The sequence below is a fragment of the Calonectris borealis genome, chromosome 24 (assembly GCF_964195595.1).
Source record: "Calonectris borealis chromosome 24, bCalBor7.hap1.2, whole genome shotgun sequence".
In the NCBI taxonomy this organism is placed as follows: Eukaryota; Metazoa; Chordata; class Aves; order Procellariiformes; family Procellariidae; genus Calonectris; species Calonectris borealis.
The window spans coordinates 6,996,931-7,284,637 of record NC_134335.1 but is presented as its reverse complement, the minus strand read 5'-3'; the positions used below and the strand labels follow the sequence as shown (position 1 = coordinate 7,284,637).

General features: G+C 45.8%; 4 protein-coding genes across 13 annotated transcripts; 2 read left to right on the top strand and 2 right to left on the bottom strand.

Annotated features, from left to right (window-relative positions):
• Window positions 1–6,428: 6,428 nt before the first annotated feature.
• On the bottom strand, window positions 6,429–51,159 carry ETS1 (ETS proto-oncogene 1, transcription factor). Of its 3 annotated transcripts, none has more exons than XM_075173081.1 (8): window positions 51,003–51,159; window positions 27,371–27,490; window positions 26,502–26,702; window positions 23,009–23,086; window positions 21,837–22,085; window positions 18,115–18,375; window positions 8,251–8,369; window positions 6,429–7,666 (listed from the first exon to the last, which is right to left on the bottom strand). In XM_075173081.1, exons 1-8 carry the CDS (start codon window positions 51,070–51,072, stop codon window positions 7,451–7,453), a joined length of 1,314 nt encoding a protein of 437 aa, XP_075029182.1. In that variant the 5' UTR covers window positions 51,073–51,159; the 3' UTR covers window positions 6,429–7,450. The 3 variants fall into 3 exon arrangements, with proteins under 3 accessions (XP_075029182.1, XP_075029183.1, XP_075029184.1); XM_075173082.1 differs by lacking the exon at window positions 51,003–51,159 and adding an exon at window positions 47,828–48,194; XM_075173083.1 differs by lacking the exon at window positions 51,003–51,159 and adding an exon at window positions 37,822–37,840.
• Window positions 51,160–120,420: 69,261 nt separating this feature from the next.
• Window positions 120,421–209,567, top strand: FLI1 (Fli-1 proto-oncogene, ETS transcription factor). 7 transcript variants are annotated; one of them, XM_075173072.1, is made up of 10 exons: window positions 120,421–120,939; window positions 122,956–123,037; window positions 170,808–171,019; window positions 179,632–179,786; window positions 183,116–183,319; window positions 189,899–189,967; window positions 203,263–203,328; window positions 204,633–204,695; window positions 205,963–206,010; window positions 206,993–209,567. In XM_075173072.1, the coding sequence occupies exons 2-10, from the start codon at window positions 122,999–123,001 to the stop codon at window positions 207,520–207,522; spliced, it is 1,386 nt and encodes a 461-aa protein (XP_075029173.1). In that variant the 5' UTR covers window positions 120,421–120,939; window positions 122,956–122,998; the 3' UTR covers window positions 207,523–209,567. The 7 variants fall into 7 exon arrangements, with proteins under 7 accessions (XP_075029173.1, XP_075029172.1, XP_075029176.1 ...); XM_075173071.1 differs by having other exon boundaries at window positions 122,956–123,064; XM_075173075.1 differs by lacking the exon at window positions 203,263–203,328 and having other exon boundaries at window positions 120,424–120,939.
• A 2,006-nt stretch (window positions 209,568–211,573) lies between these two features.
• Window positions 211,574–275,673, top strand: KCNJ5 (potassium inwardly rectifying channel subfamily J member 5). Of its 2 annotated transcripts, none has more exons than XM_075173079.1 (5): window positions 211,574–213,540; window positions 228,472–228,656; window positions 255,008–255,182; window positions 263,893–264,839; window positions 274,880–275,673. In XM_075173079.1, exons 4-5 carry the CDS (start codon window positions 263,900–263,902, stop codon window positions 275,224–275,226), a joined length of 1,287 nt encoding a protein of 428 aa, XP_075029180.1. In that variant the 5' UTR covers window positions 211,574–213,540; window positions 228,472–228,656; window positions 255,008–255,182; window positions 263,893–263,899; the 3' UTR covers window positions 275,227–275,673. The 2 variants fall into 2 exon arrangements, with proteins under 2 accessions (XP_075029180.1, XP_075029179.1); XM_075173078.1 differs by lacking the exon at window positions 211,574–213,540 and adding an exon at window positions 215,903–216,070.
• Window positions 220,145–221,479, bottom strand: KCNJ1 (potassium inwardly rectifying channel subfamily J member 1). Its single transcript, XM_075173080.1, has one exon. It carries the CDS (start codon window positions 221,258–221,260, stop codon window positions 220,145–220,147), a length of 1,116 nt encoding a protein of 371 aa, XP_075029181.1. The 5' UTR covers window positions 221,261–221,479.
• Window positions 275,674–287,707: the final 12,034 nt, after the last annotated feature.

Genomic DNA, 287,707 nt, shown 5'->3' with positions numbered 1-287,707 from the left:
ATCTCTCTTTATTTCCCTCAAGCGCCAGTTTAGATGTCTCATTTCAAGACGCCGACCTGAAGAAGACCCGTTTGCTCTCCAGCCTCTATTTACAGCAGCAGATCTCGGCGCATGCGGCTGCTTTCGAGCGTGCAAAACCCCCTCCATCCCGCAGGCGCCAGCCCCCAGCCCCGGGGATGCGGTGCCTCCTGCTCTGCTGCGTTGCTGGATGCATACATCCCTGGACACATATATGCTACAGTCTGGAAAAACCCTGCTTGCTGTTTAAATCACGCGCCTGAGCAGCCACACAACAGCACCTGGGGCCAATAAGCCGTGCAAAATCCTCCTAAAAGTGCAATTCCCCGCACAAGCAGGTTTTTCCTGCTGGGGAGCTCATCCCTCCCAGCAAACCCCTTCCCATTAAAGCTCAATTTCGATGCTCTTTTATTAACAGCTTGCTTGCAGGATGCATTGCTGCAACAGCCAGGGACTGCTGTTTTGGGGTGCAGAACCGCAGCCGTGATGCTTTTTCAGCGGGAAGAGCTCCGGCTCCCTCCCCAAACTCCGCTTCCCCCTCCCAAATTTCCTAAGCGGGTTCTTGCACCTGGTGCTGGCACGGAGAGCCTTGGCGTGAGAAAAAGAGACGGGGGGACAGGGCAAGGGCGTCAAGGGGGGAGCATTTGCTTTGTCCGCCGCCCCCGGTGCTTCCTTTGGGGGAGCGGGGAGGTGGGGTGCTCGGCTGCCGGGGCCGTTAACTGCCGGCCATCATTTCCCTAGCTCATAGCCCAGGTGCACGGGGGCTTCCCCCGGCAGGCCACGGGCCGGTATTTTTAGCGCAAGCATTAAAGCAGTCGTCTGCACTTGCTGGGGTGGGGACGAGGGATGCTGGGTGCCTGTGGCTCAGCTTCCCCTTTAGTTTTTAATCCCTCTCCTTCTCTCTCGCTTGCAAGGACCAGCAGCATCCGCAGGTTTTGCAAGGGCTTGCAGAGTGCTGCGTGCTCCCCTGCTTGCACAGCCCTTCTGCAAGGGGAGCAAAACCCCCTCGAAGAGCTGGGGCACGGTCACCCCGTTGTTTTTTTAGCTGCTCCCACCCCACCAAAAAGCCACCGGCGCGGAGCGGCTGCACAGAGACTTGAAAGCAGCGGATGGGAAAGGAGCTGCGCTCGCTGTTTATTTACCCAGGACGGCCGGGCTCTGCTGAGCACGAGGCCACGCTGCCTGGCCCGGCAGCTCCAGCTGCGATAAAAAGAGCTACGGCAAGATCAAGGTCCCGCGGCGGCTCGGCTGGTGGCAAAGGCAAAGGCCAGCTCCGCTCCCGCTTGGAGCTCCGTGTCTCCACGCCAAGGATGGAACAGGCTGGGTGCTCGTCTGCCCGGTGTCCCCAGGGCTGTCCCCGTTTTGGGGTCTCACCCAGCCTCTCTGCCAGACCCTGGTGTTATTAAGCACGGGGGTTAGCTGAGCTTTCGAAACACAGGGGTGTCCCACAGGCGTCCCGGGACCACGATATGGCTGCAGTGAGGACCATCACGGTTCTCCACCTCTCGTCCTTCAGTCCTTCCCCAGGACTTCTTGCTTCCTGCCCGGCTGCAAGCTGAGTTACTATAAATGGAGTTATGATAAATATTCCTTATCCTGGATTGATCTGTTGCACCCTCTCTGCGCCGATGATTCCTCCGCCCTTCTTGGTATTCAACAAATCTGAACGGCGTGTTTCTGAAGGCTTTGTCTAATCCACTTCATGCTGAGTCAAGCAAACAAGCGTCAACGATATCGTCCTCTGGGAATTTCCCATCACGCAAACTCACCAGCCCTATGAATAAGCATCGGGTCCTGGACCGTGAACGTCTCCGAGATGCTGGCCTCATTAATCAGCACTTCCAGACCTACAGGCTAACGGGCTCCAGTCAAACCCCTGTCCAATTCGGCACGACACGGGTTTCTTCCCGGCTTGATGAGGACGAGGGGATACCCGAGCCTATGCGGGCTCACTGGGAAAAACACAATGCATAAAAAGAGATGTGTTTGTCAAACATGTGATTTGATAGATTAGGAGCCCGGTGGCAGATTTCTCCTCTTGATGGACCACAGCCCGAGGTCTCCAGTAGGAAAGTAGATGCCCAGCAGCTTCTTCACACTGCAGCGAGGGCGAGCTGATGGCCACGGGGCTTTGCAAGTTGGCTACACCTATCTCACAAGAGCCTGCTGAAGAAAATACTGCTATAAAAGTCATTTGGGGTGGGAAACCATAGATATCCCGAGCTCCCAGTGATGATTCAGGATGAAAGACCATTTTGAAAGCCTGGAATTGCCCCTGGGACAGCGATGCGGAGTGGTGACGGTCTCCGAGGAGCCGGAGAGGACAACCCGTGCCCCCAAAGCGAGAGGGAGCCGGCGGGGTGCAGCATCTCCCTGCTCCAGCCCCCGAGACTGCGGTGCCAGCCAGACCCTTATTTCCTATTTTGTTTAATAATGAAAAAAAAATACAGAAGTGGCGGGGATTTCTAAGTTTTCGTATTGTTTTTCCACTTTGCCCCCCAAATCTAAAGAGTCAAGGCAACGAATAAGCACACCGACACTGAAGGTTATGAATTATTCTTCTTTTAATTTCACATGGTTTAAAATACGATATGAAATAAGGCTACAGTATATAAAAAACTCTCCAGCAAAATGATGTGCCAGCATCAGCAATTAAAACAAAACCGATCCCCTCCTTCTTTAAGAATTCAATGTAGGAGGGACTTTTTTTTTGTATCCTTTAAAAAAAAAAAACCAAAACAAAACAAAACACAACACACGGACACACACACACACATCGCTACATCTCTAAGCTACCTCAGCTCAGTTTTTTTAAAAAGCACCTGCTTTTTCTTTTTTTTAATCTCGCTTTTAAAATTTTTTTCCACTTTTAAAAAATATAAATTATATGAAAATACAAGTTGGAAAATAGTCGAACAGCACAATATAACAATCTCTTTTTTTTTTTTTCCTTCTTCTATGTTTATCAGCTTAAAAAAAAAATTCCCATGTGTAAAAACAAAACAAAACAAAACAAAAGACCTTTTTTTTTTTTTTTTTTTTTTTTTTTACTGAGGCAGTTAATTCCTGGAGATATTCCATTATAACATATATGTATACATAGATTTATCATTTATTTAAACCTCTTTGGAATGTAGACAACAGCTCACGGATGTTATATAGACCCTACCAGAGAGCAGAGCACGCCAAGGCATCCAAATTTTGCGACGTTAACGAGGAACAAGCAACCGAGCCCTCAAGCCTCGCAGAAAACCCCTCCAGAAGAGCAAGAGTCAGAAGATGGAGACGTTTCCCGCAACATCTGAATTTATCGGTGCTTACAGGGACCTTTTTTTTTGGAGGAGGTGTTGGTTTGGAAAGACGTGAGAAGGTTAAATCTTACAATAGCTTCTATTTCTTGCCCTGCTTGGCTATTTCTCCACCTGAATGATTGTGTCTGGAGCGGGACGGTGGTGGCATGGAAATAAAATGGATCTACGCTTGCGCACACACACAAATGTCCATGGGTTACGGTCATTCTACACGCAGAGATGGAGAGAGACAGGCAGCAGAAAAAGTGCTTGCATTTTTCATCAGTTGTTTGTGTTTTTTTTTTTTTTTCCTTTTACTAAGGTCCCAAATATCGACTGCCAAGGCCCTGGAAAGCTCTTTGCAAGAGCTAAGCTCCCAAGGTAGGGCTCAGGCTTTGCTGGGGTGGGGGCGAAGGGGACATGCCCCTGCATGGAGAACAGCAGATCACGAGCAGAACACAGAAAATATCCCAAAATTACCGAACGCACCTGAGACATTCCAAAACAAGACAAAATTACCTCCATTTCCAAAAGCCACGTGTATCTGCCGAGGGTGAAGCTCGCCCCCATGCAGAGAAACCAGCACAGGAGCAAGACCCATCCCTTGCAGATCTCCATCATCCCTCTCAAACCCATCCTTCTGGTCCAGCACGTGCGTGTGGGTTAGCCAAATTTTCGTGGCCTCGAAGAATAGGAGGTCAGAGGGTTTGGGTTCCAGCGCATCCCTCGCCAAAAGTCAACATGCAATTAAAAAGCAGAAAGAAAAGAAAAAAAAAAAAAAAAGAAACAAAAACAAATCTGCAAATTTCCAGTGTATAAACAGCACACAGCCCTCTCCGGGATGGTCTCTAGATTGGGAATAAGAAGTAAAGGAAAATAGAAAATGATGAACCCGACGTCCCTAGGACTTGTACTGCCCTTTTGCTGCTGCATTTGCGAGCTGGGATGGCAAACAGCTGGGAGAAACGATGGAGAAGTTCCAGCCAGGGGCTACTTCCAAAAAACAGAGCTGCTTTCCACGACTCGCCCTTTCTAACCTTTAAACCATCTTCCCAAAATCACTGGGCGTGCACAGGTTTGGCTTGGAAACCTGGAAAAAATAAGCACGGCGGAGCGGAAGAGGGATTTAGCCTGGCAGAAGGATGGGGTTGGTACCCAAACCTGCAGTTCCTTCCGTCGGAGGGAAATTTTATCCCTGTTTTCTGCTTGAAAAAGGCACTTCAGCTGCAGTGGAGCATCCGAGCAAAGCAGGAGGCATGTCCTGGGGCACTGCGTGGTGCCGAGGGCAGGAGATGGGGCGCCTGGCCTCCTTTCTACGGGTGTAAGGGGGATTTTTCAAAGCAATCTTAGAAGCGGCCCATGAGGGGTAAGCTAAGGGCACTTTGCAGCTGCATGCAAGACAGCAACCCTGAACACCTAAAAAAACCACCCGACTGCTGAAAATCCAACCCGGACGGTGTGTCCTGTTGGGATGCTCGTTAGCTATTGCTCCCCTGCACATTTCTGGGCTGTCACACCTTGCTCGACTCCCTTTTCAGCCTGCTCAGCGGCTGCGGCGAGCCTTGGCTCTGCGGTAGAGCTCCGCCCCGGTGCCTTGCCGGTGGGGGGACCTCGTCCACGATATCACGTTTTCCTTTCCTCTCTTCAGCTCGGCTGAGCTGCTTTCTCCCTTCCACCCCTTCTGCCCGAGGAGATGAGCTGAAGTTTAACCTCCCAGCAGGCAGCGTCCCTTTCCTCCTTTGCTGCATGCTCCTTTCACCTTCCTTCCATCTCATTTTCCTTCCTTTCCATCCATCTCACCCTTTTCTTTCCCTACGCTCAGTGGGATGATGCGCAGTCCCAGCCCTGTGAGCTAACAGCATAACCTCCCTTACCTAAACCACCATCTGCTTCCATCCCCCTTGGCTGGAGCTCCCTCTAGGCCCACTCATTTCCCCTCCACCATCACCTTTTTTTAAGCACGCAGCAGTTTTGGGGTTGATTCACCCCAAAATGACCAATCGGGGATACAAAGGTGCCGGTTGCCCCCAGCTCCGGAGGAAGCGGAGGAGAGCCCAACACCTCTGAGCATCACCTTGCCCTGGGGTCGAGCTCCCCATCCAACGCTGCCCCTACGCGGGGGGGTTACGTGCCCGAATATTTCGGCTATTTGCAGGCAGAGTCCTGTCCTGCTGACCCGATATATCAGCCTGTATCAGGCAGGCATCGCCCAGCGAGCATCTCTGGAAAGCTTCTCCCCACCTCGCCCCTTGCTACCATCTCACCGTGCCTCCGTAATGAACGCAACTACCTAAAACACCCAGACGGACAGACAAACAACACAAAAAGAAGGTACTTTTGGTTCAAACGCATAATACTGTCTTTAAAAAGAAAACGCCCAGTAGCTCTCAGGGGCGAAAGACCCCATTTTGGCAGTCGGATCCGCACGGATCCCACTTTGGGATCATATCTGGATATGGAAACACTCACCGCCTGATCCTCTAACTCACTCCGAGCCCACCCCGAAGGCGGTCGTCAGCTTCGATCCGCTCAGAGCTTCCCGGGAAGTGCTCGGCGCAGCAGGATTTACCCCTCTGAACGCAAACCACGCTGCAAAAGGTTCGGAGGACAGACGGAGCAGCTTCCCCCGGGACTGATCCTGCAACCGTCTCGGGCAAGCGCATGAGACCTCTCGTTTACCCCGGCAACACCGGTCATATGCTTCATGTTAATCACACCCTGACAGGGTTTGCAGGATCAGGCTTACAAAGAGCAGTAAAGAACCCATTTGCAAGGACAATTTCCTTTCTGCGTGTGCCCAGGCTGCTTAAGACATACAGCAATAAAGATAGAGCTGGTCGAAACAGGAAGGAAAAAACATTTCCCTTTGGTTTTTCAACTTTTTCCTGACTTTTCCCCCCCCCCCCCAATCAACTTATATATTTTCTATTTACCACATTCAAAACATGGGAATTTCTCCCCTTTCCCCTCCAAAAAAAAAAAAACCACCACCGCAAATTTTCTGAAAGCACCGAAGTGTCAAAAAAGTCATTTGGAAAACGCAAAAAGACATTTTCCCCACAAACCTTGAGAGGTTTCGCGCACAAAACGCGGCCGTACAAAAAGGCCCCTTTTTTGAACAACGACAAAAAAAAAAGGGGAAATTTCAACCAGCTTTATCAGCAAACGGCGGAGCAAAGCGTGTGGGACTGGAAGCAAGAGCGGCACACCCAGCCAGCATCACTAGGAGCCAGTTTGGAGTTAATTTTCCTTCACATACGAGTCGGAGATGCCGAGTCGTAGCGCTACACTTCTCCAGTGGGGTCTACATAAACGAATTCGGGTTTTTTTTCTTTTTTAATTTTTCCTCACTGTGATAAAACTCTCCGCTGGCATAACAGAAACAAACACACACAATATTGCAATACTGAGACCATCTTAGAGCTTAAGACTATTTAAAAAAAAAAAAAAAATACTGGCACAAAATTTAATAAAATAAAACTTTAACAAATTTAAAAAAAAAAAAAAAAAAAAGAGTCTTGATCCCTCCTAGCAAATATTCTGTCTTTTGTAGAAAAGAAGACAACCGACAGAAAGGCGATGTAACAAGAACGACAAACAGTTCTTGGTTTTTTCCTATATTGCCTCTCCCCGAAGCAGGAGTATTCACCCACTCTGGTTTTCCCTCCCCACCCCCCCAAAGAAGTTTAAAATCCTCAAATCCTCGGGAACACTGGCATTTCCTGAACTGTCAGTTTGTGTGCGAATAACACAAAAACCGAAGGGATCCACTTGATAATATTTTTCCTAAACACCAAGGGAGGGGTTTGGTTTTTTTAAGTGAGCTACATTTTTCTGGCTTTCTTAAAACTCAGAAGTTCACCCCAAAAAAGCCTGTCTTGGAGCTTTCAGGAAAAAAAAAAAAAGCCCATCCTTCTCCGAACCAAACTTTTTAGGTTTCGGCCAAAAGTTTGCCTCTTCCGCCACCCTCTCTCCCAACATCCTCAAAGCATCAAATCTGCGTTGCTCTTTTAAAAAAAAAAAAAGAAAAAAAAAAACACGACCAACAAAAATAACAGCAAAAATAAAAAAGAACCAACAGAAAAAGTCCCATCGACTCTCCAAAATGACATGGGGTGATCCTCCGCCCCGGCCGACCGTCTTCACTCATCGGCGTCCGGCTTGACGTCCAGCATGGCGTGGAGCTCCTCGGGCGTGTAGCCCAGCAGGCTCTGCAGGTCGCAAACGAAACGGTAGACGTAGCGTTTCCCGGCCGTCTTGTGGATGATGTTCTTGTCGTAGTAGTAGCGCAAGCCGCGGCTCAGCTTCTCGTAGTTCATCTTGGGTTTGTTTTTCCTCTTGCCCCATCGCCTGGCCACCTGGGAGAGGGGTGGGAAAAGTCAAAAGGGGGGAATGCGTGTCGCGGGGAAGGGAAGGAAAAGTCTTTCTGGCTCGGTTGGGCAGCCGTCGGCAAGAAGCAGTGCCGGACACGAAGGAAAGGAGAGGACTTTCCTCACCTTTAAAATGGACATGGATGGGTCACAAGCGTTAAAGTTTGGGAAAACCAAGCTCCATGCAACGGCAAAACATTGCAGGGGACTCTATGAGGATATATTAGTCAGGGAAGGGAACGAATGTCCCATCTGTTCCCCAAAATCAATAGCAAGCCCCCCCGCTCACCTGTACACATCCTATTTGAAGAACTTTGGCAATACGCCTCTCTACGGTGTTTCAGCTACTTCACACCAACTTTGGGCACAAATTACTGCTTCCTAGGTATTACTGCAGCCCAATTTTTAACAAGATTGCAGCTGGGCTCTAATTCATTGTTTTTCCCTACACGTACCCAAGACCAGAACAAGGTGACTGCCCGAATCTCAGCCCTGAAGGGAGGAGGGGAGTGTTATCCACACGAATATTTCAGCGGCATTTAGGCTGTGCACTTAATTGCAGGGCACTCTACCTCGTCTGGGTCGGAAAGTTTGAATTCCCAGCCATCGCCCGTCCAGCTGATGAAGGACTGACAGGACTTGTCAGTGAGCAGTTCCAGCAGGAATTGCCAAAGTTGGATGGGTCCACTGCCTAGAAAGACAAAGGAAACATGAGACATTAATGCCAGGAAAAGCACGGCCCATTCTATCCCCGGAGCAGGGGATGGAAATCACATGCAAACGGTGCTCACCGAAAAAAATAAAACTACCAAAAAAACTCCATCAGTGGCCACAGGGCAAGATCTGGGCTGAGATGACAGCTTGAGAGTTAAAACCTGCAGGTAAAAGAGCTTCCTATTTGCAGTAAGAGCTGAATATTCATGCACTGGAATGCTTCACTTCGCGTTACATAAATAGGATTATTTTTCTGGCACCCAAACTGCGAGGAGTCATTGTCTTGGCACAAGAGCACCACCGTTTCCTCCGTGCCAAAAAGCTGCTGGCCATCGCATGAACTCCGGCAGACTCCCGCTTCCCGACCTTGACTCTTTGCTCCGTCGCTGTTTACCGAGATAAGGGGGGACCCAGGTATGAAAATTATTTGGCCTCTTCCCAGGGCGTGTTGCTGCAGGAATGGGCTACGCCGGCTCGCAGAGCTCAGTGCGGGGAAGGCTGGTTCGGCAGACAGATCTCACCGGCTCAGGACCGGTGGATGGGGACATCACGGTCTTGGCACGGTCTTAGCAAAGCCATAAGCAAACCTGCCTGCGACTGCTGGTTCCCCTAATCCAGCCGGAGAGGCACGAGGTGGCATGGCACGTACGTTCAGCTTCTCCTTACAACGCCACGGTCTCCGTCTTTCCCCTGGGTGCTAATTTTGGCCAACAGCAATTTGCCTCGGGGTCCTGAGCCCGACACATCTAACCTGCAGTACCCCGTGCACCCCACTGAGAGCCTGAGGCTTCGCAGCCTGGTTTTGGCTGGATTAATGGTGTACGTGGAGCGATTTCGAAATACTTATCTCTTCTTTGTGCTTGTGTCCCAATCAAAGGTAGAGGAGAAGCCCTCAAGCCAAAATCTCTTTGATGAGCAACTTCCAAATGCGGCCGCACCCAAAATATTGCACTTAGCTCTGGGCAATATGTTTCGGGAGAGATTTTGCCATGTTTTAAACGCAGCTTAGAATATATCACTAATAATAAGAATGACAATAATAACAATGAACAGAGCCAGAGGTTAGAGGAAATGATTTATCACAAAAAGAATTGCACAGGCTGGATTAGGACGGCAGGCTGGGGTAAACCCGCCTGCTGACAGCAATGAGCACAAGCTTCAAGCAGGGAAAAAAAAGAGTTATGGACTCAGAAAAAGGGATGGAGGACAGGCTATTTCCACGAATGACAATGAAGGCTGTCAGAGCTGTGGCTGCGGGATAAGCCGCGGAGGGAAGAGAGGGCTGTTCCCCCTTTTCCACAAGGTTTAAAATGACTCAAAAGCAGACAAGCTGCTGGGGAGGAGGAAATGAGAGAGCTGGCTCCGGGACAGGGGAATCGCTGTGCCCCATCCAGCCCTCTCCGAATTGTTTCCCTCCTGTTATCCCTAAGGATAACCGCTCCAGGGTTTTGCAGGCACCGGGTCCTCCGCCAAGCCCTGGGGGTTATTGCACAGCCACGGGCAGGACAAAGCAGGGAGCTCACAGCATCTCTCTGCTTGTAAATGGGAAGATGACACTCAGCGGGGAAAGGCTCCAGCCCGTCGTCGTCGTTCTCAGCAGGAGCTTGCCAAGACGTTGACTCCGCAACCGCGCTCTCCGGTAGGGATGGAGTTGGGTTATCCGCGCCAAAACGAGGGAGGAAATTCAGATGACGCCTTCGCCTCTCGTCCGAAAGGGAAGAGCCAAAACCCTGGCCTGAAATGCCACCGCATCTCAAAGCTTAGACCTATTTATAGCAGCGAGCTTTAAATACGGGGAAAACATTGGGCAAAAAGGTTATTTCAGCCACCTGAGGTCCTCCACAGGGAATCGCAGGTGAATTCACCCGGGGCCGGTTTCTCTTGGCCCATCTGACTTTACACCAATTCCCTACACACATACAGAGAGCATCCAACACCCAAATCAGGGTAGCAGAGAAAGAGTCCTAGGAGACAAGGCTGAAGCAAGACCAGGTTCATCACCTCACATTGATTTCTCTCCTGCCCAACCAAAGAAAAAGGATTTTTTTCTACTCCTTCCCCAAAATAAGATGGATGGAAACCCATCACCTAGACGCCAGGTTCTTGGGTAAGCAACTGCCCTCAAAATACCCCTGGGCCACCCTGGCTCTGTGGGAGCCTTTCAAGGTTCAGGTGTCATTAACCCCGAGCCACGCGGCCGGCGCAGTTTATGCTTGGTGCTCGCGGCTCGGCTGCCAGCTGGCATGGAGAGGTGTTGGGAAACCCAGCAATTTCTCGTCCTCTCTCCAGCAAGCGAGGTAGGCCTCCTGCCGCTGCGCCGGGTACCGCTCTGCCGGGTATTTTGGGATTTTGAAGGAAGCGGTGTCATCCTTGGAACAGGGATTCCCAAGGTCTATTCCGAGCTGGCTGCGGGACATGCGTAAAACCCCAAATTCCTGTGTGTTGGACAAGCAATTATGTCAAGAATGTGTTTACTGCAGGGCTCGCAGGCATGTCTCAGCTCCTATAAACACACGCCCTGCCAGAGGGGAAGGCAGCGGAGGCCCTGCAGATGTGCCGCTGACGCTGGGGCACGACTCCGAAATGTCAGCGAGGCGGGCGATGCACAGGGTGGCAGGAACCAAACCCCGGCACATGCCCGAGCCTGCGTGCCCGAAAACAGCTCTGGGGAGATTGCAGGGTAGGAAGGTGAAATGATCAGAGCAGGGGTGCTGGAGGTTCATGCATCATCTGGTGGGCCAGAACAGCTGTAATTAGCGCTGGGAGGGCTATCTTCAGAAATGAGCTTCTTTTGCCAGCTCTGCAGACCAGCAAGGAGCAGGGAGTTATTTTTCCCGATGCCTAAAGGATTTCAAGGGCACCCTTGGCTCGCACAGAGGTGACCCCCCATAACATCGCATCCCCGAAGCTCTCAGGGCAAGCATGAAGCTGCTGGGCTTGTCTCCGCACCCCAAACCTCCACCCCCGCAGGAGCTGGGAGCAGCGCCCATTTTCCATCCCTTCTGCTTCAACCCTTCTGCTCGTCCCCAGCCGGGGCTGGAAATCTCCACCGCGACGCCTGGTCCAGATCACTTCATGGTACAAGCACGCGCAGCCACACCGACTGTCCCAAGGCCGGCGTAGCTTGGTGGCTGTACCCCACCACGCAACCTGTTGCCTTGGTTATCTCCAAAAACAACCACCACTGGAGTCTTCTTGCAGCCTTTTTTTGGATGCAGCCCCAAGCGTGGGGTGAAGGGACACAAGCCACCCTTTATGGCGCTGGTCCCGCCACACACATCCAGGGGCTTCCCAGAGTAATCCCAGCCCTGGCTGGGGAAGAGGGGCAGCCCCCGCTCCCCAAAAGACAAGGCGAGGACTCAGAGCGTGGTGGGATGTCCTCCCACCCCACCGCGACCTCCGGCACCCACAGAGGCTGCTAAGAATAGCACCCGCCGGAGGGGCTCACCCACCCGACGGGGCCACAATGGGGGCCCTGTCTGGCCTCGGTGGCACTGAACGGGGTCCTTCAGCGGGGAGTGTCACACCGCAGGAATTCTCCTGCGTCAGGGGGAAAATATGCCTCTTAAGCCCGATGACGGCCAGCTGCTAAAGCGGGAACCGCTGGCTGAGCACCCGTGGGTGTCCCCAGAGCACCGGGTTTGGTGCCATCCCCATGCCATCCTCCCTTGGTTGGGACTGGAGGTCCCCTACCACCTTCCTATCCAGTGGCTCTGGAGAGGTTTGAAACCAAAATATGCACGACAGCCACTTTCACTGGTGCGGTGATGGTGGTACCACCCGGCTGGGGCAGACAGGCACCCGCGCCGCACCTGGGAAGGCACAGCCCGAAACACGTCATCCTCACTCTCTCTCGAGATGGTTTCACACCCCCACCCCTCTCAACGGCCTCTGTTTTGTTTTCCTTCTTTCAAACAACAAGAAGGGGAAAAAAAAAACCCTACTGAAAAAAAAAAAGCGGCGCACCTATGCTTTTTGCTCTGTGGTTTGTGGTTCCAACCCAACAAAACAATTGGGCATAGCAACGTCTCCAAAACAGCCTTTGCCTCACTCACGTCCCTGCCCTCCCCGAGCACCCTTCGATGGCACTGCAGTACCAAAGGTCCCCAATTTCCCCCCACCGCGTTGGGGGACGGCAGAGCTCATCCCCATCGCTCCCGTGTCAGACCATGCTCAACCACCTCCTTCCCAGCTCCTGCTGCAGGTAGTCATGACACCGTGAAGTGCCGGCTTTGCATGGGTGGGGGGACAGCAGTGGAGCTTGGATGGAAGCATCTCCAAAGAGCAGGTATGAAGAAAGCAGGGAAGGACCCAGAAAGCACCTTCCTTGGGGAGGTATGTGCTTTTGGCCATGCTTACAGGCAGGAGAATGGCCAGGCGGGCCACTCTAGGCCAGTTCAGCTTTCCTGATGCATCTCCTCTGCTTCAAGAAAGAACGTGCTGGGAGGACTGGTTTCACTCCCAAGGCATCTGGCAAAGCACAAGGGTTGTCGTGAGCTTCACATCTCCCCCTGAAGGTGGTCCTGCAGGCCAAGAGCTGCCGTGCAACGCTCCAGCTCGTTGCTCGAAGGAGGGACTAAGCCACAGTTGCTGCTTTGCCATCGCCTCCGGGCTGCTGAAAAGCCACTGCCAGTGGTTGCAGCAGCTCTGGTGAGAGCTGAGCTGCCGTCACGGTTGGGCAACGTTGCGTGGGGCTGATTTCACTGTCATTTGCACATGTCTGGCAGGTGGAGCAGGAGCCACTGAACCAGCCCCGAGCCCCACCCTCGAGCTCCCCACCTTGCAGAGGCGAAAAGGGCTGCTGAGCCCATGCAGGCTCTGCACCGGAGGCAGAAAGCGGGCAGGAGCCACTGGTTGGTCATACCTGAAGTCACCCTGCAAGGACAGGTAAAGGGTATGACCCAAAACGAGTGAGCTAACGACATCCCCTGCATCGCACGGGGGCCGGAGGTACTGTTGTGTTTCTTCTGACTGCTGGGGCAGCTGACTGCATTTCCAAATTCCCCTAACCCAAGATACAAGTGGTTATGGGCGCCCATACAGGCACACTTCTCCAGAAGTGCAGGCAAGCAGGTAGGAAGGATGCTGATGTTTCTAGGAAAGCTATTGCACAGACTCTGGATGTCAAGGACAGCCGGATCACTGGAGCTCCTGAGAGGAGAGGGGCCGAGAAGGCAGCTGCTGGCAGATTTTTGGATGCCGATGACCACAGCATGGCCGGGGAGCTCGCTGGTGGAAGCCTCAGGCCAGCAGCACAGGCAACAAGAAGAAGAGGGGAAGCACCACGCAAGCTCTCTTGAAAGAGACCCACTTTCTTTGGCACCAACTTGACTTTCTTGCAAAACAGCAGCTGCATGCTTTCACTTCTGTGTCACAGATAAGCATCGCTCAGAAACGGAGGCTTGTCGAAGGCTTCAGGCTCTGCACCACAGACAATTCGGAGAGGGCAGATGAGTTTAGCAGGCAAATTTGGGCCCTATCGACACGGTACTGTGAATGCTGATAGCGAGGATCAGGGCTGGATCTGGCCTGGGTAGACTGAAGCGGTCCTGGGTGCTTGGGTGAGATAGCATCTGCAAGAGGTCAGCTATTCCCTGCACTACTTTCTGTCTTCTTTAAGGGCAGCATGATAATGAAGATAGCATCAATCTGTCGCTAAGAAAGACACTCAGGTCATGTGTGATATTAGCTGGGAAGGGGGCGTTAACTCTTTAGGTGCTGAGATTGTCTATAAAGGCATCAGCAACTTCCTAACCAGATCTATAAGAAAGGACAGCATCACAAATGCAAAACCAGCCTTGCAGATGAGGGACCATGGTTTGGTGTGCACTCACTTCACCCTTCTTGTCCCTCTTTCCTCCTTTCGCCTCCCCAACACGAGGGGAATCGCCCTGCTCTGTCTGTTCAGCTATGTGGAGCAGCAGCTCGGCACGTCACAGCTCTGGTGTTGTGGCAATGCGAGATGGAAAGCCCCGGCCTGCACAGACGATGCTGAGGTCCTACGTACCGCAAAGCGAACAAACACCATGTCTTGGCTATAAACCAACGCAGGTGCTTTGGGGTGCTCAAGAAAAACTGAAAACAATTCAGCCCTGAGTGGCTATCACCAACCACAGGAGCAGAGGGAGGGTCTGAACCTCCGCTAGACCTGCATCACCAGGAGGGCAGCAGCACAAGTAGGTCAGAGTAGTGGAAAAATAAATATAGGGCAGAAAGGCCAAAGACCGGTGCGGTCAGACCCACACCACCTGCCCTCTGCATGGATTGCACGCTCCTCTGCTACAGACCGTCCGTGTTTATCCACGCGATGTCGGGTCTCAGGGATGCAGGCGGCTGTGGTACCCATCGGAGCCAGCTTGCAGGATCCAGCTATGGCACAGAGGCAAAGCCGAGCTCGATTTAGCCCAGCCGGGCTCAGGTATCTGTGCCCGTGTGCCAGCGTGCACCTAGAGCGAGCCGTCCGCCCACACCAAACACTGCGCTGCTGCATGAACGAGGGAGCTTAAACTGAGCTCAGCTAAGCCAACGTGAGGTTTAGCACATCTGCCTGCAGAGAAGACGCATCCTGACACACCACTTGCATAATTTTAATAGATGCAGTCTGTCTCCGTTTCCTAGGTCATGTCAAAAAAAAAAAAAAACAACTGGCTTAATGTAAGACTCAAGCTGGCCAAGCTTTGAGAGAGCTGGCCCCAAAACCAGAGGTGTCCAGAGACGGCCCTCCCTGCAGCTATGGAAACTGAAGTTCACCAACTCCTGAGCAGTTACATTTCTCCTTCAAAAAAGATAAGAAAATTGCATCAACCTCTATCTGAGCAACCATGGCAACTTGTTAAATTAGGTCAAGATGTGGGGGCAGATAACGCAGCTTTGAAAAGCTGCTTGCAAGCTGGGTGAAGAACACATCAAACGCAAATGGAGCTTCCGCCAAAATGCACCTTCTCACCAAAGCATGCGCCTCCTAAGGCAGATACCATCAGAGATCTGCCACGGCTGCGATAAAGCACTGTGCCACCTCCCCGGGCCACCGGCAAAACACGCCCTTGGTAACAAAACCTGAACAATATTGTCAAGTTCTTAAAAGTCAACCCAGAGAGCCCTGGAGATGAAGGACGTGATCTCTCAGGCTTCACCCTTCCAGCCCTAAAAGGTGGACACCATTGGGTGCTCCACTGCTGGTGACTGGTGTTGGACATGTGCTCGAGGCACATCATCTGAGTGAGAAAGGAAAAGCAGGGGTCCTGGCTGCTTTGGGACCCTGGGCTGGTAATCCCCTGCTCTGCTTGTTTGGAGGCTCCACCTCCTCACCAGAGCTGCAAACAGAGCCCAGACTTTAAGTTCCTCTGCTCTAGCTGCTATACAGCTCTTCCTCCCCCGAGTAAAGTAAAAGTAATGTAAAGCAAAGCAAAAAAAAGAAGGACCTAGGAGTTCTGCCTGAGAGTCCCCACACTCCTTGCTCAGCTGGCCCAAGAGAGAGGTCCAGCACTTCTCAGTGGCCAGCCTGGATTTTTTTTTTTTTTTGCAGAAATACACTAACACAAAGCAATTTTTAGAAGGCCCAGTTCTCCTGTGGTTTGTAATGCAACATGTTCTCACTTGCTCTCACCGTGACCTGCTTTCACACCAACCTGGCTTCGCTTTGCACGCATGCTGGGCTCCCTTTGCACAGAAAACGTAAGGTGCTGACAGGTCAGGAGGCTTTAAAAAGGGACAGAGGACATCTCTGGAGTCACATGCCTGCAAAGTTCATCTGTCCAAAGATCATTCCCAACGGTAAATGCAGGACTGAATTATTGCTTAGCAGCCTTCGGAGCAAGCAAGCAGTCAAGCAGTGCTCCAGCCTAAGGATTTCCAAGTGACTGCTGATTCTGGAAACCTCTGATTTTTCTCTCCCCATTTAAAGTTTCTCAAGAGAAGCAATGCAAAAAAAATCAAGTGCTCCCACTTATTGATCACACCGAAATGCCTGGGCCAAGGGATTATCTTCCCAGCTCAAAACGGGGTTTGAAATGAGGCAAGGGAAAATGTTATGCAGCGCAAAGCGTTTGGAAGTGCGCTCTGGCATTGCATTAACCGAAGTCTCCCCTTCCTGGCGGCACGAGTCCAAGGACACTCTTTGGGGTGCTAATACTCCTTGGCAAAACGCAGGGTCCAACAGCCGACTTTGGCTCCTCGCTCGTGGAGGGAGCTGGGAATGCTGCCTCTCTATGGGGGCGGCTCTTTTCCATGAGCTACAGCAAACGTGGAGGGAAACATCCAGCTTGGAAAATAAAGCTCCTCGTTTTGCCAGTGCCTCCGTGCCTCAGTTTCCCCAGCTGTTAAAATGCAACCAACGCTCCTGTCCAAGCACTGGGTACCCAAAACACTTCCATGGGCCGTAGTGAAAGGTGTTACCAAGAGAAAATAGGAATAAAAATTGCAAGTTGTGCTCACTGGTCTCTTTTCTTAGGAACGTCAACTTCCATGGCACGACGGAAGACGGTGTCCTGGGGCACGGTCCCTGCTACCACTCATGCCTCTCCCCACCACATCCCCCAGACGAAAACGATTCAGGAATAGCAGAGCACGCTTTTATTTTGCATAGACTTGGTCGAAACAGGCTCATTCAGCAGGCAGGGCTGAGCTTTCTTTCTAACTAAAGCTATAGCAACAAACCACTTCCTTTTTTACACATAGCTCCTAAAATTATCTCTCCACCTCCCCTCCCCTCTGCATCTCTCCCCCCCTTACAAAAAACTAGATATCAGCCCTAAGATGAGCCGTGCGTGGGAGGAGATTTCAGGGACAGTCGCACCTCAGGATCTGCTCTGAACCTTTTGATGATCTTTATCTTCACAAACTATTTCCACCGCTTGGCTCCTCCGGGCCACAGCTGCTACCAGCTGGGGCAGGAGAGATCAGTATGTACGAGGGAAAGGGGAACTGGCAGGAGGCTACCCTGCGAATTTTACTTATAGTACAGGGAAAAGACATGGCACAGAAGGACTGGAAAGGATTATCTCAATTTTAGCTGGAAGCCCCATCCCACCAGATTTCTCTCCATGGAGATGCCAGATTGCTGGAGGGCTGTCATATAAAAAGCCGGAGCTTCCGTGGCCTGTCACCTTCTCATCTCTCCCAGCGCAGGGAATGGAAAATGTTTGGGTCTGCTTTGGCACCATCCCATCCCTGCCTCACACCAAGGTAAAGAGCAAAACCAAGTGCTTCCTCCATGCCAAAAGGGGAGAAGATCATTTCACATCACACACAGCAACGCCGGTAATGCAGCCGCTCCTGCCGGAGGTGGGAAACCACAAGCAAGCGGCCAGCATGTTGCATAAAAGCGTTGGAGGGGGAAACGAGGGCTCTCTACTACCTTGTGTTCTCAGCAGTACAAACCAGACACCAGTTCCTACCAGACCCAAGCAGGAGGCATCCAGGCGTAAATGAACGCACAAGGCATCAACCGCCCTGCACTCAGCCAGGTCCTACATCCTCCGCAAGGTTTGGAGTGCCCACGCTTGAAGGACAGGCAGCCTCGGGGGGCTGCGTGCTCTCAGGTGTGCCCGCGTGCATGTGGCTGACCCCAGGGGGACCCCAAAACCCCTCACTCACAGACCGCTGAGCCAGCGACGCAGACATTGGGCAACCCAGAGACCCTGGAGGCTCTGCCCTCCACCGATGGAGAGGCTCTACCCAAGACGCTCAGCAGAGAGGTGGTTTCCTGAGGAACGTGACCCTACCTGTGTAGCCAGCAAGGGCAGCAGCAGGAATGACAGGCTTGTCCTTGTTCATATCGGCCCGATCTCGAACATAGTCCTTGAAGGTGCCCTTGGGCTTGTGGTTGGGCAGGGCGGCGGGGTAGTCCTCCGAGTCAAAGCTGTCGTAGGAAGGGACGCGCTGCAGGCTCTGGAAGGAGGACTGGCTGCTCCAGGACTGCGTCAGCCGGTCGCAGCTGTCGTAGCTCTCTATGCTCTCGAAGGAGTCCTGGCCGCCCAGTTTACCTGGCGAGAAGGAAGGGGCATGTGAGATGTGCCTGGCCAGCATGGCGATGCTGTAGCTTGCCGTGGCCAGGAGAAGGATGCTTCGGCAGGCAGAAGGCAACCAGGCAAATGATGGTGTCCCACTACACCTCATCTCCAAACAAACTCAAACGTACGGCCTGAAACTGGGATACTTTTGTTGTATTTGTAATTCAGAGCAGGGCTATCTGAGCCCAGGAGATGTTCAGGCAGCAGAGCAAGGCAGAGAGAGTCAAGGGAAAAAGCCAACGTCCTGACTCTCTACCCAAGACTGATGCCTGGGGCTAACTGGAAATTGTCCTCCGTTTCAAAAAGGCAATGGCAGAGAAATAATCCACTTTAGACAGATATTTAAGGCTCAGTTCAGGTGCCTAAACATGGGCACTCCAGGACCTCTTGCTCTTGCTGCTGAAAGATATGGGTCTCCAATAAGTCCCATATTATATCTGCCAGCCCTATATAAACGCTGCTCAGGCATATTCAAGGGCACTGGACACCCAGCTTCTTTACTTTTGATGTTTCCTGCAAAACTATACAGCAGTCTCTTATTGCCATATGTTACAACCAGCTTCCACCCCCAAATCCCCAAACAGCAGCAGATTTGATGGAGGAGGAGAGCAAAAGGCTGAGAGCTCAAACAGCTATTTTTCCAGTTCTGGTAAGGTGAGCACAGCTGGGTTGTATCAAGGCTACTCTCTGGGGTATTTTTAGTAAAGACCAGAACATGAGAGGCCGGATCCTCAGCAGTGCTATGCTGCTTTACACCCACTAGAGACAGCATAAGTATACCCTCTGTACTTAAAACAGAGAGCTAAAAAAGGATCCAAAGAACAAACTGAAATTGCGCGCTCTGATCTCCCGTACGTTGCCGATTGCTCAACATCTTTACTGACAAACCAAGAGCGTAACAGGATCATTCAAGTTCACTAATTTCCCAAACTGGGCTAAAAACAGCTGCTGGGATTGTGCAAGAACTCCTGGAGAAATTTCCATTGGCAGAGCTACCCACAGCTTGGGCCCAGATAGTAAATCACAGGGGAACAGGAACGTGGAAGGATGCTGGCACGCTCCCCCAAATATTTGTTGTGTTGTAGTTTGAAGAGCACTTGCTGCGAAAAGGCTCAACTACCGTGGGCTCTGCCCTGATTGCTGGCCCAGAATCATCTGAAGTTTGGATCCATTGGTTTGATTCTGCTGGTAATATCCATGCTTCAAACTCATTTTATTTTTTTCTTTTAGTTTTTTGAGAATTTCACAGAATACGCTTCAATCACTTCCTGAATCCTGCAAGGGGAAAATTAACACCGCTTTGTGCATGTTCATTAATTGGCATAACCACTTCCCTGAGAAGTCCTGCAGCACAAGCTCGTTTAGAAAAGGAATTAAAAATCTGCCAGATGAACAGCCGCAGTGTCGGAGACGTGACTTGGGTCATTTCATTGAAAAATCAGCTAAATTTGACCTAACTGTGAGCCTTTGGAAAAATCACACCTTGCACCTACTCAGGAGAAACTTGTTAAGAGTTTGGCAGCTACACTTTCCAACCAGACGTCCTCACTGATAAGGCAGAGTGAAACAACTCTCATGAGACCACAAAATTAACTCTTAAAGCCCATAAAGAAAGACAAAAGGCGACTGTCTGGAAAACCTTCATCCTGAATTCCCACTGCTGAAGCGTTTGACTTTGCGACAGATTAACCTTTTAATACAGTGGAAGGTAAAGACGTACGTGAATAGAAATAAGCTGGATTCTGCTTTATATTAAGGCTTCTTTACACCACTCTGGGAGGAATAATGCTGCCCAAAGGCCCTTCTACATGGCTGAAATGTAGCGTTAGTGTAAGCACGGCCGTAGCCTGTTGCATTTCTTCAATCGGTATGTTAGAGTGTTTGCGAACACCAGGGGCCCTTGGTCCCCAATGCTGAGTTAAGGGCTCCTTCTTCCCTCCCCTGGAGCCTTTTTAGGTTTGCCAGTGAGAACAGGCTCAAGGTACAATTGCAAAAGCAGGCCTGAATCGTTGCATTTCAATGAGAATTATTATGAAAACACCTATGTTAAAGAAAAGGTCAAGAAAAGGGAAAGACACTGATGAAAGATAGCCAGAAAAACAACCCCAGAAATAGGAGTTTACCTAAAATTATAACACTGCTGCCCTTCTGGCTCACCATATCGTCCAAGTCACCTCTCACCTATTAACACTCAGCCAGCAGCAGAAGCAGAGGTAATAATACAAATAATAACTTTCCTGTCATTAGCTCGCCCGGCTTGGAAAAAGAATGAGAAACTTAAAATGAGCTCCACTAAGCAACGCATATGCAATGCAGACCTGCAAAGGGGCTCCGGCTTTCACAGGGAGCCAGCACATCTTCAGCTCTTGCAGCTGGATGAATGGGTTTAAATGTCCAACATCAAACCTGGTTCACAGCGACACATTACTATAATGAATTTTAGGCATGGGGACACCTGGATTCTATTCAGGGCACGATCGCAGGCAGGTCAGATCTTTTCACCGTGCCTCAGGTTCCCTACCTGGAATCAGGAGATAATGATACCCCTTTGTATGTGACTTTGAGCTCTATGGATTAAACTTTTGCTTTGAATATATACTGTGAGCCAGATCCTCAGCCTTGCATTAAGCGATGTAATTACAAAGTAGTTGGGCATCTGGGGCCCATGTGTTCAGAATTTAATAATATTAATTGAAAAGGCATTTGGGCTCAGATCCTCAAAAGTGTTTAGGTGTTTAAATCCCATCATCTCAAACGGGAATCATGTACCTATAACTCTTTGGAGATGTAGGGTTGTAGCACAAGGATTCGCGGGGTCCTTCAGCTCTGTCGCTGACTCAACCCATGACATCTGCATCTCCTAACAAAGCACAGGGCTTGGGTTCATCAGAACGGATTATCAGTTCAAGCAAACAGCCATCAAAATCAATGAAGATAATGGATAAAGACGTTGGATCGTCAAGTGTGAAACCCTTCAAAGCCTTGGACAGTAATTCTTGATGAGAACTTGTGAAGGATTTGTGGGGTTTTGCCTGGTCTCCTAGGAAAATGAGATTTATACAACCACACAGCAGTCTGTCCTCCCTAATAACCTTAAAGCCTATTTCAACTTCATTCAAGTTTGACGTCAAAGTACAGAGCCAGAAATGCTACGTTTTTGCAGATGTTGTAAAAACAGGTAGCAGAGTAGAGAAAAGAAAGACCTTCTTCATGTTTTCCCCAGACAGAAAGGCAGGGAGGGCTCAAAGCCATCAGGGAATCCATCTGGGAGTTCAACCTCTAAGATATACAGCTTCGTTACTGGCATTGCACGGTGCCCTGATGGCCTCGATCCCCCCAAAGTACATCTCGAACGGAGGGGAAGGCAGCGCTTACGTTGATATAGGTAGAGGTGGCAAGAACCCAAGCAACCCCTGGGAGATGCTCAACTTTACCTCGACTGGCACGTCCCATGCACATGTTATCTGGCGTTACCACTTCTTGCTTGATCGTGAAGTAGTCTGTCTGCAGGGAGTCCGTCTGGACCGGGTCACGCAGGATGACCGAGGGATAGTCGTTCTCGTACTTGAGGGACAGGAGCTCTTCCGAGCTGATGGGATGGAGGGTCTGGTAGGACTCTGTGATGAAGCTGGGCTCAGAGAACTCAGAGGGAGGCACGCACTGTGCATGCTCAATGCCATAACCTGCCGGCAGAACGGGAGCGTCAGAAAGGAACCCAAACACAAGCAGCTCAAAGAAACTAGAGCATTGCTCACTCCCCCTCCAGACTCCCACAGCACTGTGAGGTCTGTAGTGCAAGAGGAGACGGTCTTTGGATATAAAATACCTGGAATAATTGGGCATTAATTTTGAGTACGGTTTCTAAAAGCTACAGAGAGATTGTGTCTTATAATTGCAGCGATTTAAAAAAATAAGACATCCTCAACCACCATCAGTGTCCATTACACCAAACTCCTCTCAAGCAAGCTGCTAGTGGGAAAAAGCTGGAAAAACATAAAGAGGATAGTCTCAGCAAAGGAGATATAGGACAAAGAAGTTTCATTGATTGTAATAGATGAGTCACTTGCACGGTCACCTCTCCTCACTGGCCAGAGCCTGGAATCCCAATTCAGGTGAGCTGGGGTTTTTTGCTGGGTCATGAAATATATCACAGATTTCAAATGCCCTTAAAGAACATCTCCAAACCAACGACAATGGGAAGTGTGGGAGTCTAGATTGATGACTCAACTCTTCCCTTGCTAGGCTCCTACCTAGGAATTCAGAATTAAGCCTCCTTCCCCCTCGCCCCCCTTTTTTTAATACATTTTTTAAAATTCCTAGTTTTCTGGGGCATTGAGGTCACTTTTCAGGTCTACCGAGCTACAGCTTCAAACAAATAGTGCTTGCAAAGTCAGATTATGGCATCTCAAGGCAGACCCCAAAAAATAAAGATGGCTTCTAAATAAACCCAAAACACTAGGAAAGACAAAATTACACACTTTGCATGCTCTGCAATGACGGAGCAACAATTGCATGGTGCAGTCCCTCGTGTGATACAGACAAACCTCTAATAGGTGGCACTTTCATGCCTGGAAGCACCAGAATGATACTGATAATTGAGACTTACTAATTAAGTAGTCTGAAGTATAGCGGGATTCTGGATATGTTGTATTCACTCCATTTGCTGGGTATGGTTTTACCTCTTCTGCAAAGAGAAAAGGAAGGAAATGTCACATGTCCATAGGCATATCATGCTTCGCAAGACTTGCTGTAATACAGAGAGGTCTGAATTTCCTAAAATGCTCCTCTCTGGGTTAAACTGGGACTTTCAAAGGAACAGAAATGAGTTACGAGCTGAAATCCCACCAAAACGAGTGCTTGATGCACTTGGGTTCCTTTGGGAATTCTTGCTGCAGGCATGCCCAAATTTAAACAAAACAAACCAAAACAAAACAGCAACAACTTTCTCAATCAGAGGCTCCAGGTGGTTCTGAAATACTAATTGCATAATTTCCTTGCTTGCCTTAATTTTTGTCGTCTTTCATTCTCTTGAGGATTGCTTATCACACTTAGATGTATGAGCTCATGAAAAAAACCCCACCATTCAAGGACAGTTGTTTTCCTGAAAAAGCCCCTATTTTTAGACCAGCAGTAGGTATGTGCAAGTGAGTGGGTAATGCATACCAAAACCAGCTCCTACAACCCCAAATTAATGCTAATTCCCAGCCTACGCAGCACCTTTTACCTTACACGTGATGCAGGCAGAGGATCCCATGCTCAGAAAAGCTTTGTCGCGCTGTCCATCACCCAACTCCTGATACAGACTCCATGGTGTATATACGGGCAGCACGCAAAATTTTAGCCTTTCTATAGGCATAATTCACTGAGAAAGAGCACGTATCACACCAAAGCATAGATTCTCTGCTTTCTATTGCTTTTTCCGAGCACTTTGGTACTCCTGGGTTTGATGCTGAATTTGCTTTCCCATGTAAAAGCCACATTGCTCCTACCCTAACCAGTTTTTCCATTAACACCTTACTCATTCCAGCATGGCATGTGGGCAGAGATACCGGCATGGGAGATTTTATTTTCTTTGCAGAGGGTAACCAGAATAAAAAACACAGAGACAACTCCGGGTTATGTTTATTTCTGCGGAGCCTAAAGAGAAGCGAACCGAAGATAACGCACGTTCGCTTGCAAGGAGCCTAATTTTGGCCCTCTCTCCTGAGGATTGCAGGGTGGAAAATATTCTCTAACAAAAGGAGGTTTTGTGCAAACAGAGAGACCTAATGAGAAATGCTCTTTTCCTCTCCCCACGGTGTCTGCCAAGGGGCAGGGTGGGTGACCACAGAGAAAGAGAGCAACCTTCAGCTATGCTTACAGTCAAGTGGAGGGCACTGCTGACTGCTGGTAACTGAAGAGGTTATTTTAGGAAGAAATTTGGAAAAATATGCCTGAAAATACCCAAATCCATGCAGGGAAAAGTCGCCCATCTGCTGCCGTTTTTAAACCCTGAGCAGCCTGTGGTACATGAGTCACTCTCAGAAAGCGCTCACAAGGGAGGCATGTTAGCAGGAGGGACAGCAAGGTCACAGCCTGTCCCAGCATGACCCGATGCCGGCGGTCGCACCGCTATAGGTAAAGCCAAACATTTTGGGGTCAACCACCACTCCCAGCATCAACACCCCCAAGGGATGATGGTGGGTGGCTGTGGAAGATGGAAGAGACGGCGACTGGTAAGTTGGACCCTGACTCCACGGGTGAGCTTGGATAAACCTTAATCTCTTCACGCGTCATGTCCTCAGCTGCAAAGTGGAGACAACCATCTCCTCTTGCCAGGGGAGAGATGTGACAGAGAATTTTGCATGTTATGTTTGTACAGCACCAGCACAACAGAACCCAGATCTTGTCAGGGGGTTTGGAGATGCACTACCAGTAAGACGAGTCCCATGACTTACAGGGAACAGAAATGAGTGCTTGGGGTGAGGCTGGTTATTTCTTGGAAGCTCTTCTCAGTTACTCTCCAAATACTTCACAGATATTGCCCTTCTGGGAAATGTGTTAAGAACCCCCCATAGACGCTAAGGCTCAGATAGATTATGCAAGAAGTGACAAAGTAAAACTGAACACAGAACGGAGATTTCTTGGTTCCCAGGGCTACACCAACAGTGTTGAGACAGAAATTCAGCTTTATTCTTTTTCATCCTTTCGGAAGAAAAGCTGCAATAGGCGCAAAGATTTCCAGCTTCTTTGTAAAAGCTCCTCTCTGTCTCAGACCTTTTGCATCCTCATGACTGCAGCATCTGAACACCCGTGTTCAGATGTCAATGCTATAAGGAAACATGATCCCTACTTTACTGTGAAACGACAGCACCAAGTTCATCTCCGTGCCTTGGGGAATCTGCAGGAAGGAGCTGCAAACCCAGCTCTGATGCTTGAGTCAGTACCTGCAGCACATCGCACCCCTCTCCAGCGGGTTACAGCCCAAACAAATGAAGAAGGGTTGCGGGAAGGCAGAGCTGCGTTACAAGTGATGGCTTATAGCAAGGAGAAATTGGACAGACCACAACGTTTTGCTTTGTTTGGTTAAACTGCTTGCTGTTGATATAAGCACTCAATAAAAATTATGCAAAACGAGAAGAACAGATATAGAGTCAAAGAGCAGAAAAACAGCCTGTCGTACACAGGCCCTGGGAAGAGCTGTGTTTACCTTTTGCAAACCACAGGTAGCAGTAAAATTAGTAATCAGCAATTAACATCCATTTGTCAATGGTTTCCTGGAAGGCATAACTTTGCCCCCCCTCCCCTTCCTGCCACCAGTACAGGCCCGCTGACAAGCACGCAGGGTCGGTATGATAGCGCAAGGGATATTCCAGGAAAGCAAATAGCTCTGCACAAAAACGAGCTAGAAACAGAGCCCAGATTTGCTGCTGCTTCTGCTCGTGGCTCTATAAAAGGTGTTAAGCTCTGCACCCGCTCTTTAGAAACCATCCCGGGTTAAGTGTTGCTTGGGCATCCAGACACTATGAAAATCAACACCCAAAATCAACGTGTGTGTCCCCAGTCAATGAAAATTAATGCCCTTAAATGCTGTCATGGAGGGACTGGCAGAGATGGCTTCTCCTGTGGGGGACACAGCCACTCTTAACAAAATGCCATTACACCTTTCGGGACATGAAACAAAGAAAAGCAGCCTCCAATCGCAACTGGGAAATTAGGGTGGGATTTTGGTGGTATTGTTGTACCCAATTCTACCGGAGGAAGCAGTAAAATTCACAACGGGAGCTGAACGAGCTGTGGAAGAATGCTTTGGAAAATCCCACCGTCGTTTCCAGGCAGGCAGAGCGTCCCTGCCCGCTGTGGATTCCTGCCAAGCGGCTGGCGCAAACACCCTTCCTCTTTCAAGCAGTGCCAGGATTTACATTGCCCGCTGCCGGTTGGGATGCCCATTTGAAATCCTACTGGAAAGTTGGGCTTTGAAAGCTGCTTTTATTGGGATTAAAGCCCAAGGTGAACACCTCATTGCACAGTTAGGCTGTGAGCCAAGGTCTTTGGAAAGGCCCAAAATCAGGCTAGCCAGGACGGCGTGAGCCATTCACCCTGGAAACTCCAGGTCTCACCTTTCTGCAAGATCTCCAGATGTTCCCAAAGGATATCTCCCACAAAGTCAGGCGCTAGCTCCAGGAAGCACTCCTTGCCCAGGGCGCAGAGGGCAGCTCCGTTCATACAAAACTTCTGGAAATCCACTCCCTTCAGGCTAAACTCGTTCACCGCCCACATCACCCAGTCCCGCACGTGCGTCTCCGTCCACTGCTGGGGATCTGCAACAAGGGGGTGTAGAAGAGATCCATTAATGTGCAACCGCAAGCCATTTCCCCAGGAAAACAGGACACACAACAGTGCTACAGCTGTCCCAGTAGATAAACACCTGCAGAGCTTCATCCCTCAGACAGTCCATTGGCATAAGGATAAAACGTGGTGGGGGAACACTGTACCTACAGTTTGGATCAGCAGGAAGGAACAAGCTTTTCACAGAAGGAACAAGCTTTGGATTTGTTTGGGACTTTTAACAATCCCACCAGTTCTCTGACCCCTTCTCCCACCCATTTCTCCATTACGCTTGGCTTCTCCCTGTCACCAGCCTCTTGTAAAGGGTCCCCGCTGTTTTTCCGTATAGTGGAGATGACTTGCAAATCAAAGTCCTGGAGCTGCCTCCAAAAGGAGCCCCAAAGTCCCCCCCAAGAGCAGTCATCCAGCAGAATTTAACAGGATAGACAGGCACAATCTCTCAGAAAGGTGTAGTTTGCAAGTGGTACTGAAAGGTTTTGCCTGTATGTCCAGATTTTCCCAGCTGAAGCTGCCAAGAAACAAGGCAACACTACCCAAAGAGAATCAACAAGAGAGATGGCAGATGTGGAGAAGGGCAGCCTGGCAGGAGGACACGATCTCTGTGTCTGCCACGGCTGCTCACTGAGAAGCCATGTCTTACCTTTGGGGATTCCCAGCCGCTGTTGCTCTTTTGCGAAGCCGCTGAAGGTGGCTTTCAATGCCTGAGACATCATTTCTTTGCTGCTGGGAGTTAATAAAGGCACATCCGCACATTCCATATCTGAAAGAAGGAGGAGAGAAAAATGGCCATAAGGACATGAGACTGGGGAAGACGACAGAAGTCCTCGTAACACAGCGGACATTGAATTGTCAGAAAAACAGAGCAATTAATTTCACTTTTTTCTTCTGAAATTTTCACACGCAGACCTATAAATCTATACTCTGCAAGTCCATGAGCAGACTTCTTAAATACAGGAAAAATAAGTGTGCTTATAGTAAGCCTGTGCTTAAAGGGCATAGACAAGCCATGTCTGGTAAGATAGGTTACACGGTGCACATGGTCTCCCTAAGAGTCAACCATGAATACGCTACTGGAAATTTGACGGTGATATCAAAGACCATTACAGACATCAGCCTGCTGGGCTTCATCACCCTACGTGCTGTCTGGAGCCTGAGAGATAGCTGAGCAACTCCAGACACCAAAGAAGGTAAAGAGTCCTACATCAAGGTGAAGAAGAACGCAGGGAGAAAAGCATCTCTGAATTACTGCTCCACCTCTGGGCATCCCGGTCCAAAGAAAAGCAAGAGGAAAAAAATTAAAGAATCATGGGCAATCCTGGAAAAAGTAAGCTGACAGCAGGCTGAGGCAGGATGAAGAACCAGCAGAAAACCCATTCGAGGAGGGAGGGAAAACAAAGAGCTGGAAAATCCCACGTTAGCACAGAGTTACATCATGCGCAGCCCATAGCACGGAGCGACGCGATTCGGGGTGAGTCACTGAACAATGCTCAGCCGCCCCCATGGGAGAGCGCGGGGCCAAGCCAAGAGCCAGGCCTTGGAGTGAGTCCTGATGAGAAGCAAAGCTTTTCCTTTCTTTTTTTTTTTTTCCCTTTTTCTAATTTATTTGGAAGGGCGCGGATATTTGTAGCCAAAGAGTTTCATAAACAAAAGCAACCGTTTAAAAAAAAAAAAACACAACACAACTCCTCGATCTGAATAAAGGTTTGGCTCTTTTTCATATATTTTAAGCATTCCTGAAAAACATCTTTCGCAGAGAAGGAAAGCCTCATACAACCACCGTCTCAAACGACTGAACTGTATCGGTCTCATATGTAAATCTTCCACCTGAGGCTGGTTTAGCACTGTAGCCTATTGGAAATTTTTCAATGAAAACTGTTCTCAGTGGAAAAATGACAACATGCGCAAGCTCTTTTGGTGTTTTCATGAATGTCTGGATGTAGACATCAAAAGTCAAAGAATTCTCTGTTTTGTGGAAATCCCAGCCACCTCGGCTTACCATCACACTAAACTAATTTAAGCTTTGATTTAATAAGCCATTATACCTGCAAAATGCTGGCGAGTGCTTGTTTCAAGCAGCGTTGAGTGCAGCCCTAACGCAACGGCGAGCCAGGGCTGGAGACAGTGCTGCAGCCCAGTGCAACAACGCTGCTTTCCAGTCTGACCCAGTCTGGGGTTCCTGCTCCACTCAAGTCCTCCACAGCCAAACTCGCAAGCATCATTTAAAGTCGAAACAACACAATTTTGGGGTTTTTTTTGCAAGTGGGAATCTGGGAGTTAGGTCGATAAGCATCCACGTGCAGCTCTGCAGCACAGGGTGAGGTTGACCACGCTGCAAAGCATCCCCAAATCATCAGCTGGATGCACCAAATGCAATTCCACCTCTAAACCAAAGAGAACCACTTTTCTGTCTCCATCTTTGCACCTTCGACCTCTTGTCCCCGAGCAAAAGACAAGAAAAATCACCCCCTCGTTTTGCAGCTCCCTCTAACGTTAGTCACCGAGGCACTCACGTAATGATTTGCACGACTCTTTGCTCAGGTAAGACTAGTAAAATCCCTGACACCGAGCCTCTCGGGACCCGATTCCTCCCCCTAACCCCACCACATAAATCAAGGATTCCCTGCCACAGTGGAAGTATCGGGACCTTCGAAAGCAAATAATACATTCAAAGGCTATTTGGCAAATTACACTTCATTATTTACTGGATTTGGCTGGAGAGGGCACGGAAAAATGAGCAGCCACCCTCGCTATCTCTGTTCTCCATCTGCTGCTTTGAGATAACACTGGGAGAAAGTGGTTCAGTGCCCCTTTCCCTTCATCCTCATGTTACATTTTAATGCTTTGCTTTCTGTGCTCTGTGGTTACAGGGACCACCCAGGAATCCGCTCCCCTCCGCCGGCTGGTTAAACGGCAGTTCACTGCTCCCGGGTGCTATGGGAAGATGAGTCAGACTTAGGCTAAGAAAACATTTCTAACCCCAATTTTTACACTGAATCACTCGCGAAAACCTGTGCGGAGATGACCTCCTTAGGCAAGCCGCGAAGAGCAGCAGAGGAAGGTGAGGTGCGTGCAAAATTGTATTTTTATCTCTGCAATACAAGCGAGTACCTATCGCCGATCCCCCCTGTTTTCTCCTGCAGGATTCATGGGGTTGGGTTTGCACATACCCAGAGAATCAATTTTTCAGTAGCGGGGGATAAGGTTTCGGTTTAGTAAGGTGAACGCTGAGCTCTGCACAAACAACATGTCAAAACAGGGAAGACTTAAAAGTGATTCCCAGGGAGAGGTCATCGGAGAAGCAAACAGTCTATTTTCGAACTTAAAAAAAAATTTTCAAAAGCAAAGCGCCAGAGGAGGGTTTCTATTTAAACACCAAAATAAACCAAAATGTGCATTTCAAAGCTTCTCCTTCAAAATACGTTGTACTCGGCAGATTTAGGATTGAAACATCATCTACTTTTTTTCCTGTTAGACCGTAGCTACTAGTTAAAATTTCTTCAGAAGACAAAACAGCCAAAAAGCCCCAAGCCTGCAAACGCTTGCAGAAGCCTTATTTTAGTCAGCAGTGTCCCACATCTATAGAAAAGCTCACACGTGTAAAACTAAACGTGTTTGTAAAGCTCTGCGTACGTGTTTGTGGACAAGCCTTAGCCGTGTGATCTGAAAGAGATGGGGGGGACAGTTTTTAATCTAAATTCTGCCTCTGCTGGTTTTGAGATACCGAATTTACTTAAATATCATTTTCTTTGTTAATCCCTGAGTGCCCAGAGAGCACGATGGGTTTTACCCGGCTCTCCCCGATGCACCTTTGCTGGGTGCAGGGGATTTACTTCCCAGAGAGGAGAATCGAACCCTGGTGATGTCCTCCAGCACCCGCAGACAAGTCCTTCGCCTTCAGTTTGGGATGCCTAAAGGTCAGAGCCAAGCAGAATTTCGGTAACAAAAGCAACCCGGGCTTAAGCTCCCCCGGTTTCAGCTTTCACTGCCATCTGAAACCTGTTTCCAAGATTTTAATCAAATCTTGCACAAATAAAATGTCTCCTTTTGCGTACCTCCTGCTGTCCACAAAGTACACACACGCATGCATGTGCGCGCACACACGGGCTCGGAAGAAATGTAGGGGAAGAAGCATTAGCCAGCACCAAACCCAGCTGTTACACCTAAGCTCAGTTTAGAAATTTCAGGGTTTTAATCCGAAAAGCAAGCACAGCAGCAGGGGCCAGACGACCACGGCGTTGCATCCCAGACTCGGTTTGCTGTATCGTTTTTATGACGCCCATTAAAGCCTCATCGACACGGCTGCCACGTGCAGTTTGCTGCCTAGATGCCATGTCCTCCTCTTGCTGCCGCTGCACCGACAGGGAACTGCATTTGATTTTCCTCCTGGGAGATCAGGCTGGGTGTTATGGTTTGATTTTTAAATACTAACAGGAGTTGCAGTCGCTCTGGAAAATTATGTCACCGGCATCTCCAGCATCTGTAGAGCAGAGATAAGTAATTTGCCTTGCGCGGTGGGAAGGCAGAGAGGGACATCTATTCATCTGGCTGCAGCTTTCCAAAGCAAGGAGGGATCTGGGGGCTCTGTTTGAGACCCCGGAGGCTTCTCAAAACCAGACCTCTATTTTTCCTCCAGCTCCCTGACATCCCTGGGGACAGGACTTCAGAAAGACAAGAGGATAACAACAACTCTGACATTGCCAAGAGCCAGTGCTGCATTCCTATATGGGTTTTACGCTAAGGGGGATCTGCCCAAAATCCACTACCCCCCTTGTGCTAGGTGTTGCACCAACAGACGTGAAGCCTGGGAGAAAACCAGCCAGCAAACAGACAAAGAGGCCAAGATCACCGAGTTCATCTCCCAGCCAAATTCCCACTCTGCTCTCACCAGGCTCCGCATGTATAAACTATTTCTACGCATCTGATCTTTTTAAAGGACTACGATTTACAAACTTTAGGGATTTTGACCTTAAAATGCAAGCGACTCCACTGCACGCCAAAGCATTAGCATCTGATTGCATAAGCAAAATAAATGGCAGCAAAGGGAAAAAAGATGCTCTGAGCAGGAGGATGGGAGCAAAGTCATTTTTCAGCCGAGTTTCCACTCAGGGTCAATGCACCTTTAAAGCTCCTCTCGGCCACTCACTTTTTTTCCCATCAAAAGCCCCAGTGTGTCCTTGTCTGGTCCCTGCTATTTTACCCGGTAGCCTGCGTGTAAATGGATGTACGGCGGGTCAGAGTGGAGCCAGCTGACCCGGCGGCCTCCTCCTGCCCTTGCTCTGATGGATGGACACCAAGGTCAGGAACCCAACACGCTGTTGTCTCAGGTAAAAGCCCGCTCCCTGTCCAGCCTCCTCATCCTCCCCTTCCCAGGCCTGAGAGTAACCCCGCAGTATGCTGATACCGTGAGGATTTCGGGCCCTTTGGTGGCTTGAAAGAGGCACGGGGACAAGTTTGGGAGAAGATGTGTGTTGACTTCGAACTAGACCATCTGCAGAGAGTCAAGAAAAATCATCTCTCTGGGACTGTGCATCCAAGGGCTGCGTGAATTTGTGCCTGGCTCCCTCAAAAGACCTCAGACCTTGAGCCCTGAGGTAGCTGAGATGCTCCTCTGAGCCCCCGCGCATGACAGCCACCAGCGCTGCCCCACCTCGAGGTGTCCACGGTCCAGGACATTCCCCCATCGCTGGATGTCTGCGATGGAGCAGGAGGAGTTTCTCAGAGGCTCTGCAAGGAGGGACATGGGTTTGCTCTCCTACCCTCTTCCCATGTGCCCATGGTGAGCCCATGACCACCAAGCCCGTGACCACCAAGCCCGAGCTCGGCCCCCCACCGCGCCGAGCCCCCTCTATCCCAGCCTTCACGAGGACTAAAACTAGGGCAGAGTTAGGGACGGGGGAAGCTGAAACACGGCAGATTTCCCAACGTCCCCCAGCTGGCAGGGTTCAGCAGCCAAAAAACCTTTCACAGGATAAGAGGAGGCTGGGGAGAGGGGGGTCGGGTGCTGAGACCCTTCCCACGCTCCCCGACGAAGCAGCCCGGGCACCGCAGAGGCACCATCTCCCCATCTCAGGTTTCCACCACCATCACCAGGCACCTCCACTCCCCCCGGGGCAGCTTTGCCTTTCCCAGGTGCCCCCCGCTCTGGGCAAATAACCCCAGCTGAGCCCCCTATTATTTAGGCAGGATTAGGCAAAAATTTGTCTGCACTTTTGAACTGTTTTCACAAGCGTTGCCTCTCACTCCCACGCAGGAAGCAGGAGAGGAGCCGGCCTGTTCCAATTAGGGCTCCTTGGACAGAAAGGGCAGAGAAATTCAGGGGGGGAAAGGGAAAGCAGGACAGAAAGCTGGAAAAAAAGGAACAGAGGGAAAACTGGGAAGTAAGGACGGATGGAGAGAAGGGGTGAGCACAGGGAGAGGCTTTTGCTGGGGATGCAGGGATGGGACAGGAGGAGAGAAGCAGAGGACCAGGCAATACGGAGGGGAGATTTGATTCCCCTTCCTGCAGCAACTTGCCAGAGACCGGCCCTGCTTCCCTCTGCAAGGAATGGCACAAAAGGCACAGACTTTGCTATTTTAATTTAAAATAAATATATTTCTTTTAAAAAAAAAAAAGAAAAAGAAAAATAAGTCTTTTTTTTTTTGTCCTTCAAGCAGTGAAAAATAAATACTCGGAGATGAAAGCTGGGCTTCAAGAGAAAAACAAGAGAGGAAACCGAAAGCCCACACTGCTTAGCGCTGCAGAAAGCACAACAAAGCCGGCTTTCTTCCGGCATTCAGCAGCTTTCTTATGGAGATGTGGTGTGTCATGGGGGCGAGCTCTTCCCCTAAATAAAGGGCCTGAAAACTGTCTTCCCTAAATGCAGATAAAAGCATTTCTTCCAAGTTTGGACTCGCGGCACTTAGAGCATCACAAGGAGCGAGGAAGGGGAAAGGTGAAGGTGAGGGTGAGATGTCAGGATGCTCTGCTCGGTCTCGGGCTTTAGGGTAAATTGCTTCATCCCTCTGTAAAATGGAGACACCCTTGCATGGGTGCAAGCTTGCCAGAAGAGGATGCTCAGGGGAGCCCATGCAGAAAACTGGACACAGAGCAACCAAAAGGTGAGGGTTTATTTTGGCTCTGAGTATCTTGCAGCTGGCGAGGAACCAGGCAGCAGCACCAGCAGGTGAAAGGATGCTTCGCCCACTATCCCTGCTAAGACGCAGGCTTCACCCTCCGAGCCTGCCTGCTGCCCTCATTCAGGCTCCTTTCCGCTCCCTCTCTCTCTCCCGGCTTTATAATGTGGGTGTTGGATGGAGATCCTGGGAAAGCGGCATCCCCGGCAGTCCCAGGAGCTCGCAGAGGAACAGCAGCCTGGTGGTCAGCCCGCTCGGTCCTCCCTGGCTTTTGTGGGGGAGAGGAGGGAAAGAAGTGCAAGAGAAACCCCTGGACTGAAGCTAAGCAAAACCACAGGGCTTGAGTCAACGCTCGCTGCAATTACGGGAAAGTTTCCCCAGCCTCAGTGGGCAGGACAGGACCTACGGTTCGTCTTCCCGCAGCAACTCGAAGCGGGGCTTCCCTCGGTGGAAGGCTTCGCTCCGTCCTCCCCATCTCAGCTGCTGGAAGGAGAACAGATGGATAAAAGCAAGCACCGGGGAGATGCGGCCACCTCTGAGGTTGGGGAACGCGGCCACGGTTTAACAACGCTCGTCAAAACTATGCAAAGCAGTCAGCGAAAAGATTTTTCCATCAAGACGAAGCAAGAGCAGAGGTTAGGCTGTGCTACGAGGCCGGTGTGGTTTAGCTCCAGCACTGCCCTTAACACAAGCCCCCCTCGGCAAAGGCAAACACTCTTGAATCCGCTTTGAAACGGCTTCTGTCACTTTAGATTTAACAGCATCGCAACTAAAAACTTGCGCAAGCCTCTTCCGAATCCGCCAGCCTGATAGCAGAGTCCGGGGTTAATTAAACCTGTGCAAAACCCGTGCGGAGGCTGAGCTCACAGGTCAGCGCTCTGGAGATAGCCAGACCAGGAGGCTGCAGCCAACGCAGAGGTAGTGAGGAACAACCTCCACGTGCCCAAACCGCTCCTGCTCGGGAGTCAAAGCCTCTTCTTGCAGCGGTCAGGCCCTTATTGCCCTTCACCCTCCCGCTTTCCCAATCGACCATCACATGAGCCGGGGCGACCCCTCTGAAGATAGGATTTGCTTCTCACTTTCAGGCTTGTTTGCCTTCGATCCTTCCTTAGCAGGGCTGGAATGACACTCCCTGCTTCGCGCAAACCTATGAGACATGCTTCCCCTGTGATAATTCGCTCTAATCCCCACTAACCGCGCTGCTAAAGAGCTCTAATCCCCATGCACAGGCACACACGCACTAATGGGAGCGCGGGGTGGGCTCAGCAAAGCCTGTAATGGACACCCAGCCCCGACTGAAAGGAGGTCAAGTGTAAATAGCAAGTCCAGGTCATGCCCGTGTCAGCTGCCCCGCATCAGTGCTCCAGCTCCGGGAGATGCTCCTCTGCAAACAAGCGGCTAAAACCCGGCTCCTCACACTCCGAGTCTCAGCAGCGAAGCTCAAATTGCTTAACAGCAATGAGAAAAAAAGAAGAAAAAAAACCTTCCAAAACCCAGCGATCCCCACCAAACAAACAAGTAGATATTCATTTGCTTCTTGGAAGGGTGCCCGAGGTATTCAAATGGCTCACGCCTGGGACCAGAAGCCTCTTGAAATTCCTCGCTCTCTTCGGGCTGGGCTGGGAGCCCTGCAAGGCCAGGCCGTGCTGGCTTCACCGCCCTGGAGGTTTCCACAGCCGCAAGAGCACGGCCTGAGCCCTCCCAGAGCAAACCCACGGCTGGGCTCCAGCACTCCGCGGAGGAGACAGTGGTCCAGGTCATCCACACCCAGCGCTTCCCACCATCCACGAGAGCACACGTTTCTTTCCAGCCGGGTTAAAACCAGGACTTCTGCTGTTCTCACCTCAAATCTCTGGCTGATGATGCCATTTCTGACATCTTCAATGAAGAAGTGATGAGACTGGAGGATTTGTCCCAAGAGAAGGATGCATCCCGGTACCCTGACACAGATTTATCCTGGGCTGCAAAAGCACACATGGGATGCTACCAAGGTACTACTGTAATCACACCCGAGCAGTTCAGATTGAGCATTTCTCTATCCAAAAAAGCCCTCGCTCTCTTCTCCAGATATTAATCTCCCTCTCCTCCATCATCCAGGGATACGGACAGACATGCAATGGGGATTCAGCTCCAACACCTCCAGCTCCTCGCTCCGGGGAAGGATGGGGCTGCCAAACCACGCGTGATAGTCTCCCAGAAAAGGGAGAGCAGAGATTTTGCAAGGCCGAGTTGAGGTTAATCAGCAATTCATTGTGCGAGGAAGACACTGTCAGGAATCGGAAGTGTGAAAAGGGAAGGCTGAGATCTCTTGGCAGGGCTGTCCCCTCGCAGTAGGGATAAGGGCCAAGGAACCTTCACTCATGTTGAGCTCTTTCATCATCCCACAAAGAGATCCCAACCCCTCTAAGTCGGCTCAAACACACCTGAAGTTCTTCAGGTAAGCAGTTACACATGACCTCACAGCTTGGGATGGTTTCATTGCGTATCCATGGCCACCCAAAATGACTCCATGCCCGGAATGATAAACCAATTATTTGTGCTGCCCATCACCACGATACGACACGCTTCTGATGTAGACGGACTCCACAGATGTCCCTGCTGCTGGGAGCCCACTGGTCCTAAAAAGAAGCCTCAACTATCCTTGCCTCAGGAAGGGATTAGACATGCAGACACTTAGCCAAACGCCTCCAATCTGTCTGTCCCAAGGAATTCCCCAACCTTCTCTTGATTTTCAGCCCAAGTCCTGCATCCCTCTGTGTCCTGACCTTAGCCCTTGCCCCCAGGCTGAGTCAATGCCACGTCATGCCAGACACGAGGGTACCACATGGCAGGACACAGTCTGAAGTGCCCTCAAGCTAGGATGATGTTCAACCCCCAAAATATTTCCCTCCACATCAAAGTCACTCTCCTCTACTCACCAGCTCTCTCATTCATAAACCAAGAATGTTTGTTAAAGCTGGAAGGGCTGGACCTGCTGTGGAGACACATTGGTGGTGTCCATACGATAAAAGTGCCTATCGGTCACAAGTGGAAAGTGCCCACGGATATTCCTACGGCATTCCTCAAGCCCAGGACATCTCCAGATCTTGCAGAGAGCACGAAGCTAGTGATGCAGAAGGGATCGAGCCGATGACGAGGAAGGGAGGCTCGGCAGCTCCAGGTCACCTCCCGAGCACACACGCTGCCCCGGGGCGGCAGGGTACGGGGGCGAACCTTGCCACATCGCTCTGCAGCTGCAGATTCCTGCCGCCCGTCCCACCCCCACCTCTGCAGCCTTCCTGGCCAACCCTTCCCTTCAGGGCAACGCCAGCCAGATGTACAGCCAAGCCGGCAAAAAACCGCGGCCGATTGCTCAATGGGAGGGTGCAAGTTGCAGCGTATCACATCCCCCATGGATTGCAGAGGGATCGCTGCTGCTGCCTTACCCAGAGAAAGCCCTTCTTCTAATATAAGGCTTTTGATAGCATCTTTTTTTTTTTCCATACAGCAGGGAGTGTTTCGGCTCTGCCCAGGAAGCGCAGGCAGCACTCGATGAGCAAGGCGAGTACGTGCGGAGGAGGAGAAGAAGGCCAAGAGCTTTACCCTGTCCTCACCTGGTGACCATCAGGTCCCCATCTCACCACCTCGTCCCTTTCTGCCCAGGGACCTGCCACCGCACACGAGGACTCCAGGTCTGTCCTCCCTTATCAGGCCGAGCTGTCCAGTTGTCTTTGCAGTTACCAAAGTAGAAGAGGAGAGATTAGCGTATTTAGCTTTGAAATCAAACAAATAATTGCACAGGCTTTTTGCAAACAGATCAGGGTTGGGAGGTCAGAGCGCGGCTGGTAAATCTCAGCACTGTTTGCTCTGACTAAATAATATTAGACCAAGGATAATCAATCATTTTAATCAACAAAATTATTTATAACTCTTTAGAGTAAATAGTCAACTCTGCTAGCAGCTGCCAAGAAATGCCAGGGAGCGTAACGATCCACATACCTCTAATTCCCCTGTGCTAGATCTTTGCATCACTGGATTTACTACTGCTGAAGACTTGCATTTCCAAGTACCTTGACGCCTCCTCTCTGAAGGTACCCTTCCTCCCTCCCTGTGGCTCAAAAATACACACAACAGCCCCCTGCAGCTGAAATCAAAATCGAAGTAGCTCGCACGCTCCAAGCATCTTCCCTACACTAGCTGCATCTCTCAGCGCAGCATCATTTTAACAGGAGGGGAGAAAGAACCAACTAAACAGAAGAGGCAAAAGATGCTCAAAGCAAAGGACTTGCTCTCTTTGCTTTGCTGCCTGAGCCAGCCCCATCTCCTCGGTTCCCCAGGCAGCCCTCAGGGTTGGGACTTTACTAATGCCACCAAATGACACCTCCATGAGCACCATCCATGTCCCAGCCCACGAAAAAAAGCCACACACGCTCTACACCCATTGCACATTGAACGTTTCCACCCACCAGCCCTGCGACAGGCACGCTTTGCGCAGCAGCAGATGACCCCAGCAGCCACAAACGGGGGAGGATTTTGCTGGCTGGGCTGTAAACCGTGCAAGCGAAGGTATCGCTGGGGCAAGGCGAACGAGGGTCAGCTTCACATCAGCCTTGGGGCCAGGAGGGGACAAGGGACAAGGCCATCCCTGGACGCTGCCTGCCAGCCCACCACTGTTTCACCTCCCTGTCCCCTGTCCCCAGAGAGTGAACCAAGCTGCTCAGCTCCTCCAGTGATGGAGGCCAGAAGGGGCCCTGGCAGAAACCTCGGGAACCAAAACTTTCCAGCCCATGCCTCAGAAACACCGGTGCCAAACCGATTTCATTTCACAACATCCCAAGAACAATTTTCCTGGTATTATTATTTTTAAGCAGACAAGGAAACGAAGGTGAAGAACAAGAGGATTTTCCCAAGCAGAGCAGGCAGCTGAAGAGCCCTGAGATTAAGCCTCTTCCATCCCTGGGTGAGCGCAGAGCTCCTGGGCTTTGCTCCTTCCAGGCTATACCATGCAACCTCCAGGTTATCAAGCATCCCCGTGCAGGAGAGCAAGGGTTTTCCCAAACGACCCCGGGAAGGTCATCTTTACCAGCTCCGACTTCTAGGAAACTTCCCACCGGGGAAGGGACCGGCGCAGAGATTAGGCCAAACATAGCCCTGGGAAGATGAAGAAGGTGGGAGTGAGCTGGGGAAGGCGGCCAAAGATGAACTGGGCTGCCCCATCAGCTTCAGTCATCCCCATCCCAGAGCCAAGGGTTGTCCAGGACAGGGATTATGTCACCTATTGGCCTCAGCCCGGAGAGACGGGAGAGCGAAGGGCAGGCAGGGATAAATCAGAACGGCTGGAGGTGCTCGGATCTGCCCAGAGGAAGCCCAAGCTTGGAAACCTCAGCGAAGGCTGGGGGGAGAGAGGCTGAGACACTCGCAGCCCTCACATCCACCCCGCGCGCAGCATCCGGAAGCTATTAAGGAATTACAGCCTCTCTGGCCCCGAGCCTTCCCCGGCAGAAGTGCCTGGGAGCAGATGGTGAAAGGGCTGATTGAATTCGGCTGCTCAGGCCAAGAGGCTATTAGGAGGAGATGTAAATGGAGGAGGGGGTGGAGGGGGTGTCATTTGGCGACTCGGGAGCTGGAAGCCCTTGCCAAGAACTCCGGGAATCCTCCACCGACCGTAACAAGCCCGGGGGAGCTTTGGCAGGGCCCTGGGTGGGTGGCTCGGGGGTGTGAGCCTCCACGCTGCCTTTGGCGGCTCGGCCCCAAGCTCCTGCTGCTTAGGGGCTGGGGTGAAACCGTAAGTAAATGGGGAACAGGAGCCACAGGCTGGTTCCTCTCCCCAGGCATCTTCATCTCAAAAGGCAAGCACGGCTGCCACAGTGGACGGGCACCCTTCCAGGGAGGCAGGACACCCGCAGACACCCGTGTCCCTGCGGTCACAGCCCCAGGAGCTGTGTGCTCCCGAGCCTTGATCCCCGGTTGGGAAGGAGGTACGAGAGCTGTCAGCTCAGCAGCCCTGCCCGCCCACAGGGCCAGCCTTCCTCCCAGAAAAATGAAGATTTGCAAAGATCCTCGATTCCCAACCTGGTTTAATCCCACCCAGCACTGGGCATGGGACCAGACCTCCCAAAGTGCCTTCAGAAGAGGATGGGACTCAAGTGACTCTAGATGGGGAGGAGGTGGGGAAAAAAGGCCAGGGTGAGAGAGACATGTAGGATGAAAAAAAGCCAAGAGGCAAAAAAAGCATAAATACGATTCATAAGTCATCCACAGTGCCACCCCGCTGAAGGTAACGCTGGTGTCTGAGCAAAAACACTGATGGAAGAAGCGAAATTGCCTGGGGGCAAAGGAAGGGTTTAAGCTCCTCCCTGGGAAGTGGGGGAAGAAAAAAGAGGAATGACCCAAAAATCAACACAACCCCAAGCTCTGGGCTCCCTGCCCTGGCAAGCCAGCTCCAGCTCCCCATAACCCTGTGTCCCACAGGGGGACAGGCACCGGCTCCAGGGCCCCCGCGCCACCCCCATCTCCAAATCCATCCCTCTTTTTCCAAGGGAGAAAAGTCCAATGAGTCCCCCCGGGCTGCCTTGGCTGACTGCCCCGGCTCCCCGAGGTTGGGAAATCGGGAGCCTCATCAGGGCTCTGCCGGAGGGGCGGGCACGGAGCGCTCCGTGACCGTAAGGGGATCTTTTCGGAGCAATCTTTTCCGAGACAAGTCATGAGATTATTTCTTGCCTGGAATTTGCTCCCGCGGCTCCCATCAGCCCCGGACTGCTGAGTCAAGAGACCGCCGGGGCTGTGCCCTCCAGATGAGTAAATAAATTGCCATGGGGAGCGGTGGGGCAGCTGGGGAGGGGGGGGACGGCGCCCCGGCAGGGCGCGGGATGAAAGGAGGGAGGGGACCCGATGACTCCTCGAGCCTTCGGCGGGGGACGCAGCCCGGTTTGGCAGCCGGCTTCGCTGCTGCTTTGCAACGCACCGAATTAGTCACCAGATTAGCGAGCGCAGTTACACACGCTGGCGCACAGCTGTTTAAAGGCACACTATCCCTCCCCTTTGCTTTTCTTCTTTTTCTCTGGGTTTTTTTCCCCCCCTTCTTCCTTTTTTTTTTTAATTTATTTTAAACTTTTTTTAGGCCTAACTCCGGCTTTTAATGAGTGCTTAGGACCGGCAGCCATCAAACTCCCAGTGAAGCCAAGGAAAAGGCAGCAGCCCTCGATCACAGCCTGAAGATGCCAAACAGTTTGGGCTAGTGGCGAGGGGGCTGGTCCAGCCCGGGACCAGCTCAGAGCAGGGGCAGCCCCCCGCTCCCGGCCGAGCCCCCTTCCCTCCTCACCCCATTGATGTTATGCTGGTCCAACGGGCTGCCAGGTCACTCTATAGGATCCATATGGCCCTGGCTGCTCGGGACTCAGCCGTTTGAAAGCAGGAACGTGCGAGAGTCATCCAGCTCGAAGGCAAAACAGGCGCACGGCCGGGGCCTTTCAAGTTGCAAGCTTTAGAGCCAGCTTCAAATCTGGAGCCGCTTAAAGGGATGGAAACAAGCTCCAGTGACTAACCACCCCGCCGGGCCACGGCTACCGTGACAGCTCCGAAACCCCACTGCCGATGCTGGAAAGTGAAACTTTCCCAGCGCTGCGGCGGCACCGGGCTTCCCAGAACCGGGGACAGCCCTCTGACATCAAGCCCAAATTTCTTCGCATCCCTTCAAAAGGACGGGTCCGGGAAACGCCACAGGGTCAGGGTACGGGATGGAGAGCCACGATGCTGCTACCAACCTGCCGGACTCATCTGCCGCCTGCGGCTGATGCTGGGGATTGAGTAAACAAGTTTTTCCCCACCTCCGGCTGCAAACGAGGAGGAATTGCATTTACTGACCTCACGAAGCGGTCTGGAGAGATGGAGCGGTTGGGTAACACGCCTTGAGCATTTTAAAAGAGAAAGCACTTGGCATTGCGTATTAAAACCGCTTCTAACAATAATGTGTAAAAAAAGAAAAAGAAAAAAAAAGACCCAAATTTCACGTGTTCCACTACATCTTTTTTTAATTTTCCAGTGGAAAAAGCCAGGAGTACTCAGCTTTTGCAAGTTGTTTCTTCTGACGGTTCAGGTTTTGGTAAAAATTTCTCAAAACTAAAAGGTAAAAAAAAACCACCTTGCAGCTTCCAGAACACTGACCAAAATTAAGAGGTTTTGCACAAACACATGCAGACACCTATGTAAAAAAAAAACTTTCATGTGGGTCAAAAAGCCACATTTTGATTATTGTGATAGACGGTGCTGACAGGGGGGGAAAAAAGTTACAGAAAACAAACCCCAAAGCGCTTCCCAGTGTCCAGCTCCAGTTTCTGGGGTCTACTGGCTGCAACATCAGCAGCAGCTTTCCCTTAGTCAGCAGTTTTCATCCAGAGATCTCCAAGCACATCCCAGGAGAGGCAGCATCCCAGTGGAAATCCCAGCCCAGGACTCCAGCTACCACAAGGATATGCAACCCTCATCCTGCTGTGCAAGACACTTGGTTCCTGGAGGGACGCAGGGCTGAGACATTTGCCTCCCCCCCCAGTCTAGCTCCCAGCCCAAATCAGAGTCAACCAGTAGACCCAAACTGGAAATCCTGAGAGGCAGATTGGTCCTGGCCTTCCTGGTGCTGCGAAGCAGACAGAGAGGTGCAGTTCAGCTTAACGCAGACCATAAAAAGACCTAAATCCTGCAAGTAGAGGGAGACGATGCTCCCACATCTCTGCTGCAGTGTAATGGGGGCACCGTGCCTCAGTTTCCCCTAAAACCAGGTCTCATCAAGCCTTTCTTCAACATCTTTTGGGGTCAGGAGCCCCAAAAGCATGCTGCATTTTAAAAAAAGCAAAGTCCCACTGGCTGGCTTCTCCTGAGCTCCCCACCAGCCATCTGAAGAATGCCTTGGAATCACGTCAAATATTTGAAATGAGATGGGGGGGGGAGAGGGAGCACGGGGAGGGGAGCACGGGGGGAGCCGCTCCGCTTTTGACTCAGTGTCTGGCTTCTTTCATCAAACCCACATTCCTACTCATGCCATCACCCTCCGGGAAAGTGCGACAACGTACATAATCCATGTGGAGCCAATTTAAAATCCCCTCCGTGTAAGAAAATGCGTTTCGTTCATTAACAAGCTCTGAACGCTTAGCTGGGGTTAGGAACCAGCCTGCAGCTCCACAGCCACCCCAGCAACAAGGTCTTCAGCAGGGAAGGTTTCCTACGCCTGCCTGGGGCACAGCCACGTCCTACAAGAGAGCAATCCTTCCTGCAAACCCACCCAGGGTGCTGGGGGATGCTGAGCCGGCACGGCTTAGCCCACCCGACACTCGTTGCAATCTGAATAACGCTGGGTTTTCTGCACCAGCCACCTGAGATGAAGGTCTCTGCCTTTTCTGGCTTTATAAGAAAGGTTTAACAGGAGCAAAAAAGCTGGAAAGCAGAGGATTGCTGGAGCAGGGGATTGCTGCCGTGTCCAGCACCAGCTGCGAGATGATGGGGATGGGAATTACAGCCCCAGAGCCCGACCAGCTCAGACCCAGACAGAGCCCTGTGACTTTGCACATCCCAATCCACAACGGGGGCTGCCGCCAGCACACGGCAAATAGCTGAGGGCTCACGGTGACCTCTGATCTTCAGCTCTCATTCCCAAACCAGAGGGAACCACAGAAACAAGGGGATTTTCCTCTCTGGGAAAGAAAGCTGCTATTTCTTCCTTGCATTTGTAATATTTTTCTGGCAAGTTATATTTATCCACAGGCTGCGTGGCTACAGGAACCAGAGGCAGGACTGAACGACCGTGCTGCACCAGCACAGCATCCTGGCTTCTTGCAAACAACAGGTCCACCTCTGAGGAGGTGGATGGAAGGAGCCAGGCATCGACAGCAATTTGACACGTGCCAAAAAAATCGTGCATGGTCAGCAAGACCAGGGGAGGTGATGGGGAAAAATGTATCGCCTGCCTAGTCCTGCACATACAGATATTGCCCCAATGACACGATGCCGTTCATGGGACAGAAGAGCAAAGCAGGTCTCAGATTTTTGCCAGTTGAGTGGAAAAAAAAAAAAACCTCACCACAAAAATGTGCAGTTTCATCTCACAGTTCAGAAAGAGGCGAGCAACGGTGGAGAGATCTAGGTTTGCCCCCCATCCGGGGCTAAAGAAGCCAAAAGTTACTCTGAGCCACCCATCTCATTGGAGAAAGGAACAGAACAACTTAGAGCACTTTTGAATGCAAGCGCCAGGAGCTTTGCCTTCATCTAAACACACGCAGCCTTGCAGAAGCTCAGGCTTTGCATGCAAACATTTGCAGCCTGTTAATGTTACACGCTTTCAGATCCAGCGGGTGTCTACAATCTAGACAATCTAGATACAAAGGCTGAGCCTTTTAACCAAATTACAAACTGAAACCACCCTGATTTTTTTTTTTTTTTTGCCACCTCTCTGGACCCGACATTGAAGTGTGTATCCCCCCCCCCCCAAGATGCAAGTCCCTCCCGTGTTCACGGAGATATTCAGGCAGGTAAAGGAACTTGCAGATTTGCACATTTTCACATAATTACCACCAAAACCTGCAGCAGTCACAGGCACAATCCTCAAACCTGGGGAAGCTGGGACGGACAGAAGAGAGCAGATCTATAGGCTACGTGAGGGGCCATACAGCAGGACTGAACCCAGCTTTGCAAGAGTCACCTTCGTATCCGAGACCGCTAGAGAGACATTATCTCCGGAGCCATCTCACAATTTTGTGATCTGCAGGACTCAAGTGGCCCCCCCTCAAATTCCACTGCACCTGGGAAAAATGTAGGAGCTTGTAGGAGGATCAATAAATATTTATTGTTTAACCAGCAGTATTTTGACTGGAGATGTAAGCATGGCCCAACGCCAGGGAAACCAGAGCCGCCTTGGCCAGCACTGCAAACAAATTTTTTTCTCTATCTAGTTGGAAGATTATAAACTATACAATGAAGAAAAAAAAAATAGACACAGGCAGCGAGCAGCTTAGTCACGGAAGAGGAACAAAAGAGTTGAGATGCATAACTATGTCGCGGGTTAAATAAAAAGGGGGATGCAGGCCCAATTTTTGGCTGTGAGACAGCTGTACAGTTTATATCAGCTACAGATTTGTCCCACTGGCTTCTGCAGCGATGAGGCTTTACGCTGGATCAGAGCATATATCCCCAGCTTCAGAGGAGCTACGCTGATTTGGACAAGCTGCAAATCGGCCCTGTAACTCACAGCCGAGAAGCAAATCTGGGGAGTCAGGTCTTGATCTACGAAGGCATAATTCTGCACCCATAAGGAAGACCCCAGTTTCCGTGGGGATCCCCAAACTCAGTGCAATGAAGAGTCAGTCCCTAGCTCCAGGGGCATTTTAGTGCTCAAGTAAGGCAGATCATCCCCTCCTTCTTCACTTCAATTAGTCCCATGGCACCATCCTACCAAGCACAAGTCTTCCCCCTAGCAGAATTTGTAAGCCTGGAAGATGCCAGCAGCTCCATCCTTTGGATCCATTCCAGGGACAGCAATGACACTTGGTCTCCTAAGTCATGTAATTTGCTCGCCTTGTGCCCATGCAAGGAGCAGCTGACAGTGCAAAAAGAAAAAGATCCTTTCTTCCCCAAAATCCCGTCTGATATCGGTACCACAACTGAAAACAGCCATTCCAGATGACACATCTGCAAGTTTACATCCCTAAAGTGGATTCAGACAAAGGTCTGGTCTCTCGCACCTACCTCTTCCCCGAGTGCCTGAGATGTATCTGCTCTCACCGAAACAGCAACTGGTGAAGAACACCAAGCCACCTTCCATTTTGCCTCCAGCACCGAACTGTAATCCCAACGTCTAACCACAGGATGACCTTCGTGCCGCTGTTTCCCTAAACCTGGTTCCCACTGCCCCCCCAGCTCAGCCACACAGCAGGGATCCATCCAGGAGGATGCAGTCGCTGCTTTTTCACTCAAAAGCTGGTTCCCCTGGTAAAACTCAGCACGCCACAGACCCGCCGGAGAGCGCGCACGCTCCCAGCTACTTGCTGCCTGCCTGCCAGCAATCTGCTATGGATTTGGGAGAGCGGGATGGCATACGACGTGCTCGTCAGCTCGCTTTGGAGAGCTCAAGCGCGGCATTCCAGAATGAGACTGTGTTATCCCTTCATTTTATAAGGCCTATCAAAGCATGGCACACTGTAATTACATGGCAAATTAGCAGCCTCTTCGTGTAACTACACTGTAATTACACAGTTGTTCCATGCTTTGGGGAGTTTATGATGAAAAAGTGGAAGGAATGGGGCTTTGCTCCTTTTTCCTGGAAATCTCACTCCCTGTACCCAGGTTAAAAATGCCGTAATCAGGGATGCGCTTTAGTCGGTGTATCCCTGAAGGAAAGGTCTATGGAGTTGCCCTCTTTCCACCTCTTTCCACAACTTTGTCCCTTAAGTAGACAGAAGTTGACACTAAAAAAGTTGGAGCTAGTGGCAGCCAGGTGCAGACAGTCCCCTCCCTCCTGGGAAACTATCATTCCCCCATCCTAGCTGGATACCACAGTAATGGGCATTTTGTAAATGCATAGAAAGATAATTGCTCTTTTTCAGTTCAAATTCTCACCTCCTCCACAGGCAATCAGCATCGAAAATGCCAGAGGAGCCCAAAGCCCTCAATTTATTAGAGTCTCACCCTTGTTGGCTGATGATTCATGCCCACACAGAGAAATCCACAGCCAAAGCCGAGCTCTCACCTTTGCTGTTAATGCAGAAGCAAATGCATTCAGAAAGATGCCGGGTGCAATTCTCTGCATCCCTGAAATCACTTCACCTTTCAGTACTTGTTTCTTTTCCCCAGGCTTTGCTGGGCTTCCAGGCAAACACTCTGGCATTTTGCGTGCGCGCGTCCCGGTGAGGACGAGTAAATGCTCTTCCAGTACACTGATGCAGAGGAAGAGACAGAGGACATCTCAAAGCAGAGAGGGAAATGCTGGTGTTCTGCTGCTGTGTTTCATCCTGCATGCGAAAACATGACCATGCAAGCCACCAACAAGACCGATCTCAACAGCAGCAGGGAAACTGAGTCACCCAGCGGCTGACACAGCTATAGGAACCAGCCTGGAGTCTGACTGCTGTGCAAGACTAGCGCAGGATCAAACCTTCCTTTTCGGAAGAGAAGGTGTTCCAAGTCCCTGTGCACTACTCTCATCCCCAACCAGCTCAGCAAATTCAGCCCTTGAAGGGGCTGATCAGGCTGTGACCCTCTTCTGTGCACTTATATAAAGACCTGGGAGCAAAGGTATGGTTGGAAACTTGCCCTCCCTGGACAAGAAAGAGGGAAGGATGAAGGATCCCATCCTAAGACGGTAATGAAGACGCATTCAGACTCGTAAAGCACTTTGCCATTTCCCTGCAGCAAGGCACTATGGAGGAGAGTATGCATTTGCCAGAAGACTCCCTTTAAATGCCAACTCCCTTATTTGCCTGCATTGAAAGTGAAAGCCAAGGACAAAAAGAAAAGATTGACCTGGCTATGGGAAGGGGAAGCAGCGGAATTCAGGCAGGTCCTACATCCAAATATACGCTGCATAGAAGCTGTTCACTTCCCTGTACCCTGCAGCAGCCACAGCAGGAGAAATCTTGCTTCAGCCCCGACCCGACGTTGTCCCAAACCCTAAACAGAGGGAAAGGCCCTTGCCAGATAAAAATACACCCCTGGGATGCCACCCACACACAGGCCAATGGAAACAATGCGCCTGTCTCCCAGCTGTCCGTAGGGTACGCGTGGGAAGCGCCGAAACGCGCGGGGTCCTTCCGTCTCCTGGCAGTCAGGATTTCTACACTGCATGTGCACAGACCAATTCCTCTTTTCATGCCAGGCAGGAACGAATCCACCACCATGCCCGTAACACACCTCCGGAGAAAGGAAGGAAGAGGGGGATGGATGCAGGAGGACGGGGAGCCCAGCATCTTTGCCTCACCTATGATACCAAGCATCACCACCTGCCATTATAGCCCTTCTACGGTACCTTGTGGGATGCCTCGGGGGCAGCAAGTCAGCAGCTTCATTAGCAAGAAATGTCGTTATCTCTCAATACTTGGGAATCCTAATTACACACTGCCAGCTTTCAGCAAGGGTTGCGGAGTTGCTTTTGACTCTGACCACAGAGAGCAAACAGAGCTTTGCAGAACTGGAGGAAACAAATTGATTTGTGGAGGGCAGCATTTACCACTCGCAAGGTTAAGTTCCTGTTAGGGTTGATTTTTGCATGGTTTGGGTTTTTACTGTCTGGAAAAAAGCCAGTAAACTAAGTCCCACCAACCCATTGGTGGATCAGTCACATATCTGCAATCAAAAGTGATGTTACCATCTACTCTATCAGATCCTTATAATGAAAACCCACGCACATAAAACTTGTATATGAAAGGAGAAGCCCACCACAGCGGTTTTTTGGCTCCTGACCTACTCATCTCACTCACACATTCTTGCTGGCAACAGCGGGGGGGAATTTGGCTTTGGAAGCTTTGGACAACTTCACATCCCTTTCAGGTTATTTTTAAACCCTTTGGACACACTACAAATCCCATCTAACTTTTACACGCAGAGGCTGCCTGCACGTGTGGGTTGGAGTAGGGTTTTATTTCAGGGGAATGAGAGGGGGACGGTACTGTGCGGCCAATGCATCTCTGCAGTTTTACGGGGCATCAAGCACCTGGTACATTAAACATCTTGCACAATTGAAAACCTATGCCTGTAATGACTCTCCCTGCGTAAGGTTAACCCTATGGATACCGTGAAGCAAATCTGCTTTGCTGCTTGCTGGCATGTAAAGGAATGAGGGACTGGACTCCTTCTCAGAGAGGCCAATGCTCATTTGGTGGGAGATTCAGCAAGGAGACCAAGGACTGAACGAGCCTTCAGGGAGCAGTTAAGTCCTCAGATGCAGTCCAAAACAGACAGGAGTAGGGAAAAGTTATGTCCCCAACACAGGGCACCACTGGATCCCAGAAACATAAGCTAGCAGCATCCATACTCCTCCTCTCAACATCAATCCGATCAAGCAAGAAAGCTTCAGCATTCTCTAAAAAGTTAGAGGGGAAATGAGGTTAAGCCAGCTAATTGACAACATTGACCTTTTTGGCTCACAGTGTTAGCTCAGCCACCAAAACAGAAGCGACTGCAGTTGAAGTCGATAGGGACTCAGCTCTTTTTTACCTTCTTTTTGTTTTTCGGTGCTCCTCATGCCAAAGTTTAAACTTTGGGTCAACTCTAAAAATTGCTGGCTGACATAAGCTGCAAAAGAGCTTTCACGGAGAGAAGAAAATGAACTTAAGGCAGCGCAAAACACCGTGTCCTCACTTTAGGCACAAGGCAATTACATTGATCCAATGCTCAAACACCTAAACAACACAGACGCCTCTGTAACATGCTCTCACCCATGCCAGGAGATGTGTAAATTTAGCAGATACTTTGTCTGAACTGAAAAATAAACCCCACATCCTCCCAGCGCTGCCCCAATGGACCCGGGATTTCTTCCTATCCCATTTTCTTCCCCTGCAAGCAAGCAGACTGCCGTCACCACCTGAAGCACAGGAATGAGTCTCCGGTAAATGTTCTTTTAACCAAAGCTTTAGGAAATAGGCACAAACAGGTCTTCAACTCCACCAGGGCCTCTCATTTAACCTGCATAGGTGCTTTGGAAAATCATCCTCAGTGTCCCCATTGCATTTTGAAGCCCAGCCCTTCAGAGCCCACACCTGAAAGCCAGGCTCAGCCTTTCTGTCAGAGGCACTGAACACCGAAATAGCTATAACCAGAGACCAGGTCCTCTCTACGTGCAGGTAGAGCGGGAAGATGGATCATGCGAAAGACACCCTCTCCGCATCGGACACCACGTAGCCCATCGGTGGCAGATCCCCCAGGCTTGTGCTGACTTACTGGAGCTCTCTGCAGACAAGCTGATCTACACAAGCATCTATTTTAAGTCTGAGCACCAACCCCTGCACAGCTCCGGCCCTCCCTGCGCTCCAGCAGTCAGCTGTCATTTTATTTCCCACATGCAGCCTGAAATCATATTGCCTGGCAGGAGTTGAGCCCCCTTTCTGGGTTTCCTAGAAACTTGCTAAGTGGCAAAGAAACGCACAACTCTGATTTTCTTCAGTGCACCGGTGCTGTGCAAAATCCAGCAAACCTCCACTTCAGCACAGTGGGAATTACAGACGTGAAGCAACAAGACTCATTTCACCCTCCCTTGTACCCAGAAAAAGAAGTTTTTTTCCCTGCAGGCCCTCCAAGCCCCATCCTCTACCTCGACTGAGCAAGGCAGAAATCAGTTGAGCGTCTGGGGTCAGTAGGCAGTCAGACGACATCAGTATGTGAACAACAGTCCTTATTATGGTAAAGGCTCAACTACTAGCGTTAACCACAGCCAGCAGCAGCTGAACTTACCGCTCCAGCAAAAAAAAAAACCCCACACGCCTCGATTCAGTAACATGTTGCTATCTTCCCTGATAGCTCCTGCACCCTTTCTCCACCCATTTCTCCAGTTCCAGAGAGGGGGAAGAAAAAAAATCAAAGTAGCGGGCTTTCCTGGTTTAAACGTGATAAATCTAGAGGAGGTACCGCTGGAGTTTTGTTTCCCAAATAGCAGGAGTGCTTGGACCACACAGGACATTTCCAGCGAGGGATGGGGGGAACGTACATCCCAGATAAGGAGTTTGTGCAGGGCTCACCCAGTCGGGAAAGGTGCCCTGGGGAGCTCGTAAAAAAAAAAAAACATCCGAGTGGATCTCTCCTGGCTCCCAGCCGGAGGTGCTTGCCTACATCCCCGCAAGGATGCCAAAAGCATGAGAAAAGGAGGCTGGAGGGGCGGCGGGTTGTTTTTTAAGAGAAGGGGGGGGGGTGTGGAAAGTCTTAAAACTGCTCGGAAAGCAAGTTCGCCGTCCCCCAGCGGTGCTGCGGGGCAGAGCCGGGGGAGCTCAGGGCCGGGCGGCAGAGCCCGGGCGGCGCCGCTCCGCTGCAACCTGGGGGGTGCGTTCCGTTTTCTCTTCCCAAAGACACCCCCTCCCCCCAAAAAAAAACACCCCCAACCCTCAGCGGGCAGATATTTCCCCACCACCGCCCTGCGAAAAAGGGGGAGAAGGGATCCAGAGGGCGCCCCGCCGAGGGGGGGGGGAACGGGGAGGGGAGGGCAGGGCGCTTACCGGGGGACGGGAAGAGCTCGATGTCCACCTTCTCCGTCTTGATGATGGTCAGGTCCACCGCCGCCTTCATGGCTGGGGCAGCGCCGCGGGGGCGTCGCGCCGGGACCGGGGGGCGGCGGCGGCTGAGCCCCGCCGTGCGCGGAGCGGGGCGCCCGGGGCAGCGGCGGCCGGGCGCCTGCCTCCCTCCCTCCTTCCTCCTCCTCCTCCTCCTTCTCCTTTTCCTCCTCCTCTCTCCTTCCTTCCGCGCTCCCTCGCTCCTCTCTCCTGCTCCGCTCCGCTCCTCCGCCGCCCCTTCCGCGCTCCCTCGCTGCCGCTCCGCCTCACCCGTCCCCCGCCGCCGCCGCCGCCCCGGCCCGGGCTGAGCCGCCGAGGGGAGGGCGCTGGGCCGGCCCCGAGCGGTGACAGCGGCGGGGAGGGACCCGCCTGCCCCCGCCCCGGAGGCGGCCCCGGCACCCGGCGCCGCGGGGAGCGGAGCCGGCGCTGCCCCGGGGTCCGGGGGAGCGGCGCGGCCCGGGGAAGCGAGAAGTCCGGGGGGATGGAGGATCGGGGGTATATGGTGATGGGGGGTACATGGTGATGGGGGGTACATGGTGATGGGGGGTGCGGGGTGATGGGGGGTACGGGGTGATGGAGGAGGGTCTCAGCGCATCCAGCACAAAGTTGGGTGCTGCTGCGCCTCCGCCACAACCTCCGTTTGCATCCCAGCCCCAAAACACGAAGGGAAAAAGGGAGTTGAAGTTTTAGCACGGGAAAAACGCCGCTGGCTGCACGCAGCCCTGAGCTGGTGCCGCGGCGGCCTGCCGAAAACCGATGTTTCTTGAAACCAGGCCAGTTGCCTTCACTCTGCCTGTCTCGACACGAACCACCGCTTTTCACGCTCGCGTCACCCCTTCACGTTCACGTCACCCCTTCACGCTCGCATCACCGGTGCTGCTGCCCGCTCAGAGCGTCCTGATCCTCTCCCACCCCCAAGCGCATCCGAATGTGCGGGTACGGTCAGGGCAGAGCATGTGTGCGCAGGCACGCTCAGTCGTGTGGCGATGGGTGACGGCCAGGGGTGGTTGTTCACGGGCGTGGTTTGTACAGGTGGGAGGCCAAAAAGGTTTGGGAACTGACTGGATACAAAGCATCTTAAAGATGCAAGAGGAGTACCATGCCAGCATGGCATGAATTTAACAGAAGAATACCGATTTTCACATGAAATATGTTTTATTATATTTAGGTAGCACAAACTTCAGACCACAAACGGCAGAGCAGAAGGGAGATTATGACTCACAGATGTCAATTTACCGGTACAAGTGTTAAAAAAAAAAAAAAAAAGTCATTAGCAACCAGCTCTTGTGGTTCTCTCACTCCGAAAGTCTTAACAGTCTCCGACACGCTGGCAGAGACCTGGGCTGCTCTGATCAAAGATGGGCTCAAATGAACATCCCGGCTGTAACGGGGGGGGAAAGAGCAGCCATGTGAGTCAGCCTCCGGGGTTCAAGGTTGCCTGCTAACCCGTAGGATGAACCGAGGTCCTGCTTGCAAACACCACTGAAACCTTCAAATGCACTGAAAGATGAGCTGCAGATGCAAACCTTACAGCTCAGGATTATTTCTAGCTTCTTCAGCGGTGCCTTTCTCAGTCGCCTAAAGCGTATTTATAGAAGAAAAGTTCATGTAACTAAAAGAAGCTGCGAGGTGCCGGGGCCAGAAATCAAGAGCCTGATTCTGGCTCGCACAAGCAGCCAGTTTTACCCAGGTGGGTATCTTAAGACGCAGCCAGCAGGAAGTTTGAGAGCTAGCAAAGCGGGGCAGGCGGTTAGCTCCAGCCAAAAGTTCATCTTTCAGGTGCCTCACCCATTGACAAGCGCTCGCATTTCCAGTTTTACAGGCAATCGTCTTTCCAATTTACTTGCAAACTCAATTATGGGCAACCTAGTCCTGCAGTAGCGGAGTAGGACCAGCGATTCGCTGTGTGATCAATATATAACCTCCCTGCACTGATTCCCGTGTGCTTTGGAGAACCTGAGCTGTGCTCAGGCAGAGCACAAGGTTTGAAACCTCAGGTGGTGGGTCCTTGATTTGAAACCTACCCAGGGAATGAACCTGGAAATCTGAAAGTGAAAAGAGGATGGCTGTAAGGGTAAAACTTGGTCCCTATTGCCTCTCCCTGTACAGGATAATGGGCTTGCACCTGCCCTCCATTTTGGGTTTTTTCCCCCTTTCCCATACAGGATGGACAGCAATAATTGAAGGAAGAAACTATAGAGAGGAGATTTAGCAGAACGTTTCCAGTTGAAAATCAAAAGGGGATTCAGGAGAAACAGCTGCCTTTCTGTATGATCCCTTCCAGAGCAATCTTGGGAAGAGAAACCTGATGCAGTTATCGCACCCTGACAATCTTTCCTTTCCTACACTTCGCTCGGCGCGCTGCAAACTCCCGGGCGAGCGTGCGTGCAGGCAGGCTGCGATCCTGCGGCGGGGCGAGTGTGGGAGAGTGCGTGCGTGTGTGCACACTGGCGCGGGGGGGACCGGTTTACGCAGCTGGCTGCGAGCTCTCGGCTGCGGCGATGAAGCCATCAGAAAGCACCTGCGGTCCCAACCGTATTGAAATGACCTGAGCATTCCCCCCGATTCAGCGGCTCTCAATAATCCACCCTGCTCAGAGCAGGCGCAGCCTCCTGCAGCAAACCACAATCCCCAGACTGAAACAGAAGAGGAGGCGCAAGGTTGCTGGGGCTCGCCTGAGCGGGTGCTGAGGGGGACAGGCTGTTGACGCCATGTAGGAAAAGGCTCCCGTGAATAGAGGTGGTCCCAGATGGAGCTGCCGGTGGGATTAAAAAGCGGCACCAGAGGACGCAGCGGCTGCCCCTGTGGTGTCTGTGCTTTAGCCTTGCTGCCGTGGGCCGATGCATTTGGCTCGGCCTCTCCTGCAAGTGTTATGGTCTTAAGGACTGGCTGAACTCCAGTGCACCTGTAATGGGGCTCCTTCTCTTCTGGACCAGTACAAAGGCTCTAATAAAGATCTTTCTCACAGCTTGTGTGTTTTTTATTAGGAAAGATACACACGCTCTTGGCATCCTGGCTCAGCCCTGATACCGCAAAGCCGATGACACTAAGCTACAGCTTGGTGCAGCATGGCTGCGGCGAAGCTTTGAGTTTCTCCACTCCCCTGCCTCACCCCCCCTCCATGCTCCCCCAAACTTCTGTTTCATTTTGCTTGTGCAATGTATGGCAGCCCCTACGTGCGGGGAAACTGGAAATGCTTCCAAAAGTAGCACCGGGGCAAAAACCCCCAAAGTGGAGGAAAAGAATGGAGAGGCTGCGGACAGAGATTTCCTCCCAGGGCAGCTGAATCACTCCTTCGAACTCGACTCTGTCCTAGCGGCTGCCTTAATTTGTGTTCACTTCAGAGCCTGCAACATGAAAGCCCTGGCTCTGAACTCCAGCTGAGCCGCTCAATGGCTCAGTGTTCGCAGAAGGCATGGAAGGAATCCATTGATTAGTTTCTTCAGCTGGGATGTGACCATTTGGAGTCCAAGACCTGCCAAACATGACTTCGCCTCAGCAACTGGTTCCTATTTGCTGCTTACAGGCTTTAGAAAAATCTTTCCTCTTCCACATCCAAGTCTCACCCTCCTTTTCCATTCTGTCGTTATTCAACGTTAATATCTATTCAGGCTCTCTCCTGTCGAGGGAGGATGCTGAGTTGTGGAGAACAGCCCTCCTGCCATTAATATAGCCAAAAGATTTTGCCGTTGATCAGAGATAACCATCTGCCCTCCCTCCACAATGCAGCCTGACTGTTTTTCGACAGTTTGGAACAAAGAAAGGACAGGCAGTAATGCCACATTGTTCCCAGGGACGCTGACTAACCTTGGTTTAAAAGAATAATAATAATTATTCATTTAGCGTCGAGGAAAGGTATTACGAGACCGGAGCTTTTGCTGGATTTCCGAACGTGCAGTGTGGGCAGGACTGCTCTTCCATGACCTCTCTCCTAGCTGGGGCCGGCTCTTTCCCTTCAGCAGGACCAGATTCGCTCCTGTCATGGCCCTTTTGCAAACAGGCAGCTGCTGGCTCTCCTCCAGATGTTATGGAGCTGGGATGGCTTCTTCTCTCCTTCAGATTTACCCACTCTCATTTCAGCAGGCTCAGGATTAAGTGTTACTGGTAGCCTGGAGAAGGAGCTTTTCCTAGCACCGCTGCTACCAAAACACGGCCACCGCTGGGGTGAAATACAACGGCTACGTAATAACACGGAGCAACACCACCCAGCTGTTATGGACAGGAAATGAAGAACACCATATCCAATTAAAACTGCAGGGGGATATTTATGGCAGAACGTAATTAGCCAAATTGGAGCCTTCCCCAAAACTGCCATGGGATTTTTAATGACCGCAAGCGGTCAGGGCTTCGGTTTGATGTTTTGTCAAGTAAACAATATCCAGAGGGCATGAGACAAAAATCAGGAGCAAAGGGGAAGGGAAAAAAAAAAAAGTGTCGTGCAATTCCAGGGAGAAACAGAGACATGAAAGGATTTATCGTAAGGGGGACATTGTTGGAAAGAGCAGCAGCCACCACTCCAAGAAAGGAAAGAGCAGGGAGGTGGCTCTGGGTGTGGAGGTGGCCCTCTGCAATGAGAGGAAAGAGCAAGCAGCTGCCATGACCGTTCCCCAGGGAGATACCTTTCCTGGAATTTAAAATGATATGAGAAATTCTTTCAAGCGCCGTAATAGCTGGAAAGTATTTGAGTGAGTTGTTTTACGCTGGTAAAAGGAGGCTGGATTAGTAGTCCTGGTGACTACAGCCTCCCCTTTTTGGCTAAGCAGCGGGCATGAAAATAGAGCTTGTTAGTCAGCACGTACTGCGTGTGCCCCCCGGGCTGTCTGTAGGGAAGGCAGGCTGCTCTCAGATCTAGCATTTGTGGCCAGGAGGCGATGACCATCACGAAAGCATTGGCTCCTCTGTCACCCAGATGGCTGTGGCCTCTGGGGTCCCCTCGCTGCTCCGCGCTATAGGGCTGGAGTCACGGAAAGTCCCCGTCCTCCGCGCTGTCTGCATTAAAAGCAAGTTTCTGTTCACGCTGCGGAGATCCAGACTTCAGGCCCCGGCTCAGCCCCGAGACAGCGCTGCCACAATACCGTCCTCTGATTGCCCTCCAGGCGCGAGCAGAGGAAGCCGCCTCCGAGCCTCCCCGACTCCTGCTCTCATTAACTTCCCAGCGGAGATGGCTCACAAAAGCATCTTTGTGGCCAGCTAGGAGTCAGGACTCCAGCGCACACACATCCCCGCATGGCTGCGAGGGAGCGACAGCTCGGGTCGACACGCCGTAGGTACCTCAATCAACAGTCTCGCAAGCTGCTTGAGCATCTTCAAGTGCCTCCTGCTATTGGTTTCCCAGAGGTCTCATGCTGATTCATAACCTGATTAGCTAATCTGGGCTCGAGCAATGTAATTCTGCCTTGAATTTTGTTGGCGGGGGGTGCTGTCACTCACTTGTTACCCTGCTGGAAGAACTGGCTGGATGGAAAATCCTCGTAAGCTGTTCTGCAGTGCTGTTTGCTCTCAGCACATTTTCCCTCTCCTCCTCAAGTAACAGCGCTGAGTTCTTGGTAAACATAACCTGAGAATTTTTGCTGTTTAACTCTTGATGTTCGCAATTACTCTGAGCATGCACAGACGATACACATCAAACCTCACCTGTAGGACCTCTCATCTTTGGTCAGATCTCTTGGGCAGCCTCCTTCACAGCAGAAACAAATGCAGCCAGCTCAGACTTAAGCAACACATCTCTGCTTGCAACTTCACCCTTAGCATTCACCGATCTCTGGCGACAGAGGTGACTGAACCGATTTCTGATGGTCCTTGAGATCCCCTTCCCTGGGACACAGGTGAGGGATTACGAAGCAGAGGCAATGGGATCATTGCTAATAAAGCAGATCTCGCGGACAGCTAGACTGTATTCACTAACACTTATTTGCTCTGTCAATCTTTCAAAAAACCCACCACCAACAACAAAAGACCCACTGCTTCAAGAAATACAAAGTAACAGCCACATTTCACTTTCCTGAAGGTGCCAGGAGCCACACAAGCACCTCCCAAGGAAGGTCAGTCCAGCACCAACCTCTAGTATACAAATTCATAGCCTAAGAAATGACAGCCACCAGAAAAACACGCTTGCACACTACTTGGAAGTGGTCAGCACGGGGAAATAAAACACTTGACTGTAATGACCCCCACGTTAACACTGTGGCCAGAACAGATGGAAATTTAATTCCTGGTCAATATTTCTACATGACCTCTTACAAACCTTTGTGCCTCCATCCCCCTTTTTTAATGAAATGACACTTTCTCACTTCACAAGGGGCTGGGAGCATCGGTTCGGCAATCCCAAAGGAAAAGCTCAGGGGCTGGAGACCGTGATGGGGTCTCACTGGAGAGAGATTTGAGGGGAAAGCTCAGGAAAGAGGACTGGGATTCCCGTCCCTTGTCACGCAGGACCCTGGGAGGCACAGATATGCATCCAAATGGCCAAGATCCCTCCAGCCCAAACCACTGTCCCACCATGATCATGAAATGACAGGTGCGTACAACCAGTCTACGGAGATAATTCGGTGAGGGGCACAATTACCCCACGTACACCATGCCCACAGCAAGGGAATTACAGGATGAGACCCACACTAGCAATTAAAGCCCTAAAGCTGCCCTCCCCAGATAGACTCTGCTGGCAGAGACACCCCTTCAGCCCGCCGCACCGCTCCTGGGATGAAGGATTCGCCCGCCTATGTGTTTCAAAGAGGAAAAACCCTCGCCCGGCGCTGGAAACCTCCTCACTTGCAATTGTCTCCGCTTGGCAACCCGGCTCGATAGTGAATAAACGACAGAGAAATATTCCGCTCTACACGTGTTTGGGTTTTTCGGGGTGGTTTTCTTGGACGGCGATCCTGGCTCTGCAACAATACCCGTCTTGTTCGGCCCTGCACTACAGAGCAGGCTTGAATAGATCTGTCTAAAATTATAAGCGGGCAGCCCCTGGGCTCTGAGAGATCACAGGCCACATGCTGGGGCTGAACAAAGACTCTGCTATTTCCTAACAATTAGCCCAGCTAAAAGGACATCTATCTCCTTCCATTAGAGCCACCACGTGCCTCCCAGTCAGTCCATTGTAAAGCTAATTAAATAACACGCCTCTCTCCCCATGAGGGTCTCCTGATTAGTTCGCCTCGGTCCTAAATCCTTGCTGGTGTAAATGGGGAAGAGACAGCTGGTCAGCAGGAGCCTGCGACTCCAGTGGAAGTATGGTCACCCATCTATAGCTATTATCATCATCACCAGCTCTTTCAGTTTTTTTAATTATCTTTGGAAAGCTGTTGAACGGAGATCTTGCGATACAAGGGAGTTCAGCACACAAACTGGTTTGCTTCCTTATCCGCTTCCCCACCGCCTGCAGCAAAGTTGTGAAAACAGCTGATTTATTTATTATTTCGGGGGGCTTTGCTGGTACTTGGAGGAAAAAAGCAGACGTAAATATTTTTTCTAAATATGTTTTGGGTTGATGCAAACCAGTTTGGGTTTTTTTTCACACACTTCTCACTGGGCTAAAACAGCGAAAAGAAAATAAACAAGGAAAATTGTATGTCATTCAACCTGAGCTAAAGCTTTCTATTTTTGCACTTTTAAAGTGGGAAGAAATTTCAAAATGGAAAAAAAAAAGTCAATTAGAAGTCATTTGTTAACAAACCCTCTTTTCGCCCAGGTAGTTCACCTCTTCCAGGAAGTTTCTGTGGGAGGGGTAGGTCTCGGGTGCGGATGAGCTGAAATGAATCTTCCTTTTTAGCTGGGAAGCCCGATTCGTGTTTCAGCATCATGAGTGGGATGAAACAAGATATCTCTCTGACACTTGGAGTTTCCTTCCAATCTGAAAATTAGTTCTGGCAAGTCAAGAAAATTCATTCAGACGATACACCAAACATCACAGGGGCTGTCTGCAATGTCCTGAGCAATGCTTCAGGGAGGCCAGGGGCCACCACAGCCCATCATCTGTCCTTGGAAGAGGTCAACACGGCTCTTCTGCAACACCCAACCCGCACCTGCTCAAGCCAAACGCCACGAGCGGCTTTTCTCTCCGTCAACCCATCCCGATTCTTCAGGGTAAGCTACGTTTGCACCACCACGAGTGCACAGCCTCACACAACAGCACGAAACTGCTAAATCGCTCCAGATGTCCAACACCTCTTCTCACACGCTCCAAAGACCCGGAAGAAATACAGTTTCCTTCTGCCAAGTCTACAGTCAGCAATAGTTGCGAATATCCCCTTTACCCCCTTTAAATCATTATTTTCCACCCTTGGCTATTTAAATCATTATTTTCACACCGAGAGAGCATGGCTGGAAAACTGGGAAGGTGGGTCAACAGACTAATGAGCTGATTTCCTGTGGACCTTCAGCTCCAGGCTTGAAACAGCTGGACCTGCCGCTACAGATGGAGCTCCATCCACCCAAGGAAAACAGAAAGATCTCATTCCTCAGCTCTCGTGGTGGGGAGACAGCGGGAGGAAGGACACAGAGGAGGAGGCAGAGCTTGGTTTCATTCTAATGGGAAGGAAAGCTTGCTCCTGTTTTCCAAACCCAGAGCTGCCTGTGCTGCTCACAGCCATCCTGGGTAGCAGCTGCTGTTGGAGCCTGGGTGGGAAAATGCTGGGAAGCTTTAGAAATGCATCAGGGCTTGCCAGGAAATATATTAATTTGTGTGTGTGTATGCGTGTCCATAGGCTTTTATTGTAAAAGCACAAGGATCAACTCATTGCCCACTGCTAACGAAATCATACGAACCCTATGCTCAGGCCAGGCGAACATTTTACATCAAATAATCAAATCAAATCAATCAAATCAAAGGGACATATCAACAGGGCCAGGTAAATCATCATTAAAAGATGCTACATGACTCACTTGAAGGCCTGCAAGGGGTTGGTACAAGAGTCAAGCCCAAAACACAGTTTGAACGTAACCTAGGATCATGCTACTCAGTCCTCTGGCTGCTTTCAAACCCCGACAGCCAGGTCTAACTGCTTCATTCATGGCTAACCTACAAAAAAAAGGGCAAGAGCCAAGAAAAAGATGTCTTGTATTAACCGCCTGCCTCCCCTCACCCAGCTAGTGCCCTTGATCCCAAGCTATGGGAATGGCTCCACAAGCCACTTGATTAATAAGAGCCCGGGGGGGGGAAATCGTTTATATAACCTCGTCTTCTCTAAACTTCCTAAGTGCTTTAGAAAGTGGCTGCCCTGGAAACCCAAACTGGAAACGAAAAATATTATCTCTTCCATTTATAAACATCTCCAGCGCTAATGAAGTGAGGAGCGGCAGCAACGGGGAGGGGAGCGTCGAGATGCACTTGGCAGGCGTGGGAGAGACCTGATAAAACCATTTCGTTTCAGGTGGGTGTGGAGCAAAAAGTCCTCCTACCACGGTCGGTGCCACTGTAGCTGCTGACTACAGCGTTGCGAGGCCCCCGGGGAGGGATTTCAGAAGATGGATGGTTATGGAAGTATCTGCTACGCTAAACACAGAGGCAGACCGACAGCCTTACTAGGTGCAAATGTGGGGGGAAGGAAGACAGGGCGACATGAATGAGGCAAAAGCAGATGGATGAAACCTTAAAAATCAGTTCCCTTAGCTTGAAGCTCTAGTTTGGATGAAGCATCACGTTCTGATATTGGAAAGCAGGGAGCGAGTATCCGTACTTACTGTGCACACATACTTTGTGGCACAAGCTGCACAGACCAGTCTTATTGTGCATGCCAACAGAGCACATCTGTTTACACCAATCTGGTCTAAAAAAACATACGAGTGATCCAGACTAAGTTCTTAGGTTCAACCACCCTCTGCCTTGCAGCCCCTCAGACACACATCTGAATTAGAGAGCCAGGAGAAGTATTCTGCAGAATAGTCCAACCTATTTCTCCATTTTCTTTCCATGTTGGCATTTCCCACGGAGATTTGTTTTTGCATCAACACAGCCAGCACCAGAAAATGCTGAGTTTTGGCTGGAAATGTTTGGATTTCATTTTAACAAAATATTGATGATTTCCGCAGAACGATCCGTCATTTCTGGCAGCAACAAGAAGAAAAGTCAAAAAGCCGTATTTCATCTAGATAGGGGACTGAGCTGACACCCAGCCTGGAACTCAAGTGGAAGACAAAGCAGGCTACCGGGTTGCCTCGTTATCCTGTCATTTTGATTACTGTAAAGCAAGGGGAACTGCTACTACTTTCATGTAGTAGGTAGAAACACAACCAAAGCTGCCAGACAAAGGAAGCATCTGGTCTCCTGGGGTTAGGCAGTAACTAGACGCAAAGCAGGGGAAGAGGAGGTCTGATCATCTCTGGAGACGTTTCACAGGAGATTCAGATACCCCAAGGTATCAGCATGGTGAAGAGCTGGTCCAGGACAGGACCGAGATGCCAGCTTTATTTCCATCACTACCTTCCATAATTATTCATGCCTCTTGAGCCTGCAGAACTGGGTTGAAATCTCCCAAGTGCAGGCTCTTCTGTGAGATGCCTGGAACGGACCAAATTAGAAATTTTCCATGAACAGGCTCCCTTGGGGCATCTTCTCCTTTTTTCCTATTCTACCTCAATGCTGACATCAGTCTGGACAAAACGAGTGCCCTCTGCCCCGCCTTGAACTTAGGATGTGGAGAGTGAATCACACAAACCCGGGGAGAAAGGCATTTCTGACTCCTGAAAAATAGTTGCTGATGAGTTAGGGAGAAGTAGTTTGGGCCAGCTCCTCTTAGAAATCAAATCTCCACTTTGGTGGAGCAGTTTCTTTTGCTCCATTCCATTTGTGCTACGGGAAGCACAAATATCTGCAAGTGTTTTTGCCGCCCCGTGTGCCCCTGCTCACGCAGCGTATGCCATGTCAGCGGCCTTGTTTCCCTTTCCAGGAAGGGAAGTCCTGTCAGGAACTTTATTATATTGCTTTTTGGTGTGTGCGCCCACCCCCTCCATCGCTAAAATCAATGGCAGCGTTCCCACTTGAAGCCAACTCTGTTTTCCCACAGGCTCGCGGAGGGCTGCAGCCGGCTTCAGGGGTTTAAAGGCTAGATCCTAGCTTTGAATCCTTGTAGCGTTGCGGGGGAAGAAAAAACACCAAAAGAGGAACCCTGGCTCTAAGAGGGGATCAGAGGTCTCCGAAGGCAGCTCCCAAAAGATGGACCTGCACTGCTCACGCTGGCTGAGAATCTCCTTTCATGAGCCTAACACCGAAAAGAAGCCCACATGCAAATTCCACCCTCCATCCCATGCTTTTCCCACACCTCACTCGAGTCATTTGGAGGCCGGCAAGCCGCCCGCTGCCATTCTCCCATGGCTCTTCTGCAGAGAAACCATCTTCCCAACATACACACACAACCTCATAAGCCCTGGCTGCTGCCAGAGAGGCAGCCTCCCTTCCCGGGAACCAGCTGCAGAGAGAGAAACTGTATTTCATCTATTGTGAAACAGCCAACAATTGACCCACTGCAACTTTTTCAAAGCCTATTGATACAAAACCCCACAGGGGAAGGTCCATCCGGTGGGCTGTGTAAACTTCAGCACGTGTTCAGCAGCTTCAAGGGCTGAGCCACACTAGCAGCTCAGTGTCGCTTAAGACGTCTATTTTTTTTTACAATATCAAGCACTTGTACCACACTGATCTCCAGCCACTCGCCTGACCTCAATGAATTAAGCATCGCAATAAAATGTGCAATGAATTAATCATCTGCATCTCCAACGTGAGAAACTGCTATGCAGTGGCTCACAGGCATCCTTATGAATGATTTAGGCATCTCACTCCATGGAAGTCAGTGGGGTTTAGATACCTGAAGACTGTCTGTTAAGTGATGTAGCCAAGGTCTTCCAAATCCCAGCTGTAAGACTCCATAATCTCAGCCAGATTTCCTAAATCTGCTGTTCTTATCCCTGAGAACCCTTCCTCCATAAAAAGACCACGGATGCTGGGGAAGAGCCACCAGGACCTGGAGCTCAGGTGAATGAAACCACCCCACGGTCTGGGAAGAGGATGTTGCGTTATACAGACCAGGCATTGCAGGGTGCTTTCAGTCAACCAGTTGATTGCTGCAAAGCAGGAATGAAGAGGAGAGATGCTAAGAGAGTAGCAAGAGAGCACAGACCCCATATGTCCCCCCAGGAGCTTCAGACAAGGTGAGAAACTTCATGTGCACAAAACAGGGTCTAGTAAACAAGGCGCAGAAAGCACACTGCATTAGAGAAAGCTCAGACACCTGGGTCTGCTCTGAAAAGGGGGAATCATTTCCATCCACAGATAACAACAGGGGCAGCTGGAGCTTATTTCTATTCAATTTTAGAAAGAGAGCAGAGAGATGCAATCCCTTACAGGGCTTTCAGGGAATATTGGTCCTAATCCTCTCCTTATTCTTATGTGGCTCTAAGCATGGTATTTCTCCTTCCTGCTCTTCATCTATCCAGCCTGCCTATAAACACCTTGAGCTGCATGGGGCACAGGGCAGTCAAATCCTCCTGGAGGTATCTGTGTGTTAGAAATAACAACAAAAAAAAAAGACAGACCATCCTAATACAACTTGCCCCCCTTCCCCAAATGTCTGTCAGCCTGGTTTCTCAGACTGAAGCGATGCAAATAGCTCAGATAAGGTTCAGATAAAGTATCTGAGCTCTCAAGGGCTTATCTGAGTTGAACACCAACTCCAAAAATTCTGAAATTTGCCCTGTGGGACTATCTCCATAGAGCTCGATTTCCATCTGAAGCCTCGACCTCCAGAGGCTGCAGTAACAGCTACTGTTCAAATGCATTCTTGAGATAGCGGGGTGGGACGAGGCAGGTCTGCAGCTCCCCTATCGTGCACTATCTGCCTTCTGGTGGGAATGTTGCAAGAGCTGGGCTGATGGCTCAAGGAACCGGTGACGGCACCTTTCACCGCTAGTGCTTGCACTGTAACAGATGAGGTAAAACCTTCTTAGGAGGCGTCAATAGAAAGATCACTTTCCCTTGGCTGAGAAGTGCTCCATGCTGGCTTTTCCTTTCAGCCGTGTTCACTCTCAGTAATTGCTAGCAGAGGGAAGGCTTGTGAGAGAGCACCGGCTTAGGGTGCCGCACCATGAACTGTCACAGACTGTGTCAGCATGGGCATCGTGCTAAGATTTGGGGTTTCCAAAGCAGCCTGGATGCGACGTGGAGCTGGACACAAGACCCATCCGGGCTTCTCTGAAAATCTCAGCCTGGCAGGAGGTAAAGGGAGTCAGCGATCGTGACGAGGAGTTCTGATGGAACAGACCCAGGCTCACAGTAATGGACGATCTCTAATATTCATTTACAGTGATAAACATTCGTGCTTAGAGATCTAGCCTTTCTGAAACACAGATAGCTGCAGCGGTCTCAAAATGTGTGAGACCTGGTAGTGAGCATCCATTTATAGTATGCAACTCAGACTGTGAAAGGAGCCAGGGGAAGTCCGAGGCCAGGCTTAGAGAGGGCAAATTGAGATCTCTTTGTAAAGTTGGTACAAAGGGCCCATTAGCTCACTTACACCTGGACTAGAGTTATTCTTTGTCCTGCAGGAGCATCAAGGGTCCCCCATCTTACAGCCACATCCCATATACTGGGTACTCTACAAACACAGGAGTAAAAGACAGCAGGAAGGATTCCTCCCCGAAAGGTTTGCAACCAAATAATCAGTAATCTAATCATTTATACACCTAATGCAAATCTAGGAAAGATGAAAAAAAGAGCTTTCTGAAAACCATTCAAAGCTCTGCAGAAATTACCCCCAAATCTCGCTGATTCAAGCAGAGAAAGATTTCCTCTCTGTAGAGCTTTGCAACTGTCAGGCAGAGTTCTCAGGCAAGAATAACTATGAAATTCTATAGGATGGCTCATAAACCATAGAAAAAAAGGTTTCATTTCCTACTAAAAAATTCCCAACGGCTTGTTCCCAAAGGGCCGGCATGCCAAAGGGCTGCTGCAGAGTGCTGGCTCCCCTTCTGCATCGGCGCTTCGCCCTGGCTAAAAACCAGGGATTGGGGGAAAACGCGTGGGCAGGCTACGGGCTCTCTGCAGCATCCCAGTGCTCAGCTGTGTTGGCAGCACCAGGGTTAACCGCAGCGGCGCCCTGTAATGCAATGATTTCTGGTTTATTTCAGCAGGGGAAGTGTGTCCCGGCCTGATTAGCCCAATGGTTTCCTCTTTTCCCATAACCTCCAGACCCCCATGGCCTAAGTGTTTACTTTCTGAAATAAAAAATCTGCTAGTGTTTTTCTTTTTTCGGGGTATGTGTATTTTGGGAGTATTCGGGGGGAGGAAAGTGGAGAGGGGGAGTTGAATGGGATGGGAGGCTTGCATACACCTCCCTTCTCTCTCCCACCCCTCACCCCCAGCTCCTTTCCAGCTGCAACCTCTGAGCTGAGACTTCTGGCTTCAATGTGAGAGAGAGAGAGAGAAAGGGAGAGAGAAACGTATTAATGAGAGAGTTCAGTCTCTTGCTTCAGCAGCTATAAACACAGTGAACATCTGGAGGGAGAGAGAGGTGCTTCATGCTGCCAGGAGCTGAAAGAAACAGGCTGTTTTCAGGGTCCCAACCTCCCGCGCTCCCCACATCCCCCTCTGCCTGCCCTGCACATACGCATGCTGCTCTCCTGGCATCACCCAGCCAGTCCTGCCCATCCAGAGAGAAAACAGTAGCTGGCCTCACTTACATTGCCCTCCCTGCTCCATGCCAGCGCAGCAAAGCCCACCTAGGTGCTGCTAACAAGAAGGACTGGCCCCGTGCAACCCAAACCCTCTAGAGAGGGTGCTCTGCTGCCCACTATCCCCAGAGGCAAGCTCTCGTGGGTCCCAGCCTGGTTCTGTAGGCAAAGGAGGTTGGGAAAGTGCAAAAAAAAAGCAGCTGTGCTTTGTGTGGCTGGTCTGAAGCAAGTGTTTGGTGGCTCAGGATAGTCGACTCCTCCGGAAAAAGAAACAGGTACATCCACCACACTCCATCCCTGTAGAGGGATCAATCTTACTCCAACACCAACCCAAAATGAGATATCTTCTGCAGTCATCTTCAAGGCACCACAGAAGCCCTGGATAGCCTGTTGCTTAGTTTCTTTCCTCCTCGACTTTACATCGAGTTATTCCTTCCCCATGGCATACCAAAGCTGCCAGTGCTGCTGCTCATTTTTACAATGGTCCTGGTGCAGCGCGCTAACTTGAGTTTTGCTTCTTGCAGAGCTCCCATCCCCCTGATATACTGGAGGCCCTCAGCAAATCTGCAGGTATCACCCAAAAACCAAGCAACAACCTTCCAGCTTTCACCCAGCCTCATCCAGGGGACCGACGCCCTGTTCGGAGCACGATTCCTCCCTGCGCGGCAGCTGATTCCCAGCTGACACCAGTCTGCAGCTCAAGTGGGAAAAGAGCTCAGCGCTCATTCTCTGGTGATGACCCAATGCGTAGGGAGCTCCCTTGGGTTTTGTCTTTGAGAGGCGAGAGGAGTCAGGCAGGAAACAAATGGAAAAGCAAAAGCCTGGATTTTTGTCATTCTATTGCTTCAGCACAAATAAACCTCTCCAAGTGCTGACTTGCAGCAAGTTACAGCAGGGGATGCAGAGGGAGCATCACTAGGTATCACAGGGTCACCTGCATGCCTTTTCCTCACCTGCAAAACGACAAGGATCCACACAAATCAGACACTGAGTCCAGCTCCCACTGAAGAGCAAACCGCTAATTGCTCAGCATCCTTCAAAGGGCCTTTGCAAAAGGACCAGGAGAGTCTAAGACACCTCAGGCAGCCCACGGCTCTGCAATTCATTCACAAGGGATCTTTTCTCTCCACCGACAGGTTGAAGTAAGTGCTCTTAATGGAGAAAATTATGCGTGTCCTTCAACAAACCCAGAGTGCCCGAGTATACTAGGTGTGACATGCCTTTAACTGGAGCCAATGAAACACCCAAAAACTGACAGGAAGAGAAAGGGCCGAAGAAAAACCCATTCCACCAGGGCTATAAACAGCGCCAGACCCCATGGCTTGCTGGCCAGAGGATGACAACAGAGCCCAGCAGAAAGGGCTCATTCATCCCCTGGGCCGGAGCAAACGGACAGGGAGGGCTGCAGATCTGGGGGAACGACCGGCTGCAGGTTAGGCAGAGGCAGTATTTTGTGCACGGCTTTTGTAGAGCCTTGAAATGAATTAGCATCCATCGCCTCGGCTCTCGCTCATCCCTCCCCGTGGTGGCTCACCCCTTTTTTTCTCCCCCTGATCTGTTTCCCTTCACCTTCCTCCACGTCCTCCCTTGCCTGCTCCTTGTTTATTAAGGAGGGAGAGGACAGACTGGCCAGTCCAGGAGAACTGCCTGAGAAGTCCTGCTAGGTCTCGCAGCCGCAAGCAGATGTGCGTGCCCTGTGAAAAGACGCCCATTCATCTCTGCGGAGAGCATGCGGGGGAGGCGGCAGCAGCGCAGGGGAGGGGGGAAGTGTTGGAGGAGGCTGAGAAAAGGAAGGAGGCCGCAGTTAAAAATAGGATAAAAGGACATGAAAAAAAATGCAGATTTTTTTTTCTTTTTTTTTTAAAAAGCTTCGCTCGGAAAATGTGCTGCAGCTGGAGAAGCCATCGGGCTGAGCCTGGTCAGCTTTCACCTTCCCCCCCCTCTCCCCTCCTCCCCAAGCCCCCTTCCTCTGAGCGTGGGCCTGGAAGACGGCCCAGAAACCGCTCACAGAACGAGCTTTCCTCCGGGGATCTCCACCAGGGAAAGAGCAGGTCTCGCGGCGAAGGAGGGGGCAAGGCGGGGAAAAGCAGGGAGAGTTCGCCACGGATGCAGGCAGTCTCCACGGGACTCCTGCCTGCAGTCCAGGCTGAGCTGAGAGCTGGGCTTGAAGGAAGATCACAGCCAGAGTTAGCAGGGTGGGGGCAAAAGGAGGATGTCCCTATTTTGTCTGCGTGGGTGTGGGGCAATGCGGCGTGTTGCAATGCATTGCTCCAGCTACAAGGGCTTTGCTTTCCTGCCAAACCCAGGACAACACTGCTATGGACCCGATGTCCATGAAGCGCCAGGGGGTTGGATGCAGGTTTGCTGCATTAGGGACATGCCACTCCCAAGCTAATAAACCCAAAATACTCCGGGCTGAGAGGTGGCACCAAGCAATGTGGCCAGAGGGCATCAGCCACAGACTGGGTAAGGCTGGTCTCTGCACCATGTCCTCCCACAGCACTGGCCTGAACCATGCTGGTTGCTGGGGATGAGCCTATGGTGATGTCTTTTATTTGTGACAGTGCCTCGGTGCAAGAAGCCTGGCTAAAATCAGCAGGATTGCTCTCATTAGCCTGGGAAGCAGAGTCAGACCTGCAGCTCTAATTTCTCCTCTAGAAAAGGCTTTCATTTCATTTCTTGCCTTGCAAAACCCCAAGGCCAATTCCATTTGCCTCAGTGAAAGCAAGATCACTCCCCCAGATGCTCCTGTAGTGTCCAAAAGGCTGGGAGCACCTTCAGTCCAAGCATGCTAATTCAGCACAACAACAGTCGTAGAAACTTCTTCAGCCAGAGTCGTTTCATCCCTTGCTTGCCATTAACAACAGTTTTATCTCCCCTATCACTAAGGAAAACCCGTTCAGAGTGGAAGGGGTTGCCAAAGTGGCCTTGGCTCAAACAGGCAGTGCAGCCAGGACTGCGTCCGTACTTAAATGATAATACTGCTATCAAATCTTTTCCTCCACTCCAGTTTTGTGCCTAACCTTGTCTCAGCCAAAAAACATTACCAGAAGGTAACATTAGGATACTATTACCTTAGGAATTAAACATACGGCGCTAAGTGTGGCTTTCAGCATCCTTTCAGCAACCCTGCTGCTTCGGGCAGACACACATGGCACCCTTAATTTTGGGCTGCCAGATGGTTCAGCTAAGGTGCAATGGCCTCTACGCTCCTATTCCCACCTGTCCAAGGAGCAGAGCTACTTTTCATAAACAAGGAGCAGCTCCCTTCTTGCTAGTTTTTCTCTACCACCTCTGGGATGTGCCCTTTGCTTGCTGTGGACCCCGTTTAGGTTGATTCTCTGGGCAGTAATAGTCCCAACATATGCACCGCAGATTGTGGTAGCAAGCTAACAGATAAAACTGACTCTATATCATTTCCAAGTTTTTGCTTTTTAAACAAAAAAAAAAAAACCACACACACACACACACCCTTCTTGTCCTTATCAACAAGCTAAATCCACATCAGGCTTTCCTTTAGCCGTATCACTGAATAATCTAATCAGACTTCAAGCACAATGTAAATAAACTCACCCAAGCTTCAAAGGCAAAATATCTTCTCTAAACGCAAGCAGCTCTAAAACTTTTAGAAATGTTGTGGGTTTCTATTGCAAGAGGATATATTCACACTTGCATTTTCCTTGTTGACTTGTTTCTTTCACCAACATCAAGACCATGAAAACCAAAATAGCCTCTAGTACACCAGAAGAATAGATGATGAGTGGTTTTAATGCGCACCCGAAACACAAAGGAGAAATGAAAGACCGTTCCTAGCGGTATATACAAATGAGAGTTTCCTCTCATTTAAAATTAGCAACTGCTCTAGACTGAAGAAACAGCAGTATTAAAAAAAAAAAAAATCAGAGAAAGAGTACCTTGCAGTGCAACAGGAAAAACTGAAAAGTAATTCTTAGGTATTGCAAGAGAATCAGAGGCCTGTCCTACCCATCCCAATGTACTGAAAGTTTGATCAAAACCTGTTGAATACGACGACAGCTTTTTTTTTTTTACTGGCTTCACTGAGGTTTGAACCAGGCTCCAGTCTCTGCAGCAAGAAATTTCACAGACCCAGCATGGGGTAATGAAGATCTGGGTTGCAGATATGTTGGTCCCTGGAGAGAGCACTTTCACAGAAAAGGGGAGAGGGTAGGGAAAAAAACACAAAGAAAACTTTCCAGGCACAGATTTGCAAAATGTTTGAGTAAATCCAAATGCTGCAAGGGCAGATTTCATCAGAGCAGAGTTGACATCATGCTGAGAGAGGTCACCCACAGGAGTTGAGCAAATAGCTGAAATAAGAACGGCTGGGAATAGGCAGCAGAGTTTTGCTCCAGCCACAGGCGCAGTGCTCTGTGTCCATCTCCTGCTCACACACAAGTGCTCACCAAAGGAGAAAAAAAAAAATCGAAAAGCCTGAATATTTGCCAAGGAGAGATTTCAAACTGCACATTTGACCGCAACAGTCACTGGTTCTGCTGAACTCTTTAGTTGCAAAAAGTCTCTAAACATCAGGGCTTTTCCCCTCCCAAGGGGCCAATGTGCATAACTAACGAGCCGGGAACAAGTCACAGAAGACCAGCACATGCCATGCAAAAGCTTACATGGGATTTAAGTGCTTCGTGATAGGCTTATGTGGGACTTAAGTGAAACATAAACTTCATATTGGCCCTTCTCAAAGGTCACATTCGTGCAACTTGAGCTCTTTCACTTAGTTCCTGCGGTTGGCCTCTGCCACGGCGTACCTGAGCCCTCTCCTCTGCCACAGCACCACAGGGCTCTTTGCTGATGCTCATCGCCCGTCCCACAGGCAGGAGGACCGTCTGCCTGCCTGGCATCTGTGCTGGCAGTCGGTTATACAAGAAGCAGCCCAAACTGCAAGCTCAGCTTGAAGATTCACGGGTTGAACAACGTGCGGGGCAAGAATTAGTCACCGGCGATTTTGTAACGACTTTCAAATTATGAATGCATTAGAGAAGATGATCGTCTAATCCAAGTCAGTGAATTGCTTTAGCTGTGCAGCATGTTGCCACCATGCAGCCCTGACAGCACAGCGTGACCACACATCCCCAGTTGTGGTTACCTGAAGACCATGCCACCGCCCTCCCAAGGAGCAAGGTGATGAGCTACAAGAGCAAGAGACACAAAATTACTACTACAGTGGAATTCAAACTTGGGGGTCCGTGTCTCCTTGCAACCCTCCGTGAAGGCCACTTTCCAAAGCCACTGGTGAGGACATCAGTCCGGCAAACGCCATGAGAAATGCTGAAGATGCAACCAGCAGGTTGGCAGGTCCACCTTGCCTACCCTCCCGGAGACCCCCATGTCTGTCAAGACCCCAGGGAGCAGTAACCAGGGCTGCAGTCCCTAAATGCAAGGGAGGTGCACACAGGACATCAAAATCACCACCCGAAAGAGGAGAGGGATTCTGCCAGCTGGGTACCCACGCCATGGCAGGGAAAAAGGAAGCTTCCATCGCTCCGACAGGAGGAGAATAGTTAAAGAAAGCAGGTTTAAGGGTTTTCTGTGCTTTCTGACCCCATCTCCACTGAGAGAGACCCTTGAGGACCAGCAAGGCAGGTACCAACCTGGTGATGCTGTGGTAGGTGCCCTATGGCTGCATTAAGGGCAAAACACCCCAATAAATTAAGTCAGGACTGGGGCAGAAAGCAAATATAGAAGGAAGGAGACAAGAGGGACACGATGGACAACAAACGAGAGCATAGCAGGGCTTTAAGGCTCGTCTTTTCACCTGAGCACGCTGCCAAGCCCCACAGCACAGGCGGGAAAGACTCACAAACCCACCCCCAAAATGGAGTCCTACCCGTGCTGTAGTGCTCCAGGCCGGTGGGCACTTCTTGCGTGGCAGGCTCGTCCCAGAGCGGGCAGCACGTCCTCGGCTGGCAGCAGACGGACTGAAAGCCGCAGGTCACCCAGGGATCCTCACAGGGACCGGCGGCACCTTGCTTCTGGGAGCAGGAGAGGGAAAAGCGTCAGGGGAGCGGGACCCTGAAATGGCTGCCCTGTGCAAGGTGGCGGTGCACCTTTCCCCCCCAAAATCAGGCACGACGCCCCAGGCCGGCAGGGTTTGCTCAGAAGAAAAAATGTCATCCAAACTCACCTGGCTGAGGGGCATCATAATGAGGCCAAAAAGGCCCTTTTTTAAACAAACGGGAGGGAAAAAAATGAAGGCCCGCAGTGAGGCTGTGCTCAGCAAGATGGCGACGGGGAGGGGGCTCTCCTCAGGGACAGCCTCCATGAGAGGGGGCTCTCTTCACCCCCCCCAGCTGGAACCGTTATTTTTCAGCAGCATGAGGCAGGAGGCCCCAGAGCCCCCCCAAAAATGTGGGGGGCCTGTGAGGCCTGTGGGGGGCCTGTGAGGGTCGCAGCCCTGGCACTATGGGGGAGCCTGGCCCCACGTTGGTGGGAGCTGGGGCAAGCCATCGTATTTATGTTCATATTCCTATTTATATTGATATTATTTGTAATTATTTTGTTTATATTTATAGTTGCGGGTTTTTTGTATTTATATTTATGTTAGTTATATTTATGTGTTCATGGACATGTGTGTCTGTGTATACATACATGTGTATATACATATGTGGTATGCACACATAAAGTATATACACACGTGCATGTTTATATAAACTTAGGTATTATTACATATATATTACATAATACACTGTATTATTATATGCTTACACATAATACATTAGTATGTATATACGTGTATTGATTATATGTGTGATATAGATATGTATATACCCACACATATGTAATCCTAGGTTATAACTGTCATTATATATCACACATTGTTTATTTTTATTGTATATAAAGATGTATTTATACTTTATAAAGAAAATATATGTATTATATATACAAGCATATATAGGTATATGGAAATAATCCCAGGCTATAATTTTCATTTTATTTTATACATACCTATTTTATACACATATATTTCTAAATATGTATATATATACTGTATACATACGTGTATACCTTATATACATATTTACCATATATACATACTTGTATATACCTATATACCATATAATATATATGTGGTACATATACGTGTATATCTCTGTGTAAGAGGATAACAACATATACATACATATAAATAAATTCAGGATGTTTTCTTTTTTTATTGTTATTATTATTTCCCTGCAGGGAAATAGCTTTGCTTCATTTCCAATCAATATTTAAAAGCCAAATGCATGCTTGGAACCTTTTAAAGGAAAAATATCGAGCTGTGTTAGAAATATGTCATGTGTCAGAGTGGTCTTTTCTTCCTAATTTGGTGAAAATTTCGCTTTCTAGCAAGTCTGCTGTGCAGCCTGGTGTCTCAGCTCAGAGTTATAGCTTTCATCTGACCTTGTCTAGGATCTTTAACACTGACCAGCACTTCTTTGGGCAAATGTCTACTGATGTGATTTCTCTAAATAAGGGTCAAAGCGCGGTCAGACCTGTCCCACAGCTGCTGGCACTCGGCAGGGCATGCCCAGGACCACACTCTAATATATATTATACATAACCACCCATCAGCTGCACAGACAGAAAGGAGCTGGCTCGGGAGAGGGAGCACCAAAGTTGTCCAAAAACTCCAACCAAAGCAACTGAACTTTTTCCAAAGCCTGATCTGCTTCGTGCTGATCCCACTGCATTCATCTGCGGCAGGTGAAGGTCAGCACGGGGAGCGGAGGCACCGGGACAATGGTTACCCTAACAATCCTGCTCCGAACACAAGCGCAGGAAATCCGATGCAGTGATCCTATTTCCAGTTGAGGTTTGCAAGCTCGAGAGGTTCAGATAAGCTTTGGGTAAACACTCAGCATTTTCGGATGCTGCTCTGAACTACGCGAAACCTTGGAACGATTTAGCGGTCGACACCAAGCCGTGTCAGTGAATTGTGTTGGCAAAGTCACAGCAACCAAAGAGAAAACCCACAGCTAAGGATAGAAAAATAACCCAAACTCTTTTCTTACCATCACTCCAGGGCGAGCCAAAGGATAAGGGGCTGTGTTGCCGATGGTTGTGTCCATATAGTAACTCATCATCTCAGAGGTGCCTGCAGAAATGGAGATGGACATTAGATGCCCTGCTGGTAGCATCTGCTAAACCTGTGCTTTCTCACAGCCATATAAAGCTAGGACCAGACTATCATCTTAATGAGTTTAAGCTGGAAAAGTTAAGAGGAAAAATATCTGTATTAATAGCAGATATTGTGATTGGATGTGTTGTATCAACAATGCAAGCACACGGATCCATTAGTGTAAACTGATGAGAGCCTGACAATGGTGAATGAATTATCACCTGGAAGCTGATGGAGCTACTCTGAGGGGAGATGAGATCATATTTCCTTTGCTGTAGAATCAGTGGGAAATTGTTGCCAATTTTTTTCTTTTGACAAAAAAAAAGAAAAGCCAGTTTGTTGAGATCAACACCTTTCCTGTAAAAGTTTCATCAAAAACAATGTTTCATAAAGAACTTGGCTGTTTTCAAGAGACATCTTCTGTTTTCCTGCATTAGCTTACGTCCCCCTTGCTAAAGCTCTCCCTTGCATCATTGAGACTTATATTCCTGCGTAATTTGCAGCACCCTAAATATCCATCAGCCCACAGGAGCATGTCACAGTTTCACGTGTCATTCCTAGCATGGGATGTACTCCTCTGAGCAAGTCCTTCTACCAGTGCTGTTCCTGAGATGTGATTTTTAATCATCGATTAGCCCATTTGGGTAGCTGAGGTGAAGGAGCTGCCAGCTGGCTCTGTTTTCAAATATGTAGATGTTTCTCCCCCTCTCCTTTAAATGCACAGTGGAAAATTCAGGGCCAATGCACTTTCTGTTTTTTTGGGGGAATATGACTTAAAGGCGCTGGGAGGAAAGAGTAAAGGGGGAGCAGCCTGGGCTCGGAAAGGCTCACTCGGGCAGGATATGACTTGGAGCCAAGGGGAATGGCTATTTTCATCATGCTGATACACGGAAGAGCTGAGAGACGGAAGAGCTGCCACTGCTTTCACCTCTCTGAGGACACAGCAGCTCTGGCTCCTCTGAAATACCTCCCTTTTGATTTCTGCAGACCTCCTGTGCTACCGACAGATGCAACCACTTATCCAAGTTGTCTTCTAGACAGAGCCAGCGCAACCAACGTTACCTTCAGCCTCGCTTCTGCACTGCACCCACAAACAGCTCCCGGAGGCACTGGGACCCGCTTCCAGCCTCCCCTCCGCTTCTTCCCTGCGCCCGGGGCCGGGGGTTTCGCTGCTGCCGGGGGCCGGCCAGCGGTTAGCAAACATCCAGAGCCTGCTTCAGCTGTGCCTCACTCACCACTTCAGCAAACAGGGACTCCAGATAGCGTCTCCCACTGCGCTCTGTGACTAATGGCCAAATGTGAAACACCTGCATGTGTATGCGTATTAAATTATTATCATCATTTCCTGCTTGTTATTACTAACTTTTGCTCTAACACCAGTATTTTTTTTTTTTTAAAACTTCTCTTTTTAATTCACAAAACTGAAAACTACCTACGCGGTGAAAGAACAACGAGCCTATATCTCTTTGCGCTTAGAGCAACCCAAAAACACACATACTGCAAGTTACTGTGGCTGAGAAGCCTTAACTAATCTCAGCATCTGTGCACACCCTACCAGCCTGCTTTAACTAGGCGTTAAAACACGTTTGCTTAAATCTCATTGCAGCTGGGTCAGCCTGCAGCTGGGTAAAACAAAGAAGGTGCGTGGAGCCCATTTCTGCAACTCAGCTAATGAAGGGCAAGGTGCTCAGTCCCAGTCCATCACACACCTGGCCCCTGATCCTATCCTTAAACAAGTGTGAACAGTCTCACATAAATGTGAACTGATCTCCCTCTTGCTCCGGAGTAAAGACTAAGGCTGCCAAACTGTACCAAAGCAAGACAGACACTGCAAAATGAAGACAGAAAAATCTCGGGGCTGATTCACCTATTTCAATGACACAGAGGTGTCCGAGAGTAAGGAGTTACAGCCTTAAAACATCAGTTAAAACAGCAGTCCCCATGAGCAGCTCTTTTTCCTGCTTTGCAGTTTGTGCAATAGGCAGTTGGGGTTTGGGGTTTTTTTTTTTTTGCCTTTGATCAAGACACCTAAGTCGCACCGGGTTCTCGAGAACTGCTTTCATGCCTCGCTGAATGTCGTTTGCATCTTTCTCAGGATGCCGTTGCCAGCTGAACCTTCCAGCAAAGTACCACACGTTGATGCCTAAAGCAGCATGAGCTTCGGTCACGGGAAAAGCGCAAACCCATCCTGACACCCAGGACAAGGCTTCATGCAATAAAGAATATCAGTAAGATTGCCGGAGCTGTAAAGCAGCACCAGCAACCCCCTCCCAAGCCCTGGACTGGAAAAGGAGAATATCATCTCTAGACAGCAGCTCCAATAGATTTATGGAAAGGACCGTTTGCTTTTGGGTTTTTCTTCCCTTGCAAGCTGTACTGTCAAAAAGCACAAGTGGGGGTCAGAAATACAATGCAAACCTCAGCAACCGTTTGCACCCCCATCCCTGTCTGTTCAAGACAAGTTCAACTCAAATGCAAGTTAAATCAGTCCCCCAGCCTGATGCAGATTTTGTGGGTGATAACAGTTAAACGACAGAGAGACGCAGGCTTTAGGCTGCAAAAAGGACCTGGAAGACAAGGCCTGCTAGAAAAAGGCAGGTAAGCAGATTCTGTGCGCAAAATAATTGTGCTCTGGAAAAACAGATATGCAAGGCCAGCAACGGGAGGCAAGATGACAGCAGAAAGGGAGCTCTGGAGTGCTTTGTCCAGGCTAATTTTAACAGAACTTCCACCACTTCCCATAGGAAACTACTTCACAGCCCAATCCATCTCTCACTGTCAGCAAGTTTCCCTGATGTTTGAGCGATATTTTTCTTCTCGTTAGCTTCCTCTAATAAGAGCCTAAATAGTTCCTCTCCTCTCCTTGGACGCCATTAGATAGCTTTAATGACTGCTCAGGAGCTTGCAGCTGAACTAAATTCAATGATAGTGCTCTTCGTGGCAGGTAACTTGGCCGATATTAAGGAAATCACTGCAGATTTACACCAAGATAATCAAGATCCACAGCTTGCTGAGAGCTGTTAATAAATAGAGGAGAATCAGAGCTATTTGGTAAAATCCTTAATGACTTAACAGCTTGACTTCAGTCTTATTGTTTGCTCTTATTATTCCTGTCTTATTGTGAAAACATGTGTGGGAGAAACAGCATTTATTTTGGGACTTGATCAAGTACCAGCCAAAGCTATTAGACTCTTGGGTCATTTCTAAACTAAATTAAAATTTTAATTTCATTTCAATATCCATCCTTCCTCTTTCCCATGACACTTTTTTTTAAACAAATTGCCAATCTTAGTTTAAAAAGGGCAAAGCTGTTTGTCCTTCTGATTAACACACACACTCATGCAGAAGTTAGGAAGGAGTTAAAAATGTATATTAAAACAAAGTGAACTTTGTCTATTGGATGTATGAAGACCCTTTACAATATTCCCACATAATGTCTAGGTATTATATTGTTTTAAGGATGGGAAAGGGAAGCAGAGTGAGACCACAGTGACTTTCCCGTGGCAGAGTCAAGACCAGCAGCTCCCCATCTCTCTTTCCCAGTTTAGTGCACTGTGCATGGGTCTCCCCTGTCTCTTGTAAAATCCTCTGGCTCAGATTGCTCCCCAAATTCCGAGTTGTAGGAAACTTCAGCTTCTGCCCATCCCATATCCCTCAGCCCCAGACTGGCAACCCAGTATAGGTGTCACCGAAGGGTGGCAAAATTGGGACAGCTGCAAAACAGTATTCGGGTGCTTTTCTTCATCCCGATAAACCAACAAGATTCCCTTTCCATGGGGTTAGAGGGGAAGCCAGGAGGATGGGGCAGCATCAGCAACCCCATCAAAATATTTCTAACTTCAAGAACGTGAATGAAGACTTTAAAAATGAGAAGCAACACCTTCAACACGACCATCCTCCATGGGCTGCTGCGCTGGCAGCTCGCTGACCCAAAGCTGCTTAGTGATAGCCATTTTATTTTTGCATCAAGTAATAATTTATCATCTTTGAGGGGGTGGAGAAAATAGCTCATGGAAATGACATTCTTCCGCAGGCTTTAACCCTTGAAATCCTGGCACTTTCCAGGCCGCCTGCCAATTCAGTTCTCAGGGGAAGGAGCGTTTGTTGATCTGTTGGCATGTTAAAAACCTCATTCAATTCATCAAACCCTGGCACCAGCTTAAAATAAAAGGAGCATCCCTAATGCAGGGATGCGAGCAATAGAAATGAGCATGTTTCTCTTGCTGCCTATTTACAAACCATGCTTTTTAACAAATCGGCCACCGCCTGTCTCCGTTTCATATCAGGGGACCCCACATTTGTTTTGATTTTAAAACTTTACAGTGTTCTCAAAGATAATACCTGACTTACTGAAGGGAAGCCAGGCAGAGCGGTAAATAATGGTGCTATGGTAAATAGAGCAAGATAGCAATTGCCCTTCTGCACCCTCCGTAGATACTCCAAGAGATTAAACGACTTGGCTAAGGTCATACAGAGAAAGTGAGGGCGAGAAGCCGAGTATCTGAGCCCCTGAGCCACTATCTTAACTACACGGGGGTGATTGCTGTCGGATTAGCATTGCCGTAAGAAGGTTGTCCATGCTGTTTCTGGGAACGACGCGGCGAGCAGGGGCAGGGGGGGCTGCCTGTCAGCACATCGCTTTCTGCTTTAACGCTGTGCTCTTTCTTTTCTCAGTAGCTGTCAGATCTGAAGGAGATACAATAGTGCCTTAAGAGCCTTCCCATTTGGCTGGACAAATTCTAGCTGGGATGGATGACAGCGGTCACGCGATAGTGCTGGGACAGTTAAGGTTTGGACCGGTCTCATATACACACGCGCCCACGCGCCCTTGTTCTCTGTGCTTTGTAGTAAACTGCTTTCTGCTTTAGACTTCTTTACCCTGCTCATTTGTCTATTACTCAGCTGCTATTTTATAATTCAGCTAAAATAATGCCACCATCAACAACACCACCGAATCTATAGCAAGCCGACAGCGCAGGTCATGGCAAGGAGAGAGGTTTAGGTGGGATACTAAACCAGAGAGGCTGTTGCCATTAAATCGTGCTGCTCTCTCTTGGATCCTAGCAGCTACTTGCAATTGCAGGAAGATGTGAATGGGTGGGGGGGGTTAATTAGGTCATTTGTTATTTCACTCACGAATTTCCCTCCGTGAAATAATAGACCCACAGCACAATGTCACGGGCCAGATCCTCAGCTGGGGCAAAGCAAAGAGGGAAAGAACGGATGAGTTTCCCACTGTTCAGCGAGGGATCCCCTGCACCGGGAAAGGATCTGGCCCTGCAAGGAGCATGCGTTTCCCATCTGAGAATGCCCAATCTGCCCCGTGGCAAAGGGGTCTTGGTTAGGGATTGAAGGCCCAGCTGTAAGTCTGTGTTTTGCTCCAGACTCCCTGTATGACCTGCAGCAGGACGCTTGGGACCAGCCTGCTCAGATCTGCTGGTGCTTTGAAAATCCCACTAAGCACCTCTCTTCATCCAAACTTTAGAAAGTTAGGTTACCTTTCATTTCTCTGTACCTCATCTTGCCAGATGTATAAAGAGGAAAATAGCACTGGGGTGTTTTCTGACTTGGAGGGGCACGTGGTACCCGAAAGCTCAGCGGTGAAGCTGAGGACAAGAGACACACGCACACGTCCCAGTGCTGGGTGCACAAAATGCACGGGGAACTTCCACAAAAATCCCAGCCACTGAGTGAGTGGTGCCATTCCCTGCTGCCCAAGGCGAAAATGTCTGGGTAGCCCAAAAAAATCTGGCTTGCCAGAAAATTGTTTACACGACGGGCAGGGGTGAGCTTAAAAATTAGAGGCAGCATGAAGAGCCTATAAGCATGAAACCGCTCTGGACCCAGCCCACAGCCCCCAAAGGTGTCAGTTGACAGCACAGGATGGGAAGTTGATGGTAACTGTAAGACCAAATGAGTGACCACATGCAAAGCAACGATTTAGAGACTGATGGGAAGGGGGAAGGCCTTGGCTGTGCTCCTCAGGGACTTGTAACTCCCACTGGCTCTTTTTGGCTGGGTGAGCGGTGCAGGATTGTGCCCTTCCCAAGGAATGGCAGCGGCACGGCAGCACATCACACTCGGGGCTCCAATTCCTCCCAAAAGCAACTGCTGGCACCTGTGGCACTTTCTGCCCTTTGGGGGATGGCATTGCTGTTGAAAACACGCGAAGGTGCGGCAGCAAACCCTTTACAAGCATCCCTCCAAAGACTGGAATCACCCCCACTCTGAGGGGGTCCGCTCCTTGTCTGTCTGTCTGTCTGTGCACAGGGCTGGAGGGAGTCGAGTGAGCATCCGACCCCGGGCACTTCACTTCTCCCCCTGCCTCGCAACAAAAACAAACAAATCCTCCCATCCAAACCAAAATGCAACTCAAAACATAAAAGGAACTGCAAATTTAATCCACTGGAATAATGCCAAGGCGCAGCCTTCTACCTAGACAAGGAAAATAATAATGTTCTCCTAAACATACATATAAAATTTATATACTCTATATAAAAAAAAAAAAGGGATTTTTAAAGGGAAGCATCAGCTCAGACATTTATATAAGATCCTGCAGTACTGTCAGCAAACACATGAATCCGTTACTGGGTGAAACTGGAAATGGACAGAGTAAAAGTAAATCACCAGCAAAACAAATCTTAGATGTCCTGAAAATGAACACAGGTACCTACAACCCACAAAAAAAGTTTAAAGCGACTCTCTCCCCACCACCACTTACTACTTAGCTGAAAGACCAGGGGAAAAGCTTATGTCCTCCACGGCTTCCCACACTTGTGTCCGATCTCTTTCCAACTACCTGGTGCTATCCTCTGCGCTGGAGCTGGAGAGGATGGAAATACCATAGTGTTTGCAGCAGGGCCGCCTATTCAAAGGGAGGGGGAGTGGTCAGCCCCGCATCCAGGGCGGTGGGAAAGGCGAGTTCCACGCCGCTCACGCTCCGGCGGTCACCGCCAGCCAGGAAAAAGCCACCTCTGGTATATGGGATACAAAAATAATGTTGTTTGAAGGTGGTCGTGGGGAGCAGCCTCCTGCCAGACCCCCTCCCGGGGCGGGGTGCCAGGCTGCGGTGGTGGCCTTTGGGTCCGCGCTGCTGCTGCGTCCTGTAAAGCGATCCGAGGGCTCCAGCGTGCTTTGCAAGTGTTATTCGGGCCCCCAAAAGTCCCTGGAGAAGTGGAGCTTATTCTTGCACGGCGATTAAAAAAAAGGCATGTAGAGCACGACCAGGACAAGGTTTGTCCAGCCCCGATTCCCGAACCTCAGCCTAGCTGCTGCCTCTGCCTGGAGGTGCCTCATGGCAGAAACTGCTGTTTCCACCTAAAAGGTCCCCTGGGCACCTCCAGCTTTCCTGCTCCCTTCTATATCCCAGGGCATCGCTGGCTCCAGAGATCTGCACTTTCTGGTGCCTGCCTTACCCCCAAGGCTGGGCATCAGGCTCCGCTGCTGCTGCGGACACTGCCTGGTAGCATGCCCCAAAACCCCTTACCACGTGCCTCTGGTACCAGGCATGCCAAAAAAAACCCAGCCATGGTAGCTGCTGCTTGCTTTTAAAAGCACAAAGGCTGAAGCAATCTCCCCTTACATACAGCACCAGAGAGGGGAGACGCTTGGGCAGCACTGGGAGCCACTGGTTCAGCCCCCTCCTTTGATGCAGGTCCCAACCTGCATCACCCCAAAGACTGCAGTTAACGCAGATGCTAAAGGAGGCTAGGTGGTCTCCAGAGAGGAGAAAGGCTGCCGGGATGAGAAGGGCAGGCAAGCATTTTCCCGGCTGGACAGGAAAAGGGAGGGGGGTAGAAACACAGGTTGCAGTGGGCTCACTCCAAAAACCTCGGTGTAAATTACCCGCTCCGCTCCGGGAGAGCAGGACCTGGGGCTGCCCTCTCTTAAAGCCTCTGCCTCCCTCTGCCCAGCCTGCCCGACCCTCGCAGCTTGGCCAGCGACCTCCAAAGCTCCAGCGCTACCCCCAGATCCTGGATGCAGGAGGACGTGCCCATCCTGCCTCTCCTGCTCTCACTTTCCAGGCAGCAAAGCTGCCTTTTCCTCCAGGAGAGGGCTCCAGGCTAAAAATCCTCTCCGGCTCCAGCACAGATCCCGGTCACGTCACCTTCGTGAGCAACAGCTCCAGCTGAGCCCCTGCCAGCAGCCCCAAGACCAGGGCAAAACCCAAACACCAAGGGTTAGATATGTTCTGGGACATTTTGTTTGTGGGCAAAACGGGAGGCTGAGAACAGCTGCTCTGATTTTCCCTAGAAATCCTAATAGTGAACTGTAATATAACAGCAAAAAAGAGGACACAACCACGGGACTCGGCCCGTATTGCCTCAATGCACTGACGCCGTAATATTCTGCTTGCCAGAATATTTGCAGAAGTGGCTGGTTTTCAGGGAAGTTTGCAGCATCCTCACAATAAAAAGATGCAGCGTGTACATCTAAGTACTGTCACTGGAAATCCAGAGCACTAGTCAGTCTGGGGAGAGAAATAACTCCTGGGGACGCCCTTTCCCAGTCCAAAAACGGGTATTTTGAATATTCCCAGCTAAGGGGACATTTGCAAAGTGCAGACTGAAACTGTATTTGCTATCACGTGGATAATGTCTGCCTGCACAGGGCATCTACTGTTGCCTAATGCTTCCCAGAGAAATCAAATGTGCGAAACTGTGGTGTTCACAGGCATAAAGGACTCCCCTGTTCTTCACCCCCAGCCCAGGAGATTGCTCAAACTCACATAGCGACAAATAACAAAAAACCCCCAAAATTTATGCACGTAAAACTATTAACACATCCTTTGAGGATTTTCTCGAACTCCTAAGAATGAATCTCCACTTTAGCCATTGCCTTAACTTAGAAACACACAGCCTCAGGTGGCCCGAATATACGTTACCTGTTGAACTTGCAGCCGTAAGGCACGGATCGCTCTTGTAGCTATTTTAACGCAGGAAATTATTTACAGGGTTCCCATCTTCTCAGGAAGGTTTCCAGCCTCCTGGGCTTTGGTACAAAGGCTCGGTCACGTCTGAGCGCCAAAGGAGTGGAATGCATCCAGCAATCAATTTTTATCTGGGCAATTCTTCCCAAGGCTGCAGAATAACCTCGCTGGCAGCTGCAAACAAGATGTCTTTCCCTGGGCTGGATGCTTTGCTCTGCAGCAGACGGTTCTTCCGATACTGTAATCTATATATTAATAGCCTCTGTATTATGGCTGTCCAATCGACTGTGCGTCTGCAAAATGGAGAGGCTTCTGGTTTCAGCTGTTTCTTACAAGGCAGCACGATGTCTGCTGATCATCTCGCTCGGCTTGCACACGGTCGCCTGATTTCGGGGTCACTGCTGTCACATCAGTCACCTAAGCCAGTTGCTTCAGCTCGCAACAAGAAGTTGGGTTAAATTTCGGGTAGTTCATGGAATTTATCATAAAGCCATTGTGCATCGAGAAGTACTTTCCATTTCAGATGGTTTGGATTTTCTTGGTACTCATAAAAAAATAAAACGATTCCTTAATGTTTAACTGAAGTAGTTATTAATGTTTTTACCAAATCTAAGATGTCTCGTGGATGTTTCATGGGTTGTGCGCTGGAAGGCTGCTTATATTTAGGGGCACACGGGCACATAGGCTCCTTCTGGAAGGCGCTGGACGTAGGTGTCAGCAGAAACAGCCCCTTTCCCAATAACCTAAGCAATCTTTATGACCATTTTGCAGCTAGAGGAATGGATGGAAAATGAGAGTAGCATCATACTGGAGGTGGCTACAACTGGAGGGGGTCACGGTTTGTATCCTGAAGCTGGGGAGTGAACACGGATCACCTGGGCAAAATTCATCACAGCCAGAGTGCTCTGAGTTTCACCGACTGTCACCTACCACAATTCACCCCCTTGCAGCCCCCAGATTACTTTCCAGGGAGAGATCCTGCAGACTTGTGGTCCTGCTTGAGGATCCTAAGCCACTAAAGGTGAGAAGCTGCATGTAATAAACTTCCACATCCCTTTATGGATCTGTAAGTATCATCATTTCCATATTACACTGGAAAAACCAGAGCAGGAACCGATAAAATGACCCTGAACGCCTGAGTCTGTTTTCAGCTGGTGTTACATGCTGACCCCAGTACGAGGGAGCAAAGAAAGGGGATTTTGGAGGGTTACCTTCCCAGCCGCTGTTTGCCCTTGGAGAAGGCGATACAGCCAGATCACGGAGCTGCCTGTGCTTGTAAATATTGTGGCAGGTTTGCCCAGGCTGCAGCAGCGTTCCCTCCTGTCCCTCCTCAAAATCAAGGCAATGACACACAGCCTGTGCCCCAGATGCTTCAGCAGTGGTCCACCAAGAGCTGTGGACATCTGGTCTCCAGGTGCTGAAGCTTTCCGTCGCTGGCTGGCCTCGAAAGCAAATCAGAGGCACCACCAGAGCTCATCCCTTCTGCCCAGCGGGCCAGGGACAAACAACCGATTAATTGCCTCCTTGTATGGAGCCCAAGGATGCTGCATGCCCTGTCCAAGTCGAGGGGAAATCTCTCTCCTCAAAAGCAGGAGAATAGGGTTTTTCCATCCTGGGGTCAGGCAGGAGCTCACGTCCATCATCTCCAATGTGATGGGATGGATACACTAAAAGAGAAGCAGTTCAGGGTGTATGGGAGCATCCTGAATGCTTAGAACTGGTCCACACGTGACTTACATGAAGCTATATTAGGTGAGAAGCTGCTACAGTTAAATCTCCTTCATATGGATCGAGTTAATTGCTATAAACTTGCTCATACGTGGTTTATCTCACTTCTATAAGGGGTACGAGAAGCATGCAGAAACGGGCTTTAAATAATGTTGGCGTCTGAAGATGTTAGACTGGCTTGGGTGCGATACAATGTGCAGAAAAATGCCTTCCTTCAACTTTGAGTTTTCATTTTTAGTTCATTTTATATGACTATAAATACATATATGTGTATATATAAGAGAGAACCCAAAATAACACCAAGTCCCATCCATATTTTCATTCTGGAAGAGGAAGTGAGAAATTTCCACTCAGCTCTAACTCTGATGTTAAGCAACATCTCTAGGGAAGTTCCAGCCATAACATTGCCAATCCGAGCCCTTAACGTGCAAATTTGTGAATTTTGCCTTGTAAGCACAAAAAAAAATAATCACTTTTCTGAAAGCCAACGTAAATATTATCATTGTAATCTCCTTTCTGCAGGTGCCTGCCCCGCTCACACCATTAACAACGCAGGAGAAGGACGCGCGGGAACTCCTGAAAGCTGTAAGAAAAGGGTAAATCCATTATCATTTCATTCCATATCATGGAAAACCAGTCATCATTTACCAGTTCTCTCATTTCAACAAAAATTAAGCCTGTTGGTTAGCAGGGGGATCTTTTATCAGACTATCTGATACACTCAGAAAAAAAAACAGCTAGGATTTTATCACACATACCCTCTTCAACTCTGTAAATTAAAATCCTCATCCAAAATCATTTAATCTAGGACTATAAAGCCAGATTTCAGAAGTGCTCTTTTCCCAGGCAAGCATATAAATAAAGATCAGATTTACAAAAATGCTATCAACTAACAATTCCTGCTCGAACACATCTGGCCAGATTTCAAAACGAATTCAGCAGCCAGTTAATCACTTGCTCTTTATTACTTAACTAACTATTAGCATGGGGGTAAAAAAAGAGAGATATTTTTATTTTCTTTTATCTGTTAAAATATTCCCCGCATCTCGCTGTAGTGAAATTCAAAACGTTGATAAAAATGTTGACATTTTTTAAAAGTCAACTGCTTCTCAAGCCAGTATAAAAATACAGAAAATGAATTGCTTCCCTTTGCATCTTCTTTTAAAAAAAATAAGATTAGCACCGCAGTGAAAATGTCATATAAAACCCATTCTGACAATAATAAGCAGCTTATTATGGTTAAACTACGATGATAACGAATGGGAAGCTGTAATTATCATTACTGCTGTTGCTGTTGTCGGAGGACACCAGCCGAAATCTGAAAGCTGGGTCCCCTCGTGCCGCCTGCTCTCTTTAGATACTGGTTTCTGTAGCGTCGGTGGCCTTGCTTGGAGAGCAGGGTGCGGTGGCTTTGGTGTCCTGGGCTTGGAAGCCCTCCCTCCTGGCAAGCGTTGCCTCCAAAAATGCTGGGGAAGGGTTGCGTGGTGAAAAAGCTCCTGCTCTGCCCTTAACGATGGTCAGCGGGGCTGAAGCAGCATCTGGAGAACAGGCTGCAAAGGGAGAGCCCAAGTTTTCCATTTGGCTCCGCTCAAGGTGGTCCTGGAGACCTCGGGAGGTCTGTTTTCCCCCCGAGAGAGGACACTTCGGCAGCACAGCATCTCAGCTGCATCCATAAATCAGCTCATGGTCCCCGTGCGTGATCCCAGGCCTGGAGAAAGGAGCTTTCCATCACCGCCGTTTCGTGACTCATCACTTGACTCAGACCCAACACAGCACATCCTTTGAAGTCGCTGGGCTTCTCCTTTCATGGCTCACATCTTTTCAATGTCAGAAATGCCACTGTGCTGGGGGTGAGGAGGAGAAAAGACTCGAATGACGTAAGAATTAAGAGATTTCATTGCATTGGGGTTATATGGTTAGCTGATAAACCTGGGAAACTCTCTTTTTCTTGAGGCTTTTTTCCAATATCAAACAGACCTTTTTGTTCTCCGTCAGCTGACAGACATACAACAAGGGTTCAGTGGTTTTTACGATAATCTCAGGAGGTCCGAGCTGAAATCTGTGCCCTCCTGGGTACCACGGTCCAGCCAGAAATGTGAGTTATGTGCTCAGCAAAGAAAACATTACTATCTTGTGTTTCTGCATGAGGAATCGCAGGGCAGGGAAGTTGTGTGATGTGGCTGGCGGCTGAACGTAGGCTGGAGATATTTCAGCACGATGTTCTAATTGCACGTCTAAACCAATGTAAAAATGTATGTGTCTTACAAAATACTTTTTGGTATGAGAGGGAGCAGGAGGGGAAAAAAAATACAGTAGCAGAAATGTGAGTCTTGGTTTTGTGGAAATGAGTTATTAACATGTCCTTTACCTCTCTGTTTATTTTCCACATGGTTCCAGGTCAAGGAAAGTTTGTCTGTGACAAAGATTAGGCTTTCAGAACAGCTGTGTCTCTTCATATTTAATTCCTGAGCTCCACCGAGCACGTTTGGACAGATTCTCTTTTGTATCCTCCGTCGATTACCGGGGGAGCTCCGGCGGGATAACAGGACACAGGTGCCGTCCCTCGAGAGGTGTGATGTTCCCCTCCGTGAAGGACGCCAAGAGCTCCAGGAGGAAGAAAAAGGAAAAATAACGCTTGTACCGGCAGGCTTAATACACGCTGTCACCATGACTGGATGGAGGGGTTATTTATGGCCAGACTGGGGATCGCAGTGCTGGGTCCCACATGTGAAGTGAAAGTGGAAGTGTGTGGGTGGGAGGGGAAGCAGCAGCCTCTCATTTATCAGCGGTGCCGAGCAGGTTTCCACCCGGACCCAGGCTGCGTTAAGGAACGCTTCACATCTCCCATGCAGCACTACATGACCCCAAGGGCATGACCATCATGCATCCATCCTCCAAGGACGGCTGAGGAAAAGAGGGGGGACACCTACCCAGGAGAGGGGGGGACCCTCACCAGTGTCCTACGACCTGCTCGAGGTGCTTCCTTCACCTGCCCATCCTTATTGCAGCTCCACAGCTCTCCAAAAAAGATGCCCCAGCCTGCCTTCCCCCTTCCCAGCGCTCGCAGAAGTCTGCGGGAGCCAGCACGGGCCCGCGGGTTTTAAGCAGAGCAAGGGGGGACGGAGGGGAGGGGGGGTCATGGCGGGGTTAGCTGATGAACAGCAAACAATCCTAATTTATGCAAAAAGCAGTCTGGAAAAAATGACATTCCTGGTTGTCTGCATATATAATATAGAGAAATCCTAAATAAAGAAGCCAAAGATGTTTCTATGAATTAGACCTTTATCCTTCCAGCATCCCAGAGCTCAGCCCATGAATTTGGGTGAGTTTGCCTTTTTAATTGCTCTGTCTTTCTAATGAAGGCTATTTAGAAACTGCACGAACAATGCCCTATTGGAAATCAAACAGGTCATTTGGGCTATGGCTTTTATCTGGTTTTCCACCATCTTAGACAACAAACAAGCCATTAATGTCTGGAAACACAGCTTTGATTTCAACTTCGAAACCACAGCACGGATCTCTGCCAGTGATGCCCAGTATCACATTTAAGGCCAGCCCATGTCCCGGCGCTGATTCATTCCTCCCTGCCCTTACACCTGGGTGCCCACGTGCACCTCCCATCTCAGTGGTGATGCTCTGGGTTTACAACCCTGGAAATAAGACCACAGCGCGGCTTTTTCTGATTAAAAACTTCCAATAGTAAGCAAGTACGGGCTTTACTTTTGGTCCTCGCCATTACGATAAGGAGGTTTGCAAAGGGTCTCCGGGCTAGTTGCTGGACCAGCTGTAGCAAACAAGCTGTATCTTCATTAACACACATCTTCTGTGCGCTTGAATAACACCTGGTTTCTTCTGCTGATGATTCTCCACCTTTTATTATCTACAAGGTCTCTGCACAGTCTTGTCCCGCTGCAGAGGCTCCTTTGGAGACCCAGCACGAAGTCCTGGTATCCCCACCCTTCATCAGCTGCAAACGTGTGGGTTTTCCAGCACAAAGTCCAGAAGAAACTGCATCCCAAAGGTACCTCAGAGCCTCTTGCTCCTGCTCCCATTGCTGGGTACCCGAATGCGGCCACCACGCGCACGTATCTGGAGTGTCAGCCTGTAGGAACCTGCATCCCAGTAGGTTTTCCCTAAGGTTTTCCCTCGGCGTCCCCGGAGCACAGCTGGCAGCTCCAGCCGGACGCCCTGCAGCAGGATACGGAAATTTTGGCTCAAGCTGAGAGCGGACAAGAAGGGAAGCCCGGCTCGCAGGAAGGGCTGATGGAGAGCACCATGGCGGAGCGTCACCAGGCTGTCACTCCCTCTCCAGGCGCTTTTCCCAGATGGGGAACGCCTCAACCTTCGCCAGGCAGCGATAACGCGGCGTTGGCTTCCTCTCAGTCCCTTGGGCAAGCTCCAAGCGTTGATCTTCCACCGGCAAACCCCTCCTGGGTCTGCCGTGTCGAGTGGCACTGCAAGTGTTTGGGACCAGGATACACACGGAGATGGGAGATGGATTTCACAGGGGGTGAGATGCCATCATTGCCCGAGAGCTGCCTTTCCCAGCCCTGCAGGTAGCAGATTTATTTCCCATCCGCAGAATAATCTCATGGTGCCAAGATGAGATTTCTCCTGTTGCTTCTGGTTGAGGGAGGAACACACACGGCTGGCGACATTAACCCTCGTCCTTATCCGGAAGGTCTCGCTCAGCTGGTACCGAGTCCTTGGGTTTTTGAAGTCAGCAGGAGTCTGGCCTGGGGAAGGTTTACGGGATGAGTTTTGGCTGTCCTGATTGAAGCTGTTTCCAACGATCAGCGAATGCCATTTTCAGCGCATCGCGAGGAACCGAGGCTCACAGCATCGCTTCATTCAGTGCCTATAAATCTCCCTCTAAGACTTTATAAATCTCAGCTGGTAGTTTCGTTTTATTTTGGCCACCCTGGGCACAAGCACAGGGCACTGCCGTGAGCACAGACGCAGCCTTGCTTATCCTAATGCAAATAGGATGAGAAATTATTTTTTTCAATCCCGCCCTGAGCATCTGTGGGCTGAAAGGGACCTTGCTGAAACAAGCTGAATTTACCTCCTCCCTGAATGAGCTTCATTAGCTCATGCAGTCAGCTCCAGATTTTAATGGATACTGCAAATGGGAGAAATAAAATAAATACTACAATCAAAGTGCTTAAACCTACGCCTCATCTATGCCAACACAAACCCTGAATCGGAGGAAGCATTAGGCTAAATATAGATCCTCAAGCAAAATCGGAGAGCTTTTATTTTTTTTTTTATTTTTTTTCTAGGTTCATACTGTAAAACATCTGCTGAACAGTTTCCTATAACTGTTTTTGGCTTTTAAATCAAAGAAAGAAGAAACAATGTCCCATTTTTGTAGAGAGAAAAGGAGGGGGGGAATAATAGACCTTCCTCTCAAAGCAGGATGACAATAAGGATAGAAATAGAAAGGGGAGAGCTTTGAAACATCTTGAGTCCAGACAAGAAGTGGGTGGATGGCAGGTTCAGGTATCTCTGCTTGCTTTGGCCGCTTCCCATTTCGAGAGAGAGCTGGCAAAACTGCTGACAGCCGAAAGGGAAAACCCACGGGCAGAGTTGGACCCGGCGGCTGATGGGCTGCGGGTGAAAAAGGAGCTGAAAAGGGGGTGCAAGGGTGCTGGGGGGGTGCACAGGAAGGCTGGTAGTTTGCTGGGAGGAAGACGACGTTATTTAGCAGGAGAAAGAAGGGGAGGAGTTGTGCTGCAGTTGTAATAGGAGAAAATCCCCTGCTCCTTTCAGCATCTCATGGCCCCGTCCCAGCTCCTCGGGGTGCCCCGCAGCTGCAGCCACCTCCACCCACCTGCAGCGGCCGTAGGGGTCCCCTACACCCAGGGTGGGTGGCCCTGAGCTGCCCCGTCTGTGTTCGGTCCCCTTGGCACAGCCGTCACATCGCAGGCAATCTGTTGCCCGGAGCCACCCGCTTTTCCTCGCCAGCTCCGCCGAGGTCACCGAGCCCCTTCCCCAACACCCGGGGAGGGGAGGGGGGGGACGTGCGGGGGGACGTGCAGCCCACGCTGTCACACCTCTTGGGCTTCTTGGCAGCGGTGCCTGCGCAAAAGCCTTTCCTGCCAAGTCACAGGATGCGATGACGGTGCGGCTGGGAACACTTCAAAACAGCCCAAACAATCAGAGATTGTCTGCGGAGAGCGGGCTCTAAAATTGGCTCCTTGGATTAGCACCAGGCTCACCCCTGGGGCCTTTGTCAGGAGAGCTGGGCTCAGCAGCGATGACGGAGAAGGACCTAATCTCGCTTCCTATCTCTGATACGGGTCGAATTTAGCCCGGCTTTGCTGACTGTTCTCGTCCCTCCGTGACCCGCTGGCATCCAGGCACCCAGACAGCAGCCGGCTGCGGCGGCGGGGCCGGGAGCGACTTCCCGCTGTCAGAAACCCTGCAGCGCCTATAGGACCTATATGACTCAGGAGTCAGCAAACCTTTTTTATTTATTTCCCCCAAAGAGTTGCTTAGGAACCCGCGTCCCCTCCGTAGCCCGATTCCCATGCAGCTCTGCAGGGTGGGGGTACAAGAATTGCACTTTTAGCATGGGTTGGGCTGGATTTGCTCTTTTTAGGTAAATCCCAGTTAGGCAATGGTAGAGACGCTCCTGTTCGCAGGGGTTTCTTAGCACCTTTGGTCCTTGGCATCAGGGTCTTCTGCCACAAAGCCCCTGCCGTGAGCGCCAGGGACCGGGGCCAGGATGGTAACATGTCCCCATCCAGCCGTGAACCTCTTTCCCCATCTTTTATCCCATGGCTTGACCCCAGCATCCTCCTGATCCCAGCACCCTTGCAACACCTGCACGCTCCAGAGCTGCTCCCAAGGATGTATTAAACACAGTTGGTGTGTGCCTAACGGCTCTTACAGACCCCTGGGGCTGTGCAGACTCGCTTCTCCCTGCCCCGTGCAGCAGCGTCCCTCCAGCATCCCTCTCCCAGCCCAACCCCTCGGAGGAAACCTTGGACAAAAGAAACTCGGAACAAAATCCAGGAGCGGGGAAGTGGCAGGCGAGGGCCTGTGTCAGATCAGCCGGATCCCCAGGAGGAAATAATTGAAACAAGGCTTCGGCACGTGCCGGGAGATGGGACGTGTTGGGGAGACTGGTCCCTGCCAGCCCTCTCTGGGCGCTGCGGGCAGGGACCAGCCTGCTCGCCGGCCCGACCCTGCGTGTACAGCGCTGCTGGCCGAGATGGCAAGGGAGGGGAGACATCAGAAAATGGAATTTTGGTAGAAAAACCTCTCTGTAATTGAACTTCTGCAGTCCGCAGGAAAGGGGCTTTGCTTTCCGCAGGAGGTTCCTCTCAGTCCTGCCAAAGCCAGAGAGAAAATGATGCTGCAGGCATTTCCCAAGCACCCAGAGCCACTTCTTATAATCTTGCTCTGGAATACACCTTCTACCTGGGGCAGAGAGGGTCTCCTAACCTTAAAGACCTGCTCTAAGGCCCATTTATCCAGCCTGGCTTTGCAGGAGGGGAGCTGCAGAGGATGGGGGCCAGGGAGCATCCTTTCTGCGCTGGTACAGCGCCCAGTGCCAAGTGGGCTGTGGGTAAAACCGCAGCACGGTGATAAACGTGTGAAATATATTTCAGCTCCAAGGGACCGTTTGCGATACAAGGAGGCTCTGGCGGGGGGCAAAATAATTCGTCTTTTCAGGAGAATGAGCTCTTGTGTGCGTGCAGGTGCCTGGAGCTCAGAGAGGGGGAAGGCAGTAACTCACAGCAACAGCGCTTATTAAAAAAAAACATTGAGAAACGATGGAGAAATAGGGTCTGGGGGAGCGGTGGGGCTCCCCAAGCCCGCTCTGCCCTGGCAGGGACCCACGCCAAGGGCAGAGGCACATCCCTCCTTCCAGGAGAGACTCCATAGGACGTGTGCGTCGATGGGACAACTTGCTTGTGCGTTTATGTCTGCCCAAATAGGCAGGACGCCCTCCTTCGCGGACGATGCTGCGGCATGGGTGGCATGGGGGAAGCCCCCGCGGTGTCCCCGGGGGATGCAGCCCCTCCGGAGCAGGGTGTCCTGCCCTCCCGTTCTCGGGGGGTGATGCCAGGAGGATTGTTTGCAAAGACAAATTCACTGGACGGGTTTATATTCTTGCAAGCATGCCTTTGCCAGAGCCTTGATTGCAAGCAAAGGTTTGCAGCTTGGAAACTTGGAAGGGTCCGGCTATTTTCACTCTCTCTCTCCCAGGCTCTTTCATTCATGCTTCCTCTCTCTTTTCCCCAGTGCATTTCTCACTCACGCTCTCATTCATGCTCGCTCGCTCATTCTCATTTTCCTGGCTGTATTTTTAGCTCCCTCGCCGTTCGGAGGATGTGAACATTATCCCTGAGTCATGACTTTGTGAGGAAACAGGCAGCCAGGGCTCCCATTACAACCCGTGAGGGCTCTTATCAGCTGCAGCACAGGCTTGCTGGGGAGGGGGCTTTATCTCCCCGGTCCTCTCCTCTTCCTTTTTCTCCAGCTGCTGCAGCCCCAGCTCCTCCGCCGAGGCCACGAGGCTCATCCCCTTGGCCGTGTCGTGATGCAGAGCTCAACGAGTTAAATGAAGATTGGCAGTCAGGAAATGGGAGTAAACCGTAAGGGCCAAAGAGCATCCTCGGTGCTGGGGTGGCTGCCGCAAGAATTACATCAAGCAAAAAGGTGTCTGGCAGGGCTCTGACACCAAATGCTGCTGGTGTTATTCCCAGCCCGTGCAAACAAACATGAGGTAATGGCACCTGGGGGCTTAGTCGTAAGCTTGCTCTGCATTTGGAAAACACAAAGCCCCCCGAGTATTTCAATCTGGCTCACGATAACGTTGAAGCAGCAGCGGAGCGTTACACCGGCTCTGTTCCCACCCGTGGATGAGCCATTGAAATAAAAAACACCCCACGTTAGAAATGATCGGAGCCGATCATTTATATGGCCTTCGTTCCCCAATGCCAATGACATATTGCACGCTACAAAACAGCGGACCTTATTCTAGAGAGAATCAAAAAATAACCCCCACGAGGGATGAGGCAGCCTGCCCGGCTGCTGCCTGCACAGGCAGCGCCGCTGCCTGCACGCTGCCCTCGGGAGCCCACGCATGACATGACGGATGATTTCCAAGTGACCCCCTGGGTCGATGCCGGAGGGAGGAGGATGCAGGGAGGCAGCTTTCGCTGTATCTCGACTCAGCCTTGTGCATCACGACGTGGCTTTGCTAATCTCGGAGCTCTGTGCCGGTCGTGAGGCTCAGCTTCACCTTTTCGTGACATTCAGGCTGTTTTCAGCTCACTTCCTCCGACTTTCCTCTCTAACCTTTATGTTATCTCCTTAATACTCTCTCCTCCCTTTTCCACCCATCTGCTTATTTTAGCTGCCTCTTCCTGCCTGCACGTGTGGCTGCTGCCCTGCCCTGCGCCCGTCCCCTCCCGTGCCCCCTCCGTGGCAGAAGCGGGGTCACTCCCCTGCCCTCAGCTCACGGGGAGACTTTTGCCCCATTTTCATGCTTTCCAAACAATGGAGGTAAATCCCCATCCTGCCAACCTGCTGCACACTCATCCTCCCCAAACGTGCCTTCACCTCGTGAAGGACCTCCTGCCCCCTTTCCATGCACGCCGCAGGGCACGGGGAGTCCCTGCAGCCTTTTACACCGGCAGGGACTGGCTTGTGGTTATCTCCCACCGTTTCCCCAAAAAAAGGTGTCTGCAATGAGCTGCTTCTGCATCCCAGCCACCCACGGGGTGCTCTTTCCAAGCAGTTAAAATTGGTCCTTGTGGTCCTCTGTCCTCGCAAGTCCCCCCGTGGAGATGGTCCCACTCCTTCATCTCCTGCATCTGCGGAGATGCTGTGCCAGGAGCCAGGAGACGAGGCCGGCTGCATCCCACCTTCGAGCCCGTTTGTCCACCGCAGGAGGACAACGGAACGGATGCTGTCACAAACGGCCAGAAGAGATGAAAGGCTGACACGGGGTCAAGAACCAGCTCAAGAAATTTGAGGAAGAAAAATCCATTGAGGGCTACTAAAGAAACTACTTTTGGGTCAGGAAATCCCAGCGCTGCAGCTATCGGTGCTCAGAGAGGATACCGGGAAAGGATCAGGCCCTTTTCTTCTACTTCCCCCGCTGGCTCCCAGTATGAGATGACAGTGGGGCCACTGGTTTGGCTTAATGCAACCATTTCATCACACACCTCCAAGCTGGTGGCTTTCTTCCCTGGGACAGACACAGCCCCCGAGGGGACACTGGGGGTGGAAAAAGGGATCCGGGGAGGGAAGAAGGGACCCTTCCACCTCGGGCCATGCTGAGACGTGATGTGGCATGGTCCAGGGTATCTCCCCGTGACACCCGGGGCCCTTGGGCGTACGTGGTGGGTAGGAGAGGACCTGCAGGAGCTTGGGGACCTTCATGGTCATGTTTGTCCAAGAAACGAGGCCGTTTGCAAGTCCCAGAGTCAAAACACTCCAACGGTGGAAGCCAGGACTTCCTGGGCTGAACCCCGTTGCTAAATAAAAGACAAAAGAAAGAGTAATTAGATGCCATTAATTGTTGTTAAAAGGATTTTTGCTGGCGGCCAGCACTCCTCTCGGGAGGACACAGCCCTGGCCTTACCCGGCACGGCTGCAATAACACTCATGTGCGGATCGGGTTTATTTTAAGCACCCCCGCTCCCCCTTTTTCTCCCAGCCCCAGCGACTGCCAACCCTCCCATCCTCTCCGTCTCCTCCAGCCGTGCTCACACAGAGGCCAGATGTGCTTGGGGATGGTGAGGAGAGGACAACCGGGAACCACAGCGGGATGTAGCCCGCTCCGGACTAACCAGGGACAACAAATCCATGGGTGCTCCGAGCATCGCAGCCCTAGAAATCTCAGCTATCGTGTTTGCGAAGGGATGCAACACAGCAGTTATTAAGCAAAGAATGTGTAAATGATAGGAAAATACTTGAACTGCATTCGGCTTTGAGGGAAACACGAAGGATTAGTCCTGTAGACATTAAAAGGATCCTCTGCCCCTGTCATTTACCTGCGCTCTGGCTTCTGTGTTTTCCCATTAGAGTTTATTAATTATGATGGCTATTATTTTGTTGTATGATGAACACAGCCCTTTCGGCAGGCCTTGGGACATTGCCTAGAATTACAAGCAATTTAATAACAAGGAGCCGAACGCTGAGGCCCTGCTTTCACTCCTGCCTTATCGGTGAAAAAACCCACTGGCTTTCATCAAGGGGAGAACCGCAGCAAGCAGCCGTGACCCCCCCCCGGCTTCGTCTGGGAGTTTCCACGATGATCCCACTCAGAAATATCACGGAGCTGCAAGGCTGGAGCAGGAGCAGACGCTGCCGGACCCATTTCCCAAGCTGGAGAAGGGGATGCAAAGTAGGGATGCAGCCCCGGGGGAAGGAATAAGGGGATTTGGGGCTGAAATTTTATTTTTCTCCAAATTATTTTGATTTTTCCTCCAGTCCTGCTCAAGAACTCCCGATTCCCCCTCCCTCCGCTCAGACCACTGTATTTCTTCCCCTGCGGAGGTCACGGTGCAGGTTAGGACAGGGTAGCCACTTCTGGGGCACACACTAAAAGCTTTGGCAAACCACCCCTCACGGGAAGTGGAGATGACCGCAGCCTCCACCCAAAAGAGAAAGGAGCACCCTTTTAGGGACACCTTCCCACGTAAGACCCGCATTGGGGTTTGGAGTATCTGCACATCTTACAGGCAACGAGCTCTTCTCTTCCTCGATGCAATTATTTGTAATGCTGAAGCCCGTAGTTTGCTCACACTCCAGCATCCTAGAAGTTGGGTTTTGCTTCTTCAAAACCCCAAACCTTTGTAGTTCACCATTAAAAGCACTTTTTTTTTTCCCCCCCCATTCATGGCGGTGGCGGGCAGCACCTTCCCAGAAAGCTGCATCTCTTGCAGCCAAGGCGCTATGTTTTCGAGAGACGGTTTGCTATAAACTGGAGGGATTGCATCTCTGCTTCGCCTCTCCCTTCTAGGGTGGCGAGCGCCTAAGAAAGCACAAGCACGCCTCCTGAAGGCAAACCTCACCCGGGGGTCCCTCCCGGGCCCCGTGAGCTCCCCGGGGTGCAAAGGAAGGGGGTCCACGGTCCTCTGCTAAAAGCAGGTTATTGTGCACAAGGAAATCCTTGCTTTAGCAAAAAACACTGTGCTATCATGAGGTTTGTGCTTGTGGGGATCAGGTCCGGAGCACCCAGATGAGGTGTTATCCTGCTTTTCTGGGTCATTTCTGCCTCCGGTTGCCCCCATCGCGGCATCTGGAGAAGCTCAAAGTCTTCAGGCTGTTTATCTTGGCTGCACATCTGTAGGGCAGGGAAGTGCTGTCACCCCCACCGTAGGAAAGGAGTGTATTTACTTTCGAAACCGTCAGGAGCTGAGCTATAGCGAGAGGTCAAGTGACTTGGCTCCGAAAACAGCAGTGCCAGTGCAGGCACCTCCGTGGAGCCACGTTGGAGCATCGCGGTACCTCGAGGGATCCTACCCCGCAGCAGGATTAACCAACTTGGTAAGGTCCATGCAGGGCATCCAGAGAACGTATGTCCACGCGGGCAACACGGTACCTATAAGACAAAGCCTCACTTCTGCTGCGGCACTCATCTTCAGCACATTTCAGTGCTCCTTACACAGAAGGAAAATTTTGTGATACTCATTATACAGCTGGAAACTGAAGCACAGGGAAAGGGAGGATTTGCCCACCATCACTGAGCAGAAACCCACTCCTTGGCACAGCCGCTGCCGAGCCTCCCAGGCTCAACAAACCCACCCGGGCTCAGTGCAATGTGCTTCCAGTGCACCCACTTCAGCAAACACACACACATCTCTGATATCCATTTTAGTTGCATTAAAAGCTCATTTTCCAATTAAAAGTAAGAGCAAATAAAATCCTCACTGGTGTTACAGTGAAGCCCTTCCACTCCTACAACTAAAAAATCATAACGTGTTAGTCTCCTTTCTTTCTTTCTTTCTTTTTTTCTTTCTTTCTTTCTTTTTTTCTTTCTTTCTTTCTTTCTGCTGTCTGCTTGGGTAATGAAAGAAAACATTTTAACCAGTTTCACTTCCTTTTACTATCAGCAGCGAGTCAATGCCACTCATAAGTTCTCATCTGTTAGCACAAGTGTTTAGGTTGCAACATTATAATGTTTTCATCTAAATGAAAAAGAGGAGGGAATGTAGAGGCATTTCTCCCGTAACGAAGCACCTTGTTTTTAAGGTTAAGGTGGATCTGAACTCTTTAAGGCAGTTTCTAAACTGTTGACTTCACTTAAAAGACCTAACGCTACATGAAAAAGCATCTGAGCTTCAGCAAAAGCCGGGTGCGCTCCGGCTGCATCTCCCCACTGAAGATTTGCACACATTTCCCAGCACCTCTCATTATTTTGGGGTTTTGTTTGTTGTTTTTTTTTTCCCTGCGGGACTAAATGTATGCATATACTTTACATTTTGCTTTTCTCTGAAGTGACACTCTCCGCTTCCCTGTGTTTCTGGAATTGTTTTAACCCTGCAAACCAGCTGTGGCCTGAAAAGCATCATTGGGAGCCGCCTGGCGCCGTCCGGCCGGCACTGCAAGCCCTGGGCTGGAGCCAGCAAACACACGGAGAAGGGTTAGAGATGAGTGAGCCCCAGCGAAGTGTAGCCTTCCTCTAGACCGAGGTCACAAGATTTGGCAGGTGCAGACAGGCTCGTAGCTGAAGAAAGATTCCTTTTCTGTCCCCTTTTCTCCTTCAGGGAGGCAAAAGTCATAGGCAACACGCTCTTTTCTTATTAGATCAGCTGGGAAACGTGCACGAGGGTTATAAACTCATAAACTTTGGTTTCCATTCGTCTTTGGTCTCCATTCTTTTCGGTTCACCTTTGTAAGATCTGAAGCGCAACGTCGCTGTTAACAGATCTGGATCGTGCTTTTCTTCTTAATTTTGCACCCAGTGGATTCATTCACTACTGGCTTTTCTGGCTTGCTTTCCACATTCATCTCCCGAGCGCTGAAAAGAGGAGATGGAGCCAAAAATATATTCTCCGAGCTCCATTTGGTTTGGCCGCTCAGCTTGCGGGGGGCAGGGAGTTTGCACCAGCTTTCCCTGCTGCTGTAATTATTATGAGATGAGTTCACTTGGGATGAGAGGGCAAAAAAGGGGTACCCCCAAATGCTGAAGAATCGGGAAGGGGATGGGTGATGGAGAAAATGCATTTGCAATCATGGCTTGAGTGCCCAACCATTCCTGGGAGCTAAAAGCCACGATCGTTTGGAGGTTTTTTGGCGGGTAGCATGAAACGAGCTTGGTGGAGGCTCAGTCTGCTTCCAGCTCAAACCACCACAACCACCACCTGGGCTAAAGAGGCAGCTGTGGGGCAACGAAAGCCACGGAGAGGAGGGTCCCAGCGGGTAAGACGAAGCCTCCCCGCGCGGTGACATACCCGACTGCACGCCGCAGGCACCGGCCAGCGTGCACAGCTCACGGTGCAGGGGCCGGGGGAAACCTAGCTCGCACTGACTCATCCCTGAACTCCGAACCTGCCTGTCTACCCTCCTCTTTCTGCTCAATGAAGCCTTGGTTTACTTATTATTTTACTGCATCAGTCTGAGCAGCCATGTCTCTCATTTTCTCCTGGGGAAGAGGTCCCCTCGAAGGGAGGGTTGCTTCATGGCAAACCAGCAAGTGCGAAGGAGCCAAGCCCAACACAAGTCAACACTTGAGGCGATGCCCAAAATCCTCCCCAGCCCCTCTTTCACTTTGCACGAGCTTATCCCATAGTTGGGTGGCCAAACCCCGCAGCCTGGACCAGCCATGCCTGAGCATTTCTTCACGCTGGCATCTCTGCGTGGTACATGGAGATGGTCCCTCCAGCAGCAGTTATCTCCCCAAGTAGGGGTGCAACCCAAATTCTACAGTGTCCTGCCTGCCTCCCAGCTCCCCATCTGACCCTCTGAGCCCTTCTCCCCATCTAAAGTCTAGAGAAGAGATAATTTACTGGGAAATGGCATTGCTTCAGGTACCAGTGAAAATAAATCCGTAGGTACTGGTAGCTTTCCAAGCAGTTCAGAGGCTTTCCCATACCCCGGGGCGCTTTTGTTTTAAAGACACGTGAAGAGTCCCATACTTTGGCTGCAGATCTGAACTTTCATAGATCTTAAAGCCAGAAAGGACCATAGATTATCCAGGCTGACTTCCTGTCTAACGCAGGCCATATGAGTCCATCCCCTTATTTCTACAGTGAGCCCAATAATTTCTGTTTGGCTATACATCTCTTCCAAAAAGGCATCCGGTCTTGATTTAAAGACTTCAAGAGATAGAGAATCCATCACTTCCCGTGGCAGCTTGTGCCAATGGTTATTTCTAATAAAGGAGGAAGCTATTTAGAGCTGGGCTTACATGTCAGAAGCCTCTCTGGGTAAAGAAACGCTTGCAGACTGTCTCACAAGTAAAATAAAAGCACAAAGCAGTCACTGAAGAAGGATCTTGCCCCCAAAAGTGTGCCTACGCTTTCCCATTGTTGCAGTTGATCTATCTTATGTTGGTCTTTTCTCTACAAACATCATCTTCCATAGCCCATCGTGGCTGTAAAAACATTGCTTCAGCAAGTCTGCACATTCGTTATAAGTTGATTAGCTTTCTCAGAAGCAATCCAGCACATTTTGCAAATGTACACATTTCAAAAAGTCCTCCTTGGGAGCGTGTAGCCACCCTGGTCCTTCCAGCCTCCATGGGCTATGAGACAAGCAGATGCTCTGCAGAAAACACCTCCACGACTCTCCCGATCTCCATGACACCTTCCCATCCTCCCACCTCTAAGCTAAGGCATGAAGCCATGGGGAGCAGGGAAGAGATGGCTGCTCGCAGCACCACCAGGTTATCAGGTCAGTTATACGGACACCTGGGTCTACGTCATCTTTTTCCAGGTTTTTTGAGTTCACATCTCCTCGCGCCTGAGCGAGATGGCCCTTGGCCATGGGCCACCTGGCTGAGCCTCAACCAGGACAGGACAGTCAACACGGGTAAGTAGGAGGAAGTATTTGGGAGAGCTGATGACGAGTAGGACTGTGCCTTGGAGGTGGGACATATGTCCACTCACTATGCTACTGACTTGGACTCATCCTTAATCCTGGATTCCCATCATAGCTTACAAGAGACTTGTTCTTGGGCAGATTGGGATGACCAAGGCCCTGCTGACACCCAAAAGTGTCTTGCTATGGACAAAAATTGTGAGTTATCTCTCTGTTTCTCTCCCAGTGCCATCAGACTGTATGGTAGTGTGCAAAACCAGATGTTCTTGTAACCCGCTTTTACCGAGTTATTTATATCCATGTAATATTTGACGTTTCCTGTTCTATTAAAGGGCTCCAGGTCCCCAAGACATTTTCAAAGCAGTAAAGCAGGGATGGTCATAGGAGCTCCTGGAGCATCTCAGTGTCTCCACGCCAGGAGCAGCGTGCGTGGAAAAGCAACGCTGGGAGAGCAGCGTAGGAGCGGGAGGGAGGGACGGGAGTTGCTCTGCAGTATCTTGACGGTTTAATGCACTGAGATGGAAATTTGAGCTTCTATAGGAGGGCTGTCCAGACTCTTAGTGAAGAGATTTGGCACCCACTGAGCACCTATATGAATCAACCTTAAACGGCGTCTGTGGGAATTCACTTGTTCATATGGTTTAAATAACCCTTCCTTTGCCAGATAAGGATCCCCAGCATTGCAACTGAGCTCAGCTGAGAGTCCATCTGGCAAAAAGAGTTGGACCAGATCTGAACCAAACCTACAGATATTTTTTACCCCTACAGTGTGTCTAGTGCTGCTGGCCAGTGGGAACAGAGCTGCCATCAAATGCCAGGTCTTTTAGATCTTCCAAAATCAGATGAGAGAGATCTCCAGGATGAGGGAAATGTCTCATGTGGTCTCAGTTCCTCAGCTGATTGACACAGATTCCCAGCCCAGATACCACAGGGAGGGCAAAATATGGCATGGAGGAAGAATCAGGATCAAAATGCATCTGGGAAGTTTGTCGTTTGAAAGACCACATCCTATGAAAGGCTCGCGCAGCCGGGACAGGGCTGCTGCAGAAATAGCACGGTGGGAGGAGCAGGACTTCCACATCCCTTCTTGGCAGCCTCATACCTTCTCCCCAAAACAAATGTGCCCAATTTCTCTCTCTGCTTATCAGAATTTCCTCCCCATCCAACTGGATCTGAAAGAGCAAGGGATTTCAAAGAGCAGGTTTGGCCTCGGTATAAATGCTATTTTTCCAAGCTGCCACAAGGTGCCAGCATTTCAGAGTGTTACCGAGCTGGGAGCCAGGCGGTGGGGGAGCTCAGCTGGGGGAGGACCTGCAGCATGGGTTGAACCCCCGCCTGCTCCACCAGCTCCCCTCCAGCCCTGCCCAGGCTCTCATGGAACCCCTCTATCTCCTCCCCATGGGTTATGTTTGTTAGAGGGCAATGATGGAGAAGGTGGAAGAAAGCACCTTCACGGGGAGGTGGAAATCTTCGCTGTCTAGCCTGCAGATAACGGTTGGTTCACCAACTTTGGGGCTGCATCGTGGTGATCAACCCATCACTACCCTGTTATGAGGCACATCCTGGTGTTCGCTGATGCAAGAAAGGGCACCCTGTGCCCGTGAGGACCACGGCTTCTCCGGCTCGGCGGAGGGCTGCCTTTTTCCACGCTCGAAGGAAATATCATCCTTCTCCGGGACTTTGCAAATGCCGCTGCTGGACCTCTTCATCAACATCTGCAGGCGCTTTGCAGTAGGAGATTTCCCTCTCACTTCCCCAAACTGAGAGAAAGAAAGACGAGGCAGTTCTCCATTTTCTTGTATCAGTTATTGCTGCTGCCAGGGGACGTTCCCCAGGCCAGCCCTGGGGAGCTCGCAGCTCTCTTTCAGTTCTGTTCGTGCTCCGTCTGACTGACTGCCCTCCACCCTCTGCCCTCCATCAGGTCCCAGCATGAGAAGAACAACTTTGTGGACCAGTATTCCTTCAGGCGTCACTGCCCTGGGGCACACGGAGCCTCTCTGATGTCCCCTAAAACTTAGATGATAGTGCCACCGAGAAGGAGCACTTTTGGGGCTTTTCCAACTCAGTTGAGGTTTTTTCCTCTCGTGGAAAGACATACAAGAAATATAGCTTCTCCATCATGCTGATAACCTTCTGACCCCCTGCTAGCTTGCGGGCAGTCTCCTGCAAGCCTTTGATAATTCCTCTAATCCTCAATATATCCCAATCCCCAGATAGGCACTAACATAGTCCATCCCTTCAGCACAGAGCTGAGACCCCTGGGAGATGGGATGCAGCAACCTGCCAAGGCAGCTGAACTCCTCGGTGGCTCCATGTTTCTTCCACAACTCCTTAAAAGCACCATCCACAGCGACCGATGAGCAGCAAGGCATCCCCTCGGCATCCCTCAAAAGCTCTCTCTCAAATGAGATCCAGCAGTCCTGATTCACAGCCCCCCCTTCCCTAACCATTCCCCTGGAGATGGAGAGATGGGAGAATTAACACATTTGTTTCTATAAAAATGTATTTCTTTCCCTTCTGGCTCTTTTCTTGGATCTTTTTTCCCACCCAGAGGGAAAAAGAAGATAATTGAAGTTGATGGGTAATATGGTAAAAACACAAATCCCCTTTTGGTTTCAGGTAAGACAGAGCAGCCAGCTGGTTTGGAGCTTTATTATTAAGACCACAACACGGGAGGACAATTTTGCTTGGGAATATGCCTTTGCAATCATGAAATTCCTCACCTCGCTGCAGCAAATCTGTATTGATGTCAGCAGAGCAACCTCAATTTTCACAACCCAAAGCCCAGGCCAAGGACTTTTGTACCTTGAAATAATTTTTACGCTTTCCAATCTTCCAGCATTCTGCTTTCTGCGGCTCCGCAGAGGTGTTGGATAAATTTCCTGTTTCACTTCTGGAGCGGCGAGCCGCAGCTTTATCAGTGAATATTTAGCGAGACAGACCCTGCTTCCAGACAATACTGTCTCCATAAAAGAGAGCTGTGAAAACGGCGCTATAGAGTAATTACTTTCCTGCTCACCGCAGGCCGGCAGTTCAAAACCACAGCTGGAGAGCTGACAGTGTGTGCTCTCTTGCGACAGACGGGGGATGCTCATAAATGGAGCTTGTCCAGAACGCGTGCACGGCTTTTTTCCCCACGCACACATAAAATGGACTTCTCAGCTCAAAAGTGGAAAAACAAATGGTTTACCTCATGCCCTCAATTTATTTTTGTTAAAGAACAGATTATCTCTTTTCTTTAAATAACTAAAAAATATTGATTTGTAGTTTCCTAATAATATTTCCGTTCTACAGTTGAGGCAAGCCTGTGAAATCTTTTCACTTAGAAAATAAAATAGCATTTTATCATTACCTTTCTTCAGGGAAAACTTCCAGCCAGAACTTTACGTGTGACTTATTACGTGGCGCTTAAAGCACGTTAGAGAGGCACTTTCCCTAGGTCATGAAGCAGAGCCCTACCAAAGCCAAACCTCAGACCTAGCCCCAATGATTATTCATCTCCTTCCGTACCACGCCTCAAAACTAGGCTTTCTGGCACTGGGAAATACTGGAGGTCACCCAGTTTGACTGAGGCCATGGCAGGAGAACCAGGGGACGGCGTGTTGCCAGCCACCCTCTAGCCACAGGGTGCCACTGGGCACCAGCGGACCAGCAGCAAAGATGCCAAAACATCTGGGCCGTGTGGCAAAAGATGTGGCAGAACCATTCCTGCTCCTTTCTCTGTTGCTATGTCACTAACATAACGCAGAAGAGCCTAAAAAATAAACATGCCGTTGCCAGATGTTTAGAACATCTGGTCAGACCAATAAAGCAAAAACAACAACAAAAAATAACTGTGAAAAAAAAGGGAAAGAAGGTGTATTCATGAAGCCTGCAGGTTGCAGCTTTCTTTTTGATGTGACGTGATGGGACTTTCCACGAGAGCCTCACGACACGTCGACAACGCAGGTGTGAGCAACATCCCTGCTCCCAGGGAAAAGCGCTCAGATCCCTGGTCACCAAGCCGTGAAAGCCGGGGGGATTTGGACACCCACCTCCCAAGGGCAATCCCATGGAGATCTGTAGCCCTCCTGCTGTATGGGTGTCTCTGATGGACATTTATGGCCTGTTTCATCTGCACATGACATAATCTTTATTGTATTTATAGCACCCCTGGGTGGTAAGGAAGTGTTCTCATTCCCCTTCTGCAAACTCATCCCAAAGAGTAAACAGGCACCACAACGGGCTGTGGTCAGGACTCCGCGGCTCCATGAAGATGAAATTTGGGAAGTCAACAGGAGTGAGGTGCCGCAGGGCGTTCGTGCCTCCTGGCACAGCACCTCGCCCAAGATCACCCACAAAACCCAAGTCTTTCAAGCCAAGACTTGAGTCCTTGCTTGGATGATCTTCACTTGGTGGTCTGAGCATAAGCCAATGTCGTGGGGTGTCCTTGGATCTGCAGAATGCCCAGCCTGGAAACGCTGCTGCGTTAGCATACCTAAAAAGGACAAATGCCCATGTCGGAGGGCAGGAGGCCACGTCCCCGCAGAACGGGAAGCTCGCTGGGTTACACCAGTGCCCCTCAGCTGGTGCAATCCCGAGTGGGGACATCCTGATCTGGTTTTCTGCTCCGGTTAACCTCAGCCGTACCGAAGTGGGGCAAGTTCTCAGCTTACACCCGGTGCCTCAGTCCTCTTTTTGCATTGCTTGAATGTCATTGATTTAAGCCCAGACACTGAGCTCTCCAGGTGTAAACCTATGCAAAAACACCCATCTTTTCCCTAGCCTGACTTTGCAAGTCAATGGCAGGTCCAAGGACGTTAGACCCCAAACTGGTCCATGCCTCCAAGTGCTCACAGCAGCCCTGGCCACACGATGGCCCTGACTTTGCTTACAATTTTCATGTCAGGGCATGTGGTTGCTTAAAGAAAGCCCAGTAATCACGGTAGAAAGGTTGTGACTAGGTCTGGATCATCTTGCGTGACGTTCGTACCTTGGTTGAGCTTGCAGATCTGCTCATCTGTGCACTGTGCTGTGATGCTGGAGGCAGGCAGTGGGATATTTTGTCTTGCTTCATCTAAGCCTTGTTAAAGCTGATAGTTGAACCCAATCCTGCAACCCTGCTCAAAGCTGCCCCTGCTGCGTCCCACCAAAAGCGTGACCCCCATCCCACTCCTCCTGGCTGGGGACAGGGATTCCCTGGGAGCAAAGCCAGGGGACAGCATGCCACAAGAGGGCACTTTCACCTCCCAGACACGCTGCGGTAGGTTTTACATATGTAAATATATACATACACATATATATATATAGTCTGAAGTCAGGAGAAATGAATCATTTAGCAGAGGTGCAGCTCCGGTTTGGTGACAGGCACTGGTTTGCAAGCAGGTCTCCTGGCAAGACCGGGAACCAGCCGTGCAAATAAAAACACCTCTGTCGGTGGCCGGCTGTCGGATAGAGAAACCAGCGGGTCTTGGGCAGCGCGTCCCAGCAGCCGGGAGCCAGCGAGCACGACGGGCTGCAGCGGTCACCTCAGTAGGCAATAGAAAGGCAATAGCAGTGTTGCTTCCAAGTTAAATAAAGACAGATATTCCACTCAGTGCCTTTCAACCACACTTTCTGGAGCCTGCCTATGCTCACTCCTCCGCAGTCATTTAAAAAAGGCCCAGGCAGAAATGCAGAGAGATTTCTCTACACCAGCAAACCTGATTTACTTGCCACTCTGCCCAGGTTTGAGCTCTACCCTCTGCATCATTTAATTCCCCTGGAGCAAGGGGTTAAGTAAAATAAAAGAGGAAAATAAGAGCTCTGAAGCTCAGGGAGCAGAAACTGGCTTCTTTGCACAAATAACATTTCTTTCTCTGGCTGGTGCTGTCCTGTCTCTGGCCAGCATGGGAAGCTTCAGCATCCTTCTCCTTGTCTGCCAAGGTTGCTTGCCTCCAACCGGGTCCATCTCATGTTGCCCAGCCAAGTGGAAAATACCATGATGTATATCTTTCCTTGGCAATTTTGAGATGCATCAGGGCAGTGAATAATCTCAAGCCATGAAAACTGGAAATCTTTCTGTGCCTTGTGAAATTACCATGAGTGAAAGAAGGTGTTGGACTAAAGCAGAGAACAGTGAGGTCCTGGCCTCGTTGAAAATATTTGCCGATATTTTCACATGTCACCAAGTGCAGCATCTTTCTCTGGGTGACATTGTATTTTCCTCAATATGAAGAAAAATCTGACTAATTATAGTCCTGTCCAGGGACAGGACTATCTCTGGAGCTGGGATGATCATCGTGACCTTGGCAGGTGATCTGAATTTAGCAGATAAAAAGTGCGTACATGGGGTGGGGAAACATAAAAACAAAAGAGCTGTGTACACTGGGAAATCTGCGACTTTGAAATATTTCAGGTAGCTCCAGATTTGGGGGAGGGATACTTTTTTTCCGAAGTGTTGCTGTTTCAACTGTTGCAATCATTTGAGCCAGCTCAGCTGGAAGCTGATGTAGACGAGGAACAAGGACATCCAGGCTCTGCGAGTTTGTGGGATAGCTGAAATTTTCACTTTCCGAATCGGCCAGCAATCACAACACCCAGCACAAGGGACTTTTCAGTGTCAGGAGCCACTTCACGGGCACGCATACCACTCGTGGTACGCAAGTCACTTCACAGTGGTCTACCCATGGCGGGTGGTGGCACCCGCTCCTGACTCAACTTGTGCCCAGACTCTCATGGGAGCTCCGGAGTAAGTGGTCTCGCTGTTGTTTTCATAGTATGTTAAGTAATAGGAATAATTCACCCTCCTCCAGCTACTCAGCTTGTGACGTGGCCGTCTGCCCAGAGACAATGTTTCTGCTGGTTGAGGAGGTGTTTTGGATGGCGAGCTAGGGTAAGGCTTGTCTTTCTCAGGTGTTTAGGAGACACGCAGAGCATGCTGGAAACTTTAATAAGCACTGCAGTAAATCCTCAGAAGATCTGATTTTATTCCAGGACAAAATCTGGGGCACGGTTTTGGAGAGGAATGGAAAGAATTCCCCCCTCGGAGGCAAAGCTGCGGCATTTCATGGTGTCACCCTCTCCTGAGGAGAAACAGCAGCTTTCCGCTTGCCGGAGAGGTATGAGGCGGAAGGCATGAGGGCGATGGTTTCCTTCGCAGACCCATTAATCTGCATGCACGCTGGAGAGGGACTATCGCCGCATTGCTTTACAGGCTCCTCATGCGAAATTTCATGCTGGTGAATGTAAATCTCCACTCTGGGTGACACCACGGCTGTCCCTATAATTACCAGGCAGATATAGCCCAGACAGGAAGCCTATACGCTCCGCTCTGCCCTGCCTGCAGTTCAGCCATGGCCCGCGTGGCTCAGCCTCAGGGTTGCGGCGATCCTCATCCTTCATCCCAACACTTGCCAAGTGCACTGATACTAAAGATGCATTAGGAACAAGCCTACATTTGGCAAATCATTTCGTTTATGGTAGCAGCATAAGCACCTTTTAGCTTTTAGACATAAAAACAGACTAAGTTTCCCATTGCCTGACAGCTGGTTGTATCTTGGTCCAGTTGAAGTCAACAGCAACATCACAGTGAGAGCAGGACGAGGAGCAGTCAGCGATGAGCCAGGTTCCCCAGGACAGGCAACGCCACCAAGCAGTGCAAAAATGCACTTTCTGATTCATCGGTGATTTTGAAGCTTTGACTATTCCAGCTAAAATATGTTAAAAAAAAAAGGGGGGGAAGGAATCATGAAAATAAGAATACATATTTTTAAAAGAATCGAGACACCTAAATATTGAGCTTTCGTGCTATTTGAAATAGAATCAAAGGGCTCTCTCCAACCAAATGATTCTCAGCATGGAAAAAAATATAAGCATTTGACAACGACCAAACCAGGGTATTTCAAATTTGAAAACACATGGAAAGAAAGTCTCAATTCAAGAGACATTTGTGAAACATTTCAGCCCTGCTGAACCTGCGCAGCACGGAGGGTTAGCCGGGCTCCTAACGAAAGGAAGCTTGAGCAATCCCCCACTCACCCATCTGCTTTAACTCCCCTCTCCTCTCTACCTCCTTGGCCAACTCCAACCAAACAGCCTCTAAAAGGCTAGATGTCCCAAGCATAATTAAATATCTACAGATTTTGCAAAAATCAGCAGCTGGGTAGAGGGGAGAGACCCAGATTAGCCCCCCACCAAGGAAGAGGCAGGCAGGGATCTGATGTTACGCTTTCTGCTCGGCGGCCAGCACTAATCAGCACCAGCCCAGCCCTGGCCTAATCTTCGCCTGTCGGAGAGGACACAGTGGGAAGAATGTGATGAGTTAGGGGACAAGGAACATGAGCCCACAGGAAACCAGGCTTTATTAATTTTGCTGTCCGCAGAACATCTTGTAACAGAGAAAGAAAAAAAAATATAGCAATCACCATGCAATGCTGTTGCATCCTTCTCCAGGACACTCCTTGCACCCTCTGCTGAAGCGTTTGCTGCTGGGTGCCGGGGCAGACGAGGACCAGGACAAGGCTGCAGCCACGAGCTGGACTCCGCCGCTGGGGTGGGTGCCTCTTTGATCTTCTCTCCGGGGCTGGCCCCCTCCTGCTCCCACGTCCTGGTGCTCTGCGCTCTCTTATGTTCCACTCTTCTGTTTCTGTTTATTTGTCCTCGATTGTGTCATTGTCTTAACCAGAAACTTGGAAAGCTTGCTGCCTTGTGTTGCCTTGCCATCTGGCGGCTAGCTAATGATTACAGTAGCAAACAAAACCCAAACATTTTAAAATAGGCCTGATGAAAGTTCATTTTTATGAAGAGGATAATGGGATGGGAAATGGGAGAGAGAAACGTGTCTGAATCCCTGTCTCCTCCCAAGCTGATGAGGAACTGTCACCAGGGTTCTTCAGACAGGGAGCTGTCAACAGGGCTCTTCAGACAAGTGGAGATTCCTGATGGTTTTGTATCTCAAAAGTCCTGATGAACAGGGATGGGGAAACCGAGGCACAGGGTGATTTAGTGTGTCTGTGGCAGAGTTACATGTCCTGATGCCCAGGAAATGTCTGCATTGTGCAGGAGGGGAACCAGCCGAGGAAAGGTTGCTCTGAGGACAAAGAATCTTCTTCCAGATAGTTTAGGTCTTGACTCTACTGAAGACAGTGGCAGCCATGCTGTTCCTCCTGGAGGGTTCACACTTGCAAGAATTCGCCAGTGAAAAATGGATTCTGGCTTAAATGAAGCGATCTTATCTTTGGCCTCTTTTCCTCTCCCTGAGGGGAAAAATGAATGACCGTAGCTGCCTAGCTTAGCTTCTATTTCCCCGGGTGGTTACGGGTGGTTGGGCCCTATGAATCAAAGTGTCGCAGCAGGAGCCAGGAAATGGGGAAGGATGGAGAACAGGAGCTGAAACCACTCTACCACGAAGGGTCCAGGCAAGGGAAAGCCCAAAAGACCTTACCTGACTTCAGCTAGGGACTTGGGGATGGTATTTTAGCAGCTCCCCAGGCCCTCAGATTTCCACCCCATATTTTTTGAGGCCATTTTTTGAGGGCTCGGACAGAAAAGCTGGGATTTTGCGGCTGCCATCTGCTTTCATTGCCCTTCCACTTCAGTGGCAATGCATAAACACAAGCAAGATGAAGGACTTTCCTGAGGGAGGTCAGAGACAGCGGTGTGGGGAGGTGAGAGGATGTGATGGAGTGGAGCATCCGCATGGATTGAGACTACTCAACAAATAGGAGATAGATACCCGCTTTCTTCCTTCCTAAAATAAACTCATCTAATACTTCAGCCACTCCCTGCGTACGAGACCTGCACACAGTTTCTCTGGGAAAGGACCGATGGAGGGAGGCTCTGCTGGTTTGCTCCATCTTTTCCCAGCAAAAGGCCATGCTTGACACTAGCCAGCTCTCTGCCCTTAGCATCCCTTGCTATCTTCAATATTACACAGCCCTTGTTGCCATAGCATCTGAGCATAGTTATCTCCGCAATGACTTTGTGTAATGGAGCCATGCTATTATCTCTATTTTGCAGATGGGGAATTAAAACACAGAAAAAATGAAGGACAAGGTCTACAAAGTACTGAGAGTCTTAAACTGCATGTGACAAAGCACATTAGTACTTAATTCCCACTGCCATTTCCTGGGGCCAGAGAGTTTTGTAAGTCCCACTAGGACCCATTTACATCTATAGGTACAGACATTTTTTTTGCAGTTGACTTGCTGCAAGTCAAGGAGCTGCCTCCATGGAGCACTTGGTCACCAGCGGAATCAGCAGCACTTGGTCATCATCCTCCTTTTTCAGCTCCTGCAGCTTCATCAGAGCTTCTTTGATCGGAAGAAATGAGTTGAGTTTTCCAAATGAAGTATGCCTAGTCCATGGATAAAGAAGGCATCAGTGGCCAGTCCAATTTCTTCTTTACTTTTTTATGCCTCATAATTTCTCCTTGTTTCTGGTTGTTTCCAATACGTTGGTTCCCAAAGACAATTCTGGAGAGGTAGCTGCTCTGAAAGCTGTTCTAAAAATGTGGATGTTTCCTGCACATGCACCTTAAAGCTGCCTGGATCTTAAGCATGCACAGAGAGGAGGATTAGCCCCTCAAATTTCCCTGTGTTGGTTGTATCCCTGCTGTATCCCAGCTTCTCAAGGAATGCATGCCAAGGACTCCAAATTTATCACAAAAGAAGGTCTGAATCTTGCACCCAGTGGAGTCAACAGCGTGTTTTATTGATTTCAGCACTATCAATTCATAAATTTACATAGCAGGGATCACAAATTCTATCATTCCCTTCAGACCTGGGCTGCCTCAGGCCCAGAGTCATTATCTGATCCATAGAAGTTGGGATATCTTGGTACCTCAAAGATCAAAAGGAAATTTTGCACGGTTCAGAGAGAAGCGTTCTGGGGCTGCTGGATGTTCTTACTTTGAGCAGATTTCTCTTCCTGTAGGAGTCAGTGGGAACTTTGTCACTATGATCCAAATCTGTGCCAGAAAGCTTTGCTGCGTTAACTGTGGTGATACAGCTAAAGGGACCATCCCTCCCCTGTACAGAAACAGTTGTATAAAAGTGTTTATAGCCATGTAGCTCCAGAGTTTTCCTTCACCCTGAGCATTTTACCAGCACAGGAGTATTCACCTACCCCACAACACCCCTAGCACAGACGGAGCTGCTCCGGCTATGCGTTGTAGCTGTGCAATAAAACCACCACATGAGCAAAGTCAGCTGCACCTATAAAAGTACATTTTTTGTCACTATAACCACCCCAGCACTGTAATGCTGCCAGCAGAGCGCTGTCAGGCAGGAATCACGCTGCTTCACAGGCATCAACAGAGCTGTGCTTACCAAAGCCTGCAGTTAGACCTGACCTCCTCTTGATCTGGGAAGTGAAATAAGTCAGTTCTGCTGATGTGAGCAGTAGTTGATATGGACAAGTGACAATATGTCATCTGGCGCTGCTGGGACATGAAATATATAGCACTTTTCATGCATACAGAGAAGGGGAGATAGAGATTTCCTACCGTTCTGCTGGTCCAGTTTAAGCACTGGGTATAAGTGTGTTCACACTGGGATTTTTTACCAGTTTAGTGATTAAGTCACACCATTAGCACGGTAGCTCAGCAGAACTTCTGTTATGTGGACACAGCCTGGAGCCCTTCCCCACGGCTTAAGCAACTTCCCACTGGGTGTCACTCCAGCAAAACTTGGCCTCGGAGTGCCTGGAGGGAGATGGTCATCCAAGGGCTCCGCTGCGGAAACGCCACCTCCCCTTTGGGAATGGTCTGATGTTTAGGAACGGGGCAGGATAACAGGAGCACAGGGTTTACAAGTGCCTGTTGCACAGGGACCTTCGCTGAACTTCCTTCATCAATCTCCATCAATCCTCCCTTTCGTACGACCCGATTTGGTCTCTAAAACAGCTCCTTTCCTCTTTTTCCCTCCCCTCTCTCGCTGCCCCCCAAGGCACGCATGCACATTTCCTTTTCCTTAAGCAAACAATTTTCAGATTTAAAAGTGAATTCTCAGTGCAGGCTGGAAAAAGACAATGTGGCCTCGCTCCTTATCTCCTGCTATCTGCTGCTGCTTGTACTCACAACAAGCTGTGAGCCTAGATTGGGTTTACAGTAGATTTCAAGTGTTTATGAGCCACAGGAGGGAGAGAGAGGAGGGGAAATCTGGTCGGTGAGATAAGTCCAGGAAATAGGGCTAGTGACTGGAGCAGAGTCAACAAGTTGAGCGAGCAACCGGACACCTCTAAAGAGCCAAGGATGTGTGACTCAGTGTCACGACTTCAGTTCCCGCAGCAAACAGGAGTGCTTAGAGGGAATTCGCTTTGTAATTGTTCAGGGGGGGTTCGTGCCTAGGATGGAAAAGGGAAACATCTTGATCTCTTTATAGACTTGGAATATTTTCCAATTAGGAGCCCAAATTTAAGCTCCTCAATCCATAGGCAGGCTCCTAAAATAAACTGCTTGATTTTCAAGGATTGCAGAGCACATGCTGGCTTCAACAGCAGCTCACGGGTCAGTCTATCACACTACGGGGTTTTATAATGTGTTGTGTAAATCTAGAAGCTCTCTGGGGCTCGGAGCATCATCTGGTCTTTGTTCATATGCCACCTAGAGCAATGTGGCTTAGTACCAACAGGACGAGGTAGTAGCTGTTCACATGGCCACTAGGATATTTTTATAATCACCTTTTATCCCCATGTGGACAAGGTTTGTGATAGTAACTGGAAAAGTGTGTAGGCTTCATCTGTAATGTATTTCAAAGACAAAAATATCTGGGCTAGTTATATCAGAGAACAGTAATTCACGTTGTTCTAGACAGCTCAAAAAACTGTCTCTAAGCATAGCTGTGGAGTGAAAAAGTGAGGTTGTATACCCTTTTTCTGAAAGCCCAAATGGAAGAAGTCTTCATGCTCTGAGGGTTGTTTCTAAACTGGAAAAATTTTGCAGACCATGTCCTTCAGGAGAGGTGGTCTGGTTTTACCTTAAGATCTGTAATTTATGACATACCTTTCATATCTTAGCTACTGAGCGGAAAGAGAGCCTTATGGAGACCATAATGACATTGATTTCCGACAGCCATCAGCTGCAGAAGCCTGGACCACCATAGACTTTGTACTGGTTTCGCTAACTGAGTTAACATTATTCTCATTTGTTTGTTTGTTTGTTTGTATGTTTTCTCAGGTACTGATACAGCCTTTCATTTGGATGCAGTTATTCTGTAGTTAACTTGCTCCGGCATCTTCAGTTTTCCTCTGCTTGTAGCACACATCCAGCTTCAGTAGCGAGATCCAATGTCCCAGGGTTCGTGTCCTCAGGCCCCTAGAGATTAACCAATACTCCAGGCAGCGCCCCTCTTCCAGGCACCTCTGAGCATATTCCTCAAGTGCTCTCCATCATTCACACAAAAGGAAACCGAGCCTTCCCTTCTCCTTCACACAGATTCCCCTTTCACCCACACACTTTCCCTGTGAATCTCGTTCAAATCCCTGTTTCATCCCCTCCACGCTTTTGTTGTCGGAGGCAAATCTGCATTCCTCCCATTTCCTTTCCTTCCACAGGGAGCATTACTTTCTTGTCCGAGACAATCTCTTTGGCCCATAAAACGCTGGTCAAAATAAAGTCTGTTGAGCTCAGTACTTTCTGTTGTCTCTATTCTGGTAGGGATATCCCGGAGGCCCCGTCAGCGAACAGGGATATGCCCTGACATTGAGCCATTTCATGATACAGCAAACGCTCACAGCAAGCACTTCATAATATTAACCAGAGAGATTTCCCAAATCATCGCTCCTTTCCATATGGGAATAGTTATTCTTGCATAAAGCACCTTTATACCGAAAAAGCTGCAGCCTCGCTCAGGAGGAGCGGGCACTGAAATGCTTTAATTTGACTGGTATAGTCCAAGCTGTCTGATGATAGTGCGTAGACAAGGCCCGAAGTATAAGAGCTCTTCAAGGGAAAGCCTTTCGTGGAAAGGGCTGTAAAACACCATTTTACAGTGTTGTTCTAAATTTCCTTTTTATTTTATGGTTCATCTAATTCGAAGAGAAACCTCCTCTGCAGAGAAGTGGAATGGGAAACATGCTTCCATGTCAAAACACTTGGAATCGGATCAAGCTCCTGTTTTAGCCATTTATTTTTCTTTAATTCACCTTGAGGTTTTTTTTTTTCCCCCTTTTCATGCATTCACCTGTTTATGTTGCCTTTTGGTGGAGCCGACTTCCTTCTTGCTCTCTTCCCTACTGCTCACCTCCTTTACCATCCACACCGGCTCAAATACAAGGTGAGATGTTTTCAAGAAATTAACCCCTGGAAAGAAATAACTGACGTGTTTGCTTGCTTGTTTGTTTTTCTGTGGACACCAGAGCAGACGGAGCACCTTTAGAGCCCCAGCTGTGTCTGCCTGGTCTCTCCCGAGCAGCAGCTACTCCAGGAGCTCAAGCCGAAAATGGCCGGGGAAGCTCTAAGGGAGCTGCAGATTCCCATCAACTTTAGGGTTTTGCTTAAAGAAAGCAAAGAAGAAGCGAGCAGACGCAAAGGGATCAAGCGGTGGAGCGGGACTATACAAGGAGGGGGAGCTGTGCAGGAGACAAGGGCATCCTCGAGTTTTATATTTCAGAAAAAGGTTTTGATCTTCTTTTCTCCTAGAAGAGGTGCCTCATGTAAAATCGATGATGAAAAAGCAAAGTAACAGCGAATCTTGCAGTGAACTTGGGGTCACCGTTACTTCTCTTTTCTTAAGAGGCAAAACTCGGCCAGAGGAAGAGGTTTGCTTTTAATTTCTTTTACTTTTTTCTTCTATTTTTCTAGTTAGCGTCAGCTAGGCAGGTGTTTATGCTGGTGTGTGAAAGCAAAAGAGAGTGGTAGGGGCTCATTTGGGGTGATAAATATTGGTATTATTTACTTAAAGGGGCACAGTAGACATATAGGGCAAAAAAAGGGTGTGGAAGAGGGACCCTCTTCAAAAAAAAGGAGGGCAAAAGAGGGAGCAAGACAGAGGTGGGAGCACAGGGTTTTGGGGAGGAAGGTGCTGAGTGCCATGGCCGCCATGGCAGCTGAGGGGAGCGGCACGACGGCAATTTCTCTGCCCCTGTGGAGAGGCGTGAGGTGCCCCACACTTCCCATTGGCTGCCCATGCCCCTTGACCCACCCTCTGGGGGAGAACAGCCAATCGCAGGGGGCCGCTCTCCCCTGACTGGCTGAGACTGACAGGGCAGGGTGCTCCTCATGACACGTCCCGCCATTTTGTCTGGCGTGGAGAGGGCCGCAGGGCCCGCCCTCACGGCTGCGCTCCCTCTCCCCTCAGCCCCCCAAGGGCTGCAGGGTCCCCCACAGCACAGACCCCTCTCCCCTCAAGGGCTGTGCCCCCCCCCAGCAGGTCCCCTTGTCCCTCAGCAAGCTTGAAGACCCCCCAGGGACATGAAGGAAAGGAGGCCCCGGGCACTGCCCATGGCTGAGACATTCACCTCAGGCGTCTCTGCCATGAAGGGGACCTCAGCGTGACCCGTCTTCATTCGGGGATCTTGGAGGGGTGGCAGCCCTGTCACCAGTGGCCATGGCTGCTCAGGTAAGCCTCTGCATATGCACCTGCAAGGTGTGGCATGGCTGACAGGCGTTTTGTCACCAACCGAACATTGAAGGGACCGAACACAAAAATCCTGGTAAAAAAGGCGTCACCAGGGACACATCTACAGTAGTGAGGTCCCAGGAGAGCGGAGGCTCCATGCAAAGGCTGCTGGGGACCACTCAGGAGGATCAGAGCTTGCATGCTGTAAAGGGTTTGCAATGATTTCTGTCCCGGTTCTGCCACCAAGATGCTCTTGTGGGGCCTAAGGTCTTGCCACCCTGTCCTTAAACTTTCCTTCCTGTCCTTTTGTCTGTTAAACTGTACTTGGGTCAGGAAATGTCTTTCATTATAACATTTATATTCTGCCTAACCTAACCTGCAGGAGGATATCTCTAAAGTTTAGTAAGAAAACTAAAGAAAAACAAAACATATGAACTGAGAAACACATGAGTCCAGTCACAAACCAAAACTGGTTTAACAGGAGAGTTACGTGACATCCTATGGACAGTAAATAATTTCCTCAAATGTTTATAAACAACGGGGAGTGGAAACTCTAGTGTTTTGTAAATGATCATGTCTTTAAAAACAAAAACAAAACCCACCCTTTTTCTAACTTCACAATAAATGCTGGTCAAAATAAATAGCCCGAACAGTAACATGTCCTCAAATGAAGACAGTTCAGCAAAAGTGAAAAATTCTTGTTCCCATTAAGCAAAATTTATAATTCCTGGGACATACATGAACCTTCACCTAACATTCCTTTTTCAAGAATAATATCGAATCTAACAATAATGGCAATTCCTTTTTTCCTATCCCCTCATTTTATCTCTGTAACTAAAGCTTTTCTTTTGTTGTGATAATGATTTTATCAATAATTTATGATTATTTATTTTAATATACTAATCACATTCATCATTAATACTGGACCAGGGTGAAACATATTCTATTTCAAAGGTGTTTTTCATGGTAGACAGTGATTTAGCAAAGCTGAAATGTTTTTCCCAAAAACATTTATAGCAGTTTTGCTGATTTTCAGTGGAATTTATCACAGTGCTTTTAGTTACATTGACTAGTGAAAATGAAACAGCCTAGCTTCACTGAAATGGGTCTTTCTGATTTCTCTAAATGAAACCTTTTTGAGATGATCACTTCAGTTTTCCTTGAAGTAAACATTACAGAAATTTCTTTTCATGCTAAAATTCTAAATTTGCCCTTCTTGTCAATTCTAAATGAAAATAGATTTCAACAGGTTGGAGTTTCCTATAGAATTAATATTTTAATTTCTGCAATATGGTACTATTATGACTACTGATAATTAAATTCAACTGCTTCTTTGAGTTCCAGCCATGCACAGGTACCTATCGTATTAGATGTTGCTTAAAGATAGCACAAGGAAAAAAAAAAATTTGCAGCCACAGAGGGGTTCTTATCTCATCCAAAAACTCCCCAGCAGTACACCAGATGAAAAATAAGATGAACATCTCTCTGTGGTAGTTCTCTGTTTCACCCTTTCTTTCTTGAGGGGGAAATTTATGAGGCTATTTTTATTCAATTTCTTGGACCTATCTGTGAGAGATGTTTGTACCAGCTAAAGCAAGTTCAAAGACACAGTCCCTGCTTTGGGAACAGAAATGGGAAGGTGTGTTGAAGTCCTTCGTGCCTGTGAGATTTTGCCCCTTGGTCACAGGCGGGTCTTCAAGCTTTCTCCCTCCCAAACGCAGAAATTTGGCCATTGTGGTGGCTGATTTCACTGGGCTACTCGGACAGAGTCCTCACCCCAGGCTTTGGCTGGTCTTCTTGACCATGGGCCCAGGCTACAAAGTGCCTTCAAATTTTGGACCAAGACCGTGAGAGGAGCAGGGGGGAAAAAAGGTTGTTGTCATTATTTTCCCATAGCATGTGGAAATGATGATGGCCAGTTAAAAATCATCACATTTTCCTCCTAGGAAAGAGAAACTGAAGCGCAGAAGTGTGTGTGTGGTTACATGTCAAGCACTGGAACTCCTTTTGACTTCACATACTTTCCCCTTATTTCTAATTAACATGTTGAGGAATTTTAAAATGTAATAAACATTATTTCTAAACAACCAGAAAGTAAAGCTTGCTTATTTCTGGTTTGATGTAAACATTTATAGCACAGCTCCATCCTTAAACAGTTAATCTTATAGTGACCTATTAAAATAAAATGAATTGTGTTATAATTCATCCTAAAGCAACCTCAGGGTTAGTGTATCAGGTAACTCCTGCTTTTGCAGTCCTCATGACGTTTTTAATCAAATTCAGCTGTAATTGCTGGAGCATACACATGCCTCTTTTAATACTCTGCCTACATTTGGGACTCATATGAGTCTGTTTTCTCTTAACGTATCTAATAAATAGAAAACATGAAAAGAGCACATTTTGCAGGACTCCAAGCTTTTCCACCGTTTCATTTGTTCTAGCAATTGTCTGACAGGCTTATGAGAATCGAGCACTTGTCAGGTTTCCCCCCGCCCTTGGATAAAATTCTTTGTGGGTTTTAAGTCACTGTTTGTGTTGCTAGCACCCTGTTAAAGGGGGCATAGGCACAGGCAAGAGCAGCTGCCACAGGAGCGAACTGGAAGTGCCTATGTGTGAGAGGGAGAGGTTTCATAGGCATCTTTAAAAAATCACTGCCAGTGATGAATGTTGAAATGTTGCTTACACACAAGTCACCTACGGTTTGTTGATGAAAACTTGAAATGCCATGTCTGCGTTGGAACTATTTGTGTAAACAAAACTTCTGTAACTTTCTCTGCTCAGGAGTGGCGGGGGGGGGGTGTGTGATTTTTTTGTGTGTGTGTCTCCAATGCTACAGCTGTTTCCAATTTGCCAGCAATTTTCTTTTGGGCTAGTAAAGCTCCCAAGATGACTGCAACTAGCCACATGGGTTTCTCGACTCGACTGTGGGGTTTGATTACAAGGGGTAGCAAACCCAGCTCAGGATTCAGGGCAAGCATTTCCCCTGAACTTGTAAGTGCTTTACGTCCTAAATTTTTGTTAACGCCAACCTTTAAAGTTTATTTCATTGCAGCTTATTAGGTGCGTGTGCTCAGTGGTCCCTGTCACAGTAAGGCTGAGATTTTGGGCACGTTTGCTTAAAAAATAAAGGAAACTCACGGGGAAAATGCACCGGGGAGAGGTGCAAACGCCTGTTAGCTGCCCCTCAACGAAAATAAGAGGAAAAGGGGTTTGTTAACACAATAGTAAGCCCTCGGGGTTCCTCTTCAACTACGTGTTTTGTGTAATTCACACGTGGAAACGTGAGAAAAGAATGAAAAATGACTTTGAAATGTGATCTGATTCGGTCACTAGCTAGTTCGGTTATGAGTGTAGAGAAAGAGTTGTTCACATCCCCACAGAATAATGAGATTAAGGCTTGCAAACGGCATTTTAAACCCCGATGCACGCGATTTTTTGAAAGCCATTTAAAAATGACAACGCTGATTTTTTTTTTTCCCGATCCCCTTTCTCTCCTACGCACCTCGCAAGTCCCTCCTGTCGCTCTGATTTTTCCTTCCATCGGAAGTTATCTTCTCCCTAAAATCCCTGTCGCTTTACCTTGCCTAGGAAACTGTTTCTCTTAACACAAACAACAACAACAATTATAATAATAACAAAGAATCCGAAGAATTCCTATATTAAAAAGTGGCTCTGGCGAGGTCCCTGGTCACTGGGTACAGGTCTGAGTCTGTTTTCCTTGGAAATTGGGAGGAATGCTAAACGCCTCGTCTACCAGAGAGTAAATTGTGTGCGGAGCTCTAGGCACGGCTCCCAAGTTGCCCTTTCACCCCTTCACTTTATATGTTCCTCTTATTAAGGAGAAAAATGTTTCAATATGTTGGAATTTGGGGCAAAGCCGGGAAGGAGAGAAAAAGAATAGAGAGTTGGAAGGACATTTTCCAAATAGTTTTGGTAACCCTTCTGAGGGTTACATTTAAAATTGATGTCGTACTAAAATCCCTGGAAGTTTCTTCCCCAGGTTAGCGCAAAATATTATCTGCGAACCCTTCTGAGATGACAATATGCACCAGAAACCTGATCCCGTTGGGGAAAAAAAAAATCCCTGAACTGAAGATGTGTTTCCTTTCCCTCTCTAAATGCGTTACTATTTGATGGGGTATTATTAAATAGCTAGAAGGATCTGGAGGTTTCGGCTTGCAGAGAGAAAGGCTGAATTCTTGATCCAATAGCGAGAATAGTTTCGAGACGATTTCATCTCCCTTTTCCAGCCGTGTGCATCTGCAGCGTCGTCTGTCATCTTTTCAGTTCTGCTTCAGGGGGAAATGGGTTAAGTATTTCCAAGGTAAGAATCAGCAAAAAAAGCTCGAAGTAAGGAACGATGATTTAAAAACGGATATTTGAAACTTCCTTATTTAAAAAGGGGATTTAAAGTAGCACTTGAGCTCCACTCAGCGTCTCTTTTCGGCTTGACTCCTCTGCAATATTTTTTTAAGAAAGTTGTGAATTTTTTTTTTTTTTTTTTTTTTGTTCTTTAAAGTTGCGAGTAGCGCCAGGCGGGCTCATTGGGCGAAGATGTCACATAGCCACGATTAATCTGAGGGAACAGCTGAAATATTGATAAGGGGGAAAACGGAAATCAAATGAAAAGTAGAGGGCATAGAAGAGAGGGAAAGGAAAGCACGTCCTGGAGCTGCGAGCATTACAGAAGCCCCCTGAGGAAATGCCTGGTTGATGCAGCCTGTCTGGATGGGCTGGGAATTTTAACTTCAGCGCTGCTTTGGATCTAACAAGTTTAATCTCTCCTCTTTGCAAAACTGCAGCGGCAGGGTAGTAATCCAGAACTGGTGGGGAGTTTTATTTTTGGTCTCAACCTGGATCTTTACAAACTGGTCTGCCACTGGTTGAGGGGAAAGGGTATAAAAGGTGAGTCATTTAAATAATAGTAATAAGCAAGAGGGGAATCTAAAAGTAGTTTAAGAGGCCCTTTTATATTGCGACTGATGCTGGCAGGGCAATACGATTGATAAATAATCCACAGCAGACTTCTCAAGACCGGCTCCAAATATGCAGATGTATTGATTTATATGAACACGCGTAATTATAAGAGGGAGGTAAGCGGGGGTGGGGGGAGCGCTAATTAGGGGTAAAGAGGGGAGCAGGGGAAACTGATATGTGAATCCTTGACCCTAGAAAATTTACTGGCTAAGCAAAATTACCTTGTCCCTCAACTCTGTCTACCCCCACCCCTCCCTCGCAAGTTCAGAAGCAAAAGAAACTGGAATGTGTTAGGAGGGAGGACGACAGAAAAAAAGAATTGTACTTATCAGAAACACATTGTCGATTTTATAATCAGTTGCCCTTCTGTGCCAGCTGGCCGCGTAATAAATGCTTTAGAAATCAATAAAAGGGGGGGTTACGTGCAGATAGCGAACTTTTTATTTTCCAGAGTTGTTGGGCTGTGGGCTTTTTTTGTTTCTTTCTCTATTTTTTTGTTTTGTTTTGTTTTTAAATCAGCAGATGTTTCAAAGCAAGCCAGTGGCGCTGGCTGTGCGGGCAGGGGGGTGTTTCCCCGGCTGTTTGGCATTGCGGGGGGCGAGGCAGGGCGCTGAGCGCGGCTTTCGCTGCCGGGGTGGCAGCTACTGAGATTAGGGAGCAGACAGCTTCTTCATTAATCAAACGAAGGATATTTCGTGATTAACCAGCGATGTCTGGGTTGTATTAGAGCTGGGCGAACTGAACTAGCTGCAAACTTAGGACCCCACAGCTTTCCTTGGGGAAAAAAAAAAAAAAAAAAAAAAAAAAAAACCCAGCCAAACCCAGGAGTATTGACTGCTTGTGTGCAACTCTTAATGCATATTCCTGATTCTGTAGTATAATTTTTCTGTCGTAAATTCTGGGTAAATTTCTGACTTTTCCCTTTCCTCCCCGGGAAAATGACTGTCAGAATAGCAACACTTACGAGCTGCATGCTAAGGGAGGGGGGGCTCGTGCTTCTTAACGATGCACTAATTGCTCTAAGCTAATCGCTTTCTGGCGCTTTCCAAGGGGACTAAAGAGGGGCGGGTAGAAAAAAAATAGTTGTCGGATATTTTAGTGACTGCAGATTTATTTTCCCACACACCATTACATTTTTCACGATTGTTGTTAATCTCTGCATCTCTGTAGTGATGACTTGGGGGGGTGGGGGGGAGAGGCAAAAAAAACTGTTCATCAGGAGATCATCAAGTCTTAGAAGTACAGAAAAACAGATGCACTGCATTGATGCAAGCCCGAGATAAAGCACCGCTGTGTTTGACTGACTAACGACACTATCCGAAATAGAAGGGCTGAGATTGACAACCCTGGGGGGTTTTATTGCTATTTGGAATGATACTTCCGTTCGCTATTTTTATTTTTAATTTATTGTTTCATTATTATTAGTGAGAAAGGTTCTTTAAATCAATAGAGGCCGGCAGGCTAATGGCTCGGAATGGTTTCAATGAGTCACGAAAGGCAACTGCCCTTCATTTAGCCAAGTGAAACCCTTGGATACAAGTCAATAGGGTTAACTAGTCTCGACATGAAAACACGAGTATTTCAGCTGGCTTTTAATTGTTGGCTAAGAAATTCAGTTAATCAAATGTCAAACATTTCCCTCTGCTCTGGTCAAAAGTGAAGAAGGCTCTTTTCCTTGGAGGGGTGGCGGGGGACGGAATCCAAAAGCAAAACCAAACTGTTGTTAAAGCATAGAAATAAAACCCTGCTTTATGAAGTCCTGTCTATTACTTGACTTTTGGTTACTGTGGTGGACGTTTTTCTGTGTCCTTTAAAGGGTACACTGAAATATTCGATCACTTCTCTTTAAATTTTATTACTAATCTTACTTTTTAAACAATGCTTTGTTTATTTACTTTTCTATATACATATATGTGATTTGATTTTTTTTTTTTTTAATTTCAGGTCAATTTTAGGACCTTTAAATATATCTATTAAACAAGTAAGGATGTTTCAGACTGTACCAGACACTTCGTCTTACGTCAAGGTAAGACATGACAGCATCTTTAAACAGGTAATGTCAAAAATTACAATCCTCCAAAATTCACAATCATTTCTATTAGTTGAAAATCTCGTTCCCATTCTCACTGAATTTAGCAGAAAAAAAATCCCCTTACCTTCGGTGGGAGAGGGGTTAGGGTCTCAAGTATCACAGTTATCATTCTGGAAATATGCAGGGTTGAGTCAAAAATTATATCATCAGGGACCAACAATATGTTAAAGTGGTCTTGTCTTTTATAATGCATTGATGCTTGGTTTGATGGGTTATACTAAACTAGTATTATAGTGAGGGTGTCCTGAATTACATTATAGTAGTGGTTTGTTGCTCTGAAACCAATATGATAGTGGTGGTGTACTACCAATGTTATATCATAGTGGTTTCTTAAATTGGCTTCCAATTTTCTGATTTCCTAGATACCATTTAGTCTTGAACCAGAGCTAAATTTCATTTAATATCCCTTTACTTCTCTGCTGCGCCAACTACTGAATTCAATATGCAAGATGATATGTGAAGTTATGTTTTTTGAAAGATACATTTCAAAATGGATTTAGAGGGGAAAAAATATTTAATGACTTAAACCAAAACATCTCTTTCAGTTACTGAAGAAATGGATTGTCACACCAGGCAACACTATATAATACTGGGATTTCTTTCACAGTGTTATTTATGGTTTTCCTTCAGCAATGCTTCCATGCAATTTAGTAGGCAAGCTGACTTCAGTTGGTTTTACTGATAATGGCTAATGCCAGATACTACTAGATATTGCACTCCAAATAGTTGTTCATATATCTTTTTTTTTAAGTAAAAAAATGGATCTTAGAATATATTTTGACGGGCCACTTCTGCCTCTTTCTTTTTCGTAAGATTAAAACAAATACCGAAGAAGGGTTGGCACAGCCTTGTCCCTTTATAACTCAATTGAGCACTATATTATATTTGACATCATATAGGGTTTTTTTCCACAACAGTTCCCAAGAATGTAAATAAACCAAGCCTGGGACATCTGGGTTACACGTTTAAGGCAAACCCTGCATGCAACAGCACTTAGAGGAAAATCTAAAACACAAGCCTTTTCTCTCCCAGGCTGAAGAAACACAGAAGGGTGTTAACTAGAGCTGGGTGGATAATTTGTAATGAATAATTTATTACAGGAATTTCGTCTCTCTCTTCCCCCCCCGCTTAGTCAATGATCCACGCGCCAGTTGTGATTTTCATGTACATACACATTATTGGAAATGATTCACTGAATGATTTCTGTACATAATCCCTAGGCTATGGCTCACTTTGCGGGCAGTTTGTTAGGAGTATTAGTATTTGAAATGCAAGGTTGGTGGGATGAATCTCGGGTCATGTGGCATTACTTGTATTCCCTGATTGGGTGAACTTGTGCAGCTCTCTGGACCAGGTTTCTAGAGCAAATCTGGCTGGGAATGGTCAAGATTCCACATTCAGCTGATACACCCCAAAATCACACTCGTAGCTCAATCTTTCAGGGAATGTCGGTGATTTAATTTTGCTTATTAAATTCATATAGCTTTGGACCAGATTCTGGAAGAATAGAAACTCCGTGGAAAACAAATGAAATTCAAGTCTCACGAAAGCAAATTCACTCAAAGTTCAAGTAAAGAAACATGTCATGCAGTCTGTGCCTAGCTTTAGCATTAATTTCTCTTTGGAGTTCCTGTATGTGGGAAATGATCTGAGATGTGTTCTGTTTACAATGAAGAGATGAAGGCCCTTTGACATCCTATATTATGGTATCATTGCCTTTTGTTGTGAGGCTAGATCCAGCTGCTGCTGCAGTTAGTAGCAAAATTCCTTTTGAATTAAGTGGAACCAAGATCCAGGCCTAAATAATTTAACATTCCAGCAGGATTGAGTGAGTCTGTCCGTAACTGTGTCGGGATAGCCTTCTCATTAAGTACAATCCTGCAGGCAAAGTGTTTGGACAAAGTTCTCTTCACATAAGTATGTGTTTTATCCACCGGGAAGAACTCCTCAGGCTGGACTTACATTCAGTGTTTCAGCAGTGGAGGGATAACTGAGCCGTGTGATGCTGAACTCTGCCTTTTATTATAACCCTTCATCATCAGCTGCCATTATTTTGGGCAAGGACCTGGTCTTTGGTATTTTGTCTGTAAAGCTTCATTCACACCAGTGTCATTGGGGAAATGACTTGTTCCTGTGCTTAAAAAACTCGCCAGGTTTTTGACAGAAGTCTCTTAGGACTGACCCAAAGTCCTCTGAAGACAAAGGAAATATCTCCCGTTGACTTTTAAAAGTTTTAAGTTGGGCAGCTCAGTACCAGTGGTGCAAAATGGTACCTGGGTGGCTCATTCAGATTAGTGAGGCTCTTCTAAGAAGTAGGAACATGGTTAAATTCAGGAGGATCAGAGCCTTAAACACACAGGTGAGGTCAATCTCTGGCCCGCTGAGTTTGGTGACAGTTTCCATCAACTCAAATGCACCCAGGGGCAACAGAGAGATTCTGACTGGGACTGGCTTATTTGTAGAAGAGTGGGATTGACTAATGATCTAGGCAGATAGTCGGGAAACGTGGGTACAGATCCAAGCCCTGACGGGGTGGACTCGGTGCTCCTGAGCAAGACACTTCAACTCTCTGTTCCTCCATTTCTCCATCTTTAAAGTGTGGATGAAAGTGCTGGGTAAGAACAAGGCACTGTTCAGATTTAGACAGCACCTGCCTTCTCTTTCCTGCCTCCCCACACTGATCTTTGAGGACTTCCCAAGCTGTGTGAGCAAGTGGTTGGAAAAGCAGGAGGCTGAGTTCCTATTCCTCTCTCTTGCCAGGTCTTTTTCTTTGTTATTTTCTTTCATGTCATTCCTTCTCCAGAAAAACTTATTTGATTGTCTTGTGGGAGGGAGAAGTATTTTATTTATTACTTTCATGGAATCTCAGCTGGTGATGTGTACAGTACTGCCATAAGGCATCAGAAAAAGCAAGATTGGGATCAATGTCTTCTATAAATCCTCTTCAAAATATGCATCATGTATATAAGCTTTAAGTTTGTTCTACGCCTTGTGCAGAAAAATGCCTCGTCTCTCTATGTTGTAACTGAGAGGGGGTTGCTAGCAGGGTGTTCCACAGGAGCTCCCAGGAGGAACAAATTTGCTGTCATACCCCTGGGGTACAAAATAGCCTCTGACCACCTTCAGGCCACACTGGTTTTCTTGCCATGGCTTTCAAAATGCAAAAGGACTGGAGGAGGAAGAGGAGGATGTCATTTTTAAAATGGTTTGTTTTAACAAGGATGGTTTATGTTGAGTCATACCGGCAAAGTTCAGCTTCTCAGTGTTGTAACCTTGATTTACATCACAACCACATAGGATGTATGGATCTGTATCTAAAGTATTGTTAAAAGATCCTGTATAACCTCATGACAGGACTACCCATTCTTCTCTCGTACACACTTCTTGTATGGGTCTTAATGCCATAGAGGGGTAGGAAATCATAAATATAAAAAATCATTTTGATCCTTACTGGTTTATTCTACATAACTGAAGTATTTCTCTTCCTTATACCGTTATGAGACTTACTGATCTGCAAGTACTTAATAATTTACAGTATATCAGAGGGTGCTAATCTCATCTAAACATGAGTATATGGCTTTAGAGAATGAAACATGTAATATAATTGGGAAATTAAATTTTAAAAGACAGCACTGGAATCCTGACTGTAGGGATATGGAAAGAATTAGGGCTATAAGCAAAGCAACATGACCTCTGAATACTGAATTTTTAGTTATTACCATTGCCACAAGCTACTCTGGGCCACAGCAGTCTTCACTCCCCTTCTGCACTGCCAGTTTGTGGTTTAATATGTGTGTAAAGGCGGTACAAGAATAATTTTGGGTGTGTGTTACTCACCCGCGCTTTTCTTATGCCCTTCGGCAACATCCAAACGCTTATCTCCTCTTCTATCACTCCCCTCCTCGCACAGAGAAAGTCATTGCTTCTGCTTTCGGTTCCCCAGCTTGTAAACACAGCTCCTGCCCTGCCCTCCCCAAGGCAGCGCCTGAAGCTCTCGGGGCTCTGCAGAACCTCCCTGGCCGGGGTGAACCTCCCTTCTCCTGGAGCCCCTTTTTCAGGTACCAGCCCTGCCAGCTTGAGGCAAGACTCGCTGGGTGAGTGTGTGCAGGAGAAGAAGTCAAAGGAGAGGGCGGTGATGCCCCCCATCACACAGGAGCGGGTACCCTGGCATCACCCCTGCTTTTCCCCCCCTTTCCTCTGCCGCGCCTGGGGATGATATTTAAAATCGTCTCCCGAGGGGGGTATTTAAGGCAGCTCCCCAGAAGCAGCTTGGACCCGCGCAGACCCGGAGCTCTTGGCGGGGGGGGTAGCGTGCTCGCTCCCCGCTCCGACCCCCTGGGGAGTTTTGGGGAACACCCACAAAGCAACTGCGTGCTCTCCTTTGCGAGCTTGTACGGAAAATGGTCTCCAGCCCAGACCTTTGAACGGGCACGAAGATGGACTTTCCTCCAGGGAGGAGCCATCGTGCAAGCGCGGGACTTCTCGCTTTAAAAATGGATTTCATGCAGCCATAACGTTTGTGGTACCGTACAAAGAAGCATATTCATAGAGGCAAAATAGTCTGGGTGGCTGGAAACAATATTTGGTTTGTTCTTGCTTTCACTCTAGTTGGAAAGTTTACAGAATCCCTAAAGAGAGGGGGGTTTTAAATTTTTTTTTAAGGACAAAACAGTGAGATTTTCTTTGGAGTGGGCAATACGAAGGCTACTGACAAACCCTGACACGGAGACGTTATCTTTCCTGCTGCAGAGTAGCAGCCAGAGGCTGCTCGGGGACAGGTTGCAAGGAAAGAATATCCCGTTCGTTCTTTTTTTTTTTTTTTTTTTTTTTTACAACAGAAATCTCGCAGCGGAGATGGTGCCTGATGAATGAACCGAGGGGAAGGCACTGCTGAGGGACCTGTGAGCGGGCATCCCACAGGTGCTCAGGGAGGCACGGATGCTGGAAATGCGGCTGTGTGGAGCAGACAGAAACCTGCACCACGCTGCTAAAACAGCTAGAAAGCCTTAGCCTGGCAGAAAAGGGAAAATCAAAGCCTTCATGGACTTTTCCCAGTTCAGGTAGTAGTATTCCTACTGAGAGCATCCTCCAGCGCATTATCCGTTTCTGCCTCCTTTTTTTTTTTTCTTTATTTTTGCAATTCCTGGCGTTCCTCCCAACCCGGGCTGGGGAGGATGGGACCAGGCACCTCCAGAGAAGGTGGGAATTGCAGTAGCTTTGTGGGCAGAAGCTGCCGTGAGCTCTTACGTCATTCGCACACTTCGTGATGATTAATCTACGTATACACCGAATCGTTCTCCTTTTTTTTTGACGCTCATTTCTTGAGGCAGAAACGCTGCTAAGTTGTTAGACTTTAGCAAGTCGCTGATTAATGCCTTATGACAACTTGGTGCTTAAGGATTTAGTTCTTGTTTGCACCTACCTCTCTATTTTAAATAGAAAAATCCCTTTCCATTTCCCGGTGTTCAGAGAATCCCACCTGACTTTTTTTTCCCGTGCTCAACCCCAGCACTGCGTGGGGAAGGGCTGACATTGTTTCTCCCCCCCTTACCTTCAAGGTTTGAATTTAGGTGGAGAAGGTGGGAGAAACGTTGTTTCTCTCCTGGAAATGTGGAGTGTTGGAGCTTTCTAAAATAAACCAGGCTCTCGGGCACAAGGGACAAGCTTTTACAGTGATTCCCGCCTTTAGACAGCAGCATTCAAGCAGCCAATCCCCCTCCCCAACACTGCAACTTTCTAATGGCTCCATTCCTTCACAATTTACAGAAAAAAGCCCCCCACCAATATGCTGGACGCAGGGAATTTTGTATTCCAGCCTTTCCTATGCTCTCCCAGTGTTTGGAAAGAGAGGAGGTGTGGAGGGAAAGGGGAGCAAAAAGGGAAGAAAAAGAAAGTGAATGCTAAGGGGGGAAAATGCTTTAAATCTTTCCTGCGAATCTCCAAATATATGAAGTCTGAGGGAACAAATTCAAAGCAGGCACGGACGCCTGAAGAGAAGTTAGAGAGAAATATTCTGTTCCATTCAAGCGCATCAAGGGTCTAGCTGAAGTCTTGTTTGGCTAAGGTCAGACGAGACTGGGTTCTCCAATAAAAATAAATCTCAAATTAATTATGGCCTCAAGCGAGGGGCCAGACGTTTGGAGCTAGTGCACTGCAGTCTGTTTTTTTGGCCTTCAGTATTTTTGTTTTTTTGTGCCTTAGCTTTTCAATAATTGCGGCATGGGGGAGGAAGAGAGGGCGGGGGCTGTTTTATTGGGACATGGAGCTCAAATAAAACTAGCCAGGACACTGCTTACCCCACTCTTCGTCTAATTGCGATGCAGCTTCAAAGCTACTGCATCTTCTCCACACCACTTTTAAGACATTATGTTTTACTTAGTACCGATTAGCAGTGAATAACTTTCCGGCTTCAAGTTCCCAAATCCCATGGGCTGTTCCTGTAGACCGAGAGGTAGGAGGGACCCGATCCTTCAGTTGTGGGGCTGGAAAATGCTACTGATTCCTTTTTATTGCTGTAGCTGAAAAGCAGAGGTTTGCCCAAATTAGTTTAGTTTGGAATTGGGATTCGTTTCTGGGGATCAAATCCCAGGGCTGTAGTTTGGGCTTTTTGCTTATAAGAATGTGGGTTTAGAAAATAAACAAAACGCGTTGCGTTTTTCATTCTGCAACGGAGTCGGTGCCAGAGGAAACTCAGACCCGGAAATTTTAAACATTCGCTGAAGTTGGTGGAGATTTTCCCTCTAGTAAAGACTGGAGCAGAATAGACCCTGGCCTTCTGCAAATACAGCTCCGGGCAAAGAATGATGGCAAAGAGGACAGTCTATATAGGAATTTTTATATATATGTAATATATACACACAATATACCTAGCACAAGGTATGTAAATACACGTATAGAGAAAGCTAGTTTAAAAAAAAAGAGGACACTTTATCACAGTTAGTGGGAAATGAGGCACTTTCTAGCACAAAGTCAGGGCGTGGCTGCTGGTTTCTGGGGCTCCCCTCCCCTATTTACGGCGTTAGTTCGGAGTGACAGTCCCAGGCTGGGGGTTAACGAGAGCTCAGCTGATGCTGTTCGGGTAAGAGGGGGCGAAATAAGCCAAACCCCTTTCCCATCCTCCGAAAAGAATACTTCTAACCTGCAACTGAGGCCCGGGAAGATTTTTATTATGTTTATTCCTGTAGAATAACTAGACGGTTTTAATTATGAAGTGATGACCACTAATCCCGCGTGAATTACAGACAGAAAATCCATATCTTTGAGGCTATGTAGTCCCGCGAAGGACTGGCATTGAACTACAAGCAGGGGTTAACTCCTTTGATACTGGACGTGAAATGGTCCTGGGCCAAATTCCCCCCTGCGTGTCCATATTAATTTCAATCGGATCACGTCAAAACCGGCGTTTTCACCTTCCCGGTGTGAGGCTGCAGTCAGGGTAACCCAATTATAAGGACGAAGAGAGGACGTGGGGACATGCCAAGCGCTTGAGATCAATATTGAACTAATTAAAAACTTGGGTCGAGAATTTCGTTTCATTCATAAGCGGAGTGAAAAAAAAAATAATAATCGAGGAGTAACCGATTTCTACCAGCCTGTCCCAATGTAAGCATTTGAAATCTTCCGTGGTTGCCAAGATCAAATGATTTTCCAGATGTCTGGTGGTAACCACATTAAACAGATCATAATTCCTTTACTGTATATACATATGCATCCAAAAGCTGAGCATCAGATTAAAAGTTGCGCGCGTTGATCAGCACCGTGCCCGGCCATGGCTTTGCTTTCCCCTTCCTCTCAAACAGTTAAATACCCAAAGTCACTGAACAATCACCTAGGATGAATCAGAGCTTGGCGCACGGAGTTTATGAATATTCCAGCTTTTTCCAAAAAGTTTGAGATAACTTCAAGCGTGGTTTGGTGTTTTTTTTTTTTTAGGAGGGGGAGAAAAAAAAAAGATGAAGCAAAGGTTCTATTGTTACATTATTTGGGAGGAAAATGGTAGATTGTTCAGCTTGTCTGTTATAATGTTTAACAACTTCGCTCATTACCTTATCTCTTGGACATTTCGCAAATCTTATTTTAGACCAAACTCAAGAGGTAAAGCACGGAACATCCCTGATGGACCCGATCTAACAAGTGACCCGAACAAGCTTCATTTCGAGTCATCCTCAGACATGCAAAATAAGCCCCTGGGGGTCATGGTGCCCGTCTGCCAATAAAATGCAGAGTTGGGCTCCTAAAATATCTCTAGGTGGGATGGAGGGGGGATCTGTTTGACCTCTTCCAGCCTTCGGAAGCACTGGGGATCCGCGGCTTGTTTGTCTCTTCAGCCCGGAGATGGGGAAAGGGTTTTTTGCAAATGCTGGGCTCCTCTCGCAGAAGCTGGGCACGTTTTCAGGTGGTTTCTCCCTGCCGCTCTCACCTCCCCGGCTCTCCCCCACCGCCAGCCCGTCCAAGACCTGTCGCTCACGCAGCCTAAAACCAAAATGCTCTCTGAGGTCCGTGGATGACAGAGGCTCCTTCCAGGGTATTTTTTTTTCCCCCTTCCTTTCGCGGTTAAGATCCTCAGCCTGTCCTCTCTCTCACCCCCCACCCCCGTTGTTTTTCGGGGCTGGTAGAGAGTGTTGTCTAGAGAGGAAACCATTTGGGTTTTGAAAGGATGCGTTTCACTCTTCCCTTCAACTTCTTGCTTTTCTGGTTGCTGCAGCCTGCCATGTGGTAACGCTGAAGGGGGAGTGGAGAAAAGAGTATCGGGGGGGGGGGGGAAGAGGGCAGGGAAAAAGAAAGAGTAATGAGGAAAGCAAAGGGTTAACCGTGATTTCTTTTAATTGAACTCCAGTTCTTGTGGCCCTAGGCAAGGGGGGACCTGACCCCGCTAGCAGCATCCAGATGTGCTGCTCTCCGGGGACCCCAGCGCAGACCCCTGGATTGTAAAGCAGACAGGGGGAGGACGGGGGTGGGGGGAGAGGGAAGGCGGTCGGGCTGTCCCCTCTGCTCCCCCCCTCTCCCCGCTTCACCTCCTGGCTGCAGACGGCCTCAACCGCTGGCAAGCAGCAAGCCAAAACCTCCAGGTCTGGTCACGTTCAGTCCCGTGTCTGCATCTGAACTAAAAAATTGTAGCTGAATTGATGAGGCTAATTTCGGAGGAGGGGGGAGGGAGGGGAGGGAGGGGCAAGGGGGATCTACAGCTCTCTCCTGCCAGCTTCGGTCTTGGAGAAATAAAGTATTAATAAGGCATCTCTGCCGCAGCCGAGTAGAAACACTAGTGGCATTATTGCATTTCCCTTTTGGAAGGGGCGGGTGCAGAATAACTTTGGATATAATTTTGATCTCCCCCCCGCCCCTCCCCGTGGTTGGACTAAAGACAGGGGGAAACAAAAAGACCGGACACAACTGGCACTGGACAAGGTAATCCTCTCCACCGAGAGATCTGACGTGCAGGAGTGTCCTCCTGCCTTGACACTTTTCTTTCTTGGCTTCACCCTCCTTTTATTCCACCTTCTGCTCTTTTCCTCGGGCTGCAGCAGTTTGCAGAAGTGGGGAATAAAGGACGCCCAAAGTGTTGCATGATGTGTTCCGCTGTTAGCTGCTTGTTATTTTTGCGAGGGGGGGATGGAAGTGGAGCGGGCGAGCTGGACAGGCGGGTATTGTCTCCTTTCCTCGGGTCCTTTGGAGGATTTCAGCCTTTCCCGGAAAAAGGAAAGCGCATTTCTTTTCTGGTGATCGCTCCCGTTTGAATGAGAGAGAGAACTGCACGTCAGGGGTTCGCCAGGTCTAAAATGAGATTTAAATGCTGGTGGTTGGGTTTTTGCAGTACCCATTCTGACACGGCATCCGGGAACGGAAAATTCAGCTGATCTGACAATTATTGGTTGTTTTTTTTTTTTTTGTCATTTTTAGCTTATAAAGTGGGTTTCCCCCCCCCGTCTGAGTGGGGTTTTAACAGGTTAACGAGAAACTTACACTGTGAGAGGAGGCTGAGGAAAGTACTCCCAGCCCCTGAAGTGAAATGGATGGACTTCCATCCATCTCAGTATCTCGGTTTCAGAGCCCGATATTCCAACTCTGGAGATGACTGGGAGTGAAGGGAAGGGGTGAAGGTGGAGAAGAGCCTCCGCTTTCCTGCAGCCCCATTTCCAGCCTGTGTTTAATTGCTGGAGTCGTTTGCCTGTCTTGCATTATTGCACTTACCGCTCATTTCTGGCAGGGACCGGACCCTCGTCTCACGCTCCTTGCTGGGAGGCGTGAAGGAGAGGGGCCGAAGTATGTTTTAAATACGTTTTAATCGCCAAACTTTTTTATTTTCTCCCTCTGCCTGCCGCGACCGGATTGTATTTACGGTTTTCTCCCCTTAATTTTTGCCTGTGACTGGAAAACGCATTAATAAAAAAATCTGTGGGAAGAGACGGAAATTCAGTGAGTCAGGCTAAAGCCGCTCCAGCCAAAAGAAAAAAAAAAAAGTTGCAAAAAACATGTTAAACTAAACTGTGGGATGACACACGGCGCTCGCTAATACGGTCTGGGGTGGAAGGCAAGGTCTGCGTTGGACTGGCTGCCCTAGCGACAAACAAGAGCTGACAGAGGTAGCTATTGTTCTGCCCCTTCTTATCTAAATGGAGCAAATATCCTGTATGTAAAATATATATATTTTCATCAAGAAGGCAGGACCAGTGGAGAGACGAAAGTTTCCTCCTCGAGTGACTTCACTTCCCAAAATTAGCAGAAAAAAACGTTTCATCCGGTTAACTGTCTCTTTTTCGCTCTGCTGCAACAACCAAAGTTAAAAAAAGAGAGGGACGGAGAGGGAGGGAGGGAGGGAGAGGGAGAGAGGAGGAGAGGGGATACAGAGAGAAAAGCAAAACCGCTGGAAGGATAGAGGGAAAAGCGAAAAGAGAGAGAAGGATAAAAATCTTCAGGAGGCTTCGGTTGCAGGCTAAACCGGGTCAATGTGTGGAATATTGCTGGTACCGGCTGGAAGTTATTCTAGATGGACGGCACTATTAAGGTAAGGGGGGCAGGAGGGGCTGGGGGACCCCTCCAGCCGGGGGGCGCTGGGAAGGGGCGCGGGGCTGGGGTCCGGCTCCGTCCCTCCGCCCCGGAGCGGCCGCTCTCTCCTGCTCCTCCTCCTCCTCCTCCTCCTCCTCCTCCGGCGTCGCAGCGTGTCGGGGCTCTCCCCTTCGCCTCCCCGGTGCTCGGGGGGCTTCGCAGCCGGCGGGGAACCGGCCGACCCGCTCGTACCCCGGCTTGGCGGGGCGGTGCGGGGCCAGTCGCCTTCCTGCCCGGCGGAGGGGGGCCGAGGAGAGGCCCCGGGGACCTGCCTCGCTCGGCGGGCTGCGGCGGAAAGGCAGTGACAGCTCCTGCCCCCGGGGCTCTGCGCCGCCCGGGGCTGCGAGGCGCCGCGGGGAGGGGGGCGGCTCGGGCCGGCGGCGAGCGCAGCTCGGAGGCGAGAGTGGCTCCGAGCTGGCCCCTGATGTGAGCCCCTGGCTCTGATTTCCTCCCCCGGCCCTGCTTGAAATGCGCTCTCGGTTCTGGTGGTCGTCCCTGCGTTTCCCCCAGCAGTTTTTTGGGGGGAGAAAGCGAGGGACGGGGCGGTTTGGAGGAGAAACATCACCCTAGCTTGGGGCGAGGCAGGGGGAAGGGGAAGCAAAGAGTGTGGCAAAAAACCACGAACATAACCAACCTCTGGTGGCCTTGAGCAACCGAGGACGCTGCTGGGACTTGGAGAGTGGTTCCCCCTCCTTTCCCCCATCCAACCGGCCGGTCCTTCAGCCTCTGCAAAGATAAACCAAGCCTTTTCCAAGCCCCTTGAGGTGGCTCACACTGTTTCTCAGAGCCTAGGCAGCAGAGGGTTGGCTTTCGTGCTTTGGGGGACCCTTGTGCAATTCTTATGGGCTCTTCTTGAGGGAGCGCTGTAGTATAGAAGCAGCTCGAACAGAAGAGCCTTGAAGCGAGAGACGCTGTGGGTGTGTTTGGGTTGGAGGATTTCGAAAGATGCCTATCGCCTGGGTGGGGTGTTGATCTCTTCTTAAAAGTCGTCGTCTTTTTTTTTTTTGCCTCTTTTTTTTTTTTTTTTTTTGCTGACCTGGGGAGAAAGAAGCTGCAAACTGGCAGGAACTGAAACTTTCTCCCTTAGATTGCAGCTTGTGACAAGTGCACTGTTTAGAAGGGTCTCAAAAGAAAGGGGAGGGAAGGAGATGGGCAGGAAGAGAAAATGGAAAGAGGAAAGAAAGAGGGAATGAAAGGGTGAATGTCGGAAAGGAGGAGAGTAAGCAGGAGCACTGAAAGCACAAAATTTGGGAGGTATGGCAGGAATAAGACACGTTTCCCCCCCCACCTCCTCAGATCTGTAGCAAAAGTAACCCGGGCCTCATTCAGGATACGTTTAGTGCACCGCAACCTTCTTCGATTTGTGGAGCCCTAAATATTGTGCAGTGAAAGTGCAGAAATTTCCCATCTGTACATTTGCTGCGGTGCACACATGGACTTGCTTTTCTGCACAGGCCATGAGCTCCCCGCACCATCCTCTGAAAGGTGCTGAAGTATTCCCATGACCCATGTAGCCCATGGGACCTACTGGGAGCTCCTCCTCTCCCCAGTCACCCCGAATTGCAAAGCATTATTGCTAATCCCCCCTCAGCCCTCCTGGTTTGGGGATGAGGAACTGCGACACTTAGCAGCTAGGCCTGCAGTCACGTTGTGGAGGCTGTGGTGAAAGGAGGAACTCAGCCGCATCCCAGGTCACTGCCCCGGCTCCTGGATCTGCACACTGACTGCTCTGCAGCCTTTTCTTATATTGTCCTGCTTCACTTGTAGTCCAGAAAAAACTTGGCTGTTCGAGCTAAGAGAGACGGGATCCAGATACACCGGATTCTCCTCTTGGGTTCATTTACTGAGCAATTCCAGGATCATCAGCAAGTTGCTGCAGGTCCACATGTCCTGTTTGCCGCCTCCTATAATTTACCATGCATTTAGATCAGTGCTCCTGTAGTGTCCTCAGGATTATCTGAGATTTCTTGCAAATTTTCTTACCAGAGAGAAAAAGAGTGCATTCCCAAGGAATATCAGACCCACGCATTGACAGATTTGCTGCAGTTTACCACTAAAAGGAAGGGGTTAGGCCACCTTGCCTAGCTTGTCTCAGGTGAAGGGCAATGGGAGAGGATGTGGCTTGAGATGCTTACATGTTTTTAATGTGCTGAGCTCTATATATAACGTGTGCTTCAGGGTAGATTTTCTAAATTCTAGGACATAGTAAAGCAAACCTGTACTGTATCCAGAAGAAAGCAATTTAAAAGCAATCATATCCTTAGGTCTGCTCTCCTGTAGGTTGTATGCATTGATTTCTCTGAAAGCTGTGCATTTGAGTTGGGAAATAATAGGGCAGAAATATGCACATAAGTGAGTAGAGAGCAAGAGAAACACAGAGAAAGGCTCTTTCATTATCTAGAGCAAGAACACGGTGAGGGACCAGATGAAATCTGTGTACCAGCATGGTTAAGAGGCACTTCCCTCCGTAAACTCAGAATCTGTGTAGAAGATAAGTGCTATGCAGCACAGAATAGATATGGGAGAGTGCTACGCATTCCAGGTGATTGTCTTCAATTTAAACAATACAAGCGATTGTTTTTTCAAGTCTATGCAAAAGTATTCCACGGATTAATTGTTTTAATTGAGCCAAAGAGTTTTAACCGCATGCTTGACAGACGCAGAAGGAGTCTGAGTCCAGCCTACTACAAAAATCTCTCCTGTCACCCTGCAATCCCCAATATTGGGTCTGTACTTTCCTCTTGCTCTTTTTATGCCATTCAGAAAGAGTTTTGGCAACAGACTCCCTGACTGCTGGCTTTGCCTACGTGGAATAATTTAACTGCAAACCTGCTCAACTGCAGGGTAACTTTGCAGTAAAGGGGTAAATCCATTGTAGCCCTGAGCTGTCCTAAGGGCTCACAATTGCATGCTCCTGGGGAAAGGGAGCATGGTCAGAGAATAGGTGTGGTCAGGATGATCCTGGGCTACATTTGCATCCTTTGTGGACATTGCGTGCAAGTGTGTATTGAAGTTTTTTTCAGAGTTTTTGAACCCAAAGCTCAGGGAATGCCATGCGTATAAACATGTATTATGGGATCAGCTCAGGACTGTAAGTCATCTTTCCCCATCATGCACTGACTTATGTCACATGTGATATTGCTGAGCCAATGCACCGGGTCTAGAACGCGTCTTTATTTCTTCATAAATGATTGTTTGTCTTGGGGGAAATTCGATCACTTACTGAGGTGGTGGGAGGCAATTTTTGCTGCGTTCTTCAAATAATCTGTTTAATACCTGACATGCGAGGTGGACTGGCTGGCTTGAAAAGTGACCTCTAGAGCAATGCTCTCTTAAGGTCTTTTAAGGAGAAAGAAGTGCAGCACATCTTTATCTTTATTAGTTCATTTCCACATTCAATTCATATTCTGTGAACAACACTTGCAGAAGATGATTGGGAGCCAGTGAAACTCATGACGGCTTATGTTTGCACTAATTTTAAAGAGCCGATAACATCTTTATTGTATGCCTCAGATACTTCAGACCACATCTTCTTTGGGTTAACATCTCGCTTTGACTTAATTTACATTGTGTTTGTGGGGTTTGGTTTTTATTGCCTCAAATTAAATCAAAAAAGGGCACATCTAATTTCAGCAAGATGCCCATGCATGGACTTCCTCACAATAATAAATGGTGTGGTTTCAAACTGGTTTAATTGTTTCAGTTCCACTTTACATGTGGACAATAATTAAAGTAAATACACTTGCCAAAGCCTGACTGTTAATAAAAAAAGCACATTTTGTGTACTGCTGCCTTCATTCTGTGAAAACATGTTTATCCTTATGTTCCGGACCTAAGAGATAGACCATCAGAAGGACATTCAATGAAAATTTTGCATTAGTCAAGTAGATGATAACCATACTTGTCTCCTTCCACGAGAAGACAACTTGTATGTTGGCGTTGCTATAGCACAGGGTGGGGTAGAGTTTCTACTGCAATCACTGTTTCTTGTCATTTGTGAACTGTAGGCGTTCGCTCTCCTCCTGAAACTTGGCCATCAAGATCTCGAACTAAGAACATGTTTCCTTCTTGAACAAGTTCAAATGTCTGTTTTGCCATTTTTAGATTGCCCTGGCTTTGGCCCTTTAGAGGTGGCCTTTCCTGGCAAAAAGACATTGACTCCTAGGGCAAGACTCTTCATCTCCAGATTGAAAAAAAAAAAAATCACAAAGATGTTTGTTTACTGGAGACTTTTCACGTTGCTGTTCCTCAAAAGCAATTTTGAGCAAACCATCTGAAATTTCCAAGGCATAAATGACGATATTCCCTGACACCCTTAGTCCCTATTCAGGTGACATATATATTGCATAATGGCTTTCTAATAGCAACAGCAAAAACCTGTTAGAAATGTTTTGTAACTGGGATATTTTTGTAATGCTACTTCATTTTCCCTCAAAGATCTGTACGCAAATGCACGCCTTTTGCCTTAGTATGAACTTACAATCACGCCGTAGTGCTGAGTGCTGTCGACTCAAGGTGTTCAGTCCTAACTCCGGTTTGCTACACAAGTAAAACACTGCGAAAGTTATTTCAGAGCTGGTAAACCGAGTAGTTCTGCTGCTCTGTAGTAGAATTGTTCCTGCTGTGGGAAGAAAGATTAATCTGAAGCAAACCTAATACACAGTAAAACAGCACCAACTGCTTAGATTTTAGGCACTTGGGGTTTCACTCAGAGGCATTAAAGAGGTGCTGAGAGCCTTGGGTAGTTTCTCTGTGCCACTGTGGATTTTACCCTAACAGGATGTGGTCACTTTAAGTAGTAGCATGCATATCTTCAGAATTTCATGCTTTTATTTTAGTTATTTATTTTAATTTTGTGATATTCCTGCTGTAAGATGGGAGTGGGGGGAGGCCCAGCTTCTGTCACTCCTTGCAGCATTTCTTCCAAGACTCTTTGGAGTCTTGGTGTGTAAGAGTATTCATTGGAGTATTATGAGAAAGGGACAGAAATCAAGAGAAGCAAAGGGTAAGGTTGCACCTCAAAGTGAGGTCTTAGATGACATGCTGATAAGGTGAGATGTGCTGGGGGAAGGGCATTTATAGCAATTTTTGCAGGAAGCAGAGTTTATTTTCTTCAGGTCTCTCCTTCCTGGTCTTACAGAAGGCTTTCCTCTTGATTTCAGTTCACATCTTCTCAGAAGGATCAGGCCTAGAACTTATGAACATATAACCAGAGCATCTTCCATTCTTTTTCTCCCTGTAAAACATCAGCATGTGAAGTTCTTTTACAGCACCCCATAAGTTGCCTTTGAAAAATGAAAGTTTCTCATTCTGCTTGAGTTTACTTGACCACTTAAAGAAAGACCCTATGTCCGATCTTAGTGCAAACATGCACAAGCAGGAAAATTAAAGGAGCCAAGGGAGCCTTAACGTCAGATTTTCAGATATTTGTGGGTTTGCTAAACACCTAATGCTGCAGAAGCATGGTGTTAGTACTAGAACTAGTGCATGAATATGTGCGTGGCTTGCCTAAAAAAAAAAGAGCCCAATACATTAAACTTAGCTCTACAACTTGGTTTGAAGCCAACTTTCCCCCCAAATGTAAAATTCTCCTTAGATCTTTTGTTCCAAATTGGACAACAGATCTATTTCCAGTGTCTGTGCCTCTCATGTGCTCTCATGCACATGTGAACATGAGCGCAAAGTGCAAATGTAATGGCATGTAAAAAGAGCTGCCTGCAGTGCACTTCTCAGTTATACAAAGCCCTGTCACACTTCCATGGGTGATACCCAAGAACACTTTCTGAGTGAACAAATGTTTTCTTATGAGGCTGTGAGTGCATATTTATAGCTGTTTTTGAAAATACAGACTAAAATATCACCACGCAAATGTGGTTTTCTGCCTCCTTCTGGAAATAATTTGCCTGATGGCAGACCCAAGCCTTTGCTAACCTGCGTGCTGCGTCATCACAGATGCCCGGGCAGTCAGGGTGCCGATCAAGTAACTTATCACCCACCTAAATTGTGCTGGTATAAACAGCAACGTATGGTACAGGACAAAGTATAGTCTACTCTACTGAGTTCCAAATATCAAAGCCTTCAAAATGTTAATGCATCTACTGCTTATTTTCTTTCTTCCTCTCATTACCCAGGCCACATAATTACTGATGTGTATCTACACAGCTAGTAACACTGATCTAGAAACCTGTCTCTTGTAGTAAAGCCACAAACGTTACCTCCCTCCTCCCCCACCTCCGCTACCAAGCTTTTTCCTTTCTGTAAGACAGAGACCTAAACAAAAGGGATATATGTTACTGTATGTTACTGCTGAAGACATTTAAGTATGTCCTGATAAACCTTCTGTTTCTCCAGTGACAAATAGCACCAAAGGCAAAACTTTGAAATAATGACCTGACAGGGACCATCAGTATTTGATACCAGAGATGCTTTGATGCATCTAACTCTGTTTTGCTTCCATGTTTTGAAGAAGTCAGAGCCCTAAAAATAGGTATGTAAGTGCATATTTGTCTAACTAGGCAAGCAGCTTGATTTGTAAAGGTACTGATAGCCTATATCTCTCATTAGCTTTTGAACGTAACTGTTCCCTCTGAAAACCAGGCTGCTTTCTAGGTGCTTAACAAAGTATTTTGATTCTGTATGTAAACATGTTGATTAAGATTTGCAAAACTGGCTAAGGGGCATTGAATATACAACTCTCACTGGAAATAGATGGGAGAAGTAAGGCTAAATCCCACAGGCATCTTGCAAAATCTCAGCCTTTGCTTCTCTTCAGCATTGGTATGATGCTATCAAGAAAATGACCCTGGCTCTTCATATGTATCAAGCATTCTGTCTTTTCCTGATTTTTTTTTAAAATACAGTCAGAAACGCAGCTCAGTAGAGGCTCCTGTAATGAATGCCATGGATATAGCTAAGCTTACTGGTTTATTTGCATATACCTTCTTCCTGTTCTTCCAGCGTAGACTAACCCAGAGCTCAACCAACCACAGGGCTGTAAGGGAGCAAGAAACAATTTTAAAAAACCATATATATATATATATAAACCCTCCACACCCCAGCCTGACAAAGATGCACACTCAGGACTTGAACGTTAGCGTACTGGCCCACACTTGTCAATCATGCAGAGGGAGTGAAAATAACCTAACGGGCAGGACAGCCTTTAATTAGTCATTTGCCGATTTCTCACTCAGCAAAAACTGCCCTTCTTAACTAATGCTGGTTTTGATCTGAGGGGAGGAAATAAATCAGCAAGAATACAGTTTTTTAAGTTGGTTGATGAGTGAAAAAAAGAAACTGGAGTAAGGTACGGTGGGGTCAGTGGAAGGTGTGGTGAGTTCAGGAAACCGATTTTTGTACTATGAGAAAATTCTTATTTGAACGTTTCTTATAGCAACTTTCTTTAAAAAAAAAAAAGATAAGGAAAAGATTAGGAGTGGTTAAAATACCCTTTTTACAGCTAAAAGCAGAATTTGGCTCTCTGGTTTTTTCTGAATAGCTCTTCTTGTTGTTCCAAGCTTGATTGACTTATAACTGCATCTGAACCAACCTCACATCAGTTCCTTTTTATCAGCCAAAGTGAGACTTCCTGTGCTCCACAGTCTGGTTTCCTGATGTGTTTCCTTTTTCCTTTTAACAGAACAAAGGAAACTGTAACTCCTCCGCTGCTCCTGTTCCAAATCTCCTTGGGACTTCATATAACGTTAGCATCGAACATTGGCCTTTTTTTTTTCTCTGCCCAGTCTCTGAGTCAGGCTGCCTAGAGTGATAGTGCCCTCTCCATATCTAATTGAGGTTTGCATTGCCAGCTGCAGAGGGGCAAGAACTGTGTTGTTGTTGAAATGAAGCCACTTCCAGAGCAGGGGGCAGCCACCATGCTCTAGTCTATCAAAATAAAGCAGAAAAGGAAAATCTTGGCCAAAGACTCTGCATCTTACTAGAGATAGGGGATTTTTAATGTTCTGCTAAAGCAAATAATCAGGTGTTGAGATCTCATTGATTTGCACAGCTTGTATGTGTGAACTTATTTGGTATTTGAACTTGAGGCTGGAACTTTGTGTCCTGAAATATGTAGGCCACTGGCAGAAATGCTCCCCAAAATGGTTACACATACACAGCATCGCTCTTGTTCATACTGGAACTGGCAGCCCTATACATTTTAACAGGAATGATTCTCTTAAACCACCACACTGAATGGCAGTTACTCTCTTCTTACAACTATTTTTCCCTTAACTGTTATGGAACTGCAGTTCTATTTCAGTCCTGCCAGTCACATCAGGAATATGCTATGGATATGAAAGATTCAATGTAAAATCCAAATTACGCCATGCAGTAAGGAGCATGTCCCTTGGGAAAGCACCATTTTTCCCCAGCTACTGCCCCCCCACCCAGCTGACAAGCATACTGTTTGCTGAGATGCTCTGTCCCTTCATAATCTTCACATGTCAAAGCTGATGCTTTTTCTTCATAAGAATCACAAGTTCACTTGAACAACAAGAATTACTTGTCTTCTGGTTCAGATAGAGGAACGTGATCTAGGATCAGGACTGAGTAGATGCCTGTAAAAGTGCTTCTGAAACAATTAAAAGCAACTACAGACGTATGGAGTTATATGTTAGCACAGACTTAAGTGCAAACATGGGCCTGATTCTGAGAAATATACACTGGATATCTTCAAATTCCTCTGAAATCAGTGCAATTCATTCATGCTTGGAGTTTACCCATTTATCCAAAACACCAGAGCTCAGCAGGATTAGAAAGGAGAGGGGAAACTGCAAGCTGGCCATCTGCATATGGAGGCAAAATGAATTTGCAAGTTCAGCCGCTCCAGAATACGTAGCTTATCTCCAAGGTTCATTTATCCAAACTATCAAAATTCAGGAATGGCAGAAAAGGATAAAAGATTCTGGACTTGGCCTGTTTTCTATATATGCCTTAATGTATGTGGTGTCTGAACTTGAAAGGGTGGCCAGAGATAGGCAGTGGTTAAAACAGACTGAAGCAGCAGAGGGTTACAGCACCGCATCAGCTAACAAGAAGGCAGAGTTTCCAGGGAACCCTGCTCACCCAAGCCTAAGGGAGGAGCAGGAGCTATGTTACTTTAAGCAAGAAAAAGAATTGACCTCATTGCCCTCCTACAGAACTGCCTTTCTGCAGGTTTCAGTGGACTGATTTGAGGTTTTCTCACGTAATAACAAAATCCTATGCCTTTACATTGAAAAATGTCATTTTTTATCAAATAACTTTGGATTACCTAGGGAAAGGTATCAGAAAATTATAACCCTTCTGTAAAATCCAGGGGAAAATCAAGGAAGTTTCGCCTTTTCTGTTGTGTTCTGTTTATGGAACAATTTCTATACAGTATAATTCAATTTCCATAAAAACTCCATTGATTTAATCCCTATTAAATTCTGAGGATTTGTCCATGAGGGTCGTGTTGCAGATCAGCCTTTAGGACTGACTCCTGATTAGAACCAGAAGTCGTGACTCGTATGATTAATTCCTCGTATTATGGTATTTGTCCCTAGAGGCTCCCACTAAGACGAACCATGGCACGTAGATGGAATAAAAGCCCACAATCTAAGCAGGCAAAGAAGAAAAAAACTAGGAGGTGAAATGCAGGAAGCAACTGGTCACTCAGCAAGTCACCATCAGAGACGCAAAGAGTCCTGGTGGCTGTTCACAAGTCCCTGGCGTTGGAACTGCCCAGGGATTTGTAGCAGAGGGTGGACCTTAAATGCCCTTACATGAGTTTTACCCCAGATACACAGAAAAATCACTAGAGCCAGAAGTTATTGGTACACGTACAAGCTCAAAACTCTGATAGATCACCACTTATAAATTGATCCCCAAAGACTGAAAGTTATTTTGAGTAGCTATCACAGTTGCTGTGGGTGTCTTTGAGGCATACTGAGAATCTAGACTACAGTCTGTGTAACTCGTGGTCCTTCAGAGATGGTTTGCTGCAGCAAGAATAATTTTTCTGATGATGACACTCCTAACCCAAACTTGCTCGCAAAATTCATGTGACATGCCTGGTAACGTCCTTCCTTAATTAGATCTAATATGCACATGTATATCTTTCCACAGCACAAATATTTATATTTTGGTGATATTTCTAAGAGCCGTAAACTAATACATCTGACTTCATTAGAAACAACCAGGCTTTAAAATAAGCACGCACTGAAGTGATTTGTTAGGCAAGAACTCCCAGCATCATCCTGCAAATCTTACCAAAATTGTCTATAACAGCTCCACTGTGACAAGAGAAAGAATGATCTTATGTTAAGTGAGGATCTGACGCACAGAGAAAACCAGTGTGTCTTATCAGGATCTGGGGTGGTTTTAATTGCACATATTTCTTCTGAATCCCATTTTCTACCAGACAAGTGTGCGTGCAAATTTTGCGTGTGCTACATTTTATCCGAGTGATTGTGAATTCCCTTGTGACACTGAGATTGTACTTGAAATCCGAGACGTCTCTGGTAAGCTGAAGGGAAACTGCTACCATTCCAATGGCATGTGGCCCAAACTCCAGCTCCTCGCCGTCCTGCCGCAGATCGAGCGCCTGTGCAGAATCTCACAGTACGTTGTTTTTGTGCTGCAATCTGCCTTCTGCGTTGCATAAAGTGGAAAAAAGAGCATGGATAGGTCCAGACTGAAACGCATTACTTTTTACCCACGCAGAAATTTTACAGAGGTAGATCTGGAACAGGGCTTTACCACGCTACCTTCTAGTCCTTTTCTTCTGAAAAGCAGCTCTGTCCTCCCCTTGGCAATGATAGTGGGTCCTCTGGATTTTGAGTAGTGTTATATGGAAGGCTGTGTAAAAAACTTACCCAATATGCATCACCACATGACACGTTTTTGGAAGGAAAAGGGTATATCCACTTTTAACTCTGAGGCCCAACAAACTCATGCCTGGGACACACGGTTTCTGCAAGTCGGTATTAAAGATGACACTGGGCTCTCTGTCCACTTTGCTGGTTTCTGTTGGGCATCCGAAAACCTGCTTTACAGTTATAGGAATCCTTTGCCTTCACAGCACTTCCAGAGCAGTGGGCAAATGTTTTCGCAAATGGGTAGAGTTCATCCCCTTCAGAAAGAGAAAGCAATGCACTGAAGTTCAAGCTTGCTTGCAATGAATGCTCTGGATTTGCAGCACTGTATCTGAGAGCAGAGGTTTTATCATTCCCACAGAATATGGGGTGGTCATTAATGGATGGAATAAGCTTGCAGTTAGTTCCCTGCTCTTCATTTTTGGTATTCTCATATGTCATCTCTACTTCAGGAAGGATGTAATTATGGTTGATCGTTAGTGTTAGGAATTATTTGTGCTACAGTAGTGCCTAGAGACCAGAGTGGTCTCTGTTGTGCTAAGCACCATATGTAACAAGAGATTCTTCTTCTAAATTCCTTAGGAGTGAAGAAAAGTTAAGGCACTTAATTTGAACTCCAGAGTGGAAGCAATTCTTGAGCTCCACTCCCTGCTGTCAGACACGACCATGCTCTGTCATTCCTTTCCCAAACTCTTCAAGGTTTCTGTAAAGGATGGATGAATTTTCTTTCCACCACCATTGCTCCCCATTGAAAAGGACTTCTATAACTTCTTCATTCTGATGTTTGAATACTTTCTTCTGATTTGGACTGACATTTGCTCATGACTGATTTATACCTCCCTCATGCCAGCACTACTAGCTTAAACAGCACTTTCCCTTCCCTGACGTTATTTACAGACCACTGCCATACCTCCCTCTGTCTTTGTTTTGCCAGGATAAACAAAAATCTTCTAACCTCTTTCATAACCTCCCCTCTCCCGGTTATTCCTTAGCCCTCAGCTGCACCTGTTCCCGTTTGAATTTGTCTTTTCTCAGCATGAGTCACTGGAGTGGCACATGCTGTTCCCAGTGCTTGGCATTAACACACACTGGAAGAAGCATTGCAATGCTTTTTTTTTTTAAAAAAAAACTTCTAGTGAGTCAGAAAAATCTGTGAGCAGTTAATTCCCTCCAGTCTTTGTCCCCAGCAGTGCCCAACCTGGTTCAGTTAGTTGTTCTGCCACAGGTTTCCTGTATGGGTTCAGGCACTTCACTTCATCTCTCTGAATCTCAGTTTCTCATCTGTAGAAGTAAACAAATGCTTCCTTTCCTCTCTGCCTTGTCCAGTCGATTTGGAGTAGATGCTCTTACGAGGTGGGACTGACTGTGTTTCTATTCATGAGGAGCAGCTACAATGATCTCAGTGCAGGTATGTCCTGCAATGCAATGTATTGAACAGAAGGAAACCCAGTGGTTCTTGCCATTATGTTCTTTATAAACATTCAACAACCTTCTACCATGTTCCTGAGATATTGGTATAGCTAGCAATCTTTTGGGTCATGCACTTACTGTTACGTGGGTTTGTAGCATTGCAGCTGTGACGGGCAGGTATGTTTTCCCTTAGATCAAAGACCATTCCGAGCTGTCCAGAAGGAGTAAGAAGGGTGTGAAGTCCAATAGGTTTTCCAGATTTTCGCAGCAAGTGCCCTGGACTGCCTGGGGAAGGAGTCCAGCAGAGTACGTGCATGCGCCTGTGAAGCTGCTCCATTGATTCATACACTGAGCACACGCACACAGCTAAAATTTCAACTAGGCCTAAATACCAGATGGTTTCTTACATAAGCCAAACTTTTATGTGTTTTAAAAACTAGCAGCCAGTACACGGTCAGGACCCCACTCTGATTGTCTATTTCTTCCATTGATTTCTTACCCTTTCTTTCATACTTTTGCAGCTCTAGGATTGGTCGTTTCAAAACTAGCAGCTGCAGACTTCCAAAAATAAAAAAGAATTAATTAATTAACATAACCCTAAACCACAGAAACCCTATCTTGTGAGCAGCACTTTTCTCACCACGCACTGTTCTGTGCCAGCCCGAAGGAGGTTAGCCGACATGCCACGCAAACATGTCTGGAAATGTGTGATGTGGAAGGTGTGTGTACACCAGCAGAGAGGTGAAACGTGTCTGTAAGAGGTCTGTATAGCAACAGAGCAGAAACAGAGCGGGCTGTGAAAAGAAATCCCTCCGAGTCCTGGCAGACCATTCTCCCAAATGCTGCCCAGGTCTTTCTTTACCCAGGTCTTGCCCAGTGTATGACACAAGTGACACCAGCTATTTTCAGGTCCTGAGGGCTCAGCTCTGCAGGGACAGCCCTCCCTTGTTGAGATGCACCTCCACGTAGGAAGGTCCATGCTCTTCTCAAAGCCTCTTCTACCACACAAGAACCACCCTCTGGTTCCCTCACATTTACATCACTGCTTCAAGATGCGACTTTCCAAGCCCTCCTCTACATTGCATATGCATGCATTCACAAATACACGAGTGCTCGTAGATGCTCTTCTCTACCTCTGTGTACTTAAGACTTTAATAGCAAATACAAGTGTGTGCATGTGATTTTTTTAACAGAGATTAGCAGGCCTGCCATAGTTTTAATTCAGCAAGTCAAAAAGCTCTAAGGAAATTAACTGTGTGGAATGGGCTGTACCTGAGTGTTCGGTGTATCTGCAAATGAGCTTTGTCCATGAAGCAGTATTTGATACAGATGGTGTCAGCACATGCAGTGTTTATTGATACAAGGCTCAATGAATGTGCAATATACTAAGCAAACAAAGTGCTTTTGAGTATCATCAGCTACAGTAGATAAGAGGATCATGGTTCTTCTCTTACGGTATAAATTGCAGGTTAAACTGGTGGAGTTAAGCAAACAGTTGAAAAATGGATCTGTCTCAGGCAATGCTAATTTTATATATAGATATGTAAATACGCATCTTTTACACATTTGACTGTTCCATTGACTCCGTCAAACCTGGATTCAAACTAGGGTCAGCGGGGTGAGCAGGTCTAAACAATTATCACTGTTGATTTCTGTAGCATTGTACACATAAAATGCTTCAAAAGTCATTTTGCAGGACAAGTCCTTGGCTCTAGTCTTTCATCTGAATCTGTTACTGAACCCAGAACTGCAGTGATACGGATTCATGCAGCTACTTACCTGCTTATGTGCAGGATATTTCATCTGGAACTGATAAGGTGTTGAAGTGGGGCAAGTTGGCCAGCTCCCACACCCTGGGGGAATCCTACAAAGGAGCTCTGAAAGATAGTTTTGCTGTAACGACTATGTTAGAAGAAAAAAAGCTGGTTTGAGCTTAAAACATGAGATTATGATCCAGGACACTTGACTTCCATTCCTGGCTCTGCTAGTGACCTTCTGTACAACCACAGGAAGCCACTGAAGTGCCAGGCAGGACTGGTCATTCCCTATTTTTCTATCTTTTTCTATCTTTCCTACCTAGACCTTGAGCCCTTTGGAATAGGAGCCATCCTCCAGAGTGTATTTGCCCAGCGCTAGCACAGGGGCAACTTGAGGTTTACTCATCCTGAGTCAGGCGGTGGAGTATTTCACCAGGAATTGTGCCCAAGACGTGTACTTAGTTATTCGCTCTTTGTTATGACTAACTTAATGGGTTATATAGATAAGAATATTTCTAAAGGAGAAACATGCTCAGAAACCTGAAATTATCTGTAACAAAGTTTTCTTAGCATTAAGATCATAATCAGTCATCTATTATTTAGTAAAAAGATAAAGAGAAAAGATCTCTCATCTGGTATCTACTCTGCTCAGCAGATAACAATCACGCTCACATGTCCCTTCTTTCGAAAAAGCTGGACTTTTTGAAGAATGCTGTTCAGTCATTAGAGCAAAAGCCTGCAAGTGGAGTCTCCTTGGCTTTATTCCTCTTTCTTACCCAGAGACCCTGAGCAAATCATTACAGCTTTCTATGCCTTGATTTTCCTAATTGTAAAATAATAATGGGTAATGCTCTTCTGAGGTAAGGCTGAAAACTGACTAATCTTCACGAACAGCTTTGTAAGCACTGGATAAAGAATGCGGTAGGTGCCTAAAACGTCAATAGAAAATTCTCTCTGAAATGAAGTTCAAAGCAGCTGGATGCAAGAGATGGGGTTTTTGCAACTAGGAAAGGAAAGACACTATTTATAGGATCTAAAATGTTCTAGTCAGTTATGAAACACAGAAAAAAACAGTCTCTGCTCTGAAGCCCGTATAACCTAAAACAATCGCATTAACAGAAATCTCATGCGACACACGTTGCGTTGAGCTTTTACAGTCACAGCCCCTCAGCATCAGCAGGAAGGGTGGTAGCTGCACCCCACCACTGCATTTCTGGAAGCCTATGGGAGAGCAGTGGCTATTGTCTGCTCAGTACTACACGCTCTCATGGACACTTTTTTCTTTCCAGATGCAAAGGTCACATTAGCTGTGGGTTGCTTTTCCTGAGCAGAAAGGTATATAACGTGCATGTAAAGCACAAAAACTCCTTCTGGTGATCTGATTAAAAGAATCTGATGAGCAGCAGTAGAGCAGAGGTGTACCAAGGGGGCTCTCACCCGCCCGCTTTGCCCTTGCTGCTTGCTAACCAACTTGCTCTCTCAGCGCTGTTATTGTTTGATTTCGGCCTGCTGAGACAGGTGCAAATCTGCTTCCAGATCACACTTGGATATGTAGCAGGCAAATTTTCATTAGAGGCTGCAATAACAAGAAACAGCTCTTGTCTCTCAATGCTCTATAGAACTGGGAACCTCTTCTGCATGCACCTGACAGTGGCTGCGAGCAGGGGCGCAGCGCCTGGTTTGCTAAGGACAAGTGCTTTCCAGCTGGGGGGGGGGCACGCTGGGAGGTTTGCACTATTTTGTCTTGTTAGACAGTCATTTAGCAAGTGCCATTTGTTGTAAGCTGATTCTTAAAAAACAAAGGGGAGAGAAAATGCAGTTAAAATCAGTTTTGCCTTTTGAGCAAGCTCAGAGCCTTCCCCCGCTTCATGGAACTCTGGAGCGCGGTTGGGTGCGGGGGCGTTGCAGGAGTGGAAACCCTGATCGCAGATGCAAACATTTCACTTGGTGAGGCTGGTTCTTTACTCATCCTAATAAAAAGATGCACAAGGTAAATAAAAAGATGCACAAGGTAAGCCAGACAGGCAACCTGACGTACAGAAGGCCTGGTCTCCTGATATGGTCATTCACCTGCTCTTCTGGGCATAAGCATTAGCCTGTTTTAGACAAGTGCTCCTTAACTTACTTGCTCAAGTGCAGGAGCTGAGAAACGTACCATGAAGACCGGGTTTTCTCTCTCTAGTCGTACCTTAGCGGAGTGAGGATGGTGGAATGAATTTGTAGAAACACTAGGAAATTCAGATATATACCTGCATACAAATGGCTGGAGCTTCAATTGTTATAAACCCATTCTGGTAAAGATAATGAAGAAAGTCTGGGGTTTGCCTCCTGTAACTTCAGATGGACAGTTATATTGCAGGCTAGATGAGCAATGGAGATGTGAGGTAAATTAAACATGGGGAAAGAGGCATATGACTTGAGTAACACAAAGAAACAAGTGAGATGCCCCTGCAGAAAGCGAGCGGGAAGCTTCTGCACCCACCCAAAGGCTAAGAGGCAGCCCTGGTATTAGGCTTAAATGCATTTCCTCTTTGCCAGAAAAGAGCTAAGAAATCTGAGGAGCAATTCAGCTGACGAGAGTTACCAGGCAGGTGAAAACAGCAAACAAGGCCAGCGCAGTCGTGAGCTGCCTCTGCATTAATACTCATGTCACCAAGCTGGGCTCATAATAAACACTCTGTATGATACGAGTGCACGTGTCAGAAGGCGTTTGGTTCTGGACACCACATGGCCAGAGAGGCTTTGAGAAATAAGAGTATGAAAGAGAAGCAAGAAACAGGACAGTGTGTGGGGCTAATCGACTTAGGAAGGACTGAAAGAGAAATGCTGGATGACATGGCAATGCTGTTGCCAGCTCTTGTGGTATTTGGTTTTCATCTGGAAAGTCTGAATTGCATTCTAATTACATAAGAATATCAGCATTTATTTAATAAAAATGAGTTTCTTAGGATTGCAGGGGAGAGCTAGAAATTATGTCCTAAACAGATTAAAACCCCAGTTATAAATACAATTAGAATTTTAATGAAGATTATGTGCAATTAAAAGGCCCTTGGTGCATGTCTGCACGGGCACTCCCAGCTGGCTCTGAACCAGAAAAGTGTGAAGCATGGTGCAGAGACACTTGTGCTGGGTCTATTACAAAGCAGGAAAACTGCACGAACAGGGATTGTGCTGCTTACAGACCTAAGGTGGTAAGCTGGGATGGCATGACTGTGAAGCATGTGTCTGTAAACCAAAGCCCTTCATTGCTTGCTGTATACATCCTCCTAACGATCCTCATCATCTTTAAAAGAAGAAGAAGGTTTTTTTTAAAAAAAAGATGGCTTTAGGGGTCTAGTTTTAGGCTGTGAGTGATGAATTGGCAAGGAAGGAGACAGGTACAATCTGTAGATGCCGACGGGGTCTAAATGCCAAGGATGAGCAACCATGACTTTAACGGCTACAAGAAGATCCAAGCCGGTTTATAGCTTAGAGCAGGGCTGTCCAAATCAAAAACAGTTGGGGGCTGGCTTGTGCTCTATCAGTCTACTTGATGGAAAAAGAAACCTTAATATAGGGGACTACGCAAACTTGTCCTGTGGGCAGCCCTGCCTAAAAGTTAAGACACAAGCTGGTGAGGGGTGGGTATGGAAGTAATTTGACAGGTAGGTGATGCAGAGGAAGTGGTGTGTGAGCTCGTCATTTTAAAATTAAACCTGGCAAAACCCCAGGAAAGACCTTTTTGGGAGATGAAGTCAGATAAGATGTTTTGTGTCCCCCAGCCCATTCCATTTCTATTATTCCTTCTATCACACAAATGATAAAAGGAGGGGGTTGAATCATGTTTATTAATTCAGAATGACAATAGGACACCTGGACTAACACCTGTCAGAATATGATGCAAATTAGCCCAGGAAATCTGGTCTTGATCAGTGCAACCATAATGAAGCGCTAATAGAACTGATAATGATTTCAACAGTATTCATAGGAACGAGCTTTGCTCAGATATTGGCTCAATTGCATTAATTAATGCGGTACATACAGAAATGCAGTGTTGCTCCCATTCATAGGGACTTCCTGATGCTTTTCTGTTGCTGTTTGGTTTTTAAACAGACAAACCCGGGACTTATTATATTTGCAAACAATGGCATCATGGATATGCTCTGATTTACTGCAGAGATAGAGGGGGATGATGGTTGAAAGCTTAAATTAAAGCAGGATTTCCTTCTGTTTTCTCAAATGAAAGGTTAACATTTGCTAATAACTGTCACAGGCTGTGAATGGCCTAAGTGTCATATGATGGATTTTTCTGATTGCTTTTAATCGAGGTTTTTAGATATCATGGGGTGTAAACAAAGAAATGAGCTGAACGTTCATGAGCCGTTCGTGAGTTGAACAAACCTCAGGAGATGTGACTAAGATAAGAAAAAACTGTTCTGACAATGAAGTAATAACAGGTTCTTTGCTTCCTGAGTTACACTATTTTTTATCATTATTATTTTAATGTTCCTTATTCTGTATCTCTCACTGAGATAAACTGGTCTGCATAGATGGATATATGCTTGCATAGGTTTTGTGTGTGGGTGGAGGGTTTTTTACCCTACAGAGATATTGAGTTGTTGTATTATCTATTTCACCTACCATATGTATTTTTTTTTTCTCTCTATCAAACTTCAGGCCAAATTTAGATGATGGGAATGAATCAGAAAAAATCTCTTTACAATGTTCAAATCAGCAGAAAGATGGCAAGGCTGAGGCTGGGAATACAGAGATGATCTTTCCATGAAAATTATTACTTTTAATTGAATGCCTCCCCAGGAGAAAGGGATAAATGGGAAAGTATTTCATGATCCCACCTGAAAATAAAGAACATGGAAATTATTCTCCAAACAAAGAGAATCCCAGGAGCAGATTAATCTCTCCTGCAGTGTAAGCTGTGGGTTCTGATAAAAGGTTTTTGATGTCATCAATTTCTTTGTTAATATGACCCAAAATGGACAGGAGAACTTTTGTCTCAGCTTAGCATAGACTGCGTTTTTCAGAAATTCAGGACCACTGACGTGTGGGGTTTTTTTTCTCATGACATCTCACTGTGGATTCGTAAGTGGTGAAACAAATAGGTTTAGGCCAAACATACTGGTTACCAGGGTTCCTGTTTGCACTGCGGGGGGGGGGGGTGGCCCATCATGTCAGCTGCAGAGAAGTCCTAGTATACAGCAAACCTTTAAAAAGCAAAGAAAGGTAGAGAGGGGACTATGCAAGTTTAGCAGAGAGCATATTGGGTGAAGTGCATGCAAATCTCCAGCTGACACAAGCTGTATCCTCTCCCACGAAAAACTTCATAATAATCTGTGCAGAACATCACTTCAGGATAAACACAATAATGCTATAAATACCCCAGGCCATTTCCTGTTGTTCTTACTGCAGCTTGCACAGGGTTTGTGTCTGGGTGAGGGTGTGACTATAATCCACATAGTAACACATACATTAACCTTATTCTCGGCTTTTCTCGCTGATTGTGTTATGGGCTTGAGTAAAAAAGTGTTCTTCTTTCTAAACAAATGGATTATTTGTCAGTTAACCTGTGGTTTGTTCCACTGAGCGTAACATTCATCATTAATGAATCGAGCAATATTCTTTTCTTTATGTAAAGAATTTAGGGCAGCAACATGGTAAACTCTTGTGCTAGTGAAGCAATGAGTTGACCTGAATACAATAAGTCATGGTCATATATATTTCTCATCCCAGGTTATTTCAATTTATGCACTTTTTAAATTTTGACTGTCATATGTAAAGGAAATTAAACACACCTTAAAACATGAATTGAGATGAGCAAAAATGCACTCTCTTTTCTGGATGTTTTATGCCTGGTATTTACTGAATTGTATATTTTGTTTAAGTGGATTTGTTATTTTAGTGAAAACAGAAGCAAAAGTTACACTTACATCTGCTTGTTAATTACATAAATACAATGAGAAGAAAGCAAACAAATTGCAGAGGGAGGCCCCTGACTTCTAATGTATGAATTAAGTCTTTAGAGGACTAGACTGAAAGTTCCTGTAACTATACAATTTTTAACTCAGCAATTTCATTCAGATGGCTAATTTTTTAAAATAGTGTTGGCAATGTGCTTTTTACTACACAGAACAAACTAAAAGCCTGGATTATGAATACTTGCCAAACTGCTTAGACTTTCCATCTAAATTAAGCCAAAAACTTGGGGCCATATATAAAAAAGAATGTGGGCACCTCCAAAGAAGATATTGTACTGCTTAAGTCTTAAAAAGTTCCCTCCTAAAGTGAAAAACAAACCCCGACTTACATTACCCAGTCTTACTAAGCTTGGATCTGACTTTTAAGTATGTGGTCAGTTTTAATCAGATAGTCAAACCCATCTTCATTCAACAAAAGCAATTATAAATTGTTCCTTCAATTTATATGAGAAAATGGTTAAAGAAGAGAATTTTGCCGAGATAGCATGAGGTGGACAAACTGAAGAGAAACTGCCCCAGTTGTGAAAGGAACCAGAACTCAAGAGCTAATCCATTTGCTGCTGTCCACGAGGAAAGAAAAAAATGCTCAGAAGCAGCGTATTTTTTAAAAAGATGATTGTAAAACAATTTGCCTGTGAATGTGAACAAATGAGGCAGAGTGGGTGTGTGCAATGGATATGTTTCATGTGAAAGACAAGGAAGGAAATGGGAATAGCAGGCAAGTATGGGGAAAAAAGGCCTGATGAATGAAACAGAGACAGAATGCTCTGTTCCTGCCCCTGCTTATTGAGATTTTACCTCTATGCAATTTTTATGTTAACTGAGTTAAGGCAGAAAGTGGGATTTTCAAAAGCTTTATGAGGGATAAAATGTATTTTGCTTGCCTGATTCATATTTATGCCTTTGAAGATGTCCCTAAAGAAAACACCTTCTTTACATGTCACACTATGGCTCAGCACCTAAGGCAGTGTCGTGAGAATCCAAATAATTGGGCTCTCAGCCTGATTTTAGTACAATTGTGTTGTTTGACCTTCAATGAATAATGTCTTTGTGTCTTGTTTGATTGCATGTCAAGGAAAAGTTTTTCATAGATGAGACAAGTGGCATGAAATCTACCCCAAAACGTGACCTTTAGTATGTGAGATAAAGCAAGGCAATATTTTGACATGTTTAACAACACCCACCTAACATTTTTCTTTGATGATACTGAAAAAATTGTTTCCCTGGTGATTAACCCTGAGGTCCTCTGGCATTCCTAAACATGTTACGTCTACTGTGACATGAAGAAGTAGCAGGGGAGAGCAGAGCATCTGTAATTACATCAGTGTAAGATATGTAAAATGTATTTTGCCATGATCTCCAGAGGTCCTTTCCAACCTAGATACCTGTGGCAGGGGAGCTATGGGCCACGCTCCAGGCATGCCACTCTAGGAAAGTGAGACAGACCATTTGGGCACCAAGCGCTAGGAAGGAACAACCAAAGAGGGAGCTTAAACCATTGTCACTCCATTTTTTAATCTGCCTCCCCCACAGTTCATTGTTTTCATAAAGTCAGAGACATGGTCTGATCTGATCTGTAGCCCTTGGAAGCTAATTGAGACTATCCAAGCTCTCCTGTGAAAACAGAAGAGAGGGTGCTCCACGGTCTCTGCTTCCCCACACCTACATTTATCTGTATCATTAGCACGTTACCACATATAAGCTTTTGCCCTACCAGCTCTTGTTGGGAGATGACTCATATTTCCAGGTAGGCCAATCTATTGGCAGGTAGGGGTTTGGCAGGTAGGGGTTTGGCAACGTTACTTTTGATCCCTCATTAGATGTATTAACTGGTGCATGCTAGACTTCCAGTCATGTAGCCTTTTGTGGTTTATTAGCAGCAAAAAGGTTTTCTGTCAGCTTTGATGGTGTAGCCAAATAGTGGGTGCCCATGTCTACAGACAGTGAATATTGCAAGCCAGCCTCTGGGTTTTCTGCCTGTGTTACCTTCTCATTCCCAACCAAAAGGAGTGAGTTTTGGGGAAGAGTTGAATGTGTACAGCTCCAAGGCACAAGAGAGGCCCTAATATCTCTCAAAATCTCTTGAAGGGCTGCTGTAATACCACCATCTCCACTTTATAGCTTGCTTCTGAGAACTGCAATTGCTGTGTGAGTAAGTGTGTGGCACGCTAATATAAGCTCTTTCTTCCTGTGTTCTCTGGATTGTTCATACCTAGCTCTCACGCAGTGTTTTGCATCCATTAATTTTGAAGTGCTTTACCCAAAAGGTCACTTTCACTATTACCCCTATTTTGTAGCAGCTCTATAAGGTGTTTTGTCACTAAGTCACCCAACAGACCCCAGGTCCCCTCAAAGACACATTGTGTGTGAGGAGCTCATTTTCTGTCTTACTGTTCATCCTATAAACATCATCTGAAGCAATGTTTCAAATCTCTTTGTTGTCCCCATTGAAGAGAAATTGTCTTCATCATCATCACAAACTAATAGGAACAGACAGGGCAGTGAACAAAGAGGCACTGCTGAATTACTGAGTAGTGGCCAGCAAAAAACTTGCTTTTAAGGGGATGCTGGTGAGGAAAGTGACTGTTAGACCTGCCATGAGGAAGATATGCTTCTTCCTTTGGATGTTCCTGTGGTACCTTTCCAAACCAGTAAGAACCTGTCCTTTATGATGATCACCGTTGTGGCTGGACTCCTTGAGAAACTGAGGGCTGGAAGGAAAATCAGATCCCCTGAGGATGCAGCTCAGGCTTGCAAGAGCTGGTCAGCCCAGTCTGTGTCAGGTATCCCAGAAGGGGGCTGCAGTTTTTATTTGGTCCTTACGTGTGTCTCTTGGAGACCTCCACTTCCCCCCAGGAAGGAATGTGGCGTAGTTTTAATCGCCATGATGTCAAAATGCCAAATCTTAAAGATATTGAGGTACCTGCGCAGGCAAATGAAATCAGCCAGAGTTAAGAACTACACAGATTTTCTTAAAGTATGTCTAAGCATCTAATTACTTCTTTATGTGTCTGTATAAAGTCTTAAAAATATCATTAAAAGTCTACAGGCTATAACTGCTTAGATATTGAAATTTTGCCAAGACAGATAGTGCATACTGTGTGCATTTGAGTCATTCATGCATTCACATTTAAGTGCATGAATATGCAAAGAGCTACACGGAAGATTCGATCATACATCACCCCGAAGACAAAGGCAAAACTTCTACTGGCTTTTCTGGCACGGTAGCAAACCTAAAAAGGCTTAATTTGGCCCCATCTCCAAAAACTGTAACAGTATTCACTCTGTGTTTGTATCACGCACGTATACAAGAAGATTCATGTTAGATACGGTCTGACCTTTTTCAACTTACTGTCTTTTCATTAGAAAGATGCAAATTTATCAAAGCCCTACCTATTCATTGTAAATGTTGATTTTGACAGGTTGCTGAAAGCCCTACGTGGTGCTTTCTCAAGTTTTCCAGGTTTTGTTTTGAAACTACTCTTCATTTAGAAACATAAGCCAATTGCAATATTTTAAGAAAACTGAAAAGGTTGAAACTGCAACGAAACATTCAGAATATCTGGAACAAAGTATTTCAGTTAACTTAAGGTGGACTTCTCTGGATAATCATTTTGACTTTCTGTCCAACCTCAGGATTGGAAAATTTCTCACAGCTTCCATAATTTTCTCAGGATATGAAAATGGTATCTCACTACATTCTAGGTTTGTCTGTCTCTTACCCACTTGACACCCACTTTTGCCCCTCATTTTACACAGAGAACTTTCACTTGAGTTGAACAAACAATTTTGCTGCCTAGATGGTAAATGAGCCCACATCTCCCAAATACCACTCTAGTATTGAAACCACAGGACCATCTTTTCTGTGCTTCCTGTACACTTCCTGCTCACTTGAAAGCTGAGGAAATGAGGTATGTTGAGGTGTGAACATTATTAGTGTATTTGTTTGTATTGTGAAAGCACTAAGACGGCGGAGATACAGACCATGACCAAATATGGACCAGCGTGCCAATGTGCTCAGAAAAGTGGAAAAAAAAAAAACCCAGCCCATTTCCCCAAGGCATTTACAAGCAAAATGTTAAACAAGCTTGCACTGCCCTGTCCGTCTGGATATACATGCAGGTATGGCCTGAAACTCTTAGTCAGGGCAAAACATAATGTTGGTGTTGGTTTGGGACTATGCCAAAATATGCCTCCATTTGTTTTCTTTTTTTAAGCCCTCAATTTCACTTACAAATCAGAAATGGGTCTTTGAAGGGTGCTTGGTTGTTGTTTGGTTGGGGTTTTTTTTTCCTGCAGTGCTCCTATTTTCTTCAGAAAGAATGAGCAAAGACAACAGCAGAACCGTACACGGCTTTGAGCCAGCTAAAGACAGGGGTAAAACATGGACCCACTGACTAGCGCAGCTGAGGCCACAGAGGTGACACCCAAATTCCTTGGGCCAGGGATAACTCCTTCTCTTGAAAAATGCCAGCCAAGCCGATACCTTTTTTTTTTAATCCTCCTAAGAGTTTTAATAGCAAGCTAGCGTAGGTTCTCACTTTTGCACAGAAACCATAGTTGCCTCTCTGTAGGGTGGCTGGCTGGTTAGCACAGTCAGAATTAGGAGGGGGGCTATTTTATTAGCCGGTAAAGCTGATTGATTTATTAGAGCAGAAATCTCTTGCTAGCACCAACACAGGTTATTCTCCAAATGCAAACTCTATTTCATTTCACACACACAAAATAGCCAAAGTGCCTGTGTTATGAATAGGCCCCTTTGTTACCCTGCGAATCGACAAGACAGACTGTTTAGTTCATGTCTGTACATTAGCAAAGGAGGACGGGGTCTGTGAGACAGATGTGGCCTTTAATTGCATGGAAATATTAGAAGATCGTTAAGCCATTTTTGACAGGGTTTTCCTCTGACTGAGGGAGTAGAGCGTTGTTTCAGGGAAGGCGCAAGGAGCAGCCCTGTCTTGCCGGCCCCACAAATAGGACCTTGTCCTACTCCCTCACCCCAATGCTAAACAAAACCAGAGATTTAGTCAGAAGCCCCACTTTCCTGCCAGAGCTGCAGAACTACATCTCAGAAAGAACTCTCTTTAAATTGCATCTGATAAAAGGCTTTTCAACACAGCTCAGGGGACTTGCCCTGTTAGAGATAAGACCAGCCGTATCAGCTCTGCTAAGAACATGGAGATGTGCCGAGAGGCCTGCTTCTTATTTATGTTAGCATGATTTGAGTGTAAGAAACTCTTCAGCAAAAGGAAAACATACTGCAGTCATCTCAGAAAACATCACAAAGTGTTGCATGTAAAGGCAGTCCTCTTCTCTATATGAAAACGAGCTTTTTTAGGGGGCCTAGGTTTTAACATTAGTTTAGCTACATTCTACCGAATGACTTTGAACAGAATGTTTGGTTGCTTTGCATTGGTTCCCATGCTGTAAAATTAATGTCTGTCTGCGTGGCACCCCTGAGATATTGGTTTTGTCTATCAGACGCATTGCTATGAAAATAGGAGCCTGACAGCTCTGTACTTCACGGTTATCAAGCCAGAGCTAATGATTTTCATTAAAACAAAACAAAACAAACCCATGAAATTAATTGCTAGAGGTAGGGATTTGCAGATGAGCTGAGAGATAGCGTGGATCATGTGGACATCTGAGCAAAGGTCCTAGAGATGACAGAAACCTGATAGGATCAGCCCCAAACTGGCCCTTGGGTATATGTGTTTTTAGCATCACCTCTGGCAAAGAAGAACGCTGGGGTGCAGAGCTAAGCGACCTACCTAAAGCCATAGCACTGAATCGGTCTCAGTGCTGGGATTTGACTGCTGGCAGCCTTGGTTCCCAACCCCCTTCCTCCCAAACACACTGTGAGCCTGTGCTCCGCTTCTTGCCTGCTTTCCCTGCAGCAAAACATTCGAAACTCCCTGCCATGAGCTCATTCACAGCCTCTGCCTCCCTGGTCTGCTTCACCGGGCGGAGGGCAGCTGGGAAGAAGAAGCCATTAGATCTCACAGGTGTGGAAAACTATCCCTGGGCACAGACTTCTTGAGGGGGCGGTAGCAAGAGACCTCATTTATCTAAGCAAGGCTCAGAGCCCTTCTCCGCGCTGATAAAACTAACAGACTTTCTGTTAATGGTTACTGATAAGAGATTTTGGTAAGTTTTTTGCTCAGCCTCAGAGGAAAATAAGTTTTGCTTTTGTCTAGCAGTTCTAGCCCTAGGATAACACTTGTCACTTCTACGACCTCCTTCTTCCAAGGACATTGGAGCATTCTACAAAATCTGAGCTCTTTTGGGGGCAGGCATCATATGGATAGGGAAGCTGAGACACGGGGACATTAACACAGCTGTAAACAGAGCCGATTTTTTTTATTTTTACTCTTGCATCTTCTGCTGTTGAGTTAGCGAGAAGGCAGCATTCACTGGCTGATTCTAGTAGATGGGACACCAGAGATGGAGTTAGATGTATACATTTAGTCTGTATGTTTGACTTCAGCAATAGCTTTGCTATAGCATTAGGCATCAGAACCTATTTTAGTATTTCAGTTTCCTGAAACATGAGTGTTGGTAGGGTAGTCTTTTCTCTGTGATGTTTGGTATCACTAGGAAGAATAGCAGCTTGTCAACTCCTTTTTGTATTGTAATGTTAACTCTGGGTTCTAGCCCAGATGCCAGTGTGGGATTTGGACCCATAACTTTTTGTCCAAGAGGTAAGAGTGATGCTATCCCTGAATCTTTCCAAGACCTTTCTCTTCCACTGAAATTAAAACATCAGTGTTTCTTTGTGAAGAAATGAAAAGCCCCTGGGAACTTCCAGTGGTGTAAACTGGGTTTTCCTGTTCAAATATCTCGATTGAGATTGACAAAGAACATATCTCAGTGTAATCCTGCTGAGCTGTTTTCCTTGGAATGCCACGAGCAGGCTTGTTCACAAAATCTCTGCTTTTCCTATAGGCGTATGCAGAAACAATCTCGTCACTGGAGCCGCAGGGGCTGGGCTCGGTGCACAAGAAAAACACAGATCCGTGCCATCCCAGCAGGGTGGCAGCCGTCAGTTCTGCTGCCAAGTGGAGGAGACCAGTTGGGAACTGGATAAGGAGCCAGCAGAGGCTGGGTATTCTGCAGAAGTCATCAATGCACAGCTTTATTAAGCACTCAGCTGGGCAGTGATGGCACCTGTATTTGCAGCCAGGATCAGTGGGCAAAGGAAATGGAGAACCTGGTCTGGGTATTGTTGCTAACTGCTCCTCTTTTGGCTGGCCTCTCTCATGAGGTTTAAACCTAATATTTTAGAGGGATTCAAGGGACTGTGGCTCCCGACTTCTGCTAAATTTGAGTGTGATTTGTGTAACTTCAGGCCCTTTTGAAAATCTCAACCTCGGGACTTGTCCATCCCAGTAAATGCCATTTTTTCTGGTTAAGAGGAAGATAACAGTTTCACGTGCTCTATCGAGCATATGCATATGCTTCTTGGGGAAGAAGTAGGTTCCTACGAGTCCTGAACCACCTCCCCCATTTCCTCTTATCTTCGTACTTTGTGTGATCCACACTTGACAACAAACCTAAGTAACCAGCTCTGGGCTGAAACACTGAATTTATGCTCTGAATATCATGAGCACTGAGACCCTGAACACAGATTTAATCCAAATTTAGCTCAGGGACCGGGGCCAAACCCAGAACGCAAATAGACTCAAGCCCTAACACTTGAAATCTCAAGCCACATCTGGTTTAGGATTCAGCTGCAGGACTGCATTGGACTTGTATTTGCCCCCTCTGATATAGTGTCCAGACCTTGCAATATGCACTGTAGACGTCAGTGATGGATTATGCCTTTTATTTCCTTTTGGCTGAACCTTTCCATCGCTAAGCGTTCCCTAGGTAAGAGGCGTTGAGCATTGCTCAGGACTCCTACCCCCGTTTCAGGGGAGAAGCACACACTGCGCTCTCTCCTGGAGACTCTGCTTTGATTCTTTCATGCTGTTGTTTTTCCTTAGTCTGGAATAAGTCATCTTGGGCTGAAAGTGCATGTTTTGTTCTCTGCGGATGGAAACATAACAGCACCCGATGAATGTTTCCTGATGGGCTTCCTGCGATTGTGAAGGGAATGGTGTCAGAGAACAAAACAGGATACGATTGCGGTGTTTGTGAATGTAACTGGGACAATGGTATCAAAGTGAAATAAAAAATAATGAATGGGCATTGGTGTAGCGGTGAGTCAGAGCTCAGAGGAACCTGAAATATTTGTGTCTCTCTAAACTGCCACCTCCCAGATCTTGAATTCCTGGGAGAACAATCTTTTTACAGTTTCCAGCGCTATGGCAGTAGGAATCCAAACTGAAAAGATAAGATTTTGTGGTTTGCACCTATTCCTTCATGCTTTTAAGACTCCGCTTTATGTCCTTTTCCAAGGCAGCCTGTTAAAGAGGAGACACATAAATGTGACATATCCTCTGTCATGAAAACCCCCCCCAGTACTTTTGGGTTTGTCATTTTATTGTTTTCCTTTCTAGGATGTATCAGTTATATTGAAAGATTTGATTGCTCTTTGCTTGTGGAAAACAAAAACAGCAGGAACGTTTTATAGTCTCAGTTTCTGATATGAGTAAAAATACCACCAAAAAGCTCTCCTTTGAGAGAAATGGTGGCACTACCACAATAGGCAAATGCAATTTAAAGTGAGCTCAAGTTTTCTGAAACAAAGTGCTCGGTCAGTCTGCAAACTCCTGATGAAAAATTTGCCACTGAAAAGCAGCCCCTGGCATTATATCAAGGAGAGGAGTCAGGCAGTGGGTGCTTCGGGACAAAGCTGAGGTCAGCACAGAATTTCTGCGTAGCAATAGACTGCATTTATTCTTCAGGATAGTTTGGGTTTGTCAGGAAGCCAGACTCTGAAACCATCTTGCAGTTTCCCTGCATGTGTCTTCAGCAGAAAAGACCATAAAAATGCTACAATAATATTTACCAAAGTGTGTATGTTCACAGTTATATCCATGTGTCTCTGTTTACAAATGCATCTGCTCAGTGCAAGTCAATTATTTTACAAGGGTGAGGAAAAAAAATGAAAAGGAAGGTGAATTGGAGCTAGGTGGATTTGACTGCCCAGCTCTGGAAAGCAATCACCCACGCAGTGTCAAGTTATTCTTAGTGAGCATGGGCAACTTTGCAGCAGAAAAGCTGTGGGCAGACATCAGTAAACTGACCGAGGAGAGTGTTAATACATGGCAAAGGCTGATTGATTTTATGGAAACATGACATAGCTTGGATAAAGATCTTGAGAGATCAGACAGTCCTCCCGCCACAGCAGAGTTATGCTGATTAATTCATGGAGGCGAATCCTTTTGTAGTTAAATTAGCTGTCAAAATATGAAACCTGGCTCAAGCCATGCCAATGGCAAAGCTTCCAGCACTTTTAACGTTTTACCCCCAAGATTCAGTACTCATCCTAAATCATCTCACGTGTCTTGGTTGGCAGAACTGGAGTTCTCCCAAACCTTCTGGGAACAGAAGCCAGAAGCTGTGATTCGTCCCTCATCTGCTAATGGGCAGACACCTCATCTGCTACTCCCAGCCTGTATCAGTACAGCAGGGTGTGAAGCACCCGAGGTGGGTAGGAGTGCTTAAGGAAATCCCTATCCCTAGGGATGCGGGTAAGCTAGCTGGAGACTGGCAGGGATGTTCCATGCTCCAAAGCACAGCTGCCGTTCTCTTTAAAGGAAGAGCTGTAGCACGCCTCCAGGATTTAGGAACTTATATGATGGAGATGTGATCATCTATCAGACATGTCCAAGTCTCTCTAGCCTCAGATTTCACCATATTACTTTTAAGAGGTTAAGAGGCCACAGCAGCAATTTGGGCAGGTTCGTTTTTTTTTTCACTTCCTCTTTTAGTCCTGTACTGAGACCGCACAGAGGCATCTCCTGGAGATTTCCCATGTGGCTGGGGCTAGTGCCCCTAAGCCTCCTTATGATCAGCCCTAATGCAGCAACTTGCTGGGGAGGAGTACTGTGTCCTGGTTATTCCCACTTGGTATTTAGTTTGTTGGAAACAAACCAAAATAGGCTCTGAACTGATTTATGTGAAGTCTAGACTGAGAAAAAAAGTCGTTGGTCCAGATCCTATAAACGTGTGCTTGAAGTCAAGCGCTCTTCTGAAAAATGAAGTACAAAAGCATGATTTAATTTTTGTTTCCAAGTCAGGTTTTGGGGATCTTGATATCAAAACAATAAACCATTCGTTTTAGCAGCCTTCTTTTATCCACTTGACATGAAATTTCATGGAAATAATGAATGTAAAAATAAAAAAAAAGACATATTTCCTTATGAGAAATTCTGCAAAATCATTTTGCCCCATTTTTTAGCTGGCTAATTTCAGTGTGTTTTTGCTATTTATGCCTATCTTATTCCTGCTTTGTTTCCTCCTAGCATGAGTTACTAAGTTGTGGTTTCCCATTTATTTGAATTTTGAAGAAATGATGCTGTATTCTAAGACTGCCAAGTTACACTCCGATGTTGAACTCTGGGTGGAAAGTGAAAGAAAGGCAGTCTGAGGTGCGGAGGAAAGCTTGCGTCGCAATTTGTCCGGGGAGTTGACCTGCTTCATAGTTTTGAGCAAGTCTCTAGTGCAGAGTGGGAGCAAAATTATTGCACTGTGGGATGTCACCAAAATAATTAAATGAAAGCCCTCCTTTATACACAAAGAAAGCCTCAAATCTGCAGAAACTTTGACACAGTCTTAAAGGTATGCTGCCGCCTTCTTAATCCTTAGTCCTGCTGCAGCAGGGAAAGCAAGACTGCATCTCCTCCCATCCCTCCTCCTCAGGGCAGGGACAGCTCTGCGGCACGGATTACCAGCATTTGGGTTGCCACAACCCTAATGCCATCAGCTCAGCTGGAAAATACTGTGAGCAGAATGGTTTGTCCATCACTGTGCAATGCTGCAAGTAAATAGAAGAGATAGAGAGCAATGCACTTAGGCAGTGATGGCTCTAAGCCTGCTGTTTTCACTACAGCGTTATGATGGATCTCTAGTGCTAGCTGCAGCCCACAAATCCTCCACTGTAGAGGCAGGCCTTAAATTGATTGTGAAGGGCACAAGATTGGATTGTGGTTGTTAGCAATAAAATGCCTATGATTATAATTTTCCAGGGGGAGGTATGTGGAGTCCCTGCACCAATCACATAATATCCTGTAAGGAAGGTGGAGTAGCGAGAGCAAACCTCAAGAAAAGTGTGCTGAAAAAGCTGCAGACGTCTTTCTATCTTTTTGTTTTGGTTAGGTGTACTGTAAAGACTGGATATATTAGAGTGTGGGATTGTAGTCCAGGCCTTGCTTTGAATTTCCCAAAAGATTCCTGTTTGTTTTCCAGTAACTGCACTGGACGAGGCTCTACGCCCCACAGAGCTTACAGTGTGCATGGATCAGGGCAACACAGGACTGAAGGGAACAAAAATGCGTGGACAGGAGAATGCATTGCTAAAGGTTATGCCAAAGATCAAGGGCAGGGATGAGAATAATATTCTGCTTTCCTGCCTCCTAATTCAGTGCCCAATCCATCCAAATTTGCTGCCTGAAGACTAACACAGACTCTGTTCCTTTTTAAATTTTATATTTGACTCATTTTCGTGTAAGTCTGATGTTATCTCTTTTCTGCTTGTATGAGATGTTGGCAGCAGAAGTGCTGACTTGTAAAACTGCAGTGCCAAAGTAATTTCTATTCAAGGAATAGATCCTCTGTGCTAACCTCAAGCCATGTGTAAGTTGCTGCTGGTACCTCATATTTTGGTGCTTTGCATCGTACATCTGGGCTCTTCAGACAGTGGGTCTGTGCTGGTAACATTCTCTTTACAAAAATATTACAGGAGTGATTTTCCCACAGGACTAACAGTGGCATAGATATACTCCTGAAAAAAAAAAAAGAAAAGAAAAAAGTCACCCCTCTAGAGGTGGAAGTAATCTTTCCATGCATGGCATGATGGTTCAAGTACTCAGCATTTTTTTTTAATAAGTCAGGCTTTGTGGAGGAGGATGAACCTTTGATCTTTAGCAATGCCTTTTAAATGTGGTTATGGCCAGAAAAGTGAATGTAAAGAGCTCAAAGTCAATACTCAGAGTAAATGTGTTGCATGCACCTGGAAAGAGCCGTTATTGTAGATGCTGAGTTATACCCGGGATGAAAGCACTGACTACTGTCACCTCACCAGCTCTTGTTTTCACAAACTTTCTCCCAGAGCTGATCCCAGCAAACTAGGAACCTCTAGCGAGCTTTCCTTGCCAGTGGACTTTGGATAAGGTTAAAAACCTGAACTTTTAGGGGCCTTGTCCAAGGCAAACCTCTAGAGGTTAGTGAGGACATTAGGATATCCTGGGGCTAGCTCTATTATTAGTGCAGTCATCAATGCAACAAAGACTGTGTCAGGGACTGTGAACGGAAGAACATCGAGGTAAATGATGATGTTTCACATCATATGTCTGCATAGCACAGTTGCCCCTGATTTTTATCTAGGGGTTGTTTCTCAGACCCATTCCGTTCATATATTGGCTCAAATGTTCTGCTCAATTCATTAACTAAGTGAAAACTTTTGCAAAAGCTTGCATGCCATCTCCATTTCGGGATAACTTGCTTGAAGCGTTGGTGGACTGTCAGCCCTCCCCAGCGTGCTACCTGTGTGACCAGAAGAACAGACTGGTTTTCCTGCAGCACACAGGGACAAAATCACAGTGTACCTCACCTTACTGAAGCACTTAGACCTGGGACCTAGATGGCCCAGATGTCTAGATGGCTCTAGATGGCTCGTCTAAAGAAATGAAAAACTGCAAATTCAACCTCTTACAACTATAAACTGTTATTAATAATAGCCATATCACATATTCATGTCTAAAGGATCCAGAAGGGTGTGCCAGCTCTACGCAAAGCTGTTTCAGCAGTCATAGCAATGGGAGCCTTTCATTTGTGGCAGCTCAGTGGTGGGCTGCCCTGTAAAGGCTGGGGCTGTGCTTCACAGGGAGTTGAACTTGCCTATCGCTGCACTGCAAGCTGTCGTAGACGGGACTTGCCACATTTATGCCAGGAATGTGATTAAAAACTGGAAAAACTGAAGCTAGCCTGTTCCCAGGGGCAATATAATGTAACATATATGCCAGAATAATACACACAAGACCCCTGTCTCAGACTCAGTCTGGCCAGCTCAAGGACACAGCCCGGGAGGCAACAGCATGGGGGGAACCCTGGCGAGCAGTGGCCTGTCTGGTTAGGTTATGTTAGCACCTTTAACGCCTCGATGTGTTTTCCCAGTTGCCCGTCACCAAACGCTAAGTAGCTCTCGATTCCAGGGGATAGAAATTTGCCCTCTGGTATTCAATTTAACTGTTGATCTCTTCCTCAGCCAGAACTGAAGCCAAACACCTCCTGAACAGACTAGTCCTTCAAAACTGAATCTAGCCAAGCAGAGCCTCTGATAGCGAGTACAAGGAAGGTTGTACACGTTCCCCATCTGCGTCTGTAGCCTGAAACTCTGGCAGGGCCAAGCCCTGTCCTCTTCCAGGAGAGTTAAACTGAGTCCCAGGTAGTCCTTACTGCTAGGACCACAGGAGTGGTCCCTGTACTCTGACCCTGCCAGCTAAAGGCTACCTGTTGCTTGTCACCCCTTTGTTTTTCTCTTAAGCTGTAGACGCACACACCACGGAGAAGCTGATTGCAGCAGGGGTTGGCGGCATGCCACCCAACTTCCCTTGCATGCAATCAGCAGTACTTGTTTGCTATTTGCATGCACGACCCGGATCGTAAGCAGGTGTTACAAGCCGCTATCTTTGCCTGATCTGCTCTGTGTGTCTTCAGTTCCCCCAGAGCCTTGAATCTGTAGCTTTTGTGGCTGTAGCTAACTCAGGGTTTTAGCTCAAACGATTCCTGGTTCAGTAACTGCTTGGGCCTGCCATGATGGCAGCCATCGCATTTTAATTTCTTTTCCTGTGTGCGACAGAGTTTTAAAGATGATAGAGTTTGCAGTCTGTATGCATTCAAGCAGCAAAATGCAGAGCTTCTCGGCACGGCTGCCTGCCTGTGAGATTATCATTATCCCCGTTAATGCCAGTTGCTGCTGTAGGCAGGGCCTAGCAGCCGCTTTGTCTTTCAAGGAAGATCCTTATCTGAGGAGGCAGGCTTCTCCATCAGATATTCTGTATATCAGAGAAAAGTGTGTCCTTGCCTGTCTATGTAAAGATAGTTGTACTTGGACGCAGCGCTAATCGTTGATCCTAGTCCAGGGCTGTTCTTTGGGGTGGGTTTTTTTTTTGGGGGGGGGAGTAGCCAGAGAGATCCCTGCTTTCCAGGTTTTTTCCATCGGAACCTTTCTTCAGAAGAAAAATGGCTTTAGGCAGAAAAACCATTTTCCTAGATATCGATTCCCTAAAAAACCCCAAATTTTTGTATGTTTTTAGACTGGAAATATCCCAAACCAAACATTTTAAAATTTTATTTCATGGTTTTGCAGTGGTACTCATGGTTTCCTTGCCTCTGACCAGTAAGATTGATGCATAGGCTAGTCTAGACTGGTCTAGACACTTGTAAGTCAGCCCAGCACACCAGGTATTTGGGGTTCACCTACCACCTCATGCCATACTGTAGGGAACCCCACATTTTTTGTACTGAGAGGAAGCAGAGACTTACAGGAGATGTGTCATTTAGGAACCCCTGCCTGACATCCTGACTTTAGTAAATCAGAGAGGCAGCAAGTCACTATATCCTTACCTCTGATGGAAAGGCTTGCTCTCTTTTAAGAGCTGTCATCAGCAGATCTCGTGTTCTTGTACCTTTCTACACAGGCAAAGTTTATAGCCTGGAGATAGTCTCAATCCCTTTAAGGAGTTTCTGACACAAGGCTGTGATCATACAGGATTGCACCACAAGGAAATTCTTCCAAGGGGCATCTTCCACTCCCTAGCTTACTCTAATTAAAGCAGAAAAAGGGAAGGGTTATTTTTGAAAGGTTGTGCACCAAGAAAAAGCTGCTGGAAAGGATGAACACAGTCTGAGCTCCTTGCAACATGCAGCACTAGGCAGTGTGGGGTAAAAGCTCTCATTTTTGTTTAAAGGCTGTAGCCATCTCTGCTGGTCAGTGTGAGAGGTTGCTCACAAAATTTTTACAGCAAATACTGTAACTTCAGCAGGACTTATGCAGATGTTTGAGGGCTCCTCCAAATTCAAGCGTGGTCAGGCCCACTTAAATTCTAGGCTACTCAGGCTTATTTGGTTTTGTTACGTGATCTGAGATCTGAGATAGAAAAGTGCTGATATCTGTAAATGCAGAGCACTGACCTGACTCTTTCTAAGTGGGTTAATTTCAAGCTGAGAGGGATTCTCATGTTTACCCAGTAGACTCTAACTATTGACATTTTTTGTGATGATATCATGAGCCTGCTAATATCTGATTTGCAGTTAGATTCTCGTGTAATCGGAGGATTCCAGCAGCTGCACTTTTCTAAGTTTTCATAATTTCTGTTTCCCTCCCTGGTTGTGGAAAAAGTTTGCAAAACTAACCTCAGAAACGACTACTGGGGGGAGGTGGGGAGAGAGCAATAATTTATTATTTTTAAAAGCTCATGATTTGGACTGCGTCCTGTGAGTTTTGAGCACTGAGGGTTTAGCAACACACCAGCTTTCAAAGCAAAGACAGTCTCTGTGTGTTCACGAGTAACCCACTGCTGCATACACATCGATGTTACGGGTCTTTTGAATGCGTGGTCCACAGAGTAGGTGAGTCTGTTGCTGCCTTTGTTTCGGAGGTCTGCTCCATTAACTCACATTAAAGTAGTGTGTGCTTTTAGTTTGGGAGGTTCCTCGTTCAGTTTCTGGCTTGCCAGCCATAATGGCAGCTGTGTTATGTGCGGTTAGCTTAGCTCCATAAAGAACATGCAGACCCTGTCAGATGCACTTTGAATAAGGCAGGACTGTGCCAAAGCCTTTATGAGCCTGGCATGCTTCATTTAGAAAACCCAAGCGCATCAACACAAGGAAATTGATAGTCAAAACTTTTTGTCAACATTTGGAGTTTCAGCAGGAAAAAAAAGGATAACAATTTCCTGTTTTTAAGCATTTCTAGAAACGCACAGTTCGGTAACTCACCGGTCCTACATTTCCCACAAAATAAACAAAAAGTGTAAAGTAATGCATTTTTTATCCCACCACTAACACCCATAACTCTGACCTGTACTGACTGCTTCTCCTTCACTAGTAACCTCAAAATATAAACACCACACAAAACCCTTTGAAAGAAGATGTATAGACCTTCAAATGACACTCCAGAAATGTTACATACTACATATCTCTTTGGTTGTTTTTGGACTAGCCAGTGCAAGCAGGTGGGCAGGTAACTCTATGAAATCGCAGATGAAGCGGCTTACAGCAAGCAATGAGAATGGTATAGCACCCAGCAGCCACCTCCACTGTTTGCAGAAGTCAAGTTAACCTTAACGCTTGCCCCACCCAGAGCAACACAGCAGCTAGCAAAGCAACCCACCGGTTTTGCATACGGGTTAATGGACCCCAAAGAATCTGATTCAATCTGCAATCCTGGCAGATGGCAATTTCAGACAGCTCTGGGCAGCTGTGGGGCCCTTGCAGGTGCTCACCAGCTCAAAGAGAGAGTAAGAGTGGAGTTACTAGTTTAGTCATGACTCTGAGCACTTGTTCTTTTTCTCCTCAGGAGGCTCTGTCGGTGGTGAGCGACGACCAGTCCCTCTTTGACTCCACGTACGGCGCTGCCACTCACCTCCCCAAGGCAGATATGACAGCCTCAGGGAACCCTGACTATGGCCAGCCGCACAAAATCAACCCTTTGCCTCCTCAGCAGGAGTGGATTAATCAGCCCGTCCGGGTCAATGTAAAAAGGGAATATGACCACATGAATGGATCAAGGTAAGGAAAGACCCTTTCCCCATCTGCTGAATCCTGAACAAAAGCAAAACACGTATTGTCCATTTGTGCTCCTGTCCTGCATATCAACAAACTCCACTGTTTGTGTAGGACCATATCCTGCTCCCCCTGGAGTTCCTTTGTCACTCATTTTTTAATGGCCTGAGGATCTTGCTCTTGCTGTTCTGCAGCATGCATCTCTACCAGTCTCCATGAACGCTGTACAGACTGGGACATGAGACTGCCAGGACAGAGCTCGTGCTGCAAACACTGTTGTAAATTACACATTTCGTCACTTAGTTCAGCATCCCACAAATGTGCCATGGTTCAAGGGGCTCCTGAAGATGGATCGGTCATGCAGTAATAGTCGGTGCTTATACCAGTGCTCCAGAGTGAAGCTAGTGAAAGCTGCACTAATGGACTATATGGGCTTCGCTGGAGGGCACTTCTCATTGCATCTGTAACAAGATTCGTGCTCCACCAGCGCAGAAGCAACCATATGAAACTGGAGAGCTGTTTGATGGAGAAAGGGAAAAGAGGAGACTAAGGTCCTTCATGGCAGTCTACAAGGTGTAACAAAACAAAAGGCATATACCCACGCCTTCTGTGTGAATATATGCGACCACTGATGAAAAAGAGAGTTCAGGAGTAGATCTGAGCAGTGATGTTAGCCATCAAAGGGACACTGGTTATGATGTAACCTCTACAGCTTTTAGCCAAAGAGGTAGGAGGCCTGCCACCCATCATTTGTAGTTAGAGCTGGAGATGGATCATTTCCCTGTTCAATGAGAAATTCAAAAACTTGAAAACATTTTATTATAGCAGCTCAGATTGTCTCTTTTAAAAATGTTTCTATGAGTCCAAAGCCTAGGAAAAAATTTCACATTCTTGCACAAAATTTTTAGGTAGAAATTTCAAATTTTTTCAGTTTTAAATATCTACAATGAAGAAAAACTATTTTATTTTTTGGCATTAATTTTTAGAGTCCGTATTAATTTTAGATTTGATTTTAATTTCAAAGTCACAAACATCTCTAACATTTGTACAATGTTAATACAGGACAGTTAAACAATCAAGGGTTTTTCTTCTTTAAGGTTAGTTTAGGGCTTCTGTAACAGCCTATTTTCCTTGTTTCTGAGAACCTAGCGAAGTGTAGTGTTTGAAACAGAAAGCAACCTCACACTTTCAGGCTCCTATAGTGAGATGATGGTGTTAAAGACTTCAAACAGCAGCGTGTTTTTTTTCCTCGTAAGTATACAGTAGATGCTGATTTTACTGTAAGATAAAGGTCTTTGCGTCAGTTGGTCTTTGATGGTGATCATTTGTAGACTGAATTTGATCTTGACCCGGTTGTACCTTCTGGACTTCATAAGAACTACATGAACTTTTCTACTAGTGTTTCCAATCTCAGAATTGAGCCTGAAACATGGGAAAATTGGTTATTTCCTGAAAAACACCATCCCTGGATAACACAGGCAAAAGGATGGATCTTGAAAGTACCAGCAGGTTGGGTTTTTTTGGTAGTTGCGAGGACTACCTTTGGCTACCAAGGCTAGTCTCCTTAAGCTATCCCTAAAATCTTCAAGAGGGCAATGCAGAGCAGGATCCTGACCGAATGAGCGAGGTTTGTGCATGGTGCTATGCAGGTCTGACCTCTCTATCCTGCGGAGAGGTGAACCAGCCATGAGAACTGGGGTGGCAGAATCAGCCTCGCGTATGGCACAGGCAACAGGCTCCCACGATCATGTGAGGAAACCCTTTGTAGCATTGCATCAGTTGCTCACACCCATAGCGTCCGACCAACACACAGAGAGTGTTTCCTCCCATTACGCTACTTGTCTGTCCCACTCTAGCAAATTTTGGAGGGTCAAGGGAACAAGTAGTGCTGTCACATCCGCTGAGCTACCGCAGGCAGCACATATTTGTGCTTTTCAGATCATGTAAGCACATGTTCTGTATAAATTCTGTATGTGTGGGTACTTTTATGTCCAAAATGTGATGTTCTCATTGTATGTCTCAAGACTGCATGTCTTGAACTGTCCTTCCATTGTGATCTTTGTGCTACAATTTCCTCATCTGCTCAGAAAAAAAGGGAAATAATACTGCTTTGTCAAACTAATTCATTAACAACTGTAAGAGCTATGATATCCGTAGAGAAAGGCCCTCTAGAGGTGTGTTTATTCTGGGCAAAAAGGAAACCCCTCTCTATGGGCTTGCTCAAGACTACAAGATTCTTAGGCAGAAACTAAGTGTCCTCAGTCTCTCTAAAAAAGGGGTAACAACTTCCCAACCTGTTAGAAAAAAGAAAAGACTGTTTTGAATGTCAGAACTAAGCACTGAAATAGCTTCCAGCCTTGCCTTTTGATAACTCTGTTAGCACAAGAGCTCCAATCCACCCAAGAAATGAGAACATTCACCTGACTTATCCATCCTCTCCTCCTATTCATAGCTAAAAATTTACCCTTTCCCCCCATGTCCATCACAGTTCATTGTTACGGGTTGGGCCACTCCAGTTGCTTGTTCCCATCAGCTGCCTGGCAAAACTGACACACCATCTGAGCGGCAAACGCCAATCTCAATACAAATTAACTTGAACTGCAGACTGAATAACAAAACCTATTCCCCCTCCCTCTCTCTCTGCCTCTCCTTCTCTCTCTTGTTTTTCAAGCACACTCTTTTACCGGGTTCCAGCTGCCTCATTAGAGGGAGCAGCCTTTATTCTGTGTTTCACCTGTACTTGAAGCACTAGCGTTTTCTGCTTGTCAAGAGAATGGTTTATGTACTCTAGGGAGTGATAAATCTATAGCAACCCTGGCAGTGGAGGGAGCTGGATGACGGTAAGGGACAGTGTCCAGCTTTTCTTCTTTTTCTTAACAACCAGAAGGAGATCTGACTGCCGTGAGGTATAGCGTGATGAGTTGGTTTGGTCCTCAGCAGGGTGGGAGAAGGGGTCTTTGAAGAACCTCTCCAAGCCTGTTTTGCAGAGCTGTCCCTCCAAGTGCTAAACAACATGGAAACCCTGACCAGCTTTCTACCCCATGTCAGGTTTTCCTTGTTTACTCCCAAATTGGAAAGAATTTCCCAGATAACTGCATGCTAACTGTGTATAGGGGATATTCAGGCGGTGGCAGGGATCTGTGTTTTAGGGGAAAAGATGGGACTTCTGTATTATTGCAAGATTCAGAAGTAGAAATTTTGTGGAAGTTTCTAGTATTATCAGACCTGGATGCAGTATATGGCCCCAAAATCTGCCCTTGCCTTCACAGACAGCCGCTTGCTCAGAACAAAACCCAGTGCTACATTTGTGTTTCACAGTGATTAGTGTCCAAACACAAGCCAGTTAAAATCCAACATAGAAAAATTAAAATCCTCATGCTTCTTACACCCCCTTAGGCATTGGGAAAGGGAAATGGTCTTGTATTTGTAGCACTGACCTGTTGCACACGAAAAATAGAAGTCCAGCTTTTCCATGGGTTTACTGCAAGGTGTTCTGTATACCGTTCATCTCCCTTTGCATCCATTGGGGGGTTGGAAGCGTGGCTTGCAATCTTTGTTCTTTGCTGGGTTTGTGTCTTTTTCTTATTTCGTTTATAGCCCATTCAGGGAAAGATCTGTTTCCTAAAACGTGCTTGTACAGCTCCCAACATACTAGGCCTGGATTTCTGTTGGGACCTTTAGATGCTTTTGTGATATAAATACAATCATTTATATTTTTAAAAAACAAAAAATCTTTCACATTTTAAATTTCAATGAATAAAGGAGGAGGATTATTTAGAAAAATGCTGGGTAAAGTTTAACCCAATTTAAAGTCCATTTTAAAAATAGATTTTTCCGTATATTTTACATCAATTCCAAATGCAAAGAGTGAACCAAACAACAGACATTCCAAATTTTGACTGTATTTACTGAGATACTACAGATCTGCATTTGTAGCTAAACTCAGAGAGTAATTTTTAAAAAGACGTTACAAAATTTGTATGATCTTCAAAGGTGAAAGAATATTCTAATGTGCTGGATGTGTGCATGGATGTGGGCAAATTTCACTGTTTGTTAAGAATTTTGCCAAACTAAAATAATGAAGTCAGTGCTTTGAAAATGCTTTGGAGATAGTCTCTTGCTTCAGAATATTAAAATAATGCTGAGGTTCAGGGATCTCAGAACATTTTTATGCCACAATAATCTTCTCAAAACAAAACAAAGGGACCATCTATGATGTCTATAAGAATAAAAATCCCCTTTAAGTAGCGTGTGAGCCCTCTAGTGGGATTCACTGTGTTATTCTAGTGCCCAGCCAGAGCAGCAGACTGTGCAATTACCTACTGTTTGCATTTACCTGTATGTGATGAACATGATTCTTTTGGGTGCAGCTGAGCCTCTGTGCTTTCCTCATGCAGTTTGAGTTTTGTAACCTGTATGTCTTTTTCCATCCTTTTTACAGCTGTCCCTTCTTTCTGCAGACTTACAGTCTTTTTCAGTGTGAACCTCCTCCTGAGGCATTCCTGAGAGTGAGATGAGAGGCTGGGTTAAAGTGCAGTTAGATGCAAGTTTCGAGGAGCTGTGATTTTGCCCTGATAGCTCTGTTCCCTGCCTGTAAGAGGGAACCACAAGCAGAATCACAGTATGTCTGTTCTTACTTCCTTCACTGAACAAAAAAAAAAAATTAAAATCTAATTTCAAGTGGAAAGATTAAAGCTGAGCTGACCAAATGGGGACTTACACCAAAAAGTGGCAAATTTAAAAAGAAAAAAAGATGGGAAGAGAGGAGGAATGAAAGGATAGGAAGAAAGGGATAGAAAGACGGAGGAAATATCCCACTGACCACAGCTGAGTCAGGTTCAGAAATCACTGAAATCCCTTATTTTGCTCTTTCGAATGAAAGCCAAAGGTGATTCCTAGACAGAGGCCCTGGGACAGTAATTGCTTTATTTCCAGGTATCTGGAACACAGGCTGAAGCTGTACAGAGGATTTATTAGTAAATGCCAGGCTAGCTGCTTGTCCATTTTGGCCAGTCTAGCATAAACTTTCCCAAAACACCAAGCTCTTGGCATCCCCAGAGAGTGCTACTGGAGCTGCTGGAACGAAGAAACTTTGGACGGACAGTGGGAATGAGTACTGCTTCATATTCCTTGGACTCTGCCACTGCCACAGTGAATATACTTAAGAGATCTTGTGAAAGCAGCCTATATCCATTTACCTTAGTAGATCTACATGAGCAAGTCCAGCATGTATAGCCACTTGAAAGTCTGAAGTCTCTGTGAAAAGTCAAGGATTAATCTGGCATCTGAAATCCCCCGCACAAACCATTTCAAATAATGAGGAAATTTTTATATAAATCTAAGTCTGCTTGTGGGTAAAGCATGAACTAAGAAAGGAGTTATATTCAATGAATACACTATTCATGGCTCGCAACTCCCTGTTCTCATTTGATACTGTAGTTGTTCCCCACACTGAATTCTTCTTTGTGTTGCCCACAGCTGCACCTACCTTCTGCTGGGATACTCTTAAATCCCTCGTCTTAGGCTGGGGCAGTACAGTAATGGGCGCCCAGGAGCTGCAAAGATGATTCGGTCTGGTAGTGCTGTCTCATTTCCCAATAAAAGGCTCCATTTGGATCTGGTAGGAAATGCTGGATTACAGAGGACACAAAAGTAAGGATCTTCCTGCTTGCTCTCATTAAAGATTTCACGGTATTTTTCTTAAGGGAAGGACAGTTCGGTCTCCTGTCCAGTTAAGTTTTGGCAATGCTATCCCAGTTATGTCTGTCCTTCTGCTATCAGATCAGTTAGTTCTGGATCCAACCATCCTGAAAACTTCCTCAGAGCGAAGGGAGGCATCTACGCAGCCACACGGACACAACCCTGTCAGGTACATGGAGCACATTTAACATGTCCCGCAGGATTAACGGAGTGGCTTCTCTTCCCACAGTGGTAAATCAGTGGTTGGTAAGGACACCTCAGTCCCTTAAGCTTCTTTTCAGATGTCAGCCTCCGATACTTGGTTGTCTGGTTTTGGCTGCTGAGACATACAGAGCAAGGCAGAGGATAAGCAGGTCCTAGCTGCCAAGCCAAGAGTCTGCAAAGTGGAAAATCATCACAAAACCACCGAGGAGATATCTTACAGTGTTGGTGTTATTTTTGTTACTTTGCTGTGTTGGTCATGCGAATGTGCCCAATACTTAGCAGAGAGAGTAGAGACAGCCAAGAACCCTGTGGTCTTTTCACGTGTGTCGTTTCATTCCAGTAGAAAGCACGTATACTCCTAGGCAGATGAGCCTTTTAGAAGATGTACTTATCTGAGTCTGGATATATCCTGTAGTTCTGTATGAATATTATATATGTAACCATTCTATCATAAATATTGCATATTTCAACTGAGGGGGTTATTTTCCAGGGAAATCTAACTACAGAGCAGAGGGTGAGAGTGAACCCATTAGAAGGACTTTAGGCAGCAGGTAGTTGTGCCAGCACTGCTAGCACCTGGGAGGTGCTGACTGCGGGGAACTTGATTTTACTGTTGACTCTGAAGAAGGGAAAACTTCATCCCAAAGGCAGGAGGGAATCCATACGCCCTCGCTGCGTGGGGATGTGTTCGGGTCTGTCCCACCAGCTGGGCTGCCCGCATGATTTCAAGTCAGCACCTGGTCTGCAGGTAGGGCAGGCGAGGAGGGCGATCACCTCTCGGGGACAGTCAGCACCGAGCCGAACAGAGTCTGACACCCTGAAGCACAGATGCTCTTGTCATTTCACCGAGTCTTCTCAGGACAGCCTGTACCTCGGGAAAGAATAAGATCCTTTGTGCTGCTTCAGGGCTTTTTCTCTGCCAGTACAGGCAGCATTTAACACCTGACACAGAGTATTTCAACAGAAAGTTAGAAATGATCACATTCCCTGTGAAAACCCTTGTGTCCCTGCAGTTGCTCAGACTCTCCTCTGACTGCCACGGGGACATTAAACCTTCAGCAGTTTGCCTCTCTGAAGGCGGATTTTGGTTCCCTGCCTGGAAAAACAGTAGGCGAAATAGTAAAACCTTAAATTCGAACATGTGTAAGTTATACATCTTATTTCCATTTTCAAGCAACATTCCCTCAGCAAGACATGAGGAAAAAATTACCATCTGCCTTAGAATATCTCGGTGGAGCATTTATCTCCCAGCCATGATAACTGAATTTTAGTAATTTCTCCCTGCCCCCCCATTCAGATTAAGAAACAAATTTGTTTAGTGTCCAAACTTGCAATTCTTGCCAGCTGAACTCAGAGGGTGGGATTTGGTGCACTGTCATAGTTCTTACCCTTCAGCAAATGGTTTCCTCCCAAGCCACTTTGCTTCTGGCAGAGAAGAAGGACGGCTGTGCTATTAAAGCAGTGGACTAAATTGCACTGGACATGGGCTCTGTGCTTGCATTGCATAGAGGTTGCACATTAATGCACCCTTGTAAAGGTGAGGGCAATAACACTGCCCTACCCTGGTACATTCTTAGAGCGGGGATGTGCTGTGTGCACGTGGCAGGCTGCGGACTGGTATTTTAAGTGACCTCTAGAGCTAAAAGCGTGAGTTACTACTGCAGCTGGAGAAAAACAAAATCTGTGCTCCCTATCTGTGGTTTGGAGGTTCATAATTCTCCCAGAGGAGGACAGAGAAAGCCTATTGCTTGCCAAGGGTCTGCATGTAGTCCAAGTCTTAGCACAGTGCCACCTGAGTTGCTAAATGTTCCCTCCTCATCACTCCATCACCTCAGAAGTAAAACTGGGGCCAGAGCCTTTTTCGCACACTGTTTCTGTGGTCTGAGGTTCTTGACTCACGCCTAAGGCACCTAAGATTTCTAGATTTCCTATCCAAGTAGTAGACAAGCTTGGGACTGTTTCACTGTTAAGAACAGACAAGATCAGTTACATTCAGCCCTGCATAAATAAGACTCTTTAGATACCATGCTAATATTCTAGTATTCTCCTGTGACTATCCTGTCATTTTGGCATGGGTATTTTGTGTTCTTTGTTAATGAAATGAAGAGGGGTGTATCTGTATTTCTGATTAGCTCTGCAGAAACGCTTTAGGTCATGAGGTGAGAAGTACAGCCTTTCTGTCAATTGACAGACTCCGCTATAACAGAAAGACGGTGTGCAGGGTTGTATTTAACACGATGCAAGAGTGAAACAGTCCAACAAGGGCTCCTAGGAGCATCAAGCTCTATCTGAAGGATTGCTAAAATGCAGCTGAGCAATAAAGCATGAAGGGGGAATAGGGGGTGTAACGGATAGACCTATGTGATAGGCACTTGCTTTTTATCTGTTCGTGAATTTTGGCATTTCAGAGGTATTGAATACAACCTTGCAGCTATCATGCCTTTGACTGAAAGTCACTCTTCTTTGCACCTCCAACTCTTTTTCCTCCAACTGGTTTCATTATCAGAGAACTCCTCCATGAGATTGGTGATTCATAGATCACCTTATGCATTCATGTGACAGGCCAGGGATGGCCTCTCTCACGTGTAAAGAAAATCCCCTTAACTTTTCACCTTTGGATACTTGCCATTTCTGTAACTCAAGCCTCCTTCTGCTACAGCAGGGATGAAAGGTGCATAATAATGACAAGTCATCTGTTTCCTTTCGCATTTCAGGGAGTCCCCCGTAGACTGTAGCGTGAACAAATGCAGCAAACTCGTCGGAGCAGGGACAGAATCCAACCCAATGAGTTACAGCACCTACATGGATGAGAAGAACGGGCCTCCTCCCAACATGACCACCAATGAGAGGAGAGTCATTGTCCCAGCAGGTACCACCACCATCAAACTCTGTGTGTCATATTTCCTTGCACTGTCTTAAATATCCAGCTGAACAGATAAGGCTTGTTTATCCACTCTCTGAAGAATTCTCTTTCTTACAAACCGTGTAAAAAAATAAAGAAAATATCTGAGTTTCTGGCTAATGGGAATTTCCCATGTCCCAGTATATGTTCTACCTCGAATCAGAATAAGAAGTGGATAATTAGTGCTGCTTCTTTTTTTTTTTTTTTCTGGAATGAAGTGTTGTTTTGGTGTGTTGAACCAAATCCATCTTCCGTCATATGTCAGAGGAGAATCTGCAGTGCTTCCTGGGACATGCATGGTATGATCAAAGAGCGCAGTTCATAGACAAGAATAAGCATGAAGTGGACCCAAATTATAACTCCCATGGTGCTCTGCAGGATGCAGATACACTTTCATGTCATATTGATTCAAAATGAGCTATTTTGTTTTCATTTTTCTGTTAGAAGTAGAAAACCAGAAAAATTATATTTTGCAGGAACTACATTATCCTTCCAAAAATTGTTACACAGAAACATTCCTGTCCAGTTCTCTGTTTATATTTGATATCCACATCTGCTGTCTGAAATTGGCAGGATGCATTAGATGCATTTGGATAGTCAAGGATGAGAGCTGCTGTGACAGGCAACTGGTGAAGTCTGAACCTGGAACGAGAGCGAGCCTTTTCCCTGCAAAGTTTAGATATAGATAGATATAAACAGGCTAGCCCAGGAACTTTCCAGCAAGGGTGATCTTATGAGCCAAGTCCTGGCCCAATTTATGTACCGAAACTTCCACTGATTTCAAGGGGTGCAGCTTTTCACCCAGTGTTGTGAGGGTTTCACCGAGGGTTGTAGCTGATTCAAGCATATGAACTGTTGGCAGAAAGAAATGTACTCGTGGAATTTAGCTCTGTTTTCTGATCGTGGCTTGACCACGAACAGATGACAATTCGCAAGCATTTGTTTGCCATTTAGGATGAAAAGGAAAAGCTTGAACTGAATGTAGTGAAGGGAAGCCAATAAAAGATTGACAGCAAATCTCAAAGTACCATTTAAGTCGTTGTTAGGATCTGCTTAGAGAGACTGGCTAACCTAATTGGTGACAGCATCAGATATGTTTTCAGCGTCGACATTGCCTAGAAAGGTGTTAGCTGATACCAACTAGTCATTATATTATTAAAGGTATTCAAGAGGGAACATTTATCCTGCTCTTCACCATGCTATTTATGCATATTTAAAAAGACCAAGGGTGGGCTAAAGTTTGACGTTGCCTGTTGAAATAGGGGAAATGACTTTTAATGCCCTCAGTGGAAGAGAAGGTATAAAATCTCCTCTTTGAAGGAAAGTGAAAAAAAAGACTTTTTTCCCTCCCATGAGCATCCACAAATCAAAACCTTGAGATACTTGTGAAATAGCAGTGATTTACCAGACTTTGGAAGACAATAATGAACATCATCCCAGATCTCTGGCTGCAGGATATGAGGCCCAATTCATCCAAGAAAGGCATTTGGAAATTTTAATATAATCCAGAGTAAAGATTTATAGCGCATTAGGGTGAAGATAGGCAAGAATAATGTCACATTAGGCTTGCAATAGTAATAATAACGAACTCTAAGCCATGTTTCAAGAAGGCAGTTTTTTGTAGTGACAAATAGGCTGAACGAATATCTGAAATTGAAAAGTGTTTGTTTAAAGGGAGACCACAAGTTCACTATACCCTCTAAATGTTGGGGTTTTTTTCAAAACTCAAGACAAATAACTCTTTCAATTAAAAAAAAAAAGAATCCTCCCTTGAATACTTGCATTGTAAAATTTGCAGTCTTTTGCCAGTGCTTAGAAAGCAGAATTTAAATTATCTATTGCCAAAGCATAAAGGAAATCCATCTTTCTTTCCCAAAGCAGACTTGCAAAGGCATGGGGTTGTAAGTTCCACGTTTAGAATTCAGTTTTATGCAACCCAGGTTTACTAGAAACTCAGTGAGGAAATGTCACAGTTATAATTTCAGTATTTCTTGGTCTTACTTCTCCATTTCATGCTGTTATTCTGGAACTCAGGTGCCCAGGAATGCACCAGGTATAGTCGCTACCTGACCTTTTCTGTCAAGGGATCCCTGCACCCCAAGCACACACAGTTTACAGTCCTGGGCCAAGGCATTATTTTGTACACTATAAAATGTGTGGCAGAGCCATTTCTTGTCCCTCCCCAAAGCACAACCTACCAGCTGTGTGATGGCTACATGTTTCTGATCCATTTTCTCAACTGCCTTGGGACCGGAGGTGTTTGAGGTTTATCTTAGAAGAATGTACCAGCTGTGATGGATGGACAGATCAAACGTCTCCAAAGTTTAAGCTTGACTTTGCAATCCTCTCCAGCTGCAATGGAACATGAATTCGCAGCTTAAATTTTGAAATGGGATACATGGGGAGAAGCAGCACAGGAAACATCTGAAAATGCAGATATGCTCTGAAAATGACTCTGTAAAATGGTATCGTGGCACAAATTCTTGCTGGGACTTTCTGATCTAATGCTCTTTTCGAAACTCAAAGGATGATTTCTTTTTTTAACTACTGATGCAGCAAACCATCACCATGGGGTCTGAAACTCCAGCCGGGTTCAATCTCTCTCTTACGTCATCGCCAGTAATAAAGATTCCACAGCTGGAGCTTTGCTGACAGTTGATAATGATGCATGAGCCAGTATAAAATCCACATTGCCCTCCAATAGCTGTGTTGGTTTTACAGGGCTAGCGGAGGTAGAATTGTGTTCTTGTCAGCGGGGTGAACAAATGTGACTCAGAGATACATGGCAAGCTGTTCTGTTTAAGCAATAATATTTTTTCTTCAGAGTCCCTTTGCTGACCGTAAATACTGCCATCCTCAGACTTTAAAATGCCATCTGTTGGGACTTTGTAATACACTTGCGAAGGATGGTGTGACTTATACAGCACTGATGTAATTATATAGCATTGCAGAACCGAAGCTGTGACAAGCATACCCTTTCAAAGGGATGAGTTTGCTTTTGGAAGCTTTTTTCCAGAGGGAGAAAAGTCACAGTCGAATGTCACTAATATTGTTCCCGAGCATAGGTATAAGATTCAGGCAGGTGGGAGACAATCAAGAGAAGTTACTCTGCCAGTGGGTCAGTGTGATCAATTTATGCGCACAGTACTTGTTCATCTTGGCAAAATGCATTGGAATCAGTAAATTAAATCCATTTGGTTGTGGAAACAATGGTTAATGCTTTGACTGGGCTACAGTGAGTGCTAGAGGCTTGAGGCTTGCGTATAGTGTTACAATCCTTTGTGCTTTTCTGCCAGATCCCACCCTATGGACCCAGGAACATGTGCGCCAGTGGCTGGAATGGGCTATAAAGGAGTATGGATTAATGGAGATTGACACCACCATCTTCCAGAATATGGATGGCAAGGAGCTCTGCAAAATGAACAAGGATGACTTCCTCCGAACCACCTCCCTCTACAACACAGAAGTTCTGTTGTCTCACCTCAGTTACCTCAGGGAAAGTAAGTATTGCCCTGACTCATCCCAGCCCTAGTGTGACATGCTGATAGGATAAGCTGCTATGAGTATTGAACTTCTAGGGCTCTTCTTGCAGGATAAATAGTAGCAAGGATGAGGGAAAAAGAACAGAGAAAGGCAAGCAGAGAGAGCAAAGAAGGAAGAGAGGAATAAATAGTGGGTTGGAAAGTTAATTTTAACTTAGATGGAGTTAGTGGTGCTATCAGGGAGGTGAAGAACTGAGCAGGACTCTTAAGAAGATTAGATAGTCTTACAGATAATAAAACCAGCTGTGGCTATATGATAAAAATGCATAATCTCTGTGGAAATTAAACCAAACATTAACTGATGGGTCATGGGCAAATTATTCCATAACTTTGCAGTTAGAGGGCTGTGCACTTTCCCCCAAGGCTTCTGGTAAAGACTGCTTCAGAACAGGATCCACAACTGGCCAGAGTTGGAGATTTTCTATGCTCCTGGAGGCCCAGATTTTTTGGAAAGAGGAAAAAATGCAAGAGCAATTCCCCAAATGTAAGTGCGCTGAAGCAGACATCGTGCAAATGACCTAGTACTCAAAGAACAGGTGTTGCTGAACCTCTTTATTGCTACTCTCTGTCCCACACTAGAGTATGTGATGGATCCAATACGCCTTTTTGCTGTATTAAGCCCTGAAGACAGAAGCTGTGAGCAGTCTTCTGAGCTTTCTGGAAAAGCATACTACAGCAGCCCAAACAGGAATGACCACCTTACCGTTAACACACGCTCTTGAGCCTGGGAGTCTTAGATTCAGACCTTTTTAAGACTTCCTGTGCAACCATGAGCATGTCCATAGCTTCCAAATGTCTCCCTGTCATCTATAAAATGGAGGTAAAAGCATTTCCTTTCTTCACAAAGGTGTGCTAAGGATAACTGTGTTATGATGAGGCCAGAGAACTGGAACTAAATCCCACATGCTCCAATATTTTTTCAAGTGAAACAGCTTTTCTAGGAGTATAATTATTTGAGGTACCGAAAAATCAGGAGAAGTGCCATAAAGCAAGGTGGGAGGGCAGGGAGAGAAAGAAAAAAGTATATTTTCTCCACTGGGAAATCAAATTGTGATGTAAAGGCAGCTGAAGATGTCTCCATCTGGCCAGTGCAATAAAGCAGCGAGACAGCATTTATTTAGGGTGTTTCTTCAAAGCTGTTCAGCACTGGTCTCTCCCTGCCTCTGCTAAAATCAGTGGGAGTTTTACAGTTTACAGTGGGACAAGAGTTAGATCACAGATGGGTGCCTCTGTAAGCCCCACCTTTATTTTTTTTGAGAAGTCGAGCCAAGGAAATGATTCACAACAAATAACCAAATTGTTGGATTTGAACAGTTTTTGTCCCTTGAGACTTCACAATAAAATAATTTCCTATCCAAAATAATTTGCAAATTTCATTCTGTTTCATCAGCAAAGAGCTGCTGGTTCACAGAACACTTCAAGATTATTGCAGACGCAAACTAACTTTCTAACTAAGGTCTGCATACAGAATTACACACTTTTACAGGAAATCGTAAGGCAGTTTTGTGAAGCCAGTGCTGCTTTGGCCAAACCTGCTGACTTTGGCTGGGCAAATCAGACGCTTTGTAACCGGAAATGTTTTTAAATTCCCACAAGATAAATACTCAAGTGAGACACTTGAATTGTCTTATTGATAAGACTTGAGAATTGACAGAAAGAGACGAAAAAGGAGTTGTATGTTTTTTGAATCAAAGAACCAGGCTGAATTTGAAAAGGTTGGCCGAAGAGTTGAATTCTTCTGTTGCTTTAGCTCCAGACAGCATCTTCAGCGATAGTTTTTAGTGTTAGGGATCCCATTACTTGGGGTGTTCAGAGAGTATCAGAGGAATTGCATCCTTGCTTTCATGGCATAAATCTGAAGACCTGGATTCAATTGCCACCTTTACCATTTGCTGCTGTCCATTTGTTCAGAAGCAAATTCCTGATTGATCCTACCTACCTTTAGATACCTGAAGTCCCTAAATTAGAAGTCAGGCCACACTGGTCTCTGTTTATAGAACAGAAGCAACAGGGCACGTTGAAATTCAGGATAGTAGTCCCCTAGTTCACACATCACCTTTAAATGCCTGAAATTAGGAGGGATAAACCTTTGCCTCAATTCCTTTGTGCTTCAGTTTTACTTTCTGTAAAATGGAGCTAGTAATCCTGCTTTCTTGTTGGTTTTGTCTGTCGAGATGGCAAATCTGTGGAACAGGGATTGTGTCTTCTGTCTCTCAAGACTCAGCACAATGGAGTCGTAATGCGGTTGCAACGTTTAAGTGCTGCTGCAATGCACGTTGAATAATAATCATAAAAATATAATGTTCTGCCAGGGAATGCCTACAATGATTTCTATGCTATTAAGCTAGTGCAAAACCCGAGCAACTTTGCTGGATTCAGACAAATTAGTTACTCCAATTTTACGTGGATGCATACGAAAGGAGAATTCAATCCCAGTCCATCCCCAGCTTTTACGATTATAAATTTCTCTCTGTTCAGCCCCTTGGGCTGTTCTAAGACGTCATGCGAGTGCTGTCCTTATTAAAGCAAGCTCCTGTCTGAGTGGAGGTCGGGCAGCCTCTGAAGAGCATTCCTTTCCATGCAGCTGTTCCTAGCGCTGCCTAATGACAGTCTGGTTTCTGGATTGCTGGTTAACTCCCTCACGGAGTAACGCCTTCGAAAGGAGCTTATTGTTTTTCCAGACTGATTTCCAGCGGATGTTTAGTGCCGAGCCTCTGAGCTCAGTGCCATGGGGAGATGGTCTTTTTTCACGAATTTTCCCCTTTTGTAAGGTTGTTTGTTTCAGAGACATCCAGCTCTGCTCCTGCTTAGAGTGGAGAATATGTGATGGCAACAAAATACAGGAAAACTTTGGGGAATTGCAGATCTATAGGCTAGATTACATCTGCCCAATCCGTCTCTTGAAAGGTGTTTGTCCTCTCAGGATGTTAAGCTGGATATGTGATGACTAGTGAATCCTAAGCTTTGGTGTTTGTTTTCCAAGAAACAAAGCTGATCTGAACTTTCTGAGCCTGTTTGCTAGCCAGACAAGGAAACCCCCTGAAAATTGGCTTCCTCAGAAAGTTTTCAACATTTTACACTCCTGATCACAGCGAAAGCGTTCTTAAAACTGACTATGAGGTACATTATTTTGGCACATCAGAGTCCAGACTGAAAAAATAAACTGGTAACATCTGCAAGACCTCAACAAAAGCTCAATCTTAGTTTTGGAGATAGAAGGTTCAGGTGAGTTATTTAATATAGTCGAGACTAAACCAAACTCCTATCACAACACCTTTAGTCTTCAGGCAAAACTTAGGTCTGGATCAGAATCATGCAGTTGTTTCCTGTTTCCGTAACCTATTGAAGCAGTCAGGAATTCAGACGTCTCTGATCTGTAGGAGATTTCAGACTTGCAGAACCCCGTTCTGCAGCTCACTCTATCCTTTGGAGTCTCTCAAAACACCCCCCAGTAGTTTTTTCAGGGAACTTATTGTCCCCCCCCTCCAAACAATTATCTTTCTTTAAGCGTTTCTTCCAGTTTCCTCTCTGAAATTGTGAAGCCATGCCTTGGCCTTTTCTTCTTGTTCATCTCCCTGCACCTTCGGACTCCAGACTGACTGACTGCTGTGCCGGTATCTTTTTCAAATACAGTCTGCCTGGTGAATCTTCTCCAGTGGGCAGTGGGAAGGGAGATTTGAATGTTTTCATGCTATGTTTGGGATGAACATCAAAAGAAGCCTGAACTGTCACCTCCCGTCCTTTTCCTCTCTAGTTATGGGGGGTCGGTTGTGTGTGGTGTGTACAAATGAAAAGAGCCCGAAGGGGAAAGAATGAGACTGTGGCGGGAAGCAGAAGCAGAAAACTGCTTTGTGGTTTCGAGCCATATATTAATGCCAAACAAAACTGTACTGCTAAACGCAGCAGAACCCTGATTCTACCAGGAGATGAGGAGGGAAGGCCACATGGCCTTCAGAAGGTCAGGATAAAAAAGCTTCCAGGTTAAATAGACTTCGAGATTGTGAAACCAAGATATTCCTGCATCTCAGAAGGGTGAGCTGCCTTGTGAAAAGAAAGACTTTATGGGGAATAAACTCTCCTGCTCTGGTTTTCATTTCTTTTCCATCTCCCTTTTTAATTAATACAAGGGAAATAAAAGAAGAAAGAAAAAGGTGGGAGGAACCATAAGATAACATGTTTAATATTAATTATAGGAGAACAGCCTTGCACTTTATTAATAACACCAGTGTTTCCAGAAAGAGCTGATTTAAACTAAGCTGTCACTGACCCACTGAGGGCAAGGGGGAATAAGAACAAAACAAAAATTCATCGCAGCCAAAGTTTTGCCCAAGAACGAGTAAGGGAGGGAGCAGCCTGGCCTCTGTCTGTCTGCTTCTCTCTGTCCTGAGCTGTGTCTCTGGCTTTCTCTCTTTTCCTCTTTCATTGAAAACTCTTAATAGGAAACACATTTCCTTTTCTGTGGTGTTCCCACCAGAAACCTCAGACTGTCGGGCAAAGGTGAGAACTTTTAGCAATTAAACTGGGGGAGGCGCCGTCCCTTTCCAGTGGCTTGGGCTACATTTTTTAGCGTAAAGTAGCTATAGGTTGATCGTACAGGCTTGTTCAGTGCTATTCATCACCCCGCCCCCACCTCCTCAGCCAGTCAGTGCAACCAGGCATTTGCAGCCTATTTAGTCATAGAAAACTGTGTTTCTGAATTCCCCAGCACTTCCCTGTCTGGGGCAAGCTAGGCTGGGCATTGCATTCGGGATCTACTTCAAATAATCTGAAAAGGAGAGAGTGGTGGACAGGAGTTTTCCCACAGATATTCAAGAAAGAAATGCCAAAGTCAGAAACCATCTGATGAAAACATGAGTTAGGTGGACAAAACTGTTGCAATTCCTCCAGCAGCAGCAAAAGACCAGCGAATCTCTCTAAATACTTAAGCCAATCACTTTGGTTATCTACAACTTTCACAGTGAAGGTACCCTTGGGATCCCTTTGAACTCCTTCCCTCCTAGTTTCCCATGTTATCCATGCTGGTCTTTTGAAACATCCCCTCTCTTGCAGCATCTGGTAGCATCCGTCCTCCACTCCCTATGAACAGGCTTTGTTTTCCAACACCTTCTACCTCTGTGTACATGCTGGCTCGTGCACGTCTTTGGCTTTGTTTGCATTTGGGCAAGAAAAGAAATCCATAGGAACGCAGGGCTAATAAGATCCAGCACCTGCGATGGCTATTACTTCTAGCAGTGAAATGCCTAATCCTCAGCTCTCACAGGAAAGTGAGACATACCGTGAATACTACTGAGGGGCAAGTGAGGTCAGTGTTATTCGGAATCATGTGGATTAGAGGAACGTGGAGACTGCCTGGCTTAGTCACAAGATCCTAATCAGTTAGTATTACAGTACCTGCAAAAGAGGTATTCTTAGCCCTGCCAAAGAATCTGGGGATGCTCAGGGTCAGCATAGCATATACAGAAATCTATACTGTTTGCTGTGTGTTGCTTAGGACCCAGTACCTTAAATGGGACAGAATCTCACTGAATAGAGGGATGTGTAGATACGAATAGCAGAAAGTATCTGTAGAAGCACTTCTTATCCACACCAATCCACGGCGAGATTGCTGCCCTGCTCCAGTTCACATCATCAGTCCCTACCAAGAAGGGCCCTGGGCCTTGTTATCAATGTCACCGCCTGATGCAGTGGAAACTTTTTCAAAGTGCTGTAGGAAAGGTGAGCCTAGAAGATTAGGTAGGGTAAACACATATAACTAGACAACCGTGAAATGTGTATTACATGCTGGCTTCCAAGAGCTCATGGGGCCTCTTCCTCCATTTCCAGAGGAGTTTGCAGGAGAATCAAAGTAAAATGCTTAGAAAGGAACATTTCCACCATAGACTGCAAAACAAAGACCCTTCCAATGGGTTCTTTTTTGTGCTCCTCTTGAATAGTTTTGTTTCAAGTGGGGCTGGATAGAAAGACCACTCTGAACCAAGAAAGCTACTTCCAAACTCCACAAAGCATGGGAGATGCTGGAATACCAGTGAGATTTTTGCAGCTGTTGGCCCAATACCAAGCATGTGACACTCTAAAAATGTTCAGATCCTGACAGTGCAATTCATGTCACTTCTACTATATGTTCCTCAAACAGGAAATTTCTCTATCACAGCTAGAGAGAGAAGAAAGCTTCTTCCTTATCCTGTAATACAATCTGTGCCATAGTAATTTCTAGAGGCTCTGCTGTGATAGATATTGTCCCTCTATTAATGTGCTATACAACCTCACCCTTTTATATCAGTTTTCAGTGGAGGACATCAAGACACTCAGTGAAGGAGGCAAATGTATTTTTATTTGCAAGTGGAGAAACAGTAGCACGTGTGACATACAGCTACCAAGCTTTTAAAAGAATTTCATATCCATCATAGAAAATGTGTGCCTAATTTTCTGAAAAATTTGGTCTTTAGATCCTAGTGATAGCATTTTCTACCTGCCTGCATGGTTCCCCACCGGCAGAGCGCATTCAAACTGCAATAACTCCTTTTCTTTTCATTATAGGTAGCTCACTGCTGGTCTACAATACTCCATCCCACACAGAAGCTTCCTCACGTCTTGCCACCAAAGAAGGTCAGTCTTTTGCATATAAATGTTCTGGCTTCCTGTGCTCTCCTGATGTTTTTGATTGGGTTAAAACTAGACCTTTTATATTATATGCTTGGCATGAAAATGTTCTGATCTGCTATGCATGCACAGCATGGTTAAAATACAATAATTCACAATTTGCAGTCCCATCCATGCTGAAAATCACATCTCCGCTTGTCCAGCCGACATTGCGGCATAAAATGTGTATCTGTCATTTTCACACTTGTGTATTACTGAGTTGATGAACTGATGGCATATTTTCTGTTCTTTATGTGAAGCAGTTTGAAATCTCAGATATATCGCAAGGACTGAGACATCATTTCTCTCTGAGTGAGTTCATAGTTGAAAGGATAAAATTTTCTCACAATAAATTCCATTATTGAATAAAGGCACTCAGGTCTTCCAAAACCATTCATGAATGTTTCAACCAGCAAGGAAGACCAAATGTATCTTTTTGACACTTTCATTTTGGAATATTTTTATTTTCTTTTTCAAATAACCCCAAATTTTTAATCTATTAGAAATTCTGATCATGTAGATGGAGCTTAGAAATCTTGAAGTTTAAAAGTTAATAACATACTTGGGGCTCCTTCAGACTTTTGAGTTGTTTGTGTATCCTTCAGTCAAGTTTTTCAGGTTTTTCTCTGCAGCTGGAGTCCTATTCCTTTGTCTTGTTTTTAATGAAAAACTGGATTCTCAGTCATGATAAAATTATGAGAGTTGGTGTGATGGGTATGATGCACATCCCTTACCTAGATAAGAGTAAGTCACAGCCAGGCAGTTGACTGCTGTATGAGATAACCCACCTAGAAGGAGTCTGCTCTTGTGCCGAGACAGTTTCCTCACCTCATATATAAACATTTCTATGCTTTTCAGGAGAACATGGCTTCATTGATGAGCCACAAGTTTGCATTTCAAAGAATAGTTGGGAAAGGCAGACTGTCTTTTATTTAAGCAGCTGGAGAGAGAGAAACAAAAAGCCCCATTTCACTGAAAGGCTACAGCAAACTGAGATCACACATTTAACAAGCTTCTGCATGGTGTGCCTGGCTGCTTCATTGACTAGCACTGCTCTTAGAGCCAGCACTTCTTTCTCGTTGCACCACGCTGCATTTCATCTCCAACATCTGTCTTGGACCCTGGACACAATATCAGTGCTGGTTTTTACAGCAGCTTCTTTTGTCCAACATATAACTATCCACTTGAGCTGTCTGTTCCCTGGCAGGCTGTTCTCTCTTTATGAGACAGGCATTAGTTGATAAAACATGGTACATTACAGAGACAAAGCCATTCAGGCTTTTCTGTGACCGACTACTTTGACGCTAACAGTCATCTATTTAAAATTAATAAAAGCTAGGCTTGTTCCTATTTGAACAAAGCAGACACACATGCACGTGTTCCTCCACAATTTCCCCCATAAACATACATGCACATCCAAAACTGTGTTCTTTCTGTCTCAGACCAGGTGGTTGCTAAAAATACAGGGGAGAAAGCTGCAATTTTTTTATTAAAGAGAAATGCTCTGTGTAAAATTGCACCCCTCTGAATTTTTTATACTCTTTATCTTTGCAAGTTGGGCCTAGAGTCACTCAGGCAGAAGGAAGTTTTAGGGAAAAAATGTTCCTCCCCCTCCATTTTTACTGCCCTCGAGTGTGTTTCTTTAGTGCAGCTGACAGAAGTTTGCATTTGATTTCTGTCAGCTAGGCGTTTTTAACTTTACATGGTACTTTCATCATCTGTCAATAAAGGACTAAACACACTCATGGGATCGTCAAATAAAAATTAAGAACTAGCATAGAAATGTTGAAATCCCATCTATTCCTCTTCCTACAATGCATAAATTTCCTCTGCATTCATTTGATGTCTGAATACTGTTTTAGGATAAACCAGCCCACTTCAACCTCCTGTAACTGATTCATGCTCCAAATATTATTCGTGAGGTAAGATGACAGGATAAGAGACATGTGAACATGACAGGCTGACAGATAAGGAATTGGGGGAGCAGAGTGAAGTGTCTTGTCCAATATCACAGAAGAAACTCATGATGAACATAAAACTGGACTTGGAATTCCTCAGCCTCGGTCTAGTCTGTTAGGCAACCGGATTTTCCTTGCTTCCTTTTAAGGCTTTTTAATGGGCTCGTTTCAAGATGATTATATTCTTTTGGAAAAGGAATTTCAGGTTAAAAATAATGATTTTTTATAAGCATTTCTTGTCTCCTTAACTTCTCAAAAGATGAAACATTTTTCTTTATGTTAATGCATCTTGAATCTACTAATCCTGTAAATATGTCTTCTCTCTAGGCCTGTGAATAAAAACAGACAAACAAATTTTTCTAACCACCTTTCTTGAGGATTCAAAAGCAGGAGGAGGTGATGAAATAGTACAATACATGTCAGACATAGGAAAAAAATGCTATTTTCTTCACTCCTCCTGTAATTTTTCTTGCACATTCTCTAAGATCACATAACTAACACAAATAACCTGCTTGTGCAAACTCCAGGGAGAAATGCACCCTCTTTGCATACACTTACACTATGCTTTATACAACGTATTCCATCCACATACTGTAAAAAAGAACCTTTTGGCAAAAAAAGGTACAGCTGCAACACAGGCAGATGCAGATGTTCCAGATGCAGCATTCGGCTCTACCCTCTCCCGAATTTATGACAGACATAGCAGGGCGTGCTCTGTAGCCACAGCAAGGACGGCGTCACCCAGGAGCACAGGGCACCACTTGACCTGTGGCCCACGCTGGCAAGGGCAGCACTGCTGTCACAGGACTGGGGTTCGTGCCGTGGCTCTGGAGACAGAACTGCCTTGGCTGGTCGCAGCTGCAGACTTTACTCCCTTTTTCCCTTCTATTTTCTGCCCTTCTCACTTCTCTTCTGCAATGCCAGCTCTGCATACGGAAGAACCTCTAGCACTGCTCTAGGAGAGTTAAATCGCTTTCATAGCAGAAACAGATACTGTAAACTTACACAGCTGGTGCACAAAGCATACGCATTTTGTTCTCAGATCAGATAGGTAGAAACCTTGTCGTGTTCAAAGGACTCTTGTTGCCTGAGCTTCTTTGCTTCTCAGCCTCATAAACACTCAAAAGTATGGTATTTAGCGTCATTGGTACAAATTGTCTTCAGCTGCCTTTGAGAAATAAATTGCTCTAATGAAAATCACCAGTATTTTTTGGCTAGAGAACAATTTTCTGGAAAATGAAATGAGGTTGCTCTCATTGCTGAATGGAAAGATTTGTGTCCCACTCCCAGTGCTCCACTGGAGAGATGGTCTGTTTCATTTTCCGTGACTGTTTGGAGCAATGACCGACCTGCTGTAGGTACAGGAGACATGGGAGAAGAATCTGAGACTACATTATCTGCCCAAGTCCGAGGAGATTTTAAATTGCTTGCCTTCAGAATGGTGTCATTTTAAGTAGGTTTCCATAGGGAAATGGAAAGTATATTCACATACAACAACATTTAGGAGGCCAAAGGGCTGTCCCTCGTATGGTTGTGAGCATTCTGGCCTCAGTCCAACACATTTTTAAAGTCCGTGCTTACTTTTAAGCACGTTGGGGTCTGCATAACTCGCGTGTTTAATATACAAGCCTAAATGCTGTGCAGGATTTGAACTCAAGAAGGATTGTGCTGGCAGTTTCCAAAGAGGCAGAATCATGACATGTTGATGTGCAAAATTGCACGTGTCTAAACAGACATGTAGGAGTGTCTGGTGTGGTATTTGTGGTGCTTTGTAGTATGTGCTGATATGCAGTGAGGTGGGTATTTGTGCAGTGAGGTGGCAGAGTGGGATGAAGGAAGGCTCGGCTGATAAGGGCTACACCCACACATCACGCATGAGAATTTAGTGGAGCGATTTTGTGTGGCTGTTTGCTTCCAGATTACAGGTTATGTATGGTCTTGTTTAAAAGGCTGGATTCAGCAACAGGTCTTTATCCTCTGTATACGTCAGGCTCAGCCTAAGGCAATATAGCTATATATCGCCTTATATATATATACTTATATAGCTTAGAATAGTGGTAAACCAGCACTAGCCCAAAGTCTTATAAATCCAACCTAAATTCAAGCAGAACATAGGAAAAGCTGATGTGCTATCTGCATTTTCAAAGAGGGAAGAAATTTGTATGTGAATACATGAATATGGATGTAGGAGACGAATTTTAAGGATTTAGTCTGTGGCTATTACGTGTTTATGTTTGCATTATAAAAGTGTTTGTGTGAACAATAAGGATGTTTGGGTATAAAGTGTGTTTGCTTGTATGTTTTGTTCAGTTGTTGGCAAATTTAAGAAGATAAACAAATCAGTGAGCTCTGAAACTCACACAGAATGGTTTCCCGTGGGTTTGTACCCATGTTCGTTGTGAGCCCCTAAGGAAGAGTTTCCTGATGTTGGAGCATTAATAAGATCTCTCTCACGCAGGTTCCCTGGTACCTAACAAAATGTGAGTCCGTGCAGCTGCTTTTCTCGCAGTCGAGGCTGCAATCTCTCTCCTCTTTCCCCAGCAGTTTCCTTTAGATTGGTAGGAACTCTTTAAAACTCATCTCTCCCGCTTGTCAAATTCGGTGACAATTTTGGGTGACAGGTTTAAAAGCTTTTGGGGACTGGAGAAAGAGGGGCAAAGAGACCACAGGCAGCATGATTGCATAAGCACGGTTCCCACAGGAAAAAAAATCTCAAATTCCTGCATAAAATTCTTCTCTTGAAAAGGCCATTTTTCAAGTCTAAAAGGTTGTCATGTGAAAAATATTGACCGGTTTCAGTAAACCCCTCTTTCGAGTGTGTCAGTAAGGCCCCTTGTTCACAGCAAAGGTTATAAACCCTCCAGTCTCAGTTGCGTCAGAGAAAAAGCAGTTGCAGCTTTATGCCCTCTTAATTGTCTGTACATGCTAAAACATTTGTCGATCATATTTGTGTGCCTGGTGATGAAATATCCCATTTTTAGCTCCGTAGCAGAAAAAGGGGAGGCTTTTTTGGTGCTTCTCTTATTGCGACTGTGTGGCCAAACCAGGGATTTATGATTTCAGGAGAGACAGTAGCTAGCGCTCTTGGATTTTTCTTTTTTTCTTTCTTTTTTTTTTAATTGTTTTCCTTTGAAATTCCAGAGTTAGTGTTTTGTCTGCTTTCTCCCTGACCCTCTTCGGAGGCAGGCGTGTGTTTTTTCACCAGAAAAACTGGAAACAAAGAATCGTTGTCTTTAAGCTGTAGCAGGCAGGAAACCCAACTCACAAGGGATCACCCTGAGCCAGCGCTGTCCCAGAGTAGACTCCAGTTCTCTGAATTCAACCTGACAGCTTGTCTGGAGCACTTTCTAAGTAACCATTATCCTTCCTTTTCTCCCAGCAAAAGAGCTATTATTTTTTTGCCTAGGGTGCACTGCAAGCAATGTTATTGCACATGTGTGTGGGGGTTACACATTTGCTGGGGTGCAGTCCCTCCCGTGAAAAGCTCTTGGAAGCGCTTTGGCTGTTTCCTAAGAGTAAATTTGTTTCCTGATAATGAGTTAAGTGGGCAAATGCTGTAAAAATGCTAGCTGCAATGTCTGCGCATGTGTGTCTTCCCTTCCCTTTTCTCTTATGTGCGTATTGCTGCGTCTAGCTTTTTTTCTCCGTGAATATGCGTTTCTTTTTCTTTACTTCTGCATTTGTGTATTTTTCAATAAGTGCAAGCTGCAAGCACGTTAACTGTTTGGTTTTACCCCCTGTGTGCTGGGGGTTAAAATATGCACAGTACTGTTTGCGTATTTGTGCGCACTCATGTATGTGTTTTGGATGAATGTGTATAGATGCATGCAAAGGGTGCTCAAAAACACGCCTCTCAGAATATGCAATTGTGTGTCTGCATTTTTGCTCAGTAGCATGCCTGTCTGCATGCGGCTGCTCGTGTCTGCAGCCCTGCGTAGCTCAGTAACATGCACGTTGACTGGAAAGTGACTGCTTTTCAAAGCTGGCTCTGAGAGGGATTCTTAGGACACATGCTTCAGTCTTCATGCACTGTGCATTGGGACTTCTGCTGTTGATATTAAAAAAAGCAACAACAACAAAAAAAATTCTCATTACTTCCTCCTTTTCTTCATAATGTGTCTTTGTAAGTGTTGCACAGGGTAACTTAGACGTGAATCAGGAAGTTCCAGCGCTGCACGGCTCTGGGATATTTTTCTAGCCACACTCGCACAACTGGGGGCTGTCGCCTATGGCTCCAAGCAAACAGGGAGCGACTCCAAATTTTGGAGGCCAGAGCCCTCCTCCGAGTGGGGAGCAGAGCTCCAGGCTCTAGAGCTGCGGTGCGTAGGAGCTCCTTCATGTCACCCTGCCAGGCTAAGGCTAATGAGGGAGAGGGATCGCAGATCTCAAGCTGGAGTGACCTCCTTCGGAAGAGACCAGGACTACCCTAAGCACATCCCTGTCTGTGCAAGCTGAATGAGCGCCCTTTGAAAATCCTGAATCCCAGTTCTGTGCATGCACTATGTTAAGCTCCAGATACTGTCTGACGCTGGAAATAAGTGGGCTTCAGCCACAGTACTTTAATCCAACACTGGATCTTAGAATAGGAGTTAAATCGGAAATGTTTGATTGCTCTGATCTGTATTTCCATAAGGACAGCAATGCATAACTGGGCTCTCAGCTACTTTCAGAGATTTCCCAAGTTAAACCTGTTCTTCACATCCATGCTCTGCAACAGATTTCTTATGTAAATCCAGCAGTCAGTACCTTCTCACCTGGTTTGAGCTGACTTCAAGTCAAAACCCAATGTTGTTCCAAGCCTGGACTTCGGTCTTTGTGTTAGTTCCTCATCTGTAAAACAGGTTAATAGTAATGTAGAGATGTTTGACAATTTATTTTTTTTTAAGTTGTGAAATAATCAAGTAGTCTGATAATGTAGAGTAGAAGTTATTTTGAAATTATTTGGCACTCAGCTAGTTGCTTCCTCTTAGTGGAGAGACTTAGAATTACTTAATTCCACATATGATCCCTGTACTGGTGATTCTTTAGTGCAAGGAGCAGGACATTGTGGTCTTGAAGCAGAAACAAATGAGTTTGGTGCTTGAAGGCACTGGAAAGTCTTACGTAATCATGAGAACAGTCATGGTAATACCGGCTGTGAATGACATACAGCATGACATATGGCATACGTGCTAAGCAATTGTTTTAATTAGCAGAAATAGTACATTGAGAAGTAATTCAGGGCAAAACAAATAATACTGTGGGTGAGATTTTGAGGTCTCAGTGTACACAGTTAGGACACCCATGTAACTCATAGCTGGGTGTATGCCATAGGGCTAAAAGTTAAGGGAAGCCAATTGCTGATTTTCATGAACCACCTCTTGTAGCTGTTGAAAAGGCCAGAGGACTCCTCATACTCTGCTCTGCTTTCTAGTCCTGTTCCACCATCTCTGCCACACACTGTCAAACCTCCTGCAGACAAATGATAGCATCCAGAGCCTTCATAGCTCTGTGCTAAGAAAAACTGTATCTAAGCAAATCTTTTGCTGCTGACGTTGTAAGGTTTTGCACTGTATGTATTGAGCATTTAGTACATATACTTGGAGCCAGAATGGGCCTGGGAAGAACCTTATAGACTCTACAACCTTTATGTTTGCTGCCATCATTTAAAACAATGTGTCTAATGTTTCTAGGAGGAGTTGGAGGTGTTTTTGGCTTCCTTGCCCCTCCAGAAACCCACAGTCTAGGTTTCTTCTCTCCAACTGGCTTTAAACACAACCCCACCTCTTCAATGCGATCTCCAGGAGGTTAAATGACGGGAGTGTGAGGGCTGGACGCTCAACAGCTTGGCAGACCTTGCTTACATGTTTGGTTTGCAGCAGTAGTGTTTTTTGTTCCCATGCGCCTACGTTGGGACTTTTCCAGGATACCAGAATAGTGCCAGTCCTAGCCACCACACACAACCTCGCTTTGGGAGGAAAAGCGGTGAGGTCCTATGCCCTCCTTTCTCTCTCTCCCTGTAAAGTAGTTGCCGCAAAATAGACCCCAAGTGACCACTTAGATTAATCACAAGTCTGGATCCCTTAGGACACCTGGTTCTGCTTTCCCCATTTAGAGAAGCTAATTTAAATTCCAGCCACCAAGCCAGGATCCTTTCTTCCTACTGAAGCAGAAGGACTCATTGCAAAAACCAGACTGTGTTCTGCATGGAGAATCCCATGGATCCCATAGCCTGCTTCAAATTTGCAGCCTTCTCCTTCCCCTGCTTTGCTTCATTGAAATCTGTAAGGCCAAGTCCTGTCTGGAAATATAGTACCTGTGCTCCCTAACCAAATACGATAGGGTGTTCAGGAGCAGTTCCTTCTGTATTTCAGGTTTGGGAGTTTTTCCATCATGTGAACTGGGATCATTCGACCTTTTGTTGTAAAGCACCCCAAGATGCTGTGGTAAGGAATCCAACAGAAGATGGCTAAGTGACTACAGTCATTGCTGCTGTTATTATCCAGCTGAGTCAGCAAGTCAGACTGGGTCAGAGACTGTCAGTGTGCTTCAAAGGGAAATGGAGGCAGTGTTAGTAAACGGTCAGACAATTCACTGAGATTTAGGAAACTTACCTTTATTTTCTTCCTGGCTCTGCCCCCATGACTTAGGACAAGCCACTTTCCATCCTTTGGCTTCCTAATCTCCTTGGAGGTATCAGCTCCAATAGGCAGAGATTGGTGGGCTCTTTCTATTGCTTAGCACCTACCAGCCTGGGGAATCAAGACACCCCTGCGAGTTTGCTGCACGTGTGTTTCCCCAGACATCTTCTACAAAAGTTAACCCAGGCATGACACTGCCCACGGGTCTGAGAGAGGGAGCTAATGTTCAGAGCAGTCGCTCCGCACCTTGACAGTGAGACCTAGCAGTTCATAAAGCAGACAGTGCCTGGCTGGAAAAGAGCTGCCGCTGCTGCCAGTGATGCCATGAATACGATAAATACGCCATGCTATTCCTTCCCAGCCTTGCTTCCAATTAAGGGCACTATGCCAGCATAGACGGCATTTCAAATAAGATTCCCCTATAGTGCCTATAAAGCATTTAGTGCATAAATGACCCAGCCCCACTGTATCCATCCTAGAATAAAAAGGCCTGAAAAATGAGGATATTACTGGCCCAGTGCCCATTGTTCTCCTGGAAAACCTTATCAAGGCTGGTAGCACAAATAGTGCCTGAATCTGGTTTAACTGAAAAAGGTCCTAGGGAGAGAGCAGCATGAAGGGGCTGTCAGCACTCACCGAGCAGCTCAGGAAGCGCAGGGACTGTGAGCCTATTGTTCAGTTGAAATCCCCCCTCCTTGCTTCTCCCCTCCGTCCCAAGCTTTCAGATTTATAAAACACCATTTTTAAAAAAAAATTTTAAGAACATTTTAAAGCTTATCAGAGAGGGTTTGCTCTCTAATACATCATATCTTAAACACAGATTCCCTAATGGCTTGTTCATTGGACTGCATTCAAGCTGAAAGGACTGCTAGGCATCTGGGATGGTCTTCGCTGTGGTGTGGAAATCTGCTTGGGGATTTTAAGCCTGGTTTCCTAAGTAAATGGGCCTGTGCGTGTCTGTCCATCTGCCCCTAGCCCACAGCAATATTTGAGCCTATTAGTCTGTTTAGACTAAATATGATCCAGAAGTATGGGGAACAGGAGCAAAGTAGCACTCAAGCTGTGAGATGAAGGGGGGCAGGTCTGTAAAGGTGGACTGGCGGTTCAGTGGAGCCTGCCTTATCTTCCCGACTGCAGTGCCATACCTCCTAGACTTACACAGCACAACGTGCAGCCGTTCTCCTCCTCCACGTCCCACAATCTCAACCGGGGGATCCCTGGAACACACTCCTTAGTTTCTTCTCTGCACCAAGTCCTTCCTTTGTTGCGCCAGACAGTCTGACAAGAAGAAACTCTAGAGGTTTGGATAATATAGCTCATCTCTTGAACTTTACAGGACAGCCTGCCTAATACCCAATCTTGATCTTGCTAATTTTGCCATGTTCTAAGCCTTTCTCAGCCTAGCAGGCTGTTTCACTACTGTGTTAATTCTGATTTACATCTAATTCCAGCGGAATCAATAGACTTTGAAAGGGGAGTTGCACAGCAGAGGATGAGAACTTCCAAATGGCACAGAGGGTGGCGAGGTAGGAGCTGAGGGAGATGTGGGGTGAGAAAGTATAGATGAAGGTTAGAAAGGGTCCAGAGACTAATGCTACACAGTCTGTTCCACACAACCTGATTTCTGGGAAAGCCACTTCATCTGGAAAAGGCAGCTAAAGCCTGAGGAAAATGCGTTTATGCATGTAAATAACTAAAATTACATTTAACCTTCTTCCCAGGCGCGCCGTGAGTGTGAATGTTTGCAAAGCTGTGAGATCCTTAGTTGAAAGGTGCTGTGAAAGTGCAGAGCATTATTAATATCCTTTACCTCACTCATAATAGAGTATGCATTCATTCTGGGGAATTTCTGGACATAAACCAGACAGCTGCAGAATGACATTTCTTGAAAGCATCTATGATTTATTTTCTGCTCTTTAATTCCATTTTGTATTGAACACACATTTGTCATAGGACTGTTGTTCCACTGGGCCTTTTAAGTCTAAAACAGACTTGGGGACCTGATCCTTAACTGGTGTAAATTTGCCCCTAACTTCACTGTAGCTATTTGGTGATTTACACCAGAAGACGACCTCAGTCCAAGTCTTTTAATTGAATTTCCATAGCGCAGCAAGTTTTGGTGTAAAATCCAAGTGGTTTTAATGACAGATAAGACTCTCCCTGTAACTAACCGTCTGGCTGGAGTTCTGTAGGATCTCTTTGAGCCACTGGGCGTCAGGTCCTGGGAACGGTATTGTTTTTGCAGAAACTCGAGTCTCTGGATAGGTTCCCTGGCTCTGCCTTTTCCATTTTGTTTTAAACACGTTCGGCTTTAGAGTCTGGGCCTGGAAGCTGGGAGGGCTGGTGTGGTTCTTTCACGTTGCATGGATTTTTGTGAAAACAAAACAAAAATAGCTTAGTGGATTTGGACTTTTTTTTTTGAGAGGAAGAGAAAGAGTTGGAAACTTGCACTAGCTGAGTGAACACGTTGTTTCAATAGCAATGCCTGTATTGCTAACTACTGTATTTAACCATTCTTACCATTGCAAAGTCACGCTCGGAGCTAAGTCTCATCCTAACAAGACAAGTGCGGCTGCCCCTATATACGGCCACACTTTACTCCATAATCCATACTATATAGTGGAAACTGAGGCAAAGGGATTCATCTGAGGTGTGCTAAACCTGGATTAAACCTGGATTAAACACACGCACACTGTCCTTCCAAGCTGATATTTTACGTCCTAAAACGTACGCTGCAAGGAAACCCATTCAGAGAGGTTTTAAACGATAATTTTGTCCAGGCTTAGCCAAACTTATCTGGAGAACCACGCCTTGATCCTGTAAAGCCCAAGCAGCCACAGCAATACCTGCCTGGTCAGCACATCTGATTGTAATAGTGTCACTTATTGGTTAAAAAAACCCTCAGGAGATGCATTTTACACTCTTTCTGTGACATTGTGAGCAAAGCAGGCTCTTCCTCTGTGACAAAGTTTCTCCATCTGGAGGAGGAGGAGGAGGAGGATCATCTATCCAGATGATGGCCTATTTGTTTATTCAAAACATGCTGATGCATCTGAATCAACCAACCCATTTGTAGCAATTGATTCACATCGGTCAATTATCTGACCCAAAAGAATCAGAGAAAATTGAAAATGTTCAATGAGTTCTGCTATTTTTTGGAAAGGAATTTTTTCCCCAATTTGAAAAGAATTTTTCTGTGGGAAAATTAATTGCTACCTTTCTTTTTAACAGGATCACCATGTAAGTGACATTTCCATTAAAATTACATAATGGCAAAACTGTTTCTGATTGAGCTAACCAAAATGTACATTAGCATCTCGATTGGTGGAAATTTCTGAGGTTTTGCCTTTCTCTCTCAATGCAGAACTCTTATGTTTTTTCAAAATATTTCCCAAAGCATTGCTCTAATAGCTCTAGTTGTAATTCTTCTGAAGGATATCCCAGGGGAGAAATGAAAGTCAGAGACTAGCTGCAAAGTGGACATGGGAAAAGCCAGGGGTTACTTCAGACCTCATCTCTGCTCTCCTGATTTCAGTCACTGATAGAGCAGCAGCCCAAGCTCCGGGTGCACTCAGATGAAGTTAGGATTTGCACGACAGGTTTCCAGCAAGGAAAATGCCACCCGTGCAAATAGCATCTTATTTACAAGGACGACAACTGCTGAGGACTGAGCTCGGGGATGCAATTCCCCGGCAGCACCAGGCTGCAAGCCAGTTTCCAGCCCTGCTGCTCCTTGCCCGGCCATGGGAGCGGGGACAGGGCTCCCTTCTGGGGACAGCACGGCGGGGGCTGCCGCCTCCCTCATTCAGAGATGTCCTGTCGCACTCTTTGTACCAGGCTGAAACCGTAGCGGTTTGTTTTTCAGTCTCATCTATTTGCAGTGGGGTTTGCGGTTTCTAGTAAAAAGGGAAAAAACAAATAAGTAAAATAAAAATAAAAATAGGCAGATTACATGAGCTCTATTTTCCCCCATTCCTCTTTCTTCCCTCCTCCTCTTTCTCTCCCTCTCTTCCCCTCCCCTTCCCTCTCCCGTCCCTTCTCTGTTTTCCTTTTCATGCCAATAACTAGAAGGCTGTAATTTCAAAGCTGCAGCGGCTTTCCCAGCGCCGGGAGGAATGTGCAAGTGCCTGGGATGTTTCCGCAGGGAGCTGCGCAGCCCCGCTGCGCTGTGCAGCCCAACGGGGCACGGGGCAGTGCTCGCTCCTTTCCAGCAGCATGGTCAGAGGGGCATTTTGAATTTCACTTGAGAGGATGCTTTTTCCCCTTTTCCCCTTGGCCTCTCTGGGTTTTAAAGTCCCCATTTATTTTCTGTGAAATAACAAAAGGGTTCATCTCATCCTCCTTTTCTGCCCGTGGTCTTCTGTCATCTTGGGATAAGAGAAAGGGGGGTTCCTTTTGGATGGGACGAGTCGCACTCTAAACTCCATTGAGTGCAGTGACCATACTTCATGATCAGAATGCGTCAGGCTCGAGCGTTGCCCAAACAGCTAGTCCCAACCGCTGTAGGCACAGCCTGTTGCCTCTGTGAGAGGGCCAAGGGAGCGCAGGAGATACAGGAGAGGAAAAATAATAGATCTGCCTAATACCAAGCCTGTTGGAACCAAGATACAAAGGTAGATTCTCGCAAGGTTTTTTGGGAAGAGTTGATTTCAACCCCTCTGTGCCTGTTGTCTTTTGTCATTAGATCCCTCCTATGATGCAGTCAGGAGAACAGGATGGGGCAGTAATATGAATTCTGGCCTCCCCAAAAGTAAGTTGTCCCAATGGGAATCACAAATTCTGCAATGGAAGATCAAAATGAGACTGTGGGAGAAGACGGGCATGGCTGGCTTGTATTATGAGCATCAGAAGGGCGGAAGGTTTGGGGATAGCCAGTAAGATAAGAGCTAAAATTATGTAATGAAAAGAAATAGAAATTGACACAAATATTTTTATTATTGAATCATGTATTGAAGATGACAGCACGAACCTCTAATACTTTCAGGATTTGCTTAAGGGGCCAGGAGCAGATCCTCCGTACGTAGACCCCATGTTAACCACCTTCCTGTAGTCCGGTGTAATATTTTAGGGACAGATATAGACAGCTTGGGCAAATTCTGAGAGTTTTTTGCTACTTTTCACAAACTAAGATTCTACACAAAGTCTAGCAGGCAGATAGGGCCCCTACTACAACTGTTCTTGTTTCTCACTGGTTTTATAGTATCCTTGAATTCACAGTACACTCTGGGTGACATCTCATTAGAAATAGCAATTCCCTGTCCCTAAAGGCTGTATTCTAGCTAACATAACCAGCTGATACTGAGCTACGCTCTCCCCTGCTTCCACTGCTGGGGCATATCCCTGTGCAGCAGTGCAAGATGGGCACATTTGACTCTCAACAAAAGACTACCGGGTGCAAATAAATGTGGCAGAACGTGGCTGTCAGATCATACTTCCTTTGCTTTGCAGATTTCTGAGCTATGCGCACTCTAAATGTGAAGACTATTCTTTGAGTTATAATTTTCTGTTATGAGAAATTATATGAAGAGGTGGAACAGATGTTAATGTTGAAGTGATTTATAGAAATGGCTGCGATATTTTCAACAAAATATTTGATTTGATAAACCCAAAAGTTTTTGCATAAAAAGGTTGCTTTAAAAAAGAATTTGTATTTCCAAAAGATATTGAAAAAAGTTCCAATATGGAAGAAGGTCAGAATTCATGCATTTAAAAAAATCCAATTTTCTGTTCAAAACATGGACGTAAACTAGAATGGAAGTTACGTTGCAATAAAAGACAGAAAATCAATAAAGTATCTACATAATATTTTTCCTTGCCTCATCTGCATATGTTCATTTTACAGTGAAATCTTTAATTTCTCGTGAAATCTTTAATTTCTCGTGAAATCTCTTAATTTTATAGTGCAATTTCAAAGATATCAGCTCTTAGGATTAGAAAATTTTTCCCATCCCAGTCACTATTATTCCTGTTCAATGTATCTTGTACTTGCCTTGTTCTCTGTTCATTCCTCCTCTTCTGTTCTAGTACATATAAGATCTTTCTCTGTCTTTACAGGCCCTCCTGTTGCAGGGACGCAAAATGTGAATAAGACAACAGAACAGCAACGGCCCCAGCCAGGTAACGGTTGATTTTGTCCCCACTGCATTTGCTAAGTAATTAGATTGGGTGAATAAATGCGTCAGGCAGCACCAGGGCACAGGACAAACAGGCAGAGCCTTACAGGGAAGTCTCAGAATAATGAGTCAACTGTGACCAAGCAGTGACAGCAATTGTTCCAAACCATTTCTGTTTTACTGCATTGTCCTTCCCCATTCAAAAGAAACATCCTTGTTTCAGCTGAGTCACATGCAGTGCCTAGCATCAGTTGCATCTCCTTTGAAGCATCACGACATGCCCTGTAATAGGTCGTGGAGCAGTTCGGGGCACGGAGCTGTTTATGCTGCAGCAGTGGAGTGTCTGCTCGTTACCTCTTCACCTCTGCTGCAGTGATGTTCAATGGAAGTGTCTCCAAACAGAATCAACAGGGCTTCCCCTGCGTCAAAGAAAACCAAATAAGAAAAGCAAACCCTGTTGGGCAGCAAGCAGTAGTGTTTCCTGCTAGTTTCCCAAGGGGCCTTTGAAAAGCTAAATACCACCTTCTCCGCTTTGCACAGCTGCTTTCTATCCCTTTTTTTTTTTAGGGGGTTGGTTCTTTTGGCATCGATTCAATCCACGAGCAAATGCTATAGATCCAAATCACCAAAACCAGAGAGAAGCAAAGGAGAAGTGTAGAGATTAGGGCTGAGGAGGCCCCACAAAAAGGGAAGGAATTCATTCCTAATGAATGCATTGTGGGGTTTTCAAGAAACACTCAGCCTCATTGGAGCCAGTGACAAAACTCCTATTACTCTCATTTGTCTAATGCTCTGTTTGCTTCAGTAAGGGAGAGTTGGGTGAACATTTCATTGACCTCAGAGGGAAGCAAGCTCAACTGCTAACAAGTGAATTTGAAAATCTCATCTGCTGTCCAGTTCTTTTTATTAGAAGAAATAGATTTGCTCCTGATTTGTTACTGTTCTACTACCCCACTTTTTTTCATCACGTTTCATGTTTTCTAGTTGACACATAAGCCTAAGGTATGTCCAAAGAGACTGTGGACGTTGAAAGTAGGCAAGTCTGAAACCAATGCCAGAAACACTGGATTCTATAAATAATTGGTGGTTGTTTGCTAAAAAAGAAATAAGGAACACATCAGGTCTGTTCCAGGCCCTAGGAGAATAGGCAGTAACAGTAAAGAAAGAAAATGAAAATTTGAACTGGTTTCTAGATTAAACAATAATGAGCTGTTGTTTCTTTTTGATGAAACATTTTTTAAAATAGCTTTTGTTGGGTGGTTTTTTTTTAGATCCCTATCAAATCCTGGGGCCCACTAGTAGCCGTCTTGCCAATCCAGGTGAGTTCATCTTTAAATTTCAGACCACCATTATCAAAGCGGTTAGCTTTCCTTCTGATCTACTGCTCCAGTCTGTACTGGATGAGTAGCTGTTGTCCTCTACCATTGGGGTAGCTGTTGACCTTAGTAGCTGCGCTCTCACAAGGGCTTTTGCAAAAATCCTTACAGAAAAGTGAGGAAAGTGGTGCAACATCATCTTTGTCAGGACAAAATCACCATCCTGAATGTTCTTACCCAAAACCAGTATTCCCTAAGAAGAGTTTTATAGGGGACTTAAATGCTGGTCTCTCAGATTTGCAGTACAGGTTTGTTTTTCACTGTCTGCTATGGATTAGCTGAACGGAAGGCACAAAACATCTCTGAAAGTCACCGCATAGTAACTGTCTGTAGCATGTCATCTGCAGAAAAGAATCCCTGACTTTGGGGAATAAGACATGGAGTAAATCTTGCTTGAACTAAACAAACTTGTATACGTTGAATGCTTGTAAGGAAACATCCTCATAAGGCTCTTTACTATTAGTATAACCACACCCAATAAAACTAGGAGTCATCTAGTCTGGGGAAGAAATAATCTTACGTAACTCAGATCACCAACTGGAAAGAAAACTGTAGGTATCCAAAACCATATCCATGGTAAACAGTAAGCAACTGAGAGTTGAAATATACTGCGTTAACTATTCAGTGAAAAATTTTGCAGAAGAGTGCGCTCGGGAAAAAGCCTGTTTATGAATAGCCTGAAGATTTTAAGGCCAAAGGCGACCATTATGAAATCTAATCTGACCTCAAACTCATGAACAGAACAAAGGGTTGACTAACTTGTTTGCTGGGAACAGTTTATCCATTCCTATGTAAGACTTTCTAAGGTTTGAAGGAGCAGTTCCCAGTAAAGATCGAGATAGTCCTTCTGTTTCCTGCCTTTGTCTTTGCTTTTAAGCAGGAAACACAATGTCATTTCCTTTCCTCTTTGGCTTGCTTCTCGCAGGGAGCGGGCAGATCCAACTGTGGCAGTTCCTCCTTGAGTTGCTGTCGGACAGTTCCAACGCCAGCTGTATCACGTGGGAAGGGACCAATGGGGAATTCAAGATGACGGACCCTGATGAAGTGGCGCGGCGCTGGGGAGAACGCAAAAGCAAGCCCAACATGAATTATGACAAGCTGAGCCGAGCCCTCCGATACTACTACGATAAGAACATTATGACCAAAGTGCATGGCAAAAGGTATGCCTACAAATTTGACTTTCATGGCATTGCCCAGGCTCTTCAGCCTCATCCCACTGAATCGTCAATGTACAAGTATCCATCAGATCTCTCCTACATGCCGTCTTACCATGCCCATCAGCAGAAGGTGAACTTTGTACCCCCGCACCCTTCTTCTATGCCTGTCACATCATCCAGTTTCTTTGGAGCAGCCTCACCTTATTGGACCTCCCCTGCAGGAAGCATTTATCCAAACCCCAATGTCCCTCGCCACCCCAACGCCCACGTATCACCACACTTGGGCAGCTATTACTAGATGCTTTTATCTTCAAGTGGCCTTTATCAGTCTGGTTGGACTTTTTCTTTACTTCTGGGATTTTTATGGTTTTTTGGGGGACCCTTAATGGATAATTGTGGCCTTTCTGGGGAAGAATTAAAACTGGATATTGGTTATTCCTGGATCAAACCTTTTACTTTTGTAACTTTGCCTCTTGTGTCTTGAACTGAGAGATGGATGCTTCTTTGGGCCAGTACTCTGCATTTTCTCTGGTTTTTAACGCTTATGTCCTCTGTAGGAATTGACTATGAAGATTGTTCACCATTACCTGGAATGATTATTAGCTTTTTGATGAGAGAAATTTTTAAGGATTCAAAGGCTTTTGACAAGACATAGATCCAACTGTGGGTCGTAGGAAAAGGTGACTGCATGGGTTTTTTTCTCACTGTGGAGAGGGTAGGCAATTTGACCATTAAGTGGAGGACGTTGGGCTGCAGGGGACCGCAACTGGAATCTTAGCTTTAAGGCAGATGAGGATTTTCACCCAACTGGAAATTAAATATATATATATTCATATATATATATGTACATGTATATTTTAAGAAGTAAAGGGCATTGAAGGAACTTTTCTAGAGTGTACAACTTCATTAAACTGTGTATTAACTCCAGAAACATCAGAAACCAGAACAAAAAGTAACCTAATGTCAAGCACAGACATTCCTTGAAAGCAAAAGTGAAGTAAAATAAATGACAGCAGGCCCCTGAGCTCTGCCAGAGTCTTAGGGATCGCTAAATGCTACCGATTCGCGAACGCTGTGCGTTTGTCAGACCGTCATCCAAAGGGTCAACAAATCAGAAGGCAAATTACTGTATAAATTATGCAGAGTTATTTTTCCCTATATCTCACAGTTTTAAAAGAAAGATTAAATAAAACGAGTTGACCTCGGTCACAAATGCAGGTTTGTTTTTTACTATCAGCTCAGTTGTTTGTGGGTTGTTTTTGTTTTTTTAATGTAATTTGTACATCTTTTCAATCTGTACATTTGGGCTGTAGCTTTGTACTTTTTGCTAAAAAAATTAAAAAATAAGACGTGAGTAATGTATCTGTTGGAGATAGCCTTGGTCCTGCAATTGGATCCATAATTGATCCCCAAAGTAGCCAGAAACCTTCCAGAGTTCCCTGCGTTTGTCTAGAGTAGAGTTTTTTCTTGTATTAGCCTGTCATAGTCATCTGCAAATTAACTCCACTTAGCTAACATGTTTGCATTGAAGCTGATTGAAAACATGCACCAGCATTTTAAAGCAACTATTTAAATATTTTCTGATTATTTTTCACCAAAATCTTGAACTTTGGAAAGATCTTAACCACTTCATAGAGAGAATTATCAAATGCTTCTCATAACATCCTTTCGAAAACTTTCGCTAGGGGTTTTCATTTAAATTTTAAACATTCAAAAATTCTCAGCCATCTCTAATTTTGCACATGTTAATTTGATGATCCACAAATGGTGGTTTGGTGCCATAAACAGAAGGGTAAACCACAAGCATTTGTGTTTTAGAACAGATGTCTATAGGGGGGGTGAGACTTACATGTACAACCTATTAGCTAACTTGTATTAACTGGCAACCAATTAACAGGATCACAAATATCTAGTCTAGACATAACCTCTGGGACTCTGTGTGGGTGCAAGATTTGGTCCATGTGCATCCGATTGCAGGATGAGAGCCTGAAACCAGAACATTATAGTCTGCTCATAACTTTAAACAGAAGCACTGATGCCATTATTTAACAAAACGGAAAAATGAGATCAAGCTAATCAGTCTAGGTCTTAGTGCTTTCGGGATGTTTATAAGTAACATTACTGCAATAATCGCAAAATTTAAGTATGAAGAAATTACCCATGGAAATGGGGCTTTTGCTACTATATATATGCAATGTACTTTTTGGATATTAAAATATATATAATTTTGCAAGTAACCTTGGTGTTTTTTAAAAAATGTATTAAGTGTTACAATGAAACTGTTGTATGAAGAGGATGATGTAAAAAAATGTGACAAAATAAATGGTTTTCTTCTCTAAGGCATCATATTGTCCCACTCTCTCCCTCCCCTCTCATACCTGCAGATAAAGCATGAACTTTGCCTCTAAATTAAATTTAGCTAAAAAGGAAAACAAAGCAGCTCCGTAGTAGTGGCAATCATAATCCTGGTCACTATAAAACAATAACGACCTTACTCCAGAAAATTTGTGTCTCTGGAGCTGGTGTTTATCAGACCTAATTTAGTTATTGAAGTGTCTAAATCGGAAACCTGGGCTCCATCTTTTGTCCATGGAGAGAGAGAGAGAGAGAAAGTGGTAGAGTAGCCAAAGCTCGAGGAGGTGAAGTGTCTCACACGAGGACGGTGGCAGAGCTGGGAGCAGACCTTGCCCGGTGCCCCAGTGATGGGGTCACAGCACCGTGCCGAGTGCCAGGACACGCAGCCTCCCTGCGAGAGCCATAACTGACCTAATAGACATCTCCGTCTGTTTGCTCTTCAGGGTACTCAAGAAGTCATTGACAGAATGTATATGTGCAATGCTGTATGTATTACCAGCCTGCCTGCCTGCTCATGTTTCTCACCTATCCCCAAAGCCCAGGGAAAGCCAGTGCTCCAAAGCATTCCTGAGATGGAGTAAGAGGCTGCAAAAACAAGCACTGCCAAGGAATCTTCTGATTGTGTATAAAGGTCAGGCAAAGGCACTTCCTGTATTTTTGCAGACACACGGTGGTCCTGAGAGATAGCTTGATCTTTCTGCCGATTTGATAAACCCTTAGAAATACATAACTGCACAAGTACACCGTTTCCTTCCTCCACACACAACCTTTTGTTGCTAAGTTTCTAGTACAATAGCTTTCACCGGCTTGATTAGCAAGTCTGGGCTCTGAAAACGAGTGATGTTAGTGTGTTCAACCACCACAGAGCTGTTCCCTTTGTGTATTCAACCATAGTTGCTCAATTTAGTCATAAGGGTGAGTGTTTTGTTGCTTATCTCTATTGTTTTTCACTTTAGCACTATCCAGATTCATTCTGGCTATGCATCATCAATAGAAATATCAAGTATTTTCTTTTAATACGGTGTGCCTGCCCCGTTGCCAGTAATAGGAAAATCTAAAGACTGAGATTGCACAAAAACGTCTAAAGGCAGAATCTGAAGGTTATCAGAGTGCAAAGATGTCTTTGATAGCAAAATTTAGCCAGCAGGATCCTTGGTGAAAAAAAGGCTTTTGAAAACAACCAACGATTTAAGGAGCATCTGTTTCTGGCTGTCCAACTTGCAACCTCTTAAAGGAGCGCAGACTGAGATGGAAGGCGATCAGCAGCATCCACAGCATCCTTTCAGCCTTTTTTCATCCTTCTCTTCAGGGTCCTTGCTGATATTAATCTTTGCTAGTATTTGCTAATATTTAGCTTTAGTCAGAGTTTGCCGCCCACTGCAGGCTGCATTCCCATGGAATAAAGAGATCTTGGAGTAAAGAGATCTCACACCAGTGTGCCAGACAGCTTCAGACTGGTGGGGCACTTCCCAGGCACCTTTTAGCATTTTCGTAAGATCTTAATAGTTTACTTCCCTCAGGTAAAGAACAAGAAGTAACATACAGGTCAGAGTAGCCTATTTGTACCCCCCGATATAAGCCTGACTTTGCCATGTTGGAAGCCCTAGGGGTGATAACAGGGGGATCTGCCCCCCCAACCCAAGTTTCTGGGACACGTTGAGAGAAAATAAACAAGGAATTTGACAGTACTAATGCTATTTTTTGCTTTTCCCAGGAGGACAAGGCAGATGGAATTCAAGTATTTCAGGCTTAAATCAGAAAGTTTACCAAACAGATGGTTGGGATCACATGGTTGTGAGCTGTGAGTCAACAGGGATAGCAGAAAATCTTCTCTGCATCGAAATTCAGAATTCAAACCTCACCAGGAAACCCCGCTCCCATTGAAATCAGTGGTAATTTAGCTATTAATTTCTAGTGATCTAGTATTCACCCAGTATTTCTGTTCTACTCCCCAAGTTCAAACACTGAATGGGACCTAGCTTAAATATGCCAAGGTAGAATTAGCTTTACATTTCACCTTCTATAAATAGATTGTATATTAAGTAGAACTGGTGATGGCTCTGAGCTCCAGCTCCTTTAGCTGGGATCTTTGTGACAGTTTGTTTCTATTTGAGAGGTACCTGCCTCAGTGTCTGCACATCAGAGAAAGGGAGAACAAGAAGGTATTCTTACTGCTGACCTACAGACATCAAGTTTAGAACCTGCTTTCAACTATATTTTGAAGAAGGCTTTTTATCCCCACTAAATCACTTCTTAGAGTCTAGCGCTTAAACACTTGTTAGATGCTCTAAGTTAGGAGATGCCAAATCCTTCTAGTGTCAAGCATCTGAGATTACTCCTATCTATAATCCTCGTATGCCAGGACCCATCCTCTGTATACACGAGTGGCTTACTGCTTTTATATAGCTAAAAATTCTATTTCAACCCCAAGGATGAATTTCCAAACAGCTGTGGATTTCTAACATGCACCTAATTCTATTGCAAGGGAGAGGGAATTCCCCATTCTAAGACATTCCCATTAGTAAGAGAAGGAAGTATTTCTCACAGTACCCTCCAACAAGCGTATTTCAGTCCTAATGAGATGTTGACTATGTGGGAAATTGCCATAACTTCTGTTGGTGCAAATATTTGATGTGAAGCTGGACTTATCCGGTAATATTTCGTGTGCACTCTCACTGTTCACAATGACAGTAAATGACTATGCCTGAAGCTTTGTACTAAAAGCACTGATGAACCCAGCTGCTGTTTCCCACCCCTACTGTCAGAAGAAAAGAGCCATTGGTCTGTAAATTCTGGGTTAAAGGAGCCAGCTTCACTTTATTATACTATTACAATAATAGATTTTTTTACAGGCTGCTTTGCTGTGCTGATACAGTATTTTTAATGACCTCTGTGAAATTAGTGTGTTAGACTTCAGCCCGCTTCCTAACCAAGTAGGTTCTCCCACGCCAGACTGAGTGTGGCTGCATTTGGTGTTAATTAGAGCTGTAGTCTAGAGACACATTGGGGGCTGGGGTTTATAAATTCACTTCAAAGACGCTATTTGTATACTTTTACACAATACCTACCATAACATATATATTATGATTTTCATCTGTAAAAGCAGAACTCGATGCAAATAAAGCTCAGACTTTTCTATCATATTAGAAAAGAATTAAGAGACCTCCAACTAAGGTCATGCGAAGAATGACACATAACACATAATTTAGCTTGTGTGTTATGATTTTTTCACCTACAGAGGTAGAAATCCCTGCACATAAAGCTCAGTTTCTTCTATCATATCAGAAGAGGTGTTGGAGATCCTTGGCAAAATTCAGCTCTTCAGGCTCCAAGAGTAGCAAACAGACCCGATACTAAACCCACAAAAAGAAAGACGAGACAGACAAGCAGCACTGGGGCCACCACAGCAATACCCCCACGAACTCTGCACCTCCGCCGTGGGGAACGAGCTGCCCCTGACGAGGCACTGTGCAGGCAGGTGTGTCAGTGATGGCCAGGGGTGTTTGCAGCTGAGCAGCCACTCAACCAGTATAAATAGCTGCAGCAAACAAGCAGGAAGGTTTTTTTGGGCAGGGGAAGTTTTCTTAGGGGAGGGGACCTAGCTGCTCTTTATGTAGGAGCAGGCAGAAAAGGATGAAGATCTGTATTTCTTATTTTAAGTTGTAGTTGCTAAAGGAGGAGGAATGACACAGGGACTCTGGCAGTTTGATGCACAGCTATTTCAACACAAGAGCTTGCTTCTTCCTTTCCAGGAACTGCTGCAAACTTGTTATTTGCTTTGGCTTTTCGTTAACTTTCTGTCTCCTGGAGCTGTAAAGTCCGATGCTGGATCTACTTCACCTTCCCTGCCGCTGTAAAGCCCTATGCACAAGCCAAAGGAGCCTCCGCCGCTACAGGCCTGTGCTGGCTGGCGAGTCACGCGTGGGGACGAGCAGCCCCTCCAGCCCCTGGGGAGCGCAAGGTTTGTTTTCCAAGTGTCTCCGTGAGGCTGCTGGAGCAGGTTGTGCTGTGAGTGCTGGCAATATGGTACTGCTAATAACCTGAACCCCACCCTTAGGTTTCCTGTCACCCTCAAGACCTGTAGGGCTAATATACCATAGTGTTAAGTTAAATAAGAGGGGTTTGAAACTTTTCTTAAAGCTCCGGTCCTTGAAGCTCAGGGCTGATAGAGAGCTAAACAGCAGCAGCAGTCTAAGCTTCCCAGCCAGCGCGGCTGCAAGCTCTGCAGACGCAGGGGTCTCGGCAGCCCCGACCTTGCTGGGGGGGGAGGGGTTGGGGGGGGATTTGGGGAGCAGCGTGGGGCTGGGGGCCGCGGGAGCAGCGTCCTTCTCCCGGGGTGGGGGGGGGGGGGAAGAGGAGGGAGCGGCGCTCGCTGCGGCCGCCGGGGGGCGCCATGGGGCAGCGGGGCTCCTGCGCGTGGGGCTGGCACGCGGCGGGGGCTGGCGCGCGAGCCGTTAACGGTCGCCTCCCCTCAGAGCGCGGCCAACCGCCCCGCTGAGGCGCCGTCGCCGCCCCCCCCCCCCGCCCCGGTGAGTAGGTACCGCACCCCGAACGGCCCCCGGGCAGCAGGATTTGCTCCCCCCGTCCCCACGCACCGTGAGGGGGTGACTGGTCCCTGCCACCGACCCCGCCCGAGCTTCTCCTCACCCGCCGCGGGGTGAGGGAGCCCTGCCCCGGGCTGTCACCAGCCCCGACGGCTTGTGCACGGCGTGGGGTGCGCTGAATTTGCGGCGGTGAGCCAGGTCTCGGGTGTCTGAAGCTGTGCGTGTGTGCTGGAGGCACTGGTCGGGGGCTCGGGGCAGCTGCGGTGCCGGCAGGGCCGAGTCTGCCTGGGGTTGGGCTGGGGGTCTGCCCTCTGAGTGCTTTGGAGGAGTAGCCCTGCAGGGATTAATGGGCTAAGGGTCCTTTGGTGGTGTTTGCATAGCTGCTGGCACAGGAGCACAAAGGGACGTAATTTGGACTTCTAGATACTGCCAAGTGATATAATGGTTTTACAAACACTGCTACAGTGGCAGTGAATCCTTTGCGTGAGTTTCTGTAGGCTCTGTAATGTACCAGGAACACTTCCAAATCAGAGGGGGGCTTCAGCTGAACAGACACTTTTGGGCACTGTTGCAAAACTAACATAGAGCTAGAACTCAAAGCTTTCCCAAGGTGGCCTGTGTTGTTGCTTTTTTTAACAGCTGGGGAAACTGAGGCTCAAAGCAGGGAGCGGTGACTTGCTTGAAGTTACAGAACAGAATTGCGTATGGAATATAGGTCTCCCCAGACCCAGCCTCGCTGTTACTAACCCACCCCACCTACTGTAGACTCTGTTAAGGGTGCTTTAGATGCCACTGCAGACGTGATGTTTACAGCCCCCAACCCTCCACTTACACATCACCTCTGAATTCATTGCAGTGAATTAAGTCTCCCAACACTTCTCTGAAGTGGCTAAATATATCCAGCTAGCAGAGCTCATGCCAAAAATAAGTCACTAAATGCATTAAACTTTGTGTAATAAAATAAGGAACAGTCCCAATAAATTCTTGCTTTGCGCTTTCAAGATGGCCATAGTTCGCACTGTTAAGTTTGCTGCACTGCCAAGGCGAAGTTTAGGGTTGCTGCCTGTGTGGAGATCGGAGCTGTCTGTGCAGTTGATTTGGAGGTAAGGGGTGCCATCCAGCGGCAGCAAGACAGAAGACACTTAGGGGATCGCTGGGACCCCTCTGGCAGCACCCCTGGTCTCTGTCGTCCCAGCCTGGCTCCGTGGTGGGTTGTCATAGCAGAATAATGCTGTAACTTCGTCTCTGCAGAGCTTGCTTGGGATGCGGTCACCCAGGAGAGCAAGGGCTTCAATACTTTCTGCGCTTAAATTTTGCTAGCAGCATGCAAATTGAGATGCGAAGTGAGATTGTCTAATTTCCAGCCTCCCCTTGCTTGTCCAGCTCCCTGGAGCAGGGGGAATTTATGTCTGTCTTGTGCAGCAGTGAGTTTGTTCAAGTCATAAGCTTCCCCAGGCAGATGCTTCCACCACAGGAATGTCAACTTGGCCTCAGGAAACACACTGTTCTTGCTGCAGCCGTGGAGAGAGGGCGTTAGCCTTCCTCGCTCTTGTTCCTGTGACATTGTCACAGGGTTATATGTGATTTAGGGCCAGTGACGGTGTCATCGCAGAGGTTCCCCAGGCTGCAGCAAGAAGAGAGTTCAGGAACTTGCTCAGCTTCCCCCATCCCTGCTGCGGCAGGGGCTCTGCTCACATTCCTTGCGTTGCGCTGTGGTTTCTCCCTGCTTGTGTGGGGAACAGGAATTGGGCCAGCACCATGACAGTTCAAGGCGGGGGTGCATCGAAGGGGGCAAAATAAAAGGGAAGGGGAAATAAAGGCTCTTCCCAGCTGAATTTGCATGAGTCTAACCACATCAGTTTGCTGCCCGGGGAGAGGAAGGAGAATACGACACCTCAGCTGCTCTTACTTGTGTCGGGGCTTTGCACACTGCTGACTTGTTTATGGGTGAGTAGTTGAGTTTACAAGGAAGCGTGTACACGCAGAAGTTATCCAGGCAGTTGCTGTGAGCTAGTTAGCAGTGGTCTGCCACATTCCAACAATGCAAGTCAGTAGAGTATCTAAACAGTTTGCCAGGGTTTGGGTTTTTTATTATTATTTAGGGGTCTCTTTTCACCAGTTACTACCAAAGAGTGTGTGGAGACAGCTAACTAGCACATGTCAGTTTACTAAAAGCAGTTATTTTAATTCATGGCCCTTTCTCCAGCAGTCAGCAGGATGCCTTATTCGTTTGCCAGCAGGAGGGTAAATCTATTTCAAAATGATTGAAATATTATGCACAGCTTGAATGAATGTTTAAAATAAATACAGTAGAAGAAACATGTTGTTTGTGAAATGAGAAGATAAATTAAGTTTAGTGCAGACACATTATTCCCAAGCCTAGCTGCTTGGCTAACACTTTCACAGCTAAATCCTTTATAAGTGGTCTGATTTTGTCTCCTGAAGAGACAGGACTTTCTCTTCAGTCCTTTGCTTTGTATTGACTAGGCTGTTGGCCTCCATGGCATGTTCCACTTTGTGGAAAGGACTAATTATTGCTGCAACAGTATGGGCAGCCTGCAGGCTGGATGGACAGGGAGAGAGAAGAGAACCATAAGGCTGGAGAAGAATGCTGTGGAGATGTAAAAATGAAACAGTGTCACGGGTAAAGAAACCAGTCTTTTGTTTCCAGTATCGGGTATGTGGTTCCCTCCAGCCACTTGTGCTCAGCGAGATTAAATTTATTTTCATCCTCTTAACTGAACTTTCTTTTAATGGCAGTAGGGGTGACAGCCCCCAAAATAGATTTCCTATGGAGTCTATCCTGAGTGGCACTGTGCGCAGCATGTCTCCCGATAACCCTTTTTCCCTGCCCTGGGCCTTTATCTCTCTGGTGACAAACAGCCCTCTCTGGACAGAAAGAGGAAATTCCACTCATTGTTCTCCTGCTGCTGGGCTCTGACTACAGTGCTCTATCTCCTGCTTGGTGCACCGCTGGCAGGCGCGGACGGGCAGGCGTTTCCTGAAGTGACAATCAGCAGGAGGCTCACGGGAGGAGGGTGTTCATTCCGAGATTCCCGTTTAGGTCCCAGTATGATCCCCCTTTAAGTAAGCTTGATAGCTCAGCCATGGCCCTGTCAACTTTGGATATGTCCCCCTCGTATCTTCTCTGTTCGTGCAGTAGCCAGTCCCCCCTCCGTAATGCTAAAACATGCGAAAGTATACACTCATCCTTCCCTTACTGTAGGCAGCATAGCTAGCTTTTGGGGCAGGCGTAACTGTCAGAATAGAGTGAACAACAGGTAATCATCCTTGCAGTGAGATCAACTATCTTCTGTTTGAGTTGTGGTAGCACTTAATATGTCTAGACATGGAATAACGCCTCCTCACGCTTGTGCATAGAGACATAGGGCAAAAGGTTAAAAAGCTGTGTCGTGAAGAACTTAGAGGTTTAGGATTTTGTGATGGCTTTCCAATGCCTGAACGTGCATTGTTTAGGGACCCCTTAAACTTTGGAGGATGTACACCACCTCTTGGACAGGCACTGGACTAGTATTTGATTATTTTCTTTTTCCCCCTAGCACTAACATCCCAAACCAGCTTTACTTAAAGAAAATAGGAATCTTTCCTGTCTCCTCATTGCATAGCTGGGTTTGACCTTTTAAATGGATTTCCTATTGACTTGCTTTTTTTTCTACAGTGAAGACTATCTTTCTACTTCTACTAAGGGCATCTTGGTGCATCTCTTCTCCCAGGGGTAAGAGCTATAACTTGTAAGCCTTGAGTACTGACACTACTGCTTTCTAGGGAAGTTACACACAGGGCAACTGTACAGGAAGCCATCAAGGAAATGTAGCAGCAACTGTGGAAGCACTGAGCAGCGCAGTAGCCTTTTGGCTCAGACAAGCCTGGGACTCTTGAGACTTCATTTCACTTCCCTGCTCCCCTCTAGAGTTCTGTAGATGGCCACTAATCACTCACTGTTTGTGCTTTGGTGTGCCATTCAGAGTGGAAGATAATAAAACTGTATTTCCAAGCAGGCAATCTGAGATGCACTAATGGTTGGAGGGGCTCAGGTGCTGTGGTGATTGGGACGGTAAAAATATTTTTACAGTTGACAATGTTATCTTGCAAGGTTGCAAAAACAGTACACTTAAAATATTGGGCAATATCTGTGAATTACCTTGAAGGTTTCGGCTGGCAGTTCTAGCATTCCATAGTTCTAGCCTTAGTGCAGCCATTTTTAGTAATTCTGAAGTGTGATGAGAACAGAACTTTTTGTGCTGACCTTTCCATCTAGAAGTGAAGAAGAGTGTAAGAGTGGTGTATTGAAAAGAGGAAAGATTGAGACAGTTGAGAATTGGCTTTTAAAGTGCTTTAGTGACATAATTGTTCATAACATTGTTCTTTGTACAGCGTAAGTACTTTATGTCCTGTGTTACAGATGGCGAATCTGAGATACATACTAAAGTGATTTGTCCGGAACCAACAAGGGAGTTGATACTACACTGGGACTGAGACCTGAACACTCTTGGTTCCCAGAGTTTGATTTCCATACTCGCATTATGCTCATTTGCAAAATAACTTTGTCTTGTCGTCATTTGACCTGCTTAATTCTCTCCTTCTTTTAAAACTGCTCAGTCCAGCAGCTTTTAAAAAGATGCTTCCATTTTACCACAGTGTTGAAAATAGATGAGCTGAGATATATCACTGGGAAGAGTTCCCAAAAAAACTCTTTCTTTGGTCTGCCACTTGAACTCTCAGCAAAAGAACTAGTTGGAGGGGGGGGGAAAGGCTGTGAGGAAGTGGAAATTCACCAAAAAGTTATTGACACTTCTTGTTGCATTTGAAACTTAAATGTCAAAAATCATACCCGGAAAATGTTCACCACTACTTCGCTACCAGTGAGCAGAACTTGTTTCCTGTAGGGATGCATATTTTGCTGTGGTGAGATGAACGGTTTGGAACTAAATCTGAAGCCCACTGTTGGTGGGAGGCTCCTATGCCGTGTTTTTGTTTTAGCAAGACCTTCATGCTTCAAAGGAAAAGATAATCTGTGTTTGCATTCTGGATTTTTTTGAAGGATACATCTAGAGCTGGGAATTTCCCCTCTTCTCCCAGTGGATTCCTTTCTGCCAGGTGTGAAGCAATCAATGTGTTCTTCATCACCCCACTGTGGCTCACCTTCTTTCTGGATAGTTGTCTTCAGATGTTTCCTAATTTCACAGTTAGCTGGCTCCTGGGGAAGTGGAGAGAAGAGTATCTGAAGGGTGAGACAGTTAGGAATAAGCTGCAAAATTCCTCTTCTCCCATAGTGGGACTCTGCTTCTGCTTCTTTTTTCACTTTTCCTTTCAACTTGGCTATTTTTCCCTGAAAGGAATCAAAGGCTTTCACAGAAGAGAAGTTATATTTTACAGAGTTCTAGATGCAGCAGGATGGCCCAAGCTTTGTCTTTTCTAGCTTCCTAAGCATGGACCATCCTTTAATGCTCCATTTCTGTAGATGTACCAGCCTCAAAGAAAGACGGAATTGTTTCAAAATGTTCAAAAATGCTCAAGTATTCCAGAGCCAGTCTCCTTTCACAGAGGACTTTGGCAACCCGAAACATACATTTATTGAGGTTTTGGCTCCTAAGTCCCTTAGGTTTCTTTAGCTTTGCCTTCCGTCTCCCCTTTTTATGTTCTCATTCCAACAGCTGTGTATCTTTAACATGTCCTAAAGTTTCTCTCTGTCTTTTCAGGCTTTTTAAGACTTGCATGCCTCTGGGAACTTAAGTGAGTTGGACATTCCAACATAGCAGCTTCATAAAATGTCCCATAGGTATAAAAATATAAATTCTATGAAATATATATATATAGTGTAGTTAAATAGTATTCTGGAGATCACTGGTATTCTGCTCCTCTTTGATTTGAGGCTTTTGAGAAGATAAATGCTGTTTTAGAGTAAAAACAAACCTGTGTTTCTTTTGTTTTACTAAGTTATTAATCCTCTCAAGATTGAATTCATTATGAAAAAAGATACAGTCCCATGAATATCTGGAACTACATTTTTGTGTCACTGGTTTCACTAACTTCTGACAAGACAAAACCAGGATTGTCATAACCTTTCTTCTCCTTGGCTTTAGCTTCTTTCTCATTGTAGAGACAGAAGGCACAGTGAGGAGTCTCCACAGCCACTGTCTTGCTGAAGTTCTGGAAGTCTACTCTGTATTTCCCTTCTTTGGTCTTGGACACAATGGGAGCGAAGCGATAACCCCAGAGCACCTCTTCTGGGATGTAGGATGTCCTCACTTGACAGGTAGCGCTAGTGGCTTCGACAGTGCCGTCTAAAAACACCACCAATTCAAAATCTTGCTGCAGAATAGTTTCTGCTGCCATGTGGAAGAATGGGCTGTTCTTATCTATGATATGATAAATAGTTAATGGGGAAATGAAGAAAAGATTCTCATTGCCAGCATCAACTACAAATTCTATGTTGACCTGGTCCAAAATGATTGTTTCTCCTTCTGGGGTGATGGTGGTCTTCAGAAGCTTTCCGTAGATATGACTCCCAATCAGCAGACTCTTCCTGAGGTTTGCCACCCGAATAAGGAGGCAGAGCTTCCCACCACGTTTGCTGATGACAGCATTCTTGCTGAAGGTGATGGTCTTAGCCCGGTTTTTGGACCTTGATATCTTGGCCAAGATGGCACCACACATAAAAGAATTGATTATTACCCCCAAGATAGACTGGAAGATGAGCAGGAAAATAGCAGTGGCACATTGTTCTGTGACACATCTGAAACCATAACCGATGGTTACCTGGGTTTCCAAGGAGAATAGGAAAGCTGAAGTCAGGCCATTGATATTCTCAACACAGGGGGTGTGATTTATGGACGGATTGAATTCTGGAAGATCTTTGTGTATGTATGCCACGACATACCAGAGGAGACCAAATAGAAACCAGCTGCCTAAGAATGCTGAAATGAAGATAGTCATTTTGTATCTCCATCTGAGATCCAGGATAGTTGTCCATATATCAATCAAAAAGACAAACCTTGACTGTTCTACATTGCCAAACTCTATGTTACACCTTCCATCTTTAGAGACAAGCCTTGCCCTTCGCCGGCTACGTTCTCTGATGTGGCTGGTAAAGCGTTTCCGGAGGTAGTCGAACATTCCCTCTGCTGATAGTGTTCTGGAGAGTAAGAAATAATAAACATTATGGGTGATGCAGGTTTTGTTTATACCTGCAGGCGAGAAGTAAATTCTGATGAAGTCTCAAGACACTTGTTTAGGAAAAAGTTATATAATTTGCATATTTTCCCTCAGCTGATGGGGAAAAGTTCCAGTAAGTATATGAGGAAACTAACAGATTCTTGCCTAAGGAGCATTCCAGTAAAAAAAAAAAAAAATCATTTTGGCTTGCTCAGTAAGCTTCGAATCAGTCAACTGTTAATATTGTCCTCTGCTTAGCTGAATAAGTGGAGGCGTAGAGAAGCAGATAACTTCACTGTGGACGTACGTTGGGAGAACTGGTGAAGAGTGGCTGGGTTTTGAGGAGGTCTTTCTGCCGTTTAGATGATGAAGTGGAGCCTGTCTATGCAAATGTGCGTGTGCGTACATTGGCATTAGGAGACCCTGGATGTGATGTGGATAGCGAATTTAGGCAGAAATGAGAGTAGATGCAGAAGGCATAATTAAGCCAGACATGCAGTTATTTTTAGCATAGTTATAGATTGGGTTTGAGAGTGTGAATTTCAAACTCTGGAATCTCAAATAGGACTTTTGGGTGAGAATAAAAGAGAAGATTAAATTGCAGCAGCAGGAGAATTAGATGTTTACTTACCACAAAGGTAATGCTAAGACTAAAGAATCAGAATCTGAAATCCCTTCTTAAAGTGTAGCTCTGTGTCCCTGTTAATTTTGTCCTTTATGATTGGCCATGTTAACAAGAGGCCCAGGGAATAAAAGTCATTGATGGAGAAAATACTACAGATGTGTTCAGACTGGAATTTGGCTCAACCTACATTTGGAAAATTCCCAGTCTTGGAGTTATTCAGACATGCAGGCATGGGGAGGGATTGATCCACTGTAGAGTTGGAGATTGCCTGCTGTGTTCATAGACAGATCTAGGGTCCAATTTTGACCCAAAACTTAGGAATGTTCTTAGAAGAAATAATTGATTTCAGAGTTGATCACCCTTCACGCATAAAATGTGTTTCCTTGCCAGAGAGGATGTGTTTGATTAGTGCACAGTGCTGACCCACCCTGAAAGCGTACCCTTGTGTGCCTATTTGTTTAGCCTTTGTTAAACAGAATTCTTCTCATGTAGCTCAATTTAATTGTGTACTGTAATCATATTTCTTGGGGGCAAAATGCTTCAGCTTAAAAACAACTGAAATAAATTAAGAACTTGAGGGGAAAATATTCTCACTGGTGACTCACGCAAAGGATGTTCAGAGTTTCCTGTCTCTTAAGATCATAGTGTCCCCAGCCACACAGAGACCTGAATGTAGCAGGTCTGCAGCTGCTACATGGATGATGTTTTCTTTAGAAGGACCTGGACTTGAAGAGTGCATCTCAGATCAGGAGATGCTGGGGGCTTCGTAATTGTTTGCTACTGTTACTTTACTGCCGCATTACCCTTCCCCATAGAGGATGACACTAAAACAACCCTTAGGAGTGATTTTTTTTTTAGACGCAAGCTAAACACTTACCTGAAACCCTGCATCGTTTCACTGTCCCACTCAGGCTTCCTTTTTGGCTAGGAGCAAAATGCTTGGGCTCAAATTGTGGTCAAATGGCCTACCCAAATTTTGCTTGATTTCAGGGGGGTAATAATGTGCTTAAATATCTCTGGCAAGAGTTGTTTAGCTCCCTTAAGCCCTAATTTCATATACCCAAAATGGGGATAATCCATAAGCATGTAGTGGATTAGATATACTGATGTGAGTTATTTAGGGTGAAATTTGTCTCATTTAACTTCAGCCATTTAAAAGGGAGATAATTGCCTATGCCAGTTGTACAGCTGACTCCTAATAGACAGTAAAGGAAGCATATGCACCCTCTGAGGGGCCACTTGTCTTGTCACCACAATTGTTTTATGAAGGAACGAACAGCTCTTTGGCAAAGTTTTTCTTTCGTTTACTCTGTAGGCATCCAGATTAACTTAGAGAAGCTGCCTAATGTTTTAGTTGGCTAAAACAGAAATCCTTCCATTAGACGTAGTTACGGGGGCCAGAGAAAACCTTTAGATATGATAATCAGTAGCAAAGGCAAAATATTAAATTATCAATGATGGAGTCAAAATACAAATTGATTTTGTAAAGCCAGAGGTAAAATCTATGATTTGATGTCCTTGTTTGTATCAACAGCCCTGAGAATGAATTTGTTTCTATGTCTTGTACAGTTGCCTTCTTTCTGCATTTAGGCTGAAATCACCTTTCTCCTCTGCTCATTAAAATTAGGATGAAAAAAATGAAGGTCACTTTTGTTGTAATGTAGCCTTTCACTGTTTTAAACTTTTGCTGTTGAATTTATTGGTTGCAAATGTAGCTGACAAAGGTTAAACTTTAAGCACGTATCCAAGGAAGGGGGGAATGAGGTCACTTTCTAAACAATCCTCAAGTTTTATTTTCCTGATGCACTTTTAATATGTTCATGTTAATGCACAGTTTGAGCAAAAAGAAAATATTCCTGTGCAACACACTATTCCAAGAAGTTTTCCAGTTTCTAACTTTTAACACCCCTATTTCTTGTGCAAAAACGTGCAGCTTCAGCTGTCATTGGCATTCATTGTTTCCTTTTCTGCAATAACATGAACATTGACTGTTGTTACCAGAATAGACACAGTGTGAAAAATGCCGGGATGCCACACCTTGTGCATCATAAGCTGCACACGTGTACCTTTGGCATAGGTGAGCTATAGCAGACTTGCTCCTAATCCTAGTGAACAGACGTGAAGGGAGGAAATCTGAACATCATGCTAGGGGTCGTGATAAATTGCTGCCACGATTCTGGTAGGTCTGATTCAGCCTTCGTCGGAAGTCTTTGGGAATTTGACCAAGAATCTGGACATACAATTCAACAGATGATAATTGCAAAAGAGATGAGAGCAAGCTAATCAGCACGGTCATCAGACTGGAACCTTGAAAATAGATCCCCAACCTTACCATTCTTTTCCTGCCTCTTTAAATCTTACATGCTCTCTTCAGAGGCTGTTTTACAAGCCCTGCTTAAGCTACCCCCAAGTAGACCAAACAGGCAGAAGAATTACACCCTTCTGCAGGCATGTTGACAAAGGAATTCTCCCTTCAACAAATCTTTCTTGCTCCCACACACAACTGAAGTGTGTTGGTTTGCTTCACCAGGAGAAAAATTCCCTCCTGTGTAAACACGCTGCAAGTATATCACAGACTGTCTAGAGGAGATTATGTAAAGCGAGTTATATAATGCAACACTTAAAGTCCTTTCAGGTTAAAAGCAAAGTTAACCCAACTAAGTCTTAGCTAATATTTACCAGGATATGTTTCCTGTTGGGCCCAAATAAACACGGTATTGCTGTCTGTCTTGCATGTGAAATTCCTTGTTGCAGGAGTTAGCAAAGTTGCTGCTGTCCTCAGGCATAATATGTTTATAGAAGGTGCACTGCACTGCTTGTAATCTTAAACAATGGCGCATTTACCAATAGAACTGCTCAATGAATAAAAATGACACGTCAAGGTTAGCTATGAAAACAAGGAGTCTCCACTTCCCTGTTCCAGTCTTGTGTTTCACAGGGATCACTAGAGTAAGCAGAAACTTTCAGATTTCTGTTCTCAAATTCCTGATAGTTCCTAACTAATCTATCGGTCCCTCTACCCAGAATATTTGATAATGCCCAGAAAGTTAGTTCTTAGCATATGCATTTCTACCTTTTCCTTTCTCTGCATTCCTGCAAGTAGGTAACAACAATCATTACAGTTCCTGATTGCTACATACCAGCTGGAGTTCCTCTGCTCACCCAGAAATGTAACTGAGTGGTCCTCTTTGCTCTTACTTGCTTTCAATTGTTTTGTCTTGAAAAATTTTGAACGTGGGGGATAATGACCAGGCGCTTTAATTGTTCTTTGGGTAGGTCCTTTGTGCAACGCTGTGTGCGGAGCACATTAATCCAGGGAAATGGCTTTAATCTCAGCCACGTGCAGGATTTGAGGAGATCAGTGAGTGAAGGAAGGGGAACATGTTTAACGTTTGCTGAGGGCCTGACAAGAACAAAGTTCCATCACCTGCTATTTCACTGAAGTTCTGATATCCGTGCTTCACACGTATTTCTTCCCTCACAGCAATGGATGTATGAGCAAAATTGGCAGAACTGAATCATTAGGGGGAGACAGCATAAACGAAAAGCAGCCCACTGAACCCGCGGCTTTTGTTAGAAATACATCTTTGTTAGGGATTCAGATGAAGTTCTAAGAAGCTTAGGTAGAAGAAAGGGGGATACAGAGTTAAAGGATTATCTTTTTCAGTCCTGTTCAGGTCTTTTCAAAACTCAGATCTTCTTTCAGTCCTTTCTGTATTTTTGTGAGCTTTCTCTGAACAAAGTATGTGAAATATCCAATTCCTAATACCTTATAAAAATCCCTTTTTATTAGAAAAGCAAACTATAACACTTAGTCTCATGGTGAATTATCTGCTGGCTGCTTTACTACCGAGACTTTTGGAAAGTGTAGCTCATTTACCTTTCACTAGCTGCCCTGGGTAGAGCAGGAATGTGCCTGTTGATACATCCCATCCCTGATGGGATGACAATTGCAGCATCCTGTCTTGCTGCTTATATAAAAATTATATCAGAATCAAGGACTGCCAAAGAGAGCTGGCTCTCTATTGAATCAATCTTAAGTATAGCAAGAATATAAGTTCACCTAAAGCAGCCACTTAGCCCCTGGGGTATGTCTAAAAAGAATCTGATTTACACCATCCTCCATGCCCACTTTATCTTTCTGATGGACCAGGCCTGCTGGTACTGGCAACCTGATACAGGCAGCTTTCTTCTTGGACCTGGCAATGTCGTCTTTAAGTATTTATTCCTGATAGCAGATCTGAGCACTGAACTGTGCCTCCAAAGTGTTGACTGAAATGCCAGCTCCATGTGGGAAATATGATCCTTCAATCCAGCTCAGGATGCTAATCTGGGAGTCTTGTCACAGCTCCAGTCCAAGTGATTACATTTTGCCAACCTAAAGTCCAACTGGAATTTCTAGTGGATACACCAAAGGATCTTATCCCCTGCTTTGCCCACTCTCCTGTTAAGTAGAATTACTGCGAGATGTTAAAGAGCTGCCCTTTTCCATTGCAACGATGGCCATTTTTCAGCAGGAGAGGCAAACTGGTACCTGCCTACCTGTCGGTTGTGCATTGATTTATCATATCCACTGTAAAAATGAAATATCTTTAGAAGACATATCTTTCATCTCAGATTACTGTAAACACAGAGGTATGGTCTAGCCAGCTTTATGTGAGTACCTAATGAAGAAGTCCTCTTAAGTGCCTAATTTTCCTCAGTAGTTAGAGAAGAGGGAGGGTTCATCCTTCTGTCTTTTAAATTGGGTGAACCAGCATTGTTCCAGCCACCTGACAGTGATATAACAAGGACATGTGCTATCCCCTCCCTTGCTTCCCCCATGTTCTGATTTTTAAGGGAAGGAAGTATGTATGCTCTGACATATATGGGATGTATGGACTGTTGGTTACTTAAGGGACTAAGTCACTTCAGGAAGACTGCTGTAATACCTTGCTAGTCTATAGCAGGGGGTTTCCGAACCTCTGCCTGAAAATTGGATCTTCCTTCTCATTATGCTTTGTATATGTTTTGTAGAGTTTGCTACCTGATGTGATCTGCTGCTGAGCAGCCCTAGTGTTACCTGAGCGCACCTCGGAGTCACACTTCTGATAAAGTTTCAGTGATAACAAACAGTAGCTAATTGCATCCAGGAATGTTGCTCACACTATGCCATGCATACATGGTTTGAAAAGGTAGGCTGCAGTTTCCCCTCACAAAGCTGACTTGAAGAAATAATTCATTCATGAATAAATGAAAGAACAGGCACTGCAGCAGTGGAGACTCAAGCAAACCATGTTTTCTGAAAGCTCAGGAGCGTTTGGGATCCTCAAAGGTTAAAATACTTACTCCAGGTGTATAAATAAAGGGTTTACTGCCATTACTGTCATTGTTAGCAATCAATAATATTATAATTCGTGCTGCACACAAAATTAATCCATGACTGCATTTATTGGGGAGAGAGTCTAAAGACGTCAGCTGACGGGAGAGCAAATGACGTGACTCGTATAAGCAAACACCGTTAAGGTTTTGGTAAATCTACAGAAGTAGCATTTCTTCCTGCCCTATGTGCCACGGAGGCAAGAGGCCAGCCCTGGCCCACAGTCACTCCCTTTCTGCCACTTACTAGAAACTTGGCACTTCTAAAATAGCTCTGTCTAGACAAAAACATTTGCCAGCACTCTCCAGCAATGATCCCTTCATAGGCACTAAAGAAAATGTCATTATTTGATATTTTTGCAGTGCCAGACTAATTCTACAGCTAGACCGTATCTCCCATAGCAGCTTCTACTGTGACAGAGAATTCCCGTGCAGCAGATGATCCACTTCACCTTCAGAGTGCATCATGAGATGTGCAGCCATGCTGGGTATCTTGCCTCTGGAGAACAGAGAACAGGGAGCTAAGCTGTCTTTACTATACAGCAGGATTTCCCAACAGAACTATTTCTATTTTCAGACAATTAGGTTTCCACTGAAAATATTAAATTTTCAATAGGAAGTGGCTCTCTGGGAGAAATTATTTCTCAAGCAAATTACATCTTTTGGGATTTTTTTTTTGGTCAAAAAAACCCCCAAGAATTCTCATTGCAGTGGACTTGTGTGTGATGTGGTGTTGTGGTTGCAAGAGAAAAAAATGAGGGATTTAACTCACCAACAGTGTTACGCTAGTTTTGTATTCTGCTTTAAGAGAATTAATTTGATTTACTGAGAAGTCTTGAAAATAAAACATTTTGCTTTTTGTTGAAACTTTCTAAAGGAGGAAGGCAGGTTTTGTCTAGTCACTTTTCCTCTCTGTTGCCAGAAAAAGGCATTGCACTCTTAACTGTGTGAGAAGGGCAGACTGTAATAAGTTCTCACCTGTATGACTGAGAGCAGAAGCTACCTGTAACCAGAGAACTCTACTGCAGTAAGATGTGGGCTGGGGAGGCAATACTGCATAAACACCAACCATAAAAGTCACAGGGAAAATGGACCGAGTCATGTGAGCCAATTCACGTTCTCCCATTTTGTTGTTCTTTGCTGAAGTATTTAAGGGGTTGAATCATTAACTCACAATTTGTTTCTACAGATTGGCAATGTCAAGTCTCAGTCACCAGCATGGTGCGGCAAAAGGGCTTTCTGCAGGAGCCCCGAAGGCTCAGAGGCAGCTGACCCGGGCATCAGCGACACAGCTAGAAGACAGCCATTACCCAAAGCAAAACCACCTCCGAATACTGTGACAGTTCTGATCCTGCTTCAGCATCTAATCTCAAGGTATCTCAGTACTCAGCATTACCTTGTCGTATAAAAGCTTCCGTTCACATACACTGTTTCTTTCCAAAGTGTTGGTAAATTTAAACTGATAGTGGCTACATACCACTCCGAAAAGGACCCAGCTCTGGGTGTGGGGAGGTTGCTGACAGAAAACATTTAGCGCTGTTGCAACAGCTTTCTATGTGGTTGGAAAAAGCTTCTTGCTTACTCGATGCACAAGAAAAGCATGAAGTTGCTCTCTCTGCACTCTGCGCAGTGTTAAAGGAACAAAAGCAAGAAAGCAAATGTTGCCATGATATAAAGTCTTCTTGCAGTAGTTCACATCACAGGGGATTGCCAATTCCAGCTCCAGAGGGGAGACGCAATAAAAAAATGCTCAGAACAGACTACCGCAGCCTTGCTAGCCCTGCTGTGTGGTCATACACTGCACGCTCAGTCAGCCTTAGAGACAGGATTTGATATACTGTTTGTCAGATCTGTGATACTCCCTCTGTGTGAACCTGAGGAAGATGAGGGAAACGGAAATGACACCTAACCTGGATGATACTGCAGTAGGAAGAGTTCCTTTGAATTCTGCCACTGCGTTTTTATGATACAGACCGTACATAGCTTGTCAGTGCTCCGACCAGATGTTTGTAAGTCATGGTATGAACTGCACACTGCAGTAGTATTGCTCTGCTGCAGTCTTTCACCTGCTTATGGCACCAGGGTAAACAGTGTAGTCGGTGGTTATCCCAGTCAGCAGTTTGGGAATATTTTCATGTAGTGTTAAGAGCACTGTCCTATTGCAGTCCTTAGCTTCAGCAAAGCTGTAATTTCAGTATCCCAGTCCTTTGTGGTTATCAAGGTGACTTTGATTTCTAAACTGGCAAAAAACCACTATGCCGTGCTGGTTTGTTGCCAATAAGCCAACCATAGCAGCGTAGATAGGACTATCACGTTGGTCTTGATAAGCCAGATTCAAATCCCTGCTCTGCCAAGTTCCCATTGGGAACCCCAGCCCCAAGCGTTTTTAGACAGTAGGATTGTGAGAGAAAAGAATTGGAGATGTACCAGATGACGTGATAGATGGTAGCTGCATTCTGCAGCAGTAGCCTGCAGCTTCACCTGAAATGGTTAAGGATGTGAAGAGGAGAAAGTTGGATTCATTGGTCTGGAAACAGGCAGTTGTTGAGCTGTAGTCCTGACTCTGTGGTCCCAGACTGTTTCCATTGCTTTCTAACTCATGTTCCCTGTCTGCAAAGGAAATAAGAATAATTCCACTACTTTACATGTGACTGTGAGGCTATTTTAATGTTGATAATGGTTTTTCATGATGTAGAGTGTTATTTTATTACAAAGCAACTTTTGGACTGCCCTGCCCTGTTACAGTAGCGTGCTGCTTCAGTAGTAACTGAAATGATCCTTGAATGCAGCTGTCACTTATAAAGTATTTTAAGATCTTTCAGGAGCAATGGTATGCTATAAATACAAATTATTGCTATTTTTTTCCATATAGAAGGCAGTTCTTTCATACTTTATTCTATTGCTTTCTTAAGGTAAACAAAGAACAAAGTGAGGAAGGCTTTCTCTCAAGATGAAAGTGTGTGTACATCTGTAGCTCTCTCCTTGGATAGTTTGTATCACTGAACTGTGTGCAAAGTAGTTTTCTGTCTTTGCATGTCTCAGTTGCCGGAGATTAAAGGCATGCTACATTGCAGCAAAAGTTCTGTACTGCTTATTACTTAGCACTTCTCATCCCCCTTCCTTTAATAACTACTACTCTTGTAAGTTAATCCCACACACATAGTTTATAGAGGTCTTTGCTACTATTAGTTCTTTTACTACTTTTCTGTCTGTTCGCTGGTTCTCTGCTAGTTGCTTTGATTTGTCATTGTTTTGCAACCAAGTTGTCCTTGTTTCTTGAATTTCTGTACTGAGGATGATAGTTTCTCTTAGACAGGAATATTAACAGCCCATTTCCTTCATGAGCGTGTGTTAGGTTCCTCTGACTGTGTCCTGTCTGTCATTCAGAAATTTTCCAGCAGATGTGTGGAAAGGAGTATCGTTCCAGACTTGCTCTCCATTAATAGGCATTTTGGACTTAATTTTCTTGAACTTGCTTTTTACCTCAGAAGTACAAAGAACCACCCTGATTGCTGCAATCAGTCAGGTGGGCTACAGCTGGTAACATAGGGAATGGGAGCATCTGGGAGGGAGAATGTAGCCTCTTAATTCTTACTGTACAGCTAAAAAGCAAAGAAACCAACGATGAAACCATAGGATTGTTAAAAAGGGAAAGGATTCATTGCATTCCTGAACAGATGCACATTTTCTTGTACCCTTTTGGATAATATAGGCTCTCTCCTATAGGAGGTCCTTTATGTATCTGTCTGTCTGACACGCTGAGCTTATATTGAAGCACATCATCTGCTACCTGTTGATCTTCCATGCTCCTTTTTCTGCTCACTGGGCCTGTAAGTCTGTCATATAGCAGCTGCAAGGTAGATTGGCACTTGCTGGCTGATGCTGGCTGTGTGTTTAATCAATTGAGGTTCAACAATAAGAATATCAGACGCCAGTAGTTTGGAAGGTTTCTTTTCATCATATAGCACTCCGATCACAAGTGCTGGCAACACTGCAGACTTTGATTGACAGATTTTGTCCTACCTCTGGTTCCTGAAGCCTGATTTCTGTGATGTTCAACCAAGCTGTCTAGATACATCTTGTCCCATTACAGTCTCATCTCAATAGTTTTCTTCCCTCAGCTCTTCTTGGCTGCTGCATCGTGACATGCGTTAACAGCCTTTTGTAGGGATGTATAGCACGGCCTACAGCCCTTGCCGTGGTTTTTAAAGTCAGTTTGCTGTCCCAAGACATAGGTTGTGAAAAAGCCTGACTTCAGACATTTCCAGCTGAAGTTAGAGGTGTTGAAGGCATTTGATGCTCTTTCATACGAGGTCTGTTGAAGCAAATTTTGTCTGTCTGAATTAGAGTCTGTTTGTGCCTAGTAGATTGTTTAAAACGTTCCTGTGATTTATTGCAATTGAATGCCATGAAAGGCAAACAAATTTCAGGAGCAAATCTTGAGGATCAAGTCTCAGTAGGCAGCTATTTGCCTAATGTCCTACTTTTTTTCACATCCCTTGCAGGAAGCAAATAGCTTTTAGTTATGTGAGTACCTGATTATTCCCTGAAATACTAAAACTCAAAACTGCCCCTTTTAAGGCTAATTTCTGATTTCAGGGGCATGCACAGTGCCCTTTGAGGGTATTGAGGAACACCAGCTGCAAATATAAAGACAGGGACAGAGTCTGCTATCCCTGGGATATGCAGTATTTCACGAGCAGGGCCTTTTCTATTCCAGTCCTTCAGTTACTTTTGTGTTCCTAATTATTTCTATAAGTGTAATTGACTTGCAAGACATTCTTGGCTTTCAGTATGCATTGAGTGAATTATTGACCCATCACATGGGTCGTTGATGTGAAGAGACGTATGAACAAACTGGGTGCAAAGTAGCTACTTTGCATTCTTAATAGCAAGTGTAAGCCATTAATAACTTTGCTGCTTAATGCACCCAGAGCCTGCACAATTTTAGTTTGACATGCATATGGCTGAGTTCATCCTCAATGTAATTTGAAATTCATTGGGCATGGACGTCATCTCCTTATGCTACTTTAAAATCTCTCCTGTGTTGAGATGTGATATGCTAATTCCGGAGTTTATGGCTGACTTGAGATGTTACATTTGAAAAATCAAATCCAATTAAATCAACTTATTACCAAGGTCAGAAATTCAGCACATTCTATTCCTTGCTATTTTGCAGCAAAGACTAAACTTAGTGAGCATATTGTGTCTCAACCCATGAACAAACTACTCTGCCCTAATAAGAAGGCTTCTGGCTGCAGGACTTAGGAAACATAGTCAAGTTATAAAGCATTCCCAAATATCTGAGCTTGGTTCCTGGCTTTTCACATTTTTTTATGAACTATGGGACAAGTGTTCTCCCCTTTGTGTCTGTTTCCCCATCTACTCAAAAGACAGAAGTGAAACTAGGGTGTTGTGTGAATAAATTCCATGATCGCAAAAAGATTTGAGACCTCTTGAATGTGTGCTGTGGAGTGGCAACACAGCATCAGCTTGCTGTAGTCAGAATTCTAATGGAGCTCAGATTTTAGGAGAATATAAAATCATAGAATTGTTCAGATTGGAAAAGACCTTTAAGATCATCAAGTGCAACTGTTAACCTAGCACTGCCGAGTCCACCACTACACCATGTCCCTAAGCACCACATCTACACGTCTTTTAAATACCTCCAGGGATGACTCAACCACTTCCCTGGGCAGCCTGTTCCAATGCTTGACAACCCTTTCGGTGAAGAATTTTTTCCTAATATCCAATCTAAACCTCCCCTGGTGCAACTCGAGGCCATTTCCGCTTGGTATTTGGGAGAAGAGACCAACCCCCACCTCACTACAACCTCCTTTCAGGTAGTTGTAGAGCACGATGAGGTCTCCCCTCAGCCTCCTCTTCTCCAGGCTGAACACCCCCAGTTCCCTCAGCCGCTCCCCATCAGACTTGTGCTCCAGGCCCTTCACCAGCTTCGTTGCCCTTCTCTGGACACGCTCCAGCACCTCAATGTCCTTCTTGTAGTGAGGGGCCCAAAACTGAACACAGGATTCGAGGTGCGGCCTCACCAGTGCCCAGTACAGGGGCACGATCACCTCCCTGCTCCTGCTGGCCACATTATTTCTGATACAATATAAATGAGAGATGCCCAATTGCTATCTTGGCAGAAACTTGTTTATTATCTAAGAAGAAAAGCTTCTGCGTGCATAGTATCTTAATATTCCCAGCAAGGAGTGAAACAGAGAGGAATATACTATGGCTTTTTGAGAAATATTAAGCTGATTTGCAGATACTTTTGCAAATGAAAGTCTTAAGTTTAGATATATTATGAGTTCCCACACTGTGCAAGTCTTTGTATTTAAATTACACTATCACCAAGTGCCCGGTGGCTCTTTCTCCTTCTTATTGTTCAGCATCTAATGCATTTCCTGCAGGAGGTCCTTATGTCCCAGACAAAAACAGACAAAAAAAGTGAGAAGAATGTTGAATTCTTAGATATCCTTTACAAATAGCCTACTGTCTCCTTTCCAGTGGAAAATATAGTTTAAGCTCCACAGGCATCTTACATCTTTCCCATTCATTTAGGAGCTTAAGTCTTGCTGGAATTTTCTACAATGTCGATTCATTCCACCAACCCGAGGGAATTTATTGAAGTGCCTACATTAGTAGCTCAGAGGTCTCGGAGTTCCTCTCAGTCGTTAGAAACTGGCATCTCAAGGTGAATTGCTTCCATCCAATTACTCCTCTCGAACTTGCCTGTGTCTCCAGCTACACAAGCAGCTCTAGGTACCAAGACTCCTATTTTGAGTTAAGTTTTTGCTTTTAAGTGCCTACTTTGAACCTGGGACTAAATTACTTCCAAAAGTGAGTGTCTTACCTCAGTTATTAACAAACTTTAAAAAGTCTTGTATTGGTTGCTGTAGTTCATGCAGAATTCAATTATGTAGCAGACCTCGGGATGTGATTTGAGATTTTCAGAGTCCTAGTAAAGTGGTGTAAACCCAGTGAAGGATTTACTCTCACCTCACTTTACCCCTTGAAATGTTAGAAAAGCCCAGGCAGCTAATTTAAGAGAGATGCTAGAGTTAGAGTGTATATGAGGACTGGAGGAGCTGTTCTTCACAGCATCTCATCTCACCTGCCCACCACCAAGTTGTGTGAGCAACCTGGGTGGCAAGATTAGACATAACCTCCAAATTTTAGGTGAATAAAGGAAGTGAGATTAACTTCCTTGTTTTATCTCTTGATATTAGCAAACATTCACATACAGAGTGGCCATTCAGATCGCAGTAGCTGTATCCTATGATGCACGTGTCACTTCTATAACCGCTTGTTTTTCTCTCTGGGACAGAAATTTCTAGGGCTTCAAACAATATCTTGCTGTTTGTTACCTGTTCCATGGTTACTCTGTGCACATTTCTCCCTACAGCACAGAAGGTAGTTGAGAGAGTTTATTAAAGTATGAGCCAACTTAAATTACTTTGCATTTATCATGGGATACTGCAGAGAAAGCATGTTCACATGTCAAAACCCTGCGTTGTAAAAACAAGAAAAGAATAAAACCACCTTACCTCTCTGAGTGCTCAGTATGGAGTGTGCAAACTCATCAGCCACCCACAGCCTGAATGTGGTCCAAATTACCTGTTCTGTAGAAAGGACTTGTGAAGATATTCACGGTGGGCTAACAAAAATCTCTGGATCTTAACTATAAAGCTCCTTTTCTCCAGTATGCAGGCTGAACTACAGTCCTGTTTCACGGGACAGGAAACAGAGCCTCAGGTATATAGTGCTCGTACCTCTTTTGGTGGATTGTGCTGCTGAGGGAATAAGCAGCTGGCACTTCCATAGCAACTTGGCTTGGAAGGTAAATCTACATTCCTGTGTCAACCTCCCCTCATTCCCACTGTAGTCCGGAGACTTAAGGATGCGCCTTAGTTATCGAGTGTTAAGGTGAGCTGCTGATTACAGTTGAAAGGCAAGAGTAGCTTTCAGGTGCTGGATGCTCTGAACTCCATGGCTGGAAAGTGTTTTCACCATGACCACCCCCCATTCAAGAACTACCCATTTACCCCAGAATATCACTGCTTACCAGCTATAGGGGTGGTCCACAGAACTTCTGCCAAAAAACGTGAATTCCCAGAGCTGCTCTCTGTTACATTTCTCCAGAAACAGTCAAGGACAAAAAACAAATCTGGATGGAGCTGGAAACCAGCAAGAAACTCAGTGAGAGGAAATAAGGCATGAGAGCCTCACCACCATGTCTCACCTCCTCCCAGCCCCCCGTCTCCTTCACACCCAAATACAAATCCATGCTTAGGACTTAGTGCCCTTTGCCTTCCTCCTTCCCCGCTCCACACATTGCTCCCACTAAACAGGGCTGTGTTTCCAAGTCCTCTTGTACTTGCCGTCTGATTTTCAACCTGAGAGCCTAGCCCGAGAGTCCGATGCCCTCTGCTCATCCATCCCAAGCATACACCTCCTCACCCATGTGCTTTGTGTCGCCTTGTTCAGCTCCCCTGTCCTCAGTCAGGAGCACAGCAAAGCAGGGTCAGGATCCAGCAGCCCGAACTGTGCTGGTATGTACAACAAATTATGTCTGATCAGATGTATCGGCATGTGCCGAGGCTCTTATGCAAAGGCACCTATAAGACTGTGCATAGAAGGAGAGTGTGCTTGCCGCTGCTGACACTGCCCAGCACGAGCCGACTATTTTGAAGTTTGTGTAATGCACGTACCACTGCTCAGAAGCCTCTGGCGTGATTAGGTATTAGCCCTGGGCATTGCTGTATCTGCATTAAAACTGAGCTGGTCAGTCACTGTAGTATGTATGTGTAGCGCTTGTTGACAGTTGGAAGCTGATGACCCAAACTCTTTTACGCTACACCTTATTGGGCTTTTTTAACAGAATTTAAGAAAATAGTGGCAGTTATTAGGTAAGCACCTATGGAAAAAGGCTGTGGTATAGGAAGTAGAGGGCATCAGTACAGAAGGGGCACCTTCTGTTACTTCCTGATCATTCAAACTATTACTTTGTTATTTTCATAATTTGATTCTATAATGGAGATTTTCCCCCTCTTGTGCAGTGAAGTTGCATCATGCAGAAAATTGGTTTGTTTAAATAAGAACTCTTATGGTGTCTTTCATCAAATGTTCTCAGAGAACATTCCTAATAATTCATTAAAGGGGCACTGTCAGCTGGAACACTTTTAATTACCATTTTCTGACAAGTCAACCCTTAAGTGGTATGCCCTGATTTTTAAATTTATTACTAACACATATGCAGATTTTTCTTTTTCCCTGCTGATGTTTATATGGGTTGAGAAAAGTAATTGACTGTGAGATTAAGGAAGTGAACCATGCACTACATGTTGTCATGCCCACAATGGAAGATAATTTAAGAGTCTTTTTTTTTTTAACAGTAGTTTTGAGAAACTCGTAGCCTCTGAGCATCCCAGTCCATCTGAATGTAGGGAACTTCTGCTCTGCTGTGTGCACATTACTGCTGTGAAGCTGAAACGCACTGAACTTAAGGTATAGCTGTGAAAATCATTAGCTGCTACTTGTTAACTGTCCGGGTATACATGCTTAGCCTTTAAGTAACTATGAGGTGAAGACAGGCTGGCTGGTACTAATAGAGGGTTAAAAGAACAGTACTGGCAGTTACCACACAACAGCTAATATGCTGTAGACTTGTATCAGCTTATCCCACCCTAGTTTGTTTGCATAGCCAAGGCCCTTCAAGCCCCATGTCACTGTCAGAAATACCACTCAGTGTTCCCAGAGAAGAGTAATGCCTCAACTGCCATCTTCTGCCTTCTGTGTCTGAGATGACTACGGCAGATTTTCTTTGACAATGTTTTCTTAAGCCTCAGTAGCTGTTTTATGGGAGCAGAAATTGAAGCAGAGAACTATCAAGAGGGTTGCTAAGGAAAGGTAAGCCAGTGAGTAAGCAGACTAGAATCCAAACATCCTGTTCCACAGAAAAGGGCTCTCTGGTTCCCTTGCTGTAGTCATTAGGTGACAATTTTGTGCGAGGAAACAGAAGGGCTGGTCTGTCTGGAAATATCGTGGATTTTCTCAGTTAGCTATCAAGAAAACAGTATGGCACTGAGCCTCTTACCTTGTGTCTTAAGCAGTAAAGGTGACTGCAGAAGGGAGGTGGAAGAAAAAGCTGCCCGGCTTCGTGTCCCCTAGACCATGCAATTTCCACAGTACTTTGGTCCAACAGCTTCTCTATCAAAGGAAGAGAGCCCAAGGCCCTCTTTGGCTTTTATGTGTGGCTGTGTCAGCTCAGACTGGTTGCCAGCTCATCTGTATGCAATGGCTCATTAACATTGTGGCTCAGTTTATATATTGTACGTGAAAGGCAGAGGAATGGCTGCTGGATGGACAAAAAACACAGCAGAAGTGTTGAGCTGCCAAAGTTAGGGAAAGTAGTGCAATATTACCTGAAGAAGCTGATGTTGCTCTTACTGTCACCAGCATCTGAGTCTCTTGTCCCATCCCACCAGTACAAGCACAACAGAAGTGTCTTGACTACTTGTGAGGATCAGGCCTTTTCTTTGCATGGGCAGTGTGGAAAAGAACCAGATGCCTCTTGATACCTCTTATATTCTGCAGAACCCTTTGCAGTTTGATTTATTTGGTCTGTGCTATATTAGACGTGTGTGCCCTTGCCCAAATTCATACTTAGACTTTCCTTCCTAGATTTGAGCTGAAACTCAGAGTCCATCTGAACTCTTTGCCGAGGACTGACTGCAGGAGTTAACTCATTGCTGTAAAGTTGCTGTTACTCTCTCTGCATAGCTGTCATCTTGGAGCTTAAAGAAATGTGCATTTCTTGTATTTCTCAATCCTTTAGTAGAGTGCCTTTGCATCCTGTTGATAAGGGATCAAGTGACGTAAGCCTGGAATCATCCCACTTACCTATAGGCACACAAAATTTATGTGTCTAATAAAGCTAATTCTTCTGGTTCCCTCTCATGTTCAGAAGGCATTTCTTCTCACTCTAAGACAGGCATCTAGGGACACATTGCCTTGTAGAGGTGCCCATCCTTCTCCATCAGTAGAGAAAGGACTCGGATGGCTGGAGCAGTTTGCATCCCTATCTTTTGGAGGCCTACTGTAAATGAGTTCTACCCTCAACATTGAAATCCCCAGACTGGAAGCCGATCTTCCCTTGGTTATACAGCAATAAGAACTAGTGTTTCTAGCCACCTACCAGGGACAGGTGGAGGGCATCCTGCAGGCAGGATCCTCTGAGTCTTAGAGGAGGTTGGGAACAGGATTTGTATGTTTAAAAAAGTTATTTAACGCTTGGGCAGAGCCAGATCTGTTCATACAGTTGAAACCAACAGGAGCTTTGTGACTCCGTGACGCAAGCATTTGCCCCAGAGTGTTCTGAAGACAAAAAGCACTGATAGAAGGAATTAAGCTGTTATTAGCCATCCCATTGTTTTAATAGCTCCGTCATTAATAATAAATTTGATAATATTCAAGCAGCACTTTTCATCTCCAAAGCATGTTAATCCATCTGTTACACCTCTTAACATTCCTGTGAGGCAGGTATGCTGTTAGTGATACCAACACATATAGGCTTTTATAGCACCAGGAACTGACGATGGAATTGCTCCAGGTACTTCTACCAGGAGCTAATTGATGTGGTATACTCTGAAATAATCTGGTTATTTTTATACTGTGCCTAGTACATGAGCAATCCTGTCCTTTTCACCTATTGGCAGTTCATGATGGCATAAACTAATTTTCTTGCATCACACTGCAGATTGTTTAACACAATTTTTCAAAGCAGCAAGCTAGTTCTCCTGCAATGAAACTCAATGGGATTTTTTCCCACTAGCTTCAAAGAGCGTAGTTGAGCCCTTAAAGGGATTTACTTCTGTTAAATATTATCCTCAAAACTGAGAAATTAAAAGCAAATGGTCTTTCCTCCTTTTTCCTCTAAGACATGTCAAAAGAATATTATAAAAAAGAATAGCTTTCCACAGCTTTCAGAAACTCCCCAAGTGAATTTCAATTGCAGGTTTTTAGGAAAGAGTGTAATTAACAACTTTATTCAGTCTGAAGCCAGAAGATTCTTTCTATATTTGGCATGAAAAAAGGCAGAGCAGGAGGAGGGGAGTAAATGACCTAGATTTTCACAAGTGACAAATGACTCCTAGGTGCTCTTTCTGAGACCCCTTAAATGGCAGAGATTCCCACAAAGCACACTGCAAAATGACCTCTCTTTATTGTCTCTCATGTTGAACATTCAAAATCACCCAAGACACTCTTGGAAATCCAGGTTATTGCATTTCTTGAACTGATTGTTTTATTCACCTAGGGTAACATTTCCAAAAATGCATCCATAACCAAGCAATTAAATCCCCCTTTTCAGAATTGACCTCAGTATGCCAGCAGCTTTCCTAATTCACAACGATCTCCCCTTTCTGAGCTTGCTTCATTGTTTTCCTGGAAATGTGTACTTTGAGAGCATCTCCCATAAAGAGAAGTGGGGAAAACAAGGTGTGACTGAGCTAACATTTTCAGAATGTCCCTTGCTATATTTGCAATTTTTTCTTGTTTTTCAGTGTTCTGTTTTCCACAATAAAGTCGACTTTTTCTATAAAAAGCAAGTCCTCTGTGAAAAGCCTGCTGGCCTAATAGCAGTTTTTCTGTATAAATGTTGATAATCTCCGTTTTGTCAAAGGAAAAAAGATTTAATGCCTTTATCTTTTGGAACGAGTATTTATAGAAAGGAGGTCTCCCTAAGATGTAATCAAAGATACATATTTGAAATACAGTAGGCAAGTCCTTACTGCAGGCAGTTGTTTATTCATTAACCTCAGTGTAGCTAGGCTGGCAGCCTCCCAGTACTTATTTACTTTGTGCTTACCATGGAGAGGGATTTGAAATCCATTGCAATTTCATTCTGAGTCCCAGGAGATATGATTCTGTCCTTCCAGTTATGTCTCATTTTGTGTGAGTAAAATGCTGAGCACATTCTAGATAGTAGTGTAGCAATGACAGGACAGTGTGGCAGTAACAGGAGATTGAATATTCAGTCTGATGTGTGTACAGTTGTGATTCATTCCCAAAGCTTTCTTTTCTGTGAACGAGCACCATCATAGATGAGAGAGAAATGCGAGAACTGGGTTTTTGCTCCTCTTGGCAGGGAGTGTCACCGACACCCTTCCTTAAATAAGTAGCCATGCATGCCAGCGTGCAGATATGCTTGAAGAAAGTGTAAATCTTTAGGACAGCAAGTGTCTGAAATGGAAGAACAGTGTAACAGATGAAGTTGATTATATCCCTCATCCCTTCCAGCACCTTCAAGCATTGCTGCTAATGAAAGTGAAAGATTCCTAATCACTTCAGCCTTCCTTATTCTTAGACAGCAGGTAGTTGAAGCTCTTGGCCTCCTCTGCTAACTGTAATGACAAAATTTAAATGCATAGGCTATTTAAATTCAAGAACAAAGCTGGCTGTAGTGCTGGCTTGGCAATGCATGTGGAAATCCAGAAAGGCAGAGACCTGTGTTATTTAACTCCTTGAAGTCATAGTAGTTGAGCAGCAAGAGAGGCCTTGTATTATCTGCCCTCTTCTTTACAGAGCAGGTGGGCTTGGGAGAGGGGAAGACAGAACTCATGACTTCACAGCATGAGAGAGAAACTTGGCTGCCCACTGATGAGTTGTTTTGTGTCTTTTAGACACGTTCACACACTTAATTTTTCTGTGAATTTTCAGAAAGCACAGAGAATTGGTGACAAGAATTTAGCACTGTCTTTAAGTTGTTATGCTAGAACAGCAGAGCTGCAATAAAAATTTCCTGGAACAGTGTGGCCTAGAATTCCCCCCAGTCCCCTGGCAAGCCCGCAAGGTAGAACACCTCTGCTGATAGTGCCACGTGGGGAAAGTGGGTTTTATGCAACTCGTTCATGGAGGAAATTATGCCAACTTCTCACTGGAAGGAGTAAAGCTCCTTACTTGTATTTACTTGTAATTCAGCTGCTTGGCAGAGGAGGTTAGTGCCAGAGAAGTCCTTACTTCCCCTGAAAATGTAGGGCATGAGTGGACTGCAACAAAGGCACTTCTTTCCTTCCGGGTTGTAGTAAGCTGGGTGTTTAGCACAAGGCTGTTTAGCTGCTGCAGAGCGAGCCTGCCAGCACATATACAGGACACGGAGCAGGGCAGCTGGATCAGTGAGCTAACAGCACCTCCGAGTAGTCCTTAGCTGGGTAGAAGGTGTGTAATCACTCATGCAGAACATAGTGAGGGATGTTAAGTCATGAGTCACTTCCCTTTTTCTAGTCACTGAATCCTCCATTTAAAAAGTTAAGCTAAGCATACGGAGGAAAAGATAAGACTTGCGTTGATAGAAAGCAACATATTCTTATATTGGCAGCTGTGTCCTTGTCACCTTTCCCCTTCTCTTCTGCACTCCTAAGCAAAGCAACCTGCAATGAAAATAGGAGTGTGCAATGTTGAAAACCTAGTGATTGCTCTGAACAACAACATTGACATCTGACTTGGGGGTGTCTGAAATCTTTTTTTCTAATTGAAGCTAGGAAAATGGAAGTTTAAAACACCGTATGTAGGAAAGCGTATGAAGTCATTGAGCAACCGGTGTCACGAGTTAACACCTGTTGAAGTTTTGTTTCTAGATTTTCATTTCGGGTTCGTCTAGTAGCATCAGGCTTCTGCATTAGACATTAGAGCTCTCACCCCTCTGTTATATATGATGGTATTAAAAGTGGTAACTAGCTGCAATTCAGTGACAATGCTTATTAATTTGGTAGAATGTCTCAGGTACACACTGTGCTCTAACAAATGGTATGATCAAATGGTATGAAGCCTTAAAATGGGATCACACTTCATTTGATCCTCTGAGTGTTTCCTCTCTCATTGTTTTCCAAATAAACATGCTTCTGTAAGCTCTAAAAAGGTATTTGTGGAAGTTTAAGTCATTCTCAAGGGCATGAGATGTTTCTAAAATACCGGTCTCAAGGGGTTGTCCCTACATCAACCTTTGAGAGTCCCTGAGGCTATCAGGTCCAGGTTTGCTTTGAGCACAGCTGTGTCTAGCCAAAGGCTCTTTCTGGAGCATGTGATATCCTGCTTGCTTGAGCAAACCTGATAGCTTCATAAGGAGCGGGGTGGCACACGCTGCACAGCCAGGCATGCCTACATGGCTGTCTCCTGTCTGTCAGAAAGCAGCTAAACGAACAGGGATAAGCAGATTAGGGTACATTGTACGTACTTGCAGTTGCCTTTCTGGGGCTGGGTTAAATATCGCCAGCAAAACTCCGTTTCTGGAGAACAGAATATGAACTTTAGTTCTGGAGAACAGGGTTCTGGAGAACTGAATATGAACTTTAGGTAAGTCTGTTGTCTGTGCCTCAGTTTTTCCACCCTTTGTACTTTGCAGATGAAGAAAGCAAGAGTTCTCTATAGATACAACACTGCATTATTCTTTGCACAACAGTGACCATCCCTTGTAGTGCCATTCTTTAAGGTCCCTTGACAATCCAACAATTTGATCTTGCTGCTTCTCAAAAGCTCCCAAATATTACCATGCCTCTGGTGTCCTCTGAGGCAGGACCTTCTGGCTGGTGGTCGTGTCCCCCTTGGGACATACCTCTAAGGTTACTTTTTGGGTCAACTGACAATTGACCATTTTAGCCTGCTCTGTCTTCCAGCTTTAGGAATTCATTCCATCTGTGGTCTGTTTACCTGACAGCTCTCAGCTGCATTTTATAGACTGTTGGACCCAGGTTTTGTTTGTTTGATTATTATTACTGGTTTTATTTTGGACAATGTCCTAGTCGCCTAGCAATGTCAGTAGCTGCTTTGAAAAGAAATAATAAAGCATAAGCTTTCTGTAAGGTAGGACATTATGTTCTGCTTCACATTGAGTCTTTTTATCTGCAAGTCTCCATGGACTCTATCAGCATTAATAAATGAAATTCACCCTCTCTTTCGGCATTCAGGGGAGGGAGAGAAAGATACGGGAAGCAGTCGTCATCCTACTTTTCACAGATGATAACCAAGGCAGAGAAAGACTAAGCAAGGTGGAAAGCCTGGTTTGATATCCTGACCCACTGAAGCTGGGCATTGATCTCTCATGGGAGTCATGAAGAAAGCTGAGAGCATATCGCTTGAAAGAATTAGAGCTCTGTTGAATTCCCTTTGCAGCTAATGGCTTGGATGGAGCCCACAGTGTTAGGCAGAGTAAGGAAGTGAGCAAGTTGTGTGGACTGATTGTTTATTTAGTTATTTCCCAAGAGTAGGAATATGGTCCCAGAGGCAACACAGACACAGGGCAGGGTAGTGAAGAAATCAGCACATCCTCTTTACATGTATTATGCTCTTTGTTCTGTTCTTTCACTGGGAAAAGGGTTATCATTGATTGTTGTCTGAGTTTAGTTCACAGTCCCGTGGAGCCTGGCCTTGTGGAATTTAGGCAATGCCTCTATAGGGAGAGCTGGATCCAGGAGCCAAGTTTGTACTTCTGAGCAGCTGCAGGTGTGACTGAAGAGTATGTATGCCATGTAGGCCGTGCTAATACGAACTATAGGCCCTGTAGTTCCTGCCCTCCCTCTGGTAAATCCACACCTGGCCCTTTACCACTGGTTATAACAGAGCTGGTGGTAACTTTGTCCTTGTTCCTAAGGGCAGCAGAGTGGGCTGACAGTCTCACATTGTCCCCATAAAAGTTGCCATTGATTTTGCGTGTGGTTGCTGTTGTCAAAAGAAAAAAATATGAAGCATCCTGTTTTTTTTCCCCCAGCAAATAACTGCAGGTATTTCGGCTACACGCTCTCTTTACAGCAGTACATTTACTAGACGACCACGCAAGAACCCTGGGCCTTGCTTTTGAAGGTCAGGACATTAGAAATAGCCGTGTAAAGAATGACTGTTTTACAGATGAGTGAACCCATCAAAACGAGTCCCTCGGGAGGGCAGTAAGAACAGGCTTGATAGCAGAGAGCTGTTACCACATTTGGTAATAGAAAACAGCCTGAAGTATCAGCTATAGCCTGCTAGTTTTGCATGAGCAATGAAAATGGTCAGTGGTGTGTCTTCTTGTATGTAAGGCTTAATATGCAGGCTGGAAAAAACATGGTCTCTGAGGGGCAGTGATGTAGTGGGCACAGCTCTGGCTGGACTGTGCCTAGTTAAGTTTTGGATGAGTTGCTCTGGGTGATACACAGCTTCCTCCAAGAGGCAGCTGGCTTTAGAGCCTCTACCTTAGTGCTGGAATAGGAAGCAGGAATTTAGCCAACTCTGAATAAGGTTGGCTCCTTATCTCCCTTGACCTGATAATGCCATAACAGATTCAATGACTAGGTTAGGTAGCTGAAGACAGTCCTCTGTCCTTCCTCTCACAATATGTCCATATACTGAAGTCTCTTTGTGCTGAAGTTTCCCCTTTACAATGTGTTTTTGTCATGTCTAGTTCCACAGAGCCACGAAGTGCTCTCTGAAGAGGAGCTTGATTTATGTCCAGGCAGGCACCTTCATCTCCTGTAGCAAGATTTTCTGTAGGTCTCCATCACCCACACTGAGATGAACCTCCGTGTTGCACAGCCTTTTCTGCAAATGGTGGATGTCCTGCACAGTAACTCATAAGTAGTTTCTAAAACTGTAAACTCATATATAGTCCTATATGGGTAAAGTACTTAATTTTAAGTACTTAAAAAGTACTTTCATTTCCATGAAAAAGCTATGGGAAAAGACCTTATTTCTCTAAAGCTTCTGCTTCGTGCTTAACCTTTTGTACTTTCTTGCAAATAGGATGCATGGTTAAATAATGTTTCAGAGAGATGTGTGGCTTTACCCTTGAGAATGGTCAGGAGAGTAAAAAACCAGTGTGGCTGCCCACCACCCTCTACTGGCCTGTGCAGGGACTGCTGCAGGTACCGCTGGCTCTGTATGTGATGGAAAAATCTCTTAAAAAGATGAAAGAAAGGTGGAGGGGGGGCAAGGGGAAGGTGAAGCTTTTGGCAGAAAGCACTTCTGTTAGCATTTTCACACCATACCTGCCTGAGTACCACAAGGCTCCATCTTCCTTTTTAAATTAGGGCCAGTGTCATCAATAAAAAAAATTAGTCAACCTTTTCTTATATGCCAAAATCATTTTACACAGGTGAAATCAGAGAGGCTGAACTTTTTGTCTAGCTGTGGTTGTTTTGCTGAGTTTTTGGGGATGGGGTGGACACAGAGGGGAGTGTAGTTCTGAGTTGAAACGAGGGTGATAGTAGCACTACATGTCTGTTGGCTCTAGGAGTTTTATCTCAGATTTAACATAGTTCAATGAGAACAACATCTGGTCTAGGTACATGAGGGAATTTTCTTGGCATTGGCTCAGAGTGCTGAATAAGTCCCAGATAAATCACCCAAAGCAATGATCGTAGCCTTTCTGGCAATTCAGTTTCAATAACTTTATTGTATGACAAGGTGTATGCAAGCTGTCAGCACAAATGAATCAATTCTCTGTGAATGGGACAGTACTGAATCTGCAAGTTCCAGTGGTATCGCTAGTGTGGAAACACCACAGCCCAAGGCAATTTAAGTGCTGAGATGACATAACCCAGTCATCTTGCTAGAAAACATTATGACATAGAAAAGCCTGAGGAACTGAAAGAAGCCTCACCAGAACAAAGACCATGTCCATATGGCATCATATTTCCTGGGAAAACTTTTTTTTACGCTTTTTGACATGTCTACAATTCTGGTGTTATGCCTCATTTACACTGGTACATTCTGGGAAATCTAGTCAATAATTCCTTATGTCTGCTCTTACAAGAGAGAGCAGTGTGTCTCGTAGAGCCATCTGAGTTATTTCTGTGGTTGTATTGCACTCTGAGAAAGTTTTATAATAGCCTGAGGTTACACTGATCTCCTTAATCTCAGGCTCAAATATATCAAACAGTGGACAAATTTCATGACTAAGAGAAAAGTAAAGTAAATTTCATCCATTTGGGTGAAGCATCTTTTCTTGTACAGTTTTAGCACTAGGCAGATCTGAAATTTTGAGTTGGGGCATCGACTGGCAAAGGAATAAGCCCCAGGCAAATCCAAGCAGAAAGGAAAGCTTCACTGAATGACTGCAGGGTAAATCCAACAGTTTTGCTGCAACTTTAGAGAGCTGTTGCTGCACAAATTACAGCACATAAGGGAGCACTGAATTCAGCGTACTTCCAGAGAAATTTGACTCTGAAGATTGCAGAGGACCCAGTTTGTTTCTCAGCAGCACAGTCTCTTTCTCAGGACGGCCTGAAAGGTCCTCGTCACTGATTTGCATCACGGTTTCATACCGCTGTAAAGCAGGTCACAGCAAAACTCTTCTATTCATTCCTCAGGAGGATGCGAAACACTAAGGAAGGTCTCCAAATTAAGGGTTCCCCAAAAGTAATTCTGCAGTTTGTGTTCCAGGCACGACAGCCCACTTACAGATGGTGTAAAGGGACAAGGGTCTGGCAGGACTGAATAGCAGGCGTCTGCATCGCTTGTTTTTCTGGGGAATTCAGGTCCCATAGTCTGTAGCATCATCTGCCTTAGGCACACTAGTGTGTGTGTCCCATCACACGCCAATCCGCTCTTGAGGGAAAGGAGTTGGTACAGCAGGCAGCAGCAGTAGGCTGCAGTCTGAAAGAGGTCTGTATTTTTAGAGATGGCTGCAAAGGTGTCACAGAAGCGGTGCACTATGGCATGTTAGTCCCACAGCAAATGCTTCATCCTCCCTGTTTTATGTGAATATGCAGTGATAATGAGCGGTAGGGAACCTACCCCATCTCCTTGCAGAGTAGGGAATATGGGGGAGGCAGGAATGGAGGGACCCAAGTCAAAGAGTTTTAGCACATTTTGTCCTTAGTGCTTTAGCCAGTCACTGCCTGCAGTTTTATAGTTATGAACCTGTATCAGGGGATTGCTTGATAGGTCTTTAATTTCCTTTGGTTTTACTCTGAACAGGCCTCTCTAGGGACAGTAAGAACATATTCAGTGTTATTGAATGTCATCTCTGTGCAAACTGAACAGAGGAAAAATATTCTGATAATAACTTGAAATATATGGGGGGTGGTAGGTTTTCTGGCTGCTGATTTTTTTTTTTTTTTTCCCCCTCTGATAAGAGTTCCAAGGTCAGCTGGCTCCATAGATACAAATATGCCAAGAACAAAATGTACAGATGCGCCAGGAGCCAGGGACATAGACATGCTGGCACTGTAAACAGACCTGGATCGTGTCCAGTATTGTCAGGCAGCGAGCATACAGGAGTGTTCATAAAAAGGCACTTTATTACAGTGATATCAAGATTTATCTTTTCTCTCCATTGCATTATTAAACATGAGTTTTTCGCATTTTTGTGGAAAAGCCTAGATTCAGCACAATCTCAAAATTTTATTTGGAGGATGGGGAAAGGTTTTATTCGTGTACTACAGAATCCCATAGCAATATCTGAGCACATAGTAGACAGCGTGGTTCCCTGAATAAGTAGCTGGAGTAGAAACCAGAAGACTGGTTCTTTTCGTGATTCTGCTGCTGATTTATTGTGTAAATATAGAAAAATCTTACTGTAGCTGTTGCAAGTTCCCATACACCCTCTCCTTTCCCTCCTAGGTATGTTTCCTTTTGTCAGTTATTTGCTTGAACTAAATATCAACCAATCAGGCAAAAGCTGGAAATATCTTCATCTAGCAGTCTTTGGCAGACTTAAAATATTAATGCATTTTATAGTGTGCTTATTTTTTGTAACTGTCAGTTGTTGCTACCAAGGCAGGGAATTCCTTATAAATATTGAATGCTGCTGCAAGGTCTAGAAAAAAAATTCTAGAAATGGTTCTCTTAAGCTCCCAAATGACTGAAAAACTGCTGAAAATCTTCCTGATGTTAGTAAATTATATGGAAATCCAAGAGCTCAGAAGTTACCTAACTGTTAGTGGGATTTTCTAATAAACAGTCATAGTTCTTGAATTTAACCAGTCCATGCAGATTACTTACTGGGCATAGACACTTCAGGGAAGAATGAAACAACTGGTTTTGTTCTTAAAGACTCCTTAGAAGTTGTTGTAGTAAGACGCATCTCAGAAATTGGCTTGACGGTCTGTTGCATGTAAAAGAGTAAAACTTGATTGCAGAGGAGATCCGCTGCCCAGCTTAAGTGCTGGAATTTTGACAAAGCAAAAAATTTCCCTGGCAGAGCACTTCCAGGCCTTGCAGGGGAAAAGAGTGTGCAGACAGGGTCTGCTGTAGTCCTGTGTGGTCAGCAGCCACTGTGCTACTCTATTATGGCAGCAGGAACTCACATTGTGGTTCTTTGATGGACCTTCCCACTACCCTTCTCGCACCAAAAGGATCCTAGTGCAAAGTACAGTTTAGTCTTTTACTAAAACTCAGAGCCGTGTATATTGTGAATTGAAAATGGGGTTTGAAGATTTTTCACCTTTAGCGCTCTAGGTCAAATCTAGCCTAGGTTAACCATGACTGGAGCTTTAAATCCCTGGTGATGTCAGTCAGATCCTAAGGGACAAGGCTCTGAGCTCCACCACAGCCGACACTAATTGAAATAGAGAAGCCAAGGGTTACTTGCCCGCTAATCTGTCTATCATGCATCGTGCTGGTTAGCCTCTCTAACAGACCCCTTCTGGCTCCAGAGCTGCTCTGTCCAGTCACCTGAATACACTTGGGGTATAATGAAAGGGCAGCTCTGGGGAAAGGCTGTCCATACAGTACCCACTTGTGGCTAAATAGAGGCCTTTTGTCCCCAGGGCTGCTACTCTGCTGCCAGGCACACACACACGAGATTAAGCAGTAATAAAAAGACTTCATTAGAGTCAGTGGGGGTCACTTTTTCTGCAGCCAGAGCAGAGCTGAAAAGAATCCTGAAGTGAACTCGGAGCAATGACGTGTGAGACCTGCTATAACAAATGCTGAGTTGCTTTTAATTCCTAAGAGTGGGTTGCAAATAGTATTAAAATATGCCAGTTAAATAAAGAAGATATGCTGATGTGCATTGCCTAAAATCTATCTTCAGGATATTATTTTTGCCCCGTAGATTGTGCTTTCTGCTAAGTAACTGCAGAATATGCTGGAAGTGACTGTTTTATGTTGCGCTGATGTGTGATGTTCAGTGGATCGTTGTTTCACAGAAGGCAACAATCAGGTGTGCACACTGGGCTTTGGTTGAGCTCCTACTGGTGCCCAAAGGCAAAATTTAATCTATTACACTCTCATGCAAAGATGTTTGTGGAATCCCTTGGAATCAACTAAATACCCTCATAGTTAAATGAAGGAGTTGCTGGCTCTACCTCTTGTCTCTCTCTTACCATTGTGGGGAAAAACACAAGCTAGAGGTGAGATCCTTTTTCAATGAAGGCGCTACTTACTGGCTGAGTTTGAGAAATAGACTGTAGCTTTCTGGTTACATCCTGTATGCACCCATCCCTCTCTGCAAAGGGAAGGCCGTACATTTTTAGGAGGGAAGTTAATGCAACAAGATTCTCACCTGAAAGAACCAAGGCGTTTGCTTGTGTCAGAAATCTTTTTGAATTCTGACAGCCTAGCAAGGAAATCATTTTCATAAATTTGCCATTATTAGCAGTGTGCTATGACTAGTGCATTTTGTTGTTGTTGTTTCAGAGCTCAGAGGCGGCGAACAGCCAGGCACTCTGGAAGTGGTAGTTTATTCACAGAAGAGATGTCACGCGTGTGCGAGTTCACACACACTCGAACAGTGCCCCTCGCCAGTGTTTTCTAGCCCTGCAGCTACCATGGGCCTTAGTGGGAAGTTTAGTCTGTGGGCGCCCTTCAGCCTTAGGTTCTGCTGCTGCGCCTGCAAAACAAGAGCTTAATTAGTGTTAATTATAACAGCAGTTCTCTAAGAACTGGGCTAACACACTTGCAGGCAATCCAGAAGTTAAAAGATAGCAACGACTTGGGATGTGAGTTGGCTGGTGCAAACCAGTGCTAGGCAATAGCCCCAGATAGCTGTGAGAAGAGCTGTCTCTTTCCCTAGGTTAGCATTAGCTCCTCATTATCATATCAAAGGCAATGGCAAGCAGACTCCTCCACACATGCTTCACAGAGGCGGGGGGAGTTTGGGTTTATTGCAGAAACTTTTCCTTCCCCTTGTCTGCCTCTGTTCCTACTTCCCAAGTTTCATTTTGAGTTTGGGGTTTGAATAAGCCCCAAAACACAAAAGGAAGTCGAGACGGAGTGGGTGACTGTCACATCTAGATTCTCAGAGCTTTACTTGAAAGCTCAGCTTCCGTTCAGTCGAGTGCACCAGGGAAGAGTGGAGGTGGATGAGACAATCTTAGAAGCTGTTTCCAGCACTGGCTCTTACAACTCTGTTTTCTTCTAGTGGGATGGTGGGTCAATGGTTGACAAACGGGAAGAGACATCTCTCGTTCCAGAGATGAAATTGCACAACAAATTAAAATGCTCCCTGCAGGCACTGTTGCTCCCTCTCCTCTCAATACTTGTAAAGCCGAAGATAGCCTCCACTGATTTCAGAGCAAGCTACAGATTCTGTCACTGGTGCTCAGATTGAAGGCTGTCCCTTTGGGTAATAAATGTCATGGGCCAGCCTGTGCTCATCAGGGCGGGTGGCTCATTTATGTGCAGTGAAAGCTCAGGGAAATGGAGGTTACTCCCCATTTGGTTCGTGAAAGCTCAAAAATTGGATTGCCCTGCTGCATTCTATAGGAACCAGCAAAAATACAAACTGTTTGTTTTATGAAAGCTTTTTATATACATAATGTCCTCAGAGAGCTATTTAGTTGTACCAAAACGAGATTAAAGTTGGTTCTTCCACATCTTGTTGTTTTGTTTGCAAATCCAGGAGCTAAGCATTCCACAGTTGCCATAATTTCACCCCTGTAAATAGCCCCGTACATCCTTTGAACAGTGAAGCACAGCTGTTAGAGCTTGTGAGCACCCCCAGGAAAATCAAGATGTTGCACTGAAGTGAAATTTGTATCTACGCGCTCCTGGAATTAGATCATTCATCCCATTCTAACATAGGGGTCTAATTTAGATGCTTTCTGATACTACCTGTCTCTCTGCATCAGTTAGAAAGGAAATAGCGTGGCTGTTTAGACTTGGACCAGCGCATCCTAAATGGCATTGCCTAAGGTGAATCCCACCCCAAACGCTGAGAGAACTCAGAAAAGCAATCCCTCTACATTTCCTTGTTTATGTACTAGCCTGAGACTATACCCGAACTGTACTGCCATTTTGTGTTAAATCTGCTCTTCTGCAGCAAGCTGATACCTGGAGTTCTTCAACATATTTCAAACTTGTGAGGCTACTGACAACTTTTTAACCACCTTAGCAAGGGTACATTGATGTCACTGACTCACTGAAGTGTAGTTTCCAGCTGAAAAACTGTTTTCAGGTCTGGCTTGTCTTTAACCAGTACAAATTGGAAGATGTCTATTGAAATAATATGTGAATCAATGCACTAGTTTACAGTGTAGGAATAAGGAAGCAAAAGTCTACCAAGACGCATGCACTCATATGGACCCATGCAAAAGGTACTACCTCTCTGGCGATTAAAGAAATGGCTCCAAAAAGGCCTTTAACGGTGATTGAAGTACATACCTCTCAAGGGTCCTCTTTTCTGTGGCCTTTGCTGTGCTTTGTAATGTGTCTGGGGCAGCAGGTGTCCTGTGACAGACAGCAACCACAGCACAGAAATGCACTTCGGTGTGTGCTGGGCGGCATCTGCAGATCAGTGCTGCGATCCCACTCCTCTGAGCTGACATCTGGACAGAGGTGTGAGCACAGCCCTGTGTAATTGCATCAGGTATTGGCAGAGCTGTGGCAAAGAGAGAAGAGTGTCAAAATTATATGCCTGCTCATGAACTGACAAATCTCGTTAGGGAAGAGGTCTCTTTTTTCCACCTGAAAATACATGTGAGATGTTGGGGAAACAGGGCTTTCTGCAGCCTCACAGATTAGTGGGTGCTGTGAAAATCCAGACTCTGCTTTAAACCCTCACTGTGCCCCACTTTTGTCAGTGTTTGTAGGGAAATCGGTGGAAGGACGTGGTGCCAGCAGATGGCAGTGCCTGTTAGCAGAGTTTCACTCATGTCAGAAGAAATAGGAGTCTGCTCAAAATGCGTGAAAATGTTTTTATTTACATTGCATGAAACACAGTGCCATTTCTCGCATGTGAGCAATGCAGTGGTGTAGCTCAAGGTGGGCAAACGGTCACTGCAAAATGACCATACCATGAGCCCACTCCTCCGCACGTCTGGGAGAGCCCTGTCCGCTGAGAGGCTGTCGACTGGGTTCTTAGTTGAGATCCATTGGATAAGCATGTGTGGGAGGTGGGAAGGAAGGCTTCTCCTGACGTTGACCATGTCAGACTAGCTTCGCAAACTTGCAGAGACTCTGTTCCTCTAGGGCTGCTGGCTGGACAGCTTTTCCTAGAACAAAAATTCGTTCTAAATCTTATTAAAAGAGATTAAATGAAAGAAGAAGCAGAGCTGATGCCTTTATGAAGGTGACACTGTCCTTAGTGCTGGTGAAGCAGCATCCAGGGACTTAACATGCTCTGAAAGCCAACATTATGATTTTAGGGGGGACTGACTCTCATGTTATATGAATTACTGTTTAGTACTTTTTAAGTAAGTTTGAATGCTTATTAAAAAAAACCAAACCAAAACTGTTAATGGACTCCCCAGATAGCACTTTTATAAGGATACCTCACGTATCACAGACATACTCCTAAAAGGTACAATAAATATTGCTGAAAAGAGCATTCCTAAGAGTTATGAGCAGGCAGAAGATCTAAGATAATTTCATAGGATTTAATCAACCGTTTATTACCATGCCTTTTACTTTCATTGAAAATAGTCTCACTGCTAATTTGAATTTAGTCCTCTGTGCTGTTTGCAACCTAGATGGGGTAGCACTGTTCTAATGCATGCGAAACAGGAGCCAAACTGGCTAATCTGATCTCATTGCCCGTACTGTGGTGAAGTGGGAAATACAACCTAACAACAAGTGGAAAAGCAAAACTACATCTGCAAAACTAATTTTTAAAGGCCTAAGTCCTTGGTCTGGCTCCAGATTCCTATCCCATCTGGCCAGATCCAACCTCCACGCACAGATCAGAGAACAAGAACACTGGTAAAAAGTGCTATGTGTATAGAGATGTGCCTTCTTAACCCAGCCCCCTGTGCAATATGACTATTAATGACATTCAAAGCTGTGGTTATTTCTCTTTCTTTAGCGTGTCTGTCTTTGAATTTTTCCAGTGTAGCTTCCATAATAAGGTGTTATGTATCCTAGATTTAAGATGGTTAGGAATCAGATTTTCTGATCTACAGCAAGTTCCAGTAGTTCAATTTTTTTCCTGTTCCAAAACAAGAATGCAAATAATAAGCTGCAAAATGTCCATACAGTAAAATAAAAATGTCATTCCAATGCTGACATATTTCATTAGCAATAGTGTAACTTTAAAAAAATGAAAAAAAAAATTGAAAGTCATTCAAAGCAGAAACATGGAAAAAATAGCTGTCAGATTCCAGCAATACTGAGAGATTCCTGTACAGTGCTTTGGTTTTGACAAGTTGTCTTTTCCTGACCAGAAGGTCTTCTGTGAAAGCATTTCTGATGGGCTGTAATGCGTGTGGTCCTGGAATAGAGAATTAGGGAGGACAGGGGGACAGGATTAAGGGAACAGGGCAACAAAGCCTGAAGGTAACCTGTAGTCACCAGGCAGATCTATTTCATATATGCAGCTGGCCTGACATTTGCTTTTCAGAAAAGGAAATATTTTCCTAAGCTCGGGAGACAGTGTGGTATTACCAATGGCAAAAAAAAAGAGAAAAAAGAGAAAGACAAAAAGTACAGCAAACCACTGAAGAGCTTTGAGAGCATTCCCTGGGACTAGCTGGATCACAGGCAAACAACACAACTCAGTCAGCAAACACCATTTCAGCAGCTTGATGGTTGACAGGCAAGGGAAGAGCACCAAGAGGAATCATGCTCTCCCTCCTTCTCCCCACTTTTCCCAAATTCCTTGGTCCAGCCTGGAAGAGAGAGTTTCCACAATGCCAATGAATATGTACACATGAGCTCCCTGTTAAATGTGCAGCTTCTGCATTCTCCCTGTCGTCCTTTTTTTAGGAACTGCTTTCTGTCTGTGTGATTTTAAAACAAGAACACAGCCCCTACCCCCTAAAAACATGAAAGCCCTGGGAGAACGCAGGCAAGGGGAGAGCCGAGAAGCAGGCACGGGGAGGAGAAGTAAATACACAGCGCTTGGGGAACTGGCGAGGAGGGCAGAGACGATGTAGTGACAGGGGAGCACAGTGCCTTGCATTTTCTCAAGGCATGGAATCCGCCTCTCTTCCCCCTCCCCAGCCAGCCTTTTCTGTGCAAAGCAGCGGCTTAAACCCCTCCCCTCTTTGCTTTCACTCCTGCCACCTTTCCCTTTGCTGCTCATTCAGAACAGATGATGCTCCCCATCACATGCAGTCCTCTCCTCTCCCTCCCCTCTGCCCCAGCCCTTTAAAAAGCTTTATACCACCAAGAATTCATTTGTATGGGAGAGAGCAGGAACAAGGAAAGGCAGGCATTTGACAGGCAAAAGTAGCACTGCAGCAGTGGAGGGTGAGGGTTTGGAGCACCCCGTGTCAGCTCTGACAGAGCAAGGGAAATCAGGGATACCTAGGGACAGGGGGCGTGTGCATTTAAATCTTCAGTGCCACATAAATGTTTTCTAATAACAGGCAGAGGGAAGAAGGAAGGAGACAGCCCAGGGATCAGAAGATGACCCCAGCTCTCTGGTGATGGCATGGATCGGACACTTTTCCAGCAGCTGTTTTACCTACCTCTCAGTCCTGTCACCGTCCAGTATCCCCGAAGTGGCAAGGCACAAGACTGATGCAGAGCCGCTCTTAGCAAGTAAGTTACCTGATTTTGTTTGGTTTTCCAGTTCACTTCTTTTCTTCCCTGGTTCCAAAGGATCAGGAGCCCAGAAGGCAGGAGGGCAAGTGGCTAAGGTATTAGGTCAGCTGAACACCAGGTTTCTATGCCCAAACCTGCCAGGGTGTGAGCTAGAGCTGTGCTGTTGTCTAACTCGCCAGCTGCTAGGGAACTCTTTGGGAAGCCAGGGATTAGATGTTGATCTTGGGCAAAAGCACTGTCAGATCTAGTAAAGGTGTTACGTAGGAAAAGACATTAAAAACAATGAACTGCTCAGATACCAGATTAGTGGAGATCACTGGAATACAATGGGCAGGGGGAGACTGATCAGTAATCAGCCCTGAAATGCGTGGAGTGACTCCATAATCCTCACCTAGAGTAAAGATTAAATTCTTTTATAATTAGGATACTTACTAGTCAGCTTAGGGTTTAAAGAGCCCTTGCAGTGTAGTCTCCAGGCGATGAAGTGACATGTTCAGCCCTTGGAGGGGACAGGCAATTTAATGCACTGGGAATCCCTAGGGGTGTTTATGGCTCTGGGAGGTAAAAGCATGACAAATTTTCTTACTGATGTCCTGCTGCATCAGTCAAAAAGGCACCCGAAGTCCTCCTTTTTCGTATTAGCACATGCTGGTTGGGAGTAACATGCTAACTTTTATACAGCATGTCTCTCATTTCGTTTTGACCTGAGAGTTTCAGGAACCAAGCGAGAATTGGCAGAAACTGTCCCTGTCCCAAAATGCTTACCATCTGACTTTCAGGGATTCTGTAATCAAGCAGGTCCTTCCTCCTGCACCCTTTTACTTTTAAATAGAAAACTACCTTGGATTTATAATAGAGTAGCTCAGAGGGAAACAAAACTGGCTTCTCTGGCCAGCCCAAGCAACCAGTATCTTCTACAGTATGGGGGAAGTGTGTCTGGCAGTGTTTGTGTTGGGGGAGTTACTTCACTTCTGGGTTCAGTTCTTTCCCCCACTGTTCCTACTCAGTTGGAAATAAAGGATCAGGATCATTTCTGGTTCCCATGAGAGAAAATTCTCCATTTCTTCCAGCCCAATTATTTACAGACTCTGAAAAAGGCAAACAGAGTTTTGGAGTCATGTTCTGAGCCAAATCTCTGGACTCTTTTATTGAAGTCATCCACTTTCTATTCAGTTTGAGGTCAGGAGAGCCACTCGGACATTTGGGGTGAGCACTTAACCGGCAGTTTGGTATGAGGTAGGTCAGTTTGTCTCTCTGTGACTCATCTTCTCTTGTCTGCACAGTGAGTTCAATAGCACTCTTTAACATCTTGGGGCAGAAAGAACCTGCATGTGGTCAGTTCATCTTTGAACTGTGTGGGTGCAAGTTACTGGAGAAGAGTGAAGTCGTATTAACATCCTTCAATTTTATTTTATTTTTTTTAAGCCAGTTGCGCATTACATAGTGATTCTCAGTTGCTATAATGGTGAAATATCTAAACAATGGAGAACAGGAACGTTAGGGCTCTTGGGGCAGGATTTTCTCTTGGAATTGAGGTTCTGCTTTCCCCAATATTCAGTGTGTGCTGTGTGTAAACAGCCAGTAGCAGGAGAAACAGGAGTGTCTTATCAGGACAAAAGTGTCTCTTTTTCTTTGTTCAGTTGTGTTGGTTGAAAGATAACGGTCAAATTTTCAATGACGCCATAAGGTCCCCCTAAAAATAGAGGCTGGGGTAAAAGGACAGAGACAGAAAGGCTGCAGAGTGTCTCAGGCAGAGTCACTTCCTTGGAGGTGGAAGGATCAAATTGGTTTATTTTCAGGCTTTATTTGTTGGTAAAGAAAATATCATTTGACTGTTCAAAATTAAGAAAGCCAACTAAGAGCATAATATTGTGATTACATCCTTTGCACATGGACTTTTCATGCTCAACTTCTTTAATTCAATGAAGTATAAGGTAATTGACTGAAAGTTATGGATTATATCCTCCCATCCACCTTACGCATTTGAACTGTGGTATATCAAATAGTAGATACCCCTTATGTTGTGGAAACTCCATGTTCTCCAGTCCTTGTTCTATAACAAATTGTTATAGCCTGTACACTGGGGTCATTATGATGTCTCATAAGGCGTTTTCTAGTTTTCATCTTCTTTCTAGGGGAAAGAAAAAAAACAAACCCACCCCAGTCTCTATGCTCATTCCAGTTTAGTTTCTCCACTCTTTTCTCATTGGTCTGAAGTCAATATATTTAATGTAACTGCAAACTTGCGTTATGTATGGGATTTTTTTTTATACTTTAATCTATAGTTGGGGGGAAAAAATCTATTTGAAACCTGTAGCTACCCGAGAGAACAGAAACATTCTTTCTTGGCATTAGAAATAATCTTGCTAGGTTATTCATGCTAATAGATCAGGCTATGTAGGCTTTTCAGAGTAATCTTTAGACACACCTGAAGCACATAGGGACTGTATTCACTGCTGCTGGATTGGTGGAAGGGAAGAAGAGTGGTGCAGTGATTACGGGCACTTGTTTAGGATTTTGGAAACTCTAGGTTTAATTCCCGGCCCTGCAACAGACTCCCAGTGTGAATGTGGAAGAAGCAAGTGTCTTTGTGACTCACTTCCCCGTCTTCAAATATGGGAAATAGAGCACTTGCTTGTTCCTCAGATCTTAATAAATAAATAAATAAAATTTTAAAGCACGTGATACCTGTGTTGAACACTGTGAAACATTTGGAGGCTCTGGGAATGGGGTGGCCACATTGCTACCTCACAACTGACAATGAAAGGGCTCAGGGATATTAGAACTGTGCTTATCCAGCATTGCTGGGGAGAAGGATAGACTGGGAGGTAATTAGCAGATAAAAGTAAAGTGCAGATGTGTATAAGTTCTCTCTTTCTTTGTGTCATATTAGCTTCCTACCCAGACAGATTTTCTTACAAGGTATTTTCTTTTGAAGCACCGAACACCTCCTGTTTCGGTATTTCTGAGCCTAATGAACTCTAAGCAGACAGGCTCCGTCATCAGCCCGTCTCCGTAACAAGCACAAAGTCATCCTGCTTCTTTACTAGCTGCCTAGTTAATCATCAGTCACCCGTTTTTGTGTACCGGTGGGTGGGTGTCTCCTCTAGCCCCAGAGGAACTCCGTTAAAAATCATGCCTGTCAGCGTGTTAGAAAAGCAGTGCTGTGACTTAATGAAGACTCAAAGAGGAAATGAGGGGCATCTTCCTACTTCAGTGCTGAGTGAAATTACACTTTGAAAAGCAAATATTTGGATGAGGGAGCTTTTGAACCACATGTTTATTAGTGAAGTGCCACGGGTCTCCCTTCTTGTGCAGTTCCCTTAAATGTTTTGCCCTGTTTTTGAATAGCAGAACTCTTTTGCATCATTCCCTCCACCTGCGGATCTCCAAGCACTTCCCAAAGAGGCAGCCACCACAATCTCTATTTTTAAGTCAGAAAACTGAAAGATGACATGATTTGCACAAAATCTACCTGCCTTTCTTTTTCTCGCATGCATATGTATGCCTCGAAATCTCATGTTGGCATCATTGACTGTTCAGTCTCAGTCATACACAGGCAGTAAATAAAAGGATAGTGGGAAAGATGCCTTTCTCAGGGAAATCAAAGTCCCACCTGTCAGTCGGCGCCTAATAGCCGTTTACCTTCAGATTGTCAAAGGCCACCTTTTTCTAATATTTCTTCTTCCTCCATCTTTCCACTAGCACTCAGTGTTCAGCGATCGATGCATTTATTCTCTTTGGGTGCTACTGCTTTAATTTGCTCTATCCCTCTACCAACTTCCCCATGTTGTTAGTGTCTGTCATTAGGAATTTCATTTCCTTGCAGCAGTGTAACCCAAAGGAGAATATGTGCCCCTGAGGAATCTGGGGACAGTAACCTAGGCTCTGATTTATGTGGTGTGGGCCAACAGGCAGCAAAAGAACCAGGGCAAGTTTTTCAGTAGTGATCTGTTCAGTATTTACTGCTGTATTGATTGCTTGTTGAGTAGTATAGGACTCTCTGTCTGGGCAAAGAGATGACAGAAATAAGTAGAATCCTGATTTGGGAAGCTATGGGGAGTTTACTAAAGAACAGTTATTCTCTCATTTATTCTCATAATGCAAGAAAACATGGGCATCAGGTTTAAAACAAACAAAATGAAGTCTTTTTTTACACAAACAAACTTGATGACAAATTCATGTCTTCAAACTCCTCCTGCCTGCCAGTTTAGACCTCTCCAGAAGCAAATCCTATCCTCACTGAAACTTGCATTTACTTAAGCGAGATCAGCAATTATTTAAATTGAAAAAGTCACCATGGTCAGCAGGGGAAAAATGTTTCTTGCAGACTTTTCTTGTTTTACCTTCTGCGATGTCTTCAGCAAATTTCTGTCTTGAAGACTTGGAGCTATCAGGAGGTACATCAGTTCTGTCAGGCAGGGCTTGTAGACAGCTCTGCAAAACAATGCGTCCTGAAGATAGGGAAGCTAACCCCAGCTTGACTCTTCTTCAGCAAATCTAAGAGCCCTAAATGTCACCGCCTGGCCCGAGTTTGTCGTCTGGGCAAAAGCTGAGCAAGAGCAAGTCTGATAAAAAGCCTCTTTGCAAGGTTGATAATACACTGACTCACATCTCCTTTTGCAGTAGCGCGTCCAAAAGGAAAGCAGCTTTGTACAAAAGTGACATTTTTATTATCCTAGCCTCGTTTAACCAAAGAAGGTAAATGCCAATGAAACAGGACAGTGCGTGTGACTATAAGAGGCAATTTCATCTCACAGATCTCTTTGCTGGAGGGAGCAGTGATTTACAAACTGAAGTCTAAATCTCTGTGAGATGCTTGCACGTAATTACCATTATGTGGAAAAGATGTGTATGCTTGATAGCAGTGGCAGTATATTATACGATGAAGGAGTTAACCAAATCCTCACATAGGTACAGTGCTCCTTTTATAGCATCTTGTCATTTGTGCTAAAGTTTCCCAGAGCAGTTAAAAAAATAAGGGAATGATAGCAAATTTCCTAGAAGATTCTTGTGCCTGGGATCTCACAGATACATATCCGTATCACAAATTTTACAGTTGGGGAACTAAGGCAGAGGGAAAAGCAGTGATTTGCTCAAAATTAGAGAAAAAATACTGAAATCATTTGGAACAGAAAGCTGGCTACTCTTCAGACATCCAAACCTGTGCTCAAACTACTAGCCAATATTATTCCTTTTAAAGAATCTAATGCAAAGATTCATCTGCTTAATTATTTTCAATAACCACGTACTGAGGTTATGCTTATACTACAATGGGAGAGTTTAAATATTAGGAGAAATTGTAATGCCACTGAAGCTGTCAGTAAAGTTCATATACAGCAGGAATTTTTCTGCTTTAATGGACCACTTGTAAGGTGTTCCTGAAGGTTTCCGGAAAGATTTCACTTGACCTATTGTTAAAGATCAGTAGCATTAGAAAAGTGATGTTGCCAGTCCCTTGAGTGTTTTAGTTAAAGCAGGTTTCCCTGTACTTTCATTAATGAGCAGGCCCTCTAGCCTGCTTCACCAGAGTGATATTTCTAGGGATTTAGACTTTTTGATTGTTTTTATTCTATTCTGTTCTTTTTAATATGTTTCAAGATCCTTTTGGTCTCTTTGGTATGAATCTAAAATATGAAACCTTACACTTGTGCTGGTTTTGGCTGGGATAGAGTTAATTTTCTCCATAGCTGTATGGGGCTGTGTTTTGGATTTGTGCTGAAAACAGTGTTGGTAACACAGGGATGTTTCATTCCTGCTGAGCAGGGCTTACACACAGCCAAGGCCTTTTGTGCTCCCCACCCCACCAGCGAGCAGGCTGGGGGTGCACAAGGAGTCGGGAGGGGACACAGCGGGACAGCTGACCCCCATGACCAAAGGGATATTCCATACCATATGGCGTCATGGTCAGCATATAGAGCTGGGGAAGAAGAAGGAAGGGGGGACATTCAGAGCGATGGCGTTTGTCTTCCCAGGTAACCGTTAGGCGTGATGGAGCCCTGCTTTCCTGGAGATGGCTGAACACCTGCCTGCCGATGGGAAGCAGTGAATGAATTCTCTGTGTTGCTTTGCTTGCGTGCGTGGCTTTTGCTTTACTTATTAAATTGTCTTTATCTCAACCCACAAGTTTTCTCACTTCTACTCTTCTGATTCTCTCCTCCATCCCGCCGGGGGGGAGTGAGCAAGCGGCTGGGTGGGGCGGAGTTGCTGGCCGGGATTAAACCGCAAGAACACTATAGATTAATGTCTTGAAATTGGTTGTTCTCTCTTACATAGTGTCAGTGTAAGTGAAACTCAGCTTCAAATATAACTTTTATAACAAAATTATCTTTAAAACAATTCTTTTTGAATTGAAAACATGCAACACTTGCCTGTTTTCTACACATAGATTGATCAAAAGCTTTTTAGTCCAAATGGAGTAATTTTAGATTAATCAAACAATGCAAAGAAAGATCAAAAGTAATATTCATAAGAAGAAAGCGAAGAGGTTCTTCTCTGTACCTAATTCTCTTTAAGTCAGTGGATGGGATGCTTCTTTCCCTATTAAAGAGGAAAAAAAAAAGTGTGTGATTGTTCTGACTTGCACTTGGCATATGCTTTCACATGTTGTGAAGTGAGAGTCAGTATGTACCTTATAATTTGACAGCATCTAGCAGACACTTTGCACGCACGTAAATTGCCACACACCATAAGGCAGCAGAGAGCCAGACCAATGGTCCAGGAGATTTGAATTTGCAACAAGTAGTAGAAAATGGCTGACGATATACCTAAATATACCATGAACCAGCTCTCAGGAGTCCTACCTTCAGAAGCAAGAGAAATACAGGTAGGGATTAATATTCTGCCAAAATCCTTGGTGTTGCTGTTTGAGGAAGGGAACAGCACAGTGCCGGGGTTATCTATCCCACGTCCAGGATCATATGCAGTGTGGGTAGCAGACCTGATTCCTCCTAACTTACCATCCCAGCGTCATTAATCTCTATTATTTACCCCATCCTGTGGCTGAACTGGCTCAGCCCTGGCCCAAACCCTTCAAACCAAGAAAATTTGCCAGCACAAAGAAGCTTTGGGACTGTGCTGTGGACAGATGGCTGGGCTCCCTAGTGAACAGAGCCAGCGGGTATGGTTCCAGCAACAGGCTCTGGCTGCTTCATTGGAGTAATGATTGATGGTGACTTATACAAGGGCTAAGAGTAATTCTTTGCTGTTAACCAGACTTGGCTGCAGCAGAATGGAAGTGGAAATTTGTTGCTTCATTTATTCATCCTGCCTCTGCTTCCTTCCCGCCCACCCTTTGTGCTTCTTAATACCGAAAAGATGAAGCTACTTTGCTCAATCTTAAAATTGTCTTTCCCAAGATACTCTTAATTGTATCTCTACACCTTTTCTCATTCACAGACGCATAAGAAGATTAAAGATAGAGGGAGCAGTAATAGATTTAGTTAGTTTTTAATAGGATTTGCAGAGGACAATGCAGAGAATGTACGCCATAAAGAATATTGCTACTCTATCTTTGATATCCCTAAGGCTTCTTAGGTAGTCTTTCACAGAGATTTTGTCTGTGTCCTGCATTCAGAATCAAGACTCTCATTTTTCAATAGAGCATGTGTGGTTTTTTTTAAAGGAGTATCTAATCATCTCGGTAAACAGGATGTTACATTATAACCTGCAAAAATCATTGCAGCCATCATTTTGTATTATTTATTTGTATCTTGTTAAGCGTAGTTTTGCAAGTCAACAGTGGGCTTTTTAATAACTGTCTGTTACGTTTCTAAGTGTCTGGTGTTTTTGTCTAATGTCAGGTGAAATAAAGGGGTGGGTTCTGATATATCTGACTAACAGTAAGCCTGGATTCATCACACCTTCAGACATGTAATTCGAGATGCTACATTAAATGCCTATTTCACATTTGGAGCCCAGGCTCCCAGAATAATTTGTGGAGGGGGGTGGGTACTTCCAGAAGGTGATTCACTCCTGAAACCTGAATTATCCCTGGAGGTGCCTTTCTCTGCTGACTGTACAGGAAACCTTCAGGCATAATGTATAATTATGTGAGATTTAGGTAGACAGTGGTGCTCAGTGTTTTCTATTAATTTCTAAGGTTTCTCTTGGTATGCACCCAAAACCTGAGGCATCAAAAAACTCCAGTCCCTCTTGAAAATATACGTTGATGTTGCTTTACTTTGCTCCTAGTTGTTATCTCAAGCAAATTTTGGGTGTAAAAAAATCTGAGGACCAAAAAAAAAACCCAAACCAAAAAACTGTAACAAGATTTACCTATTTCATGACTCCCAGACCATGCCCATCACCATATTTTCTGAGGTTCCAGTAGTGCATTAAGCAAAGTGACTGGCAGCTGGTTCATGTTTGAAGAGACTGTGTATTATGAATCAGTATTTAACATCCAGTTCAATGCAGCATTATATTTAGCAAGTGGTTGTTGTGAGAAGAGTACTGAAGCCTTTCAAAGTGTTTCCCAAAACAATACTAGGAGGAAAGACATGGCCCTAGAGAAAAGCTTTCCTGATGTAGAATCAGCCTGTATCCAGCCCTGTACCAGCATGGGACAAAGTTTGTCAGTGTAGCATTAATATCTGCAATGTTTGTTGTCCTGGTCTGTTGTGATGGTTCAGAGAGTAAAACGAAATGGCTTTTGTCTCAACTCTTTTCCTCCTATCTTAAACTTCATTTCTTTGTTCTCCTGCAGCCCAGCCATGGCCGGAGATTCTAGGATCTTCATGAACCAGGACATGGACATCGGAGTTACATCGAGAGAGCCTAAGAAGATTCCCAAACAGGCTCGAGATGATGTCCCCATTGCCACTGACAGAACCCGCCTCATATCAGCAGAAGGTAAGAAGCCACGTCAGCGTTACATGGAGAAAAGTGGCAAGTGCAATGTGCACCATGGAAACGTCCAAGAAACCTATCGATACCTTAGTGACCTCTTCACTACGCTGGTGGACCTCAAGTGGCGCTTTAATCTTCTTGTCTTCACTATGGTCTATACCATCACTTGGTTATTTTTTGGGTTCATATGGTGGCTTATTGCCTATATCCGGGGAGACCTGGACCATCTTGAAGATGAGAACTGGATCCCCTGTGTTGAAAATCTCAGTGGATTTGTTTCTGCATTTCTGTTTTCTATCGAGACTGAGACAACAATTGGGTATGGCTATAGGGTGATAACAGAGAAGTGCCCCGAGGGCATCGTACTGCTCCTGATCCAGGCTATTCTGGGCTCCATTGTCAATGCATTCATGGTGGGATGCATGTTTGTCAAGATCAGCCAACCAAAGAAGAGGGCCGAAACCCTCATGTTTTCCAACAACGCAGTGATTTCCATGAGGGATGAGAAGCTCTGTCTCATGTTTCGGGTTGGAGATCTCCGCAATTCCCACATTGTTGAGGCTTCCATTAGAGCCAAACTGATTAAGTCCAAGCAGACCAAAGAAGGAGAGTTTATCCCCTTGAACCAAACGGACATCAACGTGGGATTTGACACTGGAGACGACAGATTGTTCCTGGTGTCACCTCTTATCATCTCGCATGAAATCAATGAGAAAAGCCCCTTCTGGGAGATGTCCCGCACCCAACTGGAGAAGGAGGAGTTTGAAATTGTGGTCATCCTGGAAGGAATGGTGGAAGCAACAGGTAAGGACTTGTCAAAAATCAGTCACAATTTTGAGGGGGGAAGGGGAAAAATGGAGTGCAGTTTGGCATTAAGATTTTACTGTCAATGTCACCTGGGCCGAGAACATGTTGGGATTTGTCCTTCTCTAGTGACAGATTCAGGTGGGATATTGTGGTCTGAGATAACTAGCAATTAAAAGATGGGTCCTTTAGCTCATGTTGTAGTGTTTCACACTCTTTTTATAAGTCTGGGATTCAGACGAAGGGGTTAGTCGAGAAGCTGTCCATAATCACTTAGAACTGATCCATGGGAAAAAAGGAATGGACTAAAGGAATTCATGAGGTCTCTTGTGGTCCTGTTTCCTGTGATCAAAATTCACGGCGCAAACCTTTTTCCGTTTCTCCTCTGTATTAAAAATTGGCTGTAACTGTGCTATTTTAGGTATTGCTGTAGTGTTGTTTTTTAATGGAGGCTATGAAGGAAGTGCCCAAGTATTACTATATCCCATAAAACAGCATGTGCTGAAACTGAATGACTTGCACGTGATGCAGGACATATATTTTCAAAAGGAGCTCAAAGAGGAAAAATATAGAAACTGCTTTTGTGACTCTTGCAACCCAGCAGCTGTTTAACAGCTTAAAACAGTGCTGTGTAATGGGTGGATTAGGAGATACACTCAGCTGATTCCCAATTTCCTCCTATGGGTGTATTTGTGGCAGGCGATGAAAGAAGTCTGCGTCCATATATAATAAATCTGGAAAAGTTGTGTGCCTCAGCCTTCCAAAGTGTAGAAAAGGGAGGTGGCAGCGTGCCTCTCAAGCTGAGCGAATGGATGGCCACAAAGAACTCCAAGCTCCTTTCCACAGGTGGGATGCCGTGTATCTCCTAGGGGTCTGGCTGGGGAGGAGGATGCTTTTTCTCTGGAGTCTCACCTAAAAGACATGGCACCATGGGGTCATTTTACCACTTGCAGCCAATTCATTTATTCTAGGCTTTGAGGAGGAGCTGGCAGGCTCTGTCGGCTGTGCTTCTAGCGCAGCAAGCGTGTTTAAGCACCCAGAGATGCTGACGCTCCCTTCGGGCAGGCTTTCCGAGTCTGAGGTTGGCAGCACGCCTGGTGGAATCAGGGCCTTTAAGAGAAATGGGGCTACAGGCAGCACTGAGGAGAGAATTGCTATCTAGAGATGTGGAAACAGAGAGAGAGTCAGAGATGCAAAAAAGCTTTTATAAGTAGTTTTGCCCTTTGGTGTTTAAGGATTTTAGTTATGAGATGGCACTGTGAACCCAAGGTTTTCTTGGTGGTGGTGGTTGGATTTTTTTTCCATCCTGATGAGTCATGGGTTCTCTCTGAAACACTAGCAAGGGTTTTCAGCTTGATATGAGTACTCAGTGGTATCAGCACGCTGTCTCACAGATTCTGGCCCTTGCTTACTATTAATATTGTTCCCATCTTGACATTTGTCCTTGTTAGTCTCCTAACAGCCAGATGTAAGGGGAAATAGTCTGTCAAATTCCTGCGTGCCAGACCTTCGCCCTTACAGGCAGCTCTCTAGAGAGCTAATTCAGTTTCCCAGTATCACCCTTTAGTCATTAGGTGAATAGCAATAGCTGACTTTTCCAAACAGGGCTAATGGGAGGTTATGAATAGATTGCACTGTACCTAGGTTGGAGTACTGTATTGTGGAAGTGGAATTCATTTGGCATTACTAGGCAAATATTCTTTCCCAGCAGAGTATTGTAGAGATGTGGCAAAAGAAGGGGTGGGTGGAAAAGACTGTCAAAGGCAAAGATTTGTAATGGAAGCTTATTTTGTAGCCTAAACATTTACTAGATGCTAGAACCTCCTAATCTGAGCATGGAATGCAGTTCCTTGTTTGTCCAAAGCCTCTTTCCTCATCACACAGTGACTATCAAATTCTGTTTGAACAGCTACTGCACTGCCGCCTTCTTATGAAAGCTCAACCTCTGCTAGATATGTATGAGAGGAAGTCATTATCAATAACAACCTCAAAATTAAAAGCATGGCATAGGAATAATATTGCTTTACAAATGGGCTCCTCTCCCAGAGGGATTGCTCAGGCCAGTGTGTAATGATATTAAGGAGCATACATCTGTGGAAATGAATTATTCTGGTCTCAGAAGACAGGCTGTGAAATTCCAAAACTGGAGTTAGAAGAGCCAGTTTGCATTGAACTTAGAGCAGAGTGGACCTCAGATGATGCCATTATCTGATTCAGAGGCTGAGATGGTTTTCTGAGTGACATATGGTAGCTGGGGGGGTGTGATATTTTGCCACAATGGAAGTGGCTTGCAGAAGCACCATGTTTGTGCTTTCCTGCTTTGTCCTCACACTTTGTAATATTGATAAAGCAGTTTGCGGGATATTAATCCCTACCTCCATACCTTAAAATTTGCTCCAAGCAAATTCTTCACGTCCTTTCCTTCCTATCGTATTGTTCAAGTCCCATCTGCTTTTGGGAATGGTATCATTTACTTGCAGCATGACTTCTATTAAATCGTGACACTGTTACAACCTGGTCAGGTTCAGGGCAGTATAAAAATGCAACAGACCATTTGTTCCCTTAGTAACCCGTATGAAAAATTAGGAACCACCATCACAGTGTTCAGAGGTACAACTGGTCAGCATATATAGCTCTGTTCATGATGCACAAGAGGCAAGCGAATCCTGCATGCCGTCTCAGAGCTGGCTCAGCTCTGCAGTTGTTGTCAGGAGTAAAAATTAATGGAAACTTATTCCATCTTTACAGACGACAGCAAATCATACCGTGAACGCGTCCTGCACTGGTGGGGGAAAAGACAGCTATATTTTTTCGTAAGGTATTTTGAAAGCAGGTCAAAATGGCGATTGTTAACATACAAATGACTAAAGTGTAATGTCTAAAATTAAATTACGCTAAAGTGTAATGTCTTGACTAACAGCGTGAATATTTTTCACTGAAAATTTGGGACAGCAATTTTATAACTATTTCGAATAGCTTTAACCAATCACATACATATCACAAATGTAATGTATTGTCTCCTCTCAAACAAGTAATTCTTCTCACTGACATTTAAGTTTAATTCTGATCCAGTGGAAGGCAAAAGATGGTAAATAGTTTCAAATGAAAAGTATAGAACAAATTCTGAAGAGTTGAAACACTTCAAGTCATTGCTTTTTTTACAAAATGAAACATTGTGGTTTAAAACAATGTTTTTGTTTTCAAGTTGACTTGAATTTCCTAAACACTTCAAGTTGTTTTATTTACAAAGTGAAACATTGTGTTTTAAAACCATGTTTTTGTTTTCAAGTTGACTTGAAGTTTTAAAAGGATAAGTAACAACACACTGAAGAATATCAACACACAAGAAACTTACCAGCCAGTTTAAAATGCAATGTTTTTATTTTGCCAAAAAAGAAAATAAACATTGTATTATTCTAGTGAGAGCTCTCCAGGGACCCACAGCTATTCTGCTAACTAACCCATGAAGCCAGCTGCAGCAGAAAGCCCACGACAGGGGTCTTTCCAATCAATATTTTAGTATGGTTGAGGCACTGTGACTCCACGACGGGTTAAAAAATGCCAAAGGGAAACTAAGTTTCTGGGCAGATCTGTTGTGATCATTGCGGAGTGAAATGACCACTGTAAAGACAAAATCAATATAGATGACAAGTGTTCTGACTTCCAGTGCTGCTTCATGGGCATCTTGAAAGCAGCAGCATCACTCACAGTGCCTACTTAATGAATTGGTCACAGAGATTACTTTAGGGAATTAATTCTCTTTTGCGTTATCTGAAAGGGATGCTTGTCAGGATCAGCTGGCCCAAATTTGACCTGCAATAAAAGGGAAGAAAGTGAAGATGGAAAATCTGTTTGCAAAAGGAATACATTTTTGCTTTCACTGCCTTTCAGTTAACCGAAACCTGGTTTATCAGTAGCTGTCCTGCAAACCTCGTTCTTTATCTACAGTGTCCAGCATTGCTATTGTCTGGGCATAGAGATAGCAGTACTTGTTACTTCACTCTTGGTCCTTACTGGTTTTCACTACCCCTTTTTCCCACCACCATTAAATAAACCACAAGAGACAGTCCAGATGTGTGATTAGTCCAGTCACTAAATGAAGTTTTAGCAAACTCTTAGGAAAGGATAGGCGTGTGTATTTCTGGCTTAGAGTCTGCGTGATAAAAAGTGGTTTAATGATTAGAAGTAATCTACCTCATCCCATCCCTGTAAGAGTGTAGGCAAACAGCAGCGTTTTTGTACCTCAATTTATCCACTTTTACAGAAGACATAGTAAAATTTCCTGGCTGTAAATATAGGACAAAAAGAAGTAGCCACAACATAAGATATCCTGAAATTAATCGTGATTTTCGTGGGAGAACAAAGGAAGAGTGAAATTAGTAAATGGAGTTTTCATGCATTCATCATCTGGTTTGGGTTGTCATGTTGGTTTGTTTTGCATTTTGCATGTAAGTGAGTTTTCTTTTCTGCAAGAAGGACCTTGCAGAACTGTAAAAGAAACTGCTTATATAATTATAGGGATGAGAAAGATGTCTCAAGTCATTCTTTTCATGAGCTGAATTGTCCTCCAGAGGTGGATGTTGGCAAGCTAGTCATCTTAGGTGCCTCTGCAGTCACTATAAATACCTTTGTGAGGGGTCTAAAGGTACATGGTGTGAGCTTGGTGCTCAGGTTCTGCCTGGTAGAGACATGGCAATTGAATCCAAGATCTTTAAATCATAAGGTACTTCCCCCCCACCCCCCCATTTCCAGTGCCTACGAGCTTTCACATGCCTGGAGAGTATTCAGATATATTAAAATCCTATTACTCTCCCCAGCATAGAAATCAAAGTGAATCAAACCCAGATATGTCCTCCTCGAAAGGAGACAAGCACAAATAATTGGAGGACCATGCTCCTACCTTCTATTATTCCTTTTCAAGTTGGAGGAATATTGACTTTTTGGAGGTTACAATCCAAATGCTGATGCTAATCTAAAGACATGTATTGCTTAATTAGACTTACATCAGTCTGCTGCTATACCTCTGAGTCCATCAGTTCTTTCTCTGTACTCTTGTAGTGTAGGTGGAGCTCAGCTGAAGGAGTGGAGTATGTATTATGCAGCTTTATGTGCATCCAGTACAAGGGAAAAAGTCACCCTGCATACAGTAGTGCATGAAAACAAGGACAGAGAAGTGAAATCACTTCTAGCAATATCTGTGTCTGAACTGCAGAGAAAGCCTAGCAAATATGGCCAACATACAGTCAGCATCCCCATGACATTTTGCCAGCAGATAATCACTGAGCTCTGTGGCATTTAAATGAGGAGAGTTAATTTTAGGCTGATGAAAAACGTTGTCTTGACAGCCCCAGGGGTTGGAATATCTCTACCCACTGAGAAAGGCCAGACTGTGTAGCAGTACTGAAAGATTCAACTATACTGTTGATGTGATCAAATTGAAGCCTGTGGCAATTTCATGGGTTGGTAGATCATGCTTTGTGGTCCCCTTGTCCTCTCCTGTTAAACTGCCAGTAAAGGTACTGGCTATGACGGTATGTCTGACGAAAATATGCATCCTCCAACAGTTGGAGAGAGACTGCTGGTTCATCTCTGGATAACCCAACAGCTGCAAATGCACTTAGATTTGGCCTGTGATAATGAAGTTTGATTTTAACTGGCAACCTAAGGGTATGCAAGACCTGGAAATCTGGAGCAATCTCCGCTTTTCCTAGCAGTGTGGCACAGCCAGAAGCGTCTGCTCCAGTTGCATAATCGGTGGCACTGCAAGCAGTGAAACGTCCCGAAATCTGCAACTCCCATTGAGTACGCTGCAGAAAAAACAGGCTCCTTACTGAGCGAGCCATCAAATAACCGCTTTTTGTCAGCACGTATTAACATTCCTTTGTCTTTGATAAAATGTGAGCCGCTTGATCCCAACTGATTTTGATGACAGAAAAGCGCCTATTGGTAGAGTTCCCTGACACCTATTTTACGCACCAGTCTTTCCTCAGTGACTCTCTCTGTTCTCGAATGTAATGAAACACCCGGTTTAATGCACATAGCAATATATTTTGTATCTTTTCATCTACTGGAAGCCAGAAACGAGCCGTTTAGGAAGGCATCTATGGCTGCCTTAAACAGGAACATGCACAAACTCTGTTATTGATCTGTGATGTAGTGACTCCAGCCAACAGACAAAAAATGCGCTTCTTAGGATTCTGCTATAATGAAATTATCATTAAAACTCTATGAAATGTTTATTGCAGAACTTGAAACCAGGAGACAGTCCTCTGGTCTCCAGCTTTCAAAAAAGCCTGGAACTGGTTCAAGCTTTACTGAAAACTTAGTGCATCTGCTTATAACTTTGTACAAACTTTTTTCTGGTTTCAATTAAAATTGAGTTTTGTTTGCAACTGAAAGCTAAGTTGCTGAATTAAGAGATGAAAAAGCTGTAACTAAAACTTGAAAGCTGAAGATTTCACATATCATTTCACATTTTCCACAACTGACGGGTTGTACAAATTTATATTAAACATACTTTTTTAATTTTTAAACCAGATTGTTTAGGAGAAAATTAAACTTCTAATGGTCTTACTGTCCTGAAAATATGATACACTTGAAAAATATAAATCTCTATGACTTCACATCTACGTAGACTGACAAAGGGGAAATGAGGATATTCTTTTGGCATGAAGCTTATTTAAATGAATTTATTTAAATTTAAATGCCCAAGTCACCAAATACCACTTCTCTATAACTATACAAAATATCTGTACCATTTAAATCCAAAATGTGTAGTTATATCTACTTTAAGAAAAGGATTAACAGCCTTTATCAGGGCCATAAATACTATGATTATTTTTGCAAGAAATTCTGAGAGTTTGAAATCTCCCTGAATTTCTTGTGCTCTCCGAAATGTCAGTGCTTCAAGGTTGCACAGGGCAGTGCCGCTGCACTGAAGTAGAACAGCAGTGGCAAAGTTGGTGTGGTACTTGATGGACAGGAGCATAATGATTCACTACACCCAAGATGTCCCATGGACTTGGATAAGCAAGGCTTATGAAATGAAACTGCTCATTGTTGCAGAGACCCCACAGCCATGTATGAAAGATGTTAGTTTAGCGGATTACTCCACCCCACTGCAGGCTGAAACTTAAGATACTCAGAGCACGGAGGGCACAGTGCACATTGTACGCAACTGGAAAGTGGCTGCATCCATGGGCTCTTAAGTAAGGTTTATTGTTTCCACACCTCTTCTGTCATCTTTTTGCAGTTACAGAGGCAATAATTAGCTAGGGACATTACAGATGCATTAATTAACCAGGCTGGAGAGCACAGGGCAGCCTGCAAAGAAGGCACTTAATGGAATTTGAAGCAGAGACAATGCTGCTGTTTACTGGGTAATGTAGGAGTTGCCAAGCAGTATGTCCCCACGCAATTAAAACACCACTGCACATGTGCTAAAAAGGAATATTTGAATGGGATTATGGAGCAATTACAAGTTGTCTTATTGTGCTGGCTCTGTGTACCCCTGGGGTTACAGAAAGCAGCTACTGCAGGAAGCTGGCAGTGTGCAGTATTTGGTCGCTGAAAGCTTTCTATTGTTCCGTCTTTAATTGAATACTTCAGCAGGAGATCACCATGATTGTGTCTCTGGAGTTCAGGTTCGCTGTCAGGTACTCCCCCCAGGGAAGGAGCTATTTCAGGCCCTGATTATAAGGCAGGAGTTCCCTTAGGATGCTTCAGGCCCCCACATTTAGCAGGGACACCCCATCTTGGCCTTGGGGACAGCTCCATGGTACCTTTATGCGGCACTTGGAAAGCCATGATAAGAATCAGCCAGTTCATTCACAGGACCTAATCCCGTGAGCCTGAGTGGTCTCCTCTCCTGCTCTCTTTGCTGGGCTTTGAAAGTGCTCACAGCTTGGAGGAGGCACTTGAAGGCCTTTGTGATTTCTGGTGCAAAACCTGCTCTGTCTAAAGGAAAAAGGGCTAGTTTATTTTAACTGTCTCCTTACCATTCACGCACATGCTGCTGGTTGTCTAGCATTCTGCCCTCCAGCATGAGGGAGCATCAGAAAATGGGATGAGCCCTGCATTACCGACCCTCAAAACAGCCTGCAATAAAAGCCCTTGCCCAGGGAGGTCAACAGGGTGATTGTCAGTGACACAGCCCTCCTGAGAAAAACTGCAGCAGAAGTTAGCAGGACTCCGTGAGCTGCATGCGTGTTGAGCTGCTCTTTGCTAGCCGATAGAAGGGAGTGAAGATTAACCAGTCTTCACCTCGAGGATTGAAGAGTCCAGGGCAGGTGATGCTGCACATTGTAGTGTCACCTGAAGCAGATAGTCAGGAGTGGTCTCCACGCTGTTTTTTACTTGTAAAGCAAGTTTCCTGAGAAGGTGCTGTACCTCAGTAGAGCCTTTCCTTAAGGCAAAAACACTTGGGGTAATTTTCGTAGCAGCCTCTGCATTTCCTGGTTCCTTCCGGACCAGAAAACAGGCACGCTAGAACACTATGACTAACTCTACTTGTTGTTCCTGCCCAGAAGCAAATACTCCTGCAGATCTTCTTGGGGGGAAAAATTGGCTTTCCAGTCTGCGAAACAAAACTGGAAATTTCTCAAAGTGTTTCATGTTTCACTGTCCCTCTTTTTCCCCTTTCAAGAACCAAAAGCAACTATATACTTCTGGCCTGATAGCTTTAAGCTAAGGAAAGCAGTAAGAGATAAGTAAAGCTTTCCAGGGAACTTGTTTGTGTGGGTGTCTTCTAACGGACTGTAGCAATTATGAGAACAAAATATTCGTCTTTTCACAAAGGTGCGTTTTTGTTTTTGGTTTTTTTTTTTTAAGGAAAGGAGTTTTCTGATTACTCTGAGATTTCAGTCACTTAGTTGAGCTCACGTGGTGAGAATACATGATATGCTCTTTCCTGAAGCATCTGACACTGATATTTTTCCCCCCTATGCATTGCTTTAGATTTCTGTTTGTGTACTTTGGGCTGCAGGAGTTAGACTTGGAAGCATTGGTCAGGAACTGGATCAAGTGCATGTTTTGAATGTATTCCAGTCAGGCCTATCTCTCACCCTCCAAAAGAGAACAGTGGGAGGCCTTTGTGAGGTCAGGTTTTCCAGATTTCACTAGAATTAATTCCAAAATCATAACATCATTAGGACAAACAGAAGACAAATATTTGGAAGAGAAGTCGGCCTTGACATTGGCAGGTGATTCCAAGAGAATTTGTTCGAGTTATGCCAATGCTGAACGCTTATCCCTGCTCTGCAAAGCTTCTCTTTAAACTTTTTCAAAGTAAGTAAATAAACTCTGATCCTTGGGGCTGAGAAACAGCTTGACAAAAATCAGTTTCATACTGCCCACTGTTCATTCAATCCAAAATCCATTAATACATGGAATTCAGTATGCTTATCAGCTTGCCTGTGTGGTGGTGTGGGTTTTGGTTCTGCCAACCCAATACAGTTGGATTGAATGCTCCAGAGGTATTTAAAAGCCAGCTTGCTATAAAAATCGCTAGGAGTTGTGGCCCCCTCCACCTTCCAGGCTATACGGCTTGGTGTCTTAACCTAAGTGCAGGAGGAAATTGCTGATACTGCTGTAGATGAAGAGGGATGGGGTCAGACTCAGTGGGAGTGCAGGGCTCATTCTACTTAGGGGCTGTGTGGGTCAGGATTTGAGGTGCATTGGCAGGGTTGGATGTCGTTCTAGCACGATTCACCAGAAGTGCTGTTAGTATCAGCCACGCAAGCAACACCTCAACAGAGCAATGTGAGGACAGAGAGAAGCTGCTTAGTGGTACCAGACTTCAAACCCCTAAGCACAAGGTTCAGGAAACAGCCTGAAGATGCAGCGATGAATCCATCCCTTTTGCTTTGAGTGCTCAGCTTTTTCATGATAGAGGCTTTTGTGAGGCTTATTAAGCGAAGACCTTTTCTGTGTCCCAGAGCAATCAGGTATGGAGATAACATGGAAGTGCTTTTAAATGAAAGAAGTGGTTGGGTGAGCATGTAAGGAAGCTTTGCATTTAACATCCCTCTGTTTCTACCCAGGGATGACTTGCCAGGCTCGCAGCTCCTACATGGACACTGAGGTGCTGTGGGGACATCGCTTCACTCCTGTCCTCACCCTGGAGAAGGATTTTTATGAAGTCGACTATAATAGCTTCCACAGCACGTACGAGACCAACACTCCTGTGTGCTGTGCCAAAGAGCTGGCTGAGTCTCGCCGGGAAGGCCAGCTCCTCAGCCACCTCTCCAGTGCCACCCTCCTGAGCGGAGGCAGAGAAGCAGAGACAGCAAAAGGGGAAGAAGAAGAAGAGGAAGAAGGCAGGGAGCCAGCGGGATTGAATGGCGCCAACGGGACAGCAGGAGAGGTGAAAGAAGATGTAACTGTATAACACAGGAACTGCTGGACAGTAGATACCCACATACACTTACTGGGAGACTGTGGCCTGGCGAGTCAGGAATTGACTGGGAGTCAGAGAGCTGAGGTTTATGTCCAGATCTCTGCTGCCTGCTGCTTGGTCCTGGCGAGTCACTGCACAGCACTGTGCCTCAGTTTCCCTCCACTTTTATCTGTACAGTGAGGTTCTGAGCTTTGCACTTGTTTGCAAAGCATTTTGATCTCTATGGACAAGGCTCACTAAATATGATCACTGTTAAAATTCAAATTCTCACCACTGGTTGTTTCAAAAGATGTTCATTGGATGTTCAGTACTCTTCCCCCTTCAGAGGGTGTTTAAAAAGTAAAAGTCCAGAATGTCCCATCTCAGTATGAAGAATGTGGTTTCATACCTTCACTTAATTTGTGAGTCAATGTATTGTAGACATTGTTACTGCTAAATTAAAAGAAGAGGAAAAAAATCTGTCTGGTATGTAGTGAAGTGGTTTGCCTTCATGAATTTTACGAATAGATTTTAGCGTTTTCCTCCAGGATCACAGTCGTCGTGATTTATTTCCTGCAAAATGTCTGATATTAACAGGACAACTTTCCCTGCAAACCTTTAGCATGTTTATCCAATATTTTTTACTGTCTTCTCAAACTGAAGCGCTATCTTTGTGTACTCTTTTCATGGAATATCTGACACATTTCATAGGCTCTCCATGGTCAGAGAAAGTTTAGATCTTTACCCTAGTGAGGGTTTTTTCCTGGCCTGGATGTCCCAGTTTCAGTTCTGGTTGATGATTTAAAACAAAGTAAGTACCCATCTGGGAGTTTGGAATGTTCTGGAATTTCAGACAGAGTCCCTGGAGTAGGTAGACCGGGTAAGTAACAGTTTGCAAAATTCTCTGCTCTTCTGTAAAGTGCATATTTAAAATAAAGGTTTAGATGCTGATGTTCCTATAGCTAATGGGAACACGCACTGACATAACTGAAGCCATCTGGTCGGGCTAGTGCAAGCACGTTGGTTGGCGTTCAAAATCGGGATCAGTTCCCCACTTCTGTCAGTGGCAAGCAATAACATCTCTGGAGGTCTAATGCTAACCTGCCAGTAACTTCAAGTGTTTAAGGCATGCTTTGTCCTGCAGCTCAATTAAGATTGCTATTCCTGTGACGCACCAAACTGAGTTAACAATTTCGGTCTTTACAAAGAGGTAAGCATAGCACCACACTTCCCCAGAGAGGACTGTCACGTCCAGAAAAGGGGGTGAAGAAAACTAGTCTGAGAGATGAAAAATTTCCACAAATTTCAACAACACAGAAAAAAAATGGCCTTGTTGGGGAAAATCTCTTCCCTTACCCCCAAAATTTGGTGTAAAAAATAAGATACCCGCAGAATTAGTTCTTTATCAAAATAGAATGAAGAATATATAATATGCAAGAGTTATTTTCCATATAGGAAGGACTGTATATATATCTATGAAATAAATATTCATTGTAGTAGGGATGGACTGAGCTGCACACTAGGGATCTTAAATAGCGTTTTGCCTCTTGATATTAATACAAAGACAAGATAAACTGGAAATAGAAAGCAATGGTCTTATCGACATGTAAACAAAGAGGACAATATTATCTATAGGAGTCAGAGATACTATATAATTAGAGACCTAATGTTATAATGTAGATAAAAGAGCAATTTGTATTTCTTTCTGAGGGGGGTGGAAAAATGAACATGACATGACTCTGTTGTACTTAATACCGTGTTAAGAGCCAGCGGTCAGCTTGGCCTCCGGGATATAGGAATTACCATTATACTATACAGTAAGTTTCGAGGTGAAGTAACTTCATTTGAAATGCTCGTCAATTCTAGAAAGCATCTTGCAGACTTGGAGGGAGTAGTATTTTTAAAAAAGGTCTCACTTCAGGTTTTCTGCTCAGCTTCCTCTTTTTCCATACGAAGCCTCAGAGGAACAGAGAGAAGAAAATAGGGAGAAAAATGGGAGAGGTTTCTTAGAAAGGTTTGGTCTTTTTCCGAGAGTCTCACTTCTCACTCTTCCTCTGCAAAATAATTGTGTCAAAATTGTTTTTCAGGATTTTTTTATTCTATAGCTGAAGTGAACTCCTAATGTAGGGGGGATAGTAATGGAAAGTAAAACTGTAACTGATCAGTGCAAGTCAGAGGCAATTTCAGCCCCTCAGAGAGATGTTATATAGGCTCTACCCAACAAGCTGACTTGTCCAGCTCAATTCAACATGAGAGAGGGCTCGCTGGGTCCCTTATGTGATGCCAGAGATAGAGAGCTTGGAAAACGGCACTAGATTGCCTCTGCACCTTTCTTCTCCTTCATGGTTGTTACCCTCCAGACAGAAGCTAGCCACCTTCAAATACCCAACAAGTTATTTCATCTGCTCATTGCCCTCGAGATTTCATCACACCAACCTGCTCTTTCCTAGTACTATCAAGTCTGGGAAATCATATATCCTACATGTTAGGAATTTTTGTTGTTGCACATCAGGTATTGCTAGGAGAATAATGGCTGAATGGTGCGTAGTGGAGAGGGGTGCAAATCTATTACAATGCATGGGAAGTAAGACACAAAGTGTATTTCTCCCCTTTTGAGCAAAGGCCTTAAGCAGCTGTGCGCTCTATTGGCTTCATAGACTATTTCTGTGTTTGAAATTTGCAAATATGCCTAAGTACCTTGTTGAATCAATGCTTCAAACAGCGCCAATGTGAGCAGTAGCAAAAGAACTTCCCTGACTTCTGTAGAATAGGAGAAACATCCTCCTGTGTTTTTTAATTAGCTGAGCAGATCTGGAGGAGGATATCCTCCAGAGCTGAATGCACCTTGCATTTGATATATAAAAGGTGGGGAGCCATATTTTCAAGTTGTGTAGCATGGCAATCAATTATGTGGGTTTTGGTAATGCAATCAAGTCATACCCTTTCCAAAGCATTTCAGGCAGGCCCCAGGCTGTCCTGTGTTCTCCTTTTCCTGAAACGTATCCCAAAGAGAGATTTAATTTATTGGGCATATTGAACTTTTCTGAAAGTAAGGGAGAGAGCCTCTTCCAGAGTTGTCATCTCTGAAAATTATATCAGTTTCCCTGCCGTTCCGCAAGCGTGTGAAGGACAATAAACCATGGGAATGAAAGCATAATAGACCCACTCTTTGCTGTAATGAACATTTAAATACAAGAGTTGAAATAGCTCACCTAGATATGTCCACCCACATAAATATCCAATATATACTATACACTCATCAGCCTCCGTACTTTCAAAAATACTAATACTCCACAAGAAACATTTATAACCTGTAAACACACTATTCATGCATAAATAACCATTCATTTTTATATAATGGACCCAGTAAACAAGCTAAAAATACATATTTGAAACATTGAGTAATTACATCTGCCTTATAAATGTATCACTGATAAGCAAAATCCACAACAGTATCCATCCACAACAGCGTACACTTGTATAAGTGTACGTGTACATAAAATAGCTAGCTCTCCTGCCACACACATGCCAGTAGCTCTCAGAAGCTACCCCTATTGTGCGTGTACACAAAGCGTACACACAGGGTTACTCACACACACCCCCACAAACTTGCATGCCTGAATCCTGCATTTTAAAACACCACCTGAGGACTGTATTATTCATCGTGAGTCCAGATGCCTTCATACAGACATAAATGTACACATCGTCTTTCCGGCAGGCAAACCTACATGTTCAAATGATTTTCCAACACCGTACAGGTAAACCCTGCATTGCACAACACAAACACATCGTGTAACCCTCAGAGTTATGAAAGTAATTTAATTTCAGGGGTGTGTTTCTGTCCTGCAATCATTAATGAGAGCTTTTGAGCAAACAAAAGCTACGGTTTCTTGTTCTTTATTTTTCTCCTTGTGACAGGATAGTTGGGAAACACCTTTCTAATGCAGGAGAGTTAATGAGCTGTGAATGGAGGCAGGAAGGGAGAACTGCTTACAGTAAGGGCTTTGTCATTCTGCTCGATTTTGTTTGCGGGTTTGGGGATGGCAGTGGGAGGGAGCCCTGCAAGCCAAGTCATTTTATTCTATCAGTTGCTTTCCTAGGCCTGGCTTTTTAACTGTTCCGTTCTTGTGCAATGTCACTAGTGCTCAGGTATGGCCAAGCTGACCTGTATGCCTTGTATCCTTTTTTCTCTTGTTTCCATAATTATGCTTATTAAGACTATTCGTTTTGACTAACGTATGTTTCTTAGACTGATCTGAAGATATCTAGAGATGAAAAATCCAGCTCTTTCCTTGGTAGTTGGTTAACCCCCTTGGTTCCAGGGGTTAATCAACGTGACTCTTAGAAATGTACCTTTACTTTTCATTTTAATTTGCCTGGCTTTAACTTTCACTCATTTCAAGACCTGTCACTCATTTTTTAGGCTTGAATTTACCCCCTCATTGTTTTCTCTCACTTGCTATTGTGAATATATTTCCATCAGAAATAGTGGATCATGAAGCTGAGATAAGAGGGAATGTTATTTATGCTCAAGTAATTAATACCCCGTGGTAAGCTCCGTGCATTGCCAGCCGTATCTGCTGCAATATATGAGAGGCATGTTGCCAGAATGTGTTAAGCAGCAGTTTGGTGGATGATGGAGAGGATACTTAATTAGGTTACAGGGAAACTAGGCAGGTTTTCAGTCTGTGCATAAAAGTGGCAGCAGTTTCCATTTCAAGGCTAGTGAAACAGTGATAACTACTGACAGTCTGATTCTGATATTTTGACTACTAGTCAGGACTTCATTTCCAGGGATGCGTGGTCATTTAGACGGGTGGGAGAAGCAGGAGGATCTAGCTGTTGGCATTTTATTATATGAAGAAGTCAAGTCCAAATTCTGATCTCATTTAGGAAGATCGTTCTCTTTCAGGGAAACGGGGAGACGTTCCAGTGGAGCCCAGGGGGTCCCTCCGCTTTGCCAACACCTAGCAGACCCGAGCTCGTCCCTTAACTACTAGCGGTTGTGCTTTCAGGGAATGGAGGGGAGGGTTGCATTTTCAGATTTTATTATTTTCAGACATAAGAAAATGCATACAAAGGGGGCTTGTGTTGAACATAGGTGCTGGTGGAATCACTTCTGCTAAAAAGTAAAGCCTAATTCTGCAGTTTTGCTGGAGGAAGTTTGGTTTTTGCCTTACAGGACTGTCCAGGCATCCTGCTTAGGCTAGAACCAGGTAGCACAAACATGCAACTACTTTCCCAAAAAGCATGAAATCTAACTGAAGTCCCACTGAAGTCTGTGTTTCACATGTGATATAAACCCAATTCTAGAGTGACTTCAGCGATGTCACTGGTTTAGCCAGCACTGAAGGTCACTTGGGGTAGGCACGTACAGAATTTAGCTCAGTGGGGTGAGCTGAATGAGTGAAAAAATAGCCTGTTTTAATTGACTCCAGTAAAATCAGGAGTAACTCGTCAGAATTAATGCTCTATTTTGGTGGGTTTAGTGGGATCAGAACCAGGACATGAAGTGGTAAAGAGGCTGTAAAGCTTTGCTTTTATTCACAAAGTGTTTGAATCATAGTCCCTCTCTAAGCAGAGACGAGAAGAAAATCAATGACCTGTCCTTACCTGGAAGTAGAAATGAGGTGATCAGTGCAGCACAGTATTATTTCCTACTCCCTAGGTATCTCTTCATCCCTGCAAGAACAAGACTGACTTTATGCATGTCTGATACAGAGCTGCTCTAGGTGTAGCACTCCACAGCAAAAGGCTGAGCCTTTAAATTAACACTCAAATACTGTAAATAACAGTGGGCAAGGAGGAGGGGAAACTCCTTGTCCGAGCCATCTAAATAGGGTTTTGTTTGCCAAAGAAGATGGCAAGAGCTCAGTGTCTCCTGAATGAAGCCGTGGTTGGTCTATTCAAAGCAATAGCAGGAGGGACAGTGAGGTGGTTCTAGCTCGTGAGGTCCCATCATTACCCAGTGCATGTGGAGTGGCTGTTGGATTTAACTGAGTCTAATTTAATACCAAATAGGGCAAGTTATTTAAGGAAGGGTGATTCAAAATTGAAACAACTCTATTCTTTCAAGCCTCATCTTGTAATTGAAATATTCATAAAGCTCCTCATTCAGCATAAGACCATTGCGGGAATATTTTAAGGATTTCATGCTTTTTGCAGTTACAATGTGCAAATTCAGCAGCACTAGCCTGCCTTTTCTGAGTGCAAATGCATCATATTTTTGACCCATCGCTCTTTCAATATATTTTCCCTTAAGGGACTTTTCATAAGATTGAATGAAATTGTGTTTTTATAGTATGCACAAACAGCAGCTAGGGGCTAGGTTGAGAAACCACCAAACTCATTGCCCTGGTCAGTGAAGGCTTTTGGGGTTCATGTCAGAAAAACCTAATCTTAAAATAGGTTCTTTTTTAATTTCACTGTGGTCCTCAAATCCTGCATGGATTTAGAGCTCACAAAACTAAATGCAGATAAAGCCAAAGGTTAATAAAAAATTCTATGAATCTGTGTTTCTATCCCAGAGAGGAAGCCAATGCTTCCCCCTTTCTACCTTTGTTACCCAAATATCCCGTAGTGCATACGTACCGTTGTGTGCAGGTAACTGAGCAGTGAAACTGCAATGTCTATTCCCATTGCCCAAAAGTGAAAGAAATGCACTTTAGGAAATCACAGAAATAGAACAGCCTGTCAGATAAAATACCTGACGAGAATCAGGGTGACAACTCTAACCCTCCATGTTTATGCCGATTTATCACTGAATGAGAAGAAAAACTCACAGTAACAGGAAAATTAATGACGGTAAAAGCTATTCAGTATTCATCCCCCCCCATGTTTGTTCCGGGTTGTTCTATCATGTGTCCGTCATTTTTATGCCAAACAAATGAGCAGTACAATCACTACTGAATTCACGCCCCATCTGCCTCCCGCGCATACGGTAGCAGAGCTCAGCTGTTTCTCTTCCTCCCAGAATAGAAAGAGGAGAGACAGATGCCAGGTGCAGGCAGAGAGAGTCATTGCCTGATGGACCCTTGAAGGAGGGCCACGAGGGGTTCGTCCTTCCCAGAGCGAAACTTCTCTTCGCTGCCAAGTGAACAAAGAGACAGACCACATGGCTGAAACGGCAATTGGAAATGGAGAGGGAGTAGAACCAGGACCCCAGATCCCGTGGGGCAGTTGGAACAAGCACCTTTCAATAGCAGAGAAAAGAAATTTCTTTTCACATTTAATTTCACAATGTCAGGTTTTATTGAATCATAGCTGTCTTGCTGCCCTGTGCTTCCCCTGCCTGTTTTTTCTACCCATCTGCTTTCAGCCTTCCTGCAGTGAGATTGCAAGCTCCTGGGCGCAGGACTGCCCCTGTTGTGTCTGCAGGGTGGCTAGCGCAGCGGGGCTGAGTCTTGCAGTTATCCCTGCAACACACGTACTAGACAATCGTAATAATGAACCGAGTGAATAACTGGTCCTAGCTGGTGTAAATGAACAGCTAGCCTAGAACAAAGTGCTGTGCTTCATTATATACAATATTGAAGAAGGCACCATAATTGATGGCTAAGGCAACGGGCTGTGACTCAGAGAACTTGCGTTTTATCCCTGACTTCCACTGACCCCCCCGTGCAATTCTGTGCGAGTCCGTGCTTACACATGTTGCTTTGTTTGTCGTAGCTGTTTAGGCTCCAGTTCAGGAAGGCCCATGAGCATGTCCTGAATTTTAAGCTTGTTCATTTTTTGAGTTGGGGCTTTATGACTGCAATTTAATTGAGGCTGGAGCTATTTTTTATTCTGGGTTCATGCAATAAACAGTGAAGTGGGACACTGTCACAGGGCATCATATAGCCCTTAAAAGAAGGGTAGGTCATCTTCCCTGTGATTTCACTTTGGTCAGCGTGGTCACTGATGTGGATAAGAACCAAGCTTGTCCAGGAAAAACCGTGGCCAGATAGGGGGGACCAAATTGGAAGGGAGACTCAAGCAGGGGAGAGTGAAGCCGAATGTCAGTCTATGCAATAATACAAACTCTAAGATGGGACATTTCTGACCTTCAAAACCTGCAGGCCCACATGCTTTTACATGGAGAAGGTGGGGTCTACAAACCAAATCCCCAAGAAAACCAACAGTTTCCATGGGGCAGCCTGACAGAAGTGGGAATTGCTCTTCATCCCCGCGACTGAACTGTGTCCCTGCACAGTGCAGTCCGTACAAGGAATGTGCCTTGTTTTGATGGTTGACGTGGGGTGTATGTAGTGTTCAGAGTAAGGACAGTTTCTGTACCTGGAATAGTAATTGTTCCATTTACATAAAACATAGTCATTAAATTGCCTGAGCAGTTGTACTCTTCTGATGAGCTCTCCCCTGCCCTAGATCTTGCCTGTTTCAGGCTTTATTTATAGGCTCCCCTGACCTTTTCATTGCTCAGAGTCTCTCATGGATCCTGTTCACTCTATGTTACCACATCAGTTTTTCTTGTCCTGCTTGACATTTAATTTTTATTAACTGTAGTGCAGGTAAAGCTGTTTTTCTTTGTTTTCCACACTGTGTTCTTTTCCTGCTCTCTGGGCAATAGAAACTGTCATTCCAGAAACACAAGGGAGAATTTTCTTTCTTGACATTTTGAGATTTTCCAGCAGGACATGGAAAATTAAAACTGGGTTTAAGGTTAATAGTGTCTCCTTGAGCTGATGGGAATTACAGAGTGGGTACGTGAAAATGAGCCTCACTGCTGACCTGCAGGGTCCAAGTGTGTTCCCCAGTATCTTGTGAAAACCCTTCTGCACCTCCTGCTTCTTGTGTGGCTGGCACGCTTCCCATTTTGTGCAAAAAGTGGGAGCACATGATTAGCCTTTGGGTACGATGGAGAGACACATGTTGAAGCTTTCCAGCAGTGCTTCACATATTTGCCACACCCTTAGATGAGGAATCTCTTGTTGTTACTCATTTAACTGAAAAATTACATTAACTCAAACTATTTTAAGCAGAAAAGCAAGTAAAGGCACTATTCACAACGACATCCAAAACAGTTAGGAATATTTGTGAGAGACAGATGAAGAAACACTTCCATTAGCTCCTCTCTATTTGGGAGGTTCCTACCAATTAACAGACGCCTTCTTTCACTCAGATCATGTGTTGTCTCCTGTGCTTTACTGGCTAATCAACAAATCCTTGCCTCAAAAAGATAAAATTCTCTCCATCTTTTGGTGATTCACTGTGCATGTTTCACTGTGAAGTGTCTTCCATTGAATTTATAGTCTATATTAATCTGTATACAAGCATGTTTATACAAACATTTTTTGGAAATAGATACATAGCTCATTTCTGACACTAATGGATGGTAGAGAAGCATAAGCTGATGCCAAATCTCACTAAAATTAAATGCTTTAATTCTGTTCAATAGAGCAACTTAATCTCCAAATGCCAAGAGAAAGCATCTCAAAAAAAAAGTTTTCTGTACGAATATGAAGACTGATATAGTCTGTTTTCCAAAATAATGGTATATTTCACATTCCTTTTAGGTGAAAAGTTGAAAACAGATCTCTGAATTTCTCATGGGACAGTGGTATTATTTACTGAGCAATAGTATTTTGCAATTCTGTGTACAAGAGAATATCAGATGTCTGGAAGAATTAATGAATATTCAAGGAGTACTGCTTTGCAATAATCTTCAGCTGATAGCTGCATTCATTCACACACATTTATGTAAAGCTTAGATTTGCTCATTTTTCATAAGCCTTCCTTAGAAGGGAGGAAAACAATCAGGCTGTGCTTTTATAGAGTGAATTTGAAATTAAAATTAGACGTTTAGGTGTCATTTCAGTTGTAAAGTAGCCCTTAGTTCTGATGGTGGGAACAGGGATTCCAATTATGTTTAATTTGTATGCACAAGGCTTGGTTAGACAAAGTATTAAGGATTCTTAGTTGCTATAATATTTCTATAGTGCGCAGGGCTTTTCAACACCGTCACTAAATTAGTTCTTGGAAGCAGTTGTTCAGTATATTAACGTAAGATATCCCACACATAGTCAAACAAACTGTTTGGCCTTTCAAATGAGAGGACCCCAATCTTAATAAATATTGAATTATAAAATCCCTGTATAGGGAATACAAGCTAATTATTTTCTTTTTCACCAGCTGTGAACTGCTACGTGTGATGTATGGTACAAACTCTCCAGGAAAGAGGAGCAAATTGAAAACACTACCCCTGTGGGTTCCCTTATTAGACTTGAAGTGACTGTGAAATTCACAGGACACAGCTCATTAAAACAAGGCTGGCAATCTGTGACCTCTTGAGTAGGAAGATAAGATCCATGCTGAAAAACAGGCTGTTGCTTTGATTGTGGGGTAACTCAGCTATGGAGGAGAAAAATGTGTATCGCTGTTTATTAACCAACTTGTTACCAGAGCACACTGGTCCTTATAAAATGCATCTTCAGGAGAATAGGTAAGCAGCAGCCAGGTCGCTCAGGCCCAGTTCAAAATGAAGTGATGGGACCCCTGGAGAGCTGTTGTCATTTCCCATCATCGCTCCCACTCTCTGAGGGGTGTTGTGCTTCTTGGACACGTTAATGATTTGGTATGCAATGCGTAAGGTAATGAAAATTTCAGTGGCTGGGTATTTCATCCAGTGGAGTGGGAATTCACACACCACAGGGCCATGAGCGAGAGAGTTGCTTTTTTCATTACTGAGATGTTTAAACGGTATTTGAGGATATGGCCTAATACTTGCCGTGCACTCCCTGACCCAGGTGAGTGTATCAGGAGGAGGAAAGTTTCGTGGAGATCCTGGGCTCTCCCATGAAATAGCAATCTCCTTGGAGCACATGGTGTTGAATTCTGTCCTTGCAGTAACTAAGCTTTAAGAGCACCGAGCTTTGTATGTGGAAAACTTAAATTGCAGGAGGAAATGTCCCAGCTATTGTAAATCAGCATCGCTTTATAGAACTGTCTGAAGCCAGACAAGACGGTAGTCTGCAGCAGACTACTGGCCCTCAGGCACAAGTCCTTAAAATTCCTGTGCAAGTGTACGCTATCTAGGGTGCTTTGTATTATGTTAGTACCAAACCTGGTATAGTACAGTTAGGTACTGAATAACATTTTCTGCCTGAAAAATAGCTATCTTAGTAGTTAGGTTCAATCCCTAAAGTGATCATCTAATTCTAGTCTGACATTTTCTGAAAGTGAATAAACCTGCATCTTAGTTCTATGCCTGTCAAAGATTAAATAATGCAACATCAGCTTTTAACATGATTGATCCAAATAAAGACCATGAAAAATGTAGCCTGGTTGGAAACATTCAATGAAATAATACATTCCTCCCCATCACTGCTAATGTGAAAGAGTTGAATTGTGGGAAAAGAAAAAATGAGATGAGAACACTTAAGCTGATGTTGCTCTGCATGAGGGAGAGTAGAAGCTGAATACAAAATGGGCTCAATAATTATGAGTGAGATTCATGCTCGAGTGAACTAGGAAAGACTTCTCTGATGTCTTATGAAAATCACGTTCTCTTGAGGCACGCAAAATTGGATTTCCAAAGTGACCAGGCAGTCACAGATGAAAATTTTGGTCCCACTCTCCATGGTAGAGGAAAGAACGAGCAACCCTTATTTTTGACGTGTGGGGGATTGGTAACTGTCCCTTGGACTTGTAACTTTCCCTTAGGAAGAATGGGAAGTGGGAGTTCAAGAAACAATAGTCTTAGAAATTTCTCATGCCTTTTGTGCCAATCTTACTATTCTTTTCAGGGAGAAAAGAATAGGGAGAGTGAGGGACGTAGAGACGTCTAACTTGAAGTAACGATAAGGAAAGCACTTTATGATGTTGAACTTCATGCTATTAGGGTAGTTGTCCATCATCTACCTGCAAGTATCCTGTGGTCTCTGAGCTGGTTTTTTATTTGTTTTTCAGTTGAAAATAGGTTCTAAATTCATCCTGTTGTAATTCTGACATAAAGAAGCATCCTTTTCCTGATCCAAATCAACTCGATGACTCACTTCTTACATAGTCTCCTGATTGTTACAAGGATGAAATGATAGTCTTTGTAAAATGATTGTAAAACAGAGGCCTGGCTCATGAATGTTTTATTCTTGTATCAGTAATTTTAGTAAGTGAACTTAACTTTACTGTAGGTAATCTTGTGGGCTGGGAGGCCCCTAGCCTGATAACGCTGAAAAGGAGCGGTCTTTTTGAATATTCGATCCGCACAAAGCGCAGAGAAGAAGATAGCTAGATAGGTAGGTAGAAAGAAAGAGAGAAAGAAAATAAAGAAAGGAAGAGAGCCAGGAAAGTACAGGTTTATTTTTAGGAAGTGTTTATTCTTAGCAGTGGTAAATCGCAGCCAGGCTGGATTCAGCAACGCATTTGTACACAATGTTCTGATATGCAGGCATCCAGATAGCCTTCAAGAGGCCAACATACAGGGCGCAGGTTGGCCAGCCCTCCATTAGCTTGGTTCATCCCAGGAAAAGTGTCTGATTTCTTTTGCACCTATGCTATT

Bases quoted from the DNA above. Each gene is read 5' to 3' on its own strand.
- ETS1 (XM_075173081.1), bottom strand. From the start codon at position 51,072: ATGAAGGCGGCGGTGGACCTGACCATCATCAAGACGGAGAAGGTGGAC. The intron at 22,086-23,008 runs GTAAGTCTCAAT...TTCTGCCGGCAG, and splicing joins TACTTCAGACTACTTAATTA to GTTATGGCATTGAGCATGCA. The intron at 8,370-18,114 runs GTAGGGTCACGT...TTGTCTTTCTAG, and splicing joins TGCCCTTGCTGGCTACACAG to GCAGTGGACCCATCCAACTT.
- FLI1 (XM_075173071.1), top strand. From the start codon at position 122,999: ATGTTTCAGACTGTACCAGACACTTCGTCTTACGTCAAGGTAAGACAT. The intron at 123,065-170,807 runs GTAATGTCAAAA...TTTTCTCCTCAG, and splicing joins ATGACAGCATCTTTAAACAG to GAGGCTCTGTCGGTGGTGAG. The intron at 183,320-189,898 runs GTAAGTATTGCC...TTTTCATTATAG, and splicing joins CCTCAGTTACCTCAGGGAAA to GTAGCTCACTGCTGGTCTAC.
- KCNJ1 (XM_075173080.1), bottom strand. From the start codon at position 221,260: ATGTTCGACTACCTCCGGAAACGCTTTACCAGCCACATCAGAGAACGT.
- KCNJ5 (XM_075173079.1), top strand. From the start codon at position 263,900: ATGGCCGGAGATTCTAGGATCTTCATGAACCAGGACATGGACATCGGA. The intron at 264,840-274,879 runs GTAAGGACTTGT...GTTTCTACCCAG, and splicing joins AGGAATGGTGGAAGCAACAG to GGATGACTTGCCAGGCTCGC.